Here is a 257,708-nt window from a genome sequence, read left to right on the forward strand (position 1 = left end):
TCACTTACAGAATTCTTTACATCCACAAAGCACTGTATGAACATTTACCCATTATGGAAGGTATACAAATATAAATGAAAATATGCTGACTTTGGCTGCAACATTATCCTGACCTCACACTCAAAACAGGTACAATATGTTGCAGCAACTCAAAAATGATAGTTTTCTAGAACAAACTGAAAAATATGATGGTGTTAAAGAGACACACTTGCGAATCTAAAAGCCATAAACATCTGTCATAGAAAACTTTTAAGTCTATGTTCAATTGTGTCCATAACTTCAGATATTAGATTCTAATCTCTTAAGCAAAGGCTTCTACCACCAGTGGACCATGCGACTACTTAGTCTTGATTAGTCAGGGCAAAATTGTAACTATAGTGCTTTAAATGTTCAGCAAAGTCTGTTGATGGCAACATACTGCTTTAATAATTTTATCTTTAACTCTGAACCAGAGAAATGTGACACAGCCCCTCAGAATAGCTAGTTTTCTCTCATAGCAGGGGCTGAAAGGATGACATGGACAGTAAAAATTACTAATATTTACATTTAGTTATGTAAAATAACACACTGGAAGCACGAAAGAGCTGAATTTGAAATAACTAGAGCAGGAAGGTTACCATGGAGATTTATTTGGATATTGGACATTTCTTAGTAAAAGTTCAACCAAAACAGAGACTCAACAGATTCTCTAACCATCCTGTGGGCTAACTCCTGCCTTCTGTTGCACTAGTACCAAGGTTACAGAGTGAAGAAAATAAGCAGAGCCTCTCCTCATCACAACACAAGAGTATGTTAAAAAGTGGGTCCTGCTTTCGTGTCACATCCACAAGGCTGTAGTTCGTGCGCTTAGGAGCAAGTATGGCTCTCACTACTTGCTAGTGTGTATGGCCTAGAGGATTAAGCAGCATCTCTGCTCTCCTTGATAAACTGGCCAGGACATGATTTGGTCCTGTAATATATTTGTACAATATTATTGCCCCCTGCTAGTCAAACAGGTTAAACCCAACATTTTAATTGCAACCAATGCTAATTCTTAAATGGAAATGAAACAGCAAGTATGAAAACTAACCAGCTGTAACACATGATACTATCAACTACACCTTTTATTATTTCTGGGGGAAATTAGGGGAGACCTGACTACATTTTTCTGCATCTTAGGAAGGGAATGCAATGACAAAGACTGCAGCAGCTTTAAAATCACCTGACCTCTATAACAGTGGTATCATATGAATACTTTCTCCTCCGTCCTCCTGCCACCAGTGGACCCCTCGACACTTTAATATACATAAAATAAGTTTGACATCTGGGAGTGGAGGAGAGAAACAGCTGTTTAGCAGCATACAGAAGCTCTCCGTAACAGTTTGGGACAGATATTGAAAAATTCTACTGTATCCAGCTGAAATTAAAGGCTATGATTATTTGTATTATCTGTGACAACCAAAGGCCCCAACCAGGATCAGGACCCAGTGAGTTAGATACAAAGTACAAGCACATAGTAAAAGGTGGTCCCCACCTTGAATATCTTACAAATATCATATGCGCATATCATTACTCAAGTCAGAATTAGGATACAGAGTTTGCACCTCTGTATTTACAAAAGTATCACGGAACCTTTGATGACCACATAGTCAATACTTTGTTTTCTATTTCATCGACAGCACCTCCAGTTGTGCCTCCTATCATGATACTGGGCCATTGGTTCACTAACAATTTAGGTCCTGATTCATCAAAACCCTTAAGACAGGGCTCTGAGGTGGCACTGAGCATTCTCTCTCTAAGGTGCTTGGCTAGTTGGTTTTTGCTCACATGCTTGGGATCTGATAGTCATATGTCGGGTCAGGAAGGAATTTTTCACCGTGCCAGATTGGTAGAGATTTTTGGGTGTTTTTCACCTTCCTCTGTAGTATGTGGAAGCAGGTCACTTGCCAGGATTATCTGGGTATGTCTCATTGAACCAATTACCTGCCATTGCAGGGGCCTTGAGCACTGGTGCACCTCACTCAGTCCTATTCTCTTCCCGTGGCACTTAATAGTCTAGTATCCTATGGATTGTAACACTTTGGTCTCATTTTGGTTGTTGGGTTTAGTGTGTGGGTGCTGGATACTGTTGGTGGCCTGTAATATACAAGTCAGACTAAATGATCTAGTGTTTCCTTCTAGCCTTAAACTCTGTAACTATGACACATGCCAAACTTCAGCACATGCTTAAGTGTAGTGATGAATTTGGGACCATAAGAAGAAAGAGTACCACCTACTGAACCAACACCACTGTTTTCTGCAGTGTTCTTTAAAAGCTTGCTGTTTATTGATCCAACCTGACATGGTTTAGTTTGTAAGATCCTGTAAGAGCTCATCTTCTTAGTGAGGTATGGCAGCAGGGAGTATAAAGATATTTAATCAGTATAACCAGATAAAAGATATAGAATTCTGTTGTTTACCAGAAAAACAAAGCATTTATGCACAAGATGCTTTTGGTTCATCTAGTCCCATGGTCAGTTCTAGTTTGAACTACAGGATTGCAGAGTAAAGCCAAGTGGTCCTACCCAAGATGGAAGGCTAGAAGAAATTGTAACACATCAAAAACATTGCTCTAGCTCATTAATTAAAGTTCTCAAGCTGTGGTCTGTGGGCCACTGGTGGTCTGTGGGGAACTGGTTGGTGGTCTGTAGGGAGCTGGCAGGTCATACGGGGCTGGCACTCATCTCTAAATGCATTTTAGCAGCTGAAGACCCCTAGAATATATATTAAATGCTATCCTAAAATATTATCTTTCAATGTAAGCAATTGCTGTCATTAACCCAGGAGCATGGGGTAAACTCCTGTCTCTACTGAAGTCAATGGTAAAACTCCCTTTGACTTCAATGGGGCCAGGATGTCACTAATTATGAGACTATAGCTGTTCACATCAATTATGACTGGGCCATCCATGAGACGAGAGGTTGTCTATGAAAAATCATAAATTGTGTTGATCTCTCCAGAATAAATAGTGCCAGTTGATGATACATTAAATCATATTTCATGAATAAAGAAACTAACAAAAATGCAAAATTCAGTCTTTATTTTATTAAAACAGGACTTGTGATGTTTCATGGTTGGAGGAATGAACAAACTCATATCTGTAACACATTATAAACAAACAAGAAAGAAAACCTTTGCTTTCTGGGCATGCTCAGACCTATGCCACTGGAAAGTTTCCAGGAAAAGGTGATCTAAAATACTGTAATTTATAAGAAGTCAACTGATAGCACAAAACAAATTTCTGCATACATTACAAAATGATATATTTTCTACTTTACTTTCCCTGTCCAATCCATAATTATAAACAGGCATTCAAGTGTTAGGATGTTCTCTCCTCTTCTGGAATAACTCCTAGTTCATTTGGTCCCATACTAGAGACTCCTATTATTTGTTTCCAGATGGAAGGTACATTTTTTTAATGGCAGAAAATGTAAAAAGGAGTTAACGCAAACAAAGATGCCTTAAGGGGAAATGGGCAAAACAGGAAATCTGAAAAAACAGTAGGATTAAGAACTATATTAATTAAATGGAAAAGCCATCTAACTGCAGCATTGCACAAGGCCAACAATCAACATGTAAGACAAAGTGAGTTTGTAATAACAGTAAGTGACTGAAGAGTCAGAGACAGAAAAGAGGGAAAGAACTACAACATCAATGGAGAAAATTCAAAATAAAGGTAAGACAAATGTGAAAATATTAAGCGCAAAATGATAATACCTAGCTGGGCACCAGTACAGCAATGTACTTAAATACGTGTTTAACTTTGAGTAGTTCTGTTCACTTAGTTATGCACATACTTAAATACCTTTCTGAACCAGGACCTCGAAAAGGAACATTTTGATACTATGATCATGAGAACATCATATACAAATTAATACAGGCAAATTAGCTAGAAAGAATTGCAGAGAAAAAAAATCAAAACAGAACAAGAATTGGAGAGGGAAATTACTAAATGTATATTAGATTGTAAGTTCTTTGGGGCACAAACTATCCTTTTGTTCTATGTTTAGACATAGCACAATGGGATCCCCGTCCATAACTGGGGCTCCGAGATGCTACAATAATGCAAATAAACAAGAATAATAAAATAATTTCAGTGAGGAAGAAATGCCAGGTTCATTCACATCCCTTACCGCATTTTCACTGGACCAGATTCTACCATCTTTATTCGTGTTTTTTGTTTTTAGTGGGACTACTCATGAAATAAGGTACTACTTAACATTTATAATGGTAGCAGAATCTGTTCCATTCATTTTAATGGGAGGTGTATCTAGGGAATTAGACATACATCTCACAACCACTTTAAAAAGAGCAGGGTTGACATTTTCAAACAAATGACTCTTACCGAACCCATAAACAAACACACATTGGCTTCCTATGAGCATCTCTTTGCCACTACCTCCCCTCAGTTTTCTTTCCGAGTTTCTATATTTACCTCTCATGTCATTGTTTTCTCTGTTTCATATTCATTGAGCATGCACAGAAAAGGTCTTTAACAGTCAGAAGTCAGGTATATAAAGGAGTTTTAACATACAATAGATGTTATTTTGCCACTATTACAGCAATAATTTTCCAAAACTTATATTCCAGGTACTTTTCTTTTCTTTAAAAAAATAATATGCTGTTACTCTTCATACTGGTTTTAAAGGAAAATATATAATTATTTAAACTCTTATTTAAATATAGTCAATTATTTAATTTTTACAAAAATCACTCTGACTTAGGGCCCTATTTACAAAAGACTTTTCATGCAAAAGTGCATAACATTTTTTACATTCTAAAGTCTTCAACATGTGGATATTACGAGGTTCCAAGGGAAAGTTGTGTACGTGGGAGAAGCACAAGCCACAGAACTTCCTACAGCCCAGGGAGGTTCCCAGAGGCGGGTGTGACCTGTGCAGAGGAAGAGGAAGTCCCATCCCTTCCCACCCAAGCCAGAACTAGAAGTTGGAGCCCAGCACCTGGTAGAAGCCCCCGACCAGGGCTCCCACAGCCCAGCCCCTCCCCAGGTTTGGGACCAGTGCTTGGGAGTTAAAGAGGCCTTAGTTGGGAGGGGGAGGGCTGAGACCACAGTGCCCTCCTGACCACGACACCCTGGGAGGTTAACCCACATCGCTCACTGTAAGGCCAGGCCTGCTTCCCTCAAAAGTCATGACCTCATCCATTCTATGCCACTTCTACTTCTGCACTGGTGGTGGCGGACACCTCGTCAGCAGATGCCACTCTCTGACTGCCCAGTTCTGAAAGCAGCACAAATGTAAGGGTGGGAATACCGTGACTACCCTACAATAGCCAGATCTCACACAGGAGACCAGATTTCACGGTCCATGATGTGTTTTTCATGGCTGTGAATTTAGCAGGTACTCACCTAGAGGTATGTGGAATTATTAAGACTGTCAATAACCAACCATAAGTCAGTATGGAATATGGTTATTTAAAAACTGCAGTTAAGTATTTACAAAATAGTCCTTAGCTGACTAAACTCTCATGGCCTTAGATTGTTTTTTAAAATATTTTACTAAGTTTTAAAAAGAAGTAAACTCTCAACTACAGTAAACTAAGTTGAAGTAAAAACAGGTAAAACAAAAGGACTTAACAATTAAGGCTGAAATTTAGGATAACCCACTGTCATTCACACTCACCAGTACAACCTTTTTCTCTTCTCTATTCAACGATTCAAAGGTGAATTATGAATCAAACCATTAAGCTAAATTTTCAGATTTAACTCTAACTTTCTTTTGGTTTTTGAGGTTTCATTAGGACCTCCACCATGTTGCTTGTATAGTACTGGAAAGATTATAATTTCCTTACCAACACCATCCGTTATTGCTAGAGTGAAAGTTCACAGTGCTCTTGTTTTGTCCAATAAAGCTGGACATGGTTTTAGAAAAACACTAATTACACAACTTGCTACAATACTGTAATTGTATATTTTGTTGAAGATACCGTTGCACTGATCTGCTTTGTATCATACTGTATTAATTTAAACTGCCTTTGAAACAGTCTTGAAAATGTATTGTATGTATAAATTAGGTGTGAATATACACATACAAACACAAAATACGTATTCCTTACTAATTAATATTACTCTGTTTAATTTCTAGTGCAATTGTTTAATCATATTTTTACACTTTACAATTGTGAGGAAAGGTAGGCACAATAAGTAATGCTGATTCTACATGATACTTTATTATAGTCTAGTGCGCCATAATGCACTGAATTTACTATCACACAATACAATATGATACAATTCAAGCTCACAGTTTGTTTCCTGTAAAGGGTGACAGTGCACTGAAGTGTAGTAAATAGGGTCCTAAATGCTTAATTTAAACAAATACACAATTTCTGTAACTTTACACAATAGAAGAGGAGGTTACTTACCCTCGAGATGGGTGGTCCCTATCTGTATTCTGCAGAGGGTTTATGCATGCAGGTCATGTGTTGGGAGCCAGAAAATTTGAAAGCAGTAGTGTCCTGTGGTCCGCACATACACCCTTCCCTTGCCTCATGGATTTGTCCAAGGCAATAAAGGGTGGAGCAGACCAACCCTGTCTCCAGTTCCTTCTCCACCACAAATCAAATAGATCACAGCAGAGGGGCAGCAGATAGGAAAGTGGAATACAGATAGGGACCCACATCTCAAAAGAACCTCCAGTTACAGGTAAGTAACATGTTCTTCTTCAAGTGATAGTTCTTATTGTATTCCACTGAGCCTGAGGGTGTGAGGAAGAGGAAAAATAAGGTCCTCAGTGTGCCTGAGGTGGGTTGTTATGACAGAGAAAACCTTGGTGAAGACCCGGGGAGCAGTGGTGAGTCCAAATGGTAGAACCCTGCATTGCAAATGCTGAGGACCCAACGTGAACCTCAGGAATCTCCTGTGGGTTGGATGGATGTCTATATGAAAATAGAGCCGTAAACCCACATGCCTTTTTCTAGAGAAGGTATGATGGCTGCTAAGGTAACCATAACAAACTTGGGCTTGCAGATGAAGCAGCTAAAGTGCCATAGGTCCAGGATTGATCTCCAGACACCCTTTTTCTTGGGTACCAGGAAGTAAGTGGAATAACCCTGTGTCCTGATAGTTTGAAAGAATGTGCTCTATTGCTCCCCTTTGCAGTAAAGACTCTATTTTTAGGGCAAGGATGCTGTCATGAGAGTGGTCCCTGAAAAGGGATCAAGGCAGGGGATCTGGATGAGGCAGTGTAGTGAACTCAATTGTATAACCATAGTGGATGTCATCCAGGACCCACTTATCAGTTATTATTGCACTCCAAGCTGGTAAGAAGAGTGCTAAATGATCCCAAAGGGGATGGGTTGGCTCCATGGCAGACGGCCTGGTGGTTGACGGTTCTCTAGTGGTACACAGAAATATCACTTCTGAGAGGATTGCATGTAAGATCATGAAGCCTGAGAAGCTGGGCCTGGAGGGTGGGATTCGTTGGGTCTTCTGGCACTTACAATGAGGCTTATATGGCCTCTGATAGAAGAGCAAGGGAGACGTGAATCCCTGTAGGGGGTAGGCAGTAGAATTTTTCTTGTGTTCAAGTGTATAGATACCCAGCAATCTAAGCGTGGCTCTGGAATCCTTGAGGGGGATTGAGGGATTTGTCGGTTTTCTGATTAAACAGGTGACTCATCAAAAGGAACGTCCTCAATAGTATTCTGCCATTATCTGGGAAAACTGCATGAGTGAAGCCATGATTCCCTTCGCATGACAATGCCTGTGGCCATCGAGCATGAAGTGGTATCTGCAGCATTCACAGCCGACTGAAGCACCATTCCAGCCACCAACTTACCCTTCTCCAGGATAGACTGGAAACATGCTCAATCTTGCTGAGGCAGCTTTTCAATAAAGTCCTTCACTTTGCCATCATTAATTGGCCAACAAGGCCTGGCAGTTTGAAATTTGGAATTGGAGGCTTGCTGAAGAGAAGACCTTGCATCCCAGAAGCTCGAAATGTTTGCCCTGCTTATCTGTCGGGGTGCAGCACAGATGTTTTTGTCTGGAGAGTTCCGTTGCTGCTTGCACCACGAGAGAATCGGGGTAGGGAAAGAAAACTCGACCCCTGGGTTGGTATGTAGTATCTCTTCTCTGTGTTCAAGTGGCCAGGATATGCCAAACCGTTCAAGCTGGCTGAAAATAGCATTGTTGATTGGTAGGACAACCCTGTTCAATACCAAGGAATGAAAGATGTCCAGGCGCTGATGCAGTTTGTCTTGTACTTCCTCCAGTGGACTATGCAGCTCATCCACCATCCTTTGCAGAAGTTCCTGGAACTGGCAAAAGTCACCAGGAGACAAAGGGGAGGCTGAAGTGACTGCAGCGTTTGAAGAGGATGAAGGGAAGCATTCCTGCTCTGGAAGTACCGTTGGAACAGGACTGAGCGGTTCATCGTCCATAACTTGTTCAGAGCATCTCTCAAAGGTGCCCTAACCGGGAACAGAGGCAAAGCCTCCCTCATGGAATAGGCAGGTTCTGAGAATAGGTACTGAGATCAGGACCCTCAATAGGGCCAGAAAGACTGATTGAGTGGATGTTGCGAAGGGCCCCAGGGTGAAGGCAACCAGTGGCTTCTCTGTTGTTGGGGAAGGGAGGAGATTGCCCATGCCACTGACAGTCCTTTTGGGTACTCACACTGGCAATAGGGAACGAGCGGCTCTCATGCTCCATCGGAAACCAAGGACAATGAAAACTCAGATCCTGGTTCCAATGGCAGTACCGTCAGAAGCGTGCAATCACAGAAGGAGGAGGCATCCAAGTGGGGCCTGACTGTGACAAATGCCAGATAGAAGATTAGCCTTTTTTAGGTGCAGGTGGCAGAGGAAGATGCGAACATCTTGGTTCCCCCAGGGCAAACTGCTCATGTGACTCCAGTGCTTTCTCCAAGCATCCCAGCATCAACGGTCCCTATTCTGTAGCCAGCAATAGAGCAGAGGACTGTCCAGGAACTGGTGGCTCCCTTGTCTTAAGGGCAGCTGACACTGAAGGCATGTGCAACTTGGTTCTCTTTACCGGCAGATCTGTTGGTCTGCACAAATTTTGTGTCATGCATGAGCGCCTTGGAACAGGCTGCTTCTCTGTGGCTGGAACTCATGGAAAGTGCATCATTCTTTTTTGGTTTGGAGGAAGACTTACTGCCATGCTTATGTCCATGCTTCCTTGCCTCCTGACTAGGCCCTGGCATGGGGTCCATAGCAGCAGTACCACCAGAGCCAGGTTCAAGCTCCGAGGCCAGAGGCACACTACTAGGTTTCTCAGGCAGATGTACAGGGGTTGGTCATTGGACTGGGTCCAACTGTGGCATCATGGTAACCTCCATGAGGTGTTTCTTGAGAAGGAAAGCCCGGCCTTCTCAGATATGATTTGAGAAGGACTGGCATATACTGCTGATTAAATATGGGCTTCTCTCAAGCAGTAGAAGCAGTGTTGGTGCTCATCGTTGATGGAGAACCAAACGGGGGCAGGAAGCGCAAATCTTGAATCCTGGCATCTTCGGCATAATCCAGCACGGGCGTTTGACTGCTGGGGACTAGAAAAACAGATTCCCCCAAAGTCCAAATCCTACAAAAACTATTACTAAAAACTTAACTACCTAAGAAACAGTAATAAAAGCAGAATAAAAAAAACTAACTATAGACAATTTCTAAAACATTTTTCTTTTAAAAGTGCATCAGAGATGAGAGGACACTGTTAGCTTGGACTTGGACCATGCAGCTGTGAGAAGGAACTGGATATGCAGTCCGCTCACCCCGCTCTTTATCACCTAGTACAAATCCACGAGGCAAGGCAAGGGTGCATGCGCAGACCAATGGACACTACTACTTTCAAACTCTCCAACTCCAGACACATGGCACACATGCAAATTCTCAGTGGAATTCAACAGAGACCATCACTCGAAGAAAAACAGTGCAATATATATAGTGTGCCCACATTCCAGCAATATGAAATTAGTTTGTTGCTACAGTAGTTTATTATCGGACTTTCAATTCATTGTATCTGCAGTTCTGGCACATTACCTGGATTTTGTATAAACACCTTCCGTTCACTCTTCCTCAGCCTATTCCCAGTTGTTGGGTAAGTAAAAGTTTGTTGTTTTATTGGCTAGCTATCTCCTGGTAAAACAAGACAACCTCCCAATACAGGTATACTAGAAGTTCTTCCAGAAGGCTGTTTCACAGTGCTGGGGAGATCCTTATCTCCCAGCTCCTAACTTTGGAAGAAGCTAGTTCTGGCTTCTTTGGAAAAGACCCTGCTGTGATTTTCTGCCTCTTTTCAGTAATCCCTGAAATGACTGCAGAGTTCAAAAATGTCGTCCTGGGTTTCCTCCTAACCTTTAGCTTTTTAGCATCAAGTTTTTCCTTTTTGAGGTGCTTTCTCAAAGTAGGTTTCCTTGTCTGATGCTTATGGATGGAGAAGACAGAAGAAGATTTTTGGGCACAAGAGGAGAGCTCCCTTCTTATCTGCTCTTTTTTTTGCTTTTTAGTTCTGGATGCTTGTTTGCCTGAGGCTACTCTACTTCCTCTTCTCACAACGCCACAATTGACAGAGATGGGTCCTGAAGCCTTTTTGGAAAAACCTGGTTCTCTACTAGTGCCTTCTTTCCTCTTCCACATTGTCTTTGAATTCTCCCTCTCCAACTGTTCACTCCTGATTGACTTCAAAGGTGTTTTGGCAACCCTGCTATTAACTGGGGTTAATCTAACATCTTCTATCTGAGACTGATGGGAGTTGAAAGGTGAAATGACGACGTGTTTATAGGACTTCTCTGAGTGAACAAATATTGGAAAATCAGACCTTTCTGTGGAAATGGAAGCTCCATCTGTCCTCAGACTTGAATTCATATCATTCCCTTTAACTGGATCTGACAGAAAAGTCGCTGAAGAAGAACTATAGGACCCTGGCCAATTGAAGAATTTAGATGGTGTACATTCTTTCTGTGTCTCAGATAATTTCTTTGTGTTTGCATCAAGGCTTAGACTCCTAAACAGTTGTCGAACGTGGGAGGGCTTTTTGGCTTTTTCTCTAACTGTGCTCTTGGGAGCTGTTTTCAGAATTCGATTTGTCAGTGGGTCATAATACTTAAAAGAACATTGTTTGTATCTGTACCTTACAGAATCCTTGCTGTCTGTGGAGCTGTGATTTCTCCTCATTTTGGGAACATCTATGGGTTTGCCTTTATATTGTTTAATCTCTGGACATGAAAGGACATAAACCACTGTCTTGGGCTGCAGAGGGCTCATAATTTTGGTATATGCTTCAGGAAGCTTGAGGGCACACAGTCTGGTTTTCATGTTTGAAATTCTTTCATTCTCTGACCAAATAATGTTTGCTTTCTGATCGGGTGGATTAGGCTCCTTTCTAATGATTTTTCTTTTTACTATTGGATAGTTCACTAAACTGGTTTGGGTTCCATGGCTGACTTTGACCACTTGGCATCTTGAAGCAAGGCGCCACGTCCTCTTTCTAGGCATCTGAAGTATTTGTGGGTTGCATAGTGTATCAGAGGCCAAAAGATTATCAAAATCAGAACCACCACTTATAGCATCATTCAATTCTGGCAATGCTTTAATCGATGAAGTTTCTGTTCTGTTACCTGTAACAATGTCACTCTTCCTTTCATCTTTCTGCTTCTTCTTCCTCATCCCCTTCCCTGTACTGTTGGCAGAGGGTTCGCTGTTGAAATGACAACGGAAACGACCTTCCTTGAAATCACGCACAAGTGCTTCAATTTTTATATCATCTTCATACATTATCTGGGACCACGTCTTTCCCACAAAGGAAGGAGGCACATGAGGCAGAGCTGGAAGAACTGGTTCCTCATTATGAATTATTATATCCTGTTTTGCTGCTTCTGTTTGCTCCACTGAACCACCTTTTAGAACAGAACTAAGTTGAGTTCCGTAGTTCCTATCTTCCAGGTTTACTTGGACCTCTTTTAGGAATTCTATATCCTTTGTAGCTGCCTTGGGTAGGCCTGCTCCTGAGCAAACAGGTGCCTCACAATCAAAACTCATTTCAGAGCCCTCTAGACTATTGTGATCCAGAAGTGATGAAATATTTAAATAGGAATTACTCTCTTCATCTTTGCAAGAGAGCTCATTAGGTGAAGCTCCATGGCAGTACTTCAGAATGACTTCTTCAATTATCTCATCTAATGAAGTTTCATCAAACCTGCTCACCTTCATGTCTTTGTATCTTGTTAAATGTGGAGATGCCCCAAAACTTAGTGAGTTGCTAGTACCCACAAGATCCCTGAGACAGAAGTCAGACACCAAAGTTTCATCCTGAGATTGTAAACCATCTAGTTTAAAAAAAGATTGACCTGAGATAACATATGAAGCATTGCCTTGGCTGCAGGTAGGTCTCTGACATGAAAACGAAGGTTTTTTTGGGTGGACTGATGCCAGAACAGGATTAGGATTTGTGTTTAATGATCCATCCTTGTGGCATACATCCTTCTGAATGCGATCATATCTGCTACTTGGAATCAAATTTGATGTTGCTGCGTACCTAATATTTTTTGCAATTACAGGGCCAACAGGAGAACTGTGACATAAAGGGGTGCTACGCAAATGGTGAGATACTGGGCTCACATCTGTAAACTGGCCATCATGGCTACTATTTGCAATCTGAGTGCCATCCATTAGTGTATGTTTTTTCTCACTGCTACAGATGTCCAAAGTTTGCTGAGATATTTCTAAGACATGTTCCTGTCCCATCTTTAGTTTTTGGATAAATGTCTGTGGCACAGAAATTGACTTTATGCCCTCCTGAGATCTGCAAGGAGAAGGGGCGCATGATTTAACAATGGATTCACTGTCTGTGCCAGGCATCTCCCGTATGCTTCTTACCACCTCTTTCTTCTCCTCTTCTGGAAGCAGGAAAATATCCTGGGGAGCCATTGGGGAGATGGGATATGGCACGTCATCATATGTTGGTCTGGAAAAAACAAACTGTATAAATGTCGTAAATACATATAAAGTTTTTCAAACAAAAGAATTAAGAGTTCCATAACCATTATTAAAGTATAGTGCATTAAGACTAAGAACAAACTGAAATCACTACCTACAGTACTTTACAAAGTAAAGCTTCAAGAAAAGAAAGGAAACAAAGACAATGTTCCATAAAGCACCCCAAAGAAAGAAGACAAACTGGGCGTTTGTCTGATTCCATAAAGCAGGGATGGGCAAAGTTTTTGGCCTGAGGGCCACATTTGGGTATGGAAATTGTACAGTGGGCCATGAATGCTCACAAAATAGGGGATACGGGTGCATGAGGGTTCCATATGGGGGTGCAGACTCTAGGGTGGGGCAGAAATGAGGAGCTCAGGGTGCCGGAGGGGCTCCGGGGGGGGGCAGCGGGTTGTGGTGCAGGGGGGGTGGGGTGAGGGCTCCAGCAGGGGCCATGGATGAGGAATTTGGGGTACAGGAGGGGGCTCCATACTGGGATTGAAGGGTTTGAAGGGCAGGAGGTGGATAGGGGCTGGGGCAGGGGGTTGCAGGGGACGGGGGAGCTCAGGGGTGTAGGCTCCGGGCAGTGCTTACCTCAAGCATCTCCTGGAAGCAGTGGCATGTCCCCAGCTCCAGCTCCTACGCGGAGGCACAGCCAGGCAGCTTTGAGTGCTGCCCTGTCCACAGGCGCCGCCCCGTAGCTCCCACTGGCCGGGAACGGTGGCCAATTGGAGGGGCAGAGCCTGGAGCAGGGGCAGTGTGCGGAGCCCCCTGGCTGCTCCTATGCATAGGAGCCAGAGGAGGGACATGCCACCTGTTAACTGGAAGCCATGTGGAGTGGGGCAAGCCCCCGACCCCGCTCCCCGGCGTGAGCTCAAGGGCCAGATTTAAAAGGTCTGACAGGCCAGATACGGCCCACAAGCCGTAGTTTGCTCACCCCTGCCATAAAGGATCAGGCAGATATTATTTTCACCCTCTCCTAGTAAGGAGCTTTTCAGAATGGCTAAAAAACACATTAGTAACATTATTCTACAAGTGATAGCAGAGAAAGGGAAGAGAAAATCTTTTTCTTCTTTTAATCCCATTGATTTATAAAGAACAATTAAGTTATTTTAATGTATAGTTGATCTACTAAGCATTCTGCTATACAGAGCTTTATAAGCATCTTTGTACATAAATTCTCTTCTTTTAAAGAGTGGTTCTCTGAAATATGACTCTGCAAATATCATCACAGGGTTCCACAGAGGGAGCAAATCTGTGCACTAAGGAGCAAGCATTTCTACCTAGCCACTTTTCATTGTACAGTCTCACCATAAGGATTTACTCCAATACAGACATTAAAATGTTTGCTGATTGAAAGTTGGCAGACAAATTCTCAGCGTGGGAGAACTATTGCCTTCAACAGTAAAACATTGGGTTTGGCTATTTTTTCAAAATTATATTTTTATGTAACTATCAAAATATTTATATAGCTCAAAAGTGTTTCAATTTTGAAACTAAAAAAGTACGTCATTAATTCATTAAAAAACAAGTCTAATTATCCTGTTTAGAAACATGCAATTTCTTTAATCTAAGCATTTATAAAGATTTTAACATGTACAGTAGTAGATATACCTTACCAATGAATCATTTTATCTTTTTTTTTTAATCTACTTTTAAAATGCTAAATATGGATCCATGGATCAATCCTTCACTCCTTATAACAGCAAACTCTAGAGTTTTGCCCAAGTAAGGAGTGTATTTGGTCCTTACATGGTCAATAAGGCCTACTACTAAGAAAGGTTCATGTCTAAAAGCAACAAACTTTCAGTACTGAAATGCATATCTACCTGGGACATAGCAGAAGATCTAAAGGAACTGGTAATACTAACTAGTTAAGTAATATACATTAATTTGTAATATGCAAAGAGCCTATTTGGAAGGGAGGTAGGCTGGTATGTAGAGACATAACAGTCTTTTTCCATGCAGGTCTGTCCAGGTTGAAGGCATACTACACTCTCACAGGCCTTGAGAGGCAGGCCTGTCCTCGCTTACAGACAGCCCCCCAACCTGAAGCAAATACTCCCCAGCAACTACACACCACACCACAAAAACACTAACCCAGGAACTAATCCCTGTAACAAACCCCGTTGCCTACTCTGTCCCCATCTCTAATGACACCATCAGAGGACCCAACCACATCAGCCACACCATCAGGGGCTCATTCACCTGCACATCTACCAATGTGATATATGCCATCATGTGCCAACAATGTGGCCCCTCTGCCATGTATGTTGGCAAAACCGGACAGACTCTACGTAAAAGAATAAATGGACACAAATCAGACATCAGGAATGGTAACATACAAAAGCCGCAAGGAGAACTCTTCAATCTCCCTGGACATTCAAAAATAGATTTAGATTTATCCTTCAATAAAAAAAACCTTCAAAAACAGACTTCAAAGAGAAACTGCTGAGCTACAATTCGTTTGCAAATTCAACACCATTAATTTGGGCTTGAATAGGGACTGGGAGTGGCTGGCTCACTCCAAAAGCAATTTTCTCTCTCTTGGTATTGACACCTCTTCATCAATTATTAAGTGTAGATCACATCCACCCTGACTGAATTGGCCTTGTCAACACTGGTTCTCCACTTGTAAGGTAACTCCCTTCTCTTCATGTGCCAGTATACATATTTATTTATGATTGTATCTGTAATTTTCATTCCATGCATCTGAAGAGGTGGGGGGGGGTTATCCACGAAAGCTTATGCAAAAATAAATCTGTTGGTCTTTAAGATGCCACCAGATATCTTGTTGTTTTTGTGGATACAGACTAACACAGTTACCCCTCTGATACTTTACACTATTTATGATCTTGTAACCTGTACTGCTCCCCAAGAAATAAATGGATATTTCCATTCCTGGAGCAAATACCTTTTACCATATCAGCTCAGAAATTCGAACACTTGCTATCCAGTGAAAGTGTGCTAAGTTATATGGACTGCCTTATTTGTCAGGTCAGCCATAAAAATATGAAAATAGAATGTGAAAGTGAGGCTACTTCTGACTAAAAGGAAATTGTGTTCTAATATATTTCTCTTGGTTTTGTATATCATTTTAGTGATGGTGATGTTAGGGAAGGGTTAATCTTACATATTAATTCGTATTTCTAAAATTTGTATCTGTTTTTTTGAATTGTCAATTTAAAATTTGTATATACTATATTATGTGCAATGGCCTACGACTAAAACACTGCATTAATAAAAACTAAACTAACAATCTGTAAACTGTGATATCGGGCAAATATTTATCCTTTTAAAAAAAAGTCTAGTACTATCAGGATAGTAAATTTGTTTACTTAATATACTGGCTTATAAAGGAAGTAACAGATTTTACACTTTTATTAGCATTTTTTAAATTAAAATTACACAACTTTGACAAAGTTAATACACATGTACTACAATTAAATAATGCTAACGAGCACAGTAAAAGTAAGTAAATGGACAGATAGTACTGAGGTTGTAACATAAACCAGCCAAAGTCAGACTCTCAAAGTTCACACTCACAAAATGTCCTTAACTTACACTATTTTTTCCTCAGAATACAATGAACTGAACAACTGAATGTCACCGAAACCTTAATTTTGGTGTTAGGTTTTTTGTTTTTTATCTCTGAATTTAAATAAAATGTAGGGTGGATAATAGTTCAACCTCACATTCTGTCCTAAACTCACACAATTCTTTCCCCAGGACATCATGAATTAAAGGTCTGAATTTTTAATTTCATGAAAACCTAAAGATTCTTTAAATATATATTTTTAGTTTTCAGTCTGTGAATGTAAATACAGTGTATGAGGGGAAGGAAAGGCCTGGAGAATCTTCTGCATACAAGAGACTGCAGCACTATTCCCAGAAGCACTCCTGGTGCCAAGAATCCCTATCACAATGATTAACAGTACTCTGACCTACCAGAGCAATGGGGGAGAACTGTTAATAAAATGTTATTTTGTGGACAGCAAAAATCAGAAGAGAATCTGCCCGCTCCTTGAGCTAGCTCCAAGTTGCATTTGATTGGTAGCACTATGCTGCAGGAAAGCTTAATGTAATGTTGCAGCGTTGCAGCTAGAGTAGCCTGTGGTTATCAAGCACTTGTGCAAAGGAAGCAAATAATTTCACTCATGTCTTTATATTATAAATAGCTGGAAAGGAATAACAGGAATGTAAGTGTGTGTCCACACACAAACAGAATACACATATGCACACAGGAATTATATGTATATGCACGTGTGCACACAAGGACTGCACAATAAATAAATGCAATTTTTCAGATAAACATTCAAGGGTTGTAAATATAAACAAAGTATTATATGCATTATGTCAATATCATTTCTTTATTCTGAGCGATTCCCTTTATACCCGAGGAAACCAATTTCAAACCACAAATTAGTGCTCTACAACACTGGAACATCAACTGGTTAGAGCAGTCGTCCCCAACCTTTTTGTCTGGCAGGTGCCAGACGAAGAACTGTGGCGGTGGTGGAGCATCTGCCGAAATACTGCCAAATTTCTGCGACATTTCGGCAGCGACGCCTTTCGATGACGGCACTTGTCGGCAGCATCGAGAGGCATCACCACCAAAACACCGCAGAAATTCGGCGGATGCTCCACCGCCGGCCAGGATGCGGGCGCATTTAGAGGCACCGTGTTGGAGACCCCTGGGTTAGAGAGTACCGTGGAATATTACACATTTGTGACAGCATCCCACGGTATAGGGATTAATACATTCTGCCTTTGAAAGAAAACACTGTCAATAGCGTGGAACATTCTTCAGAAATATTCCTCCTTCCATCAATGCAGAACATAAGAACATCATAATGGCTAAAACATAAAGTAATAAAACACTTTCACTATCTTCTTACTCACTGATTCTTGGTTGTTACATGTGAATGATGTGATTACACTAAAACATAAAAGATGTTAGTTTCACCCCAGGAGTTGATTATTATGGAAGCACTGGTAGTGGCTTCATAGTTAAGGTTCAGTCAGGATACTGGCCATTAAAATTGCAAAATTACAACTTACAGGTCTTATCTTTAGAGCCCTGCGCGTATACAAAATTTGTATCCACATCTGATCCACAAACATGGTCTGTGGATATAAAGCAGATATCCGAATCAGCTGCTCAAGGGGAACATGACACATCTAGTTAGTGTGTTCATTCATGTTTGTCTCTATATTATACACATACACATCTACAAAGCATTTGTGTAACACATTATCTAAATGTGCCACGTTCCTCTCTAGGAGAATAGACTATACACATTATATACAAAATGTGCACTGTCTGAGTTAGTGCATGTATGTGCATATACATTTGTATACTATTCACATATGTTACATAAAAAAAATTACAAGGAAGGAAGGAGAGCAAACCAATATGGCTAAACAACAGGGTTCAAGAGGGTATTTGAGCCAAAAAGAAATCCTTCGAAATTTGTAAATCTAACCCTACTGAAGCCAATAAATAGGAACAGTAGGCAATATATAAGAAAGAAATTAAAAGGGACAAAAAGGATTTTGAAGAGCAAATAGCTGAAGATGTAAAAATAAACAAGAGAGCCTTGAAGTATATTGGAAGCTGGAAGCCTGCAGAAGAATAGGTGGCATGAAAGGCCAAGCCTGAAGAGGAAGGAAGTCGGGTTAAGTTTATGTTTTTAGTTTGGGATTTTGTCGGAGGATTCCAGGGGTGAGTGAATACCGTGAGGCTGTGGGGAGAAGGCCTGCTAAAAGGTTATGTTAGGAAGAAGCCCAGGGATAGATATGAATAGACAGATCTTGCCTGCTCACTACAGGATCCCTGGTCTGGAACCCAGAAATGGGAGGGCTTGTGTTTCCTTACTAGCCACCGAGGGAGGGTGGTGCGAAGCGCCCCCAATATGAGTGGATAAGGAGCCTCAAAACCATGAGCTAGAGAGCACAAGGCATACAGGGCTCAGAGTCAAAGTCGAAGACCTTTTGTAAGAGCACTGGACTGTTTATTTGTGGGACACTTATTTCAGAAGGGGTGGATTTGAACGTGACCTGGCTGAATTACATGGAAAGAGACTACCATCAACAGGGGGCACCAGATGGGGAACAAGTCTGCTGTGCTACATGCAGCTGTGGGGAGCACGCCAAATGTTGAGTACGCTCTTTCACAATTCACAAGTCTACAGAGGTCTGAGAGGAGCTTCAGAGAGACTTAAACAAACTAAGTGAATGGGCACCACAATGGCAAATAAAGTTCAATTTTGATAAATGCAAAGTCATGCAAACTGGAAGGGAAAAAATTGAACTACTCATACACTATGTAAGATTCTAAATGAACTGTATCAGCTCAGAAAAGGGACCAGAGATTCACCATAGCCAGCTCAATGAAGACCTCTACTCAACACACAGCTGCAGTCAAACAAAGCTAAGCATCCTAACAGCTGGATGGAGTATAATACAGAAAATATTATTAATGCCGTTATATAAAATCAATGATACAGCCTCATCTGGATCACTGATACTGGTCCCCCGCATCACAGAAAGGATGTTGCAGAATTCTATATGGTTCTGAGGATGACTGAGGCCATGAAAACCTCATATGAAGAGAAACTGAAAAAGTTGGGATCATTTACCTTGAAAAGAAGATGAATAAGGAGATACATAATAAAAGTATATAAAATAATAAATGGTCTAGAGAAGGTACATTGGAAGTTTCTATTCTCCCTGCCACGGAGCTCAAGAACAAGGGGATAGAAAATAAAAATAAAGGGCAGGAAATTAAAAATGATAAAACAATATATATTTATGACAGTGGAATTCACTGCCACAAAAACACTTAGGCCAAGATCATAGAAAGATTCAAAAGAGGATTGCATATTTGTATGAATATTGAGAATTCCCAGAATTATAATTAATGACAAAGTTTCATGCCTTAAGTAAAAAGATGGTTTGTATAGCTATCATCCTTGGAAACTCATCCTAGGATCCAAAAGTCATGTTGGGCTCTTCCTTCTCACACATCATCACCAGTAGTACAAGTTCTGTAAGCCAAATCAGGCCCCAAACATATCCATGCAACCACATTATTTTCACACTGTGCTTTCAATGTTGCCTATACAAGTTCAGTGTCTTTATTGGGTTTCCATAGGTGTAACTGACTGGAACTTTGCAAACAATTTGGCTGATTTTAAAGAAGGTATCCACCATACTCTCTGATCTGAAAGTTGTTAATCTGCCATTTTTACATAGTCTCTTTGAAGAGCACAACTGTACTTAAAGCAATGTACTTATTTCTTTTTCTTCTTTGGGTCACGGCACCCACACCATCTATATTTGAGGCTGTGTTCTTCCACAGCCACTCAACTAATTTTTTCATTATTTCTCCCATCTCACTCTTGTTTCTGCAACTTAATGGGACCTGCTTCTTTCTACCAAGTACATTTTGTTCCTCAAATGTACTAATCTTGCATTTTCATCAGTTCATCAAACACATGTCCATTTGGGTGTTGTCTTAAAGTTCTTTGTGTATTTTCTTCATGGAAAGCATTTCAAAACTAGAAGAAGTAGTACTTTTTATTTATGCTGATGTGTGCATGTCCCAATTAATTTGACAAGGACATGGCTGAAAGATTGTTCTGCCATATCCTCTTCTAATACCAACTTGACCGATTCCTGACAATACAGACTGATTCCCTACCAGCTCTGTTCTAGCACTTCATCTGAATGTATTATTTGGGGACATACAACTTTCTCTACAAAAGAAAGTTGTCTTAAGGAAGAGCAGAGAGGTTGGCATTAAGGTGCCGGCTCTCTGGAATGTAGAAAGGTGGGTGTTAAGGTACAATATTATTGATGTCCTTATACTGTGCCCAACACTGTGGTATCTGAGCACCTACTGGAGACTAAAACAGGAGTGAAGTCTGCTTGGTTTCCTTTCAGCTGGCTAGTCTGATAATCTTACACAAAATACTTTATAGCTAATATAGTTCTAGCAATTTCCACCCACCCACACAGAACAATACTATACAAAACCTAAGCATTAAGAAGTACTGAAGAAGCCAGTTAGGATTGCTTATGTAAATATCCTATTATCCCTACAGTTCTTACATTCAGGTAATAACAACACTGACACGGAAAAATTCAGTTTACATAATCCACAAATTATTTTAATCATAATCAAAAAGGCATATGTCTGAACTCTTTCAACAAATGCATCAAAAATTTACTGTCAGTCCAGTATGTATATAATTGATGTCACGAGGTAAGGTTTGTAAGTGTGTGGTCTGTTAGTTTAACATGGTGCTTGTTTTCATTTAATGTCACATGCCCAGATGCTACCATGATGATTATATTAAAATAATTAAATAAAATGATAAAATAGAAAGACCTGAAATAAATGCAAAGGGAACACATAAAATACTAGCCATGTCTATTCCTTCTTTGTAAATAGTCTTTTCTTTTAAAGTTGCTTCAGTGTGGAAGTTCCTACCTTAAAATGGGTGGAATGTAGTTGAAGTTTTGTATTTCTACAGCTAAGCTGAACCATATATGTATTATATCAACACACAGATAAAAAACAAACTGTATGTTATACCTGTTGTCATGGTATCTATGGGGATGATGTTGCAGAACATCTTGCAGGAAACGCTCCATCAGGATGGTGGTACCTGTGCGATTCCTGCAGTACATGGTGAAATGTCTGTGCTGGGAACTGAAAACATGCTGAAAAGACAGAAAACAGATCACTAGCTTGGTATCCTGACTGACTCAGGGATCTATCCAGGAAGGTGGCTCTCATTTTCTAAATTTCAAATTCTCCATATTACAATGAAAAATGTTGACAAACAATTTTTCCTCCTCCTCTCGTCTTTAAGAACCTCATTCAGGAAGGTTCTTCTGCACGTGCCTAACTTTAAAGCCAAGGGGGAGTCATTAGGACTACCCATGCACTCAAAATTAGGCATGTGTTAAGCATCTTGATGAACTGAAGTGTAATTAACAGCTTCCAAAAGTGTGCAGACATCTTACAGCATCTGTTGTGCTTGGTACACAGTCTCTACAAACGATGATGGGAAAAATAACTTCTTGAACTTCAGATGTTCAGGAAATATAAACCCATAACCCAACAGAAACACACCTTTAAATTATCTGTAGCCCAATACAGAGGCAGATGAAGACAAAACAGATTCCTACTATTTGATTATCATTGGTCCACAAGACAATAAACACTTTCAGACCATGGTAGAGTTAAAGAACAGGGAAAAGAATATCAAATACTCATGTCCATAGGATATGCAGTGCAGTTTATATATTGAACATATTCACACTGCTATCTCATATTACATAGTGATCCTAGGAATGAAGACATTGCCCTTGAAAAAGCTTAATAGGTGCAAAACAAAGCTTAGCAACACAGGCTGCAGAGAACAATCACCCCTCTGCTCCACTCTTTGCACTGGGCTCCCCATTAAACACAGAGCTTATTTCAAGGTCTTTGTCCTTGTCTGGAACGAGTTACCTGACCGATGACCTTTCACTCTACAACTGAGACAGCTACACTCTATATAATGAAACTGTCTACCAACAGTACATGAGCTATCACAAGAGCTGGACCAAGACTATGGAACCCCGTGGGACACAAAAGAATGGTCACAGGTTTCACTGCTTTCAGAAGTAAATTCACAATTTATTTCTGTCACTTAGCTTTTCTTCAGTCAGTTTCTCTCTCACACACACATATATATTTTTTAAAAAATCGCAAACTAATCAAGCAACTTCTCCTACAGCCTAAAAAGGAAGGAACAAAAAAAAAAGAAACGGATATTTCTATTTTTAAAAATCTGGGAGGTGCTCAGATACTAAGGTAATTGGAGCCTAATACGCACATGAAAGATTCCTATGATGTAACCATCCATGACAGAAAAAGCTGTCAAAATGATTATGTTCCATTCAGTATTGACTTAAAAAAATGCTCAATATTAGTGATTGACATAGTTGAACAAGCTGGTCAGGCAATACTGCTGAGTGCCTGTTATTTCAACCATCTCTTAATATAAGACATGATGATGTGAGAATGAGAGAGGGGAAAAACAGATGAAATCAAGCTCCCCATTTCCACTTTCCTACTCTGCTGTAAATGTCTTACCTGTTCAAGATTGCTGTAGTGCACGTGGCAGCAGTTGCAATAGCCTTGTCTATTTTGCACACTGGATAACCCAGGTCCAGCCTGCTCTGGCCCTCGTATGCTTACACTGACAGAAGAAAAGTTTTCTGATATTACTAGTAGTTTTCAGTGAGAAAAATCAGACTTCTAAATCTATTATATTTCAGGTGTTTAATAAAACATTAAGACTTATACTATCAAAAATGTATTCTTTTTCATATTCAAGCATAATCATTTAGATGGATTCATGGTGCTGAGCTTAAAATCCACTCATGCTGCTGAAGTGTTGAAGTTTTCCCTAAATATCATATGCAAACCTAAAAAGAAAGTCAGTCATGTATAGCAAGAATTCACCATGCTCTCTCAAGCACTCATGATATTATGAATACAATTTATAAAAAAAAAAAAAGAGAGAGAGACTTCCTTCAGAATACTGCATGGAAGTTCTGCACAAAGAATGCAGGGGCTACAGAAATTACCATCAGAAAGCACTCTTTCTGCCTTGAAGAACCTATATAACCATGCAGATTTCAGAGGGACCCACAGGCGTTTACAAGAAGTTTACAGTCATAACCCCACTTTTTAGATACAGTATTGGCCAGAGATTATAATTATCAAAATTAAAGAAATAAAGATAATGAGAGAGATGAAATCATCACCCCAAAATAACTATGAAATGTAGCTTGAATTGTAACTTGAAATGTAAGTGCTGACTGCTGTCAGGTCACAAAAGATGTTTTTAATATAGACATTTTTAATGAAGCAGATTAAACCAACTCCTGAATATTTTCCATCATATAAATGTCAAGAAAGTTGATATGATTTAGATTTATATGTCAAAATGACTGCCATGCTGTGGGAAGTGAAAACTATATTTCTCCTGAAGAGTAGGAACACTATTGAGGAGAGAAAAAAAAACAAACGAAATCACAGGATGTAGCTGTGTGGGAGTGTGAAAAAATGAAAAAAAAAACTGTTTAAAATTAATTCGGTGTTGAATACCTATCTTGCCACTGCAATTTGTGAATATTTGCAGTTCACTTTTAATCTGCAGAAGTGCCATCAAGCACTTTCTAAAGACTTAAACAAGAGAGGACAAAGAAGAGAAGGGGAGAAAATGTGGCAAGAAGAGAAGAATGAAGAGCAAGAGTGAAGAAGAGGAAAGGACAGAGTCCGCCAGACAAAATCTCGAATTATATGCAGTCCATGCTATAAAAAAAGTTTGAGAAGCCCGGGTTTAGGGAGTTAAATAATAGCAGAGAGAGAAATCAAGAGATAACAGAAATAAGGGAAGATACATTTTCAGAAGAGATTGAAATGAGATGGAGAATTGATGAAGAGAAGCAATATCAGAACACTGGTGCAGCCAGCAGCTGCAGAGCAGGGGTTCTGACAGTGACAGTGGCAAGAATGTGCAGCAAGACATGGAGGCAGCCAGTTCAGAGAGGAATAAAAAGCCCTGGTCCCAGAAGATAGGCTGCAGTGAGCCATTCAAGGATTTTAATTAAAAAGGAAGACAATTTTGAACTGATTGTACAATGAATGTGAAGCCAATGGAGTTAAGGAGTGTAAGAAAATAACATAAGAACAGCCATACCAATGGCCCATCTAGCCTTTTTGTTACACAATCGCCAGTTTTGTGTGATTGCCGCCTCACTTTTCACCTCCTTTTCCAGATAATTTATGAATATGCTGAACAGCACAAGTCCCAGTACAGATCCTTGGGGGACATCGCTACTTACCTCTCTCCATTATGAAGATTGACCATTTATTTCTACCCTTTGTCTCCTATCTTTTAACCTGTTACTGATCCATGAGAGGATGCTCCCTCTTATCCCATGACTGCTTATTTGCTTAAGAGCTTTCGGTGAGGGACTTTCTCAAAGGGTTTCTGAAAGTCCAAGTACACTATATTCAGTGGTGTCAAGTGGGTAGCCATGTTAGTTTGGATCTGTAAAAAGCGATGCATCTCTCAGCTTTCCCCCAGTCCTTAGTTTAAAAAAACCTCTACAACCTTTTTAATTTTACACACCAGCAAACTGTTTCCATTTTGGTTTAGGTGGAGCTCATCCTGCCTGTACAGGCTTCTCCTTTACCAAAAGATTCCCCAGTTCCTAATAAACCTGCCTCCCTACACCATCATCTCATCCACACATTGAGACCCTAAAGTCCTGCCTGTCTTTCTGGCCCTGTGCATGGAACTGAAAGCATTTGAGAGCATACTATCGAAGAGATCCTGGACTTTACTCTCTTACCTAGCAGCTTGAATTTGGACTACAAGAGCTCTCTCCAACCTTTCCCTATATAACTAGGACCTACATTTACCATGACCTTTGCTCCATGCTGGAGTAAAGAAGCTGGGATTTGGGGAGGCCACAGAGAAGGAAACGACAATAATCCAAGCAAAAGAAAATGAAGGCCTGGATAAGCACCGAAGCCGAGGTAATGATATGCACAGGCAGCCCTGAGGAAAAAGTGACAGGCAGATCTACAGACCTGAGAGATACGGGAACAGAGAGCACAGAATCAGCACTGACACAACAGTTTTGAACAGAGGAGACAGATGGGAGGTCTGAACTGAAAATGGAGACAGAAGAGACGTAGCTGTACTTGAGAATTAAACTGAAAAGGAGAATAGAGAGGAGGAGAGAGAATGAGAGCAGAAAAAGATGACAAAAGCTAGGGATGGGGGGGGGTAGAGCACGGGAGACAAAAGAGAGAGATTTTTTAACTTCAGAAATGAAACAACGCCATACCAGCAATATCAGCATTTCTATATAAAATTCTTATTAGGAAGTATTTTTTTTAAAAAAATCAACACTTTTTTTAATGTAGCCACAGGTAAATGCCATCAAAACCCATGGCCAATCTACATGATCATTTTTTAATAAAAAGAGAGGGTAACAGGAATTAAAGTCACATTTAAACCTTCTGCTAACCTTGAAAAACAACTTTGGGCTAGTTGGCTGCTGAGTTTTTTTTCAGGTTCTCTGGAATTCTAAAGCCAAAAATGAAATTTTTGACCTTCAAATCTCACTGCTGATATTAATGAGGGGTCAAAGGACATGCAATGCACATGTTTAATTATACCTGTACACAGGATAAAGAGACCATTAACCCGACAGTTGAAAATATTGCATTGTTATCAGTTTTATGGGGTCAAATTTAATGTCAAGCTAGATTCTCCCTAGTTTATTCAGCATAAGTAATAAAGTTTAATGCTAATTATATCATCTAACTCACCTGCTACTGCTCTCCTGTCGTAGGGATCCTTCGATAGCTCGTCTTTCTATACCTATTTAAAAAAAAGAAAAAAAAAAGAAGCAAAGATAGAAAAACAGGCAGGAGAAACCAGAACTAGTCATTGTTACCTATGCACTAAATTGTCAGTGTCAAAAAGAATGTGTTTTATAGGACGACAAAAGTAAAATTGATTAAATTTAGGAAAACTTCTATTTATACAGAATCAGTCACCCACCAAGAGCTGCATAAACTACAAGCTTTATCTTTTTACAGTTGACATCATTGGAAATTTTTCTGTTGACTTAATCGGACCAAGGTTAGGCCCTATATGTTGAAATCACTTCACCTGTCACCATAATGCAGTCACCTCTGGGGTAAAACGCAGCAGCTGTTTAGCAGTTCACTATAAAACAATTCATTGCACCCATAAGGAAGTTGAATTAATAATTTAAATGGTCTTTCTTCTATCCTTGACATCTACAATTTTATGAATTCAGAACAGGAATTGGCAAAACTGCTAACCCAACTGAAACACCAATGGGAATTGACATATATTTTTAGTTAAAATACATGCTTTTTTGGTGTTTTGAATGTCCATATTTTTGTTTTAATAATTAAGTTGCTTACCTTGTGCTGAAGAAGCAGAAGCTTCATCAGTTGGCTTGTTCCTGTCAAACATCTATAAACCAAATACAAAAAACATTGAAAACAAATATGAAAAGCATAGTCTTGGCTCTTACCCGATTCTCAGTGTCAGCATGGCTGAGCTCCAAGAAAATGACAACACTGTGAAAACACAATACTGTTTCAGATAAGGATAATAATTTAATCTCAACTGAATCTTCATGATCAAAACAAATTCCTGGTTTATTAGATTATTCTATAATGCCACATACTATCCACTAGCCAAGGGCCCAGTAATTGTATGAAGACTTCTTAATCAACCCAAACCTAGAGAGCTACAGATGCAGTCTTTGCATGCAGCAGGCCAGATTAGTCAGAAGAAAATTATCTGACAGGGAAGCAAAACACCATCCCCATAAATCTAGTGCTTTGGTCATTGTGACAGTGCACACTCAGCTATTGTGAGTGCCTCCTGGTGGGTGAGCACGAATCTGCACTCTCTCTCTTTTTGTGGAGCCCCGTTGGCTGTTGCCCTTGTCAGGCAGGTCTTCAGTGACTCCAGCTAAGTCACATAGTCAAACGCATGAACGAACACTTCTTTTGGAGTAAAAGGTCCAACAGAGCCTGTCCCTGTGCCCTTGGTAATGTCTCCAGCCCTGTGTCTGGGCTCAGTTCTCAGCCCCTTCTGGGCTACCTTTAAGTCCATCCCTGCCCTGTTATAGAGTAGTGCCCCCAGGGTATCTTTCCTGGAGACTCTAAGTCCTGCCCTTCACTTGGGCTTTTAAATGAAACTTGTTCCCTTCTTAGGGCTTTGGCCACTCTGCCAGAGGGCAGAGGGAGGATCTGTGCCCACTCACTACTCTGGGTCCTGACCCAGGGTCCCTATAAATAGCAGCCACATGGTACTTCCTGTAATAGTTGCTGCTGTTATTCCCTGGGTCTCTTCCCACACAGCCGCTTCTACTTCACCATTACCTCAGGGCTAAAATTCTCTGTCTGTTCCCTGCTTGAATAGGGTCACTTTCAGGCCTCCTCGGAGAGTTTCACAGCTTTCCAAGTCTGCCTCATCCTTTTGGTCCCAGCCAGCAACTGAGCTGCTCACACTCTGTAGGTCCTTTTAGCTGAGCCTCCTCCATTCTGATTGGCTGCTTCCCTGTAGCCACTCTAGGCAGGCCTGGAGGACCCACCTTCACTGCTCCTTTCTGGGACATGGTGTGGTAGGACTGTTGAGGCCTCCAGCACACCCCATCACAGTCACAAACTGTACAGTTTTAAATTGTATAAATCTTTCTACTTTTACTAAAGATTTCTATGGAGAGGAACATTTGCACTTTGGTTTTGTATATTAGATCAGGAAATGTCTCTTCCTCCCATAATAGATAAACATTATCGTATCCTATCCAGATCTTAAACTACATTAGTAGGTCTATGCAACATCCCTGCCAAATTTATTTAATGGCTTAATGGCTTCAGCTACACTTAAAACACTGAGCAAAAACCTATATAATAGAAGCCATGAATGAAATGGAACAAATATGATAACCATCCAGGCTGGAAAAGCCATCTTTATAGCTCAGCATTATCTCCTGATGCACAAGCTGATCTAGACAGAAGCATGGCACTGCAAAAACATCCAACTTCATGTTTTGATGTCAGGGAATAAAAAAAGAGTTCCAAAGTGTCCCACATTAGCTTAACAATGCTGCAACTGAAACTTTAAATAAACTTTCAGGTACTAACCTTGGTGCTGCCAACCTTTGGCCCCCACCAAAAGCTGATTTCAAGGCTGTTGAACACTAGATCTCAGACAGGAGGCCATTTTCTGCACAGGACACACACCCATTCTCATCTCCACTGTAAACCTGGTAATAATGAAATTAAGGGTCTTTTTAGCTAGTTATTGATGTGTTTGTTCTATATTCTAAAGGAGAAAAGGTTTCAGTCTACATAGAATCGATCTGTCAGTAAGTTGGTCCATAAGATGGACAATGCTCTTTTTAAAGCAGTCAATTAACATTTTTGATTAAAGAATTAATTTTGACAGAGATTCCTTACTAAACTTTGACAGCTTTTTGTATATTTCTTAGCATTCCCAGCACTTTCCCATATGATGATCTCACTCCTCTTCTCATAGTCCCTATTCAACATACACTATTAGGACATTAATGTTCATGCATTTAAATGTATATCAGTAAATGAAATTCAATTCCTAAATATAAAGCAAATTATGCCTTGAGATGATTGTTATGGTTAAAGCCACCAACATGCTTTGAAGAATCAATTCTTCTGCTCATACAGCATAAACCAGCTAGATTAGTAAATTAACTGGCCCTCTCACTGCACTTTATATGTTCAAAGCACTTTGTAACTATTATTAAATTAACCATTTTAACACCAGAGTGAGGTATTTAGCCCCGTGTTACAAATAGGGAAACAGTGGCAAAGAGAGTTATTTGCCTACGGCCACAGAAAAAGCATCAAAGCCAAGTTCAAAGCTCAGGACTTGCTGATTCCCATAACTGTGCTCAGCTCACTAGGCCAGTTATATATTTGACTGCAGCATGTCAAACTCTTGATCTCAAACCTACTTTACATTTTTTTGCTCTCATGAAAACTGTACAAGGATCACTTTACATTTGCGCATTTCTTCTCTCTTGCTCCTTCCCCCAGTCTCTGTTCTTACAACCGGAGGAAATGCATTTACACTCCAGTAAGAAACCTGTACCATTACACATTTTATATAGAGGCTCTTTAGTCTACATGGGGTTTTTGGGGGGTTTTTTTTGTATTTTTCCTCTCACTCTTCTGTATATATTGAGTATCTTCCCTCTGTTTGGGTATTGTCCATGCAACTTTTTCTGCACATTTGTTAATGTGCTTGATTTTTTTAATTGCACTCAAAAGTGAGCTGATAATAGCCTTGTCTAAAGCCAGTACAGGGTGGGCAGGCACAGCAATAAAAAAGTGCCTTAATTCGGACTTCAGTTAGTCTTGTTAATGAGCATGATCCTGCACTAATAAAAGCAATAGGAGCTTTGCCACTGGCTTCAGGTATAGGATCAAGCCCGAATATTGTCTTTAGACATTCCTGAGCAAACAAATAATGTGACTATCATGAGTGAGTGAAGTGATAGTTTTGTATCCAGGGTCATACATCCCTACATATAATTATGCACGTTACACATGTAGACCCTAATCTTGCAAAGAATTCAATAAATGCTTAACAGGGTTGGCTTGAAAACAAGAATTCCAGTTTGCAAAAAGTGTCAAGGTTTCAAAGTCTAATTTCATTCTTTATTGGAACAAAAACTAGACCCTTCAAAATTTGTTGCAAAGAAAGACCTACCCCAGAATAGCCATTAGCCCAGTGATTAGTGCACACACCTGGATAATAATAATAAAATAATAATTGGAGATATATCTATGTCCTAGAACTGGAAGGGACCTTGAAAGGTCATTGAGTCCAGCCCCCTGCCTTCACTAGCAGGACCAAGTACTGATTTTTGCCCCAGATCCCTAAGTGGCCCCCTCAAGGGTTAAACTCACAACCCTAGATTTAGCAGACCAATGTTCAAACCACTGAGCTATCCCTCCCCCAACGGAATATGGAAGACTCAAATTCAAGTTCTCGCTCTGAATCAGCCAGAGCAGAGACTGGGTTTCCCACAGGTGAGTGCCTTGGGCTTTTGGCTATTCTGGGAGAGTCAATCTCTCTCTCTCTCTGACCAGAAATTCCATTGTGGACCTGAGAAACCTTCCCAATGAAATTTTCATCTAAATAGATATAATTCTGCAAAGTTTCAATGAATTGGCATTTTCTACCAAAAAAAAATTCATCAAGAAATTCCAGACCAGCTCTAATGCTTAACTTTAATTAACATCATTGAAGTCAACATATATAAGTGCAGAATTGGCCCTTCGGTATACTGAGTTAAGTCCAGTGTGGCTCTTTTCTCTCACTTTTCATGCTGCAAGGGAGTGTCATGGACCAGATGTTCTCACTTACAAAGGGTAGGGTGTACATTTGTAAGGCCTCAAGCACCCCTAATAGCTGTCAGAGAAATATCATTTTCAGAGGAGATTGTTTGCCAAGATTCTGCTGTATATAGTTGACGCATGGGAGACAAATATATCCCTAAGACAAGAAAAATGTTTAAGGATATTGATAGGCAAAGTAAAACACTTAAACCCTGATTGCTTACCACTGTACTAAAGGCTGAAAGTATGCTCAGGTCTCAGTTCAGCAGCGCAAGCGAAAGCTTGTGCTTGGATGCCTTGTGTGGCCCCTACCAAAATACAGACACGGGGAAAGGAGCACAAATCCTCATGCGTTTGGTAATGCAGTCTCATTTAATTTCTAATTTAGAAAAGTCAAAAGGTATTTCTTCATTTGATATATATTTTTATAATGGGTTCTTTTATCCACAGGCTTTGTAAGAACAACCCTTGTTCAGTTAAGGAATCTCTAAACTTGAAATAGCTCAATGTAATTGTAGTACAATAATACCAATTACTGCTTAAAAATAAATTACATATGCATAATTTTCCTTTAAAATAATATTTCAACATTGTAAAAGATCTGTATTATGTTACAAACATAGTAATGACTGGCATCAACTGGGAATGGTTGATTTGGCAGATTTATAACCCATAGGGCTACTGTAGCTGTCTCTTCCAGTTAGAGAGATTTCTTGTTTAGTTTTATTGAATTACATGGCACACAGCAGTCACGGAGCATGAAGAACTGCAAGAAGTCCTGAACAAGTTGAGCTAATGAGACCTGACAGAAGACCAAAAGAAAGATGACCATAAGGCAAGAAAAAAAAATTTTTTTTTAAATCAGCACTTTCATTTCGATAGCACATGAAAATGTCATAGGCATCAAAGAAACTCTGGAGACTCCTTTCAGCCTTCCCCTGCACAGATAAATTAGAAACAAAAAGGGGAGATGATGGTCAAAATGACTGAGGAGGGAGGAGGTGTTGTATACATCAAGAATATATACTGAAGTCCAGAAGGTGGGTGAGAGGCAGGTCAGATGAAAGTCTCTGGGTGAAGATAAAAAGGTGACAAAACAGGGGTGATGTCATGGTAGGGGGGTCTACAATAGACTATCAAATCAGGAGGAGAAAACAAATAAGGCACTTTTAGCACACACAACAGAAATATCCAAAATGCAAGACCTGGTAATAATGGGGGATTTCAACTATCCAGACATGTTTTGGAAAAGTAATATGCCAAAACACAAAATGTCCAGAAAGTTCTTATTATGTGTTGGGGACGACTTTGTGTTTCAGACGACAGAGGAAATTACTTGGGGACAGCAATTTTAGACTTGATTCTAACTAACAGGGAGGAACTGGTTGCGAATCTGAAGGCTGAAAACAATTTGGGTGGAAGTCATAATAAAATGATAGAGTTCATAACTCTAAGAAAAGAAAAGAAAGAGAGCAGCAGAATAATAAAATGGACTTCAACAAAGCAGATTTTAAGAAACTCAGAGAACACGTTCCATAGGAAGAAAATCTAAGGGGAAAAAGGGAATTCAGGAGAGCGAGCAGTTTCTCAGAGAGACAATATTAAAGGTGCAACAGCAAATTACCCCAATTCAAAGGAAAAACATGAAGAATAATGAGGCTAACATGGCTCCATCAGGAACTCTTTAATAACTTGAAAATCAAAAAGGAATCTTACAGAAAGTGGAAACATGGACAAACTGCTAAGGACAAGTAGAGCAAAATAGCACAGATGTGGAGGGACAAAATCAGAAAAGCTAAGACACAAAATGAGTTACACATAGCAAAGGGGCATTAAAGGGGAAAAGAATAGGTTCTATAAATACTTTAGGAGCAAAAAAAAAAAAGGTATGAAAGAAAGTGTAGGTCCTCCACTCAGAGGGAAAGAGAGCTAACAACGGATAACACCAAGAAGGCTGAGGTGTCAGAATGTCTATTTTGCTTCGGTCCTTCATTAAAATGGCAAATTGTGACCAGATTTTTAACACAATTAATATTAACAAGAGAGAAGGAACACAAGCCAAATAGGGAAAGAATAGGTGGTAGACTATTTACGTAGATAAGTATTCAAGTTGGCAGGACCTCACAAAATTCAATCTAGGATACTGAAGGAACTAGCTGAAGTAATCTTGAAACCATTACCAATTATCTTTCAGAATACATGGAGTACAGGTGAAGTCCCGGAGAACTAGAGAAGGGCAAACATAGTACCTTATCTTTAAAAAGGAGAACAAAGAGGACCAGAGGAGTTATAGATCAGTCAGTTGAACTTTGATATCTCAAAAGATACTGGAACAAATGATTAAACCAGTGGTTCTTAACCTGGGGTGCACGCACTCCCTGGGGGTGCGAGTTGCCCTTTCTGGAGGTGCAAGACATGCCAGATTTTTTTTAGAAGGTAAATCATCGAAAACACAAATTAAGGAAAGGCACGTAAGTACAACTTCTTTGTTTCGTCAAACTTATGTATTTATTAACATTATACTTTTTTAAACGATTACTGCAATGTACAAATAAAATATCTAGGTTTAAAGAACTGACCTACTTCAACCATTTTTGATAAGGGGTGCGAGAACATATTCTGAGAACCACAGGGGTGCAGGCTGCAGTAAAGGATACGAACCACTGGATTAATCAATCAATTTGGAAGTGCCTCAAGGATAATAGGGTTATAAGTAAGAGCCACCATGGAACTGTCAAAATCATGTCACATCAATCTAATTTCCTTCTCTTGGCCTAGTGAATAGGGGAACATGTAGTGTGATATATCTTGATTTTAGTAAAGCTTCAGACAGTCTTATAAGCAAACTAGGAAAAGGTAGCCTGGAAGAAATTACTACAAAGTGCAAAACTAGTAGTTAACAAATGGTTCGCTGTCAAGTGGGAAAATGTATCTAGTGAGGTCCTGCAGGGTTCTATCCTGGATCTTGTACTATTTAATATTTTCAGTAATGACTTAGATAATGGAATGGAGAGTATGCTTATAAAACCTGAAGATGACATCAGACTGGGAGGGGTTGCTAGCATTTTGAAGACAGGATTAGAATAGAACTGGTCTGAAATAAACAAGGCAAAGGAAAAATCAAATGCAAAACTACAAAATGGAAACTATCTGGGTAGGCAGTAGTACTGCTAAAAAGGATGATCACAAACTGAATATGAGTCAACAATGTGATGCAGTTGCAAAGAGGCTAATATTCTGGGGTGTATTAACAGAAGGATACTATGTAAGACACAGACAGCAACTATCCTGATATACTTAGCACCAGCCAGGCCTGAATTGGAGTACTGTGTCCAGTTTTGGGCACCACACTTTAATAACATGTGGACAAACTGGAGAGTCCAGAGCAGAGCAACAAAAATTTTAAAAGGTTTAGAAAACCCGACCTACAAAGAAAGATTAAAAAATCTGGGCATCTTTAGTCTTGTGAAAAGAAGGCTGAGGAAAGACCTGATAACAGTCTTAAACTTTATGGGAAGGTCTGTTATTCAAAAAAAAAGACAGCGATCAATTGTTCTCCAGGTCCACCAAAAGGTACGACAAGAAGTAATCAGCAAGGGAGATTTACGTTGGACATTAGGAAAAACTTTTCAACTATAAAAAAACAGTTTAGCGCTGGGACAGGCATCCAAAGGAGGTTCTAGAAACCCCATAATTGGCGTTTTTCAATAACTAGTTTGACAACTGCTATCAAGGATGGTCTAAGTCAGTGATATTCAAACCTCAGTGGTTCAGGAACCAAATTAGCAATCAATATTACCCAAAAGAGCCAGAGTAGTGTGAATTGTTTCACACTCTGAAGATCTCTTCCATTTTTATGGTTTCTATGAACTCTGAAATCTGGTATTCCAGCTAGGATACCTCAGAACTACCTCTCTTGATCCTCCAGTTGAGAAAGCCAGTGTCGAGTAGGAAACCAAGGAGAAATGGAGGAAAAATCTCTCTTAACTGTTATTATTCGTATTACTGTAGTTCCTAGGAGCCCTAATCATGGACCAGACCCCTTTGTGCTAGGTGCTGTAAAAACAGAATAAGGAGTCCCTGTGCCAAAGTTTACAGATTAAGCAATATTTTTTTTTTTTACTGTCAGGTGGTTTCCAAGAGACGAGATTCAGTTGTGCTTAACAATTTTGGCAGAAGTCTATTGTTACTAAAGTCTATCTTTCTCACCTCTTGCTCACAATATGTCTTGGTCACACATCATGTTTTAGCTCCCTCTACTAGCTACCCATTTTACTGTTCACTCTTATTCTTAATTTATGGACTTATACTATTCATTTCCAGCCTACATCTCTGATCTTATCTCCTCTCATTTTCCCATCTCACCCCTCTGTTCCCCAAGGGTGCCTCTTCTCCCCTTTGCTTCCATCCCCCTCCCAATTCCAGGCCATTCCCTATGCATGAAACAACCTCCCAACTCCCTAAGCCAGGGGAACTGCCTTTTATTAGTTCAGTAAAACACTTATCTTGGTTTTAGGTACTAGAATACTTGGTTTCGTGCACCCATTGTGATAACTACAATATAATCTGGCTATCGGCTGCATGAGTGCTGGTTGGCTCCCAGAATTATGTTTCAAAGAAACCTGGACAGTGATCTGTATTTGTGGTACTTCAGAACCAGCAATTTGTAAGAGAAAAATCCTACAAACTAAATACAAAATGGCTTTCCCAGAAATATGTACATTTCAGGGGCAGCTAGATAACTAAAGCCTTAATGCACATAAAGATGGTGGTGTAGGAAGGCAAGAGTTAATTTTAGGTTAGGCACTGGGGAACCACAGGGAAGAAAACCCCAAAAAAGGGATGGCCTACATCTTACATGGAAGGGAACAAAAGCAATGTGGAAAATAAAAAGCTAAGGTTTTGGTGATGGTAGTAGAATGAACTGGATGTGGAGAGCAGTCAAGCTGGAGAATTACATCTACTGTGATCAAGTATTCAGCACACATTTTGCATTTGTATAGCACGTTCGATTGGAGTACCATGCTCTGTTTAACCACATTAAGCCTCACAACACATCTCTGAAATAAGGAAACATTGTTTAGGAGCAGGAAACACACACACGGGTGGGTAAATGGCTTGTCCAAGGTCATACAGCAATGGGTGCTGCAGAGGTAAAAGAGAGCCCAGCCCAGGAGTCTGGACTCTCAGTTCAGCATTGCACTTGCAAGTGTAACTAAGTACCCCCTAGCTCCGGACAGGTGCCCACCTACAGTGACGTTTGAGGGAAGGCAAGCGAAGTTCAGCAACGCAGATAACAGAAATTCTTCACGGGGTAACGGCCTCCAGTGCCACCCTAGCCACTGCCAGTCCCGATGTCAGAGCCTACACGTCTCTGCCACACGCCCATGAGGCTCCCTGGTACCTTACCAGCGATATTTGCAACTCTGGGCGTGCGCTGCCCACAGGGACAGTCACAGGAGCAGCCCCAGGCTGGAGATTACACCTAGTAATGCCCTTTCCCTTCCCGCCACTTCTAATTCCCTCTGCGTCGCGTCCCAAATCGCAGCCTCAGAAGATGCCCTGCCCCGAGCGGGGAGGCCCCACGAGGATGTCGGGGTGCGGTTTAGACAGGGACCCACGGCCCCTTCCCTACGCCAGCAGCACCAGCATGAAATGGCCAGCCCCGCCCCATAGCCCCTGACCACACGCCCGCGGGGGCAGGTAACGGCAAGCCCCGGCACACGCCGGCACCGTTCCTTTCCGGCCCGCACGAGCCGAGCGGGCGCGCGCGCACCTGCACACGCGGGAGAGCGCGCAAGCGGTTGTTTCGTAAACAGCGATGAAGCCCCGCCCACCAGCGTGCGCGCGACGGCAGCGGCTCCCGCCCAAGCCCTCCTGGCAGGGGCTTTTCCGGTCCCTGTCACGGACCATTGTATCGGCGGCCAGCGAACCGGCCGGCACCCTCCCCAACAGCCCGTTCTCACCTCAGTCGCTTCCCCTTTCTCCCTTCCGTCCCACGTGGGGGGTCAGAGGGCGGGCACCAGCTCCTCTTCTGTTTCCGGGTTATTGCCCTGAGCATGACTCCTGTTTCCATGGGCCCTCTATGGGGTGGCTGAGGTGGGGACTGGTGGGCAAGTCAGGCCTGTCGCTGCACCAAGGGTCATGTCTAGGAAAACAGCTAGGATGAGTTCTCAGCTAGTGGTGAGCTGTAGAAAAAGACTCCAGAACCCAATCTCATTTGTATGGCCACACCCACCCTGCTGAGGTGCACAGCATGATGGGATTGCTTGCCCAAATGATCACTTGGGGCCGGTGTTGGGTTCCCAATCTCTTTGTTATTGGGGCAGGTGTAATGAAGGGTTGTTCTCCTTGTTGTGTGAACTGAGTGCAGAAGAACTGTACCTGGCATAGGCCAATCGTGGGACTTACCCTCTGCTGAACAGCATTTGCTTGGCAGGGGACATGGGTTCCAACGTCCAATGAGTTGAGAGAAGGGAGGTAGGTGTTTGTATGCAGTGATATGGGCTCTAGTGACTATTTGACAAGTTCTATTTTCATAGTAGAATAGAAAAGTTAATTTAGACTTGAGAGGTTTGTCACATATTATGAACTGAAGTCAGTAATATGTGGGTCTAAGTATTAGATTTACTTTAGAATAGCGTCTCTATTGATGTGAGTGGGGTATAGAGAAGGGGTCATGTTAAAGGGCCTTTTGGGTTGCTGCACTGAGGGGAAAAGAACACTTCCCAACCTATGGGGGGGTGGGGCTTTTGCTCATGGTTTGTGTTTATGAGCCCCAGATGCAGTGTTTTTCCAAATTAATGCTGAGTTAATTTGCTCCTTTTAGTAAAAATTTTTGCTACACTAAGAGTCTGTGCTTCCAAGAGGGGAAGTAGTGCCTCTTAGAGGTGCCCAGGGGGTGGTAAGTAATTGTCCTAGGTCACTGGGAGGAAGCGTGAGCCAGTTTTGTGTTGTATTGTTGAAAAGGAACCCCTAGATACTGAACCTGGCCCTTGTTGCTGCTGGCTTCACCTGGCAGAAGGGTTACCTCTACATGGACCCTCTCTCACTAGAGAGGTGAAGAGGCACCTAGTGAGATTTCCAAAGCACTTGGGCACCTAACTCCTATCAACTTCAATAGGAGTTGGGGCCTAGACCAAATAAAAGTCCCACTAGGTTCCTATTTGCATTCTTAGGTGCTTAAATACCTTTTAAAAACCTGTTCCTTTCTCAGAAAAAAGTTACGTTCCTGCATAGCGTGCAAGTCCAACATCAGTTATTGTGTATATTGTGTTATGCCTGGATTTATGACTATACTAACATGGGAGATACAGTACTAGCATTTGCAATGTTTCGCCATATATTGTTTCCAACCCATGATTTTATTGCAAGTCTCATGATATTTTCTGTTCTTCTTAACCAGCCTCTAGAGACAAGTGATTACATGAGAATTTCAGCTTTCTTTTAAAAAACAATTAGTTTCTAGTGCTTGTGGTTGTGGAAGAAAACTTGAAAGTGTGACCTGACTGTAAACTTAAAGGCTCAACAAATAGAAGGTACCCTCCCTCCCAAAAATATACTTTTGATGATAAAAATTCAGTCTCACTCAGGATGTTTGGATGCTTGAAGTGGGCAATAATAAGATTTCTACTTTTTAAGAAATATGCTGGGCACTTACCCCCTAAAACACACAACTTCTTTACACCATATGAAGAAAGACTAGGACAAAGACATTTCTGTCATTGTCCTTTTAGCAATCAGTAAAGAGCTTGTTTTTCATTAAGTATCATACCTGCCCCATCAAACCTTATCAGAGATGAAGGTCCCATTTTGACTTAATGGCTGAATTATAGCTAAGAGTGTTCATGTTATATGGAAGAACATGAATGTATCTTGGCAGTGTGGTTAAAAATAGTAAACTCACTGCTTAGCTGATGTTCTATTTATTTTAACCTCTAAGGTTTTTAAATTCATCTTATACTCCTTTGAGTGACCAGCTATTGCATCTTTCCCCCTTGCAATCTCTTCCTGGCACTGGGTCAATATTTTTAGTGTGTCCTCATATTTTATGGTAGTAAGGCCAAATGCAAACAAAGTCAAAGCCCAAGCCTTTACCTATGAAGACATCTGTCAAGGCTGATTCCCTACTCTGGCACTTCGAGTGAAGAAGGTGGGGGCCCGGAAGGATTCTAAAAATTAATACTGGTCACTCCAGGCTGGTATTAAACTTCCAAGGTTACAGCTTCTCTCTGACCTTGGATGGGTAGATGCTGCCACCATCCAAATGCAAAACCCCTGGGAACCCAGGAAGGCGCACTTGAGATTTCCTTTCTGTGGGGTACCCTCAAGCCCTTTCACCACCCCTCTGGGGAAAAACTGACAAAGAAAACAAAGGATATTAGCTGTTGCCCCAGCTAATTAAACAACATATGTACAAACTCTTAGGACACCAAAAATCCAATCTTGTTCTTAAAAAAAGTAAATTTTATTGAAAACAAAAAGAAAGAAAATACATCTGGAACTTAAGGCTTTTGCTAGATTTAAAAAACCCACTTACAAAAATTAAACACAAAGAATAACCTTCTTGGGTCCAGCTTAAAGGTTGCAAGCAAAACAAAAAGCATTTGGAGTTAGCACAGAGGAGTCCACAAGCCAATAAGAAATAAACCTAATTGTGTCTTTCTAGACATTTTCTGATTTATGAGTAGGTTTTTGGTATGATCTGATGATTTCCATATCATCACAAAAAGCTTTTTACAGCATAGTCCCAGCCCTGTCTCTGATCTGTTCCCATTCTCTGGAGAACAACAACAGAACAGACAAAGGGAAGTTTTCCCCGATTTAAAAAAGTTCTAGCCTTCCCATTGGCTCTTTTGGTCACATGCCCACTCCTATCCTTTTACCTGTGGACTTTTTAACCCTTTACAGGTAAAGCAAGTAGAGAACAGCTACTTAGAGGGATTTTATAGCTAACTGGCTGGCTGGGTGTCCATAAAAGGGAGCTACCCCTTCCCCCCTCCATTTATCACAACAGCTGTAAATACAGGTTTGGATTCTGCAGTGTGATCCATCTAACGGCACTCTTGTGCACATGTGAAACCACATTGAAAGTGTCATACTATGGGAAATCTTGCAGAGTAAATTTAAGATAAGAATGTACACTCAGGACTAAAGTAATACAGAAAATTGTACAGAAAAATAGCATAAGACTTTTTTAAAAAGGGGGCTGCTTCATTGTTTTTACTTTTACACTAGTAGCTGAAGGCCCAGGCTATCATAAAGTCATCTGTAAAAAAAGTCAAAAATGGATAAGAACTCAAAAAGTGGATGGTAACAGACCATGAGCCCCAGTGATGACAGAACCTGATTATATTCTAAACAGAAAGAGCTCCCAACCATGCTTGTAGCTGTTCCCATCACTTCATACTAGGTCAAAAGACATTCTCAGGTTTCAGAGTGACACATGGAGTGACAATCCTAGAATCATATTATATAGATATACATGCACATGCGTGGGTACGTATACATATGAGCAGCAAAAGTGAAAAAAAAATGCTAGGATGTATGAAGATTCGGATGGAAAATAATACTGAAAAATATTGCAACACCATTATATACATCACTAGTATATGCTCACCTTGAGTACTAAGTTCAGATCTGGCCACCCTATCTGAAAAAATATTTAACAGAAATAGGGATGGAAAGAAGGATGGTGAAAATCGGAGGTGTGGAAAAGATTCAAATAATGGGAACTGTTTGGTCGGAGAGGGAATATGATAGAGAAATATAAAATAATGAATGGTAAAGAGAAGGTAAAGCAGGCATTCCTATATACCAGGGGTAGGCAACCTATGGCACACGTGCCAAAGGCGGCATGCAAGCTGATTTTCAGTAGCACTCACACTGCCCAAGTCCTGGCCACCAATCCAGGAGGCTCTGCATTTTAATTTAAGTTTAAATTAAGCTTCTTAAACATTTTAAACTTTATTTACTTTACATACAACAATAGTTTAGTTATATTTTATAGACTTATAGAAAGAGACCTTCTAAAAATGTTAAAATGTATTACTGGCACACGAAACCTTAAATTAGAGTGAGTGAATGAATGAAGACTCGGCACACCACTTCTGAAAGGTTGCTGACCCCTGATATACACCCTTACTTACAATACAAGAATAAAGGAACATTCAATGAAATACTGAAAAGCATTAAAGCAACAAATTTAAATCTATTTTTCCACCACATATAGTTAACCTATGGAGCTTACTGCCACAAGATACTGTTGAGTCTAAGAATCAGCACAATTCAAAAAAGTCTCAGGACAGCAGACAATGGTTAAAAGAAGGAAAAGAGATACAAACCTGATACAGCCTTGTTTCCATTTTAGTTTTAACTCTGCTGTGTTTTACTATGTTCCACTAGAGGGCTATCTGATCACCTGTATTCTTATGTACAATGTTAGTACCCTGTAAGAAGTGGGGCAATTTCTTTCTTTGTTTTCATAGATAGAATATTGTTAATCTTGGCCCAAGTCAAAAGAAAGAATTAATTATTAAATGTATTCTTAATTTGAAATTGCTACTAAATGTGTTCAAGTTGTCTCATATACTGCCACAACACAAAGCTTTTTAAAGCAAAGCTGATCTAGCCCAAACTTGTGATCACAGACACAATTAAATTGTTACGTTTTTGTTTTACTTTTTTTTTTCAGTCACACTACAGCATCAGCTGGAGAGCCAGCCCTTACTTTGAATCTCCTTTGGTGAACGAACCCTTTCACAGAACTCCAAAAATGTAATTATGTGGGGTCAATGCAAATTTTGCAGTTGATTTAAGGGGGTATTGGAACTGGGCCCCAAGAGAGCTAAGCATCCTTCCCTTCTCTCACATCCGTGTTGGTTGTTCTAAATCATACAGTAAAAGCTGTGTTATCTGGCACTTTACCAACTGAAAAGCTCTAGAAACCAGCATTTCTGATACCCATTAAAAGTCCAGTTGGTGTGGGTCCGGCAGGCTCCCTAATCTGGCTCCGTGTGCCTTCCCAGAAGTGGCAACATGTCCCTGCTGCTCCTAGACAGAGGAATGGCCAAGGGGGCTCCGTGTGCTGCCCCGCCCCACCCCCTGGCTCTGCAGCTCCCATTGGCCTGGAACTGCAGCCAGTGGGAGTTGCAAGGGCAGAGCCTGTAGGTGGAGACAGTGTGCAGAGCCACCTGGCCACGCCTCCACCTAGGAGCAGCAGAGACATGTCACCTCTTTCAGAGAGTCGCCCGAGATGAGCACATCCCATATCCGGCACCCCGAAACCCTCCTGTGCCCCAACACCCTGCCCTGAGACCCGCCTGCATCCAAACTCCCTCCCAGAGCCTGTGCCCTGCACCCCAACCCCCAGTCCTGAGCCCCCCTCCTACACCCAAACTCCCTCCATTGGTAAGTATAAGTCTTAGCTAACCGAAATTTTTGACTTACCGGCACCCCCCATCCCCCCAACATGCTGAATAACAAAGCTTTTACTGTATTATGTTTCATATTGTTTCTATAGTAAATGTCATGAAATATTTCCTCACATCTGAAGCCAAGCCAGCTCTTTTACTCTCTGTTATCTTGTGAGTAATTCTGTAGCAAAAAAACAAAATTTCCCCCTGAAGAAAAAAGCAGGAATAGAGAAGTTCTTATTTTTCTCCAACAACAAAGCTTAATTACAGGATAAAAATGCTGATAAGCCAAACTACCAGCCTTTGTAAGAGAAAAGACATTTCCTTCATTTAGAAAATGTAGGGACTTTTGCACCTGGGCAAACCAGAAGGTGTTGAAAAGAACTTTTGAACAAAAATCTATTTATTTGACTGGTAGTTTTCAGCATTCCCCTTGCTGTTCAAAGAAACTACTGTATGAACTTGACCTCATTTTTGATTCTGCAATACAGTCATAAACCTCTGTTATGTCATAGGTTGATATTGTATTTAGGATCCTGGACTGGGACTCAGAAGATCTGGGTTCATTTTCTGGCTGTGACACTTTGGTCAAGTTCACTTAATCTGTGTGTCAGTTTCCCCTCCTCTGTAAAAGGGTGATAATTGCACTTTCTTACCTCACAAGGGTGTATTGAGTGAAGCACTCATGTACTGCAGTAGTGGGGGCCATGTAACTAGAGAGAAGTATCCAATAACTTAGTCATGTAACAGTCAATGTCTTGGGAACATTTGAGATGTCAAAATGATCCAATCCTCTGTGCAGAATTCTCATTTACTTCACAATTGGGCCCAAAATCAGCATTATAAATTCCCTGCAGAATAAAATACAGATATAGAAGACTGACTAAGAAGTTTTTTAAAAATTGATATATTCCTCACCCTCATCCAGTTTCAGGCCAGTCCACATTATTTTTCAGACTTAAGTTTTCTTCAGTCCTCTTTGCAGCCTGGCAAATGTCATGAAAGCTCACCAGGTTAAACTCAAGATCTATTCATCTGTATTTTGCCATGATGATTTGGAGGGAGAGTGGAATTCTATTAAAAAATTGAGATAGACAAATGTTGAATAACATTTTTCAAGATTAAACATCCCGGTACTTCAGGATCAAACATTTTCTACCCTGTACTGATAACTCTTAAGCAAAGATTTTAAATATATTTATTGAATTCACTGAATCCATTGGTCGTCTCATGTGACTAATTCTGGAACATGAGGTCTTCCTCCAGTAGATCCCTGTTTTAAATCAGGACTGTGTCAATAGAGAGCTGAGCTTAATTTCTGATGGCTGTTCAGCGGCCTGAGTGAAATGTATTGGCAGTCTCAGCCCACTTTCTCGATAGTATGCAATTTGTACACAGCTGCCCCAAGACAGAAGGTATTCAAAATCTTTCATATAGCGCTCACATAATATAGCTATTGGCTACTTACTGTGATGTCGTCATCCATGTTATTGGACAGTCAAATCACATGAATGGATAGTCAACATTCAAAAGCCTTAGCCTCTATTTAAGCTTTGTACTGGGAACATGAGAGAGAAGGAGTGGAACACAGCATGGGAGTCTCTTCATCCAGCAAAAGTGGATTTCAGAGTAGAGTCTCATGACAACTCAATCTTAAACTCTTTTGCATGTAGATGTCCAAATCCCCAAAAAACCTTCGTAGCACTCCATCCTTTGTCATTTTCTACTCAAATCATTTCAGCAATATCATTTTTAAAAAGATGGGAGTAAATTTCTTGTTGTAGAATGTAAGCAAAAGCCTAATGGGAAGAAATTGTCTCAAGTAAAATTTTACTCCATTTTTGCTTTATACTCCATTTTGCTAGCTTTGAATTAGAAAGAAGAAATTATAGCCTTGAATTAGTAAGAAGAAATTGTTCTGAGTTTATTCTTTATTGATTGTGTTAATGATTGTTTTTAGAAGGATTGTTTTTAGAAGGATATAAGTTTTATGACAGAGCCTAGCTCCCCATCCCTCATGTGCAGTTTCAGCTGGCCACTGGAACTGACCAAGCAACGCTAAGGACTGGTAACTATAAGATCCAGCTGCAGAAGCTTTTGGTGTGTGTGTGCGTGTGTGTATGGAAGCATATGCTGATTTTTAATGCTAAAACACTGTACTCTCAATAAATGTGGCATATTGCCTTATCCCCTGTAAAAGATTACATGTGCTTCTTATAAGCATAACAAGGAGACTGGTAGTATACTCCCAGCCTACATCTGAAGTTGATGAGTTTAGAGATAAATAGATAATTAAATAGTGTATACAGGAAATGTTCCCATCCTGGTCTCTTTATCCATGTGAAATGTTCCTACTGGGAGCTGAATTTAAGGCATGTAGTCAGTTTATTGATATGTGCTTAAAAAATAGTATGGGGTTGATTGGAACCTTTGTTCCTTTTGATATGTCTTGAGTGGAACTAGAGTTGACAAAATACTGGAGCGACCTGTATTGGACAGAGAATTTCAAGGGTTTTCCCTGAATTGGAGGAAAGTCTATCAGGACGCACCCTACTTCCTGCATGACATTAAGCTGAACAACAACAAATCATATTGATTTCTTCCATCCTTAGTGCATTACATATGCTTCCCCATTTAGCTGTTTGGTATGAAAGATAAAAACTTCCCCAAAGATTTCTTGGCATACAAAGGGGGCCAAATCCTGGAGTCCTTATTCAGACAAAACTTTTCAGACTCAACGGAAAGAAGTAAGAACTGAATAAAATTTATGAAAGAACTTCAGCCATCATTCACCATGATCTCTTGATAAGAAGCATGGACTGCAATTCTGCTCTCAGTCTAGTCATTCTAAATCTAATACTTGTCCATAGAAGTCAATGCATTTACTCCTGATTCACAGCAGCATAGTTGAGGAACAGAATCCTAATTTACTTAGACCCCTCTCATCTATGTGCCTGCTGAGGTCCTTGGTGGGCTAGGTTCTCTGCTGGTATATACTGGCATAGCTTCAATGACTTCAATGGATCCATGCTACTTTACACCAGCTGAAAGAGAGTACTAACACATATTGAGGCGTCCATGTAGGGGGAGTGCAGATTGGTGGAATACTTGGTGAAACAATTGAAGTTGGCATGCCTATTTGCAATTCTTGATATCTCCACGGTTCTTTCTGAAACTACTTTTCTGCACACCAGTATCCCACTGCATGGGTGGAGGTAGAATCCCCATTGTGTGAAAAGCATTCTTACTAGACCACGGTCTTGTCAGCTTGGTTATTTGTATTCATTAGATAACAATAGTTAGTCTCATATTTAACAAAATACCAGAGAAGTGGTTTACTACGTGCATAAATTCAAGAATCTTGGGCTGAACAGAGATTGGATTGCCAGTCACGGAATCACTCTGGCATCTTGTTCCTATTTTGCTATTCTAATACTAAAGAATAGAAATATCTGTGAGCTGTATCAAAACAATTTCCAAATATTTGTGAACACTGAAAAAAATCATAAACATCGATGAAAAATTAATGGGAAATTGGACATTTCTCACAAGTACCTTTTCCATGTAATATCTGTCATCGCCTGACGCAGCCTTTCCTTTTCCTCTCATCTAAGTTGCGTGCTAAAATTGATGATTTAACTTAATTGAGCAGGCCATGAATTCATTCCCTGAGGTGGCAGAGATTTAACTGAGAGCAGAGCCAGTCATGAACTATGCCACCTATTATATTTTAATTAGTTGTTCTTTTATAGTAATGTCTCTGAAAAATCTTAATATTTTATTAAAACCATCTGACGGATTTAGCCACATAATCTTCTATTCGTTTTAATAAAAAATATTTTTTATTGTCTGTATTATTGTAGTGCCTAGGAGCTGATGTGCTAACTTCAAGGGAATAAGTAGCCCCAGAGAGTCAAAGGTGTTAATGTGATCCCGTCCCTATAAAACACTAAACAGTTAAATATGGTTTCAAGTACTGAGACCTCTACTTATTTAGTTCCTTGGCAAACATACCGTTAAAAAGCCTTTTAATCTAGCACTTGAAATGAAAAGTATTAAGGCTTTCATTTTAACAATATCCTTTAGTTCCTTTTGCTGTCTGACAGCCTCTGAGAGGGTAATAACTCTCCTTTTGGGGGGGAAAGAAGTTAGGTGAAGTGGGTGTAGCTGTTGTTAAAGTTCTATCCCATTCCCTTGAAAACAGAACTAAAGAAGCATGCACACAGGGGGAGAGAAAAGGAGAGCAAAGATTGAAAACATAGATTCCGTCTCTGTCTCTTACTTGCAACCTCACTGCAGGAGAAACACAGGCCCAGCGCACAGTCTGATCAGGCACTCAGAGACCTGGCAAACTCGCACCAGCAGTGGGCTGTGTAGGGCATTGTTTTAATTGGCCTTTGTGGTCACAGGACTACAATAGTATTGCAAAATATATAGTCATGGCTGGCTGAGCCAGATGCTTTTTAGACAGAAGGCAAAAGGAAAGAGTAAGAATAATGTGTGGAAGGAAAAGGACACGCCTGGGAAGGGTGTGTGTGACAAGGTCTCATATCCTAGGTGGTGTTTGGGATTTAGCTGGATCTAGTGGAGGTGGTGATGTCATCTGGGTTCCTCCTTCTGGCCTGGTCTGGTCAGGACATGTCTCAGGATCAGAACAACAAAGGTCCAGTGGTGTCACAGTTGATCGTGGGGTCCCAGGAGCTGGTAGGGCTGGCAGCCGTGATGGTGAAGCTTACTCCTCTTTAGTCCACCTGTGTTCCAGCCAGCCAGCGTTTGATCTTCTCCTGAATATAGGTGCCAACTTTTCCTTTATGCCGGGAGTGCTCGATCCCCCACACCTCCACCCTAGGTCCCAACCCCGCCTCTTCCCAACCCTGGCCCCCACTCCACCCCTTCTTCCAAGATCTCACCTCTGCCCCACTTCGTCCCACCCCTGCTCATAGACTTTAAGGTCAGAAGGGACCAATGTGATCATCTAGTCTGACCTCCTGCACAAAGCAGGCCACAGAACCCTACCCTACCTGCTGTATCCCCACCCTGCCTTTCCCCACCTCTTTCCGCCTCATCCCTTGAGTGTGCCCCATCCCCGCTCCTCCCTCTCCCTCCAGGAGCTGACTGCACACTGCAAAAGAGCTGTTCGTGGCAGGTGGGAAGTACTGGGAGGGAGGAGGAGGAGTGATCATTGGGGCCACCTGTGGGGGAGAGATGCTAGGGGGCAGAGAGAGATGGAGGAGCTTGGCTGCTGGTGGGTACTAAGAACCCGCTAATTTTTCTCCATGGGTGCTCCAGCTCTATGCCCCCAAAGCCTGTTTTTTAAGGATCCTAAAAAGGGAGTGATGGGTGGAATAGTCCATCTTTTCATTACTGTGTTCACCAATTAGGCCTAATTTCTGACACACCAATTTTGATCGATTGATTTCTGGTCTCACACTTCTCTTTTTTACGAGCATAATTTCAAACAAGAAGAAGGCCTACTACTATAACTCAAGGACTGTGTTGGACTGATTCAGTCTGTTTGTCTCCCTTTTGTACTTTCCCCTTATCAACATTTATTGTTATAGCTGACTGGAAAATTTTATAAACTTTTATTTACTTTCCCACTGTTGAGCTTACATTGGGGTAGGCTTGTTAGACCCCCATTATTACAACAAAGCACTAATCATGGACCCCATTATGTTAGGTACTGTACAAACATGAGGCTAAATATCTAGACTGTGTGAAAAATCCCACCAAACTATCAGAGGGCATGTGTATGGATAGTACTTTATTTGTAAGTGTGTGTGTTTGATCTGAAACATCAACTTTTATCATCTACAGAGTTAATTGTAGCTTCTCCAATGTATTAGATTTAAAAAGACCCATAATTCTAATACTGAAGTGGGTGGAAGGGAGTGGACCTGCCCAAATGACCCTTAACATTCCATTAAGCAGATGTTTTAGATTAAATGTATCATTGGACTATGCCAAAGATGGTGTCACTCGTATAGTTGCTGAGTAGGACATAAAGGACAGTTAAGCTAGGGATGGGCAAACTTTTTGGCCCAAGGGCCACATCAAGGTTGCACAACTGTATGGAGGGCCGGGTAGGGAAGGCTGTGCCTCCTCAAATAGCCTGGCCCCCATTCCCTATCCACCTCCTCCCACTTCCCGCCTCCTGACTCCCCACCTCAGAACCTGCAACCCATCCAACACCCCCCCACTCCTTGTCCCCTGACTACCCCTTCCCAGGACTCCTTCCCCCCTATCCACACCCCTGCCCCCAGACAGCCCCCCTGGGACTCCCACCCCCTATTCAACTGCCCTCTGTTTCTCATCCTCTGACCACCTCGTCCCAGGACCCCCCACCCCAAATGCCCCCCGGGATCCCACCCCCTTACCCAACCCCCCCTGCTCCCTGTCCCCTAACTGCCCTCCCAACCCACATCCCTTCCCCCTGACAGACCTGGGACTCCCACTCCCAACCCTCCCTGTTCCCCATCCCCTGACCTCCCCGCCAGAACCTCCGCACCATCCAACTGTCCCCTCCTCCCTGACTGCCCCCCAGGATCTCCCGCTCCTTTACACAACCCCCTCACTCCCCGCCCCCCTACCAGGAGCAGGATCTCGTGGCTGCGACACCCAGCCAGAGCCAGCTGTGCTTCCCACTCTGCCCAGCGGGAGTGGCGGGCCAGAGCGCGGCCTGCACGGCGGCATGGCTGCGGGGGAGGGGGGATAGTGGGGGAGAGGCCCGGGACTAGGCTCCCCAGCCGGGAGCTCAGGGGTCAGGCAGGACAGTTCCATGGGCTGGATGTGGCCCACGGGCCATAGTTTGCCCATGTCTGAATTAGGCACTATTAAATCTGACTGCTTTATTCAGAGAGTTGACCTGAAGTAGTAATTTGCTTCATTTCTCAGAAAGAGGATATTATCCTTCTCCAGGTTATCAGATAGTTAAAGTCTACCTTTCCAGGGTGGGTATTAGTCAATGAACCAGCATCCAAATTCTTAGGACAGCAGAACAGATATTGCAGGAGTCATAAAGTAATATAGAGATTTTAAAAATTGTTCTATTGTCTTGCATGGCTAAAATTAGCCCCACAAAAATGAAGAATACTTTTAAAAAGGTTCAGTTCATAAAGATAAAAATTTAGATTTAAATTAATTGGACCAAATCCATTCCTGGTACAACTGAATTGAATTCATCTCCATCGAATTTGGCAGCTGGTATGCTTTAATTTAGAAAATATTATTTGAGTTTTTGCAAATAAGAATAAACATTTCCCTAAAATCAGTAACCCCCACAATGGGAAAAAATTGTTAGGACTACCTGAGAATAGTTAGTAATCCTGATAAGGAACGATTTTACCCGACTTCTAAACTATAATCTGTACTTTAAGTATCTCCTTCAGAAGAGTTGTTTCTCCATGCATCTTCGCTCCCATATGTCTTCTGTTTTGCATTTTATTTTGAAATGTGTAATAAATAAAATGAATTTTTTTTAAAACCAAAGCATTGATGGTGCCGTTATAACTCATTTGCTTTTCAATATAACCATCTTATTCACTATGGAACAGCCCAGGATCTGTAATTTGCATGAAAAATATCCCCTTTGTCTTTTCCTCATCACATACAACCCAAAGTATTTCTCTCCCTTCCAAAAAATTTCCATGAGTTGTGTTGCTCATGAATGCATTTAATTGATCAAAATAGCCCTGGCATAATGCCACTCTTACTATTATGTATACTAAAAGCCCCAAAGCCTCATTAACTGACCCTGCTTCACCAAAGAAACACAAATGACATGGCAAAGTAAAAGAATTTCCCAGCAGTAAGAGAAGAGGACAAGCAAGCAAATGAAGAATGAGGCTTTTCATTAACTATGTTTTAAACTGTTATAACAGTATCCAATAGTCACACAGTAAAAATGCTAGGAGCAGTTAATGAATTGCATGAAACCATAATGAAATGCCCAAATAGTACGGATTCACCATGCCTTTCTCGCTAGGTCTGGACGCAGAAAGGAAATAAAACACAAGTAAAGCCTTGGGGCCCAGTCCTATATTCACTGGGCTCTTGAGATTTCAGCTGAAGTCAATGGAAGTTATAGAAGGCTGAAAACAAGTACCATTTAATATTTTTAAATTTTAGTTTAAATTATGTTAATAGATTATTAATTTAGGCCTTAGTATAGGTTATCTATTCCAAAATTAATTTTAAATAGATTTATTTTTTTAAAACTCCAATTTAAATATAATTTTTTTAAAATAAGTTTTTATCCACCTTGACTAGAGCAGTCACATAGCTGCTCTGATTTATGCTGACTGAAACAGTATTGCACTCTGACATACCCCAGAATGCATCCCACACTGACAACACTGGCTTTGCACCAGCCAAGGTTTCCCTTATAGGGGGAGACTCTTCAGTTGTCTCATTAAGGCAACTTTAAGTCCCCATTTGCAGAGCTGAAGCAGCACAGAGGGAATTGGAGCAGGACCAAGAATCTGGGCCTTGAACTATCTGCCTTACAATACCCATATCATAAACAGATAAGTAAGAGTTAATAGAACAGAAGTACTTCATATCTCTTTTGCCTGTAAAAGGTTAACAAGATCAATGAGCCTGGCTGTCACCTGACCAGAGGACCAATCAGGGGACAGGATATTTTCAAATCTTGAGGGATGGAAGTTTTTGTGTGCGCTCTTAGATTTTGGTTGTTGTTCTCTCTGGGTTCTGAGAGTGACCAGACGTGCAACCAGGTTTCTTTCCAATTTCCGTGATACAGGTTCTTATAGATTCAAAATAGTAAGTACTTGGTGATAAGGCGAGTTAGGTTTATGTTTGTTTTCTTTATTTGCAAATTTGTATTTGGCTGGAAGGATTTTAATTTGTACTTGTATACTTAGGCTGGGAGGGTATTCCCAGTGTCTATAGCTGAAAGACCCTGTAACATATTCCATCTTAAATTTACAAATGATTTTTACTGTTTTTTCTTTCTTTAATTAAAACCTTTTCTTGTTTAAGAACCTGATTGTTTTTTTATTCTGGTGAGACCCCAGGGGACTGGGTCTGGATCCACCAGGGAATTGGTGGGGAGAAAGGAGGGAAGGGGGAGAGAAAAGTTAATTTTCTCTCTGTGTTAGGATTATTTTCTCTCTCAGGGAGAGACTGGGAGTGAGAGAGAGAAGGAGGGGGTAAGGTGAATTTTTCTCTCTGTTTTTAGATTCAAGGCGTTTGAATCACAGTGATCTTCCAGGGTAACCCAAGGAGGGGAAGCCTGGGAGAGGCAACGGTGGGGGAAAGGGTTTACTTTCCTTGTGTTAAGATCCAGAGGGTCTGGGTCTTGGGGGTCCCCAGGCAAGGTTTTGGGGGGACCAGAGTGTACCAGGCACTGGAATTCCTGGTTGGTGGCAGCACTACATGTTCTAAGCTGGTAATTAAGCTTAGAGGAATTCAAGCTGGTACCCCATCTTTTGGACGCTAAGTTTCAGAGTTGGGGTTTATACCATGACAACCCAAATCTGGCATTGTACCCAGCAGACATGCTACGTGCCACTTCAAGCAGAATACTGAAGAAATCTGCTACACAACTAGACCTATATTTTCCCATTCAAACACTTCCAGAATAAAAGAATGCCTATTAAAGGAGGCACATCTACAAGGTACATCTATCGTTGACTTCACAGAGAAAGGAGGAAATGTTTCAATGACACAGAGGGTGCAACTAATGGAGCCAAATCCTGAAGTCCTTATTTCTTATTCATTAATTGTCAAGTAGAATTCCCATGACCCCATGGGAGTTTTGCCTCAGTAAAGAGTGATTAAGAAATAAATAAGGGTTTCAAGATGTGTCCCAGTATTAATTCTAATATTAACAGGAAGCGTCAGGGGGTGAGTTGTGTTTGGGTGTTTTTGTGTAACAGTAGGGGGCCTGGTCCTCAGCTGGTGTCAATTGGGATTGCACACTGACTTTTAATAATGCCACCTCGCTCTTATAAAACCCAGCACTTTTCATCAGTAGATCTTAAAGTGCTTTACAAAGAAGCTCAGTATAATTTTGCCTATTTTACTGATGGGGAAACTAAGGCACAGAGAGGTGAAGTTATTTGCCCAAAGCCTCCCAGCAGGCCAGTGACAGAGCCAGGAAAAGAACCTAGCTCACCCGAGTCCCTTCCTGGTGGTCTATCCACTAGAACATGCGGTCTACCAGGTGAGGATTTGACCCATGGTATCTGTTGGCTTCATGCATCTCAGACACAAGAAAAAAAAAATCTATTTTCAGTAAATAACTAGAATCTATGATTTAACCTCACTGTAGTGCTGGAAAACATTTCCTTTGAGTTGTTAAATGGTTTTCTGCTCATTTAATATTATTTTCTATGAACCAAAATGCACGCCAGAGACATACTGTGCAATCCGTCCATTGCATATCAGAAAGCAGCATGTGTTACTTATCATTCCCTTATGAATGATACACATGCAACTATTTCTATTCAACAGCAACTCCCTCTGGTTCCCTGCAGACAGTGACCTAAAGTGATTCATTCATATGGTTAGAATTTATTTTTGGTGGGATGCTGGGTTTATGAAGACAGCCAGTGTTTTTAAACAAGTCCAGAAATCTGGAAATATTTCCCAATTTCCTCTTGCTGAACACGAAAGCTTAGCTCACGAAAGATTATGCCCAAATTAATTTGTTAGTCCCTAAGGTGCCACTAGTACTCCTCACTGTTTTTGTTTTTGCTAAACACTGTTATTCCATTCCACAGTGTCGTTAGAAGGAGGTGATAGCTAAGGGAAGCAGCTGGAAACATAAGGAAGTCACTCTGAACACTACACTTCAGTCTTCGTTCAGCTGTGGAGGTTACATCCACTACAGAGCTCTTTTCTTCCAACAGAAGCAAATTGGTATGTGGATTTTTCTGTTTATTTTAACTGTCTTGAGCTACTGAGTTTTCCAGCAATATAATTCCTGAAGACAAACAAGCAATATGAGAGAACACCCGCTGACTAAAAGCGTTTCTCTGAAGAAAGGGCTTGATTCTCATTTATACTAAGGCTAGCTTTCCACTACTCTGGCAGCATCAAGGAATCTGAAAGTGGGAATGAGTTATATTTTTAATAGCTTTCTACTAAAGTGCTTTTATACCCACTTTAAGTCCCATTTATGGTCCCAGAGTGGTGCAATGTAACCTTAATGTAAGGAATCAGAATCAGTCTCTCCGTCTCTCTCTCTCTCTCTGGGTGCTTTGTGTTTTGACTTTAATGAGTTAGAATTGTTTAGGAATTGCACAAATTTGCTATATCTCTAAACCAATTCCAGTCTCACTGGAAATAAGCATATGGGGTCTGACCCAAAGCTCCCTGAAGTGAACAGAATCTTTCCACTGACAGTATGAGCCTGATCCCAAGCCTTATTGAAGAGGTAATTCTAGAAAAGAAATCAAGAATCCTCATGAGCTCAGATAATCGATTAATACGATCATTCCATAAATCAGAATTGAGAAGTAATTCGTAATGAGCAAAGTCTTGTCCTGCTCTGGTGAAGTGACCAAGAAAGTGCGTGTATCAGGGTAGCAGACAGTGGAGGACAAAGTAGACTTGTGCCTATTAGTGTCATTATACAGTAGTACAGGATAGGATTCAGTTCTATATTTGCAATAACCACAGAATTGTCAGGTTTAGCTTTTCTAAATGAAATCTAATAAAAACAAAAATTTCACAAAATCAATTGTATTTAACTTAAACTCCTTCCAGAATCCTGAATCTCTGAACTAACCATGTAAACAAAGGAAACAGTAAGTTTTATAAACTCTGTACAAGAGAATTTATTTTTTAAATAAAAAGAAGTTATATTGTTGAATATTTTTTTAAAATTATTACGATAGTTTACATCTTTTAGAGGAGAAGAGAGAGAGAGATCATGAGGCTAAAGGAAGAAAATGGACACGCCAAATTTGGAAAACTGCAGAACATTGTCTAAACTCCATAGGTCAAATCCTGAAAGCTAGACTCAGCTCTTAGGTTCAATGAGGTTGCTCATGCTTTAATTTATGCACATGCTTACATACCTTGCTAAATGAAGTCTTGAGAATTCACAGAAATGTAGGAATAGAATACACCTTGAGAGGTCATCTAGTCATCTCCCCTGCACTGAGGTAGGATTAAGTATACCTGGACCATTGTAAATATTTAATCATTTGCTCAGGATTTAAACTACTTTGATGAGCAAATTTCATTATTGTTTCACCTGCCTTGGAATAGCAAGTGCAAGCCTCTCATAACCTGCTCTAAATCTATCTACACAACTGTAAAACTCTACCTAATTCCCCCCCCCCTCCACGTAAGCCAGGGAAGGGCAGACAGGGCACGGCTCCTATCAATGTTACTGTCAGCATGTGAGAGAGAACAGGGAGTGAGGGAGCTGCCTGCCGGAGATTTGAAGCCTGGACCAGGCTTACTAAATGAGCCAACCGGAGACACCTGGTGCAGGGAAGAAACCTCTAGTACTGTGGTCCCCAAACTGTGAGGCATGCCCCCCTACAGGGTGCTGAGAAACATTTTTGGGTGAAGCGGCAGTGCCCAGGCCAGCCCCACTCTGCCCCCATCTCTGCTCCAGTCCCACTCCCAGCTCTGCACCCAGGCACTACCCTGGCTGCTGGCCCCCACCACAGCGCAGCCATGGTTCTTCTTCCAGTCCCACCCTGAGCCTCGGCCCCCACCCAGGGCTCCGCTCCTGGGCCCGTTCCCGGCCCAGTCCCAGCCTTGGGACCCTTACCCTGTCCATTCCAGCTCCGGAATGGGGCACTGAATGGGCTAAGGAGGACGCAACCCTCAAAGTTTGGAGACCACTGCTCTAGGAGCTCATTCATTACAAAAGAGTTGAAGGAATTCTGCAGGGAAAGGGACTGACTGGGAGAAGGTCCAAGGGAGTCAGCTTGAGCAGGGCAGCTAGTGCCAGATACAGATTGGGACAAATTTCTGGGAATTCTGTGAGTGTTTGGAGAAATTATTTTTTTGTTGGGTTGATATTTTGGAGCTTTGTGAATAAACAAAACCAGACACCAAAGAAGGCCTGTGATTGAAAGGAGAAAGACTGTGTGGGGTTTGCTTAAGGAGCCCTGAAGAAGAAGAAAACAGAGGTGGGGCACTGCAGAGGCTCCCCTGGACATAAAGGGGCACTCAGGTTGTGGCCACCACAATACACCTGGCACCTGAGCAAGGACCCTTAGCGTCCCCTTCTCCAAGAGGGGCCCTGGAGGAAGTCTTGTGATTAATGATACAGCAGCAACAGGCAGAGAAGGGGCAAAATCATCCACTCCAGGAAGCCTTACTAACCACCCAGCAGCACACGCAGGAGGCCTAACTGGCTGAACAGGAACAGAATTAGCTGTTCCAGGCCAAGGTGGCCAGGCTGCTTGTGATAGGTTTGCTGGGTGCTCCTACAAGGGTGTTTCCTGCTGAGGCTCTCCCAGGACCCACCCTAACCAAGCTAACTCTACTGACCCGGCAGCTTTCCTGACAGCTGAGCAGGTGACAGCCACCACTGGCTGGGAGAGGAACCCCCGCCCCCACTCACCCTTTAGTTATAGGGGGAGGCTAGGGTTGCCAACTTTCTAATCGCACAAAACCGAACACCCTAGCCCCTCCCCACCCTTTCCCAGAGTTCCTACCCCCGCTCACTACATTTCCCCCTCCCTCGGTGGCTCACTTGATGCTTTCCCCGACCCTCCCTCACTTTCACTGGGCTGGGGAAGGGGTTTGAGATGCAAGAGGGGATGAGGGCTCTAGGGTGGAGCCAGAAATGAAGGATTCAGGGTATGGGAGAAGGCTGCGGGTTGAGGCAGGGGTTAGGGTGAGAGAGGGTGAGCGTTCTGTCTGGGAATGCGGGTTCTTGGTTGGGGGCCAGGGATGAGGGGCTTGGGTGCAGAAGAGGGCTCCAAGCTGGTGGTTGGGGCACGGGTTTACCTATGGCCAGGACTGTCACTAGGGGGGTGCCGGGCCCAGGACATAGGGGCCAAGTTTCTAATCTGCCAGGGGGGTGCTCCCCCCTCTGGCCCCACCCAGGCCCCACCCCCACTCCACCCCTTCCCCCAAGGCCCCACCCCACCATGCTTCTTCCTGCTCCCAACCTGCCTCTTCCCACCCAGTTCTGCATCCGTCCCCGAGCACACTGCACCCTCACTCCTCTGCCCTCTCCCCCAGTGCCTCCTGACGTCGCAAAACATCTGATCCGGGATTGGCGCTGAGAGGGAACGGAAGGTGCTGATCAGTGGGGCCTGCCGGTGGGTAGGAGGTGCTGGGGGGGAGGGGGAGGTTCTGTTGGGGGGAACTCCTCCTCGCCCCACCTGCCTGCCACTCACCTCCCCATTCACCCTCCTCCTCAACCCACTCGCCCACCCACCTCACCTCCCCGTCCCCTCCCCAAAGTGCAGGGCCCAGGGCAGTTGCCCCAATTCACTGTACCCAAGGGACAGCCCTGCCTCTGGTGGCTCCTGGTCAGCAGTGTAGCTGAGGGGCTAAAGGAGGCTTCCTGCCTGTCCTGACTCCATGCTGCATCCTGGAAATAGGCAGCAGGTCCAGCTCCTAGGCAGAGGCATGGCAGCCAGTTCTGCACACTGCTCTTGCCCTCAGGCACCGCTCCCGCAGCTCCTATTGGCTGCGATTCCTGGCCAATGGGAGTGCAGAGCCAGTGCTCAGGGTGGGGGCAGCGTGCGGAGTCCCATAGCCTCCCCTACTCCTGCCTAGGAGCAAGACCTGCTGGCTGCTTCTGGGGTGCAGCGCAGAGCCAGGACAGGTAGGGACTAGCCTGCCTTAGCTCTGAAGCACCGCTGACCGGACTTTTAATGGCCCAGTTGATGGTGCTGACCGGAGTCGCCAATGTCCTTTTTCAACCAGGTGTTCCAGTCGAAAAACAGATACCTGGTCACCCTAGGGGAGGCCTAAGCTACTTCCAGGGCCCTGAGTACTTTACTCTGAAGGTGGCCATATTGGATTAGCTTGGACTCATTCCAGAAATCTATTATAGAAAGTTTCATGAGGAACCATTTCTAAAAGGGAGCTGTCACCGAACAGCTCTGCAACTTGGCCACTTGCTGGCTGACCCCTGAAACCAAGACCATGGGTGACCTGATGGATAGCATTGTTTTGGAACAACATTTAAAAATTCTCCCCATAGCAGTACAAGCCTAAGTTTGTCAGTTCTGCCCACTAACCATCCCAGAGGGGTTTCTAGAGGCGGAGGCTTCAGACATTAGGATAATTCCTCCTAACCTTCCCTCCGGCTCATAGTAACTCAAGGGTTGTTGGCACTGCTCCAGGTTTTGGCACCCCAGAAATGAGGAGGTATCCTTGGTATTGGGCCCCGTCAAGGAAGACAGCCTCTACCTTCCTGGAGATCTCCCGTCAGAGGCACTTTGAGACCCCAGGATCCAAGCAGGCCTTTGTTGACCATTCAAGAGGGGACGAAAATATGTTATCGCTTTAGGCAGCTGGGACATAGGCAGTAAGGGTGTCCCTATGATGGACTGTGACTATCTAGGGTGTCACTTTGGCAGATAGGGTAAGACCTCAAACCTCCCAGCGAGGGATGCCATAAGACCCTTCCTGGTTCCCATCCAGATAGAATCACCTTGGGTCCTGGGAGCAGTATTGTCCTAGAAGTTCCACAATCAGGAACATCCTATCCTGTAGGAGTAGGAAACTCCTGGACTGTGAAAAGCGGTATTGGTCATCCAGAAGGAATGCTGAGCAGTGAAGCCGGGCATTACTATCTGCATTGGACTCCCTTTTTCCTTGTCACTGACCAAGCGGTGCTCTGATGGCTCCAGATGATGAGAGATTCAAATACCTGGTTACCCATTGGTGCCCTGCCCATTTGTTTTCCTGGACAGCATTGTCCTGGCAAGAACCACCTGACTGCAGACCTTCTATCCAGGACAGACAAAGATGGCGAGCCATGCAGTGAGTGCTCTGTCAGGCCACTCAGAGTGGTGAGGAATATGTGAGAGCAAAGGGAGTGAGAGAGCCTGCCTGACTTGAAGAACTAGAGCTGGCTTGCTCAACCAGAGACATGTAGTGCAGCAAAGGACCCTCAGGCAGCTGATTCCTTACAAGAAATGAAGCAGTTGTGGTGAGAGGGGGACTGCAGATTTCTGGGGACTGTGGGACTGCAGATTTCTGGGGACTGTGGGAGTGATTAGAGAAATGCCTTTTTTGTTTGCATTTTTTTCGAGCTTTGTAAATAAAGAAAACCAGACCCCCAAACGAGCTGTGATTGAAGGAGAAAAACAAACCCCATATAGTCTCAGGAGCCCTGAAGAATCAGGTGCAGGGCACTGCAGAGGCACCCTGGCCTCATGGGAATGCTCTGGTGGTGGCCACACTATTACACAGTGCTTAAAGTAGGGGAAGGCAAGTGCTTGCAATGGGTTAAAGACCCTAATGAGGGGTGTATTTTAAGCATTGTCTTACTAAAGCTGCTACTCTGAGGTTGAGAGAGTCCCTGTCTGTCATCCCACACACACCTTTTTCAGACCACTTTAAGCACCGGTTACTGTAGCTTTGAGGCTTCTATAACCAGCATGGAGTGGGTTCTAGTGTCACTCTTTGGCCTGAGACATAGGATAGGATTCCTTCCTTCCTTCCTCTTCAAGTTTGGCACAGCAGCAGAGAGAATTTGGTCCTGAGAGGCTGAATTCTGTACCTGGATGCATATAGGTGGGCTACTGAGGTTAGTCAGGTTCTTGCCATATATTTCCTCCCAATTCTAGAACCGCTGGGGGCTTTTAATCACTAATGATAATCTTCGTGACTAAGATGCTGACTAGTATAGATTCTCCTTTTCACTCTGCACTGTTGCTTCTGATCTGACAAGCTAATGAATAATTTCTGGAATGCTATTAACTACTATTTTAGGAAGCTCATATTTCAGCTAGCTAGCTTGATTCAAAGAGTTGAAGTTATAATTGTCCTTGCTAATAATAAAATCTTGTGTCTTTATGTATTCCCTTCTGACTATGCCAACAAATTTTCCACCTGGATTTCTAGATCAATTATTACTCTTGTTTTCACCTAAAAAATGGGGCTGTTCTACACCTCCAGACAACGCTAATGTATTCTGTGTACTGCTCTTGGTAGAGGCCTATTTATTCATTACACAATACGGAATCTGTGCCAACAGCTAAGCTATGTGTTTCTCATTCTAATGAACAGATACCTTGCTGACTTTCACTCACTGGCTCCAAGAGCATTTTGTTTTAAATCCAGTCATTCAGAAGCTAACAAATTCACAAGAGTGCAGGGCTACATTATAGCTGCCCCTGTGCTCTGTACTAAAGGGAGAAGAGGGTGCAAGGCAAGGCCTTCTCCTCCGGCACCCTGCAACTCAGCAAATGCAATATGAAAGAACCACACTGGAGCAGTGTTTACTGACTACATAACAGGCCTAACTTCATATATACACTGCTGCTACCATTGCCACATCTGAGGTACAAAAAACAGGACATGTGGGATGATTCTGAGTCCATAAAACTGGACAGCTGGTAGTGCATATTTGAACATCCTTGCAGATATTCCAGGACAGCTACCTCATAAAAAGGGGTAGTTGTTGGAAAACCTGGACAGCTGACAACCCTATGCTCTGACACAGCTTTGGTGACTTCTGCAACAGAAGACAGTGAGGGTCACTAGAGGGCTCAAACTACTTTAAAGAGCTATTACTCCATTCCTATAACTATATACCCTCAGCCCTGACCCCAGCATGCCCCCTTTGCTGGGGCACGTGCAGGGTGGCAGGAAGCATAAGATCCCACATCAGCCCTAGGATGCTCCTGTAACTGGGAGAATTCTCTCCTGTCTAGTTACAGCTCCAATACAGCCCCTTACCACCACCAGACTGGCATATGGAGGCTTTACCACACTAAGATCCTTCGAACAAAATGACCAGCTCTAACTCAAATGTAACTTTTGTCCAGCGATGGGGATCAAAAGGATACCGATGACACCAGTTGCTGCAGCTTAGGCTTGCAAAGTTGACTCAGTTCCAGGTAAATCCAGAGAGGTCAGGCATTGTATCTCTCTGCCATCTCTGTCAGCAGCAATGGGTCCAAAAGGGTTGCAACTCCCTCATAGCTCATTCCCCACAGAGTCAGCATCATTCCTTCTTTGTCTGCCTTTGGCTTCTCTCTGAACCTGCTTCCCCCTCCCTCTCTTCTGCAGCACTCATCTGCCAACTCATTCAGCTCCTGCCAAACACGTTATTCCCAACCACCAATTTTTAGTCTCTCTGGCTGTTCCTCCTGCACTGGTAGATGTGGCTAGATCCTTGCCCTTCTGGTGCAAGACTCTCAGGGTTCACCCACAGGCTTCTGCAGAAGTGAAAGAGAAGCACACAGAAAATATTCTGCATCTCTTTTTCTACCTCAGCTTCTACTCATCTGCTCCAGGTTCCTTGGCCAGAGGAGCATTTTGCCTTTCAGTAGAACAGAAGGATAACATCATTAACTCTTATATTTTTGCTTGACTGAAGCCATCGAGTGCTGCTGTAGTAGCAGGCAGAATGTTCATGGATTCATTATTGCAGGCCCTTTAATACTGAGGTCCTTGCTCAGGTTTTACATATAAACTCCCCCTGACAGTATTGAGGTTTTGCCTGCATAAGGCTGGAGTGGGTCGGTTGTCCCAGAGACTATAGTAGTTGTTCCCCTTATTTATTTATTTGCTTGGACTCCTATTCTGTTCCCTTGGGCAGGTTAACTCTGGCAAGTGATGTTCAAGGCAACTGAAAAACACCCCTGGACAGCACACGCAGAGAGAGCAGGGAGTAGTGGTGTGTGAGCTGGAGCACTGGGTTATTGCCCACTTCTCAATTACTTCGCTCATTCATGTGTATGTACTTTGTGATGAGAGGAAAAGAGCTTTCACTGTTTAATTTACATGATCTGTGGCCTGCTACTAGGACCACAGGAAGATTAAGGGGGACACAGAGGAAGTAGATAGTTGGAGACTTCCTTTGACATTTTGCCCTGTCCCTCTTTGCTATCTCCTCACTTCTCTCGTCTTTTCCTCTCCTTCCTTCAAAATGTTCTTTCCTCTCCATCCTCCCAAACCCCCCTCCTGTTCTTCTCCCCTATACTTCCCAGTAAATAGATATTAAATAGTCACCAGTATTGAGGGCCACCAGCCTTCTTAACAGGGGTGTCATTTGCTATGGGACAAGGGGGGCAGTTCCCCCCCCAGCCTTGGTTTCCTGCCCCCAGACTTTTCATAGGTCTTTGTGCTCCACCTTCCTCCCCAACTTTTGCAAGATACAATATAATCACATAATATTTTATATGATGACACAGATTTGCCTCCCCTAGAATTTTTCAGAAAAGTTGCCCTGCTTCTTGAATATACTTAAGACATTTCACCCTGAATTCAACCAGTGTGATCTAGTAGGCGCTAGACTGGTATTCAGGGGGCACAAATTCTATCTGCATCTCTGCCACTGACCTGCATGTTTGACCTTGGGGATCACTTCTGTCTCCACTGCCATCCTTCATCAGTCTGGTCTCTTTAGAATATAAGCAGGGCAGGAACTGTTTCTCACTGTGTGTATGTACAGAACCTTACACAATAAAGCCCTGATCTCAGCTGGTGCCTCTATGTACTCTTCTATAAACATTAATCTCCTAAAACAATTGTGATCATGGCACTGTATGCCATCTGAAGTCTGCCAGATGAAAAAGCAGGGGGAGGTGGTGATTAGTGAACAGCAAGCAAATGCAGCTGTTTGCAATGTAATACTTTAGCCACCTGTCCCTCCTTCCTTCTAAGGATCCCAGGTGAATGAACTCAGCCTCCTACAATCTCTGGGAGATGGTGAAGAATTATTAGCCTGCAGGGTGCCCAGCATCCTGAACTGCCATCTTTAGAATTGTTCAGTACCCTGCAGAGTTGAGCTCTAAGTGAGAAGGAAAGTGAAATACTCAAGGAAGCCTGTGGCAGAACCAGGAACAGGGCCTAGATTTTCTGGTGCCTAGTTCTCTACTTTAACCACAAGTCCATCTTTTCTTTTCAGTGGCTGGGAAAGCTGTCAGTGCTATGCTAGGCTGGGGGGCTGAGTAAATGTCTAGCCCTCCTGGAACATGATGATTGATAAAGAAAGTATGAAAGAAACCTCTGTTCTTGATGGATGTCCTGGGACCTTGTACAATACATGGACTTTAGATATGCGCCCCTTCTGCTCCCCACTATAGCAAAAAGATCTATATAATGTGAAAGTACCTGTTCATTGAACAGGTATAAGCATGAGAAAAGACACTTTGCTCAAAGCAATGTAATGCTTATATAAGTACTAAACAAAATCCTATTTCATGGCTGGACACCAACCAATTGTAAAGCAAGAGGACTATATGCCTCCCACCCATCACTTAGAGTCATGGGAAAACATTTCCTGCACTGTCCATCACACTTGATCAGAATATTGACATCACAGCAGTTACCTGATTTTGTAGCTCAGGTGCTAAAAAATTAAACAGCAGGTAGCTCCATCAGGAGGGAGTGTAGATATTGTGGCTGTGATCCAAGGAAGGGATTGCTGGGGCTCTAGGATGAATGGAAGACATGCCCAACCTGTTTGAAATAATCATTCATGTGCATGCCACTGTGCAGTAATCTAAGTAGGTTCATTAGCACTCCACAGCTGGGCTTTGTCAGATGGTTAGTGGATTAGTTGAATCTGTGGCACACCTTGCACCTGGAGCATGGGATTTATTGTTGAGATGGTATGGATGTGAATTCACATGCTGTGTATCTCTATCATACACTTACTGGCTCTGAGCTGGCAAACCATCCAGAAACTGCAGCTGCTTTCCAGGTGGGTCCAGTTTCCCCATAAAGGACAGTAAGAGGGGGAAGGGCAGGGCTTGCTACAATATAGTGCAACCTCCTCTCAGGGCAAGAGAGGTTGTGATTCTCTCCTTCCACTGCAAATGAGGAGTTAGTGTTTAAGTTTATAAAAGAGAGGATGGTCTTATGTTTGGGCACTGGACTGGCATTCTGGGTTTAATTCCTGGTTCTACCGTAGGGCTTCTTGTATGACCTAGTCACTGAAATCTCTCTGTGCCTCAGTTCCCTGGAGGATAATGTACTTCCCTTGTGAGATGCTCAACTCCTATAGATAGGGCATGTAAGTACTTAGTTCTGGCATGTAGCATGTACTGTAAGCACAATGCTATATTTCAAATTGCAATGGCCCTTTCCCCCTAAACTCTTATGTTTAGCTACTGTTGTAAAGGTTCTCATGCTTTATTCACAATTAGGCTACACTTTAATGGAGATTGTCTCATGACCATCTCCCTTCCGGTTCATAATCAGGCCAACCACTTCTATTATTATTGATCCCATAACATACCTGTAGCAACTACAGCAATTCCATACGTACAAAAGTAGTGTTAGTAGTGTATATTTTTTTAACATGTGGCAGCAAGGAGTAGCCAACACCATAGACCCAACCAGCTTCCACAAACCACCATCAATCATTCCATGGATTTGGAGAATTCCTGCTTTATTATATTTTCTGGAAGTTTCAGTGCTTGGACCCTGTGTAAAGATAAATCACTTCTGATAGTGTCAGAATTATGGTTGTGGTCATTTCTGAGTTCCCTGAGTATGGGAAAGATACATTGTTCCCCTGTGACAAGTGGTCAGATGACTTCTTGCATTCAGGTTAGGCCTGCACTAGAAGCTTTTGCTAGTATAGCAATGCCAGGTTTTTTCGGTGGGGAGAGGGGGAATATCTGTGATATGTATTTTGCTTGCTGAACTAGTATAAGCTAAATCAGTAAAACTTTGCCAATAGGTTGTGTCTATACTGGGAGGATTGTCAGTTTAAGCTACACTGGTCTAACTATACTGGCAAACTTCTTAAAGCTTAGACCTGACTTTTGATGCCTGGCAAAACAGGCTTGTGTTTTGAATAGGGCAGATATGTAGGTAACAGTGCATGCCTGGCCTTGTTCAAAGAAAGCTCCTTTTGACATAACAGCATTTAGGAGATGTGGAAATAACACGCTGCACATGGGCGTGGAATGCTCCTTCACTCAGAAAGATGTAATGAAGAGACTGCTACCACCATTGAGACCTGTGCTTGCCTGAATGATTGATTGCAACTTACCCATGTCTGTAAGGGACTCTATTTAGCCATTTTGTCCATTGCACAGCCCATTCTTGTTATCCAACTACAGGCTATGCAATCACATCATTGCCAGTCATTTAGCATAGGCTAGAACAGTAATCTTGATTACTAGTCACATGACAAATGTAGTGGGCCTGATTCTGTTCTGCACATAACTGTGTTACACCTGTCATTATTCTTGCTTTACACTGGAGCAAGTGAAATCAGAATGAGGCCCCACATCACTAGATGAAAATGCAAATTCCAAATAGCTTTATCAGGATAACTCTGAGTCTGCTCCATCTCTCATATCTTCTTTTGACTCTGAGATGCTCTATGTACCTCTCTATATGTATGGCAACATTTTTGCCAAACTGAGCTTTCTAGCTATTTAGAGTGTCTGCAGTGACTACGTGGCTCACAATGCAGAAACCAAGGAAGCTAAGCCCACGTCCACACTACAGCTTAAAATTGATATTATTAAAATCGATTTTATAATACAGGGTTTATAAAATCGATTTTACGCGTCCACACTAGGGCACCTTACGTCGGTGGTGTGCGTCCCATGGTCCCTGGTGTCCATCGATGTCAGGAGCGTTGCACTGTGGGTACCTATCCCAAAGTTCCTGCAGTGTTCCCTGACCCTTGGAATTATGGGTTACTACCCCAGTGCCTGATGGGGCAAAAATCACTGTCGTGGGTGGTTCTGGGTACAGCCTCACCCCCTCCCTTCCTGAAAGCAGCAGACAGCCATTTCGCACATATTTTTTACTGGGTGAAGTGAGCAAACGCCATTTTGCAGCAAGCATGGATCCTGGTCTGATCAGTACCTTGATCGTGGACGTTGTAAACAATTCACGCATTCTTGTGCTGTCTATGCTGAACCATGAGCAGGAAATGCAGGAGAGGATGCTGCAGCGCGGCGACGAGACTGATGAGGACTTGGAGAATGAGTTATCCGAAACCGCGGGCCCCCACGCTTTGGAGCTCCTGATGGTAATGGGGGAGGTTCTAACCGTTCCTTGCCAATTTTGGGCCCGGGAAACAAGCACAGACTGGTGGGACTGCATAGTTTTGCAGGTGTGGGACGATTCGCAGTGGCTGCGGAACTTTCGCATGCATAAGGGCACTTTCATGGAACTTTGTGACTTGCTTTCCCCTGCCCTGAAACCCCAGAACACCAAGATGAGAGCAGCCCTCAACAGTGGAGAAGCGAGTGGCAATAGCCCTCTGGAAGCTTGCAACGCCAGACAGCTACCGGTCAGTCGGGAATCAATTTGGAGTGGGCAAATCTACTGTGGGGGCTGCTGTGCTGGAAGTAGCCAAAGCAATCATTAAGCTGCTGCTACGAAAGGTTGTGACTCTGGGAAACGTGCAGGTCATAGTGGATGGCTTTGCTGCAATGGGATTCCCTAACTGTGGGGGGGCCATAGATGGAACCCATATCCCTATCTTGGCACCGGAGCACCAGGGCACCCAGTACATAAACCGCAAGGGGTACTTTTCAATGGTGCTGCAAGCACTGGTGGATCACAAGGGACGTTTCACCAACATCCACGTGGGATGGCCAGGAAGGGTTCATGACACTCGTGTCTTCAGAAGCACTACTCTGTTTAAACGGCTTCAGCAAGGGACTTACTTCCCAGACCAGAAAATTACAGTTGGAGATGTTGAAATGCCTGTAGTTATCCTGGGGGACCCAGCCTACCCCTTGATGCCCTGGCTCATGAAACCATACACAGGCAGCCTGGACAGTGGTCAGGAGTTGTTTAACTACAGGCTGAGCAAGTGCAGAATGGTGGTAGAATGTGCATTTGGCCGTCTCAAAGGGCGCTGGAGAAGCTTACTTACTCGTTCAGACCTCAGCCAAACCAATATCCCCTTTGTTATTGCTGCTTGCTGTGTGCTCCACAATCTCTGTGAGAGTAAGGGGGAGACCTTTATGGCGGGGTGGGAGGCTGAGGCAAATCACCTGGCCGCTGATTATGCGCAGCCAGACACCAGGGCAATTAGAAGATCACACCAGGAAGCGGTGCGCATCAGAGAAGCCTTGAAAACGAGTTTCATCATGGGCCAGGGTACGGTGTGACTGCTGTGTTTCTTTCCCCTTCATGAACCCCCCCCCCATGTATTGACTCCTGCTGCTGCAAGCAAGCTTCCCTCCACCCTTCCATAACAGCTTGCTTACTATCAGTTACTATCTGTAACCAACCCACCCTCCCACTGCCTTTGAATAGCATGTCCTAAGAGTAAAAGAAATGAAAAGGTACCCCGGGAGTGGTTTGGGAGGAGTATAGGAGGGAAGAACAATGCCATTAAGGGCATTTCAATGTAATGACAGCCTTTTGGTTGGACTGTCCACAGGGGTGGAGTGGGCAGGTGCAGAAAGCCTTCCCCCACGTGTTCTTACACATCTGGGTGTGGAAGATATGGGACATGGTGAGTACTGGTGGTTAAACATGGGCTGGAGTGGCACTCTGTGACCCCGCAGCTCTTCCACCAGACTTCGGAGGAGGTCAGTCTGATCGCGAAGCAGCTCCAGCGTTGCAGCACGCCACCGCTGATCTTCCTGCCTACACCTCTGATCTTCCTGCCACCACATCTCATCTCGAGCGTCCCTTCTGTCTTCACGTTCACTGGCAGCGTCCCTGTACTTTGCGACCACGTGTTTCCACTCCCCCAGATGAGCTCTTTCGCTGCGGGTTACTGCCATTATTTCTCTGAACATCTCCTCCCATATCCTCTTCTTCCTCAGCTTCCTTATCTGACCTATCCTTCGGACTGGAGTAGGGAGGCTAGAAAAATGTGCAGCTGCATGTCTGGAGGAAAAGAGTGATAGAAGCATCATAAGAGATACATTTCACAGAACAATGGTTATACTCTTTCAAAGTGAACTACACTATTCACCGTACGTAGCACATGTCACTTCACTACAAGGTCGCCTTTGGAATCTTTTAGTATTTAGTGCTTGCGGCTGTGGTGTCAGAGATCAACACAGAGCAGGTCAGGGGATTATAAAAAAGCTTGCTGGCGGACATGGTAAGTCTGATGGCAGTGAACCGTGCAACCTCTTTTATTACCCTGTACCCCTGGCTATTAACAGGTAACATTCATGCTTGGCAGCCAAACTGCTAAAAAGCAAAACTTTTGCTTCTTTTCTTATGCCATCACAAAGGTTCAGCACTAGAGGAAAATTGTGAATGGTTTTCCCCCCCCCCACTCTGCATGTCTGCTGTAATGGCAGGTCACTTTACTGCCTCCCCCCTCCACCCTCTGCCTTGGCAATTAGCAGCGATAATTCCTGCTGCCCAAATGCTAAAAAGGTCAGCGCCATTAGAGACACCTCCCCGTAGGAATGTGCAGGTTTTTACCATCCCCCACATGGCTAACTGCTAGGAAAGGTTTTTTATTAATGGAGCAGGAAAGCAGAAACGAAGGAATGGTCATCTCTGTCTCCTTAATAAAGTACATTACTTTTTAACAGGTGACCATGAACGATATCACTCTCCTGAGAATAACAGAAAGAGAAAAAGAAATTATGCTTCTTGAATGCCAGCAATCCCCGGAGCCATAAGCAGCTAGGCTTTGTCATGCAATGATACCCCATTACGTGCTCCAGGCATGGCGTGGTAAAGTTTCGTACCATGGTGGACGGAATAAGGCTGCCCTGCCCAGAAACCTTCTGCAAAGGCTATTGGGGTACCTCCAGGAGTGCTTCATAGAGATGTCCCTGGAGGATTTCCGCTCCATCCCCAGACATGTTAACAGACTGTTCCAGTAACTTTAATGCCAGCTACGGCATGCAAGCCCTCATGGCAAATCAATCATTAAAAAATGGTTGCTTTTAAACTATGGTTTTTATTTAAAAAAGTACACTCACCAGAGGTCGCTTCCACGGCTTCATTGTCTGTGCTACTGGCTTGAGAGGGCTGGGAGGGTACTTCTGTCAGGGTGAGGAAAAGCTCCTGGCTGTTGGGGAGAATGGAGTGCTGTGTGGTCTCTGCCATCTCGTCCTCCTCCTGTTCCTCCTCCACATCTTCGCCATCCGCAGAAACATCAGCAGTGGCAGAGATTACTACCCCCACCTCTGAATCCACAGACAAAGGGGGGCTTGTCGTGGCGCAGTTACCTAAAATTGCGTGAAGCTCCGCGTAGAAGCGGCATGTTTTTGGGCCAGATCCGGATCTGCCATTTGCTGCTTTGGTCTTCTGGTACGCTTGTCTGAGCTCCTTCACTTTAACTCTGCACTGCACCGAGTCTCTGCTATGGCCTCTCTGCATCATGGCATTAGAAATCTTTTCAAAAGTTTTCTCATTTCGTCTACTGGAATGCAGTTCTGATAGCACAGAATCTTCTCCCCATACAGCTATCAGATCCAATAACTCCTGTGTGTTCCACGCTGGAGCTCTTTTCCTATTTTCAGGAGACTGCATTGTTACCTGTGCTGCTGAGAGCTCCACGCTGGCCAAACAGGAAATGCAATTCAAAAGTTCCCGGGGCTTTTCCTGTGTACCTGGCCAGCAGTAGAGTTCCTTTACCTGTCCAGAGCGGCCACTGGTGCACTGTGGGATACCTCCCGGAGGCCATTAACTTCGATTTCCGTCCACACTAGCCCAAAATCGATTTTGTAAAATCGATTTTAGGGTTACTCCTTTCATTTAGCTGGAGTACAGAAATCGATGTTAAGACCCCTTAAAATCGATTTTAAGTGCCTTGTAGTGTGGACGGTTACAGCGTTAAATCGATTTAACGCTGTTTAAATCGATTTAACGCTCTAGTGTGGACCTGGCCTGAATCACTGTCCCAACCCGGCTACTTAAAACCCAGGGATGCACCTCCTAAGAAATATTTTTTTCTTAGTTAAGTACTTGAAACCAAATGCAAAATGTTTGTTTTGCTCTTATTTACGGATAACATGCACAGCTGTCCATGCGTGGGCGTTTGTAATCTCAGCAGTAATCCTGGCGGGGTTTACAATCTCCATGGGTGCCTTTGTGAACCTTTGTCAAAGTTCCCCTACCTTTAAGTAGCCTGGGGGAGATAAATATCTCTGATGAACTGTACACAGCCTGTCTGCTCTTTGGAGAACTTTCTGGGGGACTTGGTATGTTCCCTTTTTTGAGGAAGAGAATTACTCCCTAAATAAGCACTTCAAATTCTCAGAGAGTCTGAAATAGTTTGCATTGACATCTCTTGAGTGAAACAGATTTCTAGGCCAAAATCTGTCTGAGATCTGTCATAGCCAACAAGCATCAGGCAATCTTTTGAAAATTTTAGTTGCTTTGAAGATCTGATTCACCTCTGTAGCCGAGGGCTCCCAAGTCCAAGAACTTCTGCAAATTCTCCTCTAACCACAGATCACACATGTGGAATTTGAAATGTCCAGGACCACTGCTTAAATTCAGGTGGAGCTGTCTGGAGTGGAGCTCTGGTAAATATTTTCAGACCCTCAGGGCTGAAGCCCAAGCCCCTGGCTTGCCTCCTGTGGGGCTGAAGTCCCGAGTCCCAGGGCTCCAGGAAATACTCTGTGAGAATTTAAGCCCTGTCCATGATCTTTCATGAGTATGTGGAAGATTTAGTATTTAGAGTATTTAGAAGTAATACAATTCTTGTCACAAAATTAACAGCAGAGAAACAGCCAGCTCTGCTAGTTTCAACTTTCTTGTGACAGGATCTACCATTGTGACCTCTACAATCAACTTTACTGGCCAAATCTTCCCCAAGCAAATGCAGTGACCTTGGTTTACAAAACTGAATAAATGGACTTGCCACCCATATAGTCATGTTCATCTTTAAGCAACACAGACTGCAAACACACATTCACTTGACCACAGCTATTGATTTTTAAGTGATGAGAGCCAAATCTGGGAGATGGTTGCAGCCCAAATTCTTAGAATAAGATACCTGGATAATTCACTAAGGCCCAAACATTGTTGATCTTAGGAGAACTTTGATCCTTTAAGAAGACTTCACACAGTACAAAATGAACTGAAATTGTGACTGTCTGTTTGTCATCTGCTATTTTAGACTGAAAACCTGAGTCTGATTTCAACACTGAGACACAGAGAGGTCAAGCAACTCCCCCAGATCCAACAGGAAATCTGTGGCATAGCCAGGAAAGAACCCACAGGGCCAGATTCCAGGTCCCATTTTATAACTACAAAAACCATATTTCATGTGACAGAAGAAAACTTTTAAATAAAAACAAAAGATGACCTGGTGGATAATGCTGAACATGAGCTCTCAGTGTTATGCTGAGGCCAAAAGGGCTAATGTGATCCTGGGATGGATAAACAGGATTTTTGAATAGGAGTAGAGTGGTTATTTTACCTCTGTATTTGGCACTGGTATGACTGCTGGAATACTGTGTCCAGTTCTGATATCAACAGTTCAAGATGGATGTGGATAAATTGGAGAGAGTTCAGAGAAGAGCCATGAGAATGATTAAAGGGTGAGAAAATCTGCCTTATAGTCTATTTAGTTTAACAAAGAGAAGGTTAAGGGGTGACTTATTACAGTCTATAAGTGCCTACATGGTGAATACATTTTTAATAATGAGATCTTCTGTCTAGCAGAGAACAGTATAACATAATCCAATGGATGGAAGTTCAAGCTAGACAAATTCAGACTGGAAATTTTGAGTGAGAGTGATTAACCACTGGAGCAATTTACCAAGGGTCATGGTGCATTCTCCATCACTGACAATTTTAAAATCAAGATTGGATGGTTTTTCTAAAAGATCCATTTTAATGTTTTGGGGGAGTTCTATGGCCTGTGCTACAGCAGAAGTCAGATTAGATGATCACAAAGGTCCCTTCTGTCCTTAGAATCTATGAGTAAATGTAAAAATGGATTATCTACATAATTGATGCTCAATGGGGGTAACACTATGAAAGTAACAGAGTAATGCAACTCCAGACACTGAGTCAATGGAACTATGCCATTGCTGATTTACACAACAGTTGAGAATCTGGCCTTGGAATGAGCTGAGGAGAGGTGTAGGAAAAGCACTGTCTGTGGCACATGGTAAAATCTCTTGTGTACTAGAAACATTTATTAATACTTTGCATTTCTTTAGATCTTTCTGTCCAAGGATCTCAAGGCACAAGCATTAATGACTCCAAGCTTACAATGCTCCTGAGGTAGTTTAATTATTATTCTCTCTTTTACAGACAGGGAAACTTAGAGACACAGGCTAAACATTTTCACACTTGGTTGCTTAAAGTTAGGCACCTATATCTACAGTTAGTTAGGCAACCAGATTAAAGGGAATCAGTTTGTGGAGGGGTTTGCGACCTCAAATTATGAATGGACAGCAAAGGGAGCAAGTGTTCTGCCTGCCCTTTGCAGAAAGGATTTGTTTACTGTTTAAAACGCCTTTTGACAGACATAATCATCTTTAAAACTTGGTCGGTTTCGATGCATTAAAAGCAATTTTGTAACTTGTACTCATCCCTGAGTCCTATCGGCCAAACTTCTAACCACATTTTCCTGTTTATTGAGAAAGATTTTCCTCTCTCTTGCTGCTCTGTGAAACCCAAAGCCCAGCAGGGAGTGAGCCTGCATATCTGAATGTGTCCAAGCCCCACCCCTACCCCACTCTGGCAACTGGACATGCACAGACTAGAAAGCCCTAACAACAATCGCTGTCCAGCGGCCTGCAATCTTTATTGCACCTCTTTTTATAGATAGGTTCTTTCATAGACCTGTCAGTTTTCACTGCCTCTGTCTAGCTCTTGATGCTTCCCTTGGCTCTGTTTGGTGGTCCTCGCAGGGAGACAGCACACTGTGTACCATGCTAGAGGAGCACTCTAGATCTGTGTATGTAACTAGTTAAGGTGCCAGTAGATGGTCCTAGATTTTGTATGACCAGTAGTCTTGTCACACACTGTAAATGGCTTCCTCTGTGCAGCTCTTTACATCAATTCTTGATGGTCGAATCAAGGACTGTCCACAGGTGGCAATGGCAACCCACAATCCTGCTTCTCCCCTCCCCACCACCCAGTTTGTCTATCAGTCTATTAGCAGATGCACGTTATGTATTTTTCTCACAACTCTCCTTAAAAAAACAACAACTAGGTTCTAACTCTGCAAACTCTTAATATACATGGCCTTTATGAGACAGTTCACGTGCGTTTGCTGGGTAGGGACTCCAAGCTTGTAAAAACCTTTTGCTTCTGGGAGACTGGGGTAAGGAAAGGAGTTAGAGGTGAGGTACTTGGGCAAAGCATAACCTTGGAATTATAGTTCGTCAAACCACATTTACAATACTGCACATCACAAAAACAGGCCCTCTTTCTACAGGGGTCTTTTATTTGGTGTGTTTTGGTTCACACTAGAAATACATAGATATTTGATAAATGTCTTTTCTCCTGTTAGGCAGCATCTCTGAAGATCTAAACATAGAAGGGACATTGCCAGGTAATTTCGTTTCCAAATTAAGATTTGGGAGTTTTAAGAGGCATTACAAAACCTCATATTAAAATGCTCTTTCAGTATTATTTTAGGCTTCAATTTTAAATAAGTTGTTTGGATTCAAACATTTCCATGGGGCATTTGCAACTCAAATATTGCTCCTTTGTGCTAGTACTTGAGAACCAGAAATTGAACTGCTTGGCAACTGAAATGCAGAATGTAACCAGCAATAGATGGTCAAATTTTACTTTTAACTTTTTAAAAATTATTTCAGTTTAATCTAAGGTATTATTTGTTATGTAGGTAAAGGCATTTAAAATAAACATAAAGGGTCATCTCAGGATTTAAAAAAAATGTTCTCTTGTTGGCTCAAACTCACTCTTATTCCAGCTGTTAAGGGTACTGCTCATGTTTATAATGTTCTTCTTGCAATGATATAATTTTTTTTGACAAATGACTCAGCTGGGTGGTACTGGTATTTGTACAGATTCCACACCCCAAGGGGATGTAGAATTTAATTACATAAATGTGGCTCCCTTAAAATCTGAACAAATATTTTTTTTTAAAAATGTATATTGACCAGAATAACACACACAATAAAATAACTTCTGTCCTTTCTAGTTTACTCATCCTGAAGGAATCACTCTTGCTAGATGAAATTGGATAGCTCTTCCTTATACACTTTATAACATGAATATATCAATATATAACATCCTTCTGCTTATTTTCTACTTTTTCAACCATGCACATATTAAAGGCCTGATCCTGTAAACACTTATGTATGTGCATAACTTTACTCCAGTGAGTAGTTCCTTTGAAGTCAAAGAGCCATGCAAGATGTGGTTCAATGAGCAAAATATCTCAAGAGCCTTTTCTTGCTCTCCTTTAATTAATGGAATTTAAAAAAATATGGAACTGGGCTCCAAATCTGCATGCTGAGTCTTAACTCCTTCCCAGAACTAGTCCTCAGGAAAATAATAGAAATAGACTCGCTCGTCTTGCATCCAGTCGGCCATACACAGGCTGCTCTCAGTTACACCCATGCAGTACATCTGGACTCAGCTGGAGGTGTAACAGAGCAGAACTTGGTCTCTTTTGATCAGAGCTTCACTAATGCAACAAATCGCTCTTGATCACAAATCTGCCAAAACAAGCCTGCTTTATGCTGTTAAATCTTTCTCCCTCTAAAATTCCTTTTACTATCCATTTTCCTTTGTTTTATTTTCCTAGGCTCTTTTTATTGTTTTTCCTGCCCTTCCTTTTTAGATTCTTTCCCAGAAAATCATGGTCTGGTTGTAAGTCCAGAAGCTGTCTCAATAGCAGGAAGTTGAGAAACTGTGTGTTTTGGGTTTTTTTTTTTTAACCTGCCAAGCATTTGCTGCTGAGTAATCATTTCTAGTTCTAGTGCTTTCTGTTGTTGTTTGGGGAAGTTTTAGTCACCGTTCCTCTCCTCCATCTGCACCCAGTTAGTTTCTCGGGTCCCTCTTTGATGAGTGCACATGTCATATTTTTCTTGTTGGACATTACTTTCTGCTGGGGAATATCCTTTCTTTACTGCATAGCAATTATCTGGTAGCTATCACTATAACTAAAACGATGAAATATATCCTGGGTTTTTTTTCACATTCTTCTAACTTGTGGCCTGAAACTTTCCATGCTTAGTCTTTGCCCAAAATCGAGTTATCACCAGGGACCAACATATTTATCAAATGAAACTTGTGGGCCTGATTCACCTGTGTTAGTCCATTTTTACTCCTAATGTAAGTCCGTTAATTTCTACAGCTTGTTCCTTGGGTCTCAGTTCAGCAAAGGAGTGAAGCATCTGCTTAAAGTTAAGCATGTGCATAAATCCATCCCTATTCAGTAAAGTACTTGAAGCCAATGGGATTTAAGCACAAGTTTAAAAATAAGCACTTGTTTGTGATTTGCTGAATAGAATTAGACTTATGCATGTGCTTCAGTGCTTCGAGAGAGAGTGCATAGCTGGTCTCATTTTCTTCATTAGTTGAGAAATGGCAGAAAAACTTTAAAATGACAAAAAAAAGGGGCAGGGAAAGAGTTACAATTCCTGTAGAGGCTATCCTGTCACCTAGGCAGGGCCAGATTCAGTGGCATGCTATCTAGGTAATTATAGGTCCCTAATATCATAGTATCTGCATTCTACCCAAACTGTAACACATTTGTCCTCGCAACACCTTGTGAGGTAGGGAAGTGAAGGTTCAGGGATACTGAAGTGCAGAGAAATTAAATGACTTGCTTAACACTGAAAACTGAACTCTTGCTCTCTTGAATTCCTGTCAGTACCTTAAGCCACGAGACCTTACGTGTTCCACCGAGAGGGGCTTCCCATCTGTGAGGGGGTCACCCATAATCATGTATGCTAAGTGTTCTAAAGAGTGCAAAGAAATGCAGTGTGTCAAACTTGCTTCATACCACTAGTCAATTTAAAGGGGTCTAGCTAGGGCATTTGAAAGCCAAGCAGCTCAAGGGCTTTTTGTACATAGCTCTATAATAAACTCTCTTTAGGATGAGCTGCATCGACTGCTTTAGTCCTTTGTGGCAGAAAATAAATAATTTCTGTTGTCAGAATATTAAAGCTACCGCTGCTAGCCAGCCAAAGACATTTGGTCCACGATGCTTTTTGTTGTGACTTTTTTTTTTTTTTCTTAATAACTGGTTTTGTTACTATCAGCCTCACAAATTGTTTTCATTCCAGGCATGGATCTATGCCCCATCTGGCATTTATATGGTAATTTCATGTTAAACGCTGGCAATGTTCTCCAGGATGTACAAGACACAAATAAGAACTCAAGGCCAGATGCAGATCTCACTTACACCTGTGTAAATCTGGAGTCCACCACTTAAATCAAGAAATGCTTTACTAGCACTTTTCTTAAAGTAGTTGAATTGGAACACTTCACTGGCTGCCAAGGAAAATTCAGCAACATACATGGCTTTAGTTTAATGACGCAGTAAAAAACAACTCCCCTTTGCCCATTATAAGATATCTGAGACTCCACTTTTGATTAAGTTTGAATATAAGTAATTTCCTGTTTCAACAAACCCAAGAGAAAAGTGCTCCTTCTTGGAAAGAAAACAAAATTCGGCCAGACCCCCAGCAGGTGTCACCTGGCTTACAGCTGCAGAGGCTTTACTGGAATGAAGTTGATTTACACCAGCTGAGGACCTAGCCCACTGTTTAAAAAAAAAAAAATTATCTTTCTCCGATAAACTGTTTAATAAGGACCAGATTCTGATAGCCTTATGCATGTTACCTCACTCCATGAGCAGAACTATTGAAGTCAGTGGGACTCCTCATGGAGCAAAATGTTACTCAAGAAGAGCAAGGGTGTTCAAATCTGGCCCTAAGAAGTCTGGACTGTTTAGCTTTTCTGAGTCTCAGCATTCCTCATTGTAAAATTGTGTGTATCAGAGTGGAATAAACCCCTGAACTTTAAATTGCCAGACTACGACCTTGATATTCCAGATCGTATTTTTAGCAATTTAAAGCAAAACAAAACAAAAAACCCGCAAGAAACTTGGCTCCCTAGAATTTTAATTGCACCCTTTCGCCTACACAGACGTCTGGCTCTTCTCTGATTTCTGCCACAGATGTCCAATAAATCCTACTTCAAACAGGACTGGGAGACAGAAGCTGTAAAATCCGAAACTCAAAAAGAAAGAATAATATTTTGCACTTCTATAATGTCTTCCGTCCGAGTATCTCCCAGAACTTTACCAACAGTATTGAGTTCACCTACTTAACACCTCATTTTGCAGGTAGGAAAACAGATGCAGAGAGAGTAAGCAATTTGGCCAAAATAAAAAATGATAAAAAGTTCAGAAAACCTGACCTAGGAGGAAAGGTTAAATAAACTGGGCATGTTTCTTTTTGAGAAGGGCAGACCTGATCAGTCTTCAGATATGTTAAGGGCTGTGATTAAAGAGAACAATTTATCAGAGTCCTATCTTAGGTAGTCATGGAGAAGTAATCAGTTTAATCTGTAACAAGGGAGATTTAGTTTATATATTAGGAAAATATTTCTAACTATAAAGGTACTTTAACACTGGAATAGGCTTCTAAGAGAGGTTGCGGAATCCCCATCACTGGAGGTTTTTAATAACAGGCTGGACAAACCTCTGATGTGGATGATCTAGGTTTACTTAGTCCTGCCTCAGTGCAGGGGGCTCTGTCACACCCCAATGTCCCCCTCTCTCCCCAATGTCCCAATGCCCCTGGGGAAGGCAGATTAGCATGGTATCTTGCTAACGCTGTTGCAAGCATTGCAGGGCCTTTTGGGAAGGGTCAAAGAGATGAGTGTGGAATGGAAGATTCCTTTGCAGGGAGTGAGAGGCCAAGAGAGGGAAGGAGGAAAAGAGCAGAGAACAGGTTAACTTGACACTTCAGCTAGCTCTGTGAGAAGATAAGATGCTGGCCCCAGTCATATAATCCGCTTTGAGGTTTACTTTCATTTCTATTTAAAAAGTACAAAGCAACACCTCACAGTGAATGACTCCAAATGGTGATCCTGGAAAGGACCAGATCCTCAGCCAGCGTAAATCAGTATAACTATTGAAATAGGTGGGTTTGCACTGGCTGATGGAGTTCAACCCATTTCCCATACAGGTCAAGATTCCCAATAACTTCAACAGGAACAGGAGCAGGTCCAAACTTACAGGGACATACAAAATGCACTCATTTTAGTCCTCGGTTGTTGTTGTTTTTTAAGGGACTGTGTCAGATAACTTAGGTTCTAAATATAAGGTTGTTTTGTTTATGGGTTTTTACAAGACTGGGACTATTAGAAAAATGACATAAATTTGTCAGAAAGACATCTTCAAGAGACTTTTGTAAGTGTCATTATAAATAGTTTCTTTGTCCAGATGTGAATGCTCCCCTGCAGTTTCTGCAACTCAAAGGGTAAAGCATTGTGCTAGCATTGGACAGCCAAAAAGAGATACACTTGAAGCAGTGAAACTCATTTATTTCTGATGTCCAAGCCCTTGAATGAAATTATGGTGGTATTAGTAATACAATTAAAAAAAAAAGTTTAAGATATGATTTGACCTGAACGCTTTCCTTTTAAGTTTTCCATTTCCTTTTCTTCACAGAACGTAGCCATACACTATGGGGTTTCCTGAAATGATGCTGAGTGAAGATTTTGACAACTACTCCTATTTCTATGAGTATGAGGAAGAGGAACCACCCCAGTCCTACCTCAGTGTTGCACACATCATCTCTCTTTCCTTATGCAGTGTGGCTTTTCTCCTGGGGGTGCCAGGAAATGCCATAGTCATCTGGTTTATGGGGTTTAAATGGAATAAATCAGTCAGTACCCTCTGGTTCCTCAACCTGGCCATTGCAGACTTCATCTTTGTTCTTTTCCTGCCTCTCTACATTACGTATGTGGCCATGGGCTTCCATTGGCCCTTTGGGAAATGGCTCTGCAAGACCAACTCCTTCATTGCTTTACTAAATATGTTTGCCAGTGTCTTCTTCCTGACCATCATCAGCCTTGACCGCTATATCCGCCTGGTACACCCAGTCTTTTCCAACAAATATCGGACCCGAAGGAACACCCTCATTCTGAGTGTGATTATTTGGATCTCAGCTGCTGCTATTGGTGCCCCTGCCTTACACTTCAGAGACACAATTACCATTCACAACTCCACTATTTGCTATAACAACTTCCATCCGTATGACAAAGAACTCATTCTGATGAGGCATAATATTTTCATTTGGGTGAGGCTTGTTTGTGGCTACCTCTTTCCCCTGGTGACCATGGTCCTTTGTTACTCATTTCTGGTTCTGAAGGTGAAGAAGAGAACCATGCTAACTTCCAGCAGGCTTTTCTGGACCATCCTTGCGGTAGTTGTAGCTTTTTTTGTTTGCTGGACCCCCTATCACATATTTACCGTTCTGGAACTATCGGCTCACCATAATGAACGCTTCCATGACTTGCTTCTCAGCGGTATTCCCCTCTCTACTGGCCTGGCTTTCATCAACAGCTGCCTCAATCCAATCCTCTATGTTCTGATTAGCAAGAAGTTCCAAACCCGTGTCAGGGCAACAGTTTCTGAGGCACTAAAACTTGCAGTCTGGGAGGTCAGCCGGTCTGCAACAGTCAGTGAACAACTGCGGAACTCTGACAACAGCTATCCGGCTGTGCGGTATTGTGAAACCACTCAGTGACCAGCTTGTACAAAATCTCTTCCTCACTGCGTATAACCAGCAGTAGTTTCACAGTCAAACAGATGTGTATCTTAGCTACGAAAAAGAACAGTGGGTTGATTGCAATCAATTTAATGCTGCACCCTATGTTAGCTGGATTTATTTTTTTTTTTTTTAAGGCTGCAGAATTTGGATAGGATGCTAGTTTGATGTATAAAGGACCTGCGTCAAAGCCCACTGCAATCAGTGGGATTTGGATCAGATAGAGAAACATTCCCACTGTAAATCCTATTGTGTAAATTCTAGAAGAGGTATTGAAAGTGACATCTTCTCAACATAATCATATATAACAAATATTTCTCTGTTGAATTATGTAACACCTTTGATCCAAGAGTTCTCAGCCTAGAGCTCACACTTCCAATAGTGCTAAATATGGAGAACTCCTGGTTAGATCCCAGCTAGGGGGAGGAGGCCCCATCTGAGTAGGAAAGGGGTCCCAGTATAGAAAAGGATCCCAAATATGGAAAAGGTTGAACAAGTGTACAACAAAAATCAATTAACATCCCTTGTTTAGTAGTTGATGTTTCCTTACACACTGCTTGGACAACCTCATACCCTGGGGTCTGATACATTGTGGCTTTCTAGTCAGTTTCATTTCCTGGTTGTCCATGTTTTTTATGTCTTATGGTGAGGAGGGGATGTTAAATTTTTTCCCCTCTCCTGGAAACAAAGAAATAACATTTTTTTCCTAATCATAGTATAGATTGCATGACCCCTGCCTCCCTCTACTACTACACTAGGGTTGCCAACTTTCTTCTCACATAAAACCTAACAACCTTGCCCTACCCCTTGCACCATCCCTTCTCTGAGGCCCTGAGTTTCCTGTTAGCTCATGTGTACCCAGTAAAGGTATATTTTCAGCCAGCTTGAATACATGTATGTACCAAACTATACACACATTCTTGCCTCAGTGTGTAAGATTGGGGCTGTAATATGGTTATAACACCATATGGCCTTGTCTATACAAGTAAAGTTTACAGTGTAGATGAGGCTCTATATATAGATTCATGCATAATTTTCTTTTACACAAAATATTCTAATCACTTTGAAGTATAGTTGCACAAATATGAATAGATCAATAGTGCCTGCAGCCACATTTTGGTCTGAGTTCATTAGGCCTCATGAGCTGAGCGGTGTTAGGCTGGATCAGTACCATCTCAGAAATACACCTAAATGCTACAAAATATGACATTGCTAATTGGTTAGGAACCACTCTTTCCTGAGTCATTACAGAACGAGTGCCTCAGCAAGGTGTTACGAGCTTTGTGCTGCGGAATATGCCTTAACCGGAAGTTCTACCCTCTCTTCTTTAGATTCCCTGGCATTTTTTCCTAACAGCAGGGTGTTAGCCTTCTGCTGTTTTTGAATACAGTATTCTTCACTTCCTCTCCTCAGCAGAAATGCACAGTTCCTGTCTGCTCTTAAAACAGCTCCTTTGTTCAATGCAAAGGATTCTGGAAAAATAATCCAAGTATAGTGGATTTCTCAATCTCAGTGGTAAGGCACATTGCAGCATTCTCTTTGACAGTAGTTCAAGCCCTTATTTTGCATAGTCAAAAGGGTTAGCAAAGGAGTCAGTAAATATTTTTTTTTTTTTCAAAGCTGTGGAATATTCAAGAGATCCATGCTTAGTATTGTTGGACTATCACCATGGTTTGTTAGGAACAGCAGTTCAGTGACTCATGGGACAGGAGGACATAAACCAACATGTAGCAAGCTTCTTGAGCTAATAACCCTGAAATAGTTCTAGAAGAGGTACAGATTTGAAGACACAGCACAAGAATGCCAGTTACTGCCACTGGATAGGAAGAAAAGGACTGGCAACCTGCCCAAGTAATTCACACCAAGGCACAGGCATTGTAACTACTGCATAAGTCACCTCTACGGAAGGAACAGAAGACATCTAAACAAAACCAAGGAAGACACAAGCTTTGTTTCCTGAGGACAGTGAGATAGATGCTAATGGAGTCTGTATGCTGATCAAAATGACAGATGCTTACTCAAGTCACTGACTATAGAAAAATGGCAGGAGCAGCAAATGCCAGGTGCAGATGGTGGAGCCATCTCAGCAGCTGTACAGGCCAGTGCAGGATAAACTATCCTGAGAAGGGAAAGTGGCTGTTTGATTGGAAAGCCAGCCTGAGATTTAAGGATAACAACTATTGACAGATGTCTGGATAAGAAGTAGAACAGTCCTCTCGTCTGATCAGCTGCTCTGACATTCCTAAGCAGTCTGTGAGGTTTATTACTTAGATTAGTTTGTGGCTGTTTCTTTTGCTATTATACTTGATTTTTCAATAAAGGGAAGCTGTACGGTAACCACTGGATTATGACCTCTCTCATGACACTTTTTACCTTTTAAACTTTTGTAAGCCTGACCCCATATCTCTACTATTCCTGGTTCTGTTACACCCAGAATTTACTGTGCCTTTCACTGATCCTTCTGGAGTGCTCTGTGCTAGGGGCAGATATTCTTCTCTTCCTTAGGTTGGAAGAGGGATCTTCATTCTTCAAGACAAGGCCTGAACAACACAGCAGGAGCCTGTCTCCTGATTAGACCTGTGCGAATAACTGATTTTTTTTTGTTTGTTACAGGTTTTTCCCCCGCCCAATCCCCAAATGTACTTTGGTGGATTTTTTTCTCCAACTGGAGCAAATTAGTGAATTTGACACATGCATAATGGTTTGATTAACATAGGAATTCCTTCCCCCCACCCCCACTTCAAATGAAAGTTCCAAAAACTAATCAAACTGGTTAACTGGCTTTTCCTAGTTCTGTATGGTATGTTATGGCAGGATTGTAAAATATTACTTTCCTGATTATTCCTTAATGCTTCAACGGGCACTGTTTACTTCTGTCTAAAACCAACTGAAACATGCCCAGAACCCATTCTTTTACATAATTCAATTCAGCAATATTTTCAGTATTCTCCAGTACTTCTGCAGGAGCAGTATTAAAACAGCACCAATCCACCAACAGTGCAGACTGATACTGCAGGTGGCTGGCTGGCATAATTATCTCCTTAAGTGTTACAATCTGCAAGTCACTGTTAACTGCATGGATCTATACTTTCAAGAAAACTGTTCAAAGATCTAAGTAAAAGCAGTTTTTGAACAGCTGAAGTATTTTTGATAAAAGCAAGAGTATTGGAGATAGATGACCAGGGACAGTAGATCTTATATATCAGTGCTCTTGCCAGACATTGTAATTATTTTTGCCCAGTCTCCCTCATTTTTCACAGCACCTGTGAGGATCTTTAAAAAATGAGTTTGACAGAAACTACTAGGTGGAACATTAATGCTGACTCTTGTTTTAATGTTTTTATACTAGTTCTTCCTTATTGGAATTAAGATTTTGTTAAGGTGAGGGTGGGAAGACCCTATGATATGGTTTTATTTAATCATCTGTTGGGACATAGGGCATCCTTTATGGAGGATAACAAAATAAATCAAAGCATTTGCAACCTTTTTCCTGTACAACAAACTTTTGAACAAACAGATCAACAAGTCCTGCCATCTCAGGTAAGCACCATGTTTCCAACAGAACTAGCAGAAGTGAAATGGTGATGGCTTTAAAGTAAAATGTCAGGTTTCCACATTAAACCTATCCCAGTTGAAACTATAGTGCTACTGTTTCAGCCTCCAGGCAACTCAGTGCTTCACATTACCTAGCACAACAAAAAGGACTAGAAATGTCATTAACTGAAGGCTTATGAAGAAAACCCTAAACAGGCAATGTGCAGATTTACATAGTCCTGGCTGGGAAAGCATTCAGCTAGCATATTCCATCATTAGATTAAGTTCTGGGAAAAACAAAAACACAACCCAGGACCTCACATCTATAATGGTCAAATTCAGCCCTGATACAAGCAAGCTGAAATCTGCTTATACAAGTATTATACAGAAAACCAAAGTATGCAGGATCATTATAATGAAAAAATCCAAGGATGGCTGTGTAATACTCATGGGATATGATTGTATTTTTCCCTTCTGAAAGAATGCACTGTGCCACTTAGGGGTGCAGGCTTTGACTTCAATTAAAGCACAGTCTGTCCAAACATTATAAATGAAACAAAATGAGGTAATCTAAAGTGATTGAACTCCCTATTAACCCTTAATTATACACAAGAATTTGTTCACAAATCCAGTATGTCAGTCTACTTAAGCATTTCATTGAAAAGGGATATGCTGCCCCTAGTGTTCTCTCTTTGCCTCCCAACTCCGTGACATGATTTTACATATGCAGTTCAAAACTGCACTGGCTTTTCACAGTCATATCACATCGCAACTTACTTGGTATTCATTATCAAACCAAGTCTGGACAGCATTCCTGCAGCTTGGATTTTATGTCCTTAGACCAGGGGCGGGCAAACTTTTTGGCCTCAGGGCCACATCAGGTTTTGGAAATTGTATGGAGGGCTGGTTAGGGGAGGGGTTCATGGCACAACCCAAATCCCCTATCTGCCCTCCTCCCCCCAAGAACCTCCATGCCATCCTCATTCCTGACAGCCCCTCAGAACCCCTGCCCCCATTCAAGTCCCCCTGTTCCCCACCCTCTGGCGAACCGGTGGCTGGTGGTGCTACAGCCGCACTGCCCAGCTGGAGCCAGCCATGCCATCACGCACCAGAGCACCAGGTCAGGCCAGGCCCTGCAGCTGTGCTGCCCCAGGAGCTCACAGGACAGAGCATTGTGCTGGCAGCACAGTGGGCGGAGACCAAGGGGAAGGGAGAACAGTGGGTGGGGGGCAGGGGCTAGCCTCCCAGGCCAGGAGCTTGAGGGCCAGGCAGGAGGGTCCCATGGGCTGGATGTGGCTCACAGGCCGTAGTTTGCCCACCCCCTGCCCTAAACCCTGCCCTAAAGAACTCACAATATTAAAAAATTTAGCCAAACACAGCCCGGTGAAGTAGTATTCCCATTTCACAGATGGGCAAACTGAGGTACAGGGCACAAGTAACTTGCAGTTAAGATTTCAAGACAAGTTCTAGGTGCAGAAATCAAATTTTCTGACCTTAAACACCAGACCACTCTTCCTCACTGGTACCTGCATTAGAATTATCTTCATTATCTCTGTGTATTATTTACTCCTCTCAAAAGTATCAAGAACCAACCCAGATTTCCATACTGATATCCACTACCGTCAATCCTGGGGTAGAGGATCTCAGTTTAGTTTTCATTTTTGCTCTGCAGTTCACTTCAACAGGCGAACAAAACCTTTTTGAACTGTAATTGAGCTAAATTATTCAGTGATTTGGAATAAGCTACAATAGAGCAACCAGAAGCTTTCAAGTACTTTTATTCCAGATGAAGGAGGGTTTAGATCTTGTTGAAAGCAGCTACATCCATTGATTGTACATAATCTTCAAAGGCTGTTATTCTCTCTTCCAACATATCTGTACCAACTTTGTCATCTTCAACTACACACTGAATTTGAAGCTTCTTGATACCATAGCCAACTGGAACCAGCTTGGCTGTCAAGGAAAGAAATATGGTGATTAAGAGTCAATTAACCAAATACCCTATTCACCAGAGCATCACTTTAAGCACTAATTACACAACGCGAATTAGACCAGTTCAAAATAGTGAATTGCATAAAACACCTGGAAACAAAAAGCATACTCCATATGCACATCACCTATCAACCCCTTGGCCATTAAAAGCACAGACTCAAATGCAGGTTACTTTTGCTTATGCTACTTATGGACAGTATTTTCCCATTTCAAATCTACTTTTACAAGGCCTCGTCCAGACTAGGGGAGGAAAATCGATCTTAGATACGCAACTTCAGCTACGTGAATAACGTAGCTGAAGTTGAATATCTAAGATCAAATTACTCACCCGTCCAGACGGCGCGGGATCGATGTCCGCGGCTCTCCGTGTCGATTCCGAAACTCCATTCGGGTTGATGGAGTTCCGGAATCGATGTAAGCGCACTCGGGGATCGATATATCGCGTCTAGACTAGACGCGATATATCGATCCCTGAGCAATCGATTTTAACCCGCCGATACGGCAGGTTAGTCTGGACGTGGGTCAAGGGAGATTTGTTTGCTGTTGACAGAGGACCTTCAGTCCACAAGGAGGCAAAACTGGGTGAAAACAGGAAGCTGACCAAGAAATATACCCACTCCTCTCCATTATTCAGAAGCTCCACCCCACAACTCAGCATGAACAATTTTGACGTCTCTACAAGGAATAATATCTATTATTTCTACATACCATGAAGTTATGCCTTTAAGTACATCTCTGCATGCAGCATGGTTTTTCTTCAACACACACACACTATTGTACTACTATCCCCTTACTCTCACATTCTTGTTTATCTCCTACTTACAAGATCCCCAGACTAAGCCATCTGCCTGAATGCTTCGGACACACTCCTCCAATTTGGCCATGTCTGTCTCATCATCCCAGGGTTTCACATCCAGTAAGATGGATGATTTGGCAATAAGAGTTGGTTCTAAAAAACGCAAGAAGGATTGTGAGGGAGAAAAGAGAAAGCAACATGATGCAAGAATAAATTAAAATTAAGATATCCTGGATATTTCCCAGGCTATAAGGAATGTCATAAAAGCTGTTTGCAAACCTATACCAAATGCAGCAGGAAAAGAACAGTCAAAACAGATGATTAATAATGCTTTATGTATGAATCTCTCAACGTAGAAGGCTTTACTCTTTCTAGTCTTATGTGGAAAATCTCTTGTATAAAGATTGTTTGTCATAACTTTTATAAAATTTCCAGTAAATTCCTATAATGTTAAAAGACATGTACTTCCAACTTGTTATACAAGTCATCTTGTCATCAAGCCAAGCTTACTCAGAAATGTGCATAAAATCTAAAGTTGTCATCTTGTCTGTTACATAGAAAGTCCTTTTCAGCTGACCTGAAAATGAGCATGATACAGTGTAACCATTTATTTCCCACAGATGGAATACTGCAACTGCTACATGGCAGAACAGTTCCAGACCAGTAACTGTGGAATCCTGTATTGAAATGATTAAATTGCAATATTAAAATAAAAGGCTGATTTTTAATCTTCCTTCCTACAATTATGTTATCTTGATAGTGTCTAAAGTAGGTATGTGTCCAGCCATTAAAGGAGAGCCTAAACTTTGCAGTTGTATCTTTAGAAGCAAATCCCAAACTCAAGTCAACTCATTGACACAGCAGTTTCAACGTAGTGACTAAAGTGTGCTTGTGATAAAAGTGCTCTACCACAACATAGTGAGAAACTGTATTATTTCAAGTGTACTTGATCGAAGCAAATCTTAACTACTCCAGCTAATAATTGGGGGGAATGGTGGAGAAAGTGGGGGGGGGAGAGGAAGAAAAGGAATTTTCCTGTCCCCCTTTCCAGTGCAAAATCAATCAAGTGCATAGAACAGGCTATTAAAAAAAAAAGCGTCCAGACATACTTTTGGACTTCTTAGATTCATACTGAGCAAGACGCTCTTCTCTCAGTCTCTTTGACTCTTCACTTTCCTGAAAGAGAAACAGACTCACAACAAGGCAAAGACAGACATTCTTTACCCACTATTAATAAAAGTAGACTGGCTTTTAGTCAGGTAAAAACAAATCATCACAAGATCAGCCGAAAGATGGTGATTTGATTTTATTCATCATGTAACCAGTCAGTTAAAAATAGGCACTTCATGCTTGCTAGAAATTTACAAAGCTCCTACCATTTTTATGTGACAAAGGTTGAGCATAGCTTGCAATACACAATAGTGGAGTCTGTACATGTCATTTGAGCATTTTTTCTAATACTCAAACAGAACAGGAATAAAATTTAACTTAAATGTGATCTTTAAGTTGTTGCTTTAATAAGCCAATTAAAAGTTTACTAGAATTTTGTTTGTCCCCCAGAAGTGTTTCTGTATCCTTAGAACAAAAACATTACTAGCATGAGAATGGAATGAAAAGAAATGCTCAAATGCATGAATGGTATTAAGCACTTGGCAGACTATGGGTAAAATTTTCATAAGCATCTATGAGACAGATTTCCAAGTGCCTAAATCATTTAGGTGACTGAAAATTTTACTCTATATTGTGTTGCACATGGACATTCCTGTTGATCCAATGGACATCTATAAAGTAGAAAGCATTTTTCAAGTTTAAACCATGTAAAAATAAATTACTCTGAAGTTCTTTACAGATCAGGTCAGGTCAACAGCTTAGAAGACGACTTTTCCCCTCATTTCCTATGCAAATTTCCATAAGAAAAATGCTTTCTCTTAGATTAATTTTTATTACTGCTCTGGTAAAGTTCATGCGTATTACAGTAACATGTTCTTCACTACCCCATTAGTTATTTATCGCCTCACAGGTTCTTTCCTGTTTATCACGCAAAGTTAGATGCGTTTTAGGGCTGTGATAATACATTTCTGGTGTATTTCAATCAAATTATGATCTTTTAAAAACAAAAATTCACAAATCTATTTAAAAAAAATCAGTACCTCCTCCTCATCAGATCCAAAGAGATCAATGTCATCATCATCTTTACTATCTGTGGTTGCACCTGTGGAATCTTCAACATCAGCAGGACCATATTTCCCCAAAGCCTTCTTTACTCCTGGCAAACTAAAGAATGGCAAAATATTGGTTTAAAATGAATATACTCCTAATTTCAGATACTAATATTTTTAAGATCAGTGAACCTACAGTAACAGCTATTTGTGGTAACAACGAAGTACACTAGTTTCAAAAGTGAAACACCAGAACAATCCCAAAAGTGCACTCACAGCTCAGCATGATAGTTAAAAACTGACAATTATTATGGTGAATCCCACGTGCCTAGGAAGCTAAATGCCATATTTTTGTTCGTGCTAGTAGCATTTCCTATAGTATGCCACTTAACAGCAGCCAACCAAAATGAAGCACTTCTCTGGAATTTTGTTGATGGGTGCTTTGGTAAGTTTTGCTTTTCTTTTCAATATGTAGAGATGTTACAGAATATATCAGAAAGATTAGTGATTTAAAATTATGGTAACTAACAATATACTGTGTTTCATTAAAGTAAATTTTCCTACTTTCCACCCAAATGTTTCCCTGAAAACCTTTGCTTTTGGTGGAGGATTAACAGCTGCTCAGTAGCCACGGTGATGAATAAAGTTAGCTTTGTCAGAGGGTAATTAATACTGTGTTTTTGGTGTTTTAGTGAGTGCTTAAGCGATGGAGCTGTTTGAGAATTGTTTTTTCTAATACCTAACATATAACATACAAACTTCCTTATGGTTATTTCAGAAGAAATAGAACCTCTTGGGGACTAAGTACTGTACTTTGAATCCAAGACATATCAAATAGCTCCATCTAGTGCTTGAAAATATATAGACTTCAAACTACAGTTTTCCACAGCCTCCTCTCATTAAGGTACAGTACCTCATTTTCTTTATCTTTAACTATTTCTTTCTTTGTGTTTTCATTTTTCTATGGTGGCTACCAAAGCCATAATAGCATGGTCTGTTATTTTAAGCTTTTATTTCTATTTGACTATTTGCATTTTTATTAGACTGCTGTATCTTATGAACTGCAGTGACAGAATATTAGCCTTAGTGATTATACTCTTCTATATTCACTTCTGCTTTGATTTTGGTTAGACAGGCACTAGTTAGATTTAGTTACCATATCAGAATTTTTAGTGATCTTTGTGAAGTAAGTTTACAACTTCAGCCTAGTTCCAAGTAGAGAAACCATCACAAGTGGTATAAATCAATGGTAGCACCAAAAAAGCCAAAGGTCAGGAGACTGAACCACTCAACTCTACAGGAGGCTCCCCCCAGAACAGGGTTGAGGCATAATGGTGAGGCAGTGTGAAGGTGCATACACTGACACTGCCTATATGCTGTACCTTTTCTAGAGAGGACTTCAGTCTCCATGGCTGTCAATACGGCAACTTTCATGAGCACTAAATTCACTAAAAGAGAAAAGAATACATTTGCTTTCACATTTCCCCCTCATTTTCAGGTCTCTTTGTGGGTCACTATTTAATTTGGTTTATGCTTTCAGGATGATCGTTTGAATGAAAGGTCTCCCAATATATAGTTGATCATTTTGTTTATTAGTATTCCTACCTCAAACTACACTTTGGACAAAAAAAGAAGCTGGTGTAAGTGTACAAGTTTCCAATTTAAATCTATAGGAGCTTGATTGTATGGGGAATTTGTATTGGGGTATGGTTCAAATCTAACCCTGCTGGTATCAACTTTAAATTACTATTCTGATAATCTATAGGAGGTCAGTGTCATTCTAACTCCTAGAACTCAGGGTCTACATCAGTGGTTCTCAACTTATTTACCATTGTGGGATGCATATGCAGCTCTCACCATATTATGTTGGCCACAGCTGTGTGCTGATGGAGCCGCAAGCAGCTGGTGGAACCAAGGTCTACATAAAAGCATCACCTCAAATGGTGCCTTGTTGAAGTTTAAGCAGCCTCCCAAGGACTGAGAGGGCATGAAGACAGAATCAGCTTCCTGACATTTAGATCAGAACTGAGATGCATTATTAGCAAGTCAGTAGGTTTACACACCTGCCTGCAGTGTGCCAGTCCTATGAATAAATAAAGAGCTCCCTTGTTCAGAGCTATCAAGCATACACTTTTCAAAAGCAAAGAGGCTCAAACAAACTTTAAGACAAAAAGCTAGGTAAACTGCTGGCTGCAATCCCAATGAAAACACAGTAGACTTTGTTCAAAGAAACTGAATGGAAACTGCAAAGCTTATGATGTTTAACCATTCGCCTATAAATATAAATTGGTGCCTAGTGCATTAAGTTCGGCATACCTTGCTTTTTGCTTTTCATATGACTTAATGTGGTTGTACCAGCGGAGAGCGTGGAACAAGTCAGCAGGAGGCGGCGTAGACACTGCTTCAAAAACAGCAATGTCAGCCTGAGAGGGCACATACCTACAGAAAAGAACAAATTCAAATAGGAAAACGAATTGCTTTTTGTAACGTACCAGTTATAACAGAAGTCGCGTGTGAAATAACTGACACGTAACAAGTCACCTGGACACGTCTTCTCTACAGAAGACGCTCACGGCTGCTCACAGGTTAGCCATGCTCAAATGAGAATGACCACACTGCGTAACACTCAAGCTCCTAGAGCCACAGTACCCCTGCACCGGTGCCTGGCCCCAACAGCCGGGTCGGCTAAGATAACAGCAGCCCCACACTAGAGTTAGGGCTTGGGGCTGCGGCTGGAGACAATACTCGAGGCAATGTCGCAGCGAAGACCAGCTTTCCCTGCAGCAGGATCCTAAGGAAATACACCGCCTGCAGCGGTTCCACTCATCCCGCAACCCCCAGCCCCTGCAGCTGCGCAGGCCGGGAACCGGGAGCGCAGCACCGCAGCTGAGCGGCGGCCCCAGGCACGTGCGGGCCAGCGGCCAGTAACGCCCCACGCGCAGGCAGGCTCGAGACACCCTGAGCCGCAGCAGTGCCCAGGCCCTAGCGGGGGAGGGGCCGTTCGTTCGGCCGAGCGCGCGGCGCCCGCACCGCCGAGGATCGCGCTCCGCTGCCCCCCGCCGCTCACCCCTCGATGTAGCTCTTGTCGGCCAGGAAGTCGTTGAGGAGCCGGAGGCCGGCAGCGGATCTGAGGTCCCCAAAGCCCATGATGGTGGCGGCAATGCAGCACACAGACAAGCCCACCCACTCCAGCACCCAGTGCAGAAAGAGAAACGCGGCCTCCGCTCCGGATTTATATAGAGTGAGTTGTATCCCTCCGCCACACCGTCATTGCTGTCGTGAGGTTATCCCTCCGCAGGGAAGGAAATAACCCCCCGTCCCCTCCCACACCACCCGGTACAGGGCTCGGGGCGGGTTGGAAATGAAAAAAGAAGGACGGAATGTAGTGAACGGCTAATAATGAGGATGTTCCAGGAGGCTCCGCCGCGGCTAATTTTCGAAAATCGCCGCCGTCGAGGAGTGAGTGACGGAAGTTGCCGAGGCCGCTAGTGGCGGAAATTGCCGAAGGTGCCCGCGGAGAGTGATGGAAGTTGCCAAGGTCACTAGTGACGGAAGTTGCCGAAGGTGCCTCCGGGAAGTGATAGACGTTACCGAGGCCCCTAATGACGGAAATTGCCGAAGGTGCCCCCGGGAAGTGACGGACGTTGCCGAGACCACTAGTGACGGAAATTGCCGAAGGTGCCTCGGGGGTGGCGGAAGTTGCCGACTCCGAGGCCGCTAGTGGCGGAAATTGCCGAGACGGCCGCCATATTAGCTGGGTAGGAGAGCACAGGAGCGTTGTTCTGGTTCGGAAGAGCAAACCGGTGCAGCCGGTGCTGCTGCTGGTCCCCCAGTACAAGAAGGTAACGGGGGGTTGCCATTAGTGTCCCTGCCTGGGGCGAGGCCCGCGCTGAGGAGGAGTTAGTTGTTCCCTGGGGGGGGTGATTTCACCCTGTCCCGTGGATGCCCTTCACGGGCTCCGGCTCCCTCAGGACCGGTGCCGGCTGAGGCTTGGGGGCCTGACCTTGTCTGGGCTGGCGCTGAACAGGTGACCCGGCCCGTTAGGCCTCGCCCTGGGGTTCGTGGCGTTACATAAGCCAGCCCCAGCCTCTTCCCCGCCTGCTGCATGGGGGCGGGGGCAGCGCTGGTGTGAGCAGGTCCCTCAGGGGGAGCCTGGGGCTGGGGGGCAGCGCCGCTGTGACACCTCTGAGAGCCTCGGGGTCCCGGAGAGGTGCTCGGGGTCCCGGAGAGGTCTCCAGCGGGGTCCTGGCCGGCCGGGAGCAGAGCCCAGGTCTCTTCCTGAGAGCAGCGTCTGATCCCTGGAACTTGTGCAGTCGCAGACCTGGTCCGAGTCACTCGTTGTCATTGCTATGGGGCTGTGTTTATTCCCCAGCCGCACCCGGGGTCCTTACTGCGGTATCGTGCTGTTGTGTGTAGTTGGGCGTGAGGCCGGGAAAGTGGCACCGACTGGACAAGAGTTTTGGACAATAACTGTGTGTGTGTGTGTGTGTGTGTGTGTGTGTGTCCCTTTAAAAAACCCACGAATGACAGGGTTCTGCCCCAGGTAGTTTACAGTCTAAAGCTGCAATCCTGCAAAGATTCGCACCCATTCTTATGAATAGTCTTGTTGGGGTTACATAGATGAGCATTTGCAGGATCAGAGTATATACTAGACATAACTCAGCAAGGGATGTCAGTAAACAAAAGAAGAGGTGGAGGAGGCTTTGTATGGTCAGGCAAAGGTTACAATTGTGAAAGATCAAGAGATGCTTTTTTTGTGAGGTCGCATTACAAATAATTGATTTAATTTTAAGAAAGTGTTCTCAATGACCAAACTGAGTGAAAAGCCAAAAATAAATAGCATAAATAAAGAAAAGTAGATCTTGTTTTACAGTTATAGTTAAACAAAGATTTAACAATCACTGGTTGTCAAGGTTAATAGCACAAGGAAAAAATATTAAGAATGTTATTTTAGATTATAGTTAATAGTGCTCAAGAATATGGAGATTCAGGATGGAAGATTCTCATTCTCAGGCCACGTCTACACTACAAAGTTAAATCAATTTTATGTAAGTTGATGTCGAGCCTCTGCTTTAAGCGAGTCCATCTTGTGTGTCCCCACTATGCTCATTGTGTTGGCGGAGCGCATCCTCACTAGCAGGGCTTGAATCAACGCATGAAGCACTGCACTGTTAATAGCTATCCCACAGTGCATGTAGCTGAGTGGAATTTTGTGTTGGGCTTTCGATGCCTTACGGGACCAAAGCATTTGTGCTGGTGGTTATGGAAACATGGTGTTAGCCTACGTTACCTCACTCCTTCCCTGAAATGAACGGCAAACAAACCAAGCCTTTTCATGCCTTTTTTTCCCATAAACCTGGGTTACCTGTTCAGACGCCACAGCATGGTAAGCATGGACCCTGCTTAGCTATACACTGTTGTTGTGAGCATTACAAACACCTCACGCCTTATCCTGCAGTATTTACACAGTTGATACAGGAACCACTGCACAGAATAATGTGATAACATGCAAGCAACAGTCATGCATCACCTTGACATAGTTGAGCGTCTCTTTTGGGCCAGGGAAACAAGCACTGCCTGGTGGAACCGCATTGTTACGCAGCTATGGGATGATGAGCAGTGACTGCAGAACTTTTGAATGTGTAAGGCCACTTTCCAGGAACTGTGTGAAGAGCTTTCCTCCTCCCTGAAACGCAGCAATACTAAAATGAGAGCTGCTCTGACAGTAAATAAGCAAGTGGTGATTGCTCTGTGGAAGCTTGCAACGCCAGACTGCTATTGGTCAGTGGGGAATCAATTTGGAGTGGGTAAATCTGCAGTGGGATCTGTTGTGATCCAAGTTTGCAGGGCAATCAACGGACTTCCGCTAAGAAGGGTAGTGACTCTGGGCAACATGCAGGACGTTTGTGGTGATGGGGTTCCCTAACTGCGGTGAGCCTATAGATGGAACACATATCCATAACTTGGCACCACACCACCTTGCCAAAGAGTAGATAAACTGAAAGGGGTACTTCTCAATGGTGTTGCCAGCACTGGTGGATCACGGGACATTTCATCAGCATCAACGTGGGATGGTCAGGAAAGGTGCATGATGCATGCATCTTTAGGAACACAGGTCTGTTCATAAAGCTGCAAGCAGGGACTTACTATCCAGACTGCAGAATAACCGTTGGTGATGTTGAAATGCCAGTCGTGATCCTGGGATACCAAGCGTACCCCTTGCTTCCATGGCTCATGAAGCCATACACAGGCAGCCTGGACAGCAGTAAGGACAGGCTCAAGCATAGGCTGAGCAAGTGCAGAATGGTGGTAAAATGTGCCTTTGGATGTTTAAAAGGGCGCTGGTATTGTTTGCTTACTAGATTAGACCTCAGAGAAAGCAGTATCCCCACTGTTATTGCTGCCTGCTCTGTGCTTCATAGTGTCTATGAAACAAAAGAAGAAAAGTTTCCAGCTGGGTGTGGGGTGGAGGAAGATCGCTTGGCAGCCAGTCTTGAGCAGCCAGACACCAGGGCAATAAAAAGAGCACATTGAGGGGCTTTGTGTCTTCGTGAGTCTTTGGGCTTGTCTACATCAGAAAGTTGCAGCGCTGGTGAGGGAGTTACAGCGCTGCAACTTTGAGAGTGTCCACATCTGCAGGGCATCACCAGCGCTGCAACTCCCTGTTTGCAGCGCTGGCCGTACTCCCGTTTTGTCTCGGGTGTAGAGGATCCAGCGCTGGTGATCCAGCGCTGGTAATGCAATGTAGACACTCACCAGCGCTTTTCTTGACCTCCGTGGAAGGAGGAAGCCTCTGGTAATCAAGCTGGTTTCCTTTCCCGGTTTGCTCTCTCGGTCCCGGAGCCAGCCAGCAAACCGCAGGGAAGGAGACCTGCTTGCTCGGGGTTCCGGGACCGAGAGAGCAAACCGGGACCGCCGCGGTTTGCTCTCTCGGTCCCGGAGCCAGCCAGCAAACCGCGGGGATGGAGACCTGCTTGCTCGGGGTTCCGGGACCGAGAGAGCAAACCGCGGCGAAGCTGGTTTCCTTTCCCGGTTTGCTCTCTCGGTCCCGGAACCCCGAGCAAGCAGGTCTCCTTCCCCGCGGTTTGCTGGCTGGCTCCGGGACCGAGAGAGCAAACCGCGGCGTTCCCGGTTTGCTCTCTCGGTCCCGGAACCCCGAGCAAGCAGGTCTCCTTCCCCGCGGTTTGCTGGCTGGCTCCGGGACCGAGAGAGCAAACCGCGGCGTTCCCGGTTTGCTCTCTCGGTCCCGGAACCCCGAGCAAGCAGGTCTCCTTCCCCGCGGTTTGCTGGCTGGCTCCGGGACAGAGAGAGCAAACCGCGGCGTTCCCGGTTTGCTCTCTCGGTCCCGGAACCCCCCTTGAAGCCGCCCAACAGCGCTGCAGTGTGGCCACATCTAACACCACTTGCAGCGCTGGTTGCTGTAAGTGTGGCCACTCTGCAGCGCTGGCCCTATACAGCTGTACTAATACAGCTGTAACAACCAGCGCTGCAAAATTTTAGATGTAGACATGGCCTTTGAAAGCCAGTTTCAGAAATAAGTGTCGTATTACTGTGAATCATCTGTGTTGTTCCTTACCAAGCTGTCTCCTTCATTGCATTTTCTCCCCTGTAAACTCCACCCCCACTAACTACAGTGTGCTGAATGAATTAAAGAGCCTTTTCTCCTCAATCCCTTAAATTTTATTATGCACAAAAACTCACATAGCAAAGAAAAGTAAGATAACCTGGGGCAAAAGAGCTGATAACACCAGTGTGTGTGTGTGTGGGGGGGGGGGGGGGAACAAGGACAGATTGCTTACATTTGCACTGCAGTAACAATCCAAGGAGTGGGAATGGGCGCCTTCTGATCCTTCTACCCTCCCCTGCTGTTGAGTGCAAGGAATACTGAAACCTCCCCTCGCCCCCCCAGTGCCTCATAGGGCGTTTGGGGGAGAAGGATGTGGAACTTGGCAAGGATGGCAGCAGGTTCAACATAAGCTGCAGAGGGACTCTAGGATCCAGCTGCCTTTCTTGAACCTCAGCCAGATGCCTCAACATGTCTGATTGCTCCCTCATAATCCACACCATCTCGTCCTGCATGTCACGCTCGTGTTCCCTGCATGCTCTCCTGTCCACGTGCAGATTGTTGGACAGTGTAATCCTCCATGCTGTGAGCTCCATCTTGTCACTCTCGGAGGCACATATTAACTCACTGAACATGTCCTCCCAAGTCATCTTTTTCCACCTTCTAATCTGGGAAAGTCATTATCCCAGTGTGGAGGATGCACTGATGGACAACGTTTCTGCTGCAAAGAATACAAAGCAAGAGGGTAGCATTGACAGTGCATGCATTGTTTCTGGTGCAAGGTTAATTCTTTTTATTAAAAAACACCTCTCAATGCATTTTTCTGCAAGCCACAACATAATCACAACCACTGGCTATTACAAGAGTTGGTTTGCTGCTCCAGCCACGGGTGAGTAAGGCCATGAAACATGGGTGAGAGGTCTTGTGCTGCAGCTTTGGTGAAGACATCCTTGGGATCACAATTTGGAACTTGAGAAAAGCTCCCTTTCCCCTAGCAACCTGATGCCTTGAGGACAGGCACCAGTGTAAAGCCCCCCAAATAGTTTGGTGGGTTTTTTTTTTTGTTTTTTTTTTTTTAACAAAAGCAGCACTGGGCTGGGGAGGAAGGGAGACAAACAGGAACACCATCACCCCTTAAAATACTAGTTGCAATACATGGTGATCCCTTCCAACCACAACCACGGCACACTTGGGAAAGCATGGTTGTGTGACCCAGATTTCACTGAACGGATGGATTACTTTTTGAATTGTTTACGGTTTAAGGGCTTGCATTGAAAACTTCCCCCGTTTCTTCTATATGACCATATGCGATATCACTCTCCTGAGGATAACAGAGGCAGAAAGGGAGTAGATGATGCATCTGGGTACAGACCTGGTCCTTGTGCTACAATGCTGTGTGCCACAATGATGCCAGAAGAGTTAATACTGGAGTGGGGCAGGAAAGTGCCCTACCATGGTAGACAAAATAAGGCAACCCGTCCCAGAAACTTTCTACAAAAGATTGCAGAGAACGTCCATGAAAGCTTCCTAGAGATCTCCATGGAGGATTCCAGGGCCATCCCCGTGCACATAAACAGTCTCTTTCAGAGAGACTCTCTGTGTAGCTGGAGTGGCCACTGATGCCCGTACACTTCCTTTTTGGTCAGATTAAACATTCAAAATAATAGCATGTAACCCCTACGGTTTGACTGGAAATGTGTACTCACCAGAGGTGCCTTCCTTGGCATCACGCACTGCCAGCAATTGCTCCTGTTAAGGGATGGGCTCTGGGGTTAAAAACCATTCTTGGCTGTCGGGGAGAATGGATCCTCCGCTTGCCTGCCTTGTATTCTCCTCCTCTGCTTCATCAACAATGTCCTCTTCGTTGTTGCTCGAGGTTGCCTGGGGCTTCTGTGAGGTATTCACGGAGCGTTTTGGGGTAGTTGTGGTTGCTGCTGAGAATCACATGCAGTGCCTCATAAAAGCAGCATTTCTCTGGGGCAGAACCAGATTGACTGTTTGCCTCCTTGGTCTTCTGATACGCTTGGTGAAGCTTTTTTATTTTCACACGGCACTGCCTGTGTGATTTTTGGCATAGATGTCAGTGATTCTTCTGCTATGTACTCCATGCAGGTATTTACACTGAAGAGGAACCTTCCAGCCTCTGAAATACTGAATTTCTATAGAGTATTAAACAGATTTAAATAATTAGTTCTTAGACTGGTTTTTCTGAGTCCAGTCCAGTTAGTCTAGAACAGCAGGTTCATTGCCTAATCTCTTGCCCACTCTCTTCAAACCAGCAGAGACTGACAGTTTTGTGGCAACCCAGTAAAGCCATGTGGGGAGAGTGAGAGTGTCTTTCTGTATTTTTGAGTGATCTCCAGGAGATGCTTAGAGCAAAATTTGACAAGCTTCAGAGAGATTTGCACGCAGCCCACCCAGTGACGTAGCCACGTGGAAGGAATAGAGGGAGCAATATTTAAAAAAAAAAAAAAAAAAAAAAAAAAGGTGTCCCCGCTGCAGCATTTTTACTCACCCGGCAGCGCTCTGGGTCTTCAGTGGCGGGCCCTTCACTCATTCCGGGTGTCTTCGGTGGCATTGAAGGTCCCACTGTCCTTAGGAGCCAAGAAATTTTACCACGTTATAGGTGAAACCATGTTATATCGAACTTGCTTTGATCTGCCGGAGTGCGCAGCGCCCCCCCCCCCAGTGCCGCTTTACCCCATTGTATCCAAATTCGTGTTATATCAGGTCGTGTTATATCAGGGTAGAGGTGTGTATATATAATGTCACACACAGATTGCTCATAACTTTTTTCTATTAGTTGTTCTGAAGATCACACACTTCCTAATTGTAGGGTTGCTCATCATAAGCAAGCTGCTCTTAGAAAACAACTTTGAAGTGTTTTGTTGTAGGGCAGGAAAACAAAGAATACCATGGACTTGTAAATATGTGGAAAAAAGAGGAAGTTGAATATAGAACCTGCCATCAGGACAATGTCCATTTAGTACTGTAACAGCATTTCGTCCCCTTGGAAAAATAAAATGGGTTACGTGCAAACTGAAATACTCTTCACTCTTGTTATCAAGTTCCTTTGGTCGCTTGAAACTTGTCTCATATCTTAGCTTCTGAGGGCTTGTCTACATGGTACCACAGACTGCTATGCCATGTGGCCAAGCCCTAATTTTCTTAATTCTCGTTCTTCATAAAAGAATGGACCCCATTCAACTTTGAAATTCCTTGGCTTTGGAGGATAGCTTTGTTATGAGGGTAGTGAGTTACTCCAAACTACAGACCAACTATTTTGCAGTTAGGTGATACAATGAGATGTTTATATGTATTTAGGAAGCTGGGGGAGCCCAATTCAGGCTGACACTAAGGAGAAACAGACATTCAGTTTAAAAACAACACATCAGAAACAGTTAATTACAAATCATGCTTTTCCAAGAACAGTCCTTTCTTTCAACTCCCTTTCTTGTTTTCTTTGTTCTTTTGTCATTTCTTGCTTTGTTAAAGTTACTTGTTTTAGACTGTGAGCGGTTTATGGAAGAGATTTTGTCATCCTGCTATTTTTCTGTAAAGTGACATGCACGCTAATGGAAACACTCTTCTTTTGATAGCTGCCTGTTAGTTTGGAATAGGGAGCCGGCATTGACCAGTTGGTGGGGGGTACAAGACTGGAAATCAGGAGACATTGGGTTTGTATCCATCCTTGCTATTGATTCACAGTGTGACCTGTATTCAATCTCTTTGGCTCACATGTTCAAAAATCTCCACTCACTTTGAATGACTCAGTTTTGGGGACACAATTTTCAGAAGAGTAGTGCACACTTTTTACTCTTGTTGACTTAAGCTGGAGTTATGGAGGATGCCCAGCACCTCTGAAAATCAAGCCTTAGGCTTTGTTGAGTTAGGCACTCAGAATTAATGGGCACCTGAAAATTTAAGCTTGAGTGATTTTTTTTTTTCTCCCCCGAAGACTATTGAGGTAATTTGTTGTCAGAGCCTGGATTAGAACTCAAGAATTCTTGGTGCTGTCATCTACTCATCACTTTGGACATATGATACAAAAGTTTTTGTAATTTGTATGGAACAGTCTTGCATACAAATTAAAAACTTAAGATCTGGAGAAATCAGGGCAGATTGATTTAAATTAAAGCTGATTTAAATCACCCTTTTTAATCACGATTTAAATCAGCAAGCAGATTTTGATTTAAATTCATCGATTTTAATTGTGTGTTGTATTTGTGTTTTTTAGTTCTTTTTTTTTTTAAAGTTGATTCTTATTGGTTGGTAACTGTTAAAACATGCTGATTTGCAACTAAATATAGCCTTTACACTAAATTTGTTGCTTCTTTTTGCTATCCAGCAGGATACACTATATCGATACACATTTATTTAAGCAGTTATATCACTTAACTTCTTACTATATGGTGTTTTTGTCAAGATCTATTTGGATGGAAATTCAAAATCAGTGGACAAAAACATTTTAATTTTTTCTTAAGAGAAAAAGTTTATCAAAACCTGTTTTGCATTTAATACTAACTTCATTAAACAAAGGAAGTATTATCTGTAGTTAGTGAATCAAGTTGATTGTTTCTGGTCACCATGTCCTTCAGGATTTTAGAACTAGTAGCTCTCATTCTCACATCTAGTGTTTATTCATAAGTTGGAAGAGGAAAACAAGCTTGCCTGCTCTTACAACTTCCAGTTGCATTCTCAACTTTGAGTGCACTAGTCATTGAACTGAGCTAGTTGAACAAACTGAAATGAAAAAATGTATTTCTGTGCCTGCAGAAGGAGGCACTGTTGTCAAAAGCTGGGGTAGCACTTCAACCAACTCTGGTTCCTGATGCTTAGTCAGCAACTTCCACCAGTTCAGTTGTTTTACTGTCTTTAAAACTTGGCACAAAGATACTGCTTAATATTTTTTGTATTTAATTTAAATTAAAATAATTTGCATATAATAAATTTAGGCCAACATAAATGTTAACTTCATATTAGATTTATTTTTTAAAATGTCTGTATTTAATTTAAATATTAAAATTATTGATTTTAATCTACCATCATAGAAATATCAGGCAGATCTTAATTGCTAAAATTTAGCCCACTAACTTCTCTTGTATTAATTTTCAGCACCATGCTGCGATTACCTGCTGTCCGCAGGGCCTTAGCTGGTGTCACTCAATCCCCCAAAGGATGTGGTGAGTCTGCCTGCATTTTATACACAACTGCATGAAAAGCCTTTCCCTGCTTATACATAGTGATACAATGCACATAAAGAAGGCATAGTATATTGAGGTTATTACACAAATTTCCTACAATTCTCTGGGTTTCATATAGTGCTCCTGTTGCTGGTGGGGTTTGGATTGTACTAGCTATTAGTTATTTGTATTTCTAAAAACAACTTGAAGCACTCATCTTAGGCTATGGAAGCTTTTACATATCCTGAAGTTAACAGTGTTAAATAATGTGAAACATCCTTCAATAAGTTGCTCATACTACTCTACCCTTTTATTATTAACATTAACATGCCAACAAACTTAACAATAAACTCCTTCTACCCCTCAACCTGCATGCTTTCCAAAAGCACTGAGGAGAAAAAATGGACTTATGGTATGGCTGGAAGTTAACAAGAAGTCTGGCTTTGTAAGAGCCCAGAAGGAAGTGAATTCCACAGCCAAGGGGCCTTCATGGAGAACGCCTTGTCTGCGGCTCTCTCTCATTTAGAGCTACTCTGAATCACGTGAAAGAAGAATGTCCTGACTGTGATTGGTCCTTTAAAATATCCCTCATTCCCCAACACTACTAACAATGCACTGGAGTATCCAGAGACTGACATTCCACAAGAGAGATAGAAATGCTAAGCCATTTAAGTAGTCTGAATGGCTGAATGTTTACAGGTGTGTTATGTTAGCCACACTGACATTTAAAAAAACCAAAACCATAATTTTCCATATGAAAAACAATGCACTTGTCAAAGCAAGAAGAGAACACACTTTACTATTTTATGTGGCAAGCATTTAAAAAGCCATTTTATGGGGGATAAAGCTATATTATACCTTGAATCTGCATTTATTAGTGAATTTATGTGAAAGATAGCTCAGAAGAAAACACATGAATTATGATTAATTTGCTTTTAAAAATTGGCCATCAGCTATTCTCCATTCTTTTCTTCTCTCATGTTAGAAATAACATCTCACTGAGCTTCACAAGTGATACCTGCACTAGGGAATGTCCACTTTGTTGTTTTTTGGTGATGGTTTTGAAATAGTCAGTTTAATTATTCCAATATGTATTTTTACATAATGATCATATGCCTAGAGTTTTGATAGACATACTGCATCAATTGAAGAAATTTTATTTTTAAGCTTTTGGTCGCATCCTAGTTCATAATGGTTGAAGACATAGCAATGCCAAATGTGCTAGATGAGATGCAATGAGGAATAAGAATTTTAGATAAGCTAATGGAAATCAGGGTTATATTTTTTTGTTTGGTTTATCCTTGATATAGCTAGTATAATAGCACCATAACTGTCAAAACATTAGTAAGCAACATCTAAGAAATTTCCCTGCAGTAATCCTGTCTATGGATTTTTATGGTGCCCATCACCAGGATATCTAGAGGCCAACTTCTTAATTAAAGTAGCCTCCGGTATATGGACAACTGACTAATAAAATGCTTATTAGTCTTTTGGAGCACAGGTTTGGATGTTCACCTTTCTGGTCAACCAATTAGAGTAAAGAGTAAACGTTTGTCACATTTAACAGTGACTTAAATTCTCAATTGTTTTTTTTCTTGTATCTTTTAGTGCGTACAACCACTGCAGCAGCCAGCAACTTGATAGAGGTGTTCGTTGATGGGCAGCCTGTCTTCGTAGAACCAGGAACCACAGTGCTTCAGGTAGAAAAAATTCTGGACCAGAATCTGACTACTTTGTGCCCCCCCCATTTTTAACAGTATATTTTGTCATTGTATTACACTTCATGTAACTGAACACTTTGCGTGTCTCATGGCAGTTCTTTATAGGTATTTTTGCTATCCACCAGAGAACGTAATATGGGATGATCACTTGTAGTGGCTTTACATTTGAGAAAGCAAAATCTGACCCGATTAGCTGAAAGAAAGGTGCCATAGGAGGAATTCAAACTGATAACTACTGCAGTGCTGTAAATAGATTCAGACAAGCTTTAATTAAATTCTAGATGGTGCAGGTAGAGTAGTTATTCTGACTCTCTTGTGTCCTTGTCAGAACTATATGGGTCACACTCACTGTGAGCTTCCCTTCCTGCCCCAGCTCTTATGGCTCAGAACTCTATGCATGCCTTTGCCGCACTTCCCTTCTTCTTGGCCTGAGGGGGAAAAACATCTGAAGTCAAAATGGGATCCAAACTTTTCAAGGCTATGCTTAGCATTGCAGCTGGGCTACTAGGCCAGCTTTTCAAGTAGACTTCTAAACAAAATTTTTAGGAGCAGTAAGAAGGGACCAGCTATGGAGAAATGGCACATAAAGTATGCAGCCAAGGTTCATTTCAGAGGGCAGAATTGTGCCTTTGGATGCAAGTTACATTAAAATAGTTGTGGCTTTACAGTTCCCAGCTAATAGCCCAATGCAGTATTTCTTAGGCTCCATTGCTGCTTAATCAGCTGTCTCTCTCTGCTCTACTGATGTGAGACTCTTTTTGTAGAAGTTGACAATGAACCAAGAGTTTGTTAACTAATAATAAAGTGACGTCTACCTCCCTTTTGATTATCTCTGCAGCATCTAGTGGCAGTGTAATCTATTTACAGTATAAATCCAGTGTAAATACAGCATTTTTCATGTGGGCTGGGGTGGGGAGGAGAGGGAGCATCATGCCTCCAGGCCCAGCTCTGCTTCTAGCCCCAGCTTTTCCCCCCTCCCCAGCTCTGCCTTCAGCCTAAGCTCTGCTACTGAGGAAGCCTAGGCTGTGCAGTAATGGGGTGGGAGGGTGGCACAGATAGAGTCTGTTAATGGTAAGGGGGAGTGTGACTGGAATAATTTGCACACCACTGTGCTTGGGGTTATGCTGGGGAACTGTTCAAAGGCAATAGGTAATTAGATAAAATCCTTTTTCTAATACAATATAGAAGTGTGAAACAAGAGGTTACATCTTTGGTTTTTTTCTGCGTAACTTGTATATGTTTGCTTTCCTTTACTATTTAATCTTTGTACCAGAGACTTGATATAGTTAAAAATTAACAAAAAGTTTATTTAATCAAAATGCCACATGTTCAAACTGTATGGAGTGTGTATCCCAAAGTGAGCTGGTCTAATAGAGGGAGTTGGTTCTGGGGTGACGAACCAAAGGGAACTGTCTGATTGTCTGGCTGTTAAGAACTTGGAGAGGATGGATTTGGGCAAACTCTAGACTGGAAAGCTGTTGGTGTTACCATGCAAGGAATAAGGCTGATGTAAGCCAGGGTAAGACTTTGTGCTTGTGGGCAGACTACCGGTGTCAGGGATCTGAGCACAGCATTGAGGCATACCAGTGTTACAGAGCAGGCAATGATGGAACCTCTTACTGGTCTGGATGGTCCCCAAAACGTCACAACTCCCAGATCCTTTTCTGCAGTGCTGCTACCCAGCCAGTTAGTCCCTATTTGTGCGGTTGATTTTTTTAAACTTCCTGAAAGGTGTAGTACTTTGCATTTGTCTTTATCTAATTTAATCTTGTTGACAAATTGGAGAATTAGTCAAGGTTGTTTTTAATTCTAATGTTGTCCTCCAAAGTCGCTTGTTGTCATCCACAAGTTTTATAAACATACTCTCCACTCCATTATCCAGGTCATTTAATAAAAATGTTGACTAGTTCCGGACTCAGGACAGATCCCTGTGAAACCCCACTAGAAATGTCCTCTCAGTTTGATAGTGAACCATTGATAAATGCTCTTTGAATACAGTTTTTCAAACAGTTGTACTCACCTTGTAGTAATTTACATTTTCCTAGTTTCCTTATGAGAATGTCATGTTGGGACTGCGTCAAAAGCATTACTAAATTTTCTCAGGGTTTGGGCTTCTTCTGTGAATGTCTGAGGTAACACTTGGAACCGCTGTAATCTTCCGGGCACTCAGTGAGATTATAGTGGACATCCATGTCATTGTACTGTATTGGGGTTTCTTAGGCCTGCCATCTTTCTTTATTTCATATCTTCTACCTCTTTCCAAATTCATTCTTTTTCTTCTTCCTGTAAGTCTTATTGGAGCTCTCCTCCCATGTACCTTTCTTGATATAGTGCTTACTTTCTTGTTAGTTTTTGTTACTGCAGAGCAACAAAATACAAATATTCTTTTTATTACTACAGTTTTTAACACCCTTTCTCCTTGGGCCCAGTTTTTTAAACCTGCTTTTTCCTATTACTCCCCAGCCCCTTATTTATCATTATTGACTTGCCACTCTCCCTTTTAGGCAAACTTCTGAAGCTAACGCTGCACAAGCCGAAGAGATACACTGAGCACGCACTCCGTGAAAACCAAAACAAATTTTTCATTCTTTGAGAAATTTCAGAATTGAAAATTCAGTTGAACCAAGGTCCTAAGAGGTAATTCTGTAACTTAATTTTGTTTCTTCCTTTTCTAGGCCTGTGAAAAGGTTGGAATGCAGATACCTCGCTTTTGTTACCATGATCGATTGTCTGTTGCGGGAAACTGTAGGATGTGCCTTGTAGAGATAGAGAAAGCACCCAAGGTATGTATCTTTTCAGTACTGAAATTGTATTATTTTATAAGAGTTTGCAGGACTCTACTGAAAATTTGGAGAGTGAATAATTGCAAAACAATTGCATATAATCTGGAGTTGTAATGCGGATGTTGCAAGCAGATTATTTTTCTGCGTGTATCTCCACCCCAAAACGTCATGTCCATTTGTAAAAGAATGGCGATGCTTTATTGCAGTGGTTTTCAACCTTTTTATTTATTTTTGGACCACTAAAAAAACTTTGAAGGGTAGTACAGACCCCTTTGGAAATTCAACATGTGGTCTGTGGACCCGTCATACAAGTCTTAAAATGAAAACTGACTGAACAGAACAAAGCTATAAATGTTGTACCTGCTCGGCACGGCATTTGACCAGGGGCGATGCCAACCTCTTCCCAGTGGGGGGACTGACGTGAGCCTTAGCTCCGCCTTACTACGAGGCTCTGTCCCTCTCCATGCCTTCAGAGCAGGGCGGCCAGAGAGTGGCAGCTGCTACAGGGCGGCATGGGGGGCCTGAAGCAAATTTTGGAGTGGTTATAACTTTGCAAGTCTCCCCTCCCCCCAGCACCACCCATGCATTTGGAAGGGCGCCAAACTGTGGGCTTCTGTGGTAACAACATCACTTCTGGGTTTTGACCTGTAGTGGTGGTATTTGCATTGTTTTGACTGATTAGAGAAACAAGAGTGCCTTCTGGCATCTGACACTTTATTTTCATAAGGCAAGTCTATGCTACCAACCTACGTCAATGCAGCTGCTCTGAAATAGCTGCACTGCTGTAGCACATCTGGTGAAGACATGCTATGCCTACTTGAGAGCATCTCCCATTGACATAGCGCTGGTGTGGACAGTGCTTAGGTCGATGTAACTTAAGTTGCTCAGGGAGGTGTCTTTTTCAGGCCCATGAGCGACATAATTTACATTGACTTAGCATAGACCAGCTCATAGTCACCTTTCTCAGACCTCTTAGACATAGTCTGCGCCCCCTAGGGTTCTGCATACTACAGGCTGAAAACCACTACTTTCTTGTATATCTTTCATAAATACGTTTATACTTTGTTACCTTATGAAACTCACACTGTTGCTGCAGGTGGTCATTTTGGTATACAAACTAGGGCACTGAACTTGCCCTCGACCCTGCATGGATCTAATTGAAGGATTCATAGACTTCTAGGACTGGAAGGGACCTCGAGAGGTCATCGAGTCCAGTCCCCTGCCCTCATGGCAGGACCAAATATTGTCTAGACCATCCCTAATAGACATTTATCTAACCTACTCAATCTACCTAGGATTGAGACCTACAACTTTGTCCCTGACTGAAATGGCAGTTTATTTACTAGCCCCATGTATTACTGCATTATGTGTTCCTTGAAGTCTGTTGCAAAACCCCCATTGACTTCAGTGGTGCAGGATTGAGCCCTGTGTCAAGAGCAGAACCTTTTTCAGAGTTGCATTCTCTCCATTTGGTGCAGTGTAGTTTCTTTTTCTTTTAAAAATGAACAAAATAGGTTAAACCCACTAATTAAATCAAAATTAATGATAATGGCAAAAGTTAACCACTTACATCACAGATTCTCAAAAAGAATGGGAGAGAACTTCAAAACCAAAGTCAATTATGTTTTTAATTGGGTAGGTTTTTCTGAGTTTTGTGGCAAATATGTTTGTATTTTCTATAAGATGTATGAATAATTCACTCTGCTGTAAGAGGAGATCTCCTGATGCTTTTCCTGTTATGTCTGCAGCCAGTAGCTGCTTGTGCAATGCCAGTAATGAAGGGTTGGAACATACTGACAAATTCTGAGAAGTCCAGGAAAGCAAGGTATCCACATCTGACTTCATGTAGCTGTTTGTTTTATTATTGGAAGAGAAGGCTGTGGTTTATAATTACATCGCCTAATTTAACAAATGTGCAGTATTCAGCTTTGATTTTTTTTTCATTTTTAAATAAAGGCACTTAAAGTACTGCTTTTAACTTTATTTGCAATATACTATAAAACTGTATGTAGACAGTGTTTACTTTCTAGTTAAAATTTTTAAATCTATGTCCATGCAATTCTTCCCAGTCTCTTGGCTGAGAATGCTAACAAGGGTGGTAGTGATGATCCTGGTGCTGTGATGTGGCTAGGTTATTACATAGCCATTTGATTGTAACAACTTGTAATCCCCTCCAATCTGTGGCAAACATAAAACGGTAACCTGGAGATGCAGGCCCATTTCCCATTACTATTACCCAAGTCATTCAGTTAGCCCAATTTATTGTTTTTTAAACACAAATTGGCATTTTAGTGATAACGACACTAGTGCCTGTTTTTAATGCTCTAGAGGCCTTGTCTACCATTCATAGCCTAGACTACAGGGTAAAACTGTATAATTGTGACACTAACTCTATAACTACTGACACCAACAGAGAGGGTGTAATGGAGTTCTTGCTGGCAAACCACCCATTGGACTGTCCAATCTGTGATCAGGGAGGAGAGTGTGACCTTCAGGTACAAAGACAGGTTCAATTATTTTACGCTTCTTATTTACTAACATTTGTCTCTTTAATTGTCTTCAGTGAAACTACATTTTTCAGTAACATGGGTTCAACTATTTTCTGTTACCTATTCTAGGACCAGTCAATGATGTTTGGCAATGATAGGAGTAGATTTTTAGAGGGAAAACGTGCAGTTGAAGACAAGAACATTGGCCCACTAGTCAAAACAATTATGACTCGATGTATACAGTGCACTCGGTGTATCAGGTAATGTATTTCATCTTAGTGTTATCTCCAATGGAAAATAGAATGGGGGAAAATCTATTTTTAAAATATTGATTGTTGCTAATGCATCATGAAAGATGCTAAACCAATTGCATTCAATCCTTTGTCTCTTGTGTGATTGCAACCAAGGTGCAAGGAGACATGTTGGTGTCTGATGGAGACAACCAACTGATTTCTCACAAAAACCACCAAATAACTATCAGACAATAACAACTAGAGATGTCCAAAGCAAGAAAATGGAATCAAACTCCAAATTCAGAGCCAGCCCTGTGGTTTATATTCCAGAACAGGTCCCAAAATATGAAGAGGCCTTTTCTTCAGATCTGATTTGTATGAAACTGTAGTCTCAAACAGCCATTGTCCCAAGATTGTGACTCAAGGTGACAGCAGTCTGAGACTAAAATCTCAGGAGGATAGCTTTTTAGATTTCAGCATCATTCAATTTGAACCTGAATTTTATCCAGGTATGGATCAGATACAGTTTTCTCTGCCTATCTTGTGTGAGAAATTCTGGTTACTGCTTAATTTGGCTGTATTCATACTGATAATCAAACTCCCTTAAACCAGTTGCCAGTTCCTTGAATCAGCTTTCTCCTCCCACCCCAATGAAACTCAGCAAGCTAGTATTCCTATATGTGAACTGTTGCTGGATATGTCTTCATGTTTATACAAACACAGTAAAAAGCAATTATACTATTTCCAACTATTAGAATCATTGTACTACATACATAGGGACTTTCCAATCTATTTAGATGCCTGTCCTTCTTTCCCCCCTCCCCCTTGTAGGAAAGTCTTCTTCTCTTCCAGAGACTGATAATGAAAGATAAAAAGATATTAAGAATTAATATTGATACACATTTCATTTTTTACACTTTATTTGCATCTAACAGGTTTGCTAGTGAGATTGCAGGGGTAGATGACTTGGGAACAACAGGCAGAGGAAATGAGATGCAAGTTGGCACTTATGTTGAAAAAATGTTTATGTCTGAGTTATCAGGCAATATTATTGACATCTGCCCAGTAGGAGCCCTTACCTCCAAGCCATATGCCTTTACTGCCCGTCCTTGGGAGACACGGTATGTATTTTAAGTGGTACATTGAATACAAGTTAATGTCTGTTTATCTTTCATATGCTCTTTAATATTCACCCACCATAAATATTTATGCTACTATTGTAAGAGAAATTGAAAGTGCTGTGACAGACTTAATTTTTTTGGTTTTGTTTGTCTTTGATATACGCCTCTACCCCGACATAACGCTGTCCCCGGGAGCCAAAAATATCTTACCGTGTCACAGGTGAAACCGCATTATATCGAATTTGCTTTGATCCACCGGAGTGCGCAGCCCCGCCCCCCAGAGCACTGCTTTACTGCGTTATTTCCGAATTCGTGTTGTATCAGGTCATGTTATATCAGGATAGAGGTGTAGATTGAATTCATTAAGCAATTGAGTCCTGTGGCATCTTTAAGACTAACAGATGTATTGGAGCATAAGCTTTCGTGGGTGAATACCCACTTCATCAGATGCATGTGTCTGACGAAGTGCGTCTGACACATCTGTTAGTCTTAAAGGTGCCACAGGACTCTCTCTCTATTGCTTTTTACAGATCCAGACTAATACGGCTACCCCTCTGATACTTAAGCAATTGAGTTACTTTGATACCAAGTCAATTGAATTGAGGAGTACATTCATCCTATAGATGTTGGTCATTCTAAATTAGAATGGTTTTTATCTCTAGCAATCTGGGAGGCAGGAGGATCAGAATAGTCTCTGATTTGCAGGTCTCTCTAAATTGTGCCAGTGGTTGAATATACAGTGCTTATGAAAGATCAAAGTCTATAGTCCAGTGCCTGGTGAAAGGCTGATTTACAATATGTCTTAGGAAACAAACCTTTAATGTTAGTTATCTGATAATGCTGGAAACCTACATACAGCATTTGTGACCTTTGACTAACGACTTCTATTGCTTTTTGAACAATCGCTTAACAATGCATGAGTTGTAGGTTTCTGTTCCTTTTCCTCCCCACAGAAAGACTGAGTCCATTGATGTTCTTGATGCCGTTGGAAGTAACATTGTGGTGAGCACACGGACTGGAGAAGTGATGAGGATTTTGCCAAGATTGCATGAAGACATCAATGAGGAATGGATCTCTGACAAAACAAGGTACCTATATATATGTATTGTGTTTTTAAATGGGCATTTTCACAGTGTACCAGAAATACTGACTGTAGCACTGACCTCTGAATTCTACACTTGGTATTTTAAAGGCATTGTTGGCAAAGTGAGAATTCTTATGATGCTGTAAATATACATATTAACCAACCCATGCACTAGAATTTTATATTTTGTAGTCCTTGACTGTAGTAATGTTTAAATTTTTTGTGACTGACAAATTTATTTTTATATGTTGAAAGGGGAGAGTTGAAATCATTCATTTTATTTCCATTAAAAGGTTCAACTTTTCGGTAATTTACTAGTCTGTTTCATGATAGGTTATTCCTTCCAGTTGTTTAGGATATCCGAACCAAAGGCTGCTGTGGTTTTGTTCATATTTCACTCACTCCGTAGACCTCTGCCTCACAATTAATTATATTGCCTATACTGTAAAAGCACATCTTCCTCTTAGTGTTTTTTAATAGTACTGGTTTGGCTTTCTTCATCCAGGTTTGCTTATGATGGTTTGAAACGCCAGCGGCTTATTGAACCAATGGTCAAAAATGAAGAAGGGCTTTTTGTTTACACCTCCTGGGAAGATGCCCTGACTCGTGTTGCTGGAGTGGTAAGAAATATTTGCATGTCTGTCTGTCTGTCTGTGTCTCTCTCTGATTTTTTTAAGGATATTTATGATACCTTCTGTGCAGCAGGGCAAACTACTGTACCAGTCAATCTGAATCCTAGGAAATCAAATAATGACGACTGGAGACAACCATCTACTGTTAGTCTTACTTTATAAGAATAATTTTGGAGAATTATACCTTATTAGAAGACAATTTGTTTCCACTTACCAAAATTCATAGGTAATGAAGAAATTCAGAAAAAATTACTCTTTTGAGTTCAAGTGTGGGTGGTTTGTTTTTTTTCCCCCCCCTTCTGGATTGTTTTTTAGGGAAGGTACTAGATTAGATTGCACACTAATGATTACATGAGGCTAATTTTTCTCCTCCCAATTATGCTAACTTAGTTTTAATTTAAATAAGATATTGTACTACTCCTATAGAAATTCAGGAGGAAGTGACTATTCCCCAATCTATTTACCGACATAGTGTTTATCTGAAGATTTTTTTTTTTTTCATGGAATTAAACTATGCTATCTTCCCCCTCCCAAAACAGTTACATTGTGGATTGGTTAGATCTGGTCTATAGCTTTCTCTGTGCCCCTAATTCTGCTGTTAAGATGCTGTACTGCATGAATGTTTCATTGCTCTTTAATAACTGTATCTATTCTTACACCTTTGTTGATCTGTTCTCGGTTTTGAGTACTTTGCGTGGTGGTGATGGAGAAATTGTCTACTACTAAACTGGAGTTTTTTATTTAATTTAAAAAAAAAGAAAAGATAAGTCAAAATTCTTACTTACATCATCATAGCATTTTTACAGGAGAACAGTGATGCTATCTACTTTCTCAGATGCTGTCTCTGCTTCATAACTTATCATTTGAGTGTGTGTGGGTAAGAGTGAGAATGCTTGTTTTCAGCTTTTACTTATAGATATGTCAGACAGATCTTGTTCCTCTCTGTACAGCTGCAGGGTGTCCAAGGTAAGGATGTGGCTGCGATTGCAGGAGGACTGGTGGATGCAGAAGCACTGGTAGCTCTAAAAGACTTACTGAATAGAGTAAACTGTGACACTCTGTGCACTGAAGAGGTCTTCCCTAATGCTGGAGCTGGGTGAGATAACACAGGCAAAGTTTATACTTTTTCTTAATTATGTTTTCCAATTAGAGAGTATTAATACATTCTTAGAGATCTTGCATATGAATTGTCCAGTAGCCCATGGCATATTGATAAACTATGAATCATTTCATTCTGAAATCTGCCAGGGCAGAGACATGAAGTAGAATACTAGACCACATCTAGAATATTACTGTTCTGAGTCGGCACATTAGAGTGGATGGAGGGGTAGCTTCTACAATAATAGAAATGCAAATCTGATAAATATGGGACAACTGCAGTTCAGTAGTAGAGTACAATAGCTTTTTGCCATCCCATTAGACTACTCTGCTATAAGCTGATCTCTTTAGCCAGCTTTACTTTTGTGTACTATTGTGAGAACTATATCTGTAGGGCAGCCATAATACTCTGTGTTGGTATCAACATAAATCTAGCAATGAAGTTGCATTTTCCAGTCTACGAAGGCTGAGAGCATCTTATATTGGTAGACAGCAGAAAATGTCTACATTGTAGTAACCTACGGCTACCCATCTGTAGGTGGGTGTGTTTTTGTTTTGGATTTGGTTTAGTATCCTTAGCATTGAGCATGCTCTTCTTTCTTTTTCCTGTCTGAAAAAATAATTTGGAGATTTAAGTTTACTTCACTCCAGTGTCATCTCTGCTACTGCCTTTACAACTCCTCTTGTTTTTCTGACAAAGATAATTTCTTTGTGTTCTTGTATTATAGCACAGACCTACGCTCTAACTACTTGCTTAATACCAAGATTGCTGGAGTGGAGGAAGCAGATGTCCTGCTTCTGGTTGGCACCAATCCACGCTTTGAGGCACCCCTGTTTAATGCTAGAATTAGAAAGAGGTTTGTATCTTTATGGAGATGAGGTAGTCCGTCCATACTTACAAAGTAGGGGCTAGAGCCACCCATGTACACTACTGCAGTGGAGCTCTGTGTAGGTGCAAGCATTCACTCAGGCAGATCCATTTGCAGGATGGTGTGTGTGCGCGCGTGTGTGCGTGTGTGCGCGCGCGCGCGTGTGTGTGTGCGTGCATATGCAGACCACAAGGTCTTTACCTCCCTTCCACTTCGTTGCATAGATTATATGCCAGTAACTCCCTCTTACCATTAATGGGAGTTCACATGCATCAAGGGAAGAACAGACTAACAAAAAAACTCAAATTTAATTTTTATAGAAGGTTATTGAAGTAAATTCCTAAAAGGACACTGCTTAGCACTATCAGTGCACAGAATGAAGTTTTAAAATTATTGTTGCCCTAGTAAATGTGACTTGATGACTTGTAAGAAGTGATGATATAGTTGACTTCATTGCTTGGAAAATAGGAATAAGATAAGTGATTGATCTGTCTTTGAAAATGTTTTTCAATCAGATGAAGTTTAGAACTTCATCCATTTTGATTTGGAAAAACATATATTGGATCTTAAATGTAACTCAGTTGTTTAGTTCATCCAATTTACCATATTAAATTATAGAATTTAAGAGGATTCAAGAAAAATTACATAACCTAAATCCTATATTTTATTAGTTATTAATAGAATATGCCCTGGTAGTTTTCTATAACTAGTCAACAATTGATTGGGGTAAAGTAAGCCACTAATGGCAACGTCTCTTATCTTGAGTTACACTTGCTTTTGCTCACACTTTTTTTTTTTTCTTTTTTAAATGTAAAACAATAGGTTCCACTCTCCTAATCATAGTGCCAGATTCAAAACTGTTTTATCAGTTGCCTTTGACTAGGTGTATGTTGAGGAGAATACCTTAAGTTCTTTAGAGAGAGGCAAACATACCTATTTTTGCAAATTTATGAAATATGGACAATTACATTTTTGTAAACCTTGGTTTCCTGGTAGGTTTTGTTATGCTAATTCTCCTCACTGTTTTGGGATGACCCAGTGCACTTAACTGATACTCTTTCTTTTTTTTTTTTCTTTTTTTTTTTTTTTAATAATTGATTATAAAATTTTGATAGAAAAAGGGAAATCTCTGTAACTGCATTTGGTGGAATTTTTGTATGCCTTTTTATAATTTAGTGTAATGAGAGGCTGCAAGAAACTAAAGAAATCTCTGGAGGATTGTATCTTCTTTCTAGTCTGAACTCCTCACCTGCTGCTCCCCCCACCCCAAAAGCGAGTAATCCCTAAAAAGTGCGAGGGTGAGTGCTGCCTCACAGAAATGTATAGGTTACTTTAGTTTTCCAGGAACTTGTTCCCTACTGCGTATCATCTTCACTCTCTGTGCAGTTAAGAGCTGAGCAGAAGGTCAAGCAGGAGAATATATTTAGTAGCATTCTGAGACTAAGCATATCATGGTACCAAAGAAAAATCATAGGGCCTAATGCTGCATGTACATGTGTGCAGCTGGTCCACTAAAGGCAGTGAGAGTGCTGAACCCAGAATATGTATTTTTATAGAAGTGAAACAATTCTAGTAAAAAGCTTATCTACATGGTAATCACAAAAATGCACTAAATTGTACTTATGCAGAAAAAGGTGAGAATTAAAAACAGAACTTCTGTGTAATGACAAAGCATACTGATGGAATTCTAATCATCATCACTTTCCTGGATTTGGCTAACAAGCTTTCCTGTGTCTTAACAGTACAGCCCAATCCCATTGGCCTGGGGATGTCTGAAACGTTTGAAAAACCAGGCATTCAGATAAACAGAAGTGCTATTTTGAATTTTTTTTCACTGATCTAGTCCTGCCAAGGTGCTATTTCTGCTGAAACAGAATTCGGTCTTGGGGCTGGGCTATATGAACAATTAATTAGCTGGCATGCAATTCTGCCCAGGACTAGCCTACTGCAGACTAGCTATCCGTGTGGACCGTTCTGATGCGCATTAACAGTTTGTGTTTTCATGTGCTTCTGAGATCGAAGTGCATTATAGGATCCACGTGGTCAGTTAGTCCATGACAGGCTAGTGTGGGGTAGACTTTCAGTGCAGCTTCCTGTGAACTAATTGTGTAGACGAGCCTTCAGGGTTCATCTACACTTAAAATGCTGCGGCAGCACAGCTGCACTGCTTCAGCAAAGACACTTCCTATGTCGACCAGAGGGGTTCTCCCATCAGCATAGGTAATCCAGCTTCCTGAGATGGTAGCTAGGTTGACAGGAGAATTTTCTGTCAATTTAGCGTTGTCTACATTGGGGTTAGGTTGGTTTAACTGTGTTGCTCAGGGCTGTGGATTTTCACACCCCTGAACAACATAGTTATACTGACCTAACTTTCTAGTGTAGACCAGGCCTCACTAATTGTAGATAGTGGTTTGGAACTGCTATGCAGACACAAAGTCATTGATTAGCACTAAGAGGTTAAACGAAGTTATTAACAGGGTGATCAACAGGGCTACAGAGAGGAGACGCTATGGATTTGGATGGAATTCAGGTAACTGTATTTTGTTCTTGCTATATTTCCAGCTGGCTTCACAATGATCTGCAGGTGGCCCTTGTGGGTAGTGCAGTGGATCTGACCTACACATATGATCATCTGGGAGATTCGCCACAGATACTTCGGGACATTGCTTCAGGAAAACACTCCTTCATCAAGGTATATGCTTCTTAATAATGTTCCTATTCAGATATGTCAGAATATAATTTTATCTTTCACGGGTGAAGTGTTTAAAACGGGCTGGCAACCTTTCAGAAGCGGTGTGCCGAGCCTTCATTTATTCACTCTAATTTAAGGTTTCGCGTACCGGTAATACATTTTAATGGGTTTTTTTTTTGGTTTTTTTTAAAGGTGGTCTCTCTCTATAAGTCTATATATTATATAACTAAACTAGTGTTGTGTTGTAAAATAAACAAGGTTTTCAAAATGTTTAAGAAGCTTCATTTAAAATGTTGGTCTTACGCCGCTGGCCCACTCAGCCCACTGCTGGTCTGGGGTTCTGTTCACCTAGGCCGGCAGTGGGCTGAGCGAGGCCTGCGGCCAGGACCCCGGCTGACAGGGGTCCGTCGGCCAGAACCCCAGAGACCAGCAGCGGACTGTGCGGGGCCGGCAGCCAGAACCCAGAGAGCTGGGGGTGGGCTGGAGTCGAGGCTGGGAGCTGGAGGTGTCAGGGCAGAGGGGGGGCTAGGTATGGGTGGGGGTGCCAGAGTCAGGGCTAGGGTTGGGCTGGGGGGGGGGGATGAAGGAGTCGAACAGAGGGCTGGGTGTGTATGAGGGAGGTACAGGGCTCAGGTCAGGAACCTGGGGGGTGTGCGGGGCTCAGGGCAGAGGGCATGGTGTGTGTGTGGGGGGGGGGGAAGGTCGGGGGTCAGGGCTCAGGGGAGAGAGAGAGCTGAGTGACTGCCCCCTTAAGAACTCCCAACCCCACTGCTCCTTGTCCCCTGACTACCCCTTCCTGGGACCCCTGCCCCCCAGGACCCCCCCCCACCATCTGAGCCTCCCTGTTCCTTGTCCCCAGCCTGGACCCCTACCTGTCCCCAGACTGCCCCGTCCCTTATCCACACCCCTATCCCCAAACAGACCCCTAGGACTCCCATGACCCATCCAGCCGCTCCACGCCCCCTGACAGGACCCCCAGTACTCCCAACTCATACAACCACCCCAGCTCCTTGTCCCCTGACCACCCCCTCCAGAGATCCCCCCACCCTAACTGCGGCCCCCCCCCCAGACCCTCCTTGCTCACGATCCCCTGACTGCCCTGACCCCCATCCACCCGCTGCACCCTCACAAACCCGGGACTCCCATGCCCCATCCAGCCCCCGCCCCTAGCCACCCCTCTCATCCAACCCACCCTGCTCCCTTTCCCCTGACTGCCCCCACCCCTTATCCAACACCTCCAGCCCTGGGCCCTTTACCTTGAGGCTCCATGGGAGAGCACAGCCATGACCCTCGGAGTGCTGCACGCGGCAGCAGCATGGCTCCAGTTGAGCAGGGAGCGTGTCTGCCTCCCCGCTGAGCCAAATGCTGCCCCGCCAGAGCGCGCAGCCCCAACTCCAAGAGCGCTGCACGCGGCAGCAGGGTTCCAGGGGAGGGGAGAAGGCAGGGGGAGGGGCCGGCAGCTTGCTGCGCTCGGTCTGGCGCTCCGGCCTGGGAGCGCAGACCCCGCAGCTTCCTGTTCCCGCAGAGTGGGGCCATTTTCCCACCCTGTGTGCACAGCTGTGTTTCTGCTCCCTGCCCCTTCGGGGGGAGCAGAGGGCAGAGGAGAGTGGGCTGGGCTGGGCAGGATTTTTAATGGCATGCTGGAATCCCAGCAGGCTCCAGCGTGCCTTTAAAAATTGGCTCGCGTGCCGTCTTTAGCACATGAGCCATAGGTTGCCAACCCTTGGTTTAGAAGCTGTTTTGGAGAGCGGTTTCATAACATTCACGGATGTAGGAATGGTTAACAAGCAGGGATTCTCTATAAATTGTTTAATATGCTCACCATAAAGCTGATGTTTGAAAATTCTTTCCAATGAGCGAAACTGAAATGTTCATGATCGTAAATCTCTGGCACATGTCCTCTTCTGGGTGAGCTGAGTTGTCCCTTCTAGCCACTGCTGTTTCCAGTTAAACAATTTCTAGCTGGAAAAGGCCCAGAACAACATTGCTTAGGTCGAGATAACATAAGTTTTTGCTATAGCAACATCTGTAGGTTTTTTGCTAGAGATAAAATAGATTGATCATTTCAAAGCTGCAGCTCTGCTTCCTTGAAAGGATAGTGTTTAAAAACACTGGATTTGTATTCTTTCGTGTTCCATACTACTGTAACACAATTCATAAATCATTTCTTGGCAATCCTGTTTTGTACCAAAATTCAATGTCACTGCCTTAGAATGAGAAGTCGTTCTTTTTTTAAATTTTTGTTTTGATTTTTTTTTTCCCCTCAGGTCCTTAACCAGGCCAAAAAACCAATGGTGGTGGTAGGCAGCACAGCACTTCAGCGCAGTGATGGAGCAGCTATCCATGCTGCTGTTTCTACCATTGCACAAAATGCTAGGACAAAAAGTGGAGTTGGTACTGACTGGAAAGTTATGAACATCCTTCATAGGTTCGCTCTACAGCATTTCTACAGCCTTTCTGCTTTATCTAACCTGTGGTGTATATTAAACTCTTTATGCCAAGTATGAAGACTTTTCTCAGTACAAACACATGGGTTCTAGCCTGCCAAGGCTCATATGTGGAATAAAGCAGCACTTAAAACTAAGAGACACAATATAACCTAGCAGAAAAGCTTCCATAACCTCTGTTTCATGATTTAGCAAGCTAGCCACTGGGACTGTTGGCACAGAGGCAAATTTTGGGTTTAGAATATGAGAGGGGTTAACAATGTAATACCCTGTTGTGCTTAGGAGGACATACAGAAAACCAGTGCTCTTGGTAAGCAAGTACTGTTTACATAGAGGAAAGGCAGAATATCAATAGTGCTTAAGAAGACGGTTAATTAATACTTCTCCTGCATTGTATAGTTCTTCAGGTAAGATTTTTGTCTTTTTGAATCAAGTGGTCTAACTAGATTAATGTCCCCTGTTAACCAGATGTATTCTTTTGCACTTTGATATTAAAAGATCTGGAAATTATCCAGATAATCTTTTAAACTACTTATCAAGATGATTCCTGCTAATGAGCCTGGTTTTGCTATCAGGAACAAACTGCCGCTTAGGATGACAAGAACCCTAGTTCAATCTTTTCCTTTCTCTGCTTAAGACTGTAACTGAGATACTTTAAATCTGAAAAACCTACGTGTCAATGTCTATAAAGGAGAATTATCTTGAGTGAAGTTATTCTTTTACACGAGTGTAAATCTTGGGAGAGTAACTCCATTGAAGTCAATAGACTTACACCGGTTTAACGAGGCAAGAATTTGGTCTGCTGAATATAAATTAAATATAAAACACTGCTATCGAAGAGAGAAAATTCACATTAAAATATTGATGAAACAAAAATAAGTCAGTCTTGCCAAACACTGCATTTAAAAAGGCATGTAGTATGAGGTATCTTTGGGTAGTCCCTTCTGTATTAAGACTTCCATACACGTACTGTAGAAATCATAAGAAAGTTCAATCATAAAGTTTAGGTGCCCCAACAAAAGTTGGATTTTAATTGTAGAAGATAAACTTATTATTTATTTATTTATTTATTTATTAATTATTATTTATTATTTGTAATGGGCTGGAGGGCACTCAAAAGGGCTCAAGGGTCTAAAGGTCAGTTTCTTTGTTTTTAAACCCAAAGTATTTGGAAATTCCATATAGGGATCACTGGATGGAGGACAAGCTGTGCATTTTTCCAAAAGGGGTAGCAATGTTAACACAACCTCCAAAACTGTCCAAAAAAAATTACTGATCCAAGCTTAAATCTATTTTCCCAAGCATTACCCTGTTAACAAAAAAAGCAAACCTAATCTCCTCCTCCTCATGGGTGAGTAGATTAATGCAAGGCTGCATTAATGGGACAGAGTCAACTTAACTTAAAAATAGTGTTTTTCTTTGTGAAATGTTTGCCTATTATTACAAGTAACACCTAATATTACTATAAGTGTATAAGCAGACTTTTTTTTTTCCTTTCTCCAATTTAATATATTTGACAACACTGTATGTAGCAAACATGACATTTTGCAGATGTACTGCAGAAACTCTTTAACTAGGGCTGGCTAGAAAATAAGAATTCAGTTGTGAAATGTTGGTTTTGACCCTTTTTTTTTGTCCCACATTGGGACAAGACCGATCTTTTGCTGAATTTTTTGTACACGGTTTTGAGCCACACTCCAGAATAGCCAAAAGCCCAGTGGTCAGGATACTCGCCTGGGATGTGTGGGAAACCCAGGTTTAAGTCCCTGCGCTGCCTGATCCAGGAGAGAGACTTGAACCTAGGTCTCCCATATTTCAGGTGAGTGCTCTAACCAGTGGGGTGTATCTCTCTGGTTATGACCTAGACGTGAGAGACTTTACTAACAAAAGTCATCAAAACTGACTTATTGATTAGTTGAAATACACCATTATTTTCCAATAAATGTTTAATCAAATTTCAGATCAGCATTACTTTTAACTGTTTTTTTTTTTTTTTTTTTTTTTTTAAAGGACTAAATGTCAAATTGAGATGTATGCCCCTTTTTAAATATTTCAGAGTTGAAAAGGAAATGCGGGCGGAAGAGAACCTGACACTTATTATTCTGTAATAAGTCTGTCTGTCCTTGCAGGGTTGCAAGCCAAGTAGCTGCTTTGGATCTGGGTTTCAAACCAGGAGTGGATGCAATCCGGAAGAACCCTCCCAAAATACTATATCTTTTGGGGGCAGATGCAGGCTGCATAACACGTCAGGATTTGCCAAAGGATTGCATTATCATCTATCAGGGTAACTAGAACAAATCATTCAAGAAATACTGCCTCAAACAATCTAAACAGTAGGACATAATTATGAATATTACTTTTTGACAAATTCTTTCCTCCCAAGTTTAATTTTTATCATCAGCTCTAGCGCAAAATATTTTTAAACTTAATGTGCTCACACGGCACTGACATTCCTCCTTCTTACCCCTATTGGGAAATGGAAAAAATGTTTGAACTTAACTGCTGCAGGGTGTAGTGACTATTTCATATTTTAGGAAAACAAACCTTCTGGTGGACAGGATACCTGGGGTTATTGACAAAAAAATACGAACTGGTTTACCCTCTGGATCATGGTGTCAGATCTACTAGTGGAAGGCTGTTCTCATTCCAGTCCATGTCACAAAAGCAGTAATTACCAGCGATCTCTAGAAACCTTAGCTGAGACTGCTGCAACCTACAGCAGTCTCAGCTAAGGCCAAGAATCGAATAGATATGATAGTTCAGTCTCCATTTTTGACACTGGTTGTGGTCCAATTAGGCTGCTTATATTATAGACAACTAGGACTTTAATCTCTAAGGCTGTCAGTCTTTCCAGAACACTAAATTTACTCAAGCACAGGTTCAGAAGAAAAATTCCTTTTCAAGAGGAATACAGTAGTTCTAATGTGTTCATACATAATTCCTCTTGAATTATGCTTACTGATGCCTTATAGTTATTCCTGTGTAAGTTCTGATAGGAAGCTGACTTTCCTCTTCTCATTTTTTTCCTCAGGACATCATGGTGATGTGGGCGCTCCCATGGCTGATATTATTCTCCCGGGAGCAGCTTACACAGAGAAATCTGCAACGTATGTGAACACTGAGGGCAGGGCCCAGCAGACAAAAGTAGCAGTAACACCTCCTGGCATGGCAAGAGAGGACTGGAGAATTATTAGAGCCATCTCTGAGGTGCTGTAACTGTATTAGAAATTGAAACCTCTAGTAGAATCTACATGGAGCTTGGAAACTGTTTACAGAATCTTTTTAGAATGCAGATTTGTGTTCAGGATTGTGGGTATAAAGTCTCATGGAAGTATGTGTGGGACTGAATTAATATGAAGCAAGACTGCCTTTAATGATATCTGTGGGGTAAATGGGATTGTGTTTTCCGCTTAGAGATTTTGACATTATTGTAGCTTCTAGATGTGCTGTGAGAATGTACAATAGATGATTCTTAACTGCAGCAAATTCTGTTAGCCAAGGCAGGATTCCCTAGAGCACCTGGAAGACAAACTGGGGGCATGCTTTACTGCTTCCCAGAAAAGGAACTGTGTGGGTCCCCTGAGAGTATGTGTGCTGATAACATCTGGTAGGGCTGAACACATCCTAACTGGTTCTAGGAGATACAGTTTATCAACCACAGTCTTAGTGCTGTCCTGAATGCTGTAGAGAGATCTGACGTTACTGTTTCCATGGGAAAAGAGAAGCCACGCTTCTGTCCTTGTGCTTCCTGTCTTCCTTGGGTAACAAACGGACTCTAGCTCTTAATATTCAGAGAACTTAATTACTGGCATCAAGAGATCAACATAATACGTTGCAAATTAAGCATAGGACCACCACTTTAGTCATTCACTCCTCAAATTAGTGTAGCTTTTCTTCCTGCGTCCTTGTAGATGTTTGAGTTAATGTTTTAAATACTTAATATGTATTGGCCAGAGGACTAAATTTTGATGGAGTCTTGTGGCTTTTTTATTAAAGCTAACTGGTGTGACCCTCCCTTACGATAACCTCGATCAAGTAAGGAACAGATTGGAAGAAGTTTCTCCTAACCTGGTCCGATATGATGATGTAGAGCAAGCTAACTACTTCAGCCAGGCGAATGAGCTCTCCAAGGTATTGAACGTTTAAATTACGAGCATCAAGCTATGTAAGAGGCTTGCTTATATGTCCTAGTAAATACACACTGCACTGTACAGCAGGAGAGCCTAGTCAAACAAGTACTGTGGTAACACAGTCCTGCCTCACAGGTGACTGCTTAATCTCCTAATATACCTTCTTTCTTTTCCATTGCAGTTAGCGAATCAGCAGTTGCTTGCTGACCCTCTTGTTCCACCTCAGCTCACAATTAGAGATTTCTATATGACAGGTATGTGGTCACAGCCTTACTTGATGAAAGTAGAATTTTATTAACTCATCTCACTCTTTTTTAGCTTTGCTGTGTTATTTCATTAGAGCTACGCTGTAACACACAGCTGCATAATTAACTAATTCTAAAGGAGCTTCCAGAATATTAAGACCCCCTTAAAGGGACACCATGCTTTTGTCTGGAAAACTTTGTACGTACTGTTCTTACCTGAAACATCTAAGATCAGAGGGCTGAATACCACAGACCTGTAATCCTTATTCAGCCAAAATTTCCCAGTGAAATCAATGGAAACTTGTATGAGTAAGGTCTGTAGAATTTGGTCCTATATCTTCAACTAAGTGCGCGTGGGTTTTTTATATTCCCCAGATGAAGACTTTTAGTAAACCATGGGGTTTTATGACTTTAGGTCTCCCTGTGGGTCTATTGGTTGTGTTCTGAAATGAACACTCAACACCAAAATAAATGTCTTTGCAGATCCAATCAGTAGAGCATCCCAGACAATGGCCAAGTGTGTGAAAGCAGTCATTGAAGGTGCTCAGGCAGTAGAAGAGCCATCCATCTGCTGAAGAATGTAATCACACAGCTACCAAAATCCATCAGATATTCTAGTAATATGTTGGTATGACAAACTTTCAAAAACAATTATTTGATGGTGGTACACTTTATGTTCACATCTTCCTGAAAACAGTTCAGATCGCCTAATCTTGGGCTATCAGTGCGCTTGGAAATTAAACACAACACTCAATTTACTGGACCTAAAAAAATATGCATACAGTGATTAATTGTGTACAAACATGGTAGATTATTAAAATCAGTTTATTTCCTATGTAAATGGTTTGTATGGCTTGTGATTCTCTTACATAAAAAATAAAGATTTAAACAGAAATCTTAAACAAGTTTTTAATGTGACAAAAATTCTGGAAACCAATCTTTCACTTCCAGTGCACCTGGAAATCTCAATTATTTGATACTTTTTAAACATCCCTTGAAGTTGCAAAGATTCTGCCATTATGTAGAGAAGGTAGAACCCAGGTACTACCACCCTGAGTGACACATCTCCTTTCTCTTCATTCAAATACACCCATTTACAACTCTCAGTGCTAAGAACTAATAGGTTTGCTGATGCTTGTATTCTTTCATTTGGTCAAGATAGGAAAATACTTTACTTGCAAGAAATAGACTGCATGCCATACAGATTTTATCAGTGATGCCTTTCTTAGGTAAATTGCTCTCTATTTAGAAAAAGTGGAAAATTACCAAAACAAAAAACAAGCCCTCAAAACAAAACCTAAATCTTACCATGAGGGAGGTTGCAATAGTTAGACAAGGGGCTCATTACTAGAGTACTTTTAAATCTGGACTTGATCTCTTTTCTCCCTGCTTTACTCCATTCTGTTATAGAAGCAATAAAAGAGGTAGCTTCAGAGTGACTTCAAGTGTTAATTCACATCAACTTAAAAGAAGCCCCAAAAGCTGCCAGTTTGCAAGGTAAAGAAAGGAGAGTTTGCACTATCTGAAAATGTTCATTAAATGTGTCAAAAATCAATAGCATGCTAATTTATTTTGAAATCACTTTAAAAAAATAAAAGATTGCAATTAGTGATTTTCTGCATACTTCAAATTCAGTCTTGGACTGAGTACCACCAGTATCTTGGCTGACAAAATATTGTTACAGGCAAAGTTCTTGAAACTCTGAAAGGCATTTGCAGCAGTTTTGGCATAAAGTTCAGTAGCCTATCCTGCAGTTTGCTATGTGCAGACTGAATTGCTTTCAAAGGGTATGGCTACAGGGGGATAAAACCCCCTAAACATTGATGGGTAGACATTCAGACTCAGGCTGGAGCCTGAGCTCTGAGACCCTCCACCCTTCCAGAGTCCCACAGCTCAGGCTTGAGCCTGACTCTGAATGTCTACATTGCAATTTTTAGCCCAGCAGCCTGAGCGCTGAGATCCTGAGTCGGCTGACCTGGGCCAGCTGCAGCCATGCCATGGGGCTTTTATCCTCATGTAAACATATCTTTATAGGCATAGCTTTATATTCTTTGAGCCAAAGGTAGAATCATGTTAGTTAGGTAGTAAGTCTCAAACTATTGCATCATGAGACACTTGCTATATTCATCTGGAGTGGGATTTTTCAGTCACGTAAGCGACTTTTGAAAATCTCATCCCTTGCTCCTGTAGTATGTAAACTTGTAAAGGTTCTAAGCCTTTAAATTTGAAGATAATCGTCTGAACATGACTGTATGTAGTGTTAGCTTAGAATAAAACAGCTCTAGGAAAGGCCCCATCCTGATGCTCAAAGCCTGATTTTAAAAAGGAGGTAACTTTACATTGAGTTGCATGTTTATATTGCATGTGTAAATGGACAACCAAAGGGCAGATATAAGTGATTATGAGTGTCCTATGTCTTTCCCTGCCAAGTGAATGGCTTTATAACATAAAGCTGTGTTCTGCCCATAATCTTTGAAGCAGTCACCAATAAAAGCTCTGCTGCCTGTGTTCAAATGTTTTAATCGTTTCTCTTCCTCCCCTTGTTCTTTCTTTCTTGCCTCCTGCTTTTTACCTCTTAAAATGATTTTTGGGGTGCGTTTCAGTGAGACATGTAGAAATGCATTGAAATGCCTATTTCCACTGTCACAAATGGTGGCAGCTCCTGAGCTATGTAATGTGCATCAGCTGCTACAACAAGAAAATTCCCTATTTTACAGGTGTGAAATGTGGCTTTTTTGTAAAGGAGGGAGGGAGAGAAAGCACACACCAAACTGGTAAATCCTACAGTTGTTTCTAACTCAAACATATCAGAAGATACAGTGTAGAAGGATACAGCCAAGGTCTAGTAAAATTGAAGTACCTAGTGCTCCTCAGTTGCTAAGGAAGCATATAGCTCTTAGCATTATAGGGACAGGATTGGATTTAAAATGTATCCCTTGTTTTCCTAATACTGATGTGACAGTTTGGACTCCCAGGGGTGTTATCTGATGTGCTGAGATACCATTGAGTCTACCCATTCTACCAGCATGGGCCCCCTTTAACTTGTCTTGCTGAGCCAGGCTCTTAAAACCTCCTCTAACACATGCACAAGCATGGCCACAGCCAGCTGCAGATCAGTTTTGGAAAGACTCAGCTTAAGGGACCTGCTCCAGGACTCAGATGTCCACCTCCCTTGGAGTACAGACTCAAAGATATATTATTAAATCCACCTCCTCCCTCAGAGTGGAAGAGGGATGTGCACACTTCACACACCCCCCGCCAGTTAGAAATTGCATAAACTGGGTTATATTATAAACCAGAAACAAACTTATTGACTATAACAGGTGTATTTTAAATAGCTAAGGAGGTAGCAGACAGAACCAGGCTGATTGTTAAGAAAATAAAACAGAGCATGCAAACTAAGCTTAATACACAAAAGAAACTGGTTACATGGGAGTTCCCACCCTAAATGTCATTCAAACAATCTTTGCAAGCCAGACACCCTTCCAGCCTGGGCCCAGTTCTTCCCCCTGTTCAGTTAGTTGTTTCTAGCAGTCATCTTGGGTATGGTAGCAGGGGAGAACTGATGACCAGAATTACCTCACTCCTCACCCTTAAATAGGATTTGCATAAGGTGGGAGTCCTTTGTTTCCCTATTTTGATCCCCCTTCCCTTATAGGGGAAAGTTACAAGAAGTGTTTTAATATCAGGTGACAAGACCACCTGACTCTGTAGGATTACAGTGTCCATGAGTGAGGGGCAGTATGGAGGGTCCACAGGAAGGCCAAGCTTTTCACAGTCCATTGTCCTTGCTGATGAGCCATCCGCCCTGTCTGGCTTTTTCATTGTGGTACCTGAAGTGTCAGCAGTAGGCATCACCCAAAGCAGCATAGTTGAAATACAGATACATAGTCAATATTCCTAATTTCAGATACATAAATGATACATGCATACAAACAGGATAATCATATTCAGTAAATCATATCTCACATGAGCCATCTTGCCTAAAGTATCTTGTGTCATTCATATCGTAAGCATATTTTCATAACGAATATGGAATGACATGTAACAACTGATATTTAAGGGAAATAATTTAAATCAATCTAACTTCACCATTTGTTCTATTTTGCATTTCATAGATGATAGCTTCAGTAATTACATTGTAATTGGTTCAGTAATTGGTTAGGTCACTTTCATACACAATACCAATACTACCATGTGTGGGAAACAAAACTGCAATAATCTTAAATTGATTTCTCTAAATATTGTGTGTGTGAATATGAAACAAGAATTTAACCAATAGAAGTACTACTTTTACTACCATGCTGCAATTTAGAGATTGCAAGGTTATTTTACTTAAATTCTCCATCAAAATTTAAAAAATGAAAATATTTCTCAATAGTTTGTAAAGATTAGTTTAGGTACAAACTGAAGATTTGTTTAAAAATAGTCTCTTTAAACACTACAAAAATTTAACTCAATGTTGCAAACTCTTAAGATAGTTGAAGCTTTCCTTTAAAGTGCTAGCTCATGGAGATGTGATTATGAGACTATCATCTTTCATTAGAAAAAAGTTTCCAGTGTTATGGATAGAGAAAAGCATGAAAATATGAACTCTAGAAATTCAAAACTAAAACTTTTTTTTTTTTTAAATCACTCGATTTTAGTATTTTGAAGTTGGCAATCCTAGTTTGGTTCTCAAACTAGCTCTGTTCCTGATTTTCTCTCATCTTCAGAATAAAACATTGAAAAAGAAGCAATGGGGTACTGGTGTGGAGAGAACTGGATGTCTCAAAGTAGTCTGCAGTTCTAGCAGATCCTGGCAATTACAGGCCAGTAAGCCTAGCTTTAATAGTAGGCAAATTGGTTGGTTGAAACTATAGTAAAGAACAGCATTCTCAGACACATAGATGAAAGTGATATGTTGGGGAAAAGTCAAAAGGGCTTTTGTAAAGGGAAATCATGCCTCGCCAATCTATTACAGTTCTTTAAGGTAGGCAACAGCCATGTGGACAAAGTTGATCCAGTGGATATAACGCAGTAATTAGGAGTATGGAACAGCTTCCCTATGAGAAGAGACTTAAAAAGACAAGGCCTGTTCAGTTTAGAAAAGAGATGACTAAGGGGGATATGACAGGTCTATAAAATCATGAATCTTAAGTTTCTCTATAAGGAAGTTTTACTTACCTCCTCATAAACACAAGAACCAGAGACTCGTCCACTCACATTAATAGGAAGCAGATTTAAAACAAAAACCTAAGTAAGTACTAACACAACACACCTTGCCTGGTGATATTGCAAGGGCCAAAAGTATAACTGGGTTAAAAAAATTAGATAAGTTCATAGAGGATAGGTCCATCAATGACTGTCAGTCAAGATGGTCAGGGACAAAACCTCACATTTTGGGTGTCCCTTAACCTCTGACTTCCAGAAGCTGGGACTGGACAACAGGGGACAGATTAATTGATAAATTGCCCTGAAGCATCTGGCATTGGCCACTATCAGAAGACAGCATACTGGGCTAGATGGACCATTGGTCTTACCGAGTATAGTTATTGTTATGTTCTAATTAAAAAATCATAGAAGCAAAATAAATAGGGGTTTCTTAATTAGTTATGCAACCCACTCTGTAACAGCCAGAAACATGTTAATACTGTGCAGCAGTTTGAGGCACTAAGAGTTGGGATATGTCTCATTTAATCTTTTTTTTAGAAATGCTTTTGCTGGCTAACAGAGCTGGAAGACACTACATTTCCCAGAATGCAGCATCTGCATTTCCTGTCTGCTGATCTTGCAGGAGCAGCTTTACCTGTCACATGACCAGTTGTGCTTTAGTAGCCTAGCTCTGCCTTTCTTTTTATGCGTATGCTCATCTGTCCAATAGTCAAACACCTCTTCCCCCACCAAATCATCAGGTAAATGCAGTTATCTGTGATTTTAGACAACATATTTGGGGGGTTAGGGGAGAACCTGCCACATTTCAAATTTCTCCCTCGTGGCCTTTTCTGCACTAGGAATAGAATAGGTGTATTGCTAACAGTTTGTTGTTTTCCAATGAGTTTGCAGGTTGAGCTAAATACTAGGCTCCCTCAGTCTTTAACTGGCCCGCTAACTTCCAAAAATTACAAACAGCTCTGGTTTCACTAGCATTTTATCTTGAGCTAAGAACACACCTTTTTTCCTGTATAGACAGAGCCTGTAAGGCTGAAGGAAAGATGTACTTAGGAAAAGGCTGAGAAGGGTTTGAAGGTAGGTAGGTTGGATTCTAGTACTCTGAGGAAAAGGAGGTTTTTCACCCTCCCACAGTTACTTCTGCAGCAGGCTGTGTCTGTGTCAAAGTGTGAGTAAGTTGAATGAGAAGTATTCTAAACAGGAAAAATATAGATGAGTAAACTCACTCACCAAAGCCTTCCCTCAGTCTTCTTCCCAAAAGAGACAATGCAAACTCCCCCTAGCTCAATGGTGAGAGGCAGCAAAATGCCACCTCAAACTCCAGACACATGCCCGACACAGTGTTTGCAAGAGGGCCTAGCTAACCCACAGCAAAAACACTCTCTTGAGAGAGAGAAAACATTTTCTTAACATTAGTTCCTAGTGTTGGCTTCTGAATCTATGTAAGCAGATGAAGTCACATAGGATGGAAAGGAGGGGGCTGAAGACTGAGCCCTGAGGGCCACGGTCACAAAGAGGGCAGGAGGAAGAACCATTAAATGATATGCTGAAATAGTGGACAGATTGACAGGAGAGGAACCAAGAGAGGCCGGGGTATAAAAGCCAAAGAAAGACAGCATCAAGGACTGAGTAAGGAGTGTCAACAGTACATGAGACTCAAGGCCTTCACTTATTAATAGCCTTAAGGTATTAATACACCAGGACACATTTTTAATCCAAGTGGCCATTGAATGATAATTTCTGAACACAAGTTGTTATGTCATGTCATTCAGAGTAGTTCCTATTGGCATAAAACAGTCTTTTACATGCAGGTCTTTGGAGTGGAGCAGCTCCGGAGCAGTGGAACTGCAGGTTTTTGCCTGGAGCTGGAGCAGAGCCGGAGCACAGCTCCAAAGCCCTGTTTACATATGTAGATTACCTTCACCTCCAACTATCTGCATACAACACCAATGAAATGCAGGGGTGGAGGGATATAGGTTGCTATTGCACAGCACTACAGTGGGGAGGAAGGCAATATTTTGCTCAAGGACAAGCCTCCTGCTCTTCCAAAATGTGTCTTTTTAAGAGCTATGTAGTGCAGAGTGGATGTTCAAGATTTTGTCCAAAGACACTACATGGTATATTACATGGTGCAACAATCTGTGTCCTTTGAAATTGTGGAATTCAGTCAAACTTGTGGTTCCAAGGAATCCAGATATTTAAAAGTAGATGCTTTTACTTCCTGAAAATTTAGTCTTAAATATTTTCATGACTGGGTAGTAGCTTAGGAGTCTGTGTGGAAAGCTTGATATTTATGTACATGCTTTATGCATGCATCCATAACCAATAAATCTGCTACTAAATAATATATTTTCTTCTGGCTCCACACTCATCGATTCTGCTACAGTGCAACAGTGTCTAAAGCTGAGAAAGCCCTGAAGACTCTGAGGCCTTTCCCTGCTCAAACCTGCTTCCATTAAAACGGTCATTACGAGGCAGATAGTAATTACTTAAACTGAAAACAGTTCTCATGTAATTCCTTGAAAACACCCTTGTTAGAGGGGCTTGGGGAAGTGGAATACACATTTAAGATCAAGAGAGATTCCAAAATTTATTTTAGTATTCTAATCCAGTTTTGAGCATGCTTAAATACAACTTCAGAGGAAATTAATATTTCCTTCAAATTACTTTCTTCTTGTCACCCTTCCCTACACCTGTTGGAATTAGCATATAAATGAAAAACAAGTGCATCCAGAGGACAAATCCAGTTAAGAACAGAAAACTTTGACCCAGATCCTCAAAGGTATTTAAACTCCTAGCTTCCATTAATTTCATTCCAAGTTAGGAGCCTAAATATTTTTGAGGATCTAACAAATAACCCATAAAAGGGACCATTAAGGTCTGGCCTCCTAGAACCTGGCTACTGCTCATGCTTTCAGACATACACCAATCTCTTAACAGCTTATGATGAAATTTCCCTTATAGGCAGTTTGCTATATAATGGTCTATTATGGAGCATCCCCTGAAGCATCTGGTATTGGCCTTTGTTAGTGACAGAATATTGGACTAAATGGGCCAGGCACTTTACCCAATATGGAATTCTGATGTTCCTAATTTGCAATAATGACAGAACCATCCACTGTGAATGACTGAAATTTATGATTTAATGAATAGTTGAACTAATTGAATAAAAAAACCAAACAGGATAAATAAGGAAAAGAATGTCATTTATTAATTTCAGTGATTGTAATTTATGAAATATCAATACATTTATACAAATGTACTAGTAAATACATTAGTATATTTTGAATTACAAAATGGAAGTTTTACTAACAGGAGACCTCATTACAGTGTTGTCTTATGATTTTATTACCTTGTTTATTTTCAATTCACAAAAGTCCAATAGATGCCCACCCCATGATCGGGAAGACATTAAAACACAGTAGTATACACACTATTACATCTCTGCTGAGATTTAGGGGGACATTGCTAATTTTTTTTAATGTGCATTGATTAATGAAGTGCAGATTAGCGAGGCTCTACTTAATGTTTTGATAACTATTCAATTAATTCAATTATGTGAAAATTAGAATGTAGGCCTACTCCCAAGTGGTTACACAGTTAAGTTCTAAGAGCTTGATCCTCCCATTGAAATCAATATCAATGGAATAGGATCAAGACTTAATAGCTGACGGACGTGCAGTGCACTAATTCTTTTCTCTGTTTCAGTCTGCCACTTCATTTGGTCGTAATACAAAGCCCAACAAAATGAGCGGAAATAATCCTTTTGTAGGAGTCTTGGATCCCATTCACACACTTGAACGAGGCATCAGTCAGAACAGTTATCTAGCATGAAGAATTCTACTGGAATTCTAAAAGGAAGAATATATTTGCAATAAAGATAACTATAAGGCTCTATATATTTGGTAGCACATAACTACTTGTTCATTTACGTATTGCAGCTTTTCCAACTGGTTTAACTCAGGTGAGCCAGGGCTACTCTCTTCCTTGACAGTGTCACAATTACTAGCAAGCTAGATGGACCAGACTTAGTGACAGCTATAAACTACTTTGCTGGTCTGCCATGGCTCTTGTCAAGTTCTCATAAGAGAAAATTACCTTTCACGTATTGTGTTTGATATCCTTAGTAGTCACAAATTTGTCCAGACCTTTGACAGCCAAGTCTGTTAGATAAGCATGTGTTTTGGACAATGCAAGTATAGAAATATATCTTAGAAAAACAGATAGGCCAAAGATACTTATTTAATTGATACGAAGTTAGAAGGCTTTGCTTAAAAATAAAAGGCAATTCCCCCATGCTACTTCCATGGTATGCTGAGACACTGAATCCATCCATGTGAGTACCATTGCTTTTCTCTTGGCTATCCCATGCCTGCCCTGTTCGGGGCCAGTGTAGAATCCCCTTCTGCAAGCTGCAGAAGTTACCCACTCTCTGATTCCTGCTGCACAGTCCCACACGGGCTTACATAGTATGCTGGCCTTCCATCCCCTACAAACTTTATACACTTATTGCAGAGTTTGTCAGCAAAGAGGATACTACAATGTTAATGGCATTCTGTAGCTAAACATACTCAAAATAAACTATATCTCATCTGTTTAAACCATTGAGGGCTGTATCCCAGTGCACAAGAACTTTAAAAGTCTGCTATAAGGTACAAATGAGCAATCTCTTCTGAAATCTTTGCAACATCTTCCTGCTTGCTGGGCTTAATTTTCATAACTAGTGAGATCACTGTGTCTGATTAAACAAAGCAAAAGGAAAACTCTTTGCTGTTTAATCTGTGCACTGCAATGAAACAATTTCAGTTAAAAGAAAAGTTAGCATTTTCTGGGAGAATACCCTTGACCCCAGAGGATATTTACTCTGTAATATGTGAACTGTAGTTGTAAAAGTATTTTATTTCAGAAATTGTTATTAAAAAAGTGGAAGAAGAATATGGTTTAGTGTGTCCAAGAGGCCTCTGGATAATCACCTCCCAGGCAAGCTTCCATCACAAAGCGGATATGCTTAGTTCTAAAGATATTAAGCAACATGATGCTTGGTGCTCTTTGCTCAGTGTCAGTTCTTGGAATAGCACTGTCTAGCTTTGTGGAGGCCTCTTTCCTCCGTCACGGGTCAAATACTACTGCAATGGCAGTTACAGCTAGCTGTGAAGTAGCCCAACATGACAGACACACTCAAGGCCTTGCCTACATCTGGGATTGCCAGGTGCCCAGTTTTCGACCACAGCCCCCTCCTCCATCCCAAACTCCACATCCCCATCCCAGAATCCACACCACTTCGCACACCCCAACTCCCTGACGCAGCCTGGAGCCCCCTCCTGCACTCCAAATCCCTTGGCCCCACCCCCCAGCCTGGAGCCCCCTCCTGCACCCTGAACCTCTCATTTCTGGTCCAACCTAGAGCTCACACACCCAGTTAGAGCCTTCACCCCCTCTCACACCCCAACCCCCTGCTCCAGCCCAGTGAAAGTGAGTGAGGGTGGAGGAGAGCGAGCCACTGAGGGAGAGGAAACGTAGTGACTGGGGGGTGGGGCTCAGGGTAGGGGCAGGGCTAGGGTGTTCAGTTTTGTGTGATTAGAACAGTAGTGGGCAACCCACAGGCTGCATACAGCCTGTCAGGATAATCCACTGGCAGGCTGTGAGACAATGTTTATATTGACCATCTGCAGGCAGGACCGCCTACAGCTCCCAGTGGTTGTGATTTGCCATTCCTGGCCAATAGGAGCTGCAGGAAGCAGTAGCCAGCACGTCCCTGTGGCCCATGCAACTTCCCGTAGGTTACCCATCACTGGATTAGAAAGTTGGCAACCCTTTATATCCCTAACTGTGCCAGCTGCCTCATCGGATTCCACCAGCAACACATGATTATGGGGGTTTTGTGTCTGAACAAAAAGAGTTAATGTGAACGCTTGTGCTAGTGAGTTTGCTAGTGAAGACAAGCCCTTAGATTTAAACTCTTCAGGGCAGGGGTTTTTCAGGTAGATGTTTTTACAGTGGCTAGCACAACGGCGCTCTTATCCCTTATTGGGGTCTCAAGATACTAATACAATATACAGAAGCCTCGGGAGCAACCTTTGCAAAACAAATAAAGTCTATACATTAATTGAGGAAATATTTTAATTAATGTTTTTAATCAATAATATATAAACGTTTGAATTTCTAGTTAAAGTTTTTTTTCAAAAAAAGTGTACTGCCTTTGAAAACACAAACCACATTATGGAACTCAAAAGCTGAAAGCAGCACCATAAAAGAGTGCAATATCTTACCAGAATTTAGATCTAGAAAAGACCTAAACATTCACCTAGATCACCTCACTGGGGGCCAGTTCATGGAGTCATAGAATTTAAGGCTAGAAGGGACCACCAGATCATCTAGTCAGATTTCCTTTTTATTCCAGACCACCAACATCACCCACACCTACACACAAAACCACTTTTTCAAAATTGTTCCCTACAATATATATTCTCTGTTGCTCTATCCAGTCTTGTTTGGGAAATCCTTTTACAGTTTACTAAAACTCACCATAAGGAAGTATGTTCTGATATTTGGCCTAAACTTTTTTCTGTCTATTTTTGCCCTGTTATTCTTAGCTGCCCTCTAGAGCACCCTAAACAATTCTTCTTTCTCCTCTGTGTTTAATCCTTTCAAAAACAAGACCTTTAGTTCAAGTTTGGCTTAGTGCAAGAAGATTTCTGAATTAGAGCTACTGTCTACTTAGGGCTTTCCCCCAATATTCACCTGGATTTCTAAAGAAGAGAGGCTCTCACCAAAGTTAAAAAGCATTTGAAGACTTTTTAACTGAGGATGTTCATTCAGGTTGAGTGTGTATGTAATTTTATGGAACTATATTGGGATACCCACATTTTGCCCAATTGAGGTCACATTTGATAAGCAGCATGTACAGACCCCACTTCCATGACTACAGAGAGAGAAATGGCCTTGGGATGCACAAGGTGGGGGCACATGCATTCCATGGCATAAAGCCCAGTTCTACAGTCCAAATGGGGCACAGTCAAAGTACACCTCTCTCTGCAGCCTATAGTCCTCTCCATTGCTTGTGCCCACCGGGTCTGCAGAGGCTATTTCCATAGCTGCAACCTAAAGATTATTTTCTCTTGCCATCCCAGAGAGATGCCCAGGTATACAGCACACTTCTTTGGGTGGGCAATGGGTCTATGAATTTGGATCTATTCTCATCTTTAATGAGGAGGGAGGCAAAAACTACAAGCTCCAGAATTAAATCTTCATTTTGCATCTTAAACTGAGACATCACAATATGCTTTCCTTTGGATTTATAGTTCTGTTCTTTATCTTCTAGAGGGTCAAGAAACCTGGTACTTATTCTTCAGCAGGAAAAATTGACAGCACTGCAAATCAAACCACCAAAATAACTCTAAAACTGGAAGATAGAGTGAAATCCTGCTTATCTTGCCCCTATGAATATTCCAATATTCCAATTTACCTTGGTCCCTACAATTTAATATTCTGTTGTGATAAAAAGTGATTTAATTATAGTAATCAATCACTTTTCACATTATACAAAATATTATTGATAAATGGACATTTGTCTTAATCTTCCTGAATATTTAAAGCAACTGGGGGGGGGGGCGAGGACAGCTCAGTGGTTTGCACATTGGCCTCCTAAACCCAGGGTTGTGAGCTCAATCCTTGAGGGGGCCTGTCATGGTACAATTCCCCACTCTGAACCTTAGCGTCCAAAAGATGGGGTACCAGCATGAATTCCTCTAAGCTTAATCACCAGCTTAGAACCTGTAGCGCTGCCACCAACCAGGAATTCCAGTGCCTGGTACACTCGGGTCCCCCCCAAACCTTGCCCGGGGACCCCCAAAACCCAGACCCTCTGGATCTTAACACAAGGAAAGTAAATCCTTTCCTTCACCGTTGCCTCTCCCAGCCTTCCCCTCCCTGGATTACCCTGGAAGATCACTGTGATTCAAACTCCTTGAATCACAAAACAGAGGAAAATGCACCTTTCCCCCTCCTTCTCTCTTCCTGAGAGAAAGTAATCCTGGCACAGAGAGAAATCAGCCTCTCTCTCCCTCTTCCCTCCTTTCTCCCCACCAATTCCCTGGTGAATCCAGACCCAGTCCCCTGGGGTCTCACCAGAATAAAAAAAAATTAGGTTCTTAAACAAGAAAAGCTTTAATTAAAGAGAGGAAAACAGTAAAAAATAGCTTTGTAAATTTAAAATGGAATAGGTACAGGGTCTTTCAGCTATAAGACATTGGGAACACCCTCCCAGCCTAAGTATACAAGTACAAATTAAAATCTTTTCAGCAAAATACCAATTTGAACTCCTTTCAGCCAAATGCACATTTGAACTCCTTCCAACCAAATACACATTTGCAAATAAAGAAAACAAACATAAGCCTAACTCGCTTTATCTACCTCGTACTCACTATTCTAGATCTATAAAAAACTGTATCAGGGAGATTGGAGAGAAACCTGGTTGCACATCCAATCCCTCTGAGCCCCCAGAGTGAACAACAACCAAATTCTAACAGCACACACAGAAACTTCCCTCCCTCAAGATTTGAAAGTATCCTGTCTCCTGATTGGTCCTCTGGTCAGGTGACAGCCAGGCTTACTGAACTTGTTAACCCTTTATAGTCAAAGAGATATAAAGTACTTCTGTGCTATTAACTTTTCTTATCTGTTTATGACAGGGCCACCTAAGGATCGGGGGCAAAATCAGTATTTAGTCCTGCTAGTGAAGGCAGGGGGCTGGAATCAATGGCCTTTCAGGGTCCCTTCCAGCTCTCTGAGATAGGTATATCTCCATATATTATGTTTTTTCCCTGCTATTAGTTTATTCCACTGATTTACATTTGTCAGCAACAGACTGAAAGAGAACTATCTATATTATGAACATCTAGTGAACTTTTCATCATCATTTTATTCCTATTCAAAGAAAAGTCAAACTTTTGGCACAAACTACTCAAACAGCATCCCTTTCAGTTTTAAGCTTTTCAGAGTGGATTCTGACATTTGTTTTATTGTTTTGGATTTTGGAGTGGGGGGGGCAGGAGAGAGGAAGGGGTATTAAAACCTTCACAGGTTGTGGCCCCTTTAATTTCCATATTGCAAACAGTTTGATATTGCAGGGATAGTTACTGGAGCTCTGTACGTTTAAGCTCCATCCTGCAAACATACATATTTAAGTTTAAGCATGTAAATAGTGGATGTGAAAAGTTAAAGTCTGCAAAGTTAATTACACTGGGCCAAACAACAAAGTAATCTTGAACACAGGATTTGTATATCTCCAAATGTTTTAAAAGGCATTTCTGTTATGGAGTGCATCTCATTTTAACAAGACTAAGGAAACCCACATCCATGGGTACAGACAGTTAACACTGCTGTATTCTCTGGTATCTGAGCTTTTTCTAATGGTGCAGGTTATCCTTTCCAGTGTAAAATATTGCCTTTTATTAGAACCTCTCGGTTCATAGCATAACAATAGCAACAAACACAATGTGAAGTTTGCAAAAACTAGAATTAGCCTGGGGAAGAAAAGAGTTAGAGGGGACTTGACTGAGATATTCCAACAGTATAAAAGTATAGTGAAAACTAATCATTCCCTTGTTTTTATCCTTTAACATAATACACCTCTACCTCGATATAACGTGACCCAGTATAACACAAATTCAGATATAACGCGGTAAAGCAGTGCTCCAGGGGAGCAGGGCTGCACACTCCGGTGTATCAAAGCAAGTTCAATATAATGCGGTTTCACCTATAATGCAGTAAGATTTTTTGGTTCCCAAGGACAGCATTATATCAAGGTAGAGGTGTACTAGAACAACCGGTCACTTGATGGGGAAATACTGAATTCTGTACTTAGGCAAACTCCCATTGACTTAAAGGGAGTTTTATATAAATAAGTACTGAGTTAAGGCCCTGATCTTTCAACATTTATGCATGTGCTTAACTTTACTCCTGTGAGTAGTCCCATTGATTTTATAGGACCGATTCATGTGAATAAAGTTAAACATCTGTATGTTCGTAGGACTGGTGACTAAGGGTACATCTTCACTACCTGCCATATCAGCGGGTAGCAATCAATTGCTCGGGGATCGATATATCGCGTCTCATCTAGACGCAATATATCAATCCCTGAACGTGCTTATATTGATTCCGTAACTCCACCAACCCAAACGGAGTTGCGGAATCGACAGGGGGAGCCGCGGACATCGATCCCGCGCCGTGAGGACGGTGAGTAATTCGATCTTAGATACTTCGACTTCAGCTACGTTATTCACATAGCTGAAATTGGGTATCTAAGATCGATTTTCCCCCGTAGTGTAGACCAGCCCTAAGAATTGAAGAATTTGGCCTTTCATTAATTAATCTTCATTAATTTAGAATAAAATGAAAGGAAAATACTAGTTCATAAAGCACATAGTTAACTTGTGAATTCACTACCACAGAAGGTCATTGTCATTGAAATTTTTTAAAAGGTTGTAGAACATAACAATGATCAATCACATTTGTAACCGTTATACACCTGTAGGTATAATAAACAAATATATCTGTTATAAACATACTATGATAAAGATAATCAGATTTCATACTTCAGGGCATAAGATGATCATTGACACACTGGAAGGGTCAGAAGGAAGCTGTTGACTATCCACTCATCATCCTATATGCAATTTTGCATAAAGAGTTAGGTGCATTATATTTTTTTTGTTGATGTTGTTTTTTAAACTTCCACTGCCACAGCAAGATACTGGATTTAATGGATCAATATTTTGAACCAGTAAAGCACTTCCTTTGCAACTACTCCATGCATTCTACCATGGTGCAACCTTCCAGTCTACCATAACGAGCTAACAGTACTTTTTAAATAGCCAAAACAAAATATTCTTCTTAATGCAAGGGCCAGGAGGCTCTTTATTATGTTTTAACTCTAAAACTCATACCTCCAAATGGAAGACCCACTATACATTCACCAAATAAGACTCATTGCTTATCCTAGCTCAAAAAATGCATATCCAAGTAAGTTTTCAAAAAACAACTTCTTTGTAAATTCAGGGATCATAATGCTACAAAAATTGGAGATCTTGCCACATCTGATTTGAGACAGTCTGAACTATGAAGTCAATATAAACGTGGAGGACTCAGAACTCTTGATTTATTTCAGATTTCATTAGAGACAAACAGTGGGCTAGGCCAATTTAATTTCAGCATTGATGCTACTTCAGTCAAACTGCAGTTTAGCCAACCTACATCATATAAATAACTTTTACAAAGTTGCAAAATTTGCAGTCTCCTTAGTTTTCTAATTACTTCCTCCTCCATGCAGACAAAACAGAACAATGTATTTGCAGTTGTTCATCCCTACATAGGACTCTGCTGAATCTCACTGCATGCAATGTTATCACTCATCTACTGAGCTGAGTGAGAATGTTTTCACTTACAAGATACCTGGTGGCATCTCCCATTACTTTAACAGCATTTCATACATTTTGTTCAGTCTAAACAAAGCACCTAAAAAAACCCCTTTCAATATTAGAGGTATTTTTGAAAGATCTTATAGAATAAATGAACATTGTCTCTGGGCTTTGCAAGATAATGTCAGGGATAGCATTACTCATAAATATCAGGAACAAAGCACCTCAAATCAAAACAATCTCAGAAAAAGAATCAAAAAAGATTTTAAAAGGCTGCAAAATGCTTTGAATTTAAAAAAAAAACACCTCAACTATGGTCTTAAAATTTGTTGCTATGAGTTTTATTTTTCACTTCCCATCTTTTATGGACAGACAATGCCAAAATTAAGATGGACCAACATCATTTTCTAGATATGTGACAGGTTCCACTAACTGTACTTGTATTAAAACCCTCTCTACAAATCTCTTTGCACTCTGAAATACTAAACAGCTGTATCTACCTACCTATACATTCAATCTGCTTTATTTACAGTGCCTTGAGAGAGACAGAGAGGACACCATGATACATAACTGCCAGACTATCCCACATCAGTTTCAGCTTTTACTCTGAATAAAAGAGTACCATAATAAAATAAGTTATATCAATGAGTTTCTTTCCAGACATCAATTTAAAAAAAAAACCCTGCTACCCAGAGACAGGAAAAAAAAAAGTTAACTTTGTACTTTATGGAATACAAAATAACAATTAAAAAAACAACCTCTCACTCTTAATTAAAAATAAATCATAACAAATAAACTTACTAATAAGAGATTTCTTTTTGACCATTCTTCTTTTAAATTTGTTTTTTCAGACAAATGATCTTTACTAATTATAAAGGAAAATATTTCCTAAGCCACATGCATTTTTTTAAGTCACTCAAATAGATAAAGTCTTTTTTTATTATTATTTTTAAACTGACACTTTCTATCAAAGCCCTCTGTACTTTTCCCCCCTCTCTACTACCTCCAAGATGGTAGGAAAGTTGTTGTTTTGGAGGGCAGAGGAGCTGCTCTCTGATGTTATGTCCTCTCAGTGCCTGTAGTGGTGCTGTAGGAGGCTGCTGGCTCTCTTCTTGAGCAGCCCCAGCAGCCCTGCCTTCTTTGCTGGAGAATATATTCAGGGATTCCCCTTAATAATCACCTACCCTCTGAGCACTTTGTACTTTTAAAATAATAAAAAGCCCCCCAAAGCTTTCTCCCCCACAAAAGCAGGATCTCCTCAGAGCCAGGGGGGCAGCAGCTGCTCAGCACAGAGCCCGAGCCCATTCCCGGTCCCTCTGCTGGGGAGGAAACTCTGATCTGTCAGCCCAGCAGAGGGAAAGGGGGGAGAGGCGAGAGAGGAGAAAAAAAAAGCAGCTGGAAAGGTAAGCCAGGCCCGGCCTGCATCCTCGGGCTCGCGTAGCGCGGCAGGCGGCGCGCAGGAGGCAGGGCGGGCGGCCACGCGGACTACGCGAGCCCGGGGATTCGACGGAGTGCTGTAGGCCGCAGTGGGGGTGAGGGCTGTCGGAGGGATTTTTAAGACTTTCGGGTGCTAGGACGGCAGGAAAGCGGGGGTGAAGCGGCCGCTGGATCCCGGGGGACTGGAAGCGGCGCCTCAGTGTGTTTGAATGTAAGGTTAAGGGCGGAGAAGGGGGCGGGTAGGCCTCAGCCCGGCGGGGCCTAGCCGCTCCCCGCCCCCGCCGGTCCCCCCGCTGCGGCCCCCCACTCACGAAGACGGACGGGCTCCTCCTGCCCTGCATGCTGCTGCACTGGGCTCCACGGGTTTGGGGGGGTCGCCGAGGCCGCAGCAGGAGCTGGAGCCTCCCCGCGCCCGCCGGACGGGGATGTGGGGGGAGCGGAGCGGAGCCCCCGGGGGGGGGGGGGCGGAATTTCATAGGATCATATAATTACTGAAGTTATTTTAATTATAATTAGGGATTGAGAATGACAACCCCCCCCCCATCGCAGCCTGGGAGGCGGGTCCCGCGGGGGTGTTTTTTTTGGGGGGGATTTAACAGTAGCCGGCGGCCTTTAAAGTTTAATGTAAGGTTTTCTTTCTGCCCCCTCCCAATAACCTGCCTGTTTTATACCTGCTGCTGCTATTTATAAGTAAAATCATGGGGAGAGTATTTTCTTCTTTACTAAATGGGGGGGTGGGGGTTAAATCCTTCCCTTTCCCCCCCAACCAACCCGTGTCTCCCTCCTTTCTGTTTCATTATAGCCTCCTCGAACATGTGCATGTCAATTTTGCTTTGAGTTATTTTGTTTGAATTATAACTTTTTATGGGGTCCTGCCTTGGTTTGTGGAGGAGGCTAAAGGTTTGGGGACCTGGGGAATTGTTAGATGGACATAGGTTGGTCTCACTAGAAGCAGCCTTGCATCACTTGACTCCAACTCATTCTGTAATTTTGAGTGTGAATAAATCTTTCCCCCTCTTTTAGTGCCCCTCTTGCATGGTCATTATATATTTCCAGCTAACTTCTGTGTCTTTTTGAGAGTTTTGCAGGCGCTGTCATTGATAGTCCAAGCACACTGACACATGCAGCGTTCTTGGACTGACTCTAGATTTGTGAATGGGGTGTGTAAACTCCTCCTTATTTGAGGTCCGATCCTGCAGACAATTATTTTGTATAGTGTTTACTACCAGGAGTACGTTACGTAAGCCCTATGCTTAGTACTAAGTGTTTGCAGGTTGGGGCCGTTGGTCAGTTTTGTATAAAAAGGCTAAGGAAAGATGTTTCCACAGACCACTCTTTGATAACAAGAAAGTAAAAACTTTTGCATCCAAAGGTGTTTTAAAACTTGGATCTTGATCCTGTAGTTGGACTCTGATAATCTGTGTGCAGGTCATTATCTCTGTATGGAATCTCACTCCCTAACTGCAATATCAAGGCCTGATTTATCAGTCATTTATAGTGGCAAGTAATGAATTGGATGTGAATATAATTCTACCCAGGAACCCTCTTTACAATCCTAGTACATAAAACTGAAAAAAAAGCAGTTTTCCTGGGGAAAGTCAAGTGTGTTAGCTATCCTTAAGTGGGTCCACTGTGGGAGACAGGCAAGTAAAATAGCTCTGATTTTTAATAGCTATAGATACTAGTGATTTGTTCCAGTGCACTTTAAAAAAATTTATTAATTGCTTTGTACATGTAACCTTGAAGCATTTTTAAAAGCAAAAAAAAGCTTGACTTGGCACCTGATATTCCACTTTCAGATTTCAGTTAGCCCTAATTTTGTTACATAGGAACCTGCAATAAATGTCTGTGTTGCCCGTTATGGGCACTTCTTGAGAGTTGATTTGCCATTCTTTGTTTGTAAATTTAGCAATATGTCCTGTCCATATATTACCATATATTATCAACAGTAGCTCATGCTTGGACTTTGCTGGCAAAGTATTACACTGGCTGACAACCCATCCTCCAGAGCACTATTCTGTTGTAAGAAACTGGCACTTGGAAACCAATGGGACAGCTTTAAATTTGTCAGAGCTGACTTATGGACTTCTAAGTGAAAGATCCCAATGCTGTTTTTATTTATACAAAGTTTCTACTTTTTATTTTTATTCTTGTTTTTGGAAAAATTATAGAAACTAACAACATTAAGAAAACATCCCAAATTATATATATTTTCTTTTCATGTGTGCGATTCATGTTTTCATGAAAATGTAGGCTCTGATCCTGCAAATATTTATGCATGTGCTTACTTTTATACATTGTTTGGTGTAAATTACCAAAGCGCCATTTGAAGCTGTGAGAGTTTACAGCAGCTGAGGGTCTGCTCTGTGAGTACCCCCAGTGACTTATTTCACACACTGTGAGTGGTCCTATGGAAATCAGTGGTGCTATTCAGTGTGTAAAGATAAGCTTATGTGCAAGTCTTTGCAGCACTGGGAATAAAAGTGCATATTTGATTTTTGTTAAACCTTATATGCAAGTGCGTCATTGGAATTATTTCATATAAGTACTTCATAATGTCATGGCCCTCTCCCAGCAGATGTGGAATAGCTGCTAGATGTATTGCAGAATTTTTCTGAAGACAATTAGTTCACTTTCAAACCGTGCAAGTTAAAGTTATAAAGGAGGCCTTTTCAGGAGACATTTCTGGATTATCAAGGTTTTCACTGTCCTTCGCCTATACATTTTCTCACTGGATTCTAGTTTGTTTTGACATTTATATTGTACCAGTACAATAATTTTGTTTTGTTTTTTAATCTTATGATGGCTAAAAGATTCCATTTATTCCTTTTTCCAAAGACCTGTTTCCTGCAAAGAGAGCCTGCTCTGGCAGAGCAACATATGTGCAGAGAGCCTGTAGAAGTTGGTGTGGGTCTGGGTGGGCACATGGCTCTGCCTTTGTGAGTCTGACTGCAGGATTGTGGCTTTAGCATTTATCTTTAAATGCGCAGTCTGTGTTAATGATAATTTAGAAGACATAGATCCTGATCTTGCAACCCTCACTGACAAGAATAATCCCATTGAAGTCAATGGGAATATTTCCTTGAGTAAAGTTTGCAGTATCAGGCTATTTTGCTGTATATATCTCCCCTTCTGAGGATTCCCCTTTGCAGTTTAACTCCCGGCTTCCCCATCTTAAATGGTTACTGGTATTTAATGTTTGTGTATCTTCGTACTACTTTTTCCATGTGCTGATTATTGGGTAAAATGGATCCGCTAGAATTAAAATCCTTACTTCTGTGCACTTTCCAAAGGAGAATAAATAGAAGAATCAGTTCAGTTTTGTATCAATAAAAGTTAGTTTCTAAGTAGGTTCATTTGCTGCTGCCAGTTGTAATCCAAGCATTGTCTGACCATTATTAATCAGAGTAACACAATTATTTTATTACATTTTAGTATATTTTAAAATGTAATTCTGTTGATCAGTACTGAGACTGAAGGTACCACATTCTCACTTAGTATATTTTGGTTCCATGCAACCGCTTTGTGCAGACTTGGAGCCATAACAGTTCTGAGAAGACAGAATGTGGACAATATTGTCACTTCTAGCTTCCTAGGTAGATTTTAATATATTAAAAAATAGTCAAATATAGAATTACAGATAATTAGAGAAAAATGCTATTATGATTAAATTAACATGTTTCTAAGATCTGAGAGCCAACATGGAAAGCAATACTAGTAAGCTGCCATGTAGGACCTGAATCACTTTGTTTCCTAAAATAACATTCAGTATCAAGTGTTAAATATTTTTTGCTTAAATCATGGCAACATTTTTTTAGTCAGTGCATTTTATGTCAGCAGTGATAATTCAGTAATACAAGGTAGGGAGTGTGTGTTTGTTTGTATATGTACATGTTTGGTCAGTCACTGTTGTATCCCAATGAGCCTTGATCCCGCAAATGGACCTTGAGTGAACACTGGCACTCATGTGGAGCACTGTTGCTCTTGGTAGGGCTCTTCAAAGATCTCACAGATGAGGGCCAGGGACGTTCTAATTATGTTTTGTTAACTCTTGTCGCTGACTATCGTTCCCTCCATGCTACTATAAGTCTCTTCTGTCAGAAGATGGAAGATAGTTCTCTCTGGCTAATGGAGTCTTTTGATTTTGTTCTGTTGTTGTTTCCAGAATTATAGCATATTTGGTTTTGTGACTGAATGTAGTAATGACCCGAGCTGTTAAATGGAATTAAACTAAAGTAATGATTAGATCATAGTATGGGAATAAGGGTTGTAGCTTTATGGTACTGATGAAGATCAAAATGAGGAGTGATGTGACTTTACTCTGTAGAATAGAAAACTCTTTAAGGAAAGACTAGATGGTGCAAGATTGGTAATATGAAATGGAACATGTCAGCTCTATCACTGATTCTAATCCAGCCCCTATCAGTAACAACTGGAAGTTTTATTCCTGTATGGTGTCTTTCAAATGGCTGGGCTGTGGGGTGAATTGGGTGATCTCAGTCAAGTTCTGAATAGATCAGATGCAAGTCTCACAAACCACCAAAATTGCTATGCTAATGGGCAGTCTCAGCAGGGAAGCTAAAGATTTAACAAGTGTGAAAGCCAAACATCTGATACCTAGAGGTGGGCTTTCCAGGTCAGGGTTGAGGAGCAGTGTTGGAACTAGCACAACTTCTATGGATGCTGTATCTGTGAGTAAATAGAGGACTTCGGTCTCCCTGGCCATCACATTAGCACATTTTAGAAACTCATATATGGAAAATGTATTTGTCTGTCATATGCCATGCGTACACATGAAACAATATCATAACACAAAATCCACACTACACATTTAAAAATACAAAACAACCAAACTGAAGTGACATCTTTAATTATGACAAGTGTTTGGAAACTACAGTGTGAAACTTTAAACTTAGTCCTCATAATTATACATCTTTTAGCCCCAGACAGATAATTTGCAATCCAATTTACAATGCACTTGAGGATTCCATTCCCTAAATGTGCCTCATACAGATAGAAATGTATATCTACAAGCATGCATTTTAAAATGTAACTAATCTGTGCATTAAAATATTATTATTATATTTGCAGTACAAGTGTCTTCTGAAAATTATGAAGGAGTGTATCCTTGGTGTGCTCGATTCTCTCTCTGTGACAAGGCCACCAATTTCCATCCTAGAGTAGAGCACATGTCACATAGCAAGTTCCTGCATAAGATAATACTGACATTCAGTATATGATTATACAAGGGGAAATCTCTGCCAGTTTGCTGGGGGATCATACCACAGAGTGGCTTTGCCTTGTTCAGCCCAGCCTCACAACATATTCCCTCATGATGCTGAGTTAGGTCTCATATACGCAGACAGAATTACCAGAGGAACAGGTTTTCTCTTTTATTTATCTTCTCAGTAGCAAAACATGGAGAGAATGATGTGTTCCTAGATTTGAAATGTTACAGTATTTTGCTGAGACAAAATGGGTGAGGTAGTACCATTTATTGGACCAACTTCTGTTGTTGGAGAAAGAGATAAGCTTTTGAGCTACACAGTGCTGCTCTTCAGGTCACATTGCAAACACCTGTATTTTGCTGATACCTGTTTTGTGGGTCCTCTGGTGTATTTCTCCCTGTTGCTGCTGACTAATATTAAACCTCACTTCTTTAAAATTATCTATTAATATATAGCCCATGCTTCTAAAAATGTGACTTCTGGTTTTCATACACAGATCTGGTTTTTAAGTAGCAGCTTGTGTGCATACATGGGATAACTGCATGCACAAATTTGGAGAGTGAGTTGAAGCAGTCTCTAGCATAGGCACAAAAGATACAAATCAAGTTTCAGAAGGTTTTATGCCCTGATATTTTGGGTGTAAAGGACTTGGCTTTCCAGAGGAAGTCCACATTTCACAGTCTTCATCTGTTACTGAATATTGTGGGACAAAAATAATTTCTCTTCCACCCACTGTTTAACAAACATGGTTTCAGTTCTTTTCAGATAAGCTACTTGTGCTTATTGCAATGTATTGCTCCACTTGCTTATTTAGTGGCAAGAAATATTCTGTAAAAAAGAACTGTATTTCATTCACTGTAAAATACAAGTTCAGATCAAAATGAAAAAATATAAAGTTCTTGCAATATGTATATGCTGTGGTAATAAAAAGAAAAAGCTTCTTTAGATCCAGGGTTTCATTTTGTTTACATAGGCTCTGATCCTGAAATCAGACCCACAGATCCTGCACAGCTCCTCTGACTTCATTGTATGGGCACTGGGATCTGCCCCTAAAAATCGAATTGCAATATTAAGACATAGGCAGCTGCTCCAGTTTTATGTAATGGCTAGATTTGTTTTTGTTATCGTTGTATATTATTAAATCTACTGCTATATGATTACAGTGATGCAAGTGATCACTTCCTATCAGACAATATTTCACAAGGTACTGTTCACATGAGTTTGTCTTGGTGCATATGTACAGAATCCAGTAATTCTAACCCAGTGATTGATATGGACTGGAATATGTGGGGTCTGGCCTAGTAGTCAGAGCAGGAATCAGGTCTAGTGGGAGCCAAGTGTCAGCACCAGACTCAACTGCCAATTACCAGAGCCAGGGCTCAAGTCAGAGTCAGAACCAGGAATTGAAGCTGAGGGTCAGAGCTGAGGTTAGATGCCAGAGCCAACGGTCAAGCAGGGTCAGAGGCGAGGGTCAGAACCAGGACTGGTAACTGATGATTGGAAGCAAGTTGTAAGGGCAGGCAACTGGAGGAGAGGCCAGGGTCAAGCACAGAACAGAAGCACAGTGGGAGGAGGAGCAAAGGCAGGAGCCAGGAACAGAGCAGGAATCAGAAATATGGGGGTTAGGTGCGGGAGGTAGGCACAAGCAGAGTCCAGTGCAGCCACAACAGGAAGTCATCTTGTTGCTCAGGCGAACTTCCTGTGCCTCCTTCTGACTTAGTGTGGTTGGACTAGTCGGTGGAGTCAAGCAGTCCTCCAATCAGAGCTCCTGGGGGTGGTGCCTTTGCGAACGCTGTAGTGCAGTGGATCTCAAACTTTTGTACTGGTGTCCCCTTTCACATAGCAAGCCTCTGAGTGCAACCCCCCTTTATAAATTAAAAAACACTTTTAAATATATTTAATATCATTATAAATGCTGGAGGCAAAGCGGGGTTTGGGGTAGAGCCTGACAGCTCGCGACCCCCTCCATGTGATAACCTTGTGACCTCCTGAAGGGTCCTGACCCCCAGTTTGAAAACCCCTGCTGCAGTGCTACTAGCTTGTCTGTCCACCAGATTTCAGCAGACATTGGGTGCAGGGCCAGGATCGAGCAGCTGTTTGGGGGTACCCAGTCCTGGGTTCATGACCTGATACTTCACAGCGATTTCCCCCCTCCCCCAAAGATCCATTGCTTTCTGTTATTATTAATTGTTTATACTTTATATGACATCATAGTTCTGCGTGGTGCCTTACACATAAATAAAAAGGAAAACACTGTGCCTGTCTTGAGGAGCTTACATTTGAAGTTAATTCCAGAAACACAGCTAGCATGATAACAGACCTCAGTGGAAAAGTGATAGGGAAGTCTCTTAATGGAGAAGGGAATTCCGTTCATGGAAATTGGCTATGGGCAAACTACAGCAATGAAACTGGTTGGTTAGGGTATATCTTCTTAGTTATGTTGGAACAGTTTTAAATAACTTTTTTGATTTTCTTTGGTGTATCAGCTTTGAAAATCTTCACAAAATAAATTTGTGAGGAAAGATTTGAATGAGACCATGATTGACCAGTGAAAGATTAGTCAAGGCCTATAAAGAAAGAAGGCATGAAGAAATGAATAGGAGAAGAAAACAGTGGGTGTGATTAGGTGGGTGACTTTTGTGGCTGAGAGAGAAGGGGATGAGATGGGGAATAGGTAGTAAAGAGGCCAGCAGTGAAATTTCTGTGGCAGTCGTATGTATGTATTTTTCCCTCTCTGGAAGGAAGAAAAAGTTGACCTATCGGGCTGAATTCATCTCTGTGTTACACACTTCAAACCTTATTGACTCCATTGGTTTTGTATGATGTAACTGAGGGCAGAACTTGGCATACAGTGTTCTACTAATGGTTATAGAAGAAATAATTAAAGAACAGAAATCTGGCTTGTTGTGGACACAAACCTTATTCTGAGCTCACTTACACTCGGGACTTGATCAGCTTGAAACCTTGTCAGTAAAATGAGTTAAACTTATGTTGGGAGGGTCCTATGCTAATTTTTGTGGTTTTACAGTCACATTTTCCTATTTAAAAAAAAATCCTTTTCCATTGTGCGTATGAAAACTGCCACAATTCCCCCCCTCCCCTTGCAGCTCCCTGCTGCTTTCTGTTCTAGTAACCTTGGCTTTTCCTTGTAACAGTAGGAATAAGCTTTTTGGACAAAAGTCTGAATTTTTTATTTTTTAAGTTGTGTGTGTCCGTTTTGACATCAATACGAGTTATCCTGGGGGTAAAGCAGGTGTTTGAACAAGACTTCCTAATCTGTATCAAAAACACTCTTGTTCCTTCCAAGATGTTTGAGATCTCCATAAAGCTTTACTTCCTTTACAATGTATGTTTTTAATACAATTAAATCACTTTTATCACATCTATTTTAGTTCCACAAATGCTCATCAGAGAGAGAGAACACAGCCACCCAATGAATAAAATACTTTATTTAACAGAATGTATTATCTGGATTGCTGATTTTATGATGAAAGATTATTTTTATTTTATAAAAATTTGTCTTAAATTAGTTCCTCAAAATGAAGTCTTGAGAATGGCTAACAGATTTTTGGATGATGCAGGGAATGATTCTCTTGTTGGTACCATGTCAGTGACATGTATATGAACACTGTATAGTTAGTGTGATTTTGATTTCAGGGCAAAGCTTTTGAAACAGTTTGAAAATGTGATAACTTTCCAAACCATAGTTTCAAAAGGGAATCCTTTTGTCTAATAGTTGGCAAGGCCTTCCTAATAAGGCTACTTAAGTGTGTTTTATAGAAACATCTTTCCCTTGATTAATCCATTTTTGTGAGATCATTGTGCTGAAATACTGTTTCTCCCTACAGTAGACTTGATTCTTCACTGTCGTGCTACTTGATCGGTCACGTATGCCAATGAAAAGCAGGCAGAAAATGCTGCTGATTTCATAGCATTTTACACTGATTGATTGTACACAGGTAAATGACTGCACAAGGTGCAAGGCAGTGGAGACTAAGTCCCTGTGTCTGCAGTCTTTGCATTTTAGCATCTGCAATGGAACTGTGTCTTTAATAGAACTATTTTTTGTGTGTGTGGGGGGGGGGAAACAGGAGGTGTAAATTTTAAAAACTGTTAAAATTAAGAATAGAAATAAATACTTTTCTGTACATTTTTTGTTACAGGAAATGGTATAAAAATATAGTTTAAATAATTTCTTAGTGAGTCACCCAGTTTTCAGAGGTGGCTGTGGTTGCTACAGGTGCTCTATACCTCTGAAACTCAGGCTACTTATTTAGGTGCCTAAATGTGCCTAACGGTAGACATCCCAAGTTTTCAAGGATTTACCCAAATGGATTACCAAACTTGTGTTAAATAATCTCTGTTAACCCACATCCTCCTCTGCAAAAGCCCAGGAGAACAGTTGGAATGTACAGCTTCTCCTGCATGTCACCAAATCCAAGCTGTGACTAACCAAAGAGGAAAGCAAATTTACCAGGCAGTTAACTAGAGCACCTCAGATTATCTCAACAGCCACAGTAGTAGATGAATCAATCTTTCAAATAGCTGGGATTGAAACCATTTATGGCTTTAAAGAGCAAATCCAGTGCCTTAACAGTCTTTGCTTTATTATTATTATTATCATTGTTGTTATTTGTGCTGCTGTAGCGCCTAGGAGCCCTGTTCATGGACCAGGACCCCACTGTGCTAGGCGCTGCACAAACACAGAACAGAAAGATGGTCCCTGTCCCAAAAAGCTTCCAGTCTAACTATGACAAGAGACAACAGATGGATACAGACAGATTGGGAAGTACAAGGAAACAATAGATCTCCAATCCATTCTGATGGGATATATTCTGGTGACTGGTTTTGAATTTCTATAGTACTCGCTCCTTGGTGCATTCAGAGAAATTGGTTAAAGTAATTGATGTTGGCTTGAATAGTATAATTTGGGGTATGATAAGATGTTGATTTATATTTGTGCTTCATTGTTCTGGTGCAAATGAAGTACTAAAGTCGCATGTGTGTATGCGCGCGCAGAGAGTGATCTGGTATAAAAGTTTTATTGCATGTGTTTGGAATGGCCCTTGTTATTCACAGATGAGTTATGTAGCTCCCTCCAAACTTATCAGTAAACACTTTACAACATATTACCCCATCATTTATTCAGTGGCATATGTAACATATGTTACATGTAAAACTGTCGGGACTGTTTTATAGAATTTGTTCAGTTTATTGAAATTATTTCTTATATCCCTTTCCTTGTAAATCCAGGTGCTTTTGCTACCCGAAGTACCACTGTACAATGCTTGGTGTGAGAGACATTTTAACTAACACTCACACAAATGACTTAAAACAGCTTTTCTAGACCTAAAAATGTCACAACGCTAAAGTAGTTTTCTCAGGGAGCTATCAGGTGGGAAGTGATCACTAGACCATAGTGAGAAGCTCCCATTTCCAATATATAAAGCTCCCTTTCTAGTCCTGTGGGGCCACTGGATAATTAACTTTTATGGTATGACATTTTCATTTATAGAAAAGCTGTTGTGGCCCAGGACTGACCTGTGCTTCAGATAGGAGTGCAATTTTTTGGGTGGGGAGGAGGAAACCTTTCTCTGGCAGACTTTGAAGCTCCACAGTGATTTGCAATATTAAAATATTTCCCAGGAAGAAGGATTAGTGGGAGAGAGGATAGGTCAGCTGATCCTGGGTATGTGTTAAATTACGCAAGCATATGACAAATCAACTTATCACATGAATAGCACTTCTAGGTACATGGTGTACAAAACTTAATAATTGAAAAAATGGAGCACAGCAATTTCAGGACTGCGTTTCAATTCTTCAGGGTTGCTTGTTTAGTTAATAGTTGAACTCAATCATTACAAACAGTTTTGCACAATGTAAGTTGGGCATTAGCAAAGCAGCTGTATCATGTATGTAGAGCTGAACCTAATTGAAAGCTGCTCTGGAAAAGAAGGAAGTGATTGCTAAAAACTCCAGAGTGGTGGGAAATCAGAAATGAAAGGGGTGACGTGAGATCACAGATTTATTTCTATATACCTTAGGAACCTCTGCATTTAAAAAATGACTCCGTGCTACAGCTAATGGGTGAAATCCTGGCTTTCCTGAAATCAGTGGGGGTTCTGCTGTTGACTTCAGTAGAGCCAGGATTTCACCCAATAAGTATGACAAAGTAAGTAAAATCTGGCTGGCCTTGGGAAAGGCTGATTACAGATTTATGCAGAGTCTGTGGGGATTACAAATTCCAAACACCATACACCAGATGTGGGCCATGCAGCTATAACAAAAACGTACCTGTGCTGCGTGAGTGCTGAAATTAAATTTTAACATATCAGGGCTGCTCTCTTCAGAAGGTTATTCTGAGCAAGGTATTCCACTGAATACTAGCGTGCAAAAATTTGGGTTAGTGATATGTCTACATTCCATTTAATAATTGACTGTGGATTATCTAATTAATCCAGTTTGTTGAGTGTTGGCTGAGCCACGTGCTGAGAAACAACATCCAACACCTTGCCTACTATGCAAAACGGTCCCGTCTGCTTTAATCTTGACCGATTTGGACCTTTTTTATATTTTTCTTAGACAATCTGCTTCATCTGACTCGTCATCATTCCAGGATAGTGGTCTGCTTGGGGCTCTTTCCTAACACTGATATGGTACAGAAGATTTAAAATCAGGTACTGTCGTGTGCCCTTCCCCTCAGCAAAAACAAAATGCAGAACTTAATGCATCTTTTTTTCCATGTGATTTATCTTTACATTTTTGGTTCTTTCAGCTGATGTTCACAAGGAATAGAGTCACGTGATGTATGAAGGCAAACACATACACTTCTCTGAGGTTGACAATAAGCCCTTGTGCTCATATAGCCCCAAACTGTGCAAGCAAAGGCGACTTAACGGCTACGCCTTCTGTATCAGACACGTTCTGGAGGACAAGACTGCCCCCTTCAAGCAATGTGAATATGTGGCCAAGTATAACAGCCAACGCTGCACCAACCCTATCCCCAAATCTGAGGACCGTAGGTGAGTGATGGTGGCCCTCCATGAATTGGAAATAGCTTCAGTCAACTTGGCTACAAGTTTGGTCTTACTGACTGGGAACTGTCTTCATGGTTAGGGAGAAAGGGGTCAAATAGATTGAATATCAGTATGTTTCTGTAAGTCTTTCTTTTTTTTTTTTTTTTTTTTTTTAAAGACCAGTGTAGGGTTTTTTTGTTGTTTGTGGGGAATCAGATGGAAAAGGAAGAAGCAAAGTATATATTCAAGCAAGATTATTGCTTTTCCTCAAAGTTCACTTCAAACTCTACTGATCAAACCTTTACATAATACTTACTTTTCCACTTCATTTGTTTCTCTACTGAGTATACCTGGGAATTGATGCTCTTAAAAGTTGCTTGAATTGCTTGAGGAAGATTGTGGTTGGACATCTGAGTTTGGAGGGGTTGGAAAAACATATAGCTGGGGAGTTGCAAGAATGCATAGGCTCCTGGTGAGAGTTTGGGGAGCTCAAGGGAGAGTCAAAGTTCAGGGCTCCCTCAGTTTAGGTACTCACATGTCCCCTCTAACCATATTATTTGAACACTTCACACATGTTAATAAATATATCTTCAGAGTATCCCTGGCGGGAGGGAAGTATTACTATTTCACAGTAGGAGGATTGAGGCACAGAAATTAAATGACTTGCCCAAGGTTACATAGGAAGTCTGTGGCAGAGCCAGGAATTGGAACCAGACTTCCAGAATCCCAATCCTGTGCCTTAGCCACAAGATCATTCTTCCTTGCCCTTTAAGACTGGTTTAAATATTGACATCATTGGAGTTGCACGGGGTATAAGTAAGGACAGAATTTGGTTTTAATTTCCTTATGTTGTGTCTGACTTGCCTACAAGTTGTGGTCAGAAATGTGGCTGACTTCTAAGTTTGGCTGCATGGTGCCCATGATACTATATTTCTGAAGAGACACTATCACACCATTAGTATAGTATTTCAAACGATGAAATAAAGTGTTTATTAACTATCTGAGATTGGAATTTGTACCATGGAAATAATTATTTTTAACCCCAAAAGTAAACAGAATATGACAAAAAAAGAAATGGACAGCTCTTCACTGACCTTTCATTTTATTAGCTGCCATTCCCTAACCTTTCACATTATTACTAGTGTTCCCACTGTGCCCTACATATAACTTCCTTTTCGGTTCCCAGCTCCATCTGTTGTCTGAAACAACAGTTGGATTGTGCTCTAAATTAACTTGCACTTCACCTGCCATTTCAGTTGAGACTGATGAAGTGAGAAGAACGTTTACCAAAAGCTCTAAGGCAAATGCTCAGATGGCACAGAATGAATAATTTCAAGTCATGATTTGATAATCATTGACCATTCCTCTGCTAATATCCGGTAAAGACTGGAGATAAGTTTAAAAAAAAATATCATGGAAATTGTCAGATCAAACGATACATTGTCATTTCAGATGCAAGAACTAAGTGGGCCAAAATCCCTGTTTACCTTCTAACCATACTTTTTATAAAATCTCCAAAACGTAAGTGAAAGTTCCTAGGTCCCATGCGTCCCCGTGTAATTTGATATTAATCTTTCAAGCGTGAAACCAATTCATTGTGTAAAATAAAGTGTATCAAAATGTGTACGGTACACTGTGCTAACTTCTGGAGTGCGTTGTATCAGAATAACTAAACCGCACGACAAGCATTGCATTACAGCATTTGAAAGCTGAGGATAGCAGGTGTGTGAAGAAGGGAGTAAAACTTGAATCTCAAATGAGAGATGTTGGAATGAATATTTTCAAAGACGGCGTCTCGGAATAGAGTTTGCAGTTTAGCAATAGGGTTTCATGAGTTTCCAATAATAATTTGAGAGCAGGCACAAAATGACAGTTCTTGGCTGATGTGGCTATATCTATGTCATAGGAGACTGACTTTTCACAGTCAGTTCAGTATGGAGATATTTGCCATTTCTTCATCCTTTGCTTGCCACCTTTAATTTTCTATGCCAAGACTTTTGTATTTCATCTGACAGACAACCCACTTTTGTTATACAGTTGGTTACATAACTGGGTAGGATCAGAAGTAAGCCATAGAATGCTTTGATAACTTTCATCTCCATCCTATATAATTTGGAAGCTTATTTAAAAAAAAAACTTAAAACACTTTGCACTCACATGCAAAAAGCCTCAGATCTGATCAGAAGACGATAAAATTATTTCCTGACCCCCAAGCAGAAAAATAGTTAATATTCCTTTAACTTATTAAATTAATTATTAACCATTCAAGTTCTTCAAATTAAATCTATTAGTACACGACTTCATCACTTCAGTTAGAAGTCTATTCTGCCTATTCAAAGCCTCTCTGCAAAATTACTTGTTCCTTCTTAACTTTGAATTTGTCCCCTAATTCTGATCTGTCCAAGTACGGCAAATAGATAATGAAACTCAATTGTATTATTTTAATTATGTTGCATTACACTTTATATAGATTAAACACTTATCATTTCATCTCTTAATTGTCTTCTTTCAAAATGAAATACATCCACATTTGTCAGTCTCTTCTGAATTGTAAGTCCCTCCTTTCCATTTTTTCATCTTTCTTAACATATGTGATACTCTTCAACTTAACAAGATCTTTCTTTCAGTAAGATAATTGGAACTCATCACTACTCCAAGCTCTTGTATACACTAGAAAGCAAAGTGTATTAGATATCAGCTGTAAACATGGTTCCCCTAATCCTTTCACCCTTGAAGTGATTGTTCTGCTGGAAGTCAGTGGAGCTTAATATCCTTCGTATACTCCACATTTGACTGTTAGTTCTAATTGATATCAACCGCATTCCCTTACAGTGTGTGTTGATCACAGTTCACCCTGTCTACGCCAGAGTGACAGATGTTTTTATCACTGATTTTTGGGGTGGGGAGGGAGAAATGATCGTATTTGACATTCAGCATAAAGTACTTATGGCTTCCGATTTTCAGTTTTAACTGATAAACATCAATAATACACTACCCATCAATAGAAATTGGTGTTTATCCAATAAACATCAGAAATGGTTACTTGTGTATATAAGGGCTAATCTACAAGGAGCAGTAATTTGGACTACAGGGGTATGATTTTAACTGCACTAATGTGTTGCACATTAATTGGTCTATGTCGACCCTGCTGATGTGCACTAAAGATTCTCTAGTGTGCTTTAATGTACTGCTATGTTTGAAACAGTACTATGTTAAAGTGCACAAGGGAACATTACAGAGATTACTCATTACAGTATATTCAAAGAGAGTCCTGAACTACCTCTTCTTCCCCCCCACCCCCAATTTAGGACATATATATAAAACTCACAAATTGCTAAAAATAACCCCCCAAAAATGAAATTAATAAACTCAGAAAAACAGAAGCCCTAACAATACACATAGCTTAAAGAACAGACTCACTCTTTGTTTGTAGCATAGGAATGGCCTGCACGTGGTGGTCTAACCAGTGTTTCATGAAATGATAGCCTGATATCTTTGGATTTGTATCTAGAGAGATTACCTGTATAAGTAAATGTTCTATTAACTTTAAATCCTGCAGTACTATCTGTTAAGGATTTAAAAGATCCAGAGGTTTTCCCTCTACCATATTAAAGAGAAAATGTCAGATTAAAAATTATTTTTATAAAAACAAATAGTTTGAAACTGGCAGTTTTTTGCAATCTAACTCCCTTTCCTTTCTTACTTATTTTTTTGTGTTTCCTTTGATTTGTGCAATGAAAATAGATTAGTCAGTTTCACCTTCTGGCTCGTGCCCACGTACAGGGCTGTGTTGTTTGGAATACAAACACTGCAGGGAAATGTTTAAACCAAACAAAACTATTTTCATTGGATTAACCAAAAAACAAAACAAAAAAAAAAAACCCAGCATGGAAACATTTCCATTGTGCTTGTTTTGTACTTTTTTTCCCATTAAATCATTCTGACAGTTTCTCTTGCTAGACTGACACCTATATTAGTTAAAAATACTTAATTTCTTAACATTAAGCATGTGAGTACTTCCATTGACTTCAACGGAAGCAGTATTATGTCCTGAATGACTTTTATCTATTACAGCTGTCAATTTAAAAAAAAAAAAGTACTTCAGTATGCCTTCTGCAGGAATCGCCTTCTCATACTTTTCCACAAAGATTGCACATATTTAGTATCAGCGCTCTGCTTTCTACCTATTAATTCATTACCTTTTGTAATCTATTAACTACCTTACATTTAGACAATAGTCTATAGCAGGGATTATCAAACTTCATTGCACTATGACTCGCTTCTGACAACAAAAATTACTACATGACCCCGGAGGGGGACGGGGACCGAAGCCTGAGTCCACCTGATTCCCATTGTGCCATGTGGAGGAGTCAAAACCTGAGCCCCACTGCCCTGGGTGGGATAGTGGTCAAAGCTGAAGTCCAAGGGTTTCAACCCCAGCCAGGGAGCCTGTAACCTGTGCCCCGCTGCCCAGGGCTGGATCCCTCAGGCTTCGGCTTCAACCCTGAGCCTCAGCAAGTCTAAGCCGCTCTGGCAACCCCATTAAAATGGGGTTGTGACCCACTTTGGGGTTCTGATCCACAGTTTGAGAACCACTGATCAATAGTGTTAAAATTTTGTCATGAAGTTCTGAAAATATTAACTCAATTGTTCCTCTCCACATAGACAAAAAATAATTTCATTTTAAAATGCATACTGACTCATAGCTATTAAATAGTACCTCCCCAAACATGTCTGTAAACTATCAATAAATATCTCCAGTTTTTAATACAGATGTTAAACTTTCAAGCCTGTAATTTTCAGCCTCCTTCCTTGAATCAGTCTCTTCAAATATAAGAATTGTGGTCCCCAATCCTGCAACGTGAAATAGGCAGATCTCCATTGGCAACAGAGACTCTGCACAGGTGCAGAGAAATCATAGTTGCTATTTCCCAATCACCTGGTGGTTCTAGAGTATCTAGACAGCCTAGAATTAATTGTTTATCGGTTAGATTCCCTAATCTAGTATGTCATCTGTCACTGTAGATCATCATTACTTTTAGTCCTTTAGTGTTAATACATCTGAGACAGACTGTCAGTGGTTTTAAAGTAAAATTAACTAGAAAAGAGTTCGTTTTATAGCAGCTTGAAATCCATGTTTGTGCTATAATGTGAATGTACATTTTCATTGCATTATATAAACAATGCACAGTGATGCCAGGATAGAACTTTTTTGCCTATATTAATATAATTTTTGATCTGATTTACTCAGTTGCTTTTTATGATATGTACTTAACCATAGAAAGTAACATACAGTTAAAGCCATTTATTTAGTTGCTTAATCATCAAACACAAATAGTGGCCCTTCTCAGCAAAGATCTCCAATTCGAGACTGTCCCTGGAAAAAGCCTCTTGTAATTTGTCTCTCAGTCACAGAAGTGTATTAGCTCTATCTTGTCAACGTACATCATACTAAAATCATGCAAATTTACTCTCCATGAAAGAACAGCCTGATAGCAGAGGTAGTAGTCTCCATTATAATTTTAAATGTGGGATTTTAAAATGGTTCCATTTGACTGGCCCTTAATAGCTTTCTTCTTGTCAGGGCCCTTCAGTTTATATTCTAATGCTGTGGTTCTCAAATATATATATTTTTTTTCACGGACCACTTCAAAATTGCTGAGGATCTTGGCAGACCACTTAATGATCTTTCCAAATGTTGCTTGTACCATTCGCTAACTATTGTAAAGCACTTTGGATAAAACCGCTATATAAATAAAACAATAATAATTAATTCATAGATTCATAGACTCTAGGACTGGAAGGGACCTGGAGAGGTCATCGAGTCCAGTCCCCTGCCCTCATGGCAGGACCAAATATTGTCTAGACCATCCCTAATAGACATTTATCTAACCTACTCTTAAATATCTCCAGAGATGGAGATTCCACAACTTCCCTAGGCAATCTATTCCAGTGTTTAACTACCCTGACAGTTAGAAACTTTTTCCTAATGTCCAACCTAAATCTCCCTTGCTGCAGTTTAAGCCCATTGCTTCTTGTTCTATCATTGGAGGCTAAGGTGAACAAGTTTTCTCCCTCCTCCTGATGAAACCCTTTTAGATATCTGAAAACTGCTATCATGTCCCCTCTCAGTCTTCTCTTTTCCAAACTAAACAAACCCAATTCCTTCAGCCTTCCTTCATAGGTCATGTTCTCAAGGCCTTTAATCATTCTCGTTGCTCTTCTTGGACCCTCTCCAGTTTCTCCACATCTTTCTTGAAATGCGGTGCCCAGAACTGGACACAATACTCCAGCTGAGGCCTGACCAGCGCAGAGTAAAGCGGAAGAATGACTTCTCGTGTCTTGTTTACAACACACCTGTTAATGCATCCCAGAATCACGTTTGCTTTTTTTGCAACAGTATCACACTGTTGACTCATATAAGCTTGTGGTCTACTATGACCCCTAGATCTCTTTCTGCCATACTCCTTCCTAGACAGTCTCTTCCCATTCTGTATGTGTGAAACTGATTGTTCCTTCCTAAGTGGAGCACTTTGCATTTATCTTTATTGAACTTCATCCTGTTTACCTCAGACCATTTCTCCAATTTGTCCAGATCATTTTGAATTTTGACCCTGTCCTCCAAAGCAGTTGCAATCCCTCCCAGTTTGGTATCGTCCGCAAACGTAATAAGCGTACTTTCTATGCCAACATCTAAATCGTTGATGAAGATATTGAACAGAACCGGTCCCAAAACAGACCCCTGCGGAACCCCACTTGTTATACCTTTCCAGCAGGATTGGGAGCCATTAACAACTACTCTCTGAGTACAGTTATCCAGCCAGTTATGCACCCACCTTACAGTAGCCCCATCTAAATTGTACTTTCCTAGTTTATCTATAAGAATATCATGCGAGACCGTATCAAATGCCTTACTAAAGTCTAGGTATATCACATCCACTGCTTCTCCCTTATCCACAAGGCTCTATCAAAGAACGCTATCAGATTTGTTTGACACGATTTGTTCTTTACAAATCCATGCTGGCTATTCCCTATCACCTTACCACCTTCCAAGTGTTTGCAGATGATTTCTTTAATTACCTGCTCCATTATCTTCCCTGGCACAGAAGTTAAACTAACTGGTCTATAGTTTCCTGGGTTGTTTTTATTTCCCTTTTTATAGATGGGCACTATATTTGCCCCCTTCCAGTCTTCTGGAATCTCCCCCGTCTCCCATGATTTCCCAAAGATAATAGCTAGAGGCTCAGATACCTCTTCCATTAACTCCTTGAGTATTCTAGGATGCATTTCATCAGGCCCTGGTGACTTGCAGGCATCTAACTTTTCTAAGTGATTTTTTACTTGCTCTTTTTTAATTTTATCTTCTAAACCTACCCTCTCCCCGTAAGCATTCACTATATTAGACATTCCTTCAGACTTCTCAGTGAAGACCGAAACAAAGAAGTCATTAAGCATCTCTGCCATTTCCAAGTCTCCCGTTACTGTTTCCCCCTCCTCACCGAGCAGTGGGCCTACCCTGTCCTTGGTCTTCCTCTTGCTTCTAATGTATTGATAAAAAGTCTTCTTGTTTCCCTTTATTCCCATAGCTAGTTTGAGTTCATTTTGTGCCTTTGCCTTTCTAATCTTGCCTCTGCATTCCTGTGTTATTTGCCTATATTCATCCTTTGTAATCTGACCTAGTTTCCATTTTTTATATGACGCCTTTTTATTTTGTAGGTCACGCAAGATCTCGTGGTTAAGCCAAGGTGGTCTTTTGCCACATTTTCTATCTTTCCTAACCATCAGAATAGCTTGCTTTTGGGCCCTTAATAGTGTTCCTTTGAAAAACTGCCAACTCTCCTCAGTTGTTTTTCCCCTCAGTCTTGATTCCCATGGGACCTTACCTATCAGCTCTCTGAGCTTACCAAAATCTGCCTTCCTGAAATCCATTGTCTCTAAATTGTTTTTTGTTCTACAAATAAAAAGCACACAACTCATATTTTAATACACGTCTACCCCGATATAACGCTGTCCTCGGGAGCCAAAAAATCTTAGCGCATTATAGGTGAAACCACGTTATATCGAACTTGCTTTGATCTGCCGGAGTGTGCAGCCCTGCCCCTCCAGAGCACTGCTTTATCACGTTGAATCCAAATTCATGTTATATCAGATCACGTTATATTGGGGTAGAGGTGTATCAGTATTCTTACCTTTCTAATGCAATGGATGTGCCCTCTCCCCTGCCGCGGCAGTTCCTGAGCTGGGGCTGGGAAGTAGGGGGGCGTCCCTCCCTCTCTTCCTCACTGCAGCAGCCTCCGAGTTGGGGCTGGGAAGGAAGCGGGTCTCTCCCCCCACTGCAGCAGCCACCGGGCTGGGGCTGGGAAGGAGTGGGGTCTCTCCCCGGCAGCCACAGCCCTGTAGCTGGGGAACGTTGCCTCTTTCTCTGGCCACCGCAGCCCTGCACATCCCAAATACCCCCTCTTCTCACCCCACTGTCCCCTTCCACATACCCCCTATTCCTCCCAAGGCCACCACCTCACCTTACATGTGTGTCTTCTTCAGGATCCAGGCACCTAATTAGTGGAGCCACGTCTGTGCGGCTCCACCAATTAGTTGAGTGGCTCTTCATTCTCTTGTGTGAGGTCGCCAAGGCACGCACCTTAGCAGGAGCTATCCACAGAACACGTGACTGGAGCTCGCAGACCACTGGTGGTCCACGGATCACAGTTTGAGAACCTCTGTTCTAATGTATCATACAGTCCATTTGTCTTGTTCACCTTGCCCTGTATGTGTCCATTAAGGATATGAGGGATAGATAAATATATATGTTTTTTAAAGGATAGGTATTTGGCTCTCATATGAATAACATACTAAGACTTTTTAAAAATCCAAAAATGATAAATTCTCATGTGGAGGTTTTTATTTTATATTATGGATCTGAAACATGGGAGGTGATTGTAGAAACTCATTAGAACACACACATGAGTTAATAATCTAATTTTTTCAGTGGCAGGTCAGATGGTTTTTGTTGTTGTTGGGGTTTCCTGTTTGTGGTTTCATCTTTTTCGCTTTCTTAAGCGTGTTTGTTTTAAAGAAGAGAAAAAGGAACTTACTGTTTTCACTTTTGAAGGTACTGCAACAGCCACCTACAGGTACTTGGCTTTATACCTAAAAAGGAGAGGAAGAAAAAGAATGATCCAATAGAGGAGGTGAAGGTCAGGCACCAGATGGATGCTATGGCCTTCAGTCTGGCAGTGCCCACGCTGGCCTTGAAGATGTCCAATGGACTGGATGGGATGTCCCTCTCTCCACCCGGGGCTAGGCTTCCTCTCCACTACCTGGAAGCAGAGTTAGAAGATCCCTTTGCTTTCAATGAGGAGGATGACGACTTAAAGAAAGGGGCAACGGTGAGGAAAAAGTTGCAGAGCAAGTTGGCCCAAAACCGGCAGCGCCAGAGAGAAACAGAGATTTTAAAAGTTCACCAAGAGCACTTTAGCCCCCTTCCTGCACCTTTGCAGCAGCAGCCACTGCAGCAGCAGCAGCAGCAGCAGCACTCCCATCTGCCACCTTTATCAACTTCTTTAAAGCCTACAGGGCTATCGCAGGGCTTAGTCTGCAAGTCACCTCAACCTCAGAACACCAGCCTACCAATGCAGGGAGTGGCACCCACCACACACACTATAGCACAAGCAAGGCAGATGTCTAACAAGAGACCCCTGCCTCTCCTGCCACCCACCAGGGCTCCTGTCATGGACCCACCAAGGACTGATCGGGTCCTCATGAAAGCCACAGCCTTTTCTCCACACTCATCCTGCATGAGCCGGCTACAGAGACTGGTGAAACTGTGCACTCGAAAACAGCAGCTGGAAACTGATCTGTTTCCACATTTAGGTAGGTAGATAATTACGTACATCACTGCACTGTTTTTTCTGGTTGCTATGAGAGTATATGCCTTTAAATTCATCAGGACATGCACTTATACCTTTCTGAAAGGGGGAAATATGTCAAGAGATGTATAGGCAGGTCACATCTGTTTTACAACCTTTTATTTTTTTATTTTTTATCACTTGTTAAAAAAAATGCTAGTTAATGATTTTGAGAGGCCAAACTGAGGTATAACTCACTCTCAGGGGTGTATGTTTTTTGTTTTTGTTGTTCGTTTTCAAGTGAAGCGGTAAAGATGGTCCTGAGTGTTCCTAGGCTGCGTGTATAGACCAGATAGACATAGATCCTATGTTGTAAAACCTGAATATTAAACTAATGAAAAAAGGAGATTGTAGAATGAAAGTGCAAATACAACTTTGAGGCTTTGAATGTGCATTCTGTGCACACCCAAAACACCAGTTGACTTCATTGGGAATTTTGAGTGCAAACTGCGAAGATATGGGATCTGGTTCAGTAAAAGAGAGACTAGTGGTATATTCCACTAGAGAATGAACATTCAGAAGCTGATTGTGAAGGTGCTGTTCTTCCATGATTATCTGCAGAAGTTGTCCATTTTACCCATTAATAATATATACTATTATTAATTTATTATTATGCAGACACCACAGTAATAAGTTTTAATCATTGTGTTAACTGCCTATATGGTAGGTTTGTTTTTAATTTAAATTGTTTTACTGAGTTCTGCTTGTGGAAATACGGCTTTTTGAAATTTTAAGAGGTATTTGAATATGGATAAAGGTGGTGGCTCGTTGTCTCCATTGTAAATGGAGGTTGAGATACATACACCGCTGTTACCTTACTTTTCAATTTAGCTTTAGATTATAGTTTAGTTTTACAGGGGTAAGAAAGTGGGCAGTAAATAGGAGAAACAAGAACTAGAAATGTAATACAATAGAAATAGAAACAGCAAACCATTTGTATCTTAAAATTTTTTTACTTCTAGTATGTGGGCAATTATTTAACTAGTGGCACACATCACAAACATCTCTAATTTTTGCTATTTCAATTAATCATTTTTAATTTGCTATTAAGATCTGCCTTTTGGCACCTGTGGGACAATTTGGCTGTTTGTTGGGAAGCTAATGAGTATCCTACAGCATGTCTCTTAAGGATGTTGTTCTGAAAGAACTGTTTCATGATTCTCTGGATAATGCAGTTAATTTGAGGAATGAGGATACCAGGACCATCTCAAGTGTCAAGATTCCCAAATAGGTTAGAAAGTTGTCTGGCCTCATGAGCCTGCATAAGAGTAGTATTCTACATGTGATGCATTTTGTCTCGTGTCACATTCTACAGTAACACTTTCTATAAAAATAAGTTTTCCTATTGTACTTAGTTTTAGGAAAATGTTTGATCAGATATATAAATATAAAATTGTGGAAATGTTATGCTATAATAAATGTGATAATGAAAATAAGATTATACAGAAGTAAAAAAATTTTAAGATACAAATGGTTTTATAACTGCTAATTAACATAATACACTTAATTATACATTAGCTGTGTGGGAGTAGATAAATACTTACTTGCAGGCTCACAGTATGGACTATTCTTAGAGACTTTTTTTCCTGGTAGAAAAACTTCTGGGATTTCTATTTAAGAAAATACGTAGTACTAGAGTTGACAGGCACAAGATATGAATCTTACTTTCAGCATCTTTAAAAAGATACCCTTAATTTTTAGTAAAACTATGCAAACTGATGTTTGTATAAACAAAATGGAAAAAAGGTCCAGTGCTCCCCATTCCCCTTTCAGGAGTTAAAAGATTTAACAGCCCTACTTATGATATTAGTTTTTAATTTGTGCCAAAAAATTGATTACACTGCATCCATTGTGCAGGTGCCTTTATGGAATGTCAATTTAGCTAGTTTATTTTTCAAGTAAAATAAATTGAAGTGTAAGTCTGTTTTTATTTTTCAAGTTTCTTAGCGTTTACACCTGAGCCAAACTTCAAAGTCTAAAAATAGGGTCAAAGGTAACATTTTCAAAAGTACCTAAGTGACTTAAGAACCAGAATTTAGATTTCCAATTCCCGACTCTTAAATCAAAGTCCTGTGTCCTAAATCATGTAGGTGCTTTTGAAATTTTTACCCCAAATCTGTATTTAGGTTCCTAAATTAACACAGGGAAGCTAGCCTCTAGACACCTGCTTTGGAAACTTGGCCCCAAATCTTCTTGGATAAAATACAATAATAAGGGGCCATTTCATTTTTTTTTTTTTGAAAAGCTTAACACTCTGTCCCCAACTCCTGCTCTATATTTAGGGCCATATGTAAAAACACATGAGAGAAGAACAAAAAAATCAGCTGATTTGGAAGGGAAATTGCGTTTTCCCATCCTTCTCTAAAGGATCAGCAAGGATAGGGTGGGGCCATGAAAAGATGCAGAAGATGAGAATCCATAGGAACCCTGGTTTGATCCTGCCCAGACATCTGGAGGGACTTCCCTCCATGGTCCTTCCTGGTTGACCTTTTCAGCAAAGTCCTGCAGTGCTATGTAGGATACTGTCCTGGGCTCTTTGGTAATGACGGACACAAAAATCACAGAATGAATTGATCCTGCTCCAAAAATTGTTAATTAATCTGGTATTCTTGTGTGTACTTAAGCTGTGTAGGAAGGTGAACACGCTGCTTAAGAGTGACTGACCCCAGCTCTTGTCTCTTCCCCCTGGAGCGGAAGCCCCTTTCTCACTGATATCTGGTGGAGATGGCAGGTGATTTACACAGGAAAGAACAGAGGAACAAACTGTGTAGCTGTGTATCCCCCTCTGTCCTTGTAGCTTTCTCCCATGGTTTTGCTATTCTCCAAGCTTTTCTGTAGGGGGAGCAGAGGGTCTATAATATGTACAGAAATAAGAAACAGGGTTATGTAATTTATTTAGACCATTTACTATTAATTATTGGACTGTCCGCTCTTCGTGGTAGGGACTTCTTCTTTATCTTCGTAAAAAATCTAACATTGAGCACAGCAGAGATATTTGTCTTTACATAAGACTGATGGTAGTTTGGGCTTTTATTTAATATATTTAGGGACAAAGAAGGCCAATAAAGAGATAAAAGGGATAAAACTGATCATTGAAAAATGCAGTTACATGCTGTTTATATACTATAATGAAGCTGCTATCGTAACTGTTACTAAGAAAATTACTTAATAAATCAAATATAATGCATCCTCACTACTATGCTATGTACGACATAGAATAGGCAGAGGCCGTTGATGGTGGTTATTGCCACAGGTTATTCACAGATATTTGAGGATTACAGTCTCTCTTCATCCAGCCTTCATGTTTCCAATTCTCCTCTACTCAGGGCTGGACTGGTCTGAAGACAGTGGAGAAGAGTTGGAGGATTCAGAGCAAACTTCACCATACCAGGTTGCATGGTCTATTCGGGAAACTCTCAGATATGAAAGACATGAGTAAGTATCCTTTTTTGTATTGTTCGTATTGGCCCCTATTCAGCAAAGCAGTTTAACATGGGCTTTACTTTAAGCAAAGCTAGTGGGGCTTAAGTGCTTTGCGGAATTAAGACCTTTTATTATAAAGCAGTACTAGGTCAACATGTTAAACTCTATCCAGAAGCTCTGCCTCAAATATCAGAAATGAGATCGGGAATCACAGTAACAGACTGAGAGTAGACTTCTAAATTCCATTTTACATTTGATGAGAACATAAATCTGATCTCTTCTCTGGATGAGGAGAATAATTAAGAAAAACTAATGTACAAAGAGAATAGAATATTTCTTAGTAGATAAAATGGGAGGATGAATTTTAAACCTTATCGTAGCAGCCCATAGTATTTTTCAAAATCTTTTGTTGTTTCTGTCTTTTGAAAATTGTACTAATCAATAATTTTGTCACTGAATTGTTCTTTTGCTTCTGGAGACAGTGGGTTCACTTTTGGTTTTAAGTTTGGTCTTATCATAATCCTGCTAAAAGATCAAATGTCATTTTCAGGCAATGCCCAGGACTAGAATGCAAGTTATTTTAACTAGGGCTAAGATTCTGCAAAGGTGGGTTTTTTTCCCCTTTCCCAGTGAGGATTGTTTCAGTTCATTTATTTGTAAGAGCTACGATTCTGACTCAGTCCCACAGAACCAGCAGTCTGCTGCTGAAGTAGGGCAGGGATAAAGGCCTAGATTTAGGAAAGGACCTAAGCATGTGCTTAAATCCCACTTAATGGGGTTTAAGCAGACGCTGAAATGCTTTTTGAATCAGGATGACTTTCTGTATTGGGGCCAAAATCAGGACTTATCTTTTCTGTTTTTACTACCTTTTAGTAATATTTTTGTTAATAAATTAATTTGTTTGTGATACGGTAGGGAGGAATATAGGATTGATAGTTTGCATAACTGTTCTTTTCATTGATAATTGAGAAGTAGTATTAAGCCTTCATCGACTAACCAGTAACATCAGGTTCTAGATTTTAATTATAAACTGGCAGTACCTTTGTACTGCTGATGCAGAACAGCTTAAAATGTTGTGCAAATATTTGTAATCCATGAGTGTGCCGTCTCACAACAGGATATGATCCTATGTGTCTCTATGTTAATGTCATTTTAGCATGCAGGGAGTAAAGTATACCATTCAGAGTATTGTAATTAAATTGAGATAATCTAGAAGAAAGGAGTTTGAGGCATGTTAATCACAAAATGAAATCACAGCCTTGTTAAGTTTTGTTATAGCTTATATAATATGGTTCAGTTTCAGTACAGAACCAGATATTTTCCTTGTGTCTAAAAGCATTGAACCTTCTTCCAGAAGACATGGATTGGGTATGGTGGTAATGCTTCAGTGCCCTTGCAAATGTGATATTTAAAACTGCAAAACTGAACTGCTAGGACACCAGCTTGCAGAAAAACATACCAATTTGTAAAGGCATTTTCATGGTGAACTGCAAAGAGGTGATCAAAATTGAGAGAAGGCCGGAAATATATGGTGAATGCCCTCACCTAGCCAAACTTTGGTGACAATCAGCAGACCAAAACCATCCCTTTTAATATTCCTTTTCCCCAATTAAAAAAAAATTTTTTTTAAGCTGACATGAAAGTCAGTTGCTCTTTTGGGATCACAAGGCAGAAAAACAGCGAGCTTTCATAGAAGTTACAAATATTTTTAAAATAAAGCTAAATTAAAGCTTTTTTCCCCCGGTATTCCTCACAGCCTGGCTATTAGGGAACATAATATTAGGGAGCAAATGGAAAACTACAGTCAGCATGGATGTCTAGTTCATCTGTTAAACCAAATATAACCTTCAAAAAAGATCATGTGTCCAGTCAAAGAACTCTTCCTATGACTATAGTCTTCCCCTCCTTAACATTTGATTGGAATGTTACCTCCCAATTTCTTTTTCAGCTTATAGGGGGTTGTGCATTAGTTTCCTAGTCTGTGGTTTATTTTTTATTTGGTGGTGGTTGTTTTTTTACTTTTGCTGTATCCTCCATATTCTTTTCACATGTTGATTTTTCTGTTTCATTTCACTTCACTTAAAACACCCTCTTCATTGACAATAACTGATAAATTATTGTACATCACTTGCAACTCTTACACTTCTATTAATCTGCCTAGTTCTACTCTTCAGCACCTTTTCTAATTTTGTTTATGGATAAACGTTGACAAATTTGCTTGTTTGTAGTTCAAAATTGTATTTCTGTTTGTCAAGCTTCAGTAAAGATTGTTATTAATTAATTATCTATTCCTTATTCTACTTTGACATTCTGCACCATGTTCTCTGTTTCTGAAGATATATTAATTTAAACTGTTCCATGGATGAGTTTGGTTTGTTAAAGTGGCTCTGCCTTACTAATTTAATAGCTACTCAAGTTGATAGCAAGCTAACCAAAGGCAGCTAGCACCTTGTTTTTTACTTTCTTATGAATTTTGCATTGATTTTAATGGAAAACTTGAATCTTTTCCTAAAACTTAAATTCTAAAATCAGATATCAAAATCTGAGGATTGGCTTTTTTTAAATTAACGCTGTATTTAACAATAAACATAGTAAAACTTAACTCATTCCATCTTTGACCAGATCAGCTGTGATGGGTAGAATCTCCTATTGATTCCTATGGGATGGCATTCTGCTTTAAACGGTGCTCTTAGGAAAGTTTCAACTCTTATCTGAATATTTTATTTGTAGTGAATGTATTCCTGTTTTAAATTAACTTGTGTTGGTTTCATAGACAGACACTGTGCACTATCCTTCACCTCCCCTTTGGCTTGTGTCCCAGTTGCTGCAGGGCAGGAAGATAGTGGAGCTGGATGCCAGGGAAATCTTATTTTTATTCCTACTCAGGCCTCACTGAAAATAACAATGGAAATTCTCCTCAAGTAAGAAGGAGTAATAGAGTACACTATGCTGCCAAACAAAACAAAACAAAAGAAACTGAAATTCAACAACATGGCAATGAGTCTCTCAGCCTGGGTTAACTGAAGTAGGCTCACAGGGGTTGCCTTAAAAAGAGGGGAAAAACAGCAGTGCAGACACTCTCACAGCAGGGCTCTGAGACCCTCCTCCCTGGCTGGATTTCGTAGCCTGGGTTCCAGCCCAAGGAAGAGCATTGACACTGCTATTGTTAGCCCCATAGCACAAGCCCCGTGAGCCTGAGATAGTTGACATGGGCTCTGAGACTCGCTGCCCAGGTCGTTTGTTTTTTTTTTTCCCACCCCCTCTCCTGTGTAGATGTACCCATAGAACAGGGGTGAAAGTAACTTATAGGACTTACCGGTACTGCCGGAGTCCTGAGGGTGGGGCGTGCCCTCATCCGGAAGAGGCGGTGCCTCTCAAGATTTATGAAGGCAGCAAAGAGTCCTGTGGCATCTTATAGACTAACAGACATATTGGAGCATGAGCTTTCGTGGGTGAATACCCACTTCGTCGGATGCATGCTCTTTAAATCCGGCCCCAGCCCGGCTGCTGGAGCCACGGGCGGGATTCAAAGGGCTCTGAGCCCTTTAAATCCTGGCCCCAGTCCAGCTGGTAGAGCCGCTGCTGTTGGGAACCCAGAGCCCTTTAAATCTGAGAGTCGCTGCCCAGGTCTTTTTTCCTTTTTTTTTTTTTTTCACCCTCCTCTCCTGTGTAGACGTACCCATAGAACAGAAGCCAGTGCGGTCCGGCATGGTGTACTGGCTCTTGCTGGTATGCCATATCGAACCATACTGGCTTACTTTCACCTCTACCATGGAAGCAAGTGATTGACATTGAGTGCAATTCAGCATTCACCAGGGTTGGGGGAGAGAATAATAGTGGTCAGAGCACACATTTTAAACCCAGCTCTGGGAGAAAGCTGTAAAAGCTTGAAATACAGGACTGTCAGGATGCCTGGGTTCTATTCCTAGAACTGCTACTGATTGATTATGTGAACCCAGCAGGGTGTAGGTTACAGCCTCTGCCTTAATTTCATCCTCTGAGATGGATGTAAGTATGCTCACCCTGCTCTGGAAAGCACCTTGGGATCTGTGGATAATTGGTTCTGTATAAGTGCAAAGAATTGATAATCCATTAGTGTTTGCAGAGTCCTTGGTATTCCTAAGATCAGGGATCTCAAACGCAATTTACCTTAGGGCCAGTGCCAGTTCTCAAATCCTCCCAGCGGGCCAATAGTGTCACTGAAGCTGGTGTTCAGAAAAGAAAACATTTTATATTAGTTTTATTATTTCTAAAAAATTCAAAATAAAAAATATATCATACAACTTTATACAGTTCTTTGCCTCCCAGAGAGTTTTAGTGTGACCAGCCACCTGGCAATGCTTCAGTTCTGTCAATTTGTGGTTGATTGGCCTCAGTGACTGATCAGTTGAAACCTTCAGAATTGCATAAAGGTGTGCATCAGATAGTTGTGTTCAGTATTTTGACTTGTATTCATTGTGGAAAAAAGTGGTGCTGCCTCCATGGCTGACTCTGCCCAACAACTAATGAAGGTATCTCTGTTCCTCTCCCCCAGCCAATGGGAGCTGCGGGGGGCAGTGCCTGTAGCTGAGATTGCTGGCATGTGTCTGCCTGCATTCTCCTCCCCTGGCTGCAGTGGGGAGATTCTCCGCCGCAGATGGCCCATGGGACAGGACTTTGAGACCCCTGCCTTAGAGGGAGGAGGTTGTGCTCTTTAATGTTGCCACCTATTGGAGACTCTCAGCACTGAAGCAGGATGGCGATGCCTGAGGCAATGCAGACATTTGCTGCATTAAACTAGTAACTGACCATCAAGAAAAGCTATGTGGAGAGGCAATAATGGGGAAGAACAACGCTCCAGTATGGCTAGTGGGCTGTGCTGGCCGGTTGTAGGCCCTGGCAGTGGAGCTAGGGTTGCAGGTGCCTTGCAGAGCTCCAGCTGTCCTACGGACAAGTCCTTGCTGCCAGTGTAACTGTTGGCTCGGTATTTCCCATGAGCTCATCCTACAGACTAAAAAATGAAGTTAGCAGGAAAGGAGTGAAAAGGAGAGTATGGGCTGCAGAGTGGGTTGGCAGCAGCAGCAGAATTCTGAATTTTAGAGTCTCCATTTGGCTACTTCAGTGTAAAAAGGGCACATGTTAAATAGTGTCTTTCAACAGATCTCCAAAGTTGGGATCTGAGTTACTACAGAGAATTCTTTCCTGGATGCTGGCTGGAGAGTCTTGCCCACATGCTCGGGGTTTAATGATCGCCATATTTGGGGTCAGGAAGGAATTTTCCTCCAGGGAAGATTGGCAGAAGCCCTGGAGGTTTTTCACCTTCCTCTGCAGCATGGGGCATGGGTCACTTGCTGGAGGATTCTCTGCACCTTGAGGTCTTTAAACCACGATTTGAGAACTTTAGTAACTCAGACATAGGTTAGAGGTTTGTTCCAGGAGTGGGTGGGCGAGATTCTGTGACCTGCATTGTGCAGGAGGTTAGACTAGATGACCATAATGGTCCCTTCTGATCTTAAGTCTATGAGGTTGGCTTGTTTTCAATACTTCTCCTCGAGGGAAACATTTCCTCTGTAGTATTCAATTAGACTTTTCAGTAATAGTATGGCTCAACATTCAGAGATCATGTTATTGGCTTAAAATTAATGAGATTTTAGAAATAATACAGTTGGAGTTTGTTTGCCTTCTGTTTTTTTTAATCTGTAGGGTCACATTCTGAAGCATAAAGAACGAGGGGTACTTGTGGTACCTTAGAGACTAACACATTTATTGGGGCATAAGCTTGTGTGTAAAACATGGGGGCCATATACTTACTTTATTACTATTAAAATGAAAGTTGAGATTCTGGTGTATTCACAGGACTTCAGGTCTAGGGCCTTGAAGAAAAACAACAAATATTGCAAGACTATGATAAAATCCTTAGAGTTAGCAACACTAGAGTTAAAATCAAGAGTAACTGTCTTGCTGGGAAACCTCTTTCAGCCCAGGAAAATTCTTCATCGGAACACTGGTTCCTGGGGGAGGTGTGACATGAACAGTCATTATCTTCATCTATAACTACTAATACCAAAGTGGTCTCTGCTTGCAACTCCATTGCCCTCTCTGAAGCTACACCATGGATGATTTGACCTTAGCTCTCATCTGCTTGTAAATAAAAACAAGTTTATTTAAAACAAAGTCCAGATTTGAACAACTTTGTTGGCAATGTATATATTGAAGTTTGTCTAAAATGGTCAGAATAGACTGTTTTTGCCACTGAAAGCAGTGGGAAGTAATTTTTCTCCATCATAGCTATCAGTTCACAAGGAAGATAGTAGCCTTCAAAAATGAACCTACAGCCATCAGCGCCGCAGAAATGTTGAAAGTACCAAAGCGTGTATAGTTGCAACCACTGCCATAGTGCCCACGGGTGTCAGGATGTGGTCCTGCAGGGGACTTTGCCTCTGGAACCTCTGTTGGCCGCTTCCTTGGCCCTGCGATTGTCAGTCTCTCTCCCTGGAACTTCCATGGCTTGGTCTTCCAGTCAGGACGCTTCTTAGGAGGAGCTTTCTTCTTCTGGGGTAACAAAAATCCAACTGTGAATCCAAATAAATCCAAACTAATCATTCCCTGCCCCTCTTTGCTACACTGAAGTTCTCTGCTCTTTACCAGTATGTGTTGGCCTTGCAGAGTTTCTCCTATGCTGCTGCTTTCCAGCAAGTTTCCCCCACTGCTTCTCATTCCCAGGGACTCTGGCAGCTTACCTTAGGAATCTTCCTGCTCCTTTTTAGGTCTTGACTCAGCCCCCCAGGGCCTGTCTTGTTCACCAGTGGGTCTCCTCCAGCCTGACCTTATCAGGCCCTTCCCAGAGTGAGGGAACTTCTCTTGCTCCTCCCTCCTGACTGAGTTCACAGCTCTGTTTCAGTAGTCCTCTCTCTCATCCCATCACAGCAGGGATCAGGAATTATAATTAAGTCTCCATCTTACTCATCAGGGGGTAACTTTCTGGTCACAGGCAAGGTGAGCCTGCCTTACCATTAAGGGCCAGCCAGCCTCTGACACCGAGGTACTTCTTTGGAGTTTAAAAAAACAGAACAAACAAATGAGATGATTGGTGTGAGGATGAACACTAGTCCCTCTGGCATACTGCATGGCAATAATATATAATAAAACCCACCAAATAAATACAGCTTCTACCACTTTAAAAAAAGAGGTATTAGAAATGGCAGAAGGAAGAGTTCATGTTCAAAAGAACTACATTGGAGTGATATTTTATTTATATATATATATATATATATATATATATATATATATATATAATTTCCCCCCAAACTCAGGTCCTCTACCAGAGGCCTGGGAGTTTGAGGGTTCTGCGCAGTATCTTAGCTGTTCCTAGCTCTGCACTCTTCTGGACAGAGAGCTCTGATGTTGTTCCTGGGATCTGTTGGAGCCACTCACACAGCTTAGGAGTCACAGCCCCGAGTGCTCCTACCACCACTGGGACCACTTTGGCCTTCACTTTCCACATCTTCTTTAGTTCCTCTTTCAGGCCCTGGTACTTCTGCAGCTTCTCATACACTCCTTCTTCCTGATGTTGCTGTCACTTGGCACTGCTATATCTATCACCATCGCTGTCTTCTGGTCCTTATCTATTACCACGATGTCTGGTTGATTGGCCAGTACCTGCTTGTCCGTCTGGATCTGGAAGTCCCACAGAATCTTAGCCCTGCTATTCTCCACAACCTTCTGTGGAATCTCCCATCTGGTCTTGGGAGGATCTAGCCCATACGCTGTGCAGATGTTCCTGTACACAATGCCAGCCACTTGGTTGTGCCGTTCAGTGTATGCTGTTCCTGCCTGCATCTTACATCCTGCCACTATGTGTTGGACTGTCTCTGAGGCCTCTCTGCACAGTCTGCACCTTGGGTCCTCTCTAGTATGGTAGACCCCTGCTTCAATGGATCTGGTGCTCAGTGCCTGTTCCTGTGCTGCTATGATCAGTGCCTCAGTGCTGTCTTTTAAGTCCAGCCCTTTCCAGCCACTGGTAGGATTTCCCAATGTCAGCCACCTCAGCTATCTGTCGATGGTACATCCCATGCAGGATCTTGTCTTGCCATGGCACTTCTTCTGCTTGGTCTTCCTCCCATGTCTGCTGCCACCTCAGGCATTCTCTCAGCAGCTCATCTTTGGGGACCATCTTACTGATGTACTCCTGGATGCTTCGGGTTTCATCCAGGACAGTGGCTTTGATGCTCACCAAGCCCCGCCCGCCTTCTTTCCGGCTGGTATACAGTCTCTGGGTGTTGGACTTGGGGTGGAAACCTCCGTGCATTGTGAGGAGCTTCCGGGTCTTCACATCGGCAGCCTCCATGTCCTCCTTTGGCCAGCTCACTATACCGGCAGGGTATCTGATAATCAGCAGGGCGTATCTGTTAATGGCATGGATCTTGTTTTTCCCACTGAGCTGGCTCTTCAGGACCTGTCTTATCCTTTTGATGATACTTGGATGTTGCTGTCTTCCTTGCCTCCTCATCGTGGTTTCCATGTGACTGTGGGACGCCAAGGTACTTGTAGCTGGTCTGTATGTCTGCTGTGTGGCCCGCTGGTAGTTCCACCCCATCAGTCTTGACTACCTTCCCTCTCTTCACTACCATCCGGCCACACTTCTCCAGTCCGAATGACATCCCGATATCCTCACTGTAAATCTGCGTCAGGTGGATTAGCGAGTCAATGTCTCGTTCATTCTTAGCATACAGCTTGATGTCATCCATGTAGAGGAGGTGGCTGATGGTAGTTCCACTCCTAAACCCATACCCGTATCCAGTCCTTGTAATTATCTGGCTGAGGGGGTTTAAGCCTATGCAGAACAGCAGTGGAGACAGTGCATCACCTTGGTATATGCTACACTTGATGGCCACTTGTGCAAGCTGCCTTGAGTTGATTTCCAGTGTTGTCTTCCATAGTCCCATTGAGTTCTTGAGGAAGGTCCTTAGTATCCTATTGACTTTGTATAGCAGCAGACATTCACAGATCCACGTGTGCGGTATTGAGTCGTAGGCTTTCCTGTAGTCAATCCAGGCTGTGCTCAGATTGGTCTGTCTAGACCTTGAGTCTTGGGTGACTGCTCTATCTATGAGCAACTGGTGTTTTGAGCCTCTGGTGTTGTTCCCAATGCCCTTCTGAGCTATGCTCATGTACTGGCCCATATGGTCCTGTAGCTTGGCGGCTATGATACCTGATAGGATTTTCCATGTTGTGGGGAGGCAGGTTATTGGCCAGTAGTTGGATGGTTCTATTCTCTTGCAGGGGTCTTTCATGATCAACACTGTCCTTCCTTGTGTTAGCCAGTTTGGATGGGAGCCTGCTGCCAGCAGCTGGTTCATCTGTGCTGCTAGGCGTTTATGCACTGCTGTTAGTTTCTTTAGCCAGTAGGTGTGGATCATGTCTGGTCCAGGTGCTGTCCAGCTCTTCATGCTCTTGACCCGCTGCTGGATGTCTTCTACTGTGATGGTAACTGGTTTCTGTTCTGGGAGATTGCTGTGCTCTGTTCTCAGGTCCTGCAGCCACTTTGCACTGGTGTTATGAGTCTTCTCTTTCTCCCATATGTTCTTCCAGTACTGTTCAGTTTCTGCTGCTGGTGGCTCTGCTGTTATTGTGTTGTTGCACTGTAATTGGGAGTACACCTTAGATGGTTCTTTAGAGAACAGGGCATTTACTTTTTTGGCTTCTGCTTCTCTAGTGTATCTCCTTAGCCTGGTAGCCAGTGCTGTGAGCCTTTGTTTAGCAGTCTCTAGGGCTTCAGATGGAGTCAGGCCCTTGTATTTTTTCAGTAGCTGAGTCTTATCCTTAATCTCTACACCCTTCTGTAGTTCCACCAGCTGACTAACTTCTCTCCGAGTCGCCTTGGTCTTATCCTCCAACCTCATTTTCCAGGATGGGTAACATACTGTTGTTCTTCTTGATCGTACAGCCAAGCATCTCCAGGATTACAGAGGCTGTAGCGTATACCAGTTCATTGGTTTGAGTTATGGTGGTAGTAGGGATTGTCATGAGGGCCCTATTGGCATCTTCTAACATACTATCTGATGGTACTTCTCCACTGAGCCTTGGTAATTGGTCTCGAGGATTGACTGTAGCTAGTTTCTCAATGATCTTATGCCTCATATCAGCTGCTGTGTGCTGCAATGGAGGGGGTGGCAGTGAAGTTTCAGCTTCAGGAGTGGGCTGTACATCCACTTGTTCTTCCAGGCCTTCTTGAGTCTGGGATGTAATGTGGAGTTGGTCTATCTCAAACTGTGAGAGCAGCTTCCTCTTTACTATGTTGAAGCGTTGGGTAACTAGCTGTTTCTCAGTAAGTGTGGATGTAGGTCTTTTGTCTATCCATAGCCCCCTCATACATCCTCTCTCATTAGGTCTACTGTTTATAGTAGCATTCTATCAATTCCAGGTTCTCTTGTCTCGTCCATGAATGGTTTTGTTCCAGTAGCCCACTTATCGTCAGATTGTCCTGGTTCCTCAACATCTGGCACGGACCTTGTTAATTCGGGCAATGTCCAAGCTGGTATGGCTTTCCTAGTTTGTGTTGCTCTCATATTTGAGGTAGGCAGGTGACGCGTTAGGGGTACCAACCAGGATTTGAACCCCGGTCTCCCATATCAAAGGGCGGCGTTCTTAACCACTACACTATGTCACCTGTATATATATATTTAACAGCAATGTTTTGCTAGCCTGTACCATACTCCAGATCTCCTCCTGAGGGAAGAGCAGGGTTCTTGGTTACTCTGTAGTAAAGAATAACAGTACAAAGAGTGGTTCCTTTATTACTTTCAATAGCAAAATGACTTTTTCCAATTAAAAAATACATTATACTTTCACCTTCCATTGTAGTGTGGTGGCTTTGCAAATGATTCACAAGAGGTCACTACACTGAGCTAGTCAATGGCAAATCCTGTAGAGAAAGTCACCTTTGTCCTGTCTGTTTCTTCATGCTACTTGGCATGCCCTGTTCTCTCTGCCACATTTTACCTCCACACAAGAGTCTCATTAAAACCTTCCTCAGAAACTGCAATAGCAACCAGCAGAGAGCTTCAGTTGGCAAAGTATGGCTGCATATGGAGAGAATGCAGTTAGGCCTAGGTCATCTTTTGCAGATATGACAGTGGTAATGCTGGGATTATTAGTTTTTCCAGCTCATTTTATTCTGAATGCTGCTTCATGGGAGGAGTCCTTAAGACGGTTCTCTCTTTCAACTCTACGTTTCTTATTTCTCACCAATAAAAGGTCCACAGTTTGAGAACCACTGGGTTATGGTATGTGCATCAATTTCACTTCTTATCTCAAGTCAGGAACTTTTCATTGGCTTGAAGAGAAGCTGTTTATCACAGCACTTTAAAAACAGAGCACATTCTCTATGTTGGATTACTGAGTATTGGCTCTCCTAAAATCAGAGAGCTCCCTCTAAACTAGTTTGGATACCTTTTCCAGGAATCTGACATTTTTTACACTATGGACTCTCCGAGGCCCCTTTGTTGACGTTAGCAGTACTGAGTTGGTGGGCACCACCTGTTTGTTCTTCCTTTCTATAAAGTAGTGCTTTTTTCATTTTTTATGGTAAACTGTCAACATTTATTCTTTCAGTGTTAAACACATCTGAATTGTACATGCTGTTGAACATGCCTGTAATGGCATGGCACTCATCTCTTGTGAGCAACCTCTTCTGGTCAGATGTAACACTGGTTTTTAAACCACTCTCGGCCCTGGTATCAGGCCATACCCTCAGGGCTTCCTCCCTGGAAACAGTGGTTCCAGGGGGGCCTCCTGACAGTTCAGTCCTCTTCTGGGGGTTTACTACTGTCCAATTGTAGGCCCTTTCCCAGTAGCCTATGGGGATTCCTGGGCCCGCCCACTACTCCAAGTCCCAGACCAGGGACCCTAAGAATAGCAGCGACACACCATTGTGTCTCTTGAGCAAAATTGCCTTCAGTTCCTTGGGCCACTTCCCCACGTCCCCAGCCTTCATCGACGCCTTACCCTTAGCTCAGGGTTCACGTCCAGGGGCACTTTCTCGCTCCCCCAGTCCCTACTAGCACTGAACTGTCGTTTGTGCTACAGTTCCCTCTGGCCAGCCAGGAACTCTGTCATCATTCCTCTTAATTTAGCAATGAACTGCTTGTCTCTGGTGCTGTGGCTCCATTTTATAGGGCCCTTCTAGGCCCTGATTGGCTGCTTCCCTTGCAGCCACTCTAGCCTGCTTGGAGGACCTCTCCACATCTCCTTTCCTGAGATGAGTATGGCAGGGCCGTCAGGCCTAGTCCATCCCATCACAGTTTCACTTTTTTTAAAAAGATGACATTTTAGATTGTTCATTGAAAGACTTCCATGCAGTTACATTAATACTTTAAAAATGAAATGCCAGACTTTAAATCCTGGTTCATAGTACTCTGTTACACATGCTTAATGAGAATAAATCAAATGTAATTTGCTTAAACAGCTCAGCATAGAAGGGTGAAAATAAAATGTGTTTTTGAAATTTTGACACCAAAAAACGGTGGATGTGACTGCTGTTTTAAAGTCTTTTGGGATGTACATATATGTTTTGGCTAGTCTTGCTTGGAAGTGAAAGTCCTAAGTATTATTTAAAACTTGGTTGTCTCCCAGAAAATATAAGAGCCACTTCTGCAGTGCTTTCTGGGTCTCTGTGTGCCTCTTAACTTGTGATTTTCAGAATTATCTCATAACTCATAAGTCAAAAGGAGTTATACATGTTTTGACCTTTCTACATTCAGCTCAATGGGAGGTGAGTCAGAAGTTTATTATAATTGTTAAGACGTTCTCTGAAAGAAGGCCACTCAAATCAGAAAGCAAAACCTTTTCAAAACCACTTTCACTTTCTAATGCAGACTGTTCCTTTCTCTAGTCTATGCTTAGTTGCGAATACTGTAATTTTATTTTAAATAATATAACTATTAGGCGCTTATAAGTATATGTGTGTATTACATATTTTTGTGTTGGCTGCCTCATATAAGGAGAAGCTACACACTCCCACCCATCTTTCTCCCCCATGATGGTTGTTTAAAATAGAAGGAAAGAGAAAATAATTAAAAAGCCATGTAATTCTGTATATTGATCAAATTGACATTTTAACCCACTCATTGCATTCTTATTTTTGTTATCATTATGTAAATATGTTAAGGGATACTCTTAATTATGTTAACTGATAATATTTACCATTTATTAATTAACAGTGGATATATTTGGTTAAGTTCTTATATAGATAGCTTTATATTTCTGTTATGATCGTGCTTCCTTACTGGAGTTTTTATGGGCTTTTCTGATGGGTATTAAGTAGGCTTTCCCAAACAGAGAGGAACTTTTGCATCTAAACTGAGAATGTTTGGCACAAGTTTTTCTATGAAAGAAATTAAATTTGAATCCACTTCTCTTAGAGGAGCAGCTATCACTCTGACATTTCTGGATCTTATTTTATTTAATAAATATTGCAGTTGATGGTCAGCATTCAGGCTGTCATTAACTAGTTTTGCAATACGCTTTGTTGTTCAGAGACTTGGATTTCAATGTATTTGATTTTGCTGATTAAGCTCTGCACTTTGTATCATAGTTTTTAACTCCTTTGCTTTAGGGTTGCTAAGTTTAGCAAAAATTGCCAAGTTTTATTTTCTCCAGAGAAGACTGAACGGAGAGTGTCTTATTTGAAATAAATTCACTCCAGTGCTCCTTGGTCATAAACATTGTTTTGCTGAGTGTTATCAGGGTGAAGCTGACTCCTTGGTACTGTGAGAGATCCTAGATTTAAACATGTTCCAGTGATGATTTTTATTACTTCTACCGAGCATGTTTGGCAGGTTTGGGTATTTTTATGGTGTGTGTGCTTTGCCATTTAGAAAAAGAAAACAAAAAGAGAAAAACCTTCCTGAGTAAATGGGGATTGACTGATTGGGTGCTCCCAGTTCATGCTTCTACTCAGTTTCTTGCATAGGCTTACCCAGATCCCTCTCTCACTACCCTGTGTATTAACTGTGTAGTAAACTCTGCTTTCTGACTAAATACCTAATGCATAACTGTGTGTTTTGTGTGTGATTTTTACTGTATCTCATCATAACAGCACATAACAGGGAAGTCATCCATAGGCTTTAATATTAGTGTCTTAGTTTTACTACTTAAAAAATTGCCCAATGTACTAAAGACAAAGGGAAAAAATTCATCTCTGATACAGGTGGGTGCATCTACATGGACTTTGGAGTTATTCTGATTCACCAGGGGTAAAATATGGCCCAACTGAAGTCAATGGGAATTGTGCCCCTGCAGTCAGTGAGGCCAGGATTTCACTCCAGAGTTACATAAGACCATAAGCTCGAAAGATTGTCTCTTTCACCAACAGAAATTGGTCCAATAAAAGATAATACCTCACCCCATTGTCTCTCTAATATTCTGGGACCAACACAACAACAGTAACACTGCGAACAACATAAGTGCCTGTCAATTTGGGTAGTAAATATCAGAGACCAGATTCTAATCGTATTTGTAGCAATGTAAAGCTGAAGTAACTTCATTAAAGTCACTGGAGTGTCTTTGGTGTAAACCCAGGGCAGGTTAGAGCAGAACTTGTAGCCAGCTTTCTGAGGAAATAGGAGAAAAAAGTTCACCCAGTAAAATCATCCATGAAGAAAGGTCAGCTGTTTGGTACAGTGTTCTTAGAATTCAATCATGCTTCTCTGGCATGACCTTTCTTCCATCATTTTCCACTGAGTGTTTTCTCCTTTCCATAATTGCAGCTTAAATCAAGTTGTAACTTCATCTTCAGAGACATTTACAGTAAATAAAGGTTAACAGTATTCTTTTTAACAGCAAGTTCCGGACATTTAAATGTGTCAGACTCAAAGATAAATTGATGTAATCTCGAATATTGACATACTAAGAAGATTAAATACCTTTAAAATTTAAAAGGATTCCCACAGTTTGAATTGGTTGAGTTTCTCTTAGGGAACATATCCCTGGCTATTTTTAGCCTTTAGCTAAGTGTGAAATTATAAGAAAGATGCTTGTTGAATAATTCTGAGAGAGTTATAAATTTAGTTCTCTTTGAAAAAGACCATCTATTTTGTGTTTTCTTCACAGGTCAGATGATGATGATGATTCAGATAGCAGGAGTTCCAGGGTGACCCAGCTTTGCACTTACTTTCAGCAGAAATATAAGCACCTCTGCCGCCTGGAGCGGGCAGAATCTCGTCAGAAGAAATGCCGGCATACGCTCCGGAAAGCTTTGCTGCATGCGGCCAGCAGAGAGCCGGAATGTGCTGGACAATTGATACAGGAACTCCAAAGAGCTACATGCACTTGGACCAGGTTAGAGCTCATACATTCCCACCTGCCTGCAGTCATAGGCAAGGCCGGGTGAGAATCAGTAGTGAAACAATCAGGCTAAGTTGAAATGTTGAACTTTCAACCTAATATCCACACGGATCCTGTACATGGAAGGCAAAATAATACTGACATTATTATCCTGTCATTACTAATCCTATCTGCAGAGTACAGTAAATTAAAGCACGATTTATTTCTTAAAAGGTTAGGCATTTTTTAGCTGTGCAGTATAGAAGATGGATCATTTGTTCCACAACACACGCCCATGACTTTAATTCCTTAGGATAAAATCATGGTCCCACTGAAGTCAATGGCAAAATTCTAATTGACTTCATTAGGGTCAGGATTTCACCCGGAGTATTTTAGCTTATGACTTTTGTTACTGATTCTCTCATTGTAACTGATCACCCACCCACATGTCTTGGGTTTTTAGTTAAATGCTTTATAGAGACATTCGCTCTGCTCTGCAGATTCCCTCAACAATGCAAACTTTAGGGGGGGGGGGAGGAGTTTGTGTTCCCTTTACCTCTTTCTAGCATATCGTCAGAAGCTCTCATAATTTATTAGATTTCGCTCAATCTAACATTGAATGAGATTCAACAGTGAAACAAATATCCTCTAACAACTCTGAAGGTTACTTTCTGTGGGATTTCCTTTTAGATAATGTCAACATCCCTCCAGTTTTTGTCATGCATGGAGTTGCTTTGTATAGAATATTTGCGCAAATCCTGGTGTTATGTCTTTGGTATCAGCAGCTTCCCTCTGCTGGTTCTGTCCTCACTCACCAAGACATGTGGCTCTGGGGGACTCTGAAGACAATTATTGCGGGGGGGGGAAGGTGGCAGGAGTAGGCTTAAAGCAGCTTCTACCCTCCTTGCACAGAGCATTCTCCGTGGGGGTGCTCTTAGCTCCTCTGAGGGATAAAGAAGGTCTCAGGGCTCTGCTTTATGGTGAGGGATATATTGAGGCTGGGAGAAAAGGCTCCCATTTTATAAGGATAGCTCAGAACCTCAGTTGTATTAAATGGTTTCTAATTGAACTTTTAAAAATAAATACATAAATAAAGGTCTTCAAACTTAAACTACATGATAAACCTTGCCAGAATGATTTGGCTAATTCAATGCAACTTGGTCAGATTATTTGGTAACCTAAGTAAAGTCTACTCTGTAGCACACACATTAGTTGTTTAATTAGAAGTGAGTGAAAAATTAAATCGGGGGTAGTCTGGCAAAATAATAGAGCTCTATAGTCACTGTTCCAATTTCATAAAGTGTAGGAACTGAACTGATCTTGTGACTCCAAAATATTTCGTGTTGGCCATAGGGGATGATAGTTACTAAAATTATTTTGCTCAGCCTTGTGATCTAGCTTAAAACAGTTGATGACGCCCTAAGGGCAATAGTCGGAATGTCTGCAAAGAACCTTCAATCAGCGTCGAGAATAATATGCATACAAGGTGAAATTCACCCAATGCAAAGGGCCAGTCCTATTTTGAGATCTTATATAGGACTTCTGCATTGCCTAGGCCTTTTGCAAGCCTTCTGCATGTGAGCTGAATTTCAGTGAGAATGCAACTCTGGGTTCTATCATTTAATATTTACATTGCATGCCTGGAGTCTCTGATCAGGTTCAGGGCCTTGTTGTGTCAGATGCTGTAAACAAACAACAGTTGTGATGAAGTCTTGCTCGCCTCATTCTGTAGTGCTGTTACACCGATGTCACCCTTGCCCCTTGTTTACATCTGTCCTATATCCAGCTCTAGAGAGTAAATAACTACACAGATGTGAACTGTAAACCACATATCGAGAGTGTCATGCTTCACTTTGCTTGGTTAGTGTTACTGTTATGCCAGGATATCTGCTGGCAGTAGATTTATTTATTTATTTTTTTTTTAAAGTCCATGTTGTAATGTATTTTCGTTTCAGCACAAGCCAAGCCAAGCAGAGAGATGCAGAACCAACAACATGTAGTGGAACTGTGAAAGGTGAACAGTGCACTAACAAGGCCCTTCCATTCACCAGGCATTGTTTTCAACGTATCCTCTTACCTCCCCTCTTTGCTCATTGAGGAAGGAAACACCATTGATATAGTTTCATTCTTTAGAGTGACAGATAATTTTGTATCAGAAATACTTATTTGCAAATGTCTCATGAACCGTTTTGGCTTTGTGTCTGTCTGCTCACAGGTATTTAGGGCAGTGAGAGGTGATCTGTTCACCCATAGGCAGAGAAGACCCATAGTTCAAGTGACTGGTATCTGTCATAGTTACACTGTTACACTCCTCCTACCAGCAGCTTTACAGATCTCATTCTTTGATGGGAGGGTGTTTTCTGCACTGCTCTTGTGTAGTTGATGGTAGCTTTCCATAGGATGTCTGGATGGTCTTACAGGATTCAGTTGTGTATACAGAAACTAGGAATACTGTGGAATAAAGTGGTAACCTAGAGTGAATGAATAGTGAAGGTTCTAATAGCCTGCATTGCTAAATGAGGCAGTGCAGGGGAAGAATGAGAAGTCCCTAGGACATAGTTCTGGGTTAGGGAAAAACCTGTATGTGAATGCGTGAGATTTCAGGAAAACCTTACAGAAAAGTGATCTGTGAAGGTGTAGCATTCTCCTCAGAAAGTGTGTGTATGGGGGAACCTTGGGGAACCTTGTAAGAGTCAAAACCAGCTTCCATATCCTAACCTGGAGGCTAAAGAGGCTGATTATGATCATGAATTTGTTATGATTATTTTAAGTACTCTTTCTTACCTGACAAGACCCACTTGCATCTTCTCGCATCTTTCTTCCCTCTCCTCCTCCCCACAAAACTATAGCTGTGAATTCACAGCCACCTTAGGAACTGAGGGGGTGCTGCAAAATGATGAGGGCGGGAGAATGAACGCAAAGGGTAGAAAGGATCTAAATGGATGAGGCAAAAGCAAAGTCTCTTAAAATGTTGGGTGTAAAATTGAGTTACCATAAAAAGCTTTTAAAACCAGTTCCTCTGAGAGGGGGAAATCACAGACTATTCTTGGCCCATTTAGGTTCTTATTAATATACATTTTTAAGATACATTAATGTCAGTTGAAATCAAAAGCTATCAGTGGCCACTGACAGTCTTATCCAACATGGGCACCATGGTCCAGTGGAAGGCACACTGGACAGATCTGGCCTGCTGTTTGACTTTGAGCAAGTCACTTCGCTTCTCTATACCTTCTCTTCCCTGGCTGTAAAATGAGGGTGGCAATACATTGTAAAGGGCTTTGAGGCTTGTGCATGATGAGCTAATTGGCTTTTGTAACTTACTCTCTGCGGGCAGCGGGAAGTTACGTCCCATGCTGCGTCTTTGTCTGTATCTGAAAGGAGCTGACGGTTTTGTGTGGCCTTGCAAAGTTCAGCTAATAAGGCAGGGATGGGTGGGTACTAGATGGTGCACTTTGGCCCTCACCAACATAGTGCATCTCTGCGGGACATGTTGCTTGTCCCTGCAATGGCTGCAAAATACAATGCTGATTTCTAATTTTATATCTTAAAAATACAGATTTCTGTGAACAAGAGCCTAAATGTGGGGCAGATACAAGGCTTAGATACATGGGGTCAGATTTTCAAAAGAGCTCTGCACCCAAAGGGGGTGTGGGTGTATGTACACAAATACAACCCCCTCCTCAATTCCCACAAAAATATTATTCTGCAATGTCTCAAGTCCAGTTCAGAGAAGCAGAGAATGTATTGATCTTGCTTTTCTCTTCCCTTCACTCCTCTCCCCCAGAATGAGAATAGTCTCTTTCCACAATTTTCAGATACTTGTTTCCTGCCTTATCCATCCTTAGCTTTTCCCTTTTTCCTTTGTTATTCTATATTATATTTTTTCATTCTATCAGGGTAGTTAAGTTATGAAATAAGCTTCCAAGGGAAGTTGTGGAATCTCCATCGTTGGAGGTTTTTAAGAAGAGGTTGAACAAACACCTGTCAGGGTTTATTCGGTCCTGTTTCAGCTCAGGGGGCTGGACTTGATGCCCTCTCAAGGTCCCTTCCAGCCCTGTGATTCTGTTAGCAGTTTGACTATGACCTACTCTGGGCAGAAGGAAAGCTGCTAACATTACTTGAAAAAGAAAAAACACCCACTGTGAAATATGTATTTGACTTACATTAACGTCTGAAAACACCAAGTTTCAGTTTAGATTTATTTGACCTTTTCAGTCCGATTAAATATCTGCTTTCAGAGGAACAGGAAGGATCTTAGAACTTTTTGTGTTCTCGAGAAAGAAAAGTAAATACCAAAAATTTAGCTTAAAGGATGAAATTAAGAAATTCTCTTTTTAATGTTTTAGCAGGGACAGTCAGTAGGAAATAGTCCTGCTGACTACAGTGCTCCAAACTGATACTATTGATTGAGTATCCAAGAAAAATACTTTTTTTTTTTTTCCTAAGAACTCATTAGCAAAATAGCTGCATCAGTGAACCCTTCATAACAAATGATAAAATCCTTAGCAATGCTGCATTAATGCAATTTGTTACTTGAAAAGTTGGGTTTGAGCTGTACCTAGCTTTCAGCTTAAACAACAACAGTTAGATACTCATTAAAAATAACATCTCGATGAACTGTTAGAATTCAAGGCTTTGTTTTTTATCATATTGGCATTTCTCTATCACCGTCTGGTGTGTTGTTCCTGACCCAGAAACGCACAGATATCCTATTGAACCGTTCTCAGCAGCTCTTCTCAAGTTGCACAGCCAAGTTTGCAGATGGGCAGCAGTGCTCAGTGCCAGTTTTTGACATTACACATCAGACACCTCTGTGTGAAGAACATGCCAAAAAAATGGTAAGTATAAACTGCAGCTGTAACTATTCTCACAAATTGGGGTCATCAGGAGTTCTATTTATCTGGTCTGGGTTTAGCAACTGCTATGCTATTTTACCAGGAAAAATAAATAAAAAAAAAAATATATATATATAAAAAAGCTTTATATATACTTTTTTTTTTCCAGGGGAAGGAAATATACTAAAAAAATGGGAATTGCCCTGACCTTTCCATGAAATAGTATAGTAAAACGTAGTGAGAGAGTTTCAGGCTCAATATGTAGGGTTGCCTATGACTATGGTATCGCAGTGGCTGTGACCCTGCAGCATGGTGTATTCTGGAGCATTGTAACAGACTGGGAACCTGTGGAACGTGAGACAACAGCCTCGATTTTTCTGATCTCCACCGACCTTCCCCAAAAGCAGCATTTTTAGGTTAATTTATGTGCCAACTGCCATTTAGTCCCTGTCATCTAATTTTTTTTCAAAAATATTTTTGGGTCACCTTTAACTCTGAGGTTCCCTTTGTGTTTTATTGGTGTAACGCAGACCCTTAAAGTTTTAATCCAGTTTTTTTTTCCTTTCTCTCCAGGTAAATCCTCAGTGTCCCTATCAGAGGCCTGAAGATTGTCCCCCATTTTTTCCTTTGCTTGGCACATCAAAGCCCTGTGTCACAACCGTCATAATCAAAATCGAAGACTGAATCCAGCTTGCTTCAGAGCCTATCAAATGGAGCTCATTTTGTAATTGGCCAGTGGGTTGCTCTTCAGGAGTACAAGGCCCTGCAGTTGTGCACCTGCGTCCCCTGCCAATTCTCAGTCCTACAGCACTTACTATGTCTCTTCAGTGCTCTCAGTCCTTTACAGCAATGGGAACGTGACCAGAACTCTGGTTTACACCTAGCTGCACAAATCCTTGCCATCAGGTCGCCCCAATATTGTTCATTCTTTTGATACTTACCTGGGGTGTTCCAAATCTTTTTACTTTGGAGTTTATGTGCATTAAACTGTAGTTCTACTCAGACACAGTCATTGAAAATGTCACTGTGGGCTTCCATATTTGCTGTATCTCGGTGATGCAAATAGTGTGGGATTTTTGTCTGACTGCCAGCTCTGCAAACCTGATCGGAGAATTAAGCTGGGTTCATTCTTTCTCACTCACTATTACCAGTAATAAACATCCCAGATTGTGCCCTCAGTTAAACCTGTGCAACCTCATTTGCCTACAGAGAGGTTGCATCGGTGTAACTAAGGATGTAACGTACATGCTTGTTGTTTTCAGTGATGATGCAAGAGGAGAAAAGGAAGTAACTTCGCTTTCATATCCAGGCTTGGATTTGCAGGCTGGCGGTTAGAAATATCCTCTCTTCACTCACTTTATGTGTCAATGTTTGGGAATGGCAAGAAAAGAAAATTGCATTTGATCCTAATGTGTCCCTTCTTCCTTCATTCTTTCTCCAAAAGGATAATTTCTTGAGAGGGGACAGCTCCCGTAAAGTTCAGCACCAGCAGCAGAGGAAACCCAGGAAAAAAACGAAGCCACCTGCACTTACCAAAAAACACAAGAAGAAGAGAAGGAGGGGACCACGTAGGCCCCAGAAACCTATTCCTCCTGCAGTGCCCCAAGGGAACCTCAGCATGCCCACCAGCATCTCACTGCCAGTGGAGATCTCCCACATACGGTCAGTGCCAGTGGCGGCTCATTTTATTTATTTTAGCTTTTTAATTAAAAAATTAAATATAGGAAAAGGCGGCGGAGCCAGTACACTGTACAGTGTGTGACTAAATGAAAGCTGGACACACCTCAGCTCCAATGTTATGGGCTTAATCAGGTCTGCTAAATATAGACGAGGAAGGGCGAACTTTCCTTTTTCTTTTCCCCACCGCTTAATATTTTGGCCTTCCAAATTCGTTTGGTGTTTGAACTGAAATGAACATCTTCAGGCGTCTTGTATCTCTGTCATTGCTGAAAGGAAGAATTGGAAAATGTTAATTTCAGATCTCAAGAAAGGTTCGATTAAATGGATAAAATGTTTTGTTGCCGATGCACAACTTGTAAGTGTTATTAGTAGAACAAATTGAAGAATTTTTTAATGAAACTTGTCTAAAAGGCATTCTTTCCACTTGTTGATTTTAAAATATAAAAAAGGCAGAGGAGCCATAGCAAAGACTGAAACAGACCTTCTGTAAAGTATGCTGCAGTAGTGAGAAATCAGGATTTAAGAGTGTGACTGACATCACTGTCTCTCCAGGAGCCCCTCCACGCCGGAGTTGAGTACAGATGAGCTGCCCGATGACATCGCCAATGAAATCACAGACATTCCACATGACTTGGAATTGAATCAGGAGGACTTTTCTGATGTCCTACCACGGCTGCCTGATGACTTGCAAGATTTTGATTTCTTTGAAGGTATATTTTTATTTTAATTTATGTGAAAGTTAATACAAATCGTGAGGTGAGGAAGTGAACAGTCTAAAATGTGCGTTTGAGGGTTCACCTGCTTTCTTGCAGAGAAGAGAAGTATTAGAAAAAGAGCGTACATTCATCTACTGCTTATACATGACCTCTAAGAAAGGCATGTTTTTGAAGACGTGCATGTGTGATTATTTGCTTGTTTGTATACTTAGTGCTACGGAAGTACTGGTTGATTTTTGTGCTCTTCTGCATGTCACTGACAATTGCAATTTAATCAATCAAATTCTCAGTAAGAGATCATTCTGTGACTGGGATTACAGCCCTGTTTTATCAATATCTGTCTTTTTATCAAAGGAAAACAGAAATTAAAAAAAAACCTTTGAAACTTGCTTGTGAGCTGAAATACACCTGAATTTCTGTGTGTGTGGACTTCAGCGCCCACTAATGGTGGGAAAAGGCTCAGAAGAACCACCAGGAGTTTTGGAAACCTCTTGCTGTGCTTTTTGTCACTTTTCTGAGCTGACATGATATCAGAATTTGGCATTTTAATCCTGTTAATAAAATTTAGGTTATTCATGGAATCTAAGTCGAGAAGGGATTGTTATGTTCATACAGTCTGGCCTCCTGTATAACACAGGCCATAGAACTTCCCAGAATTAATTTGTAGAACATGTCTTTTAGAAAACTATCCACATTTTAAAGTAGTTGTTATAACATAACATAATAAGCAAAATGGACTTTGTAGACTGATCTTAGTACTATGTGGCATCACACTTTGAAAAGATATTTAAGCTTTTATATCAGGGATGGCCAAACTTACTGATCCTCTGAGCTACATACACTGAAACCCTGCAGATGCGGGGCTGTGGTTTCTCTCTGGCTTCAAGAGGAGCCGCGGCCCCACGCCTGCCGACAGAGAGCACTGGCACCCATAGCCTGAGAGTTCTCTGTCCCCGGCAGGCGAGGGACTGCGGCTCCTCTTGAAGCCGGAGAGAAGCCGCGGCTCTGCGCCTGCCGGGGACAGAGAGCACCGGCGCCCGCAGCCCCGGCAAAGCCAGAGAGAAGCTGCAGCCCCGTGCCTGCTGGGGACAGAGAGCACCGGCGCCCATAGCCTCGGAGTTCTCTGTCCCCAGCAGGTGCGGGGCTGCATCTTCTCTCCCCTGACATGGTATTGGGGACCACTGGTACAGTACTGTATTATGCCTTAAAGGTGAACCAACCTATGATCACATATGCGATTTCACATTATGGCGGGCGCATTATTGCGAGGTTTGACTGTACTATAATCTTCAGAAGTTTGAGAGCCTAGTGCGCTTGCTTGAGGCTTCTGCCCTGCAGCAGGGTAGTGGGACTAAGCCCTACGAGAGGCACCTGCCAGTCCTCAGGGCTTCAGCAAGAGCGGAGCCCATAGTCCCACCAACCCACTGCAGGGCAGAAGCCCCGAACTCCCCCCACTCCAGTTTGGTAGGTGAAGAATGCCACACTTTAACTGTAAAAGAGCTGCATGTGGCTCGCAAGCTGCAGTTTGGCCACCCTTGTTTTATAGACTAATGTAAATCCGGCAAATGTTTAAGGCTTATTATTTTGCATTTACACTGGAAAAAAATTCATTTGAAAAAAAATTTCCAACTAAGTGCAAATTTCTTGTTTTTTCAGTCCTGTCACGAGCCATTCTGGAAGTTTGTTTTAATTTTCCGGTAGAAATCCTATTGAACTTTTTGAATAGCTGTATTCCTAGGGCCACAGTGTGAGGCGTATCTCTGAAAAGCAATCTAACTTCTGTTGTTCCTGTTTCTGTAGGTAAAAATGGAGACCTCCTTCCTACTACAGAAGAGGCGGAGGAACTGGAACGGGCTCTGCAGGCTGTAACTTCTCTTGAGTGCCTGAGTACCATTGGAGTACTTACACAGACAGACGGTGTGCCAGTTCAGGAGCTATCAGATAGAGGGATAGGGGTGTTCACCACAGGTGCTGGAGCTCCAGGAATGCAGTCCTTGAGCAGAGAGGTTAACACGGACCTGGGGGAGCTGTTGAATGGGCGTATAGTACATGATAATTTCTCCAGTCTGGAGCTGGATGAGAACTTGCTCCGTTCTGCTACCTTGTCTAACCCACCTACGCCCCTGGCAGGGCAGATCCAGGGGCAATTCTCTGCCCCAGCCAACGTTGGCCTTACTTCTGCCACTCTGATAAGCCAGAGTGGACTTGGGGAGAGAGCCTTCCCAGGACAGTTTCATGGACTTCATGATGGCAGCCATGCCTCCCAGAGGCCACACTCTGCCCAGCTGCTGAGCAAGGCAGATGACCTAATCACCTCACGACAGCAATACAGCAGTGACCATTCGCACTCCTCACCCCATGGAAGCCATTACGATAGTGAGCATGTGCCGTCTCCCTACAGCGACCATATCACATCCCCCCATGCCACATCCTATTCTGGTGATAACTTGGCAGCTACCTTCTCAGCAGAGATGCCCATTATGGCACAGCACTTGCTCCCACCGCAGCTGGAGGTGCCACTTAGCGGGGTGGTGAACCCCAGAACTCACTGGGGAAATCTCCCTGTCAATCTTGGTGACCCCTCTCCGTTTAGCAACCTCCTTGGTGCCGATGGACACCTTCTTTCCACCTCCCTGTCCACACCACCTACCACCTCGCACTCAGAGACCACACAGCCTGCCTTCGCCACTGTGACCCCCAACAGCTCCAGTGTGCTTCCGGGGTTACCGCAGACCAGTTTTAGTGGCATGGGTCCTGCCTCTGCTGAACTAATGGCCTCCACTTCCCCCAAACAGCAACTCCCTCAGTTCAGCGCAGCCTTTGGCCATCAGCTGAGCTCACACAGTGGCATTCCTAAGGACCTGCAGCCCAGCCACAGCTCCATAGCTCCTCCCACAGGCTTCACAGTAACAGGTGCCACAGCTACTAGTACCAATAATGCATCTGCTCCCTTCACCACCTCCAACTGAGCTGATCTGTCTGTATTTGCAGGCAGATGGGGACCCTATGTTTTCTATCTTCTTTTTCCTCTTTATTGTCCTCCCCTTCCTTTTGAAGAGGATTTTGTTCTCTTTTGTTTTTTAAAAGAGGGGGTTAAATAAACCTCTTGCTTCCGTACAGACCAGGTGGCCCCTCAGTGAACCTCGCTCTGGTGTTCACATGTGCTGTTTGTGCACTGGTGCTCATTTATTACTGGCAGGTTCACCGTACCCCAAAAATGTCCTTAAGGATACAGCACAGTTACTGGATGTAATTGACCTTAGCAGTAAGACCTAGAAATGGGACGATACCTCAAATTACCAATGCACGTTACTGTTTCCTAGGGTTAAGATCAGTGCTTTCCATCCCATTAGCATGTCATGTAGGAAGTTTTTATAGTGGGGAAAAGTCTCTTGGTTTTAAAAAAAGAAAAAAGGTAGCATCTGGGCATGGAAAGTTGGCTCCACACTCGGGTTTGGTAATGGTTCACCGAAGCACTCAAGACCATGGTTCAATTATTCATTTGACAACTCCTTAAAAATAGTCTTTTGACCTCTTCTGTGGGTGTGTGTGTGTTTGAGGAAGCAGCAGTTCCTTGTAATCTGCTGCTGAGACAACAGTAGTTGTGTCCTCTTCTGAAATTGGTCACTGTTCCTACTGAACGTTGATTTATTTTCTTTATTTTAGATTCATTGAGCAGAGAGGGGATTGACTGACTAGGGCAAATAGGTTTTACCTGTTTGCCCAGGGCACTGAGGGTTGTTGCTGTTTCAAAGGTTAGCCCAGGGAGAAAAGACAAGAAAATGGAATTGGATTGGAATAATGGTCTAGTCAAGACTCATGCAGAAATTCCCACCAGTGCTGAATTACTGTGATGTTGTAGTGTTTGATGATTTGCCTTCTCAAATGTGGCTTTGTCCAGAACTTTGCACAGCAGGTGTTTCCTAGCTGAAACTGGAAGAATTCTATTGGTATGTATCCGAATGCTACCCATTCAAACAAATCTACGTCAGGCCCATTTGGTAAATTTTAAAATTACTAAACTTCTCGAACTATCTGTTGCTGTTGAGACTCTTTCTATAATAATAGTGATTTTGTACCAGGAGCCATATGGTTTTTGAGACACTTGTGAGACTGATGCTCTGTACATGAAGTTGAATGTATGTGGGAGCCAGCGGGTACATATTTGTGGTTACCAAAACTAAGCTTACTTAAGCAAAATAGGGAAATTCCTTCTATCCACAATACCTTGTTGCTTTTATTGCCTGTTTGCTGAAAATGGTTTTAAGTCTCCATGGTCATAATGTCAGCTTCTTATAAAGGCAGTGGATTCCTCTTGTATCTGTTTCTTCCCTAAAGAAGAATTACATGATTCAAACAAACTCTTTGTGATTTTGTTATCTCCCTCTTCTCCCTTCCCTCTCTGTCCCAAAAAAGGGAATGTGCTTGAGGAAAATTGTGACTTTATAACTAGCCACTGTGTGAAAGTAATTCCTACCTGATGGCTATCAAAAGTCTCCATTGTTTGGTTTGCTTCTGAGATGCATGTGAGAGAAGATGAGAAAGCAAAGCAAATCTGTCTCTCCTCATGTTGAAGGCAGTTTCATTATGAGGCTTAATAATTTCTTTGAGCAAGGGATTATTCAACTGAGTTCAGTTATTCCCTAGTATGTGGAGAGTAATATATCTTCCCTCAATATATATATTCTGTTCATGTGAGTGATGATGGGGCCCAAACCCTCTGCTCCCAGACTTCCTGAGGATAGGGGTTGAGATCTGGATCCAAACTTCCTGGGTGCAGCCCATCTCGTGTTTATATCCCACTAGTTATAGCCATTCCTGTCTTTATAAAAGCTTTGTCCCTTTTTAATTGTAAAGAAATAAGCCCTTTGGGTACATCCCTTGCTGAAATTGCAAGCATATGTGGGTGGAGGGGGAAACATTTATTTTCAGGTTTTTGATATTGGGAAATCCTTATTCCCATACCTGGTAAAATGGGGCTTAATATTCTAATATATCTCAGTGTTCTCAAGTGTGGTCTCAGTTTGTCTGTAACTGATTTAAATGTTTTCAAATCATGTCATAAGTTGAAATGAGGCTTAACAAAACCCCACTATATTGTCCCACTGATTGAGGAATGCCCATTGATATTGTGAAGTGAGGAAAAGCTGATAGGAATTTTTTTTATTTTTTTTTAAATTCTGTTCTCTCCCCTCCCCGCGTGCTTGTGAGGAGACAAATGTTTGATTTGCATTGTTTTCCATTGTGTTAATATACTTTCTTTAGTGTATTGAGATGATTGATTTGAAAAAGAAGGGTGAACTAGTTTGCCAAATGGGTAAATGATCAATTGTTAAATCTACCAGTATTAAATGTCATGTGACAGTATGTTCTACAGATTAGTTTGAGGATTTTGATTTATGAAATATTTCTGACACTCGTCAAAATTTGTAATGGAACCAGCAGCCTGTTCTCTTCTTCCCACACATTCATCACTTTCCTTTACCTACCAGTTGAGAAAACGCTTGGGCCCAATTTCTGATCTCAGTTACATCCGTGTAAATCATGGAGTAATTCTCTTAGCTAAATGAGTTACTATGGATTTACACCAGTGTAACTCAGAACAGAATCTGGCTCTTAATCTGATCATTTATTTAGGCTGGGATTTTCCAGGATGCCCAAGAGAATGTAGGTGCATAATTCCTATTTGAAATCAGATTCCCATAAGACAACTTCGGAAGTCTCACCCTTTAGATCTCAGCTTTATGGATCTGTGGGTGATTTTTCCTAAACATCGGCTGCATAACATTTTTCATGAGCAGATCGAGTTTGCAAAAAAGCTGCACTACTTTAAACCAGTTTTCTATTTGACAGGCATTAGAAAAGGAATCCCTATCTACTTTCCAGTACAGAGCTTTGAAGTGGTCAAGATTGTTGCCAGTTGCAGGTTCACCTCGTCTAATTGAAGTATAACTAATTTAATGAAGTTGCATCCTAGTAAGCAGTTCTCATTTTAGGCCCTAAATCTGCAGTGAGCACCACACAGGTGGATCCCTATACCCACACAAAGCCCACTAACTTCACCCACATAGAGTTCAGTGCAGGATCAGCACCATAGTGTTGTGGGAAGAGTAGTGGACCCAAGGACAAGGGATTATGTCGCCAGACATGTCACTTCTCTCCCACCAGGAAATACGTTTGCTTCATATGGGATTTGTCTTGGTTCTTATGGCTGCCATTGCTATTGTTCTCATTCATGCTCTCTTGAAAAGGGTGACTCTTCTATAATACAGCAATTAGCACTAATTACCCTTTCACCAAAGAGTCAGAGCAATTCCAATCCATTTGTTGAAATGATCGGTATCTGCTGTGCCACTTATACATGAAATGAATAGAATAAAGCTAGTTTAGTAACTAAAAATTATGTTCTTTCTATAAATTTGGGGTTTTAAAGAATTAGAAGGCATTTGACAGAGAAGTGTAGAAGCAGTAATGTCTTTTTGGTTAGTAATGTCAGGTGATTTTAGCACAGAGGCATAAGAATTGGCAGGGATTACACCGTTGGCAAAGGTTAACTTTGCTTGGACAATTTATGGAGGCCAGTGAGGGACAGCATGATGCTGGCCTGGTTTATAAAGCAGTTACGTCTAATATATATTCCATACAGTGAGAATTTCCTTTGATCATTCAGTTTATTAGTCAAATTTAGCACTAGCATAAGCGGACTCAGGTTCCATTGGCTGTTTTAATGGGAAAAAGGGAGTGAAATGAAAGACTGGTCTGTTGGCTCTACTACTTGCCATAGTATGAGAAGTACCTTTGAATATCGTCCACCTTTCCTTTGGTCAAGACATTTGTTTGTTTTCCTTGCCTCTGATTGCCTTTATATATTTGCACATCTTAACAATGAGCATTTCTTCAAAAATAACTTACTGCAGTTCTGCTTAACCCCCTGAGTGCCAGACTATGCAATAGAACGACTTTCCAGTTTCATGTCATAGGTTTATGAAACAAAGGACTGTTTTCTTAAGCAATTTAAGGTTCTCATTTGGTAAACATTTCTAGGGTCCCTCCTTGAGAAGCTTATAATCTTCCAGCGAACATTGGAGATGAGGTTGCAAGCGCAAATGCAGGAGAAATATTTTTGCTGTCAGGAATGTGTTTGTTCTTCAGTGGGAGGGGGCAGAAGAAGCTAACTTTTAAAAAATAGTAGCTTCATTGAAAGCTTTATTACTGACTTCATGAATTGCTTTCTTTGGAGATCATGATCCTAATATTTAGACATTGAGAGGTCAGATTCTCAGCTGGTGTAAATTAGTATGGCTGTATCAGCTTCGTTGAAGCTGTGCTAATTTACCAGAGCTAAGGCTCTGGCTGCGAGAGTCTCGCCAGGAACACAGAACAGAATTGAGTTTGTTAAAGCTTTCTCTGACCGTTGAATTACCCTGTTGGAAAACTAAGTTCACCAAGGAAGAGGAAAACAGTCCTTTGAGAGTATGCCTTCACTTCAGAATTAGCCCAGGCATCCTAGTCTGGGCACCTGTGTTAGTGTAGACTGGGTGTGAGCAGCCACACTGCCCTCCCCCCATGTGTTGCTGGAATGGCTGGGGGCATGGCAGGTGGTGCTGCAGTAAGCTGAGTTGGTCTGATTCTTTCCCAGGGAATTGTGGAAGAGCTTGTCCGTCATTGTGAGCACACAGCAGGTGGGGTGAGGGGAACATGGGAAGGTTCTGGAGAATTGACAGGCTCTAACCCACATCCCTAGCTGTGCACGTAGGTTTTTGTGTGTGAACAGGAGGGGAGTTGGGGCAACACTTGAAAAAGAATGCTGGCTGACTCTGTAGTGAAGACATACACTGAGATGGGTGGGTGTGTCTTTAGCCTAATTTTCCTTTTTAGCAGTTGCTTTTATCAAAGGGCTTGTTTCTCTTCTTGCCAGCGAAGGAGCCTTTAACAAGCCCCAAAATGAAATAGCCCAGATCAGATGTGGACCCAGAATTCCAAGCCCCGTGTTGGTGGAAGCGTATTTAACTGAAATAATAGATTCACACTGCTGGGCCCTCAGAGCCTTCTCATAAGGCTCTTTAATTTAGGCTGGGAGCGGACAAGTGTTCTGGGCTGCTCCTCTTGCTTCCTTAAATTTCATCCCCTCTTTCCCACTCTCTTTGCCATCTTTTTTTATGCTCCTCCACCACCACCTCGACACAAAAAATTGCCAGTCATTTAAAATCCTGTATGATTGATAATGAGCAAATATTCTGATTGTTTAAAAAAGGGTTTAGGAGAGGTTCCTGCGAGTCATAATATCAGTTTGGAAGTCAGAGCTACAGTGCAATAGAATATTGAGTAAGAATTCACAGAGTATGGCGTAAAATGAAAATACCATGTGATATCACATGGCATTACCAGTAAATTGTGAGCTAGCTGCTGAGAATATAACTGTGGTCGCAACAGAGAGAGCTCTGTATGCTCAGGAACATTACATGTAATCTTTTTCTTCCCATAAGTTCCTTTTATTTTAAAGGAAGTTGCCAGTAGAAAATGACCTGGAAAAACTTTATGGACTTGGCCTTATTTAAAACACAAAGTTGATAAAATACCCTCAAGAAGAACCCCACTAAAGTACAATGATTATGATAATGGAAAAACAAAATTCAGATTCATTAGGATTTAACCCAGGTCTTTTAGAATTGGTTCATGAAGGACTTTGGTGCTATCCGAAGATAAAAAACACTAGTAAAATATACTGTTTGTGTGAACTAACAGAGGTTGGGGTAGGAAAAAGCTACTCATTAGCAGAAGAAAGCAAACTGCAACCATATATCAAAAGGCAATTCTGTGATCACTGATGGCTGGGTCTGTATGGGAAAAATGACTGGATTCTCAGGAGTTTTTCCTAAGAAAATCTATAAAATCTGTAACTCTGGCTGTGTCATGATTCAGTTACCTCTCTTGTTTTTCCCTCACCGTATTGTGGTTTTTCATGCCCTAGTTTTCCAAATATCATGGAACAAGGATATGTAGTGGAAGCATGAAGGAAGGAAACATACTTTGAACTGCAGTTTGGAGGTGGCATTTGGAATTTTTCCTTTTTTCTAGGTAGCCTGAAGTCTTGAGTCAGCACTTTTTTTTTTTGTCTTCCCTAGCTCATAGAATTCAATTTGAAAACAAATAGGATAAAAAAAATAGGCTTTTGATTTTTAAAACTGTATATATTCAGTGTAGAAAAGTGCATTCTTCATTTCCCCCTCTCCTCCCCAGTCCCCAAAACACACACACGACCGCACACGCACACACAGATTGTATGTGTGTGAATTAGATACATATGTTGAACTTGGTCTAGTAAAACAAACGTGTTTCCCACCTTCAGTCCCCACTGAAGTAAACTGTGGATAGGTAATGCTCCCAAATCTCTCCTGGAAAACTTTAACTGTTATGCAGATGGCTCTAATGCAGCTGACTGCTACACCATTGCTTATATTTTAGAGTAGACTGATTTACCCTGAAATGACTTTCTAACCTGCGTCTTAAAAAATACAGTTGGTTCCAGGGGAATAGATCCATTCTGAAGTGATGGACAGTTTGGCTCTCATACAAAATACATGCATTTCGAAGGGGTTGAACCAGTTTCTCTGAACAGTGATAATTTTCACTGTACAGTTTTGGGTATGTCTCAGGGATTCCTTGTGGAAATAAGGGCAGTTAACATAAAAAGTAAATAGTTTTAAAAGTAAATAATAATTTAAGGTAGAGCTTCATCTAAATGAGAGTGCAAGAAAGAGAAATCTTGTTGAGTTTTGTAATCCATGGTGTCTGTCTTAGGGCCTTTTTCTCTTCTCGGGGTGCTCATCTCAAATTCAACATACAGAATCTTTTTCCATCACGCTCAGCTTTAAAACTTTTATTTAAAGATACCCTTCCCCAATGAGCTTTCAGAATACTTATTGTAGATTTTAAGAGAAAAGGTATATTAATTTATGCTATTAACATCACCTCATAAATTATAAGTTTTATACTAAAGCTGTATTGAGTGTAATGAATTATGTTGCATATGTGTTTTTAATAGCTATAAAATTATATACAAGCTTTTTTGGAAAAACAAAAACTAGTAAAGCACCTTTTTACACTGGATCTTTGCCGTGTCAAGGTGTACAGCTGTTCTTTGCTACCTTGCAGATATATAAAAATAAAATGGTATCCTGTATCAACAAAACATAGATCTCTTGTTAACCTGTCCGTATATTACTGCTCCTATAATGTTTTTTTTTGTTTTTTGTTGTTTTTTTTTTACTACATCCTGCAATAATTTATCTGTGGTTTGTACCAGTAATGGTTAGATGTTTAGTTACAGGGTAAATAGATCAAATTAAAAATCCAACTACTGAAGCTGGAAGTTGTGAACCAAGTTTTTAAGAACTTTTTTTTTTTTAATGTATTTGTTTCCAGTTATGCGAGTTGGAATTTGACAAGACGGAACATTAAATCTTGGAATCCACAGTGTCTTATTCAGGAACTTTCCCCCCTCCTTTCCTTACAAAGGAATTCCCACTGTGACTTATAAATAGAATTAGACTGCTTGTGTGCATGTATGTATTATATACACACACAAAAATATGCATTTTGGGGGGGCTGTATGTGTGATATGAATGTGTATACTGTACGTAGGTCATAGTTTTTGTAAAGAGAAAAGTAGTTGAGAGGTGATGGAATATACTTGTAGAAATGTGATTATTTAGAAGGGGGTTACTCTGTCCTCACTATTGTAAACCAAACTCTCTCTGCTACATAGTCTTCTGTTATAAGGCTAACTCTGATATCATGTTGATTTTATTCTTTTTAATTGAATTGCATTGAGCCCTGTTAAAATGTCATGAAAATCCCAGGTTCCCAAGACAGCCTTAAAAAAAGGAGGGTGAGTTGTATTCTTAAAGAAAAAATTAAAATGAGATTATTTATATTTAGGGTGGTGAGATATAGGAATTAATGTCAATTTTCAAGTTAATACCAGAATCTCTCATACTCTGACTTTAGAATATGTCGTCAGTCAGTCATCCTTGTGTTTTCAGGTTAAAAAATATTGAGATGAGTGGGGTTTTTTTTTGTTTTTTTTTGAACCGGTCTCCATTCTCTTTAAAGGGTTTCATTTTTAAAGTTATCTGATTTGTTTTCCTAAAGGGGTCTGTTATTTTAATTTTAACCAAAATATTACTTCTGGGGACTTACAAATGTATACAAAACAAAATTTACTTCCAATCCTGAGAGTTTCATTTGTGCTGTGAATTCTAAACTGAAATATGGGTATTTAAATTTATTCATAATTTGAGAGGGAAATTATATATCTGTATGGGAGTTCTTACCTGAGAAACATAGGAAACATCATTACGCCATCCAGGCTGGAGAGAGTAAAATCCTAAATGATGCATGTTCTGTTGCTGTTAGTTTGAATCATGAAAATTCTGAAACTTTAAAAATATGTTTATTAGAACAGAGCTTCCAGATATTTCTAATTTGTTTGGGCGACTTTTTTCCTTAAAAAATAGTTGCAAATCCAGACCTTTTTTATGTTGTTGAACTAGGGTTTTTTTGCATCCCCAGCCTTTCAAATATGTTTTTTTTTTTAAATGATAATTCTTGTACAGACGCCTACAAAAGAAGGGCAGGGAGGTGGAAGTTGTCTGAGGCCTTTTCCTCCCATTAGTTGATCATAATGGGAGTTACCAGCATAAACAATTTTATGCATTTATGGGGAAGAATAGAGCCCTCTTGTGTATATCTATATAGAGAGATGTATATGAGATCTGGGTAGCATTTTGCTGAACGTGGATTTGCCCTCATGATGTGCAGTACATACATATGAGTGCAGCAGATCTAAATCTGTATATACATACATGAAATGTACATACATATCTCAGACACACAGTACATATTATGTGTGTGTGAGCGAGATCCAGATATGTATAATATCCACAGAGTGCATGTTGAACCATGAAGCAATTGTCACAAATGAAGTTATAGTTCCAGTGAGGAATTTGGATGGCGTAAATTGCTGACTTCAGTGTTGTAACTATTGATCTTGTTACCTGAACCCTCAAGATGGAATTTCCTGGTACATTTTTGCTTATGTTTATACTATATTAATGTTTTGTGAGGCCTCTTCCAATACCCACCTCTTATGCTGCTCTACACCATTATCTTCATCCCAATTAATCTCCTACCCCAGCATTTCAAAATCACACTTCCATCAGCAGTCAGCTTTAGAGCCTGATCCAGTTCTCATTGTACTCAGTAGGAGTCTGATTGACTGCAATGACAGCTGAATCAGGCCCTGCACACGCACACACTGCTCTCGCAATTGTTCATGTAAATCCAGAATTTCAATGTGACTGTGGTGATTTTTGTTTTGCGATGTGAACTGAAATACTTTTTGAAAATGATATGCAAAGCTGTTCAGTGTCCCAGAATGTTAAGTCAAATGCATGTTGAGTTAAAAATTCAGAATTCTAAAACAAAATAGTAAAAATTCAGGCCTTCCTTTTACTTTTCTGACAAAAGGAGAGTTCCACCTTCTGAATCCACAGATGCTTAAAGCAATGCTGAGAATGCAGCTTTGTTCTAGGTATTGGTGATTTCATCAAATGTCTTGAGAAATGCGGATCTCTAAATTCAACCTTAGAGACTTTAAAAAATAAATCACGGTAACCCTTTAAGATATTTGAATTAATATGTTCAGTCTACTCATGTATTAAATTATTGGACTTTTTCAAAGAGTTTTTTGTATTTCTTGTTTTAAAACAGTATTTTAGTTCACCTTTTTAAGCTAAATCTGGATTCAATAACCTTTTAACAGAAAGTGACAGTTAAAAGTCTGCTCCTGGCTAACCAATATTTTAGTTTTTTCCAATTTTGTTTTCAAGTCTTATTGCTTTCAATATTTTTAATATTTATTTTGTCACAATTCAGCTATGGAATTTTGTCTTACAGACAATTCTGTAGGAAAATGTAACCTTATGGTAATGTTTCTTCTGCTCTTTCACATGAAGACTTCTGTAATACATATGTTGGGGCGTGTGTATGGGTATATCTGTGTGCTGAGTGTGTGTGTGTGTGTGTGTGTGTGTGTGTGTATATATTACACACAGTATTTCAATTTATATAAACGTGGAGAACACATTCGTAGGTTCCTGATATGTACTCATGCATATGTGTATTAAACATGTATATAGAGTGTAGATATATTGCATATACACATGAATATGTGTGAATTTTGGTTGGCAATTTTTTACATTTAGCAAAATGCTGTCCCTTATGGAATACTTTCACTGAAACTGCATTTGTATATAATGAACAGAAAATAATCAAAATTTTATTTAAAAAGGAGACTCTTAATTATCCAAAGTCATTTGAATAGTCTTTTTAACTAGAAGGAGGTTGTTATAAAAAAAACTACCATTCATCATAAAGGCATCGGAAAGAAATTAAGACACTAGTTTCTATGTTTTTTGTTCTTCTTGGTTTTTCTGAAGCCAAGGCATACGGTAATCAGGGATTTTCCTTTCTGTTCAACTAAACTGCAAAAGACTCAGATTTTCCTTAAAATGTTCCTCCTCCAGATTTTCTCTACACAAATTATTTTTGCATTGTTTGCCTCATACATTCAATAATATTGATTTTACTAAGGAGGCTTTAATATTCTCCCACCTTTGCAGGAAAAATGTCAGTTCATTATTATATCCAGTGTTGTAGCCATATTGGTCCCAGGATATTAGAGAGACAAGATGAGTGAGGCAATATCCTTTATTGAAGCAACTTCTGTTGGTGAGAGAAATGACTTTTGAGTTTACAGACAGAACTCTTCTTCTAGGAAACTTACTTGGAGTGTCACAGCTGAATACAAGGTGGAACACATTGTGTAGCATAAGTAGTTTCATATTTCAAGGGACCATTCAAGGTGAAGTGGCCTATTAAAACCCCTCCAGTCATTGGGGGGAGAGAAGGGGGAAGTTAGTGGGTTATACATTGTTGTAATAAGCCACAAATCTAGTGGCTCTATTCAGTCCATGATTTTTATTGTCTAGCAAAGTTATGTATTTAAGCTCCCAGGCTCATCATTTGAAAGTGTTGTACAGGTTTCATTGGAGGATGAAGACTGAGAGATCAGACATAGAGTGAGCACTTTGTGAAAAGTTTCTGCTCACAAGTGGTAGGGTGTTTTTTGTCTTTTATCAGTTTTGTGTATGAGTTCATTCAAGAACGTAGTGATTGTCCCATTTCAGTTAATGCCCCAGTAACATCTATGTAGGTGAAATGAGACAATCACTATGCTCTTGAATGAACTCACACAGAAAAATAAAGACAAAAACATCATGTTACCTGTGGGTGAACACTTTACACAAAGTGATCACTGCATATCTAACCTCTCAGTACTCTGCCTCGAAGGAAACCTGCACAAGATGAGTCTGGGAGTTTAAATTCATAACTGTGCTAGACACTAAAAATCATGGACTGAATAGAGACATTGGAGTAATCGCATTTATAGATTTACAGTAACCTATAGTCAACTAACACCGCCCTACAGCTTTCATGGAAAGGTGTTGACAGGCTACCTCACCTTGAATGGTCCCTTAGAATATACGTTAACTACTTATGCTGAACAACCTGTTCCACCTTTTATTTAGCTGTGATACTCTGAGTACATTTCCCAGACCTGAAGAAGACCTGTATGCTCAAAAGCCTGTCCTTTCTCACCAACAGAAGTTGGTCCTATAAAAGATATTACCTCACCCACCTTGTCAGCTCATCATTATTCTATTACTCTTTTCATTCCATGTAGAGGGTGAATTTCTCATGAAGATGCCTGGAGTCAAGCTTTTAATTTATTTAATTTGAAAGGCCTTCAGCAGGAAGGACCTGTTGTTGTTTTTTTTTAAAGAATTTCTTCACCATCATGTACTCCCCCCCCCCATCTCCAAATAGTATGTCTGTGGACAGGTAGGGAAGAAATGAAGGACACAAGTAAAATATTGTTCATTTGAACAATTAGCAGTAAATATCTTTATCTAAATTTACTGGAAAAGAAGAAGGCAAATGGACGATGTGAAATGTTGAAATGTTTCTGGCTGTCCTAAAGAAGTTGGTGTTTGTGTCATTTTAAAAGGTCACTTGATTGCAGCTTGATATCAGAAACAGCCTTGTGACAAAGAGTCTCATAGCAATTGTTTGGTCACTAAAGTTTAAAATGTAAACGAGTTGCAGTGGGAAGGCAAAGGTGAGGCAGTGCATTTTGAAGCCCGTGAATCACAGCTTGTAAACATAACTGATTTTGAAATAACTGCATGGTAGCAAGGACTAGCAGTCTCTACACCCCTCTGATTGTTCATGCCCCTGACACACAAATGTGTTTAACATGCCATACACTGGGGGGGGAAATAACCTACAAATAAATACATAACTGCTTAAAGGGAACATACAAACTTGCACTGCTGTATCCTCTATCGTGATATTAGCTAGAAGACTAGCTAATATGCAAAAAAAAAAAACAAAAATAACCCAGTCCAGTTTGCTTCTGCAGATACATTGCTTTTAAAGAATATGGTGGATGGGGATGCTTGAGAAGAATAGTCATTTCACATACAGTCCCCAGCATCAATAGAAACTTACACTAATGCTTTTAAGTGCTGGAGCACTTGAGGACAGCATTCCAGGGGTGGGTAGCCAGGTTGGTGTTTGTACTTTCCCTTTAAATAGGAAGAGTTAGCTCACATGTTCCTCATTCTTCTCAATGAATGTACTGTATTATCATTTTAAAAAAAAATCAATGAAAAGAATAGATTGGTCTCCTTTTGTTATCTCGTCCTTGTTTAATTTGTTTAAGGGTTTTTGTATACAAAAGTTTACATTTTTATGTATATTTTTCTTGTGTAAAAACTGATGTAATATGTGTATAAAACACTGTATGTATTATCTGTATATAGTGTGACAAAATGATTTTCTTTCTTTCTTTTGGATGTATTAATAAATCTTGCTGTGAAGTAGCCTTGTTTACTATAGCGAAATCCCCTCCCAAGGTATTACCGGTGAATTAATGGAGACTATTAGTACTATTTTATTTTGCAGAATACAAGGTATATGAATATTGCCTGGGCCATAAAAATCTTAAGTATAGATCATTTTCCTGTAGATGAATGACTGTACTTCTATGTATCCTGTGTAGGATCTGATTCTACTCTCACTAGTTTTATGCTGATTTGTAATTCCATTGACTTCAGTGGAGTTATTCTCAGCTCAAAGATGAGAACTGGGACCTTAAGACATACTCCAGATTCCAATTTTAGGATTGTCCAACTCCTGAGCAGTGATTCCAGAAAACTGATTTTTTTTAAGAGTCTTTTATCGGAGGCATAATTTGAAGTACAATCTGAGGTTGTATGGAATATAACTAGATTTTTACATATTAGAGTGCCTTCCATTATATATAATTTTTTAAATTGTGTGACAGTAGGCTTAACCACACAAGCTGGTTACTCCTGATTTGGGGTAATTCTTCAGAAGTGCCACTCATGATAGGGTTACTTTAGATTTCTACACATAGGCGCTAGAGGAGGCCTTGCAAAGGGGTTTATATTGTAATTACATGAATCACTAATATACACTAATGAACATTTTCTTCCACTCTTGATATAGAGAGCTCTGCAGTAGGATGAGGGCTACTGGTCCCAGATTGTTTCAGAGAGAGGTCATTTGAGTAGGCATCAGATGGCGTGAAATACAGTGGTGGACAACGAACAGAAGCTGCACCCTCCTTTGGGACTGCCTGGCTCCCACTAACTCTCTAGAGCAGAATTAGCCCTCTTGTGAGAGCTTTCCTCCCAGCATGCCTTTCTGTTGATCCTATAAATTTGGCAGAACAGAGCTGCTGCAGCTGTACAGTGGCTACTTCACTGCTAGTGGCTGTATCACCCTCTCTGGTAAGTCTTTTTATTCCTGTAATGTCTTTTTTCTAGTCTTCCTTTTCTTATTCCTGAGCATATAACACATTCTTCCAGCTGATACCAGTTATTGCTGACTGACTGGACTTGAATTTGTGACTTGCAGGTGAAAAGCACTAATGCCCTAAACACTCTCATCTCCTGTCTTCCATAAAACATCTTTATAGGAATATAGCACTGATGGTCAGAATAATAATTGAGTAGAGATTACTATCAGTGCTTTGCCTTTTTTAATAAACTCTGCCTGAAGCATTCTACAAAGCATAATTACAGCTGCTTTTCTTGGTGTCTGATTGTAATGCAATCCAAGAGTTAGCCTGATTAGTGATGTGTGTTACCATGTATGCGCTGTATTGTCATATTGCACAGTTGAGGAGGATACTGGTTCACACTTTTAACATCTTGGCTCCCTGGAAGGAGGAGTAAACTACATGTTAGTGCAGTGGGCAAACACCAGTCAAGATAGTGATACAAAAGGATCTGCAAAGATCAGGCATGAAGGTAAAAAAACAAAAGCAGATCTAATTTGGAAAAAAAAAAAGCTAACTAATACAGCTGGGGAAAATCAGAAACAACTGCTCATGCTGAGGAACCTGCTGAGCTGTAAATGATGAGAGACCTAATGAGGGTGAAGGTGATAGTGGGGAGATTGGCTATGTGCCAAGGCCAATGGAGTTCTAGGCTATATGACCTTCTGGAGCTAAGAGGAGTGGTTCTGGAATATCATGTGCCAGAGTGGACACCACACTGCTAGAAAGATGAGACTGGCGAATCACTAGAGAAGAACAACAAAAATGGTGAGAGGTTGAACAGATTGCTTTATAAGGAACGAAATATGGCTAGCTCTGCCATAAACAGTGCCAGCACTTGAAGGGCATAAAAGACCAAGAAAATCAAGGAGATGTTCAGTATGGTTTGATTAGGAGTGATAAGGTGGGAAATCAACAAAGGAAAGACTCCAGCTGCATATCAAATACATACTGCTGGTAAAAGTGGCTGGGAAATGGGGGAAGCTTTGGATTTCTAAACTGATTGGACAAAATACTAGAAAACAGAGGGAACTCTGTTGACCCAGGGGGATGGCATGAATGATCTAGGACAGTGGTTCTCAACCAGGGGTACATGTATCCCTCGGGTACACAGAGGTCTTCCAGGGGATACATCAGCTCATCTAAATATTTGTCTAGTTTTACAACAGGCTACATAAAATGCACTAATGAAGTCAGTACAACCTAAAATTTCATACGACTTGTTTATACTGCTCTCCTATACACTGACGTGTAAGTGCAATATATTCCAATTGATTTATTTTATAATTATATGGTACAAAGTAGAAAGCCATTTTTCAGTACTAGTGGACTGTGTCACTTTCGTATTTTTATGTCTGATTTTGTAAGCAAAGAGTTTTTAAATGAGGTGAAACTTGGGTTAGACAAGACAAATCAGATCCCTGAAAGGGGGAATGGTTGAGAGTCACTGATCTAGTAGGTTTCTTCCAGCTTTAACTTCTGTGACCATCAAAGATGTTACTCTGCTTTTTAAAATCAGTGACACATTTTGAGTCTTCAGAACAACTTGCTGTGAACCTAGCATCTCCCTAGCTCTGTGTTTCAAAAAACAGAGGAATCATGGTTAACTTACTAGCAAGGCATCAGTCCCAGCAGACTCTGTTGCCTACTTGCATGTATTGTGATGCTCCTCAAGGAACTTCAATCTTTTTTAATAACTGGCAATGGTTTTTATAGAAAAGCTCATTTAATTCTTCACCTGAAAGGCAGATGACTCTAGTACAGCAGGGATACAATGGCTGATGTTCATATGCCAGGAAGCAATGGAATGGATGGAGTTTAGCTGTCTTTATAAACCATTGAGTTATCCAGTTGTGCAGCCTGGACTCAGCTGTCCATTCAACTAGATTACCACTTTCCATTAGGAATCTTATACTCTGGCAATAACTGGAAAAATATGGCCTTGCAGTGAGGAATTTAGAATGAAATCCTCTTCCCAATTCAGTAGCCACTGCCACACATGGGGAGATAGCACTTTGCAAATGTCCCCTCTGAATTAAATGTTGTGTGATTGATGTTCCTTTTGGAAAAATATTAACCTGTAACCATCCCATTTCCTGGCATGAGGTCCACCCTGGAGATGTCTGGCTTGTTTTTAATTATTGGTGAGCTTGTGGAAGGTGCCAGCCTGAAAGCCTTGGAGGGTGGAGGGGGTGGTCTGAATCCCTCTGTTTATCTACAGAGGGGAGGGTAGCAATTCAAGCTTCCCACCAGTATGCCTGACAGCTCTCTGAGCAGTCAGAGGGCAGTGTGGACTCTGCGCCCATTCGTTCTTTGCTGCTTGTTTGAGATTGCCAACATGCTGGTTGACATGGCAATTTGTTTTCATTATGAAGATTGTGCTATTATGCTCATCACTACTGGAGCCCTCTCAATTAATGTATTATTTGCAGGACTGTCGAGCGATTAAACAAATTAATCATGATTAATTGTGCTATTAATAGCAGAATACCATTTATTTAAATATTTTGGATGTTTTCAATTACAACACAGAATACAAAATGTACAGTGCTCACTTTAAATTTATTTTTATTACAAATACCTGCACTGTAAAAAAACAAAATAAATAGAGTAGAAGGATGGGATTCTGCTGAAGACTCCTCAGATGACCTTGGGTTTAAAGTTCATAGTATTCCTTTATTTTTGGACTTTTAATACCCTGGAAGGGGTGGGACTCAAATAGGACTCACACAGAGGCTTAAAGCAATGTGGCACGGGTTCCTGTGAGAGGCAACTGTCAGAGACCCCACGGCTGGGTGAGTAGTGCCTGACTGGGCCACAAAAGGGCACCACCAACCTGGGCCCTGCCACCATAGCTCACTGGTGGAGCTGGGTGTAGAACTCATCTCTCCTGGCTCCTAGTCCAGTGCCTTATCTGCTGGACCTCACATTTCACATGGTTTTAGCTATTCCTGCTAAATAGTTTTTTCTCTCGCATGCTGGAAGTACTACTCTGTGTTTTTGACTTTAAAAACTTGCCAATGGTGTACATTCTATTGGCACTCCCCTCGGATCCTTGTTTGGCCTGCTGGAGCCATCTCAGTTGCTGTCTTAACGAAATGTGGAAAGTTATGTTCCCATGAAATGGCCAATGCTGCTATGATGTATCCGATTTGTGTTTCCCTGTTCACCGTCGTTACTTGGTGTTTTTCCTTCTATATAGTTGGACTGCACTGGAGCATTTTCAGGCTGCATATTTCTTCCATTTGTGGCTTTGTCAGCATGGCTGTACATCAGGAAAGTGGTGGTATGCATTAATGTATGCTTGGAGCCAAATCCCAGCTAATGCAGGGGAAATGATGTAACCCTCCCACAGATCTGTAACTGGTGTAAATATGTCGATTCCCGCAAGCTGAGGATCTGGCCCACACTCTGCAAAAGTTTAGTCTTAGGTCAGTGAGTCTGATTAGTCTCTCCTTTATACTGGTGTCACTTCAGTAGACTTAATCCTGATTTACACCAGTTTAAAGGGAACCAGAATCAGGCCCAGTATGTGCCTGTATTTTGCCTGAAATCAGCCCCGTGTGTCCCCTCATGTGTGCCTTACTAAATATTTTAATAATTTGTACAAATATACCGTTGGTTGGTCCAAACAACTACATATGGACACACACACCATGGCAACCTCCCAGCGTCTGTCACGCTGGTCAGCTGAATATGCTAGAATCCAGGTAACCAGTTTCTCCTGTAGGCTACCAGGCTTTCTAAGCAATTTTGAGAAGACCTAATAATAATAGTACCAAGTTATTATATAGCACTTCTCGTCAGCAGGTTCTTTAGAGAGGTCAGGATCCCATGTGGAGAAGCTGAGTCATAGGTTAAAATGACTTTCCCGAGGTCACCCAGAAAGCCAGTAGCGGAGCTGGGACTAGGCCATCTAGGTTTCTCCCCCACCAATCTCTTGCTGCAGAAGTTCAGATCAGCTGTTTGAGTCAATGGAATAACACCCATTTAACATTAGCTGAGTATCTCTTCCCAAATGCTTAGTCTCCTATAATTTTTCCACTGGCAATTTGCATACATTTGATACGGGTGCTTTAGTAAAGAGCGTTCTCTGTCTGGCTGAGTGCTTGGAACCAGGAAAGCCACTTGACTTAAAGCTGTGAGAGCGCTTGTTTCTTCCAAACCAGCCACTTTGACGCAATTAAACTGCTTAGGTGCAATAAATTTTCCTGTAGAAACCACTGAAGACTAAGGCTTTGTCGACACTAGCGCTTTGACAAAAATGTTGCTGATAAGGGGTGTGAAAAAAACCCACACCTCTGCCTGACATAAGTTTCACCGACCAAAGCGCTGGTGTGGACAGAGCTAGAGACGCTCTCCCGCCGACATAGCTCACGCCACTCGTTGGGCGTGGTTTAATTAGGCCAGCGGGAGAACTCTCTCCCACGGCATAGAGCGACTACACGGGAGAGTTTGCAGCATCGCAGCTGCAGGGGTACAGCTGTGCCACTGTAAGGTCCATAGTGTAGACGTAGCCTGACGTTCTCTTAATGGAGTCAACCATTTAGCTTCCTTATTGCTCTTGTGTTCTCATCTCCTGCCACTCCCCTTTTTAAAATCCCCTCCCCCGCCCCATCATAGCATTTTCCTTTTCTTTTCATGGTTGTCATTAACATCACAGGGGGGCTGACAGGCAGAATTAGAAGTGAAGCGACAAAATAGTTTTCCTTCTCATCTCCTTGAATTTCTTGTGTTTTAACTCCATCAAGCCTGAGTCTCCTCTTGCTCACCCCAGTATTTACATGGGCGTGCCATTTAATTCAGTGGAGTGACTTCTGAGTTACACGAGTGTGCAAACACACGTAGACCAGGGCTACACTACACACTTCAGTATAACTTCACTCAGGGAGAGGATGTGTGAAAAATCCACGCCCCTCAGCGAGATAGTTCTACCAACCGTAACACCGTGTAGACCGCCTCTCCTGCTAACATAGCTACCGCCTCTCCTGGAGGTGGGAGTTATTAAGCCAGTGGGCGAGCTCTCTCCTATCAGCTTAGAGTGTCTTCATCAGAAGCGGTGCAGCTGCACCAATGCAAGTTTGTTCTGTAGATCTGCCCTGAGTCTCTCATTCCAAGTTACATTTTGCCCAGGGATTCTGACAGATTCCTTAGAAAGCAAGGGAAATGTTCGTGCACTGCAAGTCATGAGCCAAATTCTGCTCTGTTACACTGATATAAATCCAGCCTTCCTTGGTGGTCAATGGAATTCCTCCTGATTTACACTGGTGTAACTGAGAGAAGAATTTGTCTTTAGAGCTGCAGAATTATTCCATGAAGCAGCTGTTTTATATGTCAACACCTGAGAGCCAGAATGTGTATTAAAGCAGATCACTTTGGATCAGTTAGAGGGGAAAAAATTGTTGCTCATCAAAATTATTTTCAATCTCTTCCTGACCTCCAGAGCGAAACCTAAGCAAATCTTCTACAGCATTATGCATGCCGTGCAAATCTGGCTACCGATAGCAATTACCTATCATATAGCTGTAATCTTTTGAGCACTCTATCGGATAGTGCTTCCCATAAGAAATTTTAAAAAGACAGCAGTCTTGTTAGTCCCAATTGTTCTGTTGTCTTCTATTATGTGGGTAATTGTCCCTTAGGCCTTGGACTGAGATGAGCAACTTATCTCATGTGGCCCAAGATTTCACTTTGCTGCCATCAGTGATTCAAATGACTATCTGATTCATCCTCCAGTCACTCAGCCAAGCCCATCAGCCTTCAATTTGTCCTGCACGTGCGGTGAAGCTGCTGACCCTCCAGTTGTATCTATCCCTTCAGGTCTAGATTTTATATTCTAAAGGAAGACTGTCATGCTCTTTCAATGCCATTTCACATTAATATTACTTTAGGGTCCCGGAGTTGGAATATGATGTGTGTTGCACACTTCTTAAATCAAGCAAAACCCATAAAAAAACCCCCATCCTCTATATTTTTTTTTGCATACGCTTTCCTCTGTTATAAATCTTTCAATGCCATAAAAATACATTTATTCTTTCACATCATTCATAATTCAGTCTAGTTTCCCCTCTGCCTCTTGCTTTTCCCATCAGCTATTTGCAGCGAAATATGTTGATATATATATGATATATATGATATATATATGATATATGTTGATACGGCTTGATTTGCAGTGAAATATGTTGTTTGATGTAAGGACTATACACACCAAAACAAGCTACATCGATCTTCTGTACTTGGAATATTATGTTCTATGTCTCTTCCAAGCCTAGAAAATCAACACATCTTATTTTATTTTTAGTTTTGGACGTTTTTCTTGGATAATTTTTCTTGTCATCTTCATACAGAGGAAAATGTTTTCACAGGCTTCAGTTTACTATGGGAAAATTACTTAAAAGAGATTATTGTGTGATGCTTGCATTGTAAATTTATGCTTTTATGCCTGCAATTTCTTGTGAAAGGTGTCAGTTTGCCAACAGCAGAGAATGAGGTTTTCTCTCTTATCCCCAGAACACGTAATTCACCAGTAATCCCCTAAGGATCACATGGTCCTCATGCCCATAGTCTCTGAGCACCTCATACTAATCAATGGATCTGATCCTCACAACTGCTATGTGAGGTAGGGAAGTATGATTCCCATTTTACAGATGGAGAACTAAAGTAGATTAAATGACTTGTCCGAGGTGATACAGCCAAGCTGTTATAGAGCTGGGAAATGAATCTGTGTTCCCTGGGGCTCGGGCCAATGTCCTTTCCACTAGACCAGTGGTTCTCAACCAAGGGTACATGTACCCCTGGCGGTATATAGTGGTCTTCCAGGGGGTACCTCAACTCATCTGGATATTTGCCTACTTTGACAACAGGCTACATAAAAAGCACTACCAAAGTCAGTACAAACTAAAATTTCATACAGACAATGACTTGTTTATACTGTTCTATATGCTATCCATTGAAATGTAAGTGCAATAATTACATGATAAAAATGAGAAAGTAAGCAATTTTTCAGTAATACACCTCCACCCCGATATAACACTACCCGATATAACACGAATTCGGATTTAACGCGGTAAAGCAGTGCCCTGGGGGGGGGAGGCTGCGCACTCCGGCGGATCAAAGCAAGTTCGATATAACGCGGTTTCACCTACAACGCGGTAAGATTTTTTTGGCTCCCGAGGACAGCGTTATATTGGGATAGAGGTGTAGTTTGCTGTGACACCTTTATATTTCTGTGTCTGATTTTGTAAGCAAGTAGTTTTAAATGAGGTGAAACTTAGGGGTACGCAAGACGAATCAGACCCCTGAAAGAGGCACAGTAGTCTGGAAAGGTTGAGAGCCACTGCACTAGACCAAGCTTCTCCCTAATGGATGTGTAAGCGATACACAGACTTGAGAGACCAGTCTTGGGCATTCCCCTTCAACAGTTGGCTTTTCTGGGGAGTCTGCCGGTGGTGCATTAGGAACTGGACTGCCAACTCATTTTGCAGACAGTACCAAGTGGAAATTCACTACAGACCTCATCTGGATTTGAACCAATAATCAAGAGGTGAAAAATTCTGTATCCCATCACCAGTCCCCTGAGCCAGCAAGTCCCTCCCGAACATATTTTCATCTTTTAATTGCTTTGTTTGGACTTAGGTTTCTCATTCATTAATTTCCCAATCAGCTTCCTTCTTAAAGATGATAAAGGAAATGTCAGTAATAATAGTCATTAATAATCCCACGTCCTACAAGAAAGAAACGCATCCCTAAGCCACTTACTCCACACAAGAAATCTGGTGTAAATTGATGTAGTGCTGTTGACTTTGATGGAGCTGTGGTGACTTGCCTCAGCTGAGGATCTGGCCTCAGCCAATTCATGAAGAATACTTTCAGGGGTGCAACCTAAGACTAAAAAGCTACATGCATAATGTGTGTGATCTTGGTGGCGGGAGACAGCCCTAGGCGTAGATTCAAAAGCAGCAAGGGTCTAGCAGTGTCATACGTTCTTGCCTTTGGTGTAGGCCATTTGCTGCAAACCTGAACCAGGATCTAAGCAATGTTTTTGAATCATTTTAACTTTCCAACTCTTATTTGACTTGAGGATTTCAAAGAGCAGCTTGGTGTGATGGCAGCCTATCAAACTCCCTGTCAGTCACAGCTGTCTGTCAGGATCTGAAAGCTTCAAATTAAATGACTTAGGCCTTTTTTGACTCCATTGAAATTTTCTGAAAGAGTAACAAGCCTCTTGTATGCTGGCTTGTTTGTTCCCTCTTTTTTGAACTAAAAATGAGCCCAAGCTCTGAAATTGAGACCCACATCTGAATTTCCCCCCACGTCCATGTGCTGTGGCCCAGGACATATGAAAGAATCTCCTTCAGCAGCAAGCAGTCATCAGCAAGCATGTGTAAAGTGCTGAATGTAGCGTCAGTCCATATATGAAGAACTGACCTTTGGATGGAAAAAACAAAGGGCACTGGGACAGGTTCTCAAGCAGTTTTCTTGGCTATAATGGAGCTGCACCAACTTCTACCTGCAGGATATATAGACAGAGCTGTGTACATCTATCCACTTTGATTTTACACCTCTCCTTGACTTGCCACCCTCGTCTTATTGCAAAAATGAGCAGGTGTATTTTAGAATACAGAATGATAAAACTCTTATCAGTAATATTTGCTGTGGGTCTGAAATCGCCTCTCACTTACACCAGCTTTACCCTGGTGTAATTCCACTGCTCCAGGGGAGTTACTCCTGGTTTACACCTGCACTAACTGGGTCCAGATCCTCAGCTGGTGATTTAAACAGCTATGCTGCTTTGCACCAGCGGAAGAGCTGGCCCATACATTTAGTTCTCATGATGCTTTGGCCTTTTCAGAAATAAAAATGACTTTGTGTAATATTCACACCAGCATATATACTAATTCATACAGAACTCGTGGTGGCCAGACAGAATGAGATAAGGGAAGAGGAGCAGGGAAGTGGGATATCTTTATTACTTTTTAAAGGGAAGCTTCTTGTTCAGTTCTCATTTCCTTTTGTGTTTCCTTTGCTGTATTTGTGCTTTTATGTTGGGTTTGATTCTTGCTCGATACTGCTCAAGTGAAGGCTAACATAGTTCGTCAGAGTTGTCTGTTATGTTTTCTGGGCTACAAGTCCCAAATAATACTAAGCATTCACATGCACACACACCTTTCTTCCTCCCATTTCATCATTTCCGTTTATTCTTATTCACTATCATCACTTAATATCATAAGGAGGATGCAATTCTTTAATGCCTGAGTGACGTATGTCAAAATGTCTCAGTGGGACCCCTCGCTATGTGATAATTCCATATATCCTGTTTCCAGAGCTGAGGAAATACATTTTCATCTCTTTGGCTCATTACTCTTTAGGAAATTGCTTTTCTTCAATTATCCTGACAATTCAGATTTTTGACAGCTCCAGACTTGCTGCGTAAAGCTTCTAGCAGCCCTGCAAACGTTTTTCTCAAGACTTCTGCCATCCATCTTCCATATGTTTGGATCCGTTTCCAAGCCTCACGGTTTTGTTTTTACTTATGTCAATGGAGTTTTGGTATCAGTGGGGCATAATGTGGCACTTGAACTCCAGTTGATCAAAAACGCCGTTTGACTGGCCAATCTCAGAACAACATACCAATTATTTTTGAGGCTCACGAAGATCATTGTGATTATTTTGACTTAAGGTCTGCTTTTGAGTTTCATTTTTATGGACTTTTGTAGAAGCTGTCACTAGAGTTGTTTAAGACAGGTGACGCGACAAAGCCTTAGAAAGATATACTATAGGGCAGTGTTTTTCAACCTTTCTGATACCAGGGACCGGCTTGCAACCTTGCTAAACTGTGCCAGGGAAATCTCAAGGATTGGCGCTGGTCCATGGACCAGTCGTTGAGAAGCATTGCTACAGGGAACAAGCCTGCATTGGAAGGGAATGAACTATATGATTGATGGGTATATTTTCACTTAGGTCCTCCACCATATTGACTTGATGGTGCTCTGCTGATTTACACCCATGCAGGAATTGGCCCTAATTCTGCAATTTATATGATGCTCTGGAGTTGTCTTTAGAAGCTTCAAGTTCTGAGGCAGGACGGTCTAGTGGTTACGGAGAAAGCCTTGAGCTTGGGATCAATTCGCTGCTCTGCCAAAGACTCCCTTAGGCCAAATCACCCAGTATCTTCATGCCTCGATTCCCCAATAGCACTTCTCTACCTCACAGGGTGTTGTGAGGAGGAAGATTGTGAGGTGCTCAGATTTCATGGTAATGTGTGATAGAAATACTACAAATCTGTAGTAAACCCTTATTTTATTCTATAAGTGACTTTCAGCACCAGAGGTCTGAGGTCACCTCTGCACATATGTGTGTTAGCCTCACCTGTCTGAAAGGCTGTCTTGCCATTCAAGTCATCTGAGATTTCTAGAAATCTCATGTTTCAAGCATAATGAGCCTTTCTTCGCTCTGCTCATCTCATTTTTGGTTTTGAGCAACTTTTAAATGGCAGCATGAAACTAAGCCCCATGCTCGCTTTAATAATATAAAGCCTCAGCCCCATTCAGTTTTTCTTTCATCGCGTCTCTCTAAAAGTTCTTCCATGCTTTGCGGCAAAGTTAAAAAGCCCCTTATTAGATACCAGCCCCAATCAGGGGAGACTTGGCAGGGCCCATTTATATGCCTGAGCCCTCCAAACATCTGTTGATGATACTACCTTGCTATCTTGTGTTCTGATCGTATATCTCATTTTCAGGTGTAATGAACCTCTCTAAGCTTCCTCTCATCTCATTTTCAGCTTTGAACATTTTTTGGCATTTCAAATGACAGTCTGATGGAAAAGGAAGCATTGTTAGATGAGTGTACTGTTTTCAGGGTTTTTTTTTTCCTTTTATCATCAGAAACTCCTATTCTGTATTCAACACCAGAGCTTACATTTGGTGGGGGAAAGAATTTTGTGGAGGAAAGTGGTAGGATTTTCAGCATAAAAGATTCTTGCACGAGAACGTCTGTCTGATTCTCCTTTTGCACCATTTTTATACCTGCAACTGTACAATTTCAGTGGAATTGAACCTGGTTTAAACAAGCATTTGTGAGATCAGAATCAAGCCCATTGTATTAGTCACTTTAGTATATTTCATTAGTTACCTTTATTTTGGTCCTGATTTTTAGGTGGGTCTCAACCAGCCTCCGGAACTGCAGGTGCTCTTTTATGTCAGCAAATGTTTTGCCTGCAACTAAATGCAGGCACCAAATTGTGGGTACAATTAATTGCACCTGTGAATTATGCACATTTAAGTATCTAGCTACTTCATTTGCATGTTGAGTCAGGTAGCTTAGAATCTAAGGGATTCCAATCCTGCAAACCTTTATGCATTTACATAACTTTCAATGTGTAAACAGTCCCAGTGAGTTCAATGGGGTTGCTCATAAGGGCCAAAGAGGGTCCACTTGTGGGCACAAAATTGTACCTTCATTGTTGGAGGCTATTTTTGAAAATGTTGATCTTTATATGTTCCTCGCCTGTTAATATGATAGAGATGTTTTATTATCACAGGTGGGGAAGTAGGGGAGCAGAGTTGCTGCAGAACCCCCAGGTTTTATGTGGGACCACTGGCCCCACACCCCAGCAACTGACTCTGAGCAAAAACCTGGGGGTGCTTCCTGCACCTATGCCTTGGGCCGGCCCTCCGCCCGCACTCTGCTCCCCATCCTCTCACCTCACCTGGGCTCAGGTCCTGGCTGCCAGCCCCACTCCCCGGCTGCTGACCCCATACCTGGGGCCCCACACCCAGCCCCTGCTCCCAGGCCTCCACCCCCCTACGCCCAGGGCTCTGCTCCTGGGGTCTCGGCGGCTGGCCTGGCTACTGGCCCCAGGACCCCACTTCTGGACTCCTCTCCTGGGGTCCAGCACCCAGCCCCACAGCTGGAGCTCTTGGCCCTGCACATGGGATCCTGGCTGCCATCTCCTGCCCATAGCTCTGCTTCTGGCCCCACCCACGCCTGCCCCGAGCTGTGGCCTCAGCCCCCTTACTCCTGTCTGGTTTCCCCTCGCCCGGAGACACAGCCCTGCTCCCAGCCTCAGCGGGCGGGGTGGACAGGTGTAAGGGGGCTGGCTTTCAGCACCCCTACTACTAAAAATGTTCATGTTTATGATATACTCCTTGGACATGCTTTATTGTAAATAAATGAACAGCATGTTTCCTGCTTGGGGCATGATTCTGATTTCACTCCAGGTTTATGCTAATACAACTCAGTTGATTTCAGTGGAGTTACACCTGGTGTGAATAAGGTCAGAATCTGATTGTAGCTGTGGGGACTCACCTCCATGCTGCCTCCTGCTGGTGACTTCAGGGAATTAGCTCGGTCCCAGCCCAGAGTGCCCTCTGCAGGCCGGTGATCCACCTGTCCTCTGGCCCCATGTCCCTCCCTGGACCTAGTGCCCTTTTACATGGAGTGCTGCCCCCAAGCAGTCACCCCTTTCTCTGAGGGTTTCCTCTTCCCAGGGGACTCCTACCCTCTATCCCCACTTTGCCTCAGTAGATGGCTACTGCCCAGTCTCCATCTAGCCCCCGTTCACTGGGGCAGACTGCAGTATCAGCCACTCATCATAGGCAACGGGGTTTGGACTGGCTGCCTTTACCCACCCTCCGGCTGCCCTTCTGCAAGCCCAGTACCTAGGAGGCCTAGAACTAGGCCCTACAGCCTGGGGAGTTGCTGGCCTAGGGCTTCCCTGCTCCTAAGGCCTTTCCCCAGCCCTGCTTTCCTCTAGGTCCCCTGGGAGAGTTCCCAAGCAGCCAGGACTGTCTCCCTCTCCAGTCAGAGAGAGACTGCCTGCCCTTGGCTTCCCTGGCCCTGTTGCTCTGTTTGGAGCGTGGCCCCAGCTGCAGCCACTTCCCCAATCAAAGCAGCCTAAAGGCTGCTTTCCCCAGCTACAGCCCCCTTTCAGGGCTGTTTTTAACCCCTTCTGGGCAGGAGCAGGGGTCCACCCTGCTACACTGATCCTTTAATTTACCGTGGTGCATAGCTGAGCCTAGCACAGCCTCAGCTGGTCTCAGTAGGAGCTGCACCCACTTACACCAGGGCTTCTAGAGAGAAAAGTTCTTCAATACAAATAAGAATAATAATCTCATAAAATGCAGATGTCCTCTACCTGGGTATGGTGAAGATTGTCCTTGAGGCAATAATAGAATTGGAGCAGTCATAATTTAAGCCAGCAAAGAACATACAACACCACAGATTTTCATACCAAGGACCAACATTCCAAGTGTACACATGAAATCAGCCACCAGTATTTATAGGGCAGGAAATTGGGCAGAATAATGCTAATCCAAAACTCTCAACAGAAATTTGACAGACTGGATCTGACCAACATCCAGCCTCAAAAGAAAGAAGCACCAGCTGCTTCAGAGGAAGGCAGAAGAAAAGAGAGGTAAGCAGGTTTGGGGTAATTTTCCCATCTGGAAGTTTTCTTCACCCCACCTGTTAGTGGCTGATTTATGCCTTGATGTAGGAGGGTTTGTATCGCTTCTTAAAAAAAAAACAACCCAAAACCAACCTTACTATTGTAACTCCAAATGTTGTGGTTCTCCATATAAATGTGTGATCCTTTCTGGAATTCTGCTCAACTCTTGGCTTCAGTCTCATGTGGAAATGAGTTCCACAGGCTCATTGTGCTTTTTGTGAAAAAGAATTTCCTTTGTTCAATCTTAAATTTGCTTTGTTTAAAAAAAAAATAAAAAAAGGACCAAGACAAGAAAAACTTACTACTGGCCCAGTCTTTCCTCAGCTGGATTCCATACAGAGACCCAAGAGCTAACTGCTGAGGACTTTTGACAGAGGCTATTAACATCTTAGTCACCACTCACATTTTTTCCAAAATACTTTATGGAACAGGAAATAAATCAATTTGCACAATCATCAGAAAATGGATTGTCAGCATAAGGCATGGTGAAAAGTGCTGTTGGGAGTAAGAGGGTCATTGCACAGCTAGAAAGCTACTGACTCCAGAAATGCAGGAGTGAGCTCTTGGAGCTGGCTAAACTGTGGGGACGGATGTAAAGCTGATCTTTCTCGGTACTGCATCTCTGAGAGTGTGTTGGGCCTCCTAGAGTGACTTTGAGAGACTCTCTCCCTATTGGTTAGTCCAAGATGGAGGCTCTAGAGAGAGACTCTGTTTTCGCTCTGATGTCAGGATTTTCTGTTTGTTCTTTGGAGACAAAGAAAGGCCTGGTGGTTAAGGAACTGGAATAGGATTTAAGTGGTTCTGGGTTCTAATCACAGCACCACCCATAGACTTTGCTGTGTGTCTTTGGGAAAGTTGCTCAATCCTTCTGTATCTGCCTCTACTGCCCTGGGCCCTTTAAATAGCTGCCGGAGCCCCGCTGCCGCTACCCCAGGGCTCTGGGGCTATTTAAAGGGACGGGGCGGTAGAAGCAGGGGAGTTCTGGGCCCTTTAAATAGCCCCCGGAGCCCTGGAGTAGGAGCAGGGCTCTGGGGTATATTTCAAGGGCCCGGGTCTCCCACTGCCTCTATGGCCCCGACCCTTTAAATAGCCTCCGGAGCCCTGGGGTAGTAGCAGTGGCAGCTAAGGGCTCTGGCAGCGGTTTAAAGGGCCCGGGGTAGGGTAGTGGCAGCTGATCCCTGGGCCTTTAAACTGCTGCCGGTGCCCCTGGCTGCCGCTGCTACCCCAGCGGAGGAGGGGGAGGGCACTTACTGGTACAGGATGGGCGACAGCTGGCCCTGACCCCCTGCATTCCTGCCCCTTCTGCTGAGGCCCCACCACTTCCAGGGGCCAGAGCCAGCCCCAACCCAGCCCCATACCCGTAAGTCCCAATTTCTACTTTCACCCCTGGTGCTGGGTATCCACCATTCCAATTGACTTCAGTGGGCACCCGGCACAGGGGTGTGGAGGGGATTGAGTCACTGTTGTTTGCTTAGTATTTTGAAGATGTAAAGCAATATGTGCCTGAGTGCTGCATATCACTAAGGGTACGTCTACACTACGGGATTATTCTGATTTTACATAAACTAGTTTTGTAAAACAGATTGTATAAAGTCGAGTGCACACAGCCACACTAAGCACATTAATTCGGCGGTGTGCGTCCATGGTCCGAGGCTAGTGTTGATTTCTGGAGCGTTGCACTGTGGGTAGCTATTTCCATAGCTATCTCATAGTTCCCGCAGTCTCCCCCGCCCCTTAGAATTCTGGGTTGAGATCCCAGTGCCCGATGGGGCAAAAATCATTGTCACAGTTGGTTCTGGGTAAATGTCGTCACTCATTCTTTCCTCTGGGAAAGCAATGGCCGACAATCATTTTGCGCCCTTTTTCCCTGGATTGCCCTGGCAGACGCCATAGCACAGCAACCATGGAGCCCGTTCAGCTTTTTTTTTTTTTTTTTTTTTTTTACTATCACCGTATGTCTACCTGATGCCGCTGACAGAGGCGATACTGCAGCGCTACACAGCAGCATTCACTTGGGTTTGCATGATAGCAGAGACGGTTACCAGTCGTTCTGTACCGGCTGCTGCCATTGTAGATTGGCAATGAGATGACGGTTATCTGTTCTGTACTATCTGCTGCTATCATGGGTGCCCCTGGCTGAGGTCAGCTGGGGGCGCAAAGGCAAAAATGGGAATGACTCCTCGAGTCAATCCCTCCTTTATGGTTTCTAAAAATAGTCAGTCCTGCCTAGAATATGGGGCAAGTGTACTAGAGAACCGGTGTATCAGAGAGCACAGCTGCTCCATGTCAGATCCCGCAGAAATGAGGAGCTGCATGCCATTCACGGGGGTTGCACCTGCAACAACCCCACCCGTTGCTTCCCTTCTTCCCCCAACCTTCCTGGGCTACTGTGGCAGTGTCCCCCCCCCCCCTTTAGTGTCATGAAATTATAAAGAATGCAGGAATAAGAAACAGTGTCTTGTTAGTGAGGTAAAATGAGGGGGAGGCAGCCTCCCGCTGCTATGACAGTCCAGGCAGAATATTAAGCGGTGCGGGGGAGAGGAGCCCAGCATCCCACTGCTATGACAGTCCAGGCAGTACAGAATCTTTTCTTTACACAGTAAAGGGAGGGGGCTGATGGAGCTCAGCCCCCACTTGCTATGATGAGGACGGTTACCAGCCGTTCTGTACCATCTACTGGGAATGACCAGGAATCATTCCTATTTTTACCCAGGTGTCCCCGGCCAGCCTCACCTGAGTCCAGTCAGGAGCACTCACGGGCTGATGGTGACGATGGATAGCAGTCATGTTGTATCATCTGCCACCGGGGAGGGGAGAAGAGCGGATACTGCTCTTCACTGCTGCAGCATCGCGTCTACCACCAGCATTCAGTAGACATAGGGTGACTTTGAAAAAAGTCAAGAAACGATTTCTTTCCCTTTTCTTTCACGTGGTGGGGGGAGCTATACCCTGACGAGCTATACCCTGAACCACGCCGGACAATGTGTTTGAACCTACAGGCACTGGGAGCTCAGCCAAGAATGCAAATAGTTTTCGGAGACTGCTGTGGACTGTGGGATAGCTGGAGTCCTCAGTACCGCCTCCCTCCCTCCCTCCAGGAGCATCCATTTGATTCATTGGCTTTCTGTTACGCCTATCATGCAGCACTGTGTAGCCTGGAGATTTTTTCAAATGCTTTGGCATTTCGTCTTCTGTAACGGAGCTCTGATAGAACAGATTTGTCTCCCCGTACAGCGGTCAGATCCAGTATCTCCTGTACGGTCCATGCTGGAGCTCTTTTTGGATTTGGGACTGCATTGCCACCCGTGCTGATCAGAGCTCCACGCTGGGCAAACAGGAAATGTAATTCAAAAGTTCGCGGGGCTTTTCCTGTTTACCTGGCCACTGCATCCGAGTTCAGATTGCTGTCCAGAGCGGTCACAGTGGTGCACTGTGGGATACCGCCCTGAGGCCAATACCATCAATTTGTGGCCACACTAACCCTAATCCGATATGGTAATACCGATTTTAGCGCTAGTCCTCTCGTTGGGGAGGAGTACAGAAACCGATTTAAAGAGCCCTTTATATGGATGTAAAGGGCCTCATAGTGTGGACAGGTGCGCCGTTAAATCGGTTTAAACGCATAGTGTAGACCAAGCCTGACAATAGTAATGATTACTTTCTTAACAAGTATCTGATGGGTCAGTAGAAGCGCCACTAGCTTTTCATCCCTGGAGACTTGAATTCAAATCGTGCTTATGGTTTGTAGTGAAGCAGGTTGGTGGTCTTATCCTAGCCCCTTTAGAGAGGCAGTATGGCCTAGGAGTTCATGGATGGGACTCAGAAGACCTGGTTACTATGCCTGGCTTCGCTACTGCTTTGCTGGCTGACGATGTGCAAGTCACTTCCCCGGTTTGGGCCTCAGTTTCCCCATCTGTTTAATAGTGGTGATACTGATCTCCTTTGTAAAGCGCTTTGAGAGCTACGAAGGAAAATGCTATCCAAGAGCTAGTCATTATTACTAATGTATGTGCACATCACCAAATTATTGCATAGGCAGGCCCACTTGGTAACCATTAGTTATGAAAGCTCAAGACAGAACAAGCCAAGATATTTGTGTTCACAAAGCTGTGGAAGGAAACTTGCATGTTGTCTGCAGGCTCCAGCCAGTGCTATTACTCAGATCCTCAGAAATACAAAGTGCCCATGCCAGCTCCCCTAGAAATCAGTGGGATGGAGCCCTTTAATTGCTTTCACTGGGGACTGGACGGGGCCCTCCAGACTGCATTCTGATCTGACTTTTAGCCCAATGTAACTTCAATGGATTTGATTCAATGGGATGATATGGGACGTAGACTGATGTGTCTATGTTCAGAATCTGTCCCACTGCACTGTTCAGGAGGCTGATACAGCTGAAAATTAGGGTTGCTGAAAATTGACAGTTATGGAAACGCTCTTAGAAATGACTAGACAGAGAGATACCTGGGATGCACAATTAATTAAGCCTTTCTCAGCTTTCGAATTCATTCTTTTTTCCATTCTCCCCAGTGGCAGAAAGTATCTCTGGCTAAATTGCTGACAAGAGACTAGGCCAGGCATCTGGGAGTCCTTAGCGGAACTGATGCGGTGAAATCTGGTTGGCTCGCTGAATAAATAGATAATTTGAAATTATTAGACACCTGAGTGAGCCCTGATCAAACAGAGAGAAATTACCTGCAACGGAGAAAAATCAAAGAGTCTTGGGGAAAGCAGGAATGCAGAGGAGATAAAAAGCTCAACATTAGCCTTTTCCGGAGAAGTGGTACTAGGATATTAATAACTGGCTTGAGCTTTTTATTTTTTTGTGACTGTCTGTGAAATGAATGTTTTGTTCACTGCTGGAGGAATATTTTGTTGGTGGTGTGCAGGAGGGGATGAAGGCACCAGTCCGAGTTCATCAGCTCACTGTTTGATATTGTGCCATCTTTGCCCCTAGAACAGGGGATCTATTGACAGGGATATTTTGCAGGTACATTTTAGTTGATTTAGCTGTGTACAGTTTTTATTTGAGAGGAAAGAGCTACCTCAGACTCTCCAGAGAGACCAGAACCCTAATTCCTGCTGAGTGTCACAGAATTTCACACAGTGACCAAGCTGGTAAATAGGCACATTTACTCTTAGCCTTTGGATCCCAGGCATCTGGAATGTAGATGCTTTAAAGTATGAAGCAGGAGAAATGAAAGTGAAGATTCCATGCAATGACAATCTGCATTGAACTAACAGGCCACGGGAAATTGCTAATCACGAAAAACACTTGAGAGAGCATTTGAGACATAGACAGAATAGCTATGCTTTCCACGCCTGTCATCCATGCACAGCTTTGGAAGCAAGCGGTATGAAAACAAAGCGGGTGGCAGGTGTAATTCTGAAATAGCAATCACTTCTAATAACTACATGTAATTCCATGCGCCTGGGTGGGTCATCTACCAACACGAGCCTCTGTTAGCTACGCTAAAAGACCCAGTCTGTTAGCAAGTTTATCACCCGCTGTATCCCAGTTGCCACTAGAGGGTAACAGAGCACCACATGGAAGTTGGCGTGGGTTACCTAGACAGGACATACACACATGCACTCAAATGCTCAGTTATGTGGCAGTGCCCATGTCAACTTCAGGGGGACTGCTCAAATGTAACTGAGCAAATTGTAGTCTAGTGGGCATAGGTAATGTTTAAATTTTATGGCATAGATGTGAAAGCCAATTATGTTACATCAGGGATGAATTTGGTTAGGTGTGTGCACAGGCGTGTCAATGTAAATCTGCAGCATCTGGGAGAGTAGTACAACAATACTAGTAATAAACAGCTGCCATTTCTCAAAAACCAGCCTGTCACAGAAATGTTTCTTCCTCCCCCTCTCCAATATGGACTCTCTCTTCTAGATTACACCTACCCAGGGCCCAGAATGGGCACAACTCAGTCCGAGGACAATATTAGGTTTTTTCTTCACATAACAATGGTGTGACTTTAAAGTTCAAAATCTTGTGACCTCGGGGTAGAAAGGGCAGTTTTATGCTCTTGGAAAGGGGCCTTGCAGTTTCCCGAAAGAACCCACTGCTTGCCTCTAACATTCAAAGGTCTGAGATGAAGGCATGGCCTGCCCTAGACCAAATGGTGCCCAGGCGAGGAGCGTCTTCGGTGCCCCACCTCCATTTGTTAAGCTTTTGAATACCTTATATTTTGTTGCATTTGTAGCCCATTTCACAACTTTGATGCATGATTTGCATGCATGATTTATCCCAGTCATATAAGATAATAAATTCGCACTCTAGGATCTGTAAATCTGTATTTATTCATGCCATATATAAGCAAATAAAATACATTTATTTCCTCTAAGCTTATGCCCTTGCAAACTGAAGCACAGTGTCAGAGAGATCCAAAGGCTGGCCAATGGCATTTTCAAGTGATAAAATAGCAATGTCAGTCTCTCGTTGGCCATTGTTGATTGAAGTTATGTTTTAATGAGCCTGACCTTCGAAAAGCTGCACTCGCCACTCGCCACTGTGACCAGCAGTGTGAGCATAATCCTCAAAACTATCCACACATTAGGAAAAGTGTCCTTCAGCTCTGCATCATGAATGAACTGGAGAACTTGACGTGGAGACTGCTTCCCGTGTTGCAAAATGTGATGGATATTGTCCAGTTCAACATAGAGGTTACAGTCAACAGTTAGTAGTCCTGCAATTTCACATTCGAATTCCTTCAGAATTCTTGGGTGAATACCATCTGGTCCTGGTGACTTATTACTGTTTAGTTTATCAATTGGTTCCAAAACCACCTCTAATGACACCTCAATCTGGGACAGTTCCTCAGATTTGTCACCTAAAAAGACTGGCTCAGGTTTGGAAATCTCCCCCACATCCTCAGCCATGAAGACCGATGCAAAGAATCATTTAGTTTCTCTGCAATGACCTTATTGTCCTTGAGTGCTCCTTTAGCATCTCAATCGTCCAGTGGCTCCACTGGTTGTTTAGCAGGCTTCCTGCTTCTGATATACTTACAATTTCTTTTTGAGTCTTTGGCTAGGTGTTCTTCAAATTCTTTTTTGCCTTTCCTAATTATATTTTTATACTTCATTTGCCAAAGTTTATGCTCTTTTCTATTTTCCTCACTAGGATTTAACTTCCACTTTTTCAAGGATGCCTTTTTGCCTCTCACTGTTTTTTAGTGTGTTGTTTAGCCACAGTGGCACTTTTTTTGGTTCTCTTACTATGTTTTTTTAATTTGAGGTATACATTTAAGCTGAACCTCTACTTGGAACAGGATATGATGCCAAACCACAACTGAGACCAGAAATTTTAAGTCAGTGACTGGTCTGTCAGGCTTTGCACCTCGTATCTGAGTCCAGGCTTGGCTTTACTCGACTCTGCCGGTTCCATTAGGGCATCATAAACCTCAGTCACTTGGCACCTCACTGGCCTTATGCCATCAATGCGGCTCTCCCAGAAAGTGTCACTTAGTGGCTTCACAATCAGGTTTGTAATGTTGTCCATGAGGATCTTCCACCTGATAGCTGATGCTGAAAACAGGACATGCATCCTTTGCAGTACTCGGAAGAGAGATACTGAATCTAAAGAAGATGACACTGCATCTGACACAACCAGGTTGAGTGAGTAACCAGGCAGCCACAAGACATGAAGAAAGCTGTTGGATTCGGCACAAGGATCCCTGACCCAGATGCCACTGTTTCTTCCTTTTATGTTCATGCAACTGTCATAGCCTTGGCCGCAGCAGTCCCAACACTTTATTTTCTTCTCATTCAAAATGTTTATGAACAGTTCTGTTAGGCCTATTCCAGTAGAATCCTTCACAGACCAGAAACAGATAAAGTGTTCCTCTATTTGGATACAGCCATCCTTGTCGTCAACAAACCTTACTGTAAATGACATCTTTTCACTGTGACTAATATCGGGAGTACAGTCCATTATTACAGTGCAGTACTTCGATTTGTCAAGTCACATCAATATGTTATCAAGCACCTTCCTTGCCATAAGACCAGTCAATTCATTTTGAATTGTTTTGTTGTACTAATGGTCCATTGCTTCTTTAGGAACTACTCGGAGTAGGTACTCATGCATGACATCATTGTATTTCCCTATCAGTTCTACCAAACTGAGGAAATTGCCGTTATGTTCAGTGAACAATTTATCCAATGAGTCCTGGAAAGCCAAATTATTCTTTCCAAGGAAGAGGGTAATTGAGATCAGATGCTCGATCACGCTCCTCCAATGCTGGGTTTCTATATTAATAATGTGCCAATTCTGTTTCTCACCATTCTTGAGCACTCTTCCGCAGTCTGAGTTTGAGAATTGTCCCTTCTGCTCATTTTCTGGAAAAGTCATATCCTTGATTTTGCCCGGCCCAATCAATATTGGGAGAGTTTAGGATCACCAGCCATAAAGCACGATCTGATGTATCAATTTGTGGCATGCCATTTTTCTCACTGCTGTTTCTGTCATCATGCAGGGCTGATTCTTCTTTATCATTTCTCTCCTTTTCATGTAAACTAGATTTTTCTTTGTCATTTCTCTCCTTTTCATGTGAATCACATTCTTCTTTATCATCACTTTCCTTTATGCCACCAGGAAAACTGGATGATTCTCCATCACTTTTCTCATCTTTCCATTCCTTATCTTCAAGTAAATCTGCTAATTCCTTGGTGTTAGGATTTCCATCATTTACACTTTGCTCCTCAATTTCTTCTGCACTGGGACAATTACTACGGCCTGACCGGAGCGGCTCTAGGTATTTTGCCGCCCCAAGCATGGCAGGCAGGCTGCCTTCGGCAGCTTGCCTGCGGGAGGTCCCTGGTCCTGCGGATTCAGTGGCATGCCTGCGGGAGGTCTGCCAAAGCCGTGGGACCAGCGGATCCTCTGCCGGCATGCCACCGAAGGCAACCTGCCTGCCGCCCTAGCAGTGACTGGCAGAGCGCCCCCCATGGCTTGCCGCCCCAGGCACGCACTTGGCGTGCTGGTGCCTGGAGCCACCCCCGCTGCCTGAAGTCCAGGCTGTGTTCTGTTTCAAATATTTTCCCATCAAATTTGCCCTTGCTGCAAACTAGATTTCAACTGAGCATCTCACTTCCTACACTGAGCACCTGAAGGCTTCTTTGGGGGTATTTTTTATTGTCTACAGGGGAGAACAGACAGTATTAGGGAGAGCAAAAGTATGTTCTGCAATCTTAGAAATTCATCAAACATGTGCAAAGCATAGCAAAAGAAGTAACTATTTCCTTTATATTGTTGCATAGATAGGGGTTTGATAGATATCTCTGGCATCTATCTGTCCTTTTTTTGTCACTGCTTACACTCTTCAACTCTTAAAACACAAATATACTTCCACAATTACACAATAAAACAAGATTCACAGTATCTCAGCTTGGCTCTTACTTCACTTCACTTCATTCTTATAACTCATTAACTGACTGGCGACGCCCTGCCCCGTATATACCTGCGAGGGCATGGCTGAAAACATTCTAGGAGGTTTGAGGAAAATGTAGTTCTCAAAGTCTGGAAGGTTCCATGAGATTCTGCAAAGGTCCAGGACATTCTAGGAGGTTAATGAAAAATGGATCCACATACAGAACACCTGAAACATGTTACTTCCAACATTCTGTTTTCCCTTTTGTCACTAACAACAAAAACAGCACCTACAGCCCAGTGCACCCTGGGCCCCAGCACCTTAGCCGGTCGCCTGGGTCACCTGCCCCTAAATATGACCCTGGATAAAGAACTTCGAAGTTATGACATATTTAGGTCTAGAGCAGCTGTTGTAGATCATTTGGCTCCATCAGAATCCTGCCCAGTTGGACTCAGGAGCTAGGATTTTCAAAGGAGCTTAAAGAAGTTAGGTAGCCAAATCCCATTGAAATTCATTGGGAGTTAGAGACCTGATTCCTTTCAGGCCCTTTAGAAATCCTACCATGGTAACTAATTTTCTGATCTAGCAGCCATGAAAAACAATGGAAAGTTTCCTATTGACTTCAACAGGACTGGATCAAGCTCAAAGTACTTGGATATTATAGGTAGAAGGATACATAGTATAGCACCAATAAAAAATGTACACTCACTAAAATATTATTAAGAGTTTGTCTGTGGATATACTGAGTGGTAGTATGGCAAAAGATTTTACTGATACTCATTTGGGTTAGCTGCATCACTCCTGGCATATACATATATGCTAGGTAAATATATGTAATCTGTCAGAAATAGCAAGAGGCAATTTAAACTGTTTCGCAAGTAGGAGGAGCAGGTGGGAGTTGGCTAGAATCCTGAAATGTGTATGTGAATATGGGGTGTCGGGAAACCAAAATAGCAATTCCATCCAGTTAGCTGAAACATCAGCTACATTTGTTTCAGTTTCAGGGGCAGATGGTGAGTTAGCCAATCAGCTCTGAAATACAAGTCATGGGGTAGCTGTGTAGCTGTCGGGAATTGCTGGAAGCACTTAAGCGCGTGGACAACATTTTGAAATCAGTGCTCCCTCCCCGCAGAATCTGCTAATGTTTAGTTCCTTACAAATGGTTTTTAATCAGGTCTACTGGAGAAGTGCCAGTGATGGTGGCTTTCATCATTATTTTATTATTTGTAATATTGTCACACCTAAGAGCCCTAGTCGTGGACTGGGATAATTGGTGCTGGACAAATAGAGAACAGGAAGACAGGCCCTGCCCCCAAAGTTTAACAATCTAAGCATAAGACAAGAGACAACAGGTGGATACAGACAGACGGGGGAGCACAAGGAAACAATGAGATAATATTGGTCAGCATGACAGGCTGTGCTCTCAGCACACCACAGCCTAATTATTGACAAGTTTTTTGTAGAAATCAGGGTAAAGGACCCTGGGCTATTGAATGCAAACCTTGGACTCCAGCCCCTACTCCTGAATTGGGCTTATCTCTAGAAAAAACATTAATCTGCAATCCAGCTGGCAGCCCCAACTCTGTGTTCCTCAGGCAATGGAGGTTCCCCATGGTAATTATTACATCGGTTAACCAATCGATTCTGCTTGTAATTCCACACAGGGATTCAACTGCAGAACAAGAGCTGTGCACATCCCAGGGATAAGCACAGTTCAACAAGCTCCCCTGGGCCTAGAACAGGAATCCATGGGTTTCCATGCCCCTAACAAATAGAGAAAATTTAAAGATGTCCAAGGAACTTTACCTGTGTAGGCAGCAGATCAAAAGCAACTGTAACCATTCTGCCCATCACAGTTGGCAGCAACAAGGGCCGCGTTCAGTATCTAGGGGTTCTGTTTCAATAACACAATGCAAAACCGTCTCAAGCCCCCACCCAGTGACCTGGGACAATTACATACCACCCCCCAGGTGCCTCTAAGAAGCAATACTTCCCCTCTTGCAAGTACTGAGTCTGAGTGTAGCAAAATCCTTTTAATAAAGGAGGGAAACAATGTGGCATTATGTTGGGGAAACACCACAGACAGGGTTCATAACACAAACCATAAGCAAAAACCCACCCCCAAGTAAGTTTGTCAATGTCCTTTTCCTCTCAGGGTCTTGAGTCCAGCAACCCAAAAATCACCCAGAAGTCCAACAACCCAAAAGTCTCTGTCCCTGGTCAGTGCAGCCTCAGAGTTCAAAAGTTTATCTGCAGAGTTTTCCCTCTCAGCCTGGGGGGCACGGTGGTGTTGAGGGGCAACTTATGTGGTCTGAGGCTGACTGCCCCACCTCTCCATGGGGTTCTGCTGCAGCCTTCACCGCAAGCCACTCCACCAGCTGCTTCGCTCCACCAGCCATCCCGTGAGCCGGTCCAGCTGTCCCACGAACTGCTCTGCTAGCTGCTCAGCAACATATCTAAAGCCCCCCCCACCGCCGAACTCAGTGACTTTAGCTCTTAGTAATTTTAGCATTTTAGTGATTGAAGCTTGTAGCAGGGGAGCCTCAGTGCTGGTGCACCATTGGCCCAAAGTAAATTCAGCTCAGCAGCCTCTAACTAGGCTCCTAATGGAATCAAAATTAGCTCTGATATTCTACAGTGGAGAAAGGAGGCAGTGCAATTGGTGTTGCAAACCCATCCCCAGCCTCTTTCAATTCACTAGGTTTTGGAACCCATGTTCCTTGCCTAGCGAGTGCTGCTTAGTTGAAGGCGAGTCCCTCTGTCATAAAACAATTCCACTATCCTTGGTTCACATAAACAAGGTAAAAACACTTTATTCTTCCTGCCCCAATAACAGAGAAACTGGGGATCCCACAGCAGCCCAAGTGACCATTTGGGCTGCTGTGGGCTCATGCTAGGCGGGATGGGTGTGCCTATGCAAACAAGATCAGCCCCTGAAGTTCTTTTCCACAACTCGCCACAATTCACCACCAGATGTCAGGGTAGAGGTCATCCTGACTCTACTTACATCACCTATAAACACATGAAAAGCAACCACCGAATAATTCCGTCTATGTTTTAATGAGAGTAACCTTTGAGGGAGGTGGCACTGGGGGTATGTGGAGGGGAAGAGTCAAGGTGCAATTTACAAGAGCCGTAGCATAAATACAGCAACAATTCCAAATACTAAAAGAACTGGGATTTAGGAAGGAGGAGAAATCCATTCATTCATCACCCCTCAGTAGCTGCCCCTGCCCCGAACTTTTACCTCATTCACCTAACGGGACTTACACATCTCTGACTGCATGAACCATCTTGTCTTGAGTGCTTCTCTGCACAAGGTTCTTTCCCAGGGTGCATGGATTCTCATTTCAGCACTCACTTCAGTTCTGTTCTGTAAGGCTCTTTGGGACTCTTGGCACGAAAGAGGCTGTGGAAGATACTGTTTTGTTTTTTGTCATCTCTGCTACATTTCAGAAGTGATTAAATTTGATGTGTAGGAAAATTCCATCATTGCCAGCTCAAGTGAATCTCCCCAATCAAGCTTTTTAAATTTCACTTTGTGCTAGTCCATACTGAGAGAGCTATTTTTATGGTGTCTTTTTAAAGAGGAAAACACAAACTCTTGGCCTGATTCTGATCTCATTCTGATTCGCTTCACACCACTCTAATGCCATTGGTTCCATGCCATTGCTATGATTTACACCAGTGTCAGGAAGATCTGGATCAGGTCCAATTGCTTCTTTTGCCAGAACCTTCTGGCATCACTACATGAGATGCTCATGCACATGCCTGGGAGCAGATGGGAATTGTGGAGCTGAACTCCTTTCTAGCTTGGATTGTGTTTTCTGCAGACTGCTGATATATGGTATATCAGGAGCCATTTGTCATGGCACCTTCCGCTTTGAGCAGAAATGTTTAGGGGTTGGTTTTTGTAATAATCTGCAACACATTCTCTGTCACATCCATTTTCTTGCTTGAAATCCACAAAATACTTCAGCCTCATTGAACAGGGTAGGAACCATGCCCCTGGAACGTCTCTGAGTTTGACTGCACATTTTAGGAAAAGTTTTGCCAGGACTCAGAAGCATCTCACAGAAGGGAACATGTCAGGAGGCAGCAAACTTTAATTCAGCGCCTAAAACTTAATAATAAAAAAAAATATTCTTGTTTTTCTCCAAACACTCCACTAGATGGAGCTCTGAGTTCATGAACAGGTGACAGCTGAGTCGATTAGCCAGCTGCTTTTCGTTTCCTTTGCCATTGAACTGAAGAGAAGAGCAGCCTCCAAAGAACAGGTGATGATGCTGCCATCCCCTGACTGACTACTCCCCCGGTCATGCTCATGCCTTTTGATACATGCAAGGTGAGGGGGAGGGGGCAGAACTGGTCGTCATTGTTTTTCACTGACTTATCAGCTAGGCCTGGCAGTCAGGAGTGAATGAACATAGGCGGAAGCTGGAGTGAAGGATTTCAGCAGGTATTGGTGACCTGGAGAAATGCTCTGTGTGGCTCAAAAGCTGGTCTCTCTCTCTCAGAAGTTGGTCCAATAAAAGATATTACCTCCCTCACTGTGTCTCTTTTAACAGATATTAGTGTTAATTCCAAATCCCAGAGAAGCAGTGATCTCCTGATCACTTCATTATGCCAGAGGTTTAACAGTGAACAAAGAACATTTCCCAGCAGTTTATTATGGCAGCTAATTTGCATCCAGAGGCCAGATTTCCATTTTCCACCCCCAAGACACCTGTCCCACTTGAAGCAAAACATTTCCCACGTTCACAGCTGCCCAGAGGAGGGGAAAGGAAAACGGATAATTTCCTGGGACCTGCCATATGATAGGGACCCCAACTTGAGGGGCATTGCAACCCGGTGCACAGGGTTGCAGCACCACTCAGGTTTGGCCTGTTTGCCCAATCTCCATTTACAGATGGGCGACCAGGCCAAATCTGATTAGCATTTGTGTGTGCATAAGGTCATGATGTCTGTCAAATTTGACCTGTCCTAGCTTCCGTCTCCCTCTACAGAAGGGTAGACAAGCCAGACTGGAGTGATGCTGCATCCCGCTTAACCACTTGAAATGTTGGGACGTATGCAGAGATGATCATGTACCTAAAAGCCACAGGGCTTTTCTGCGGTGTTAGCTCATGGTATCACTCAAGTTTTGCCACTAACCAGACTCTCCTTCACACACCAAAAATCTCAGGCTTGAGTTAAATAGTGCTTTAAACAGAAGTTAGATGGCCTGTCAGAGATGTGATGGGGGTGTATGTGTAATGCTGCTGCTGCTAGAGCTAGCAGTGGAGTGGGGAAGTGGCAGCTTGAGTTACTACAACAGCTCATGCTCGTGCTAATCCAGTCACATAGTGCTGCTAATCGTTCTGTGCAGTGTCTTGTCTCCCAGGGTGGTTGCTCTTGCTCCAGCTAGCGGAGTTAGTACTAATTTGAGCCAACTCTTGCAGTGAAGAGAAGCCATGGAAGTAAAGCTGTGACTAGCTGCAAAGGCAGGGCCTAACCATTTCTCCCAGGTGGTTTGGCTGGGGTGAAAGAACAGTGCCGCTGACCTCACTAGGCCTGTCTACTCTCCTTCACCTTTTGGAAGTCAGTTTAAAGAGACAAGGTGAGTGAGATAATATTTGTTACTGAACCAATTGCATTTGAAAGAGACCCCCTCCCCGCCTCCCACGGGGTCCCAGCGCTCAGGCTCCAGCCCAAGTCTGAACATCTACACTGCGATTTTACAGCACTGTGAGCCTGTGTTAGCTGGGATGGCCAGCCGCGGGTGTTTAATTGCTGTGTAGTCATACCCAGAGTCACAACTAAACACAAGGTGGAACAGATTATTTAGCATAAGTCGTTAAAACATACTCTAAGGGAGCCATTCAAGGTGAAGTGGCCATTAAGTGGGCTCAAATGGGATGCAGCACATTCCAGTTTGGCTTGTCTACCCCTCTGTGGATAGAAATAGAAGGCCTAATCGTAGGACAAAAAAAAGGGGAGCGGGTGAGGGGGACAGGTTAGTGGGCTACAGATTGTTGCAATGAGTCATAAATCCAGTGCCTTTATGAAAATCGTGATGTTCAGTGTCTAGCAAAGTTATGAATTTAAGCTCCCAGGTGTGTCTTTTGAAAGTGCTATGCAGGTTTCGTTTGAGGATGAGGACTGAGGTCAGATACAGAGTGATCATTCTGTGAAAAGTGTTCACCCATTGGTGTTTCTGTCTGCCATCATTTTCCCGTGTGAGTTCATTTGAGAGCATAGTGATTGTCTGGCTTCACCCACGCGGTTGTTACTGGGGCATTCAGTGCATTGGCTGAGGTAACAACATGTTGTGATGGGCATGTGTAGGACCCATGGGTCTGCTAAGGTGTGTTGAGAGGGTATTGCTTACAGGGGGAGCAATAGCTCAGTGGTTTGAGCATTGGCCTGCTAGATTCAGGGTTATGAGTTCAATCCTTGAGAGGGCCACTTAGGGATGTGGGGTAAAAATCAGTCTGGGGATTGGTCCTGCTTTGAGCAGCAGGTTGGACTAAACAACCTCCTGAGGTCCCTTCCAACCCTGATCTTCTATGATTGTAACAGTGGAGATATGTCTATAGATTTTGCATCTGTTGTTATGGCAGGGTCTGGTGCCACTTTGAGTTGGTGTGTCCTGATCTGTGGGAAGCTTGCGTTGGAGGGTTGTTTGAAGGCCAGAAAAAGGGGTTCAGGAAAGATTTCTGTCAGGAAGTAGTCCCCATTGAGTATGGGTTGTAACTGTTTAGTGATATCCTGAATGGGTTCCAGTGTGGGGTGGCAGGTGACAACTAGGTGTGGATGGTTGGAGAGGTTTTTTTTTCTGTATTGAAGCAGGTTCCCTGGGGGTATTTGGTGACCCAGTCCATGATGCAATCTACTTCTCTGATGGAATGTTCTTGTTTGGTGAAGATGGTTTTAAGAGTGTTACTGTGTGTATCCTGGGCTTTCTCCTCAGAGCTTATGCTGTGGTATCTGAGATTTCTTGGTGTGTTTGGGGTGGTTACTGAATCTGTGAAGGTAGACACGGTGATCTGTGGGTTTTTGCATAGTGTGGTCTGTAAGACTTCATTGTTGAATCTGATCATGGTGTCTAGGAAGTTGGCGCTGATGTGAGAATATTCTAGAGAGAATCTGATGGATGGGTGGTGATTGTTGAAACTGTGGTAGAAATCAGTGATGGCATTTAGGTTGTCTGCCCAGAGGATCAAAATAGCATTGCTGTATCCCAGGTATATTATTTATTTCATGGTGCAATTGTCCAGAAACTCTCCCTAAAGGTGGCCCATGAAGAAGTTGGCATCTTGAAGAACCATCCTAGTACCGATGGCAATACCCATGCGTTGGACAAAGTGCTTGTTGTTGAATGTAAAATTGCTATGGGTGAGGATGAAATGAATGAGTTTGGTGATGTGTTTGGGGTGGATATCTGAGGACTGTCCATTATCTTGTAAATATTTGAGGCAGGCAGCAATGTCGTCATTGTGAGGGATGTTGGTGTACAGGGAAGTGACATCCATGGTGGCAAGGATGGTGTTCTGAGGGAGGTTGTTAATGTTGCAGAGTTGATGGAGGAAGTCAGTTGTGTCGTGGAGGAAGCTGGCCCTTTGTGTGGCGAGTGGTTTGAGGATGTATTTCTCTGAGTCCTGATATTCCTTCAGACAGAGTGTCGTGGCCAGATATGATGAGTCTGCCTGGGTTCCCTTGTTTGTGTATCTTGGGAAGCATGTAGAAGGTCCCTGAAGGGGGTTTGTGAGGGATGAGGTAGTAGAGTTTCTCTTGGAGTTGTTTGGGAAAGGATTTGACAATATCCTTAAATTCCTGCATTAACTATGGTGTGAGGTCTTCTTTGAGTTCTTTTTAAAGCAGGTGGTGTAGGAGAGTTGTCTGTTGGCCTCATTGACATAGTCATCACAGGGTTGTTATGGTCATTGCAGAGATGTTAATGGGCAACTTCACCTTGAATGGTCACTTAGAATAAGTGTTATCCGCTTATGCTAAACAATCTGTTCCACCAGGTATTTCACTGTGACGCTCTGTTCCCAGCTCTGAAGAAGAGCTCTGTATAACTCGAGAGCTTGTCTCTCACCAACAGAAGCCGGTCCAATAAAAGATATTACCTCACCCACCTTGTCTCTCTAATATCCTGGATCCGACACGGCTATGACAACCCTACAAATGAGTTTAAAGGCTAAGATTATCTTCTTTGCCCCCTTCCCCAGTTTCTGCAGACTGACTTGCCCATGGGGCATATTGACCAGCTTGTGTCAGCAGCCATGGAGCAGGGTAAGGTAATGCTGATAAAAAATGCATTATCTGGTGCAAACTGTTGTCATGATGATATTTTTCTGAGGAGGAGATATAAAAATATAGGAGCCTCTGGCTAAATGAGAGAAACTTTATTGTAAGTGATATTTTCTGTTTACTGCTGCCTTCCTTATTCTGCCCTATTTACAGTATTTAATATATGTATTACGCCAGGGCCAAGACGCAACACCCATTGTGCTAGGCACTGTACGAACAAAGAGACAGTCTCCTTGCCCTGAAGAGCTCACAATCTAATAGACAACAGGTAGCTGTGAGAAATGGAGATGACGCAGCACAAGAAACCATGAGATGATATTAGTCAATCTGAAAAACAGTGTGTCAGTAGTCACCACAGAGGAGAGTGTGAAGGAGGACAGTGAGATGGCTTTGTGAATATTTACGGGACTTCCTTCTATTCATAAGTGGAATCACAGGAGAAAGCATACCGATTTTTGCTGGAACCTTTTCTTCAAAGCGAGGATAAAGGGACTCAGCTTTTTTTTGCCCCCCCAAAGTATTATCTAGTCAGCAACAGGAGATATTTATTGAAATCCATCAGTCAGTTGCCAAGGAAGCAGTGAACAAATGAAATGAACATTCAGAATTTTGGTGAGCCACATATAAAAACCGCCCATGAGCTCTCCCTGCTGTTAACTAACCGATATTATTGCTTGAGCTGTCAACTTGCTGTCAGGCATCCCTAAGGGAGATGAGGGTGCTCAGGCAGCGAATCAGACCAAGATCAGCTGCTCATGCTGATGCCTCCAGCATTAGAAATACAATGTTTGTTAAGTAGAGAACGAATGACATTTCCTTTCCATTGCCCCTCTCTGATGGATCACTTTGTATGTCCAGGTTGGAAGCCAATATATTCTTGTAAATAGCTTTGGGGAAAGTGTTGGGAACAGGATAAGAACGTGTCCTTACTTGCCTACCAGATAATTATAGTCTCAATTTCCTGTTTAATCTCAACATCTTTTATACCATTACCATCACTTTATGGCATTAGTGAGACCATTACTGCAACACTGGGTCGAGTTGCAGTGCCCACACTGTTCAAAGGATATTGACAAATTGAAAAGGGCTCAGAAAAGAGCTGGGTGAATGTCTTGAGGTTTTCAAAACCTGTCTTACAGCGAGGAAGCTAAAATTAATTTTAGCAGAAGAAAGAGAAGCTGAAAAAGTGGCTTGATCACTATCTCTGGGTACATCTACACTGCACTAAAACACCATGGCACTGAGTCTGAGACCCTGGGTCAGCTGACTTGGGCTTAGGCTGCAGGGCTAGATATTGCAGTGTAGATGTTCAGGGCCAGGCTCTGATGCCCTCCCCCCTTCACGGGGTCTCAAAGCCTGGGCTTCAGGCAGAGCCTGAACAGCTGCACTGCAATTGTATAGTCCTGTGAACCCAAGTCAGCTAACCCAGGCTGTGCTATGGGTTTCTTATCTCAGGGTAGCTAGACTCTAAACGTAACTACCTGCCCTGGGCAGTGAGTACAATAGGCCAGGGAAGGCTAAGCCTCCACTAAGCCATGTCCTGGCTCCACTTACGCTCTGCCCTCTCCCCCATGCTGGGGCCCAAGCTGGCGGGAGCTCAGGTCCGCTGCTGGCCAGAGGCTAGCGGGTCGGCGCTGGGGGCTGGTGCTGAGGCCAGCCTGGGAGTGGGGGCAAGTGCGACCACGGCCCGGCACTGGGGGGCCGGCGCTGGGACGGCCCAATGGCCCAGTGTTGGTGCTGGCTGGGGGCACTGGGCAGTTTGGCTGGGGCTCCTCTGGTATTGGGATGGGGTTGCTCAGGGCTTTGGTGAACGGTGGGTGACGGTTGCTAGGGGCTCCAGCAGATGGTGGGTAGGGGTAGCGCCTTGGGGAAGATATATACCTGGGGAAGTGATTTCTGATAGCAGAGAGCTCTTTAATCTAGCAGATAAAGGCATAACTAGATCCAGTGGTTGAAGCTGAAGCTAGACAAATTCAGACTAGAAATAAGGAACACATTTTTACCAGTGAACATTAGAACAATTTATCTAGGAACACAGTGGATTCTCCGTCCCCCGAAGACTTGAAATCAAGACTGGATGTCTTCCTAAAAGATATGCTCTGGGCTTGAAATGCTGTGGCCTGTTACATAGGAGGTCAGTATAATAGCCCCTTCTGGACGTGACATCTATTGCATCTACTCTTGATTTATTCTTAGTAGTGAACTGTTGCTGCAGAACTGCTCAATTTGGCTGTCAGTTTCTGGATGATGATAATCCCAGATTCTGGTTTTTTTTCTCCGCACTCCACAACTCTTTCTCTCTCTAGAAACCAGTCCTGTATGTCATGTCATTTGTTACACTGTACACAGGTAGTTTCCATTCGAACCTTCCTTTTTTGGTGGCTCATATTTTCATGGACAGATTCCTTTGTAGCAGAAATTTTCCATGTTTGGTTTACCCAGAGATAAATTTTTCATATATGAAAAGTTTGAGTCATGGAGCTTGAACAGACCACATAGGTTTTGAGAGGTGCAGCTGTTATGGGTCAGGACTGTTAATTAAATCTGTGCCAGAAGCTAAACAGGTACTACAGTATGGCTTGATCTAAGGGTGTGTTTAGGGCTGGTCAAAATTTTTCTTTTAAAACTTTTTTGCTAGAAAATTGGGGTTTAGATTAAATGAAAATCTTCATGGCAAGTGTCTGAATTCCTAGAAAATGTTCAATCTTTGTGTCAGAAAGCCAAAAAGATGCTGTTTTCCACTGAATTGTTTTAGGGAAGTGGCGGAGTAGATTTGGTTGATGAAATGCAAATTTGACTTTTGTTTCTCAGATTAAAACTCCAAGTTTAGGTGGCAAAATCTCTCCATTTTTTGGATCTCCTCTAGGTACACTGGAAAACCCTCAACTTGCTGAGTCCTTGATTTCTCGACCTTCATGTTGTATTGACACTCACTCTTGCATTTGAGATGCCTTCCTTGAATAACTTTGCTCTGTTGTTTATGCTCTGGGTAACTCCTCAGCTGCTGTAAATGGCTATAGCTCCATTGACATTGGTATTCCATCACGTTCCCTTTTCACACAGACATAAAAGTCACCTTTGGACAGACACCAAAGGCATCTGTTTGGGCAAGAGAAATTTGGAGATGGATGTCAATGGAGCGCTGTTGGTTTTCTCCAGCTGAGACCTTGCCCTGTTTGTTTAGCCTTTGTGTTCACTAGCTCTCCGGGATTCCATTTTTCACATTCTGGATTCCTAACTCCTGCACATTATAATGAGCTACATCCAGGAAGACAAATTCCCTGCCCCCAAAGTGTTTTATGGCCCACAGGCCAGATAGTGACACCCTTACTCATCCTAACTAACGCCTTCCTGCGCAGGTGACCCAATTGACGTCAGTGGGACTGCTCGGTGTTAGTAAGTGTACCACAATGTGTCCTTAAGAAGACAAGCATAATACATGGCCAGCCAGCACACAGACTGCCAGCCAAATACAGGGTGAGGGAAGTGATCCATTTCTGTGGTGGTTTTGGGAGCTTTCATACTAAATAAATACACATAGGCTATACCCGCCTGCCACTCACCCTGTCCACTAGCAGTGATCAAGATGTTGTGGGCATCACACAAGGAAGGAGAGAGAGCTACATAATCTATCTTAACCCGTAGACCAACACACCACATGCCAGATCCACAACTGGGCCTGGCAGGGGAATATCCTGCCGTGGGAGGTGCAAGCTGCCCCAGGCCCTGCTCCACTGCAGCTGGCCTGTGGCACTCATCAAGTGGCTGGTAAGGAGTGTTGATTCAGTCTGTCTCCGGGCCCATGTAGCACTCTTTGTCCATAGATCTCAAGGTGCTTGACAAAGGAAGATAGATATCCTGTCCCTGTTTTATAGATGGCAAAACTGGGGAACAGAGGTGAAATGACTTGCCCAAGGTTGCCCAGCAGGGCAGTGACAGAGTGGGAACAGAACCCAATTTAAAGGTATTCACTGTGGTGGAGAATGGTGCTGTACCACTGCTGACCCCCTCCCTGGAGGTGAATCCTTGCTTGGGTTCACTAACTGCACCCCCATCCAGCCTGCAGCCCTGGGGTGAATCAAAACAAACATTTTACAATAGAGCGTTTGCAGTTTTTTTGGTGATTCCTGCAGCCTGCACCAGTGTTTGTTTTACAAAAGTGACAGTTTTCTATCTAATGGCTTGGCTTTATACCATATTGAATGGCTCTGTCTATTATTAACTCTTAGTACTCTGGCCTTTTTCAGCCTGCCAGCAAAACTGAATAGACATAAGCCAACAATTTCCAAAAAGTTCCTCTCTGACGAGAAACATTCTCAAATGATTTTTGACATTCTAAGCTGTAACCACATCCATGGATGCCTTTCGCTCTAAAAGTAAGTGAAATGACCCTAGAGGCCATGGTGCACTTTCTAAATGGAGCTCTGCTCCTGTACATCACACAGCTCCTAAAGGCACAGATCAGTCACTAATGGGGCTGGAGCTGAAATTTCTAGCACTAGTGCTTTGCTATTGAGCAAGAAGAGCAGTCTAAAAGCCACCAGAGCGTTATCCTAAATCAACCATGGGTTCTTTTATGCACATCTTCCAGCTGTGCTGATACATTATCAGGCTGACCTGTGAAGTAGATCTATAGTCCTGGTAAGTGTTTTTACTTACACACTACTCTTTTTCTATTAGTGCTTCCTGGGCTGCAATATCAATCCATCACTATTGCCCATCGCAGTTTGCAGTGGGAGAAGTAACAAATTTCTACCAAGAAGAAAGAAAACAAAAGGGAATAACACAGCTGGAACCTTCTTCTGTGCTTCTCTTATGAGATCAAGTGCTAGATCCTCAGCTGTAAATTGACAGAATGCAGTTGACTTACATGAGGTTACACTAATTTACACCAGCTGAGGATCGCGCCCCCTCATGTCTAGGAAAACTTGATTAGGTCCAGTGGATTGCTGACTTTCTCTTATGAAGAAGCTGTACAAAGTTCTTTTCTTTTGCTAGTGCATCTCTCCCGGGACTTGTTGGCAGAGAGAGTGGAATCTCTCAGCAATAATACATTTGAAAGTTATGATGCTGGCAGAAAAGAAACACAAGGATTTGCTCTCAGTAATGTTTTTTATTACAGGCCAGAACACTAAAAATAAAAATAACTGAACTTGTGCAAATCTCGAGGCGCGATGAGTTTTCCAAGCCTGCTGAAATTTGGATGGCTGTAAACGGAGTCAACTGCTTGTTTTTTATCACATGATGAATGATACTCTTTGATATCTAGAGATTAGGCTACAGTAGACAGACAACACCCCTCACCTCGCAATAGCTGTATATTTTACAATTTGCGTTGGGAGGCAGTGTCGTCCGGAGCTAGAGAACTGGCCTAACATGCAGTAAGACATTCGTTCTAGTCCCATTACTGCTACAGAGCTGGGCAAATAAATCACTCTCTTGTCGATTTAGACTCTTTGAGAAAGGGGATTATCTTTCAGTCTTTGCATTGTGCTTAGGATAATGGGGCCCTGATCTTGGTGTATGCTACTGTAATAAACATAATACGAATTGTCTGATGCTGGAAATGGCTAAATTTCCATTTCTACAGGTTAATCCTCCAAACAAATGATTTTCTGCATTATGGGATATGCAGAGTACTGCAGTATTGGTGGTTAATGTGGTCCAAAGCAAAAGCACAGGAAGTGATAAAGATTTACTAGAGCTAATGTGGAAGGGATTGATAAAGTCTTTGTCAGGCCAGTAGGTTACACTCTGTTGATGGGCTGAAGGGTTTGCTGTGGTGTGGAAGCCTCACCTAAGAGAAGCAATATTTCCAAATAATTTTTTAATGAAGGGCTCACTGTATTTCCAGTTAGGAAGAAAAGATTCTTCAGTGGTGCTCCAGTTCTTTGAAATCTGTGAGGTTCAAGGGGCTGATTTTATTGATTTTATTGAACACCTCATCAGCCCTTGTTGAGTGCTTAATCAGCGTGGCGAAGTCTGGGACAGGCTGTGGGAATGTCCAGTGCTCTGAAAGAGCCTGCTAACCTCAAATCAACAGTAAACGAAATTTGAGCACATTAGTTTACGATGCACCCTCAGCTTATGAGTGGAGATAGGCAGGACTAGCTGGCTGTTCTGGCTTAGCAAGAGTTTCTTGGTGGCTTTTTGGTTTTGCAAAGGGTAGTCTGGATCTGGATCCAAAATTGGTGAGGAGTTGGTGATCCATTGGTACTGATTGAGGCCCTGACTTAAATGGTAATAGAAACTGGTTCCAGTATTATATCTTACAACTGAGCTGGCCACAACTTGCTAAGAATGAAGTCACTTATAAATAAAGTGGTGTGGGAGGAAAATGTGGAGGGAGAAATTACATGAAAGAATGATACATCTGCTTAATTACTGCTTTGCTGCTTGAGATGGGATTTCATTTAGTCGCATTGCCAGTGACAATATGTACTGAATTCTGTCCATTGCATCTTCTGTTGTGCTAGAAGAGTTATTTTGATCCAATGAATAAACACAAGATGTTTCAGCCACTTCCCATGAAGGTAAGTGCATACACATCAAGTGTATTGCAAAATGAATTTAAATGAGTGAGATTACTCTTTGTCAAACAAAGACCATGGAATGTAGCTATAATTCTTTGTGTCTTTACCTCGGGATAGTTTTCTTTCTTACTTCAACCCTGTATCTCCTCCCAATTTTGAATTTTTCCTTACAGCAGAGCAGGTCTGTGCCTTGCTCTGTTGTTTGCTTACTTTGCTTTTGACTGCAGACCTTGCTGAAATACCCTCATCTGCCTTATTTCACACTGAATACACTTGCAGTCCATTAAAATCAAGTTAAGAGGTTGGTCACTGTCTTAGTCATAGTGTTCAACAGTGCCATACAGAATACCCAGGTTCACTACTGCTCATTACTCCAGTCGTCAACTGGTGAAACTCCATTGATTTAAATGGAATAACGGCAGCATAGAGCTGTCATAATGCAGTAGAACATCTGAATTCTCCATCTCCAGCATCTTATTCCCAGACAGAGGATGGGGGTGGGGGGCCCTGTGACTGCAACACTGTGACATTCTATACCTTGGGGGAATGTACTGTAACCCCCATATTCCTCATTTTCACATAGTTGTGATCTTACATATAAAGCATGCCTTGTAAGGTATCAGAGGAACAGTTATGATCTGCTGAAAGTCATTTCTCTATCCGTATGTGTATATCATCAATGCATATGAAGTTATAAGAAATGTGTTATAAGAAATGGTTGTCACTAAAACATGCTGTATGTTGGGGAAATCAGCCAGCTATTAGCTCCCCAGAGGCAACAGCAAGGAAAGTAACAAACACCCGGGCAGGGTGTCAAACAACCCATCAACAAGCGTTGTCCAGCAAGGGAACTACAATGCAATGGCTCACCTGTATGAAGCCACAGCAGAGGAATTGCTCAACCTTGCTTACAGAGACTCGGGAATGCTCATCTGACTCTGCAGGGTAGGGGGGCAAAACCAAAAGGAAGGAAAGGACATAATAAAAGGCAGAGATGTTTGCCATGCTCCTCCTCTCTCTTCCACCTACATCACAGACACCACACCAAGTGACTGAAGTGCTGAAAAAAGGTGAGAGCCTGGCTGAAGAGCAACCAGCCAGCCTGTGGTGAGAAGCATCTCAGTTTGTAAGGACATTGAAAGTGTTAAGATCAGCTTAGAATGCGTTTTGCTTTTATTTCATTTGACCAAATCTGACTTCTTGTGCTTTGACTAATAATCACTTAAAATCTATCTTTATAGTTAATAAATTTGTTTGTTTATTCTACTTGAAGCAGTGCGTTTGGTTTGCAGTGTGTCAGAGGCTGCCCTTGGGATAACAAGCCTGGTACATAACAATTTCTTTGTTAAATTGACAAACATATATAAGCTTGCAGCGTCCAGCGGGCATAACTGGACACTGCAAGATGGAGGTTCCTAGGGTTGTGTCTGGGACCAGAGATATTGTCTAGTGTAATTCGGTTGCAAGTAGCTGGGAACAGCTTACATGCCAGAGGCTGTGTGTGAACCGCCCAGGAGTGGGGGTTTTCACAGCAGAGCAGGGTAGGTTGGCTCCCAGAGTCAAGGATAGGAGTGACCTACCAGATCACCGGTCCGGACAACACCACAGGGGAATATCACAAACACCTACATCTGTTAGCAAGCCAGCCATTCCCTCAGCTGATTAAGACGCAGGAGTGATGCCAAAGATATTTAGAAGACACCGTGCAACCATACAAACACCAGCTTTCATCCAGTCGAAAGCAGACATGTCTGTTGTGCCAAAGTCCATAAAACTGCAGACTCCACAAGCCACTGGCAGAAAATCAACACCCACTCCTTCCCACTGCACTCACCCAACTTATAAACCTGGGATAAGGAACACTTGGAAGAGCAGTATTTCAGCAGGCAGTGGGCGTATAGCTCTCCTGGTTTTATGAGCTCTCTGTTCTGTGGGAACATGTCCTTTCTGGGCTGCCAGGCAAATGAAAATCAACATTTCCAAATGGCCTACCACTGCACAGTTGGGCTCCAAAGGGATTCTTGTCCACTTGTCCTCTGTTAGGAGAAAGAAAGTCACAGTGTTGGCTGGGTCTTGGTAGAGAGACTTTTAAAGTGAAGGAAGTGGGATGATGAGGGATTTAGAGGGTCTCTGGGGCAAACATAAAGAAGCAGTTAAAGGTGAAATGAACCCCACTAATAGGTAAGAATGCCACTAGGTCTTCCAATTACTCCGTTTGCCCATGTGCTGCAGGAGAACTTGGAATACATCTTGTATTATCCCATCACTAGGCACAAGAGCTAATTAAGAAAAAACTAAATTTGAAGAGACAGATCCTCAGCTGGTGTAAATTGGAGTGTCTCCTTTACACCAGCCGACACTCTGGCCCCAAGGACAAAGGACCATTTCCTTCTTCTGTTGAAGTCAGTGACCAAAACTTCCCTTGATGTTGTTGGGATCTGGAGTTGGTCCACAGGGATCAATGCCGAAATGGCATTTGCTGTATGTAATAACAGACCATGCTGGGAAGAAGGAGGTGCCAACGGGCTGGGAATGAATACTGTGTTACTGGAGGGTAATATTCCCAGCTGCTTAGAAAATGTTCCTAAGTGGCAAAAGACAATAGGAAGGGCCAGATCCTGAGCTGGTGGAAACTGGCATAACTCCATGGAGGTAAATGGAGGTACTCCATTTTACACCGGCTGAGAATCCACTCCATCATACCGAAGTGGTAAAGGTGAGGTGATGGCCGCAGTCCAAAATGGCAGAATGTAAATGACCAGGAAGTGCTGACTCGGGAAAAGGGTAGAATTCTCCCAGCATATATGGCTTCATTTGATGTTGTGTGCATACTGGCTCCATAAACTGCTCGCACGCAGACTGCGCCTCCCCATGACATGCAAATTAGATCAGCATGATACAAAATATTTACTATCATGAGCAAATGTTTTTGGATGAGGAGTCGGTGCTTTGCTTTCTCAGACAGGGGTGACTTGTAATACTGATGGTTTTTGAAAGAAAAGTAGATTATCCTCCAAATAAACTGTGAAACTTCAACTTCAGATCACAGTCACCTTTAAATTAAATTGCTGATGAAGTGTAAGAAGTGCAGCTGAGTGAGAGTGGAAAAGTCTTTAATAGATCTGTTTGCTTAAAGAGATGTTTTTTTGAAAATCAGGGTTTTTTTTTCCCACTAGTTAATTCCTGAGTCAATACGAAAAGCATTTACATTAGCAAAACCAGCTTTCTGATTTGTTTGCTCTGAGCAGTGTTGTTTTATGAACAGATATGTATAATTGCATGGATAGCTCTAAATGGGAAAAATTGCAAAGATCAGAAATTACAAACGACTTACTCTGAAAATGTAACAAAATATTAATTAAACAGAACAGTAACTGGGCACATAAACTCAGACCTCAAAACCTGCGAGGAGAAATCCTGGCCCCATAGAAGTCAATGACAAATTGAAGTCAATGGCAAAATCGCCATTGATTTTAAAGGGGCCAGGAGTTTGTCCTCGGTCTCTACCATTTGAGCTAAAGATAAACTCATTTAGCTACAAAGATGTAGCAAGCTGTTATAATGGTTTGAACCAGCTACTAGAGGGGCACATGACTATACACGCTAAGCCCATGTATTGTAGAAATATCTCTGTTAAATAAGAACTGAGGGATTGCCATAGTGGACCTGGTGGGTGATCCATCTTCTCTTCCAAACTCAAATGTTTTATGGCCTCTGTTTGGCATAGAATTAAGCATGTGCTTAAATTCCATTGCAGTCAGTGGGAAGTAAGTGGGTGCTTAACGGGCTGTTGAGTGATTCTGCAGTGCTTAAGGGGTTTGCAAGTGACCTCCTTAATTTTGTGTCTGATTCCAGCTGCCCGTGCAGAGCAACAAGAGTTTCACAGTGCCCCACTGAGTGTCTCAGTCTAGGAAGTTTAGCCCTTAAAGGTAGAGGCCCCAATTCCACACTTATGTGCTTTGCTGAATTAGGGCCTGGAGGAGCCATATAACGTGCACCTAATGTTAAATGCCCACATCCACTGTAAGCTAACTGCAATCAGTGTCACTGCACATATTCCATTATAATCAAATGCATGCACCAATCCAGGGCTTGATAATGAAACAGAAGCTGAAAATCAACCTCTTTAACTATTAACATAAGTATGATATTACACCGCTACCTCAATATAACCCCACCTGATATAACACGAATTCAGATATAACGCAGTAAAACAGTGCTCGGGGGTGGAGGGCGGTGCGGGGCTGCGCACTTCGGTGGATCAAAGCAAGTTCAGTATAATGTGGTTTCACCTATAACGCGGTAAGATTTTTTGGCTCCCAAGGACAGCGTTCTATCGAGGTAGAGGTGTGTTATACATAATATGGCCTAAATTCTTCCCTGGGCTAGGGCTACTTTCTACCAGGATACAGGGATAAAGTGACCCTAAAGCTGGCATAGCTGACCATGGGAGACCTACCCCAGGGAAGGGGCACCCTTTGGTGGTATAGAGCTGGCATAATGGCTCCTATGCTATCCTGCCTCCCTGCAGCTCCCGTAGGGGGTGTGGCCAGGTTGTCCCTATCCACCAGTAATTCCTGATTTGTCATGAATGTCCCTTGAGGCCATTGTCAGGCAGTATAATCTCGGGCAGCCTTCAGGCTGCTCTAAATGACACTGAGGGACTGGTTTGGTGCACAGAAGACCCAGGTTTCAGGATAGCATCCCTCTCCTGAATGTCTGCATCATGGTGCTTGTTGTTTGTTTGTTTGTTTGTTTGTTTATTTACTATTTGCACTGTGGCTGCATCTAGGAGCCTCAAACACGGACCAGAACCCCATTGTGCCAGGCGCTGGACAAACACAGAACAAAAAGACAATCCTTGCCCCAGAAAGCTTACAATAGTTTTCCTCCTGAGGTACCTTGGAGCCTCTTTGGCTGCAGCTTGGGCTTCGGACCAGCAGGTTTCTAGACATTCACAGCACTACTGTGATTTCTCTCATAGCCGATGTGCAGAATGGGCTATCCGACTGCTTCAAAATGGCCAGTTTGAAAAGTTTGATCTCTTAGCTTGGCCTGCAGGCTAGTCCTCAGTGAGGCTCTGAACCCATCAGGGTCACTTCAGCTGGTTTTGAGTTATGTGTGAACACCAACAAAAAAATCGTAACCCTTTCACAACCCAAAAGAGCCCATTTTATTCACTTCCCCATAACTCAGAAACGGATTTTCTCAAATGTTAAAAAAACAACCACCATGTTTGGACTCGGAGCCAAGCAGGGAACATTTCTGCCAGAAGCAATTTTTTCAGCAAGTTACAACCATGTGAAAAGAGGAAGTAATGGAAGTCTCACCAGAGTCTTAACTATAGCTTTAGCTGCAAGGGAACGTCCTAATAAACTCGGTTAACAACTCCGCTGGCCAATTTATTGCTAACACAACATAAAATAGATTGGAATGTGGATGGGATTACCAGGCAAAGTGATCTGTACGTGAGCATCTTGCAGGAGAGAATTTCCACACTGTTGCTATGCACTGTAATTCAGTGCAGAGAAAATGCTTGAAAGCTAGAGTTAAACTCCTTGGACATCGCAGGTGATGGATATGATGGATGAAGAACAATAGTTGTTTCTCTCTGCAGCAAAAGAACCTGGTTGCAGTGTGGGTCTAAGGGTGCTTATGATTCACTCTATGTATTTCAGAAGCGCTTGGATGCCCTAGTTGGGATCAGAGACCCATTGTTGCTGGGTGCTGCACAAAAGACAGTCCCTGCCTTGGAGAACTTGCGAGACCAGAGACAACAGGTGGACGTAACAAACCATTGGAGGCAATGGGGGCGGGAGGGTGAGGGAAACAGTAATCAGAACATGTGTGTATGTAGGCCAGCTATGGGGTCACCCTGCTTGCCCACAAAGGGGTGTAAGGATTCCCTTCTCCTCCTGTACGAGCTACTCCCATCCTCCAGCCCCTGCACAAGGAGAGGGTAGCTTCCATTCCCATTGTCTCCGCTCATTCCCTAGCAGGCTGGTCCAGTGCAGAGTGGGAAGTAACCTGTGCTAGCAATAGAAATGACTCTGCTTACTTCCTTCAAAGAGCAAGGGAGATGCTGAGGCTGAATCTGGGGGTATGACTACATTTCAATTAGACACCCGCAGTTGGCTGGTGACAGCTGACTCAGGCTCACAGGGTGCGGGCTAAGGGACTGTTTAATTGGGGCTTGGGCTGGAGCCCAAGCTCTGGGACCCTCCCACCTCACAGGGTCCTAGAGCCTGGGCTCCAGACCAAACCTGGACATATAATAATACAATAATCCCTTAGCCTGAGCCCCACCGACCCAAATCAGCTGTTCCGGGCCAGCCGCAGGTCTTTAATTGCAGCGTAGACATATCCTAAGGGCAAGTCTGTGTTGCTGTCAGAGGTATGATGGCGGCACATGGAGACTTAGTGGAGCTAGCTTTGATCTAGCAATAGCAATGAAGGTGCAGTAGCTGCTTGAGTGCACACCTGCTGTCCTGAGTGGGCTTATACAGCCTGAGTTGCCACCCATGTGGCAGTGACTGCTGTTGGTACCTGAGCTAGCTAGCTCCAAGCTAGCTCGGAATGGTTCCATGTGCTGCAGCCGCCCCTCTGCTTGCAGAGCAGACACACCCTAAGTCACAGTCTGGTCCTGGCCTGGCTCCTCAGACAGCACAGCGCCAGGAAGCCCCTCGCTCAGGCTGGAGCGCAAAGCGCCAGACACGCCTCTGGGATTGTCCATGTGGGTTTGAGTTCGTTACATTTTACTTAAAGAAAAAAAATAGTTTTTTTTGTTTATCAATGATAAGCTATAAGTAAACACGTCTGAGAAATAGGAGAAGTCCCAACTAGCCTTCTACCTTGTCATTACTTTTAATTGGTGATAGAGGTGGGTGCTGAAGAGGGATTTGATAGAGCTGTGAGAGAAATTCAATAGCCATTTAACCATTTGTAAACAAACCATAAAATCATGTTGACAAAAGGCCTATGAAGCACTCTTCAGTTTGGAACAACTGCTGGAAAATATATTTCCCAAGTGGAGGCTTCAGCTTTAAAGAATCTCTTATTGAAGTAATCAAAGAACATGGCAAACATCCTATCCGTAAACATGATATGTCAGACTGGATCTAGTTAATATGCTTATTTAACCTCTTTTGACACCAGAAGCTTCTGCCACTAAGCACTCAGGCATTTAACGTCGGTGCTTACTGTCCTGAAATCCCAAATCCCAACAGCAAAGGGGTAAATGGTAGTTCCTCTGAGAACGGTGACCCCCAACTGCTTGGAAAACAATATTTAGAGGCACAGGAGCAGGGCAGGGGACTGTCCATTCCTGTGTTCTGCAGAAAGTGAGTTCCTAGCCAAAGACGTGCTGCATAGGAGTGGGCTGGAAGCAGTGTGTAGGAAACTATAAGAAAAGGAGATTTTTTTTTCTATATCCAAAGTGGAGGATCCTAGCCACTGCTGCTAAAGGACAGGTTGGAGCAGTCATCTGATCCAGTGTGATAATTCTGTTCAGGGGACCCAGACCTATTGTACTATGAGTAGAAGCAGACCTGGTTTTGTTCAATAGATAATGATTCAGATTCATTACTGATGTAACACCATGAACTTCAGTAAGGGATGACGCTGGCCCTCACTGGGAATTTCGACAGAGCCTAAAGTGCATTGAAATTCTGGGGGAGGTTGGCGCCTACCTACCTCAGGCACTTTGGAAAACACCAGCCCCAGTGTTCTGACCTTGGCATTCATCATCACTAGGCAGCATGTTTTCTAGGATACTAAGCGTGTTCTCTACTAATGCAACTTTTATACTGAGATGAATTTAAGATCAAATGAAGTTTTTAACATGTAAATAGCATCAAAGCCCATCTTTTTTTTTCTTTTTTTTTTTTTTTAGAAGTTCACCTCCTCCAGATCTTCACAGTCATCAAGTTGCTGAGACTGTTATCTGAATATGTAGGAGATAATGAGAACTTCATTCAATGAGGAATTTCAAAATATTAAAAATGGAAGCAAGCAAAGGCTGCTATATTCAGAAAATCCTAGTGCCAGGGGAAAAAGGCAGAAACGTACAACTTGGTAAAGTGCTTGGATCGGGTGAATAGATGGAAGGGCTGAGTGGAAATGACACTGGTATATGGGCTTTATATGATAAAAAAGAAGTTGAAACCTATAAGATCCCTATCCATCATGTAGGAAAAATACATTCACAGCTCCCTTCAGTGCTGTACTGTCTCATTCTGGTTTTTCACTGCCAAAGTACATTCCCTGAAATGAATTACGACACATGCACCGGGTGCTAATGACAAATGCAAACACCACCCATCTGCATAGAGCAGTGCAAGTGCTACAAATTAGGCCTGGGCTACACTAGCAGAGGGGGTTCAAACTAAGATACGCAACTTCAGCTACGCGAATAGTGAGTAGACTGCCATGGCTCCCCTGTCGACTCCGTTTACTCCTCCTGCCAAGGTGGAGTATGGGCGTCGATTTGGGGATCGATTTATCGTGTCCAGAAGAGATGTGATAAATAGATCGCAGATACATTGAACACTACTCACCGATCCGGCGGGTAGTATAGACATTCCCGTTTTTGTCTTGGGTGGCTAATACTTGAGAAACCCCAGCTCTGAATTTCATGTGGAACTGAGCATGGTGCGAGGCTATGGGTACTGTCACCAGAACTGATAGTAAGAGTTTGCAGCCAGGAAAGGGGACTGGGATGGATACATGGGTTGGGGGGATCTAGCAGAGCAGATCAGGAGGTCTGGGCAGAAACAAGTGCTGGGAGGGGAAGCAGTGCAGGAGAAGGATGACTACATGGTTACAGAGGGAAAGATGTGTTGTCCATTGCTGCTGATCTCAAGTGTTCAAAAATCATGAGTCAGGTCTCCAAAAGTCATGAAATTGGCTTAAAAATCATGAGATTTAAAAAAAATAATGTTTTTATTTGTCCTCTGGTTTCTGAGCCCTGAGGGGGTCACATCTTTGAAGTGCTAGAGACTTCCTTTAATAAAAGAATATATATATATATATATATGAAAGCTGAGATTCTTATGTAATTACCAGGAGCGGCTCCAGGCCTCAGCACGCCAAGCGGGTGCTTGGGGCAGCAAGCCACAGGGGGCACTCTGCCGGCGCCGCGAGGGCGGCAAGCAGGCTTGCTGCGGAAGGGCCGCCAAAGTTGCAGGACCAGCGGATCCTCCGCAGGCAAGCTGTCCAAGTCAGCCTGCCTGCCGTGCTTGGGGCGGCAGAATGCCAAGAGCTGCCCTTGGTAATCACTAGACTCCAGGAGCTGGAGGTTTAAGAAAAAACTCCAAATATCACTAGACTCTCAGTGAGATTGCGAGAGATGGCAACACTGATTGTGTCTCCTGCACTCCCTCGTTTCCATTTTTTTGTTGGATCTCTCTCCCCACAACCTACGGTTACTCTCGGGAGTTTCTCTCCTTCCATTGCCCCCCCCCAAGTCTCTCTCTCTCTCACACACACACACACACACACACACACACACACACACACACACACACACACACACACACACACACACACACACACACACGTACTCCTGCTCCCTCCTACCCCTCCCCCTTTTCTATCCTGTCTCTTTCCATGGGTAAGAATCACCTCTGCATCTGGGGCACCTCTTAAATCCTATTTTAAGGGTTTAAATGGGATTTAATTGGTGACCCCTTGAGCAGGTTCTTGCAGAGGGGAGAATTTCACCGCAGCTTAGCAGCAATGTCAGTGAAATTGAATATAATCTCCCTTTTTCAAGTGTTCTGCAATACTACTGACATGCTGCTGTTAGGGCCTGATCCAGAGCCCACTGAAGTCTAGGGAAAGACTACTATTGATTTCAGTAGGTTTTGGATCAGGCCTCCTCTCACATGCAAGGAAGAGAAGGAAAGAGAAGAGAAGGATGATGCAGGGTTACACATTTCATACATTTTCTGTTATTGAGCTCTCCCTGGATCACTCTTTTTACTTATGTGATTCACATGAATCAAAAGCCCAGACTGACTCTCAGGGGGCTGGGAATCTCTAACCCAGCACTCCCAATGCCGAGATGTTTTTCTAAAATGTTGATCCCTGTGTTCTGAGACCTGAAGTCACTCAAGATGGAGAGATGTAACAGTTTCTTTTGGAAATCTTTAAGCAGAATTTTAAAGAGAGAAAACATTCACCCTCCCAAAATGACGATTTCCAGATTGCCAGCACATTGTGACGTGGCCAGACGTTTGTCCTGACGTCTCATTTCCAGAAGACTGGTGTAGAAGGGATTTTTCATTAATCACAAAGCCAATATAGGCCGGCTCCTGTTCCTATTGAAGTCAATGGGATTACTGCAATACCTCCGAGGCCCAGTGAAGTCAGTGGAAAGATTCCCACTGACTTCTGTGTGATTTGTATCTGTCCTTGGTTGGGAACGGGCCCTTAAAAGTGCATTTTCTGCCAGGAAGGTCAGAATAGATTAGCCCAGCATAACCAATCCCCTGACCTCTGAAATGATTAGGTCAAGGTAAGGAAGGAGCACAGTTGTGGCTGTCAGCCTGTCAACAGCGTTGACAACACTGTTGTGCTGATTGCAGGACATGGTAAAACTGTAAAATGTTGCGGGACCCTGTGATATGGTCTCATTTGGTGATATCATGTAGTACTGAGGTGGCGATAATATATGCCTCATGATGTGGTGATGTATTGCACAATGTCATAATGCAAACAGCTGGTCATGACAGGAAGGTTTTGTCTCAGAGAAGAGGGCTTAAAAAGTTCTCTCTCCTAGTTGCAACTGGGAAAAGAAAAAGATATATATATATATATAAAAAGCTTAGGTGCCTAAAGTAGTCTCTTGTTTGAGGTCATACAACTACCTCTCCCCATTGCCAAGATGCCAGAAGGAGCCTCGAGGAAGTCCAGAGAAAATTGGGCTGTGGAAGTAGAAAAACCTGATGATAATCATAACCCAGAATCATCTAGGAGCCTTAACTTCAACATTCAGAAGCTTTGTGACTGCCAGTAAGTGACGCTTGAAAAATGTGGCGCCAGGGATCTTAGTAACTTTTGTAGCCTGGAAAATGCATCTGCTTTGGGAATCAAGCCCAGGACAGTTATTATCCGCTGTGCGGAATGAAACGTCTGTTGGGAGCTTTTATGAAGGCAATCATTCTTCACAAATACTGGTCTTTTTATCACCTGGCTATAATGACTGTTCTTGGGAATATACCAAGATATTATAGGGATGAAACTGAGACCAAGAAACCCATGTAGGTCTGGCCCTTTTGGAGAAAAGTGTTTACAATTTTCTGCCAAGTAGTTACCACCATTGTCAAGGTGGTCACTGCCCACATAATAAAAAAATCGCCAATGGAATGTGACCTCCTGGAGGTTTCTTTCAGTTGTTGCTTAGCAGGACAGCATCGCTCCCAACTAAAATGTATGCCAAGCGACAATTATAACGCACCATTTGTCATTTCTGTAAGGACAGATATCCAGTGGGTATTCACCAGTGACTCAATGAACTCTCTCAACAAGAATGATATCATTGTGTGTGAAATGGTCCTGCTGCAGCCCAATTCCTGATAGATGGCTATCTGTAAAATGCATCGTTCAAAACACAGCTACCCTGCACTGACAATGGGATTTCAGTGAACATACACAGCCATCATGTTCCCAGTTTTGCATTTCCCACATGCATTAGCAAGCTGTGCCCATTTGATAATTTAGAATGAAACTACATTGAAATCCATATCACTTGTGGGAATGGGAAGTATTTTACAGTGCACATATATTAACTTTCAGTTTAGGTCAGAGTCAAGATTTATTGTCTCTCCAGATACATATTGAGCGAGGTGAAGCCTCGGTCGATTAAGTTTGTCTCAGTCAATAAATCTAGGTGTTGACTCCAGCAGAATTCAGTGTCTGTTTATTATTCTGTGACCAGCATTCATTGACACTATTCTCCTAGAAGTGGGGTGTTTGGCTGAGTTGACACCATTTAAAACTACAAAGAATATGTCAAGCTGCGTCATGAATTTTAGAAACTTTTGTGCCACATTGAAGTGATGGAAGAAGGTTGGTTTGGGGCTCAGGAGCCCTGAGTTCGGTTCTCAACCCAGCCAGAAACTTCCCGTGAGCTTGGACAAGTCATGAGGCCTGTGCTGTGCAGGTCAGTTTAGATTATCATAATGGTTCCTTCTGGATTTAAAATCTATGCTTCTCTGAATCTACCCTTGTCATGGTGTATATCCCCCACTCTGAATCTTAGTGTCCAAAAAATGGGGTACCAGCATGAATCCCCCTAAGCTTAATTACCAGCTTAGATCTTGTAGTGCTGCCACCAACCAGGACTTGTCGTGCCTGATACACTCTGGTCCCCCAAAACCTTCTCAGAGGACCCCAAGACCCAGACCCCCTGGATCTTACACAAGGAAAGTAAACCCTTTCCCCCACCGTTGCCTCTCCCAGGCTTTCCCTCCCTGGGTTACCCTGGAAGATCACTGTGATTCAAACTCCTTGAATCTAAAAAAAGAGAGGAGTGCACCTTGCCCCCTCCTTTTTCCCCCTCCCCAAGAGGTAATACAGATTCAAGCTCCGTGAATCTAAAACAGAGGGATTCCACCTTCCCCCCTCCCTTCTCTCTCCCTGTCTCCCACCAATTCACTGGTGTGTACAGACTCAATTCCCTTGAGCCTCAACAAGGGGAAAAAATCAATCAGGTCTTAAAAAGAAAAAACTTTTAATAAACGAAAGAAAAAAAGTAAAAGTTGTCACTGTAATTTAGATGGTAAATGTTACAGGGTCTTTCAGCTTATAGACACTAGAGAGGAGCCTTCCCCCCAGCACAAATTACACATTAAAATCATTCCAGCAAAATACACATTTGCAAATAAAGAAAACAATCAAAAAGACTAAACCGCCTTCTACTGGTACTTACTATTTGAATAGAAAATTAGAGAGCCTGTAGGTATGTCTGGTTACCCTCTCAGAACTCAGAAAGAGCAACAGACAAAGAAAACACACAAAGACTTCCCTCCACCGAGATTTGAAAGTATCTTGTCTCCTGATTGGTCCTCTGGTCAGGTGTTCCAGGTTCACTGTTTGTTAACCCTTTACAGGTGAAAGAGACATTAACCCTTAACTATCTGTTTATGACAACCTTGTACTTTCATTCCCCAGCTGTCAGATGGAGGTCATACATCCCTACAGCATAGAGGTGTTGGGAGGGTAAAGTCACTTCGGGATTTTGAGGCACTCAGATTCTGGTGATGGGGGACATAAAAAGACCTAGAGAGATTGTAAAACTTCATCTGAAATTGTTCGAAAGCTTTCTGAAAACTGCAGATTGGTATTTGGATCCATGGAGTACGTGGTTTTGGCAAAATGTTGATCATGATTTCAAAAAGGATGTCTTAAAAATGTCAGGACAAATGGATCCATTTCAGATGTGTAAACAACTAGATGAGCTTTGTTTTCCTGTTTTATTGACTGATCTAGGTATGAAACTGTGATGCCTGGTGGGGGGTTTTGTGTATGTGGGTACTCTGTTTAAGTGTCCAAAAACTTTACTAGCGGTCAGGGTTCAGCAGCCATTTTGTCCTCACAGTTCGTGCAGCGTATCAGAAGAGACGCCATGCTGTCTCACTGAGCCTGGACTTCCTTGTTGTTTAACGTAATCAAAACGAAACGTTATTTCGACAGAAAGTACCTATGTCCCCATTCACCGCCCTAGTCACAAGATCAGCTCTGTGTAAATTTTAGTGGGTGGAGTATCTTCCTGATGATGGCAGTTTGAGCCTAAAGATTAAAGCATATGGGCCAGACCCTGAAAGTTGGTATCAACCAGCACAACTTCTTCGACTTCCATGGGCCTAGGCCAGTTAACAGCAGCTGCAGATCTGGCCCAAAGTGAAAGGCAAACTTGATGATAGGAAACTCAAGTGTTCCTGATTATCTGGCAGGAAATGCTCAAGAAGAGGAAACCAAGGAACAGTAGGCAGTTTAAGGGCCAAATGTGACAAAGAGCATGTGCAAACTGATGTGCAGCGCTTAATCCACAGTCCAACTCTAAAACGCTTTAGAAGAGGGTCTTTAACACAGCATTTTGAGTGAGATTGATTTAACTAAATGCTTCCCTTACAGTCCGGACTCCTGGGTTTCCTGATTAACCAGGCATCACTTCTCTGAAACCTCTCTGTTCTGTGACACAGGGTCCCAGCCTCAGCTAAGGACGATGGACTTTACCCTGACGTGAGTAGTGGGGGGTTCTGAGAAGTGAGGTGCAGAGAAACAGAGCTACACAACATTGAAGAGGGAATATAAGGTTAATTTTGATGCAGGGTATTTTCCTAAATTGGGTGCAGACTCTTCAGCTCTTGCCAACTCTTGCTTAATAGAATTACCCTGTTCCGTTGCTCAGGGGGTCTGGTTCTGTGCATTAGCTGGGGGTACTGTGGGTTGTTTGCACATTTCATCCGGAGCGTAGTGCTTGCTAGAGTGCACTCAGGTTACTATGGTGACAGAGGGATGATGCTCCTCAGTATTTGCTACATAATACTTCAGAAGGAGGATTTAGAGAGGCAGAACAAAGCATCAGAGGGAAGCATCAAACCTAATAAGTCCCTGGACTGAAAGAAAGCCAGACTTCTGTTTAGACACCAGAGTGTTCATTCGTTTTGGGTCTGGGAACCGTTCCAGGTCTGAGCTAGGCATGTTCGTTATACCTCCTGTGCGCTGTTCAAAGAGGCCTCTACATTCAAATGACACCGTTTTCTCACCTGGCTGGAAAGGGAACCCACTGAGTGGCGAACAAGGAGAGAAAGCGGAGAATTTTTCTCATTCAAATAACATCCCTTTGTACCTGGTTTATAAAGCATGAAGAAAACAGCATGAATATTGCGCAAGTTGCCAAAATGAACCACAAACTATCCCATGGCGTTTTTATTGAGCTGTGCGAATAGCAGCCTTAGATTTGGTCTTGTTCAGCAAAGCAACAAGTGTTCAAAGGGCTCTTAGTCAAATGA

At 42.1% G+C, this 257,708-nt stretch overlaps 5 protein-coding genes, 1 long non-coding RNA gene and 3 other non-coding genes across 17 annotated transcripts; 4 read left to right on the forward strand and 5 right to left on the reverse strand.

Moving 5' to 3' along the window:
• Positions 1–3,043: 3,043 nt before the first annotated feature.
• On the reverse strand, positions 3,044–37,041 carry ZDBF2 (zinc finger DBF-type containing 2). Of its 5 annotated transcripts, XM_030579331.1 has the most exons (8): positions 36,952–36,983; positions 31,210–31,293; positions 28,748–28,869; positions 27,011–27,062; positions 26,384–26,435; positions 23,123–23,228; positions 21,572–21,699; positions 3,044–12,958 (listed from the first exon to the last, which is right to left on the reverse strand). In XM_030579331.1, exons 4-8 carry the CDS (start codon positions 27,060–27,062, stop codon positions 10,192–10,194), a joined length of 3,105 nt encoding a protein of 1,034 aa, XP_030435191.1. In that variant the 5' UTR covers positions 28,748–28,869; positions 31,210–31,293; positions 36,952–36,983; the 3' UTR covers positions 3,044–10,191. The 5 variants fall into 5 exon arrangements, with proteins under 5 accessions (XP_030435191.1, XP_030435190.1, XP_030435192.1 ...); XM_030579330.1 differs by lacking the exon at positions 31,210–31,293 and having other exon boundaries at positions 36,952–37,041; XM_030579332.1 differs by lacking the exons at positions 23,123–23,228; positions 28,748–28,869; positions 31,210–31,293; positions 36,952–36,983 and having other exon boundaries at positions 27,011–27,047.
• A 214-nt stretch (positions 37,042–37,255) lies between these two features.
• Positions 37,256–83,695, forward strand: GPR1 (G protein-coupled receptor 1). 4 transcript variants are annotated; one of them, XM_030579336.1, is made up of 5 exons: positions 37,256–37,465; positions 41,679–41,761; positions 53,145–53,283; positions 72,914–72,955; positions 78,062–83,695. In XM_030579336.1, the coding sequence occupies exon 5, from the start codon at positions 78,078–78,080 to the stop codon at positions 79,140–79,142; it is 1,065 nt and encodes a 354-aa protein (XP_030435196.1). In that variant the 5' UTR covers positions 37,256–37,465; positions 41,679–41,761; positions 53,145–53,283; positions 72,914–72,955; positions 78,062–78,077; the 3' UTR covers positions 79,143–83,695. The 4 variants fall into 4 exon arrangements, with proteins under 4 accessions (XP_030435196.1, XP_030435195.1, XP_030435197.1 ...); XM_030579335.1 differs by lacking the exon at positions 72,914–72,955; XM_030579337.1 differs by lacking the exons at positions 41,679–41,761; positions 72,914–72,955.
• A 763-nt stretch (positions 83,696–84,458) lies between these two features.
• EEF1B2 (eukaryotic translation elongation factor 1 beta 2) lies at positions 84,459–90,858 on the reverse strand. The gene is made up of 6 exons (XM_030579968.1): positions 90,712–90,858; positions 89,961–90,083; positions 87,636–87,759; positions 86,595–86,661; positions 85,513–85,638; positions 84,459–84,650 (listed from the first exon to the last, which is right to left on the reverse strand). Exons 1-6 carry the CDS (start codon positions 90,789–90,791, stop codon positions 84,496–84,498), a joined length of 675 nt encoding a protein of 224 aa, XP_030435828.1. The 5' UTR covers positions 90,792–90,858; the 3' UTR covers positions 84,459–84,495.
• On the reverse strand, positions 86,027–86,160 carry LOC115660107. The gene has a single exon (XR_004002749.1). It is a non-coding gene; the product is annotated as a small nucleolar RNA SNORA41 (small nucleolar RNA).
• On the reverse strand, positions 86,730–86,810 carry LOC115660104. The gene has a single exon (XR_004002747.1). It is a non-coding gene; the product is annotated as a small nucleolar RNA SNORD51 (small nucleolar RNA).
• Positions 90,859–91,321: 463 nt separating the features above from the next.
• NDUFS1 (NADH:ubiquinone oxidoreductase core subunit S1) lies at positions 91,322–124,443 on the forward strand. The gene is made up of 19 exons (XM_030579967.1): positions 91,322–91,486; positions 100,324–100,391; positions 102,000–102,091; positions 104,788–104,895; positions 106,644–106,720; positions 107,309–107,390; positions 107,514–107,644; positions 108,553–108,738; positions 109,692–109,826; positions 110,328–110,442; positions 111,405–111,550; positions 112,281–112,409; positions 114,984–115,113; positions 117,381–117,541; positions 119,690–119,844; positions 120,592–120,767; positions 121,557–121,691; positions 121,872–121,944; positions 122,419–124,443. Exons 2-19 carry the CDS (start codon positions 100,328–100,330, stop codon positions 122,508–122,510), a joined length of 2,187 nt encoding a protein of 728 aa, XP_030435827.1. The 5' UTR covers positions 91,322–91,486; positions 100,324–100,327; the 3' UTR covers positions 122,511–124,443.
• Positions 95,310–97,889, reverse strand: LOC115659593. Its single transcript, XR_004002600.1, has 2 exons — positions 96,915–97,889; positions 95,310–95,929 (listed from the first exon to the last, which is right to left on the reverse strand). It is a non-coding gene; the product is annotated as an uncharacterized LOC115659593 (long non-coding RNA).
• Positions 124,444–139,294: 14,851 nt separating the features above from the next.
• On the forward strand, positions 139,295–194,471 carry INO80D (INO80 complex subunit D). Of its 2 annotated transcripts, none has more exons than XM_030579965.1 (11): positions 139,295–139,906; positions 151,751–151,845; positions 151,944–152,190; positions 161,294–162,054; positions 165,416–165,524; positions 180,603–180,830; positions 182,771–182,880; positions 185,520–185,653; positions 187,095–187,312; positions 187,883–188,040; positions 189,847–194,471. In XM_030579965.1, exons 3-11 carry the CDS (start codon positions 151,973–151,975, stop codon positions 191,013–191,015), a joined length of 3,105 nt encoding a protein of 1,034 aa, XP_030435825.1. In that variant the 5' UTR covers positions 139,295–139,906; positions 151,751–151,845; positions 151,944–151,972; the 3' UTR covers positions 191,016–194,471. The 2 variants fall into 2 exon arrangements, with proteins under 2 accessions (XP_030435825.1, XP_030435826.1); XM_030579966.1 differs by lacking the exon at positions 139,295–139,906 and adding an exon at positions 149,921–150,006.
• Positions 181,520–181,640, forward strand: LOC115660103. Its single transcript, XR_004002746.1, has one exon. It is a non-coding gene; the product is annotated as a small nucleolar RNA SNORA57 (small nucleolar RNA).
• Positions 194,472–257,708: the final 63,237 nt, after the last annotated feature.

This window comes from Gopherus evgoodei, chromosome 11, assembly GCF_007399415.2.
Source record: "Gopherus evgoodei ecotype Sinaloan lineage chromosome 11, rGopEvg1_v1.p, whole genome shotgun sequence".
Taxonomy (NCBI): domain Eukaryota; kingdom Metazoa; phylum Chordata; order Testudines; family Testudinidae; genus Gopherus; species Gopherus evgoodei.

Bases quoted from the DNA above. Each gene is read 5' to 3' on its own strand.
- NDUFS1 (XM_030579967.1), top strand. From the start codon at position 100,328: ATGCTGCGATTACCTGCTGTCCGCAGGGCCTTAGCTGGTGTCACTCAA. The intron at 117,542-119,689 runs GTTCGCTCTACA...CTGTCCTTGCAG, and splicing joins GTTATGAACATCCTTCATAG to GGTTGCAAGCCAAGTAGCTG. The intron at 121,692-121,871 runs GTATTGAACGTT...TTTCCATTGCAG, and splicing joins AGGCGAATGAGCTCTCCAAG to TTAGCGAATCAGCAGTTGCT.
- INO80D (XM_030579965.1), top strand. From the start codon at position 151,973: ATGTATGAAGGCAAACACATACACTTCTCTGAGGTTGACAATAAGCCC. The intron at 162,055-165,415 runs GTAGGTAGATAA...TCCTCTACTCAG, and splicing joins TGATCTGTTTCCACATTTAG to GGCTGGACTGGTCTGAAGAC. The intron at 182,881-185,519 runs GTATCCTCTTAC...AGAAACGCACAG, and splicing joins CACCAGGCATTGTTTTCAAC to ATATCCTATTGAACCGTTCT.
- EEF1B2 (XM_030579968.1), bottom strand. From the start codon at position 90,791: ATGGGCTTTGGGGACCTCAGATCCGCTGCCGGCCTCCGGCTCCTCAAC. The intron at 87,760-89,960 runs GTATGCCGAACT...GCCATTCTTTAG, and splicing joins TATGAAAAGCAAAAAGCAAG to TTTGCCAGGAGTAAAGAAGG. The intron at 84,651-85,512 runs GTAAGTAGGAGA...TTTCCTTGACAG, and splicing joins TGGCTTAGTCTGGGGATCTT to CCAAGCTGGTTCCAGTTGGC.
- GPR1 (XM_030579336.1), top strand. From the start codon at position 78,078: ATGGGGTTTCCTGAAATGATGCTGAGTGAAGATTTTGACAACTACTCC.
- ZDBF2 (XM_030579330.1), bottom strand. From the start codon at position 27,062: ATGTTTGACAGGAACAAGCCAACTGATGAAGCTTCTGCTTCTTCAGCA. The intron at 23,229-26,383 runs GTGAGTTAGATG...TTCTTCTGTCAG, and splicing joins CGACAGGAGAGCAGTAGCAG to TGTAAGCATACGAGGGCCAG. The intron at 21,700-23,122 runs GTAAGACATTTA...CTGTCTTTTCAG, and splicing joins ACTACAGCAATCTTGAACAG to CATGTTTTCAGTTCCCAGCA.